This window comes from Mirounga angustirostris, unplaced genomic scaffold, assembly GCF_029215605.1.
Source record: "Mirounga angustirostris isolate CCGP_5_RB_7025 unplaced genomic scaffold, mMirAng1.0.hap1 SCAF_7, whole genome shotgun sequence".
NCBI lineage: Eukaryota > Metazoa > Chordata > Mammalia > Carnivora > Phocidae > Mirounga > Mirounga angustirostris.
Window position 1 is genome coordinate 31,076,065 of NW_026991715.1, and position 288,358 is coordinate 31,364,422.

Genomic DNA, 288,358 nt, shown 5'->3' on the forward strand with positions numbered 1-288,358 from the left:
TTTTCCCACTATTATTTTCTTCTCCTCCTCCTCTACCTCTTTCTTCTTCTTGAGATTAACCTATGTTGATATGTGAAATATACATTTTTCATTTTCCTTCTGTATTGTCTTCAAGTGCATAAATAGATCACTGTTACTAATCTTGTTTCCTACCAAAAGAACATCTAGATTTGATATAAGAACAGGTTTTTCTCTGTTAAACGTTTTATTTTGAGATGATTGTATGTTCGCATGCAGTTGTAAGAACCAATACGAGATCTCTACACTCTTCTCCGGATTTGTCCCAGTGGTAACATCTTGCCTAACCATAGTGGTATCACAGCCAGGAAACTGAATTGATAAAATCCATTTACCTTATTCAGATTTCACCAGCATTCATGCACTTGCATGCGTATGTGTATGTATATGTTTAGTTCTATGACATTTCATCACACAGTCAAGATACAGAAAATTTCCATCCCAGCAATCCCTTATGCGATTGTTTTATACCACAACCACCTTCTCCCTTTCTCCTTCTCTGACCCCTGGTGCTCTCTTCTCCGTCCCTGTAATTTTGTCATTTCAAACCTGCTCTATAAATGGGATCACACACTGTGTAGCCTTTTAAGATGGCTTTCCCCCCCCTCATCATAATTCCCTTGAGATCTATCCAAGTTATTGCATGCACCAATAGTTTGTTCTTTTTTTGCTGAGTAGTATTCCATGGAATAGTTGTGCCCAATTTATTCCCCTGTGAAGGACATTTGGGTTGTTTCCAGTTTGGGCATATTTCACAAAGCTGCTGTGAACATTTTTTTACAGGTTTTTGTATGGAGGAGTTTTTATTTCTCTGGGATAAATGCCCAAGAGTGAGATGGCTGGGTTGCATGGTAAGCACACGTTTAGTTGTATAGAAAACAGCCAAACTTTTTTCCATTTTCCATTTACATTTGTGAACATATTTTGTATGTCCTTTTGGTGTAGACGCTCAAGAGTACCTCCTATGTGTATACCCAGAAATAGACTTGCTGGGCTGTAGAGTCTACACATCTTCACCTTTATCACAAAATGCCAAGTCGTTTCCATAGTGCATACAACAGCGTGTTTTCAGTACATAAGAGCTCTGTTTACTCCCTGATAATGTTTGACATTCTCATTTCCTCCATTTGGGGGAAGTATAGAATGATGTCTCATGGGATTAATTCACACTTCCCTAAACATTTTTTGTATAATTAATTGCCACTTAGTTTTCTTTTTTAGTACTCTTTTGTATGTCTTGTCCAACTCTCTTGTCCATGTTTGTTTTGGGTTGCTCATCCTCTGCCTTATGATTCTACAGCCAGATTATTATAAATTTGTCAGATACAAACATTTCAAACATCTCATATTTGTAGTTTTTTTTGTGGCCTCTATGAAATCTTTTTAGGAATAAAAGTTATTAATATGAATATAGTAAATGTATCAATGCTTTCTTTTATGGTTAATGGTCTCAAGTCTATTCTCCTATAATCTAGAAGCTTTGCTGGCTTATCTTCTCTATTCAATCCACTTGGAATTTATTTTAAAACATGGTGTGAGGAGGGAAGCTAGCTATATTCACTCCAGATGGATACCCATTTTTCTCTGGCATACTTTATTGTATTCCATATTCTGTTCCCAATGATTTGCAGTGTCTGTTTTGTCCTATGTCAAGTGTCCATTTAAGTGTAGCTCTACTTCAGTGCTCTTTGTTCTGTTATCAGTCAACATGCTAATTATACAGTGCCTCCATTATTCTAACTGTGTAACGGATCTGGATGTCTGAATGAGTAAGTCCACACTCACCCCAGCCTGGTTTTTCTTTCTCAGGAGTGTTTGTCTATTTTTGGCTCTTCTATGTAAAAATTTTGACATGGCTTCTCAAATTTTTTTTATTATTTATTTTTATTTATTTATTTGAGAGAGAATGAGATAGAGCATGAGAGGGGGGAGGGTCTGAGGGAGAAGCAGACTCCCTGCCGAGCAGGGAGCCGGATGCGGGACTCGATCCCGGGACTCCAGGATCATGACCTGAGCCGAAGGCAGTCGCTTAACCAACTGAGCCACCCAGGCGCCTCATGGCTTCTCAAATTTTATAAAAGTTTCAAATGATTGGAATTGGATTAAAACTATGTAAAGAGAGATACATCGTTATAGACTTCCAGCCCATGAATATGGTATCATTCCCTTTATTAGATCTTGTAGAAATATTGTTCAGTAGAGTTTTCTAACAGAGTACTCCAAAAAAGGTTTTTACATCTTATAGTTGCTTTAGTATAGATGACCTAAATTTGGTTACTCTTGTAAATGATGTCTTTATTATATTTTCTAAGAATTTGCTAGTATATAAAAATGCAGTTAGGTTGCTAAACTTTCTACATTGCCCCCAGTACTTATCCTTTTTCTTAATTGATCCTTCTCTGTACTTAGCACTTTCTACTATGTAAATTTGTTACTTATTTTGTTTTTTGTATGTTTTCCTTCACCAGAATGTCAGTTACATGAGGGTAGGGATTTTGTCTCTTTCTTACTATAGGGTTAGTGTTGAGAGTAGTGTTATGCTTATATTAGGTGTTCAGTAAATATTATTTGAATGAATGGATGAATTCTTATTAATTCTAATAATCATTGTAGATATTTTGGGGGGCCATTCTATGCAGGTCAGTCATACTATATGCAAATAAGGACAGTTTAATTTCTTCTTTTCAGTCCTTGTCTTTTTTTGTTGTCCAGTTGCTCAGGTTACTTCCCTTCATGTAACAGCGGATAGAGTGATATTGGTGATAGTGGTATTCTTGCTACAGATTTTAAAAGTAAAACTTGTAAATTTCTCTTGTGTGTGTGTACACACATGTACATGTGGTGGTTTTTTTTTTTTTAAGATTTTATTTATTTGACACAGAGAGACAGTGAGAGAGGGAACACAACCAGGGGGAGTGAGAGAGGGAGAAGCAGGCTTCCCGCCGCGGAACAGGGAGCCCGATGCGGGGCTTGATCCCAGGACCCTGGGATCATGACCTGAGCCGAAGGCAGACGCTTAACAACTGAGCCACCCAGGTGCCCCGGTATAACTGTATTTTAAAAATTAATGGAACCATCTGTGGGTTTATTGAATTTCTGCTAATTTAAGCTAATGATTCTGGAAATGGAGAAGATGTAGGCGATGGTTGTTTTGTCATGGCTTCTCTCCTCCTGGATGGAGCTCACTGTGTGTACTGCCCTGGATTAGGATTTTAATTCTGTGTTGTAATACATCAAAGCAAAGCCTTAGGGCAAGGACTATTTGAATTACTCACCTTCCTTGAACACTGAGGTGTTTAATAAATGCTTGTTGATTGACTTAGTGATATGCAACAATTTCAAGTAGTACTTTGATAGTTGGTTTTAAAGATTTATTTATTTATTTTATAAAGAGAAAAGAGCACAGGAGAGCAGGGGGAGGGGGAGGAGCTGAGGGAGAGGGAGAGAAGCAGACTCCGTGCTGAACATAGAGCTCCATCTCACAACCTTGAGATCATGGCCTGAGCCAAGATCAAGAGTTGGGCGCTCAACCGAGCCACCAGGTGCCCCTGATGGTTTTGTTTGTTTGTTTGTTTGTTTATTTATTTATGTAATTTTATTTTTTTAAAGATTTTATTTATTTGACAGAGAGAGATAGCAAGAGAGGGAACACAAGCAGGGGGAGTGGAAGAGGGAGAAGCAGGCTTCCCGCCGAGCAGGGAGCCCGATGTGGGGCTCGATCCCAGGACCCTGGGATCATGACCTGAGCCGAAGGCAGACGCTTAACGACTGAGCCACCCAGGCGCCCCATGTACATGTGTTTTTTATGAGGGGAGATTTTCTTTCTAATTTTAAAAAAGTTTCTTTTTACTTCTCTTCTAATTTAAAAAATAGAAAGAAAAATAACAGGATGTCAAATTATTTGGTATATTTTATCTGTATCTACTGATAAGATCATATGAGTTTTTCCCATATCCAATTAATTAATATGGTGAGATGGATTAATGGTTTTTAATATTAAACTGACCTTGCATTCCTGGTGTAAGCCTGACATGGTCCTGCCTTGGTTTTTTGGGGCAAATCTGACCTTTAATACTTGGTGTCACACTTTTCCTCTTATGTTGGACTATTTGGTTTGCTAGCCCTTTTTAAAAAATGATTTTCATATCTATGGTCATGAGTAAGATTAGTCTGTAATTTTTTATGTCCTGTAATATCCTTCTCTGGTTTTGGTGTGAAGATTATGCTCACTTCATAAAAAGATTTGGAAAGAACTCTTTATTTTCTGTTCTTGAAAAAGTTTGTGTAACATTATAATCAATTTGTTCAGTGTTTCGTAGAATGCTTCTGTAAAATCATCTGAGCCCAGGCATGCTTGAATGAAAGTTGTTATTTTTTAAATTAATTATATAATAGTTTTAAATTTTTTCTTTAGTCAACTGCCATGGTTCTTTTTTTTTTTTTCCAAGAAGTCTTCCATTTATGTTCTGAAATTCAGTGGGATAAAGTTCACAATTATTCTTACTGCTTTTAAATACGTGCTACATCTGTGGTTATGTTCCATTTTCATTCCTAATATTATATATATTTTCTTCTTTCTTTGTTCTTGCTGGATAGTTTGTGAATATTATATCTTTTAAAAGAATCAATATTAATTGAACTTGATTCATTCTCCCCTTTCTTACTGTTTTTTTTCTCTATTAGTTATTCCTAAATTCCAAACATATAAATGTTTTTCTATTTACTTTTTTAGTTATTGATTTCTAACATTGAACTCAGAAAATGAGTTCTATGTGATATATATTGCTTGAAGTTTATTGAGCTCTCTTTTATATGGCCTGATATATTAATTTGTTTTCTCATGTAGCATTCTATACCTGTGTGTTAAATCAGCTGTTAATTATGGCATTCAGTTCTTTTATAGCCTTAGTCTGTTTTATTGATGTATAATTGGCATACAATATCCTATTACTTTCAGGTGTATATCATAGTGATTTGATATTTTTATACATTATGAAATGATCTCCATGATAAGTGTAGTTGCCATCTGTCACCATACAAAGTTACTAAAATATTATCGACTCTATTCCCTATGTTATACACTACATCTCCATGACTTTATTTTATAACTGGAAACTTGTACTATTAATCCCTTTTCCCTATTTCCCTCACTCCACAAGCCTTCCTTACTCTAGTAACCAACAGTTTGTCTCCTGCATCTATGATTCTATTTCTATTTCGTTTGTTCAGTTGTTTTGCTTTTTAGATTCCACCTATAAGTGAAATCATATGCTATGTGTCTTTCTCTGTCTGATTTATTTCACTTAGCATAATACCTTCTAGGTCCATCCATGATGTTGCAAATGACAAGATTTCATTCTTTTTGATGCCTGAGTAATATTCTATTTATATATGTACAACATCTTCTTTATCTATACATCTGTGGATGGACACTTAGGTTGCTTCCATATTGTGGCTATGTAAATAATGGTGCAATGAATATAGGAGTGCATATGTTTGAATTGTTTTCATTTTTTTTCAGATAAATATCAGAAGTAGGATTTTTAGATCTTATGGTAGTTATACTTTTTATTTTTTGAGGACTTTCCTTATTGTTTTATACAGTGACTATACCAATTTACATTCCCACCAACAGTGTATGTCCCTTTTCTGGACATCCTCATCAAGAATTGTGGGCTGTTTTTTTTTAAAATCTTCTTGATAATATTCAATTTTATAAGTATGAGGTGATATATCATTGTAGTTTTGATGTACATTTGCCTGATGATGACTGATGTTAAGCCTCTTTTCATATGCCTATTGTTTATTGGTATGTCTTCTTTGCAAAATGTGTATTGAAGTCTTTCATCCATTTTTTAAAATTTTAATTTATTTTTTTTAAGATTTATTTATTTGAGAGAGAGAGCATGAGCAGAGGAAGGGGCAGAAGGAGAAGGAGACAAGGAGACTCCCCACTGAGCACAAGTCCAACATGGGGCTTGATCCCAGGACCCTGAGATCATGACGTGAGCCAAAATCAAGAATCAAATGCTTAACCAGCTGAGCCACCCAGGTGCCCCTTGCCAATTTTTTTAAAAGAGATTTATTTATTTATTTGAGAGAAAGAGAGAGAGGACAGAGTGGGAGGGGCAGAAGAACAGGAAGAGAGAGAGAGAATTCTCAAGCAGACTCCCTGCTGAGTGTGGAGCCCAACTTGGGGCTCCACCCCAGGACCCTGAGATCATGATCTGATCCAAAACCAAGAGTCAGCTGCTTAACCGACTGAGCCACCCAGGTGCCCCTCTTTTGCCCATTTTTTAATCAGGTGTTATGTTTTTTTATATTGTGTATATGTTTTATATATTTTGGATATAAATCCCTTATCAGATGTATGATTTGAAACTATCTTTTCCGGTTTATTAGATTGCCTTGTCATTTTGTTTGCTTCCTTCACTGTGCTAAAGCTTTTTAGTTTGATGTAATCCCATTTGTTTGTTTTAGCTTTTGTTGCCCTTGCCTCAAGAGACTGGTCCAAAAAAATACTGCTGACGGTGATGTCAAAGAGTTTACTACCTAGGTTTTCCTTCTAGGATTTTTATGTTTTCTGGTCTTATATTCAAGTGTTTAATCCATTTTGAATTTATTTTTGTATAGGATGTAAGATAGTTACCCAGTTTCATTCCTTTGTCTGTAACTATCCAGATCTCCCAACACTATTTATTGGAGAAACTGTATTTTTCTCCACTGTGTATTCTTGTCTCCTTTATCATAAATTAATTGATCATGTATGCATAGGTTTACTTCTAGGTTCTCCATTTTATTCAATTGATCTACGTGTCTGTTTTCATGTCAGTACCATACTGTTTTGATTACTGCAACTTTGTAATATAGGTTGAAATCAAGGAGAATCATACTTCCAAATTTGCTCTTTTTTCTCAAGATTTCTTTGGCTCTTTGAGGTCAGTTGTGGTCTGATAGAAACTTTAGGATTCTTTATTCTAGTTCTGTGAACAATGACATTGGTATTTTGGTGGGGATTTCACTGAATCTGTCTATAGCTTTGTGTAGTGTGGACATTTTTGCCATATTCATCTAATCCATGAAATAATTTGAGAAGGATAGGTAGTAACTATTCCTTATTTTTTTAAAAGATTGTATTTATCTATTTGAGAGAAAAAAAGGAAAGAGAGAGAGAGTACAAGTGGAGGAAGGGGCAGAGGGAGAGGGAGAAGCAGACTCCCCGTTGAGCAGGGAGCCCAATGAGGGGCTCGATCCCAGGACCCTGAGATCGTGACCTAAGCTGAAGGCAGACGCTTAACCAACTGAGTCACCCAGGCACCCTGGTACTAACTATTCTTTAAATGGTTTTTGGAATTCACTTGTGAAGTAGTCTGGTCCTGGGCTTTGGTTTGGGGGATTTTTTAAATTACTGATTTAATTTCATTACTTGCAATCAATCTACTCAGATTTTCTAATTCTTTGTGATTCCCTGGAAGGTTGTATTTACAGGAATTTAACCATTTCTTTTCCATTTTCCAATTTGTTAGTATATAATTGTTGGCAGTAGTCTCTTTTGATTGTATTTCTGTAATGTCAGTTGTAAATTCTCCTCTTTTGTTTCTATTACTTATTTAGAATTCTCTTTTTTCTTGATGAGGCTGGCAAGAAGTTAATCAATTTTGTTGATGTTTTCAAAGAACCAACTTTTAGTCTCATTGATCTTTTATTTTTTTTTCTTTCTTTTTTAGTCTCTAGTTTATTACTTTCTGTTCTGATCAGTATTACTTCCTTCTTCCAACTTTGGGCTTTGTTTGATTTTTCTCTTGTTCTTTTAAGTGTAAAGTTAGTTTATTTGGTAATTTTATTTCTTTGTTTCTTGAGGTAGGCCTGTATCACTATGAATTTCCCTCTTAGAACTGCTTTTGCTGCATCTCATAGATATTGGAAAGTTGTGTTTCCATTTTCATTTGTTTCAAGGTATTTTTTAAAATTTCCTCTTTGATTTCTTCACTGACCCATTGTTTTTTGTTTAAAGATTTTTTTTTTTTATTTATTCATTTGAGAGAGAGACAGCACAAGCAGGGGGAGAGGCAGAGGGAGAGGGAGAAGCAGACTCCCTGCTGAGCTGGGAGCCTGACATGGGGTCGATCCCAGGACCTGGAGATCATGACCTGAGCCGAAGGCAGATGCTTAACCATCTGAGCCACTCAGGTGCTCTGCCCCCATTGGTTGTTTAGTAGTATATTTACTTTCCCCAGGTTTGTGGGTTTTTTTCCCCAGTTTTCTTCTTATAATTGATGTTTAGTTTCATACATTGTGGTCATAAAAGATGCTTGGTATGATTTTATTCTTCTTCAACTTATTGAGACTTGTGTTATGGCATAACATCAATTTTGGAGAATGTTCTGTGTGCACTTGAAGTATATTCTTCAGCTTTGGGATGAAATGTTCTGTATCTGTCTATTAAGTTCATCTGGTCTAATAAGTCATTTAAGAACGGTGTTTCCTTATTGATTTTCTACCTGCATGATCTACCCATTGATGTAAGTGGAGTGTTAAAGTCCCCCACTGTTGTTATTACTGTCATTTTCTCCCTTTATGTATGTTGTTGTTTCTTTTATTTGTTGAGGTACTTTTTCTTATGTTGGATGCATAAATACTTATGAAAGGTATATCCTCTTCTTGGATTGACTCCTTAATCACTATTTAATGCCCTTCCTTAAGTGTTGTTATAATCTTTGTTTTAAAGTCTATTTTTTTGATATAAGTATTGCTATTCCAGCTTTCATGTTGTTTCCTTTTGCATGGAATATCATTTTCCATCACTTTACTTTCCATCTGTGTTTGTCTTTACATCTAAAATGAATCTCTTATAGGCAACATATAGGTAAGTCTTGGGTTTTGTTTTTTTTTTTAACCCACTCAGCTACCTTTCATCTTTTGGGGAATTCAGTGCATTTATATTTAAATTAATTATTGGTAAGTATGTAATTACTGCCACTTTTTTCTTTTTAGAGAGGGAGAAAGAGGGGTGGGGCAGAAGGAGAGGGAGAAAGAGAATCTTAAGCAGGTTCCAAGCTTGGCATGGAGCCCAATGTTGGGCTTGATCTCACAACCTTGAGATCATGACCTGAGCCAAAATCAAGAGTCAAACACTTAACTGACTGAGCCGCTCAGGTGCCCCAATGCCATTTTTGTTCATTGTTTTCTGGTTGTTTTGGGGAATTCTTTGTTTCTGTCTTCTCTGAATGTTTTGATGGTTTTCTTTCATGTTACATTTGGGATCCTTTGTCTTTATTTTTTTATGTATTGTAACTGTTTGGACTTTGGTTAGCATGAGGTTCATATACATTGACCTATATATACGACTTTGTATTTTAAGCTGATAGCTGCTTAAATTTGAAGACATTCTAAAAGCACTATATTTTTACTCTCCTGCCTGACACACATCTTATGTTTAACCTTCATACTAGCTTTTTCAGTAGCTGATTAACTACCTTCATTATATATTTGCCTTTACCTGTGAGATTTTTCTCATATATTTTCTTATTTCTACATACAGTATTTTCTATTTAAAGAAGACCCTTTAATAAAGCTGGTATAGTAATGATGATAACTACTTCTCCTTCAATTCTGAATGATAATTTTGTTGGGTAGGGTATTTTTGCTTGTAAGTTTTTCCTTTTCAGCACTTAAAATATATCCTGCCACTCCCTCTGTCCTGCAAAATTTGTGCCTAAAAATCATTAATGTGGTTTTCCTTGTATGTGACTATTTGTTTTTCTCTTGCTACCTTTAAGATTCTCTCTTTGTCATTCTTTAAAAAAGATATTATTTGTCAGAGAGAGAGAGAGCACAAGGGGGGGAGCAACAGAGGGAGAGGGAGAAGCAGACTCCCTGCTGAGCAGGGAGCCCGATGTGGGGCTTGATCCCAGGACCCTGCGATCATGACCTGAGCCGAAGGCAGACGCTGAACTAACTGAGCCACCCAGGTGCCCTTAACTTTGTCATTTCTATTATATGTATTGGTGTGAATCACTTTGAGGTTATTTTGTTAGGGGTTCTCTATGCTTCCTGGACTTGGATGTGTGTTTCCTTTCCCAGGTTAGAGAAGTTTTCAGCCATTATTTTTTCAAATAAGCTTTCAGTCTCTCTCCTTTTTCTGAAACCCCTATAATGTGAATATTACTATACTTGTTGTCCCAAAGGTGCCTTAAACTGTCCTCATTTTTTAAAATTCATTTTTCTTTTTTGCTGTTCTGATAAGGTGATTTCTACTACTCTATCTTCAAGTTTGCTGACCCATTCTTCTGTGTCATCTCGTCTCTGTTGATTCCCCCTAGTGTTTTTCATTTCAGTTCTTGTATTCTTCAGTTCTCATTAGTTCTTTCTTATATTCTTTGTCGAAGTTCTCACTGAGTTCCATTCTTCTCCAGAGTTTGTTGATGATCTTTGTGACCATTACTTTGGCCTGTTTATTAGGTAAATTACTAATCTTCATTTCATTAGGGATTTTTCTCTGGGATTTTATCTTGTTCTTTTGTTAGGAACATATTTCTCTCTCTCCTCATGTTGCCTTTGTGTTTGTTTCTGTGAACTAAGCAGAACAGCTCTCTCCTCTGGTCTTGAGTGGCCTTGTATAGGAGCATTCCCTGTGTAGACCATGTGCCTGGTGGCTTTGGCAGGTTGCCTGGAGCTGGAGCAGTTGTGGGCTCGGGGTTCCCAGGGGTGCTGCACCAGGGCTACCCTGGTGGGACAGCTGGGATTGGAGTGGGTATAGGCTGTGGGGTCCTGGGGTGTGCTGCACCACCAGAATGGCTGGGGATGGAGTGGGTGTAGGCCATAGAGGTCCTGGGGTATCATACACCAGGGCCTCCTGGGGGAGGGGGCAGCTGAAGTTTCAGTGGGCATAGGTGAAGGGTAAGTCTCTGGGAGCTGCCTTGGCAAGATGGCTGGAGCTGGAGCAGGTATGGGCCAGGGGGGATTCTTGGGTGTGATATGCTGGAGCTTCCTTGGCAAAACTGCTTGGCTGGGTGCAGGCCAGAGGGTTCCCAGAGAATGGTTTGCCAGGGTCTCCTTGGTGAGATGGCTGGGTTGGGTGCAGGCAGGTGCCTGGGTGGGTGGGGTTCCTGGAACACACTGCACCTGGACTTTCTTAGTAGGACAGCTAGATCTGGTGTGGACTAGGAGCCTGGGGCCTGCTGGGATAGGCCTAGCAGGCCAGCTGGAATTCCTAGTGATTGCTCCTTCCTACATTATCAAGGTGGATGGCAAACTAAGAAATGATGCTCTCAGGCATCTTTGACTTAAGAGAGAGTTTGAGCAGTTCCTCACACATTTGGTGGACACCCTAGGACTGGTAAATGGATTTCCTTCTCATATAGTCTAGTTGCCTTTTAAATTGCTGGTTTTTCTCCGTGCCCCAGGGTGACAGAGCTCCAGGTGAGTCTGTCTGCAGGTCCCTCAGTAATATCCCTCCTTAACTGTAGGCTGCTGCACTGGGAGGTGTGGTTTCCATCCTTAGCATGTCTCCTTCTTTCCTGCCCTTCTTTTTTGGTCCCTCTGTTGCTGCATGAAACCTCAGTTTTTCTTCAAGAGGAATTGCTGTATATGTAGGTACAGAGTCAGTGTGTCCATGGGAGGTGGTGAGTTTAGGGTCTTCCTACACTGCCATCTTGGACCTTAGCCTTACTATTTTTTTTTTTAACCCCCATTTATCAGAGAGGTGTATTTTTTAAAATCTCTTATTATTATGGTGGATTTATCAATTTATTATATTTCAATTTTTTGCTCGTTAGGGTTTGAAGTATGATATTAGGTGTACATAAATTTAATATTTTAAATTAACCTCATAACTTTTTCTATTTTGTTCACTGCTGTATCTGTAGTGTCTAAAATAGGGGTTAGCACACAGACTGTAAAAAAATATTTGCATGAACAAATTGAATTTTTGATCAGTACATAGAATGATTCCATAAATCCCAGTGATTTCTTCTGTGTAAAGAGTATTTGGTCTGAAAATAACATCGCTATAACAAAATCTTGGTTTGTATTTGACAGAACTTTTTAATCATTTTTTCTTTCATTTTTTCTAAATGTTTCTGTTTAAATATATCTTATATACATCAGGCACCTGAATCTTAATTTTTAATGTCTGACAGGCTGTATTTTAACTAGAGAGTTTAGTTCATGTGTACCAACAGTGATTACTGATATATTTGGATTTTTCTGCTACCTTATTTTTTTTTTTTTATAAATTTCTTTGAATTATATTTTTTCTTCTTAGTCTCATTCTATACTTTCCCTTCAACTAATTGGTTGTTACATATTCTGGTTCTGTTCATATAGTGAATGTGCAGGAAATTTTAAATTTTTATTTTTTAAGTGTAAATTTAATATATTTGTTCTCCTCACATAAAACAAGGAACTTAAAATATTTTAAATCTGACCATTCCAATCCTGACCTGTATGCTTTTGCCTTCTAGAATATTAATTCTAAATTAACTTTTATAGTCCTGCAGATAAGAGGGTAATGTTTTTCTTTTGCACAATTAATATTGGTTTAAATTTACCCGTTACCATTTTCTGTGTTTACACATTCCTTTTTCCATCTTAGACCTTCCTTCTGGGTTAATTTTCTTTCTTGCTGAAGCACATATTTTAGAAGTTATTTCAGTGGAACTCTTTGAGTAACAAACTCTCCATTTTTGTTCATCCAACAATATCTGTATTTTGCACTTGTTCTTGAAAGATAGTTTTCCTGGGTTTCAATTCCAGGTTGACTATTGTTTTTCTTTGGATGCTTTATAGATACCATTCAATTTTCTTTTCTCTTAAACTCTCACTCTTTATAATGCAACTGTCAGTCTAATTCAGTGGTTTTCAAAGGATGGCTCCTAGATCAACAGCATCTACAACACTTTGGAGATTAGTAGAAATATATTTCTTCAACCTTATTCCAGACTTACTGAGTCCGAACTCTGCAGATGGATCTCAGGAATAGGTGTTCTGAAAAGTCCTGCATGTGATTCTGATGCATACTAAATTGTGAGATCTAATTATTGATATAATTGTTATTCTTTTGATGGGGAAAAGTAATTCATCTTATATTTATGGTTATTTTGAAGGTTTTTTTCTTTGTCTTTGGTGTTCTGTAGATTATGATGAGTCTAGGAATTAATTTATTTTTATTTATTTTGATTAAGATTTCCTGGGCTTCCTGAGTTTAAGGATTCGTGGTTCCATTAGTCTTGCAAAATTATAACCCATTATCTCTTTAAATACGGCTTATAAGCTTTTCCCTCTACTGTGTTCTTCTGGAACTTTAATTAGACTTCTATTGTATCTTCTACTTTATACTCCACGTTCTTAGCTATTTTCTCATATCTTACATATCTTTGTTAACCTTTATTGTATCTGGGGTCATTTCTTCAGGTATTTCCCAAAGAGCATATGTATTTGATTCTGATAGAGGCACATTAAGTGTGATTTACATCTTGGGTTTTTGGATCACATAGGTAACATGAATTCTGTCCTCAAACCCATATGAATTCATTTTGTGTTAGAAATTCTCATGGGAGTGTTTTCTCCTTCTACCCTCTTTCTCCCCACCACTCGCATTCATCCTCATCGTCCTCCTTTTCATTCTGCTTCATAGTGAGCCAAGGCCACCACTTGTATGTGTATCCTGCACCCCCAATTTCATGTGTGTGTGTGTGTGTGCATGTGTGTGTCTGTGTCTGTGTGTGTGTGTTTAACAAACTCATCCACTGAGGTCATTGCCTTTTGAGGGTCTGGGCTTTCCTGGAGTTTCTGAGCTTAACTTCATCTTAGTGAGGCCTATTCTTTGTCTTCTATCTCCTGTTAAAAGACTGTTGCAACACAGCTAGAGACCATCAAAAGATTGGCAAAATCTAGCTCTAGTATGAGCTTAACCTGTGAATTTTTGCTTTTATTATTTTTTTTCCTTTTCTGCCAATTCAGGAATTTATCAGTGATGGCTTGATGGCTGAGTTGTCAGGAAAGTAAATTCATTTTATTCAGTATTTTGGGAAATATTATACTAAGAGTATTTTCTCTGGGTGCCTTGTCAGCCCTCTCCAAACATTGAGATCACTTGAATTGCTTATTCTAACTGTTCCTACACTATCCATGTTCCTCCTTGAGTATCCTATACCGAGTGACCCTGCTGGTCTCAGCACTCAGTGGATAGTTTGGAGAATTCATTTGCTCATAGGCTTAGGAGGTGGGGTGAGAGGCAGGTTCAAATGCCTTGGGTGACCTGTAGGAGTTTTGTCCAAAAGAACCCAATCCTCACCCTGGCTTCCCCAGAGGATCCTGGCCTAAGATAACCTGGTAGCCAAATTGTAGGAGGTGGGCTTTTGGGGTCCATGCCCCCCATTGTCCCTTCTAGCTCAGCTCAGAAGGGGCAGGCCCAAATGTGTTACAGAACCACACACAAGATAGGCTGCAGGTCAGAAATGGTGGGGGTGGGGGCAACAATATATTGGGTCTAGAACTAATAATTATAGTACCTACAGAGGTGGCCCTAGTGTTTGGAAATTCTCTGCTTTGAATGTCACAGATTCCAGAGTTGGGGGCGGGTAGGGAAGAACCCAACTAATACAGTACAAAATATTTTTCAAATGCATTAGTTCACAATGATTTCCTGGAACCTTGGGACCTTAAGTAGAGGTTCCAGTCCATGATTGGCCCCATCTTATTACTCTGTTTCATAGTTCTTTCAAGGTGAGTTTGTATTGAGCATCTTTCCTATACTATGTGTTGGGCAAGCTGCATAAAAATAGACTTGGTTCTGGCTCTTAGGAGCTTACAGTGCATTTAGGTCATTCTCTGAGCATGCACCAGCCAAAAGGCTCAGGGCTGTGCTTCTGGGGGACAATGGAGAAATTACCCTTTCTGATGATTTAAAGGAACCATAAGAGATGGGTAGACTATCACCTGAAAGATGTTAGGAGTAGTCAAATGTAGAGATAGGAAGAAGTGAGAGTATTCCAGAAACAGAGAAAATGGCCGTAGGGTACAAGTACAGTAGGTTGAGGGCAAAAGGATGAATATGGAAAAGTAGGTCAGGGCTGATGGTGTTGGTACATTGAAGGGAAGTTGTGGAGGCTAAGTATTATTTATGTAGCAAATGGGAACCACAGGCTTTTGACCAAAAATGGTCCAGAATGTTTTCCTTTTAACAGAGGTGGTTGACTGAACCCATAGACAGGCCAGATATTTTATTTTGGGGTAGGAGGATTTCAGGTCATCCCTGGAATTCTCCTCAGAGTTGATTGGTACAGTTGGTTCACGTGAGGAGGGACTGTCTTGTGTTAGGAGTAGATGGCTGTCTCCTTTGGCCAGCCGGCTGTGACTTTATGTATTATCATTACATTAAATGTGATTCTGGAAAGTGGTTTCATTGCTGTTGGTTAACATTAGTCAGATCCTAAATCCTGGCTTGGTGCTCATCCAAAGTGCTGAGATCCTTTGTTGGGGAACTATTTGTTAAAGTATAAAACGACTTGGGAATTATTCTGCACAAAATGTCCAGTGGCAGAATAAATAACCATTCCCCTCATTAATCCCTGTGGGGAGTGTCTGTTTGAGCGCCTGGCTTTTCCATAATGAAAATATGTCAGCCCTGAATATATATTTGTGCTATTGAGACTGAACAGTGAAATGAAATGAATTCTCCACTCAGCCACAAGTGAAATATGGCCGTTGTGGTGAATGAGGCCCCGCGTGCTGTAAAGTTGAGATCTGGACTTGAAGAAACCACAGGGATGCTAAGATCAAGGGAGAGAGGGGAGGGAGGGCAGTGTGTGATTAAAGTGTGAAGCAATCCCAAGCAAAATTCATCTTCATCTACCCCATTTAAAAGAGAAAGCTATGCCACACAGTAGAGCTGGGTGTTTAAGGAACTGTGAGGCTTTGTTGTCCTCAAAGCCACGGATATCAGAAACCCCCGGGGTGAGGATTTGATGTGCAAAATGGTGGTGCACAGGAAGCTTCCAGTGAGGACAGACGCTTGAGGCCTGAGACCCACCGACCCAGCCCATTCGTTTCACAGGTGTGAAAGAAAGGAAGAGACTCACCTACGGAATCACAGGGAGCCAGTAAAATTCTTCATTTATAATGGCCTGCCCCCAGACTAGCCTGTTCCCTCCACACTGAGCCCAGGCTGCATCACCCTCTGTCTGTCCTCTGTTCTCACGTGGACACCATGACTTGGAAAACAAGGTCTGATTTCGTCATCAGACAGTGCTTTGTACCTGGTAGTTGTTAAAAGTTACCAATTGATGTATTGCCAGGCCTGCTTCCAAGGTCCAGAGTGTCCGTTTTGTGTGTGGGTGGGTGGTTATCTTTTATTTACCTATCTTCATTTCATTTTTGCAGTCAGAGCACACAGTCCAACAGCATAAAAGTTGTGAACTAGGGCTTTGGAGAGAGCCCATCCTGAGTGCAAATCCTCACCCTGCCATTTGCTAGCTGTGTCACTTTAGACAAGTTGCTTAACCTCTCTGTGAAATAGGAAGAGTCATCGTATCTCCCTACAGAACTGTTGTGAGGCTGTGAGGCTTGTCTGAGGTCATGTAGGTGTAGGCAAGCAGCTCCGTACCAGTCAGCCTGTGAAGAGCTGTAATGTGCAGAGGTTCACCTGCATCCATCTAAGACATACCATGTCTCCAGCTCGGTGTTAGAGCATCACGGCTCTTCCTCACTTGCCAGGATGTTTCTAGTCAGTGTTCTTCTCGGTGGGAAAAGAATGTGAACCGCTGAGGAGACTTAGGTTGATATCCTATTAAGTTGAGTTTTGAAAACAAGCACAGATGGCCAGGAGCTAAGGAAAAGCTGCCGAGAGCCCAGGATCCACAAGCCACAGAAACAGTATTGCTCAGATCTCTATTGTAAGAACTGACCAGAATTTCCATAAGAACTATCTTAGATTTTAATTAATTTCATTGTTTCTTCTGCCAGAATGTGATCAGTGCTACAGGTTTTAAAAATGAAGCTTAGTTTTATATGACTAGAGTTCAAATTTGTGAAAAACAGCAGGAAGAAAACACTCTTTTATAGAATCATGTGGTCCCTAAGTCTTTTTTAAAAATAGAGAAAGAAAAGGGTGAATAGAATAGTAAAACCAACAGGAATGTCAGGAAAAGAGGATAGTCTTCTGATTTTGGAAACCATGGGTTAACAGCTATTGAGAGTCTCCAGCCCCATGGTTGAGAAAATTGGCAAATCATTATTTAGCATCCAGTTTGCCATCTGAATCTCTAGTTCTCAAACCCGTGAGTGGTAGAACCCAGTGACATGATGGATTGGTGATCAGTGGTCCTATACAAGCCTACGTATTACAGGATTCCATTTATATGAAATGTTCAGAAGAGACACATAGATTTCTAGAGACAGAAAGCAGTTTGGTGATTGCATGGGCTCAGGATGGGAAAGGAGATGGGACTATGGCTGGGCATGCAGTTTCATGTTAATGCCCTGAAATTAGCTATCATGGGGTTGACAGCTCTATAAATTTAATGAAAGACACACTTAAAACAGATAAATTTTATGCTAAGTAAATTATACCTCAGTAAAGCTGTTAAAAAATCAAACTGTATGAATTGATGGAAAAATTCAACCTCTGTAAAGGTATTGATCAAATGTCATCCTTTCTATGAGATCTTTTCTGTTTTTCATTTTTTTTTTTTAATTTAAAACCTTTCTAGGCAGAATTAACTCATCAGTCTTTTTTGGTTCCCCTTACCATTTGCTTGTATTCAGTATTCATCTAACAGACAGTAAGTGGTAACTATGTGTTGGGCACTGAAGAATGAGAGGACAGGACATCTCCTGCTTTTTTTTTTTTTAGTAAAAAATATATATAACATAAAATTTAGTGCTGTGACCATTTTTAAGTGTACAGTTCAGTGGAATTAAGTATACTGACGTTGTTTGCAACCATCACCAACCTCCATCTCCAGAACTTCTCATCATCCAAAACTGAAACTCTACATCCATTAAGCATTCACTTCCCATCCCCTGCCCCAGTCCCTGGTAACCTCTAGTCTACGTTGTCAATGAATTTGACTATTCTAGGTACCTCATATAAGTGGAATCATATAATATCTGTCCTTTTGTGTTTGGTCTATTTCATGTAGCGTGACGTTTTCAAGCTCCATCCAAATTGTAGCATGTATCAGAGCTTTCACATTTTCTTTATCCATTCATCCATTGGTGGACATTAGGATTTTGTGAATAATGCTCCTATGAGTGTTGTTGTACAATAATCTGTTCAAATCTCTGGTTGCAATTTTTGGGGTGTATACCTAGGAGTGAAATTGCTAGAGTGTGTAGTAATGCTGTGGTTCATTGTTTTGGGGAACTACTATATCGTCTTCCACAGTGGCTGCAACATTTTACATCCCCACCTTCTAGTTTCTTCACCGTTTGGCCAACATGTATTGTTATTATTATTTATATTGGCCATCCTTAATGGTTTGAAGTGATATGTCATTGTGGTTTTGACTTGCATTTCCCTAATGATTGTGATGTTGAGCACGTTTGCACATGCTTATGGGTCATTTGTATCTGTTCTTTGGAAAAATGCCTGTCCAAGTCCTCTGCCCATTTTATAATTGGGTTTTTGTTATTTTGTTGTTAAACTGTAGGTGTTCTTCATATCTTTTGGATGTTAATCCCTTATCAGATATATGATTGAAAATATTTTTCCCATTCCATGGGTTGCCTTTTCACTCAGTTGATAATATCACTTGGTGCACAAAATGTTGTTTTGATGAAGTCCTTTTTATGTTTTTTCTCTTGTTGTCTGTGCCTTTTGGTGTCATATTCAAGAAATCGTTGCCAAATCCAGTGCCAGGAAACTTTCCTCGTCTGTTTTAAGAGTTTTATGGGTTTAGCTCTTCTATTTAGGCTTTTGATCTATTTTGAGATAATATTTGTACATGGTATATGGAAAAGACCCAACTTTATTTTTTTGCGAGTGGATATCCAATTTTCCCATCACCATTTGTTTAAAAGACTCTCTTTCCCCATTGAATAATATTGGCATCCTCAGAGAAAAATCACTTAAACATACATGCAAGGGTTTATTTCTGGGCTTTGTATTCTATTCCATTTCTCTATATATGTGTCACATTATTTTGATTCCCATGGCGTTGTAATATGTTTTTAAATGAGGAGGTGTAAATCCAGCTTGTTTCTTTTTCAAGATTGTTTTGCCTATTCAGTCTTCTGAGATTCCATGTATATTTTGGGATAGATTTATCTGTTTCTGAAAAAATAATACAACCCCACCATCTTTGGGATGTTCGTATGGATTGTTTTGAAACTCTAGGTCACTTTGGGTAATATTCACATATTAACTATATTAAGTCTTCCAATCCATGAACATTGAATGTTTTTCTTTTTTCTTATGTCTTCTTTAATGTCTTTTGGCAATGTTTTGTAGCTTTCAGTGGCAAGTCTTTGTTCCTTGGATAAGTTTACTCCTAAGTATTTTATTCTTTTTGATGCTATTGTAGATAAAATTGTTAATTTCCTTTTCAAATTGTTCATTGTTAGTGTATGAAAACACAGCTGATTTTTGTGGGTTGATTTTGTATTCTACAGTTTCCTTGAATTATTTTATTCTAAATGCTTCCTGTGGATATTCTAAGGTTTTCTGCATTTAAGATCATGTCATCAGCAAACAGAATTTTACTTCTTTCTTTCCTATTTAGTTGTCTTTAGTTAATTTTCCTTGCCTAATTGCTCTGGTTAGTACTTCCAATACTGTGTTGAATAGAAGTGGTGAAAGTGGACATCCTTGTCTTGTTCATGATCATAAACTAAAAGCTTTGTCTTTCATCATTGAATCTGATGTTAGCTGTGGGATTTTCATATGTGGACTTGATTATGTTGAGGTAGTTTCCCTCTATTCTTATAGACTGTGTTTATCTAAAAAAAAGTGTTAAATTTCATCGATATTTTTTCTGCATCATTTGAAATGATCATGTGATTGTTTTTCTTTCATTCTGTTAATTGTACATTATGTTGATTGATTTTTATATGGTGGAACATCTTGGATTTAAGGGATAAATGGTTTAGTCATGGCTTATAAATCTTTAATATGTTTCTGAATTTGGTTTGCTAATATTCTTTTGAGGATTTTTATATGAATAGCTGTAAGGCATATTGGTCTGTGGTTTTCTTGTAGTGTCTTTTTCTGGCTTTGGTATCAGGGTTATGCTTGCCTCATAGACTGAGTTAAGAAGTGTTCTCTCCTCTTCAGTGTTTTGGAAAGAATTTGAGAAGGACAGATGCTAACTTTTCCTTAAATATTTGGTGAAATTCACCAGTGCACCAGTGTGATTCAGAGCTTTTCTTTGTTGGAAGATTTTTGATTTCTGATTCAATACCCTTACTTGTTAGAGGTTTATTCAGATTTTCTTTTTCTTGATAATTCAGTCTTGGGAGGTTGTGTGTTTCTAGGAATTTGTCCATTTCATCTAAGTTATTCAATTGTTGGCATACAGTTGTTCACAACTCTCTTATAATACTTCTTATTTCTATAAAATCAGTAGTAATGTCCCCCACTTCCATTTCTAATTTTAGTAATTTGAGTCTTCTTTTTTCCCCTAGCCAATTTAAATTTTGTTAGTCAATTGTGTTAATCTTTTTGAAAAGCTTTTTTTGTTGTTGTTGATAGTCTGTATTTTTTATTCTTTATTTTATTTATATCTGTTCTAATCTTCTATTTCCTTCCAACTGCTAGCTTTGGGTTTACTTTGTTCTTCTAGTTAATGAAGGTGTAAAGTTAGGTTGTTGATTCAAGATCTTTTGGTAAATAATATCAGCATTTAGAGCTATAATTTGCACTCTTAGCCCTGCTATCATTGCACCCTGTAAATTTTGTTATGTTTTCATTTTTTCTAATTTCCTTTGTAAATTTTTTATTTGCTTCATTGATTGTTTAGGAGTGTGTTGTTTAATTTCACATATTTTTTAATTTTCTGTTTTTTTGTCACTGATTTCTATTTTCATTGTATGTGATCAGAAAAGATACTTTGTATGATTTGAATCTTTTAAAATTTATCCAATTTGAAGTCTTAAAACAATACACCTCGTTTTTCATCTTCATATGTGGTCTACTCTGGAGCATGTGTAAGGAAAATGTATATTTTCCTGCTGTTGCGTAAAGTATTCTGTACATGTCTTTTAGGTTTAGTTGGCTTATAGTGTTGTATAAGTCCTTTCTAACTGATACACTGTCTGGTTTTATCCATTATTCAAAGGAAGCTACTGAAATCTCCATTTATTATAGAGTTATTTATTTTTCCTTTCAAGTATGCCAGTATTTTTCATTTATTTTGGTGGTGTTATTTTTGGTATCTGTGGGTTTATAATCGGATGTTTTGGCGAATTAACCCTTTCATCACTCTCTAATCACATTGTCTCTTATATCTGTGTAGCCACCATTGTTCTCTTTTGTTATTGTTTTTATGGACTATCTTTTCCCATTTTTTCAATTTCAAACTATTTTTGTCTATATATCTCCAGTGAGTCATTTGTAGATATCATGTTTTGTCATTACTGTTGTTTTTTTATCCATTCTGCTAATAATCTATCCCTTTTGACTGAGGAGTTTAATCCATTGACTACTTAAAGTAATTACTGGCAGAGAAAAACTCTTGAAATTTTGTTTTCTGCATGTCAAATAGCTTTTTTATGCTTAATTTCCTCCATTACTGCCTTCTTTTGTATTTAGTTGATTTTATTTTTGTAAAAATTTTGTAAAATCTTGATTCTCATCTCAATTCCTTTTGTGAATATTCTACAAATATTTTCTAGTCAACATGGGGATTATATATAACATCCTAAATAAAAATCTATTTTAAATTGACAGCAACTTCGGTTGCATATAAAATCTTAGAGCTCCATCCTTCCCTTTTATGTTATTACTGTCACAAATTATATCTTTATATATTACATACCCATTATCATAGCTTTATAATGACTTCTTATGCATTTGTCTTTTAGATCTTTTAGAAAATAAAAAAGTGTTACAAACCAGAATTACAACAATACTTTTAAAAAATATTTGCCCATGTATTTACCTTTGCCAGAGAACCCTGTATCTTACTGTTTTAGGTTACTGTCTAGCATTCTTTTGTGTCAACCTGAGGGACTCCATTCAACACTTCTTGTAAGATGGGTCTAGTGGTAATGAACCCCTTCAGTTTTCATCTGAGAGTATCTTAATTTCTTCCTCATTTTTTTAAGGACATTTTTACCTGTTAAGGAATTCTTGGGTGACAAGGTTTTATTTTCTTTCTTTCACCACTTTAAATAGTTTTATGACACTGCTTTCTGGCCTCCAAAATTCCTGCTGGGAAATCTGCGGATAATCTCACTAACGATGGCTTATATGTGATGAGTCCCTATTTTCTTGTTCCTTCAAAGTACTCTCTTTGGCTTTGACTTTCGAAAATTTGATTATGATGTATCTTGATGTGTTTCTCTTTTTAAATTTATTATACTTCCGTTTCATTGAGCTTCTTGGATATGTAAATCCATGCTTTCCTCAAATTTGGACATTTTCAGCCATTATTTCTTCAAATAGTCTCTCTACAGTTTTCTCTCTTCTTCTTCTGAGATTACCATACTATGTATATTGGTCAACTTCACAGAGTTCCAGAAATCCCTTTGGCTCTGTTGGCTTTTCTTCATTTTTCTTCTTTCTGTTTGTCCGACTTGATATTTTCAAAAGTCTTATCTTCAAGTTTAAAGATTTTTTCCTGCCTGCTCAGATCTGCTGTTAAAACTCTTACAGTGATTTTTTTGTATTTAGTTACTGTATTTTTCAGCTCCATAGTTTCTATTTGGGTCTTTTTTACAATTTCTCCTTGTTCATTTGTCATTTTCCTGATTTTCATAGTCTTTTGTTCATGTTTTCTTTTAGGTATTCAAGCATATTTATTAAGTTGTTTTAAATCCTCTGGCCTGTAAGTCCATTGCCTTTGCTTCTCCAGGAACAATTTCTGCCATTTTGTTTTCTTCCTTTGAATGGGCCTTGATGGCTTATGTACTTTGTGCTTTAAAAAAAAAAAAAAAAAAGATTTTATTTATTTATTTGACAGAAAGAGAGATAAAGCAGGAACACAAGCAGGGGGAGTGGGAGAGGGAGAGGCAGCCTTCCCGCTGAGTGGGGAGCCTGATGTGGGGCTTGATCCCAGGACCCTGGGATCATGACCTGAGCCAAAGGCAGACGCTTAACAACTGAGGCACCCAGGCACCCATGCTTTTTTTTTTTTTAATTAGGGCATTTAAGAAAAACAATCATCTCCCTCAGTCTTTGAAGACTAGCTCTGTGCCAGTGCAGTCCTTGACTAATTAACTGGGCATGTCTGAGATTTGGGATCAGCCCAAGGTGAAAATGTAAGGTTTTCTCATGTATCTTGCCTCACTGTACATCTTTCCTGGGCCTGTGTGTGACTCCCCTCTCCCATGTACATAGCTGCTTTTGACTGTCTTAATTTCCCAAAGAGTCTTGTTTCAGCTTTTCTTCAGAGCCTTAGATGGCTTATTGTCTGCCTTTACCCATAATCTCCTGTCCTAGGCATCTGCTGGTCTGTAATCCCCCTGCATCTTTCATGAGCAATGCTTGCTGTTTCTCTCTGTCTGGAATTTGAGTTAGGTAACCCAGAGACCAGTCCTTTAGGCAGCCTCCAGATGGGTTAGAATATTGCAAAAAACTGTTTTTTCTTCTCTTTGTGCTTTATGGAATTGGGAATTGGGCTGCCACCTGCTCTAGATTAAGACCATGCTGCACTGGGAAGAGAGTGGTCTTGGGCAAGCAAAAACACCATGAAATATCTTACTATTTTGAATGTAGCTTTTTGTGGGTTGGATGTTCCACTTGGATGCTGCAGAATTTTTAATTTTTAGAGAGACTTATTTATCTTAGTTTTGGGTGTTTTAAAATGTTTCTGTGGGAGAATGAAGCCTTGGAGCTGCTGCTTCTGCCATTTTGCTTCATCTCTTGCTTTTTAAAATTATTATTATTAGTTTCAGGGGTAGAATTTAGTGATTCATCGTTTGCATATAACACCCAGTGCTCATTACATCAAGTGTGCTCCTTAATGCCCATCATCCAATGACCCTATCCCCCCCACCCACCACCCCTCCAGTAACCCTCAGTTTGTTCCTGATAGTTAAGTCTCTTCTGGTTTGCCTCCCTGTTTTTATCTTTTTAAATTTTTCCTTCCCTTCTCCTAGGACCATGTTTGTTTTGTTTCTTAAATTCCACATATGAGGGAAATCATGTGGTATTTATCTTTCTTTGACTTATTTCACTTAGCATAATGCCCTCTAGTTCCATCCATGTCTTTGCGAATGGCAAGATTTCATTCTTTTTTTATGGCTGAGTAATATTCCACTGCATATATGTATGTATACCACATCATCTTTGTCCATTCATCTGTCGATGGACATCTGGCCTCTACATATTCTGGCTATTGTGGACATTGCTGCTTTAAACATTGGGCTGCATGTACCCCTTAAAATCACCATTTTTGTATCCTTTGGATAAATACCTAGTAGTGCAATTGCTGGGTCGTAGGGTAGCTCTATTTTCAACTTTTTGAGGAACCTCCATACTGTTTTCCAGAGTGGCTGCACCAGACGTCATGCCCACCAACAGTGTAGGAGGGTTCCATCTCTTGATTTTAAAGAGTTCATACTTGATGAGAGAATTGGATATGACACAAGGCACTATGTTGGGGATACACAGAGTGCTAGAAGAAAAGAGGAATATCTGGTTCTGCTGGGAGCAACTGAGAAAGGTTCCCAGAGGAGTAATAATACAGCTGTCCCCTAGGCATTCCAGGTAAAGGAACTATCAAGAAAATAGACTGAAACTAGAGAAGGGTAGAAATGCTTGGAAAAATAATTAGAATTTGAGAAGTGAGGAATGCAAGGTACAAAGAAATAGAAAAGAGTTGATTACAAAGGAGCTTGTTTGCTAAGTCAAGTAGTTCATATTAGGTCTTAGAAGTGAGGGGAGACCTTAAAAAATAAGTAGGGCAGTGGCATGATAAACTACTTTAGAATAAACTTTAGAATAAAATTTAGAATTTCCCTTAGAATAAACTACTCTGGCAGCAGCAACATGCCAGATGGATTGGAGTTGGGTAAGGATAAAGCAGAATCACTAGTTAAAGTCCTGGTACAATTGAGAAAGATGATGGTGGTCAGAATCATGACAGCGGTGGTGACAGAAAGATGAAAAGATATTTAGAAAGATGAACAGACAGAATCTAGTGACATAATACAGGTTGGGAGAGAAGGTCAGAGATGTTGATGCTGTTCCTGAAGTCAAGGTATGTAGAGGGAGGAATTGTGAAGAGGAAGCTGATGAATTATTTTTAAATTATTAAACTTCTAAATCACGGAAGACATTATAGTATATTGGTTCTGTTATTTTTTTTAAAAAATTGTGAAACATGAAGATGGGGCTGAATAAAATCCCAATACTGCTCTTAGGAGTCACCCCCATTACCAGCTTAGTGTGTGTTCTTTCAGGCTTTGTACTGTACTCCTCCATACTTACAATATTGCCTTTTAGTTATTGAACATACTCTGTATTTTACATACCCCCAATTTTTTTCTCCACACAACTGATAGTGTAGAAGTTTTGCTAACTCAGTGCATATGAATTACATCATTCTTGTTGACTGTTGCATAGTATTCCAGAAGAGAGTCACCAAGTGTGCCCATTGATGGATGTTTAGTTTTGTCCCAGTTTGCCTGTCCTATCAGTGATGTTGCAATGGATACACATTTCCATGTTCTTTGTAAATTACGTGATTTTCCCCCCTCTAGTAGTTACTGAGAAGTGGAATTACTGGGTCCTACAGTATATATTCTTATTTTGATAGCTGTTGCCAAACTGCCCTCCATGTGGGTGTTCTGACTGTATGGTGTGCAAGTGTTCTTTATGCCACATTCTCATCAACACTTGACATGATTTTTTGGAGTGAAAAATGATAGATCCTTGTCTTAATTTGTGTTTGTCTGATCATCAGTGAGGTTAGGCTTGGTTTCCTTGCAATTTGTCTTCTGTGAATTGTTTATTTTTATCTTTTCCCCATTAGTCTGTTGGGCTTTCTCTTAGGGATTTAGGAGCTTAAAAAAATTTATATCCTAATCCTTCATCCGTTTTATGTCACCAATATCTTCTTTGGTGTCTTGTTTATCTTTTCAGTTTGTTTATGTTATTAATTTTGATGGAAAAAATTATCAACCCTTTCCTTTATGGCTCATGTCTGTTAGAACAGCCATGCTGACTCGTGCTGCCGTAGGCATATTCACGGTGGATTTCGTTTTGTCATTTTCATTGTTTAAGGTTTGAAATTGTTAGTGGGAAATTCAGGTAGAATTATGTAAATAGCAGGTGATGCCTCAGAATGGAGTGGGAGTCAAAATGTACACTCAGACTATAGATTGGGGGCTTCTCAGAGAAGAGGAGATGATTGAAACCAGTGGCATACATAATACTGTCCAGAGAAAGCAGGTAAAGTCAAAGAGAAGTGGGCCAGAGAAGTTATCAAGGAGGTAACTTTACAGAGCAGCAACCACGTTTTATTCACATTCATATTCCTAGAACTCAATGTGGTGCCTGTCCATAGTGACATTCATCAATCCAACACATACTCATCTATAAATCTATAAATCTGCTAATAAATCTATAAAGGCTTGCAGAGTGAATACATTTTAAAATCTTCCTCCTTCCTTGAATCAATTTGCCCAAGCACATCTTACAAATGAGTGAGCATTGTGAGAAGGTGCAGTGACCGTTTTGCTTACACTGTATTACCAAAGCTGGAACCCTGGCTTCAGGTTCGCCTTCGTTTGGTCCTGGACCTTTAAACAAACCCCCGTGGCATCTGTGAAGTCATAGCTGGAGGAAAAGTGTGATAGTTGAGATAGTTGACCTGCACAACGGTGCTGATTTGAGATGAATTTGGAGAGTATCCACAAATGCCAACTTTTCTTTAATGATCCTGTAACTACCCTGGAGGCTTCATATTGGTCATTGTTCTCCTGACATTAGTTATTTCGTGGACTTGTGAAGCACCTTTCCCTGAACTGTCAATCTACAAATTGTCTGTAAAATCTATTCCATGCGGTAAAGGAACAGAATTATTCATAAGGAAGTGACTGCCTCAGCTTCTGGTGAAATGACTCACTCAGGGTATAATTAAGTCATAGGCACACTGGCCTGAATGTGGCTGAAGCTGGAAAGGAAATCATTCCTTTTCCAATTTGGGGGCTTTCTGATGTTTGACAAGCCTCTGGAAAATTCAGAATCCCCTGTAAAGGAGAATTTCTTTCTTTCTTTCTTTTTTTTTTTTTTTTTTTTTTTTTTTAGGAGAATTGGAGAATAACTAATGGGAGGGAAAGAATAGGAAGAACTGGAAAAGCTTAAGGTTGTCAACAGGATGACAACACAGAGATCTAATAGGTAAAAACGAAGTAACAAAGTGGAAGCCTCAAAGAGTGAAAGCAGCTAACACAAGGGTTAGGTGATGTGGTTCTAGACTGCGTGGGCACAGGGTGTGTTGAGAGAGGGGCAAAGACAGGGTGGACCACCAGCTGGTCTACCTCCTTTGCCATGTACAGGAGCCTTGAAGGAGGGGTCCGTACTGGCAGTCCCCTCTGTCTGCCCATGCTGTTTGTTCTCCAGAGATTGAGTGTGGACATGGCTTGGTGAGATGACATGCAGGCTAAGAAAATACCAACACTCGGGTGTTGCAGACAAATCAAAATTTATTGAGACAGACAGAAATGCACCTACTCAGGACTACAGTTAAGCATTTACTATTAACCAAAGAGTCGTGTTCACATTCCAGAGAAGTCTACATGGAAAAGCATTCAGAATTTACTAGATTTTTCTACATCACTATTTCATCTACAATAGGGACAACAAAATGACACTCAGGATTTGGTGGGCTCTCATTACAATGCTACACATTGAACAGGGACAAACAGTAACTTTGAGAAAAAGGTATAAAAAGACCAAAACCACCCACTGTAGAAAGGGCTCTTAGATGTTACTGTACAATGTGGTCAAGGTGGGGGGGGAAAAAGTGTGGCATTCTGGGAAAAGTAGAGGGGCAGACCTGGACAGACACATAGTCATTCACTGCTGGGTGTGGGGAAATGGGCATAAAGAAGGGGAAACTGATAACAAAATCTCAGATTGAGTAGTAAGGTATTCCCATGCCTAGAATATCTGTGGAAACAAAAAGACATTATTATGGCAGACAACTAACCATGGTGAAAGAAAATTTGGGATTTAAGGTGGATGCTGAGGAAACAGTATTAAATAAAAGAACCATGTGTGGAATAAGAATAAGTGCTATTTACTAGAGAGTTTCCAGAAATGAGTGAGGATTCAGTTCAATACCTGTCTCAAAAATGGGGATGGATTATCATGGTACTATTTTTGTTTAATCAAGATTTTTATGTATACTTAGTTGCTAACAAAAGGACTCCTGCCCAAAAAGGGGAAATCACAAATTCTACTTCTAAAGATAAGGTAACTAGAAAATCAAATCTTTAGTACTTGTGAAAAGTAGTAAAGCCCTTTAAAAATCTAATGCTGTCATGCCAAAGTGAGGCATGAAAAGTGGTATTAATGTTGCTCCATTGATTTGGGGTCCCAGTCTTAGGAGGGCTTTTTATTTACTATTTTAATGATTCAAAACATCTTCCTGGAATATCTTTGAAAACGAGCATCTTGTTACCTTACTGGGAACTGACTGCTGAGCCCACTCTTCTCCACCATTAAGTTAATGCTAAGAATCTTTAAGTGTCATCTTAATTTGATACTTGTCATAAGATAATTAGGCAAATTAGAATCAGTGGTTCTCTGTTCCTGGAAGTTTTTCTGAGTGAAATCAATTTGTCGCTTTTAATTTGTTCTCTTGTGCATTTTTCCAAGCTCAGAGGAGACAGTAACGATGGTTTTCTTTGATGGTCTAAACTGAAAATTTTTAATATGTCTTGATTCTTTTATATACTCTATTATAATTTAGCTGCAGTTAAGCACCTGTTTTCTAAATTACCATCTCAGTGTTTTGTTCAAGTGAAGAAAAACAATTGAAAGAGAGGTGATGGAGTTGACATCCCAATACAGAGCTTGCCTCTGTTCTCTACCTAGGGTCCTGGTGGTACCCGTGTCTATCAGGCCAAAGAAGTTGACTGTATCACGTATGTTCATTTCCCATCTGAGACTAAGTCTAGGAATGATGCCACCGTGGCCAATGCTAGGGCTGCAAAATGCTGGTTTGAAGGCAGCTTGGTAAAATACAAATATATGGTCAATTTGAGAGGGTAGGTGTTGGTCAGCTGCCGCTATGACCATGGTTTGGCTGAGTATATTTTTTTGCCTGAGTTTATGTGGTTGTCTTATGGACGGGCTGGAGCTCAGGAGGAAAGGAAGATAAACCAACGTGGGCCACAGAGCCTTGCTGGGGGGCTGATGAGGGTCACAGGTAATTGGAAACCAGGTAGGACAGGAGCTTAAGGGTCTGAAGTACTGGACTAAATGGGGCCACTCACTTCGAAGACTACTCTTTGGTGCTTGTATCTGAGCCAGCTTGATAGGGACAGAAATCCTTAAAACAATAGAGAGGCTGACCCTACCAAATTCAGAGACAGACTGTAATCATGAGCTTACTTAGGGAAAAGAAACACTGGTGGAGGGCTTGCTTCAGGAGTAGCTCTTAGAAATCCAACCTAGCTTCTAGGCGCTATGATGAAGTTCTTTTTAGCCTCCCTTTGGGATTTTTTTAAATAAATGATGAGTGGTATAAAATCTGTACAGCTTGTGTACCCTCGCTATGATTTGTGGATAGAAATGGGGCAAAGCAAAACATGAGATTAAGAATCCTGAATTTTCTTCTGCAAAGGAACACTGTGGTATTGTCATCTCAGGGAGCAGAGGATGTGTATCCATGCCTTGGGAAAAGCCCTTGCGTCGGCAGGGAAAGTGAGAACCTGTGGCAGACAGGATTGCTGCAGCCCTGGGGGCGGGGGTGGGGGGGACGCTTTGAGCTGAAATGAAAAAGATGGCTTGTGAAGTTGCCCATGTGGGAGTCTCATGGCTTCTGCAAGGAAAGTGATTTAGGCGGACAGAGGCTTAGCCAAATCAAAGGGCTTCCCGTGACTCTCCTAATGCATAGGGAAAGGAACCTCCTCAGCCTGCAGGCTACAAGTGCTAACTCTTAGTGCAAAGAAAGGACTTCTGATACTGATTTCTTATTCCAGAAATTCTGATCCAGGTCTGGACAGCTGACAAATTTATAACTGTTTTTCAAATGAGTTTCTAGAAGATCCTGAAGCGCTTTTTCTGAGTGGTGTGTGTGTGGTCTTGTACACACAATCTACTCTGTACACACAGACATCTTTATGCATGTACAGAGGAGCATCCAGACACCCTTGTTAATAAAGGAAATCAATTCCCCGAAGGAACTCTTGACTGAATTAAGGCTGTTGTTTGTAGGAAGCCAGATAGTGATATGAAAAACTAATTTTTAATTATTAACACGAGGGGTGGTGGGGATAGGGCAGAAGAAAGTACAGTGTGGTGTGTTTTCCACGACATCTACAGGACACAAGAAAAGCACTTAGACACCGGAAGGCCGGGAACCATGCTGGAATGACCACTGGTGTGGGTAATCGAAAAGCATCTTGGACGTTTACAAGGTGGGGGCTCCCTGCACAGTCAGAATCCCACATACATCACATGCTCATTGCAAAAATCTCACGGGAGGGAAGGAGGCTTTAATTGAGACAGCCGCTTCCCTGTCTAAAAAAACAAAACACAACACCCTTCTTCCCACACAACTGTATGCAAGACCAGAATGCTCTGGGGACAAGGAGTGGTCTTCCAAACCTCGGGTCAGGTACAGAGAGCAACAATGGAGAAGAGGCCTTGGTGCTGTGGAGTCTTAGATACAAATGCAGGAGTAGGAAGTGACTTGCAATTCTGTGCAAACCTCGTGTCCTCTTCCTCGTGGGGACTACCATATGTAGCCCACCTCGTCCTCTTTGTCGTCGTCCTCATCCTCATCATCCTCTGTCACTGCCCGGGTGTGCACCCTCAGCTTCCCCAATGTGTCCTTTGGTCCCAGCTCCCGCTCATCCTCTAGGTCATCTAGCAGGACCACAGAGCCGCCACTGCCAAAATCCCCTGAAGTCTCCTGCTCCTCTTCTGAAAGAAGAAGGAAGAAAAGATGGGAGGTTAGTTGCTGCTTATACCTCTGGACCATCGGAGTGGTTCCTTTTCATGCGACTTAAGTGTAGGGAGAAAGCATGCAATTTACTCTCTGAATATTAGAGCATCTCTGCCTGGATGGGGTTCGTCAACGTGGCATAGGCTGAAAGCTTTGTGAACCCCGGAGGTCTGGAGATGCTTCTGCCTTCTTGGTGGAACCTTGGGAGGTTTATCGAAGTCATTCTTTGTCAAAAAATGTGATCCAATCCCCCGGTCACGGGGAGTTCCTGCCACTCATAAAGCTAGCTACGCCTAATCTCACGTGATTTCAGGGTGAATGCGTCTCCACTGTAAACTTGTTCACTGTAGACCACAGATACGTCTCGAGATTCTTCTGCCCAGATCTTTATACGGTCAACACCTGCCAGTCAACAGAGGTCACTGTGGGGCTGACGCAGAGGGCCCTACTCACCGCAGCTCACGGCGCCCTGTTTCCTGGAGCCGGCCAGCTCGTTGCCGTATTTATCCACACACCAGCACTGCCCAGTGCTGCCGTGGCATTGTGTGGCTTTGTAATAGCCCTCCTCGTTGCACCGAGGGATGAATGCTCCTGAGGGGGGAAACAGTCCAGTTTGAATCAGACGTGCACGGGTACTCAGGGTTAATGCCCCCCCCCCCTCCCCGAGAGGAGAGGGCTTAGCACATCAGATGGGATTTCCTGCAGAGCTAGCGGGGGGGGAAAGCAGTGGCTGGTGATTACTTAGTCGAGATCTACAGGGTCCTGGATTGGCTCAAGGTGAGACAGGATCCCTTCTTGGGTGAGTTCTTATTTTTCCCTTTAAAATATGAATGGGTACTACTCTTAGTAACAATTTCTTTACCGTTTCCCAGTTTTATGGAGCTAGGAGTGAGATGTAGCACCATGGAATGTGCAGTGCACAGCACAATTTGACTTACATATGCTGTCAAATGATTACTGAAGTGTAATTAACATCTGTCTTTCCTTTGCGATGAGAACTCTTAGGATTTACTACTAACAACTTTGATATGTTCCATACAGCAGTGTTGTCTATGGTCCTCATGCTGTACATTAAATTCCTGGTACGTACTTGTCTTACAACTCGAAGTTTGTACCTTTTGACCACCTTCCTCCAATTCTCCCTACCTATGGTAACCACCAGTTGGATGTCCTTTCCTCTGAGTTGTTGTTTTGGGTTCCAGATCATATGCTAGTTGTCTGACTGACTTCACTTAGCATCTTGTCTTCAAGGTCATTCCATGTTGTCACAATTGGCAGGCCTTCCTTCTCTTTTATGGTATACAGTAGTCTATTTTGTATACAAACACACACACTAATTTCTTTATAACATATAACAAGATATGTTTCTATATCTTGGCTATTTTAAATAACACTGCCATGATCATGTGGGTGCAGCTTTCTGAGAAGTGGAATTGCTGGATTATATGGTAGTTTTTTAAAAAAAAATTTATTTTATTATGTTATGTTAATCACCATACATTACATCAGTTTTTTTTTTTTAAACATTTTATTTATTTATTTGAGAGAGAGAATGAGAGACAGAGAGCATGAGAGGGAGAAGGGTCAGAGGGAGAAGCAGACTCCCTGCCGAGCAGAGAGCCTGATGCGGGACTCGATCCCGGGACTCCAGGATCATGACCTGAGCCGAAGGCAGTCACTTAACCAACTGAGCCACCCAGGCGCCCCACATCATTAGTTTTTGATGTAGTGTTCCATAAGTCATTGTTTGTGTATAACACCCAGTGCTCCATTCAGTATGTGCCCTTTTAATACCCATCACTAGGCTAACCCATCCCCCCACCCCCCTCCCCTCTAGAACCCTCATTTTCTTTCTCAGAGACCATAGTCTCTCATGGTTCATCTCCCCCACCGATTTCCCCCCTTCATTCCTCCCTTCCTACTATCTTCTTTTTTTTTTTAACATATGTATTATTTGTTTCAGAGGTACAGGTCTGTGATTCAACAGTCTTACACAATTCACAGTGCTCACCATAGCACATACCCTCCCCAATGTCTATCACCCAGACACCCCATCCCTCCCACCCCCCACCACTCCAGCAACCCTCAGTTTGTTTCCTGAGATTAAGAATTCCTCATATCCGTGAGATCATATGATACATGTCTTTCTCTGATTGACTTATTTCGCTTAGCATAATACCCTCTAGTTCCATCCACACCATTGCAAATGGCAAGATTTCAGTTTTTTTGATGGCTGCATAATATTCCATTGTATATATACACCATATCTTCTTTATCCATTCATCTGTCAATGGACATCTTGGCTCTTTCCATAGTTTGGCTATTGTGGACATTGCTGCTATAAACATCAGGGTGCATGTACCTCTTCGGATCCCTACATTTGTATCTTTGGGGTAAATACCCAGTGGTGCAATTGCTGGGTCGTAGGGTAGCTCTATTTTCAACTTTTTGAGGAACCTCCATTCTGTTTCCCAGAGTGGCTGCACCAGCTTGCATTCCCACCAACAGCGTAGGAGGGTTCGCCTTTCTCTGCATCTCCGCCAACATCTGTCATTTCCTGACTTGTTAATTTAAGCCATTCTGACTGGTGTGAGGTGGTATCTCATTGAGGTTTTGATTTGGATTTCCCTGATGCTGAGCGATGTTGAGCACGTTTTCATGTGTCTGTTGGCCATTTGGATGTCTTCTTTGGAGAAATGTCTGTTCATGTCTTCTGCCCATTTCTTGATTGGATCATTTGTTCTTTGGGTGTTAAGTTTCATAAGTTCTGTATAGATTTGGATACTAGCCCTTTATCTGATATGTCATTTGCAAATATCTTCCCCCATTCTGTCAGTTGTCTTTTGGTTTTCTTGACTGTTTCCTTTGCTGTGCAAAAGCTTTTTATCTTGATGAAGTCCCAATAGTTCATTTTTGCCCTTGCTTCCCTTGCCTTTGGCGATGTTTCTAGGAAGAAGTTGCTGCGCTGAGGTCAAAGAGGTTGCTGCCTGTGTCCTCCTTTAGGATTTTGATGGACTCCTGTCTCACATTGAGGTCTTTCATCCATTTTGAGTCTGTTTTTGTGTGTGGTGTAAGGAAATGGTCCAATTTCATTCTTCAGCATGTGGCTGTCCAATTTTCCCAACACCATTTGTTGAAGACACTGTCTTTTTTCCATTGGACATTCTTTCCTGCTTTGTCAAAGATGAGTTGACCATAGAGTTGAGGGTCCATTTCTGGGCTCTCTATTCTGTTCCATTGATCTATGTGTCTGTTTTTGTGCCAGTACCATACTGTCTTGATGATGACAGCTTTGTAATAGAGCTTGAAGTCAGGCATTGTGGTGCCCCCAGCTTTGCTTTTCTTTTTCAACATTCCTCTGGCTATGCGGGGTCTTTTCTGGTTCCATACCAATTTAAGGATTATTTGTTCCATTTCGTTTAAAAAAGTGGATGGTATTTTGATAGGCATTGCATTAAATGTGTAGATTGCTCTAGGTAGCATTGACATCTTCACAATATTTGTTCTTCCAATCCATGAGCATGGAACACTCTCCCATTTCTTTATGTCTTCCTCAATTTCTTTCATGAGTATTTTACAGTTTTCTGAGTACAGATTCTTTGCCTCTTTGGTTAGACTTATTCCTAGGTATATTATGGTTTTGGATGCAATTGTAAATGGGATCGACTCCTTAATTTCTCTTTCTTTTGTCTTGCTGTTGGTGTATAGGAATGCCACTGATTTCTGTGCACTGATTTTATATCCTGCCACTTGACTGAATTCCTGTATGAGTTCTAGCAGTTTTGGGGTGGAGTCTTTTGGGTTTTCCACATAAAGTATCATATCATCTGCAAAGAGTGAGAGTTTGACTTCTTCTTTGCCAATTTGGATGCCTTTGATTTCTTTTTGTTGTCTGGTTGCTGTGGCTAGGACTTCTAGTACTATATTGAATAGCATTGGTGATAGTGGACATCCCTGCCACGTTCCTGACCTTAGGGGGAAAGCTCTCAGTTTTTCCCCATTGAGAATGATATTCACTGTGGGCTTTCCATAGATGGCTTTTATGATATTAAGGTATGTACCCTCTATCCCTACACTGTAAAGAGTTTTAATCAAGAAAGGATGCTGTACTTTGTCAAATGCTTTTTCTGCATCTATTGAGAGGATCATATGGTTCTTGTTCTTTTTTTTATTAACGTATTGTATCACGCTGATTGATTTGTGGATGTTGAACCAACCTTGCAGCCCAGGGATAAATCCCACTTGGTCGTGGTGAATGATCCTTTAAATGTACTGTTGGATCCTACTGGCTAATATTTTGGTGAGAATTTTTGCATCCATGTTCATCAGGGATATTGGTCTGTAATTCTCCTTTTTGATGGGGGTCTTTGTCTGGTTTGGGGATCAAGGTAATGCTGGCCTCATAAAACGAGTTTGGAAGTTTTCCTTCCATTTCTATTTTTTTGGAACAGTTTCAGAAGAATAGGTATTAATTCTTCTTTAAATGTTTGGTACAATTTCCCTGGGGAAGCCATCTGGCCCTGGCCTCTTGTTTGTTAGGAGATTTTTGATTTCTGTTTCAGTTTCCTTAGTGGTTATGGCTCTGTTCAGGTTTTCTGTTTCTTCCTGGTTCAATTTTGGTAGTTTATACATCTCTAGGAATGCACCCATTTCTTCCAGATTCTGTAATTTGCTGGCATATAGTTGCTCATAATATGTTCTTGTAATTGTTTGTATTTCTTTGGTGTTGGTTGTGATCTCCTCTTTCATTCATGATTTTATTTATTTGGGTCATTTTTCTTTTTGGTAAGTCTGGCCAGGGGTTTATCAAACTTACTAATTCTTTCAAAGAACCAACTCCCAGTTTCGTTGATCTGTTCTGTTCTTTTGGTTTCTATTTCATTGATTTCTGCTCTGATCTTTGTTATTTCTCTTCTCCTGCTGGGTTTAAGCTTTATTTCTTTTTTCTTTTTCTTTTTCTTTTTTAATTTTATTATGTTATGTTAGTCACTATACATCATTAATTTTTTTTTAAAGATTTTATTTATTTATTTGAGACAGAGAGAATGAGAGAGACAGAGAGCACATGAGAGGGGGGAGGGTCAGAGGGAGAAGCAGGCTCCCTGCGGAGCAGGGAGCCCGATGCGGGACTCGATCCTGGGACTCCAGGATCATGACCTGAGCCGAAGGCAGTCGCTTAACCAACTGAGCCACCCAGGCGCCCAGTATACATCATTAATTTTTGATGTGGTGATCCATGATCCATTGTTTTCGTATAACACCCAGTGCTCCATGCAGTACGTGCACTCCTTAATACCCATCACTGGGCTAACCAATCCCCCTCCCTCCTCCCCTCTAAAACCCTGTTTGTCTCTCAGGGTCCATAGTCTCTCATGGTTCATCTCTCCCTCCAATTCCCTCCCACTTCATTTTTCCCTTTCTTCTCCTAATGTCCTCCATGCTATTCCTTATGTTCCACAAATAAGTGAAACCATATGATAATTGACTTTCTCTGCTTGACTAATTTCACTTAGCATAATCTCCTCCAGTCCCATCCATGTTGATGTAAAAGTCGGGTATTCATCCTTTCTAATGGCTGAGTAATATTCCATTGTATATGTGGACCACATCTTTATCCATTCACCTGTTGAAGGGCATCTTGGCTCTTTCCACAGTTTGGCTATTGCGGACATTGCTGCTATGAACGTTGGGGTGCATATGGCCCTTCTTTTCACTACATCTGTGTCTTTGGGGTAAACAGTAGTGCAATTGCTGGGTCATAGGGTAGCTCTATTTTTAACTTTTTGAGGAACCGCCACACTGTTTTCCAAAGTGGCTGTACCAACTTGCATTCCCACCAACAGTGTAATAGGGTTCCCCTTTCTCCACAACCTCTGCAACATTTGTGGTTTCTTTACCTGTCCATTTTTGCCATTCTAACTGGTGTAAGGTGGTATCTCAGTGTGGTTTTGATTTGAATTTCCCTGATGGCTAATGATGATGAACATTTTTTCATGTGTCTGTTAACCATTTGTATGTCTTCTTCAGAGAAGTGCCTTTTCATATCTTCTGCCCACTTTTTGACTTGATTATTTGTTTTTTCGGGTGTTGAGTTTGAGAAGTTCTTACAGATCTTGGATACCAGCCCTTTATCTGTGGCGTCATTTACAAATATCTTCTCCCATTCTGTGGGTTGCCTCTTTGTTTTGTTGACTTTTTCCTTTGCTGTGCAGAAGCTTTTTATCTTGATGAAGTCCCAAAAGTTCATTTTTCTTTTGTTTCACTAGCTTTTGGAGCTGTATCTTGAAAGAAGTTGCTGTGGCCGATGTCAAAGAGGTTACTGCCTATGTTCTCCTCTAGGATTTTGATGGATTCCTGTATCACATTGAGGTCTTTCATCCACTTTGAGTTTATCTTTGTGTATGGTGTTAGAGAATGGTCGAGTTTCATTCTTCTGCATGTGGCTGTCCAATTTTCCAAGCACCATTTATTGAAGAGACTGTCTTTTTTCCATTGCATGTTTTTTCCTGCTTTGTCAAAGATTATTTGACCATAGAGTTGAGGGTCCATATGTGGGCTCTCTCTTCTGTTCCATTGGTCTATATGTCTGTTTTTGTGACAGTACCATGCTGTCTTGGTGATCACAGCTCTGTAATATAGCTTGAAATCGGGCAACATGATGCCCCCAGCTTTGTTTTTCTTTTTCAACATTTCCTTGGCGATTCAGGGTCTTTTCTGATTCCATACAAATTTTAGGATTGTTTGTTCCAGCACTTTGAAAAATGTCATTGGAATTTTGATCGGGATGGCATTGAAAGTATAGATTGCTCTGGGTAGCATAGACATTTTAACAATGTTTATTCTTCCGATCCATGAGCATGGAATATTTTTCCATCTTTTTGTGTCTTCTTCAATTTCTTTCATGAGTGTTTTGTAGTTCCTAGAGTATAGATCCTTTACCTCTTTGGTTAGGTTTCTTCCGAGGTATCTTATGGTTTTTGGTGCTATTGTAAATGGAATCATTTCTCTAATTTCTCTTTCTACAGTTGCATTGTTAGTGTATAAGAAAGTAACTGATTTCTGTGCATTGATTTTGTATCCTGCAACATTACTGAATTGCTGTATGAGTTCTAGTAATTTGGGGGTGGAGCCTTTTGGGCTTTCCACATAAAGTATCATGTCATCTGCGAAAAGAGAGTTTGACTTCTTTGCTAATTTGAATACCTTTTATTTCTTTTTGTTGTCTGATTGCTGTTGCTAGGACTTCTCGTACTATGTTGAACAATAGAGCGAGAGTGGGCATCCTTGACATGTTCCTGATCTTAAGGGAAAGACTCTCAGCTTTTCCCCATTGAGGATGATATTTGCTGTGGGTTTTTCATAGATGGATTTTATGAACTTGAGGAGTGTTCCTTCTATCTCTATACTCTGAAGAGTTTTAATCAGGAGAGGATGTTGTATTTTGTCAAATGCTTTTTCTGCATCAACTGAGAGGACCATATGGTTCTTCTCCCTCCTCTTATTAATGTGTTCTATCACATTGATTGATTTGCGAATGTTGAACCACACTTGCATCCCGGAGATAAATCCCACTTGGTCGTGGTGGATGATCCTTTTAATGTATTGTTGGAACCTATTAGCTAGGATTTTGTTGAGGATTTTGGAATCCATATTCATCAGGGATATCGGTCTGAAATTCTCCTTTCTGATGGGGTCTTTGCCTGGTTTGGGGATTAAGATAATGCTGGCCTCACAGAATGAGTTTGGAAGTTTTCCTTCTGTTTCTATTTTTTGAAACAGCTTCAGTAGAATACGTATTATTTCTTCTTTGAATGTTTGGTAGAATTCCCCAGGGAATTCATCAGGCCCTGGACTCTTGTTTTTTGGGAGGTTTTTGATCACTGCTTCAATCTCATTACTGGTTATTGGCCTATTCAGGTTGTCAATTTCTTCCTGTTTCAGTTTTGGCAGCTTATAGGTTTCCAGGAAGGCCTCCATTTCATCCAGATTGCTCAGTTTATTGGCATAGAGTTGTTGATAATAATTTCTAATGATTGTTTCTATTTCCTTGGTGTTAGTCGTGATCTGCCCCCTTTCATTCATAATTTTATTAATTTGAGTCCTTTCTCTTTTCTTTTGGATAAGTCTGGCCAGTGGTTTATTGATCTTATTAATTCTTTCGAAGAACCAACTTCTGGTTTCGTTGATCTGATCTACTATGTTTCTGGATTCTAATTCATTGATTTCTGCTCTAATTTTAATTATTTCTCTTCTAATGCATGGCTTGGGCATCATTTGTTGCTTTTTCTCTAGTTCTTTAAGGTGTAGAGTTAGTTGGTGAATTCAGGATTTTTCTATTTTTTTGAGTGAGGCTTGGATGGCTATGTATTCCCCCTTAGGACCACCTTTGTAGTATCCCATACGTTTTGGACCGATGTGTTTTCGTTCTCATTGATTTCCATGAATTGTTTAAGTTCTTCTTTGATTTCTTGGTTGACCCAAACATTCTTGAGCAGAGTGGTCTTTAGCTTCCAAGTGTTTGAATTTCAGCCAAATTTTTTCTTGTGATTGAGTTCCAGTTTTAAAGCCTTGTGGTCTGAGAATATGCAGGGAATAATTTCAGTCTTTTGGTATCGGTTGGGACCTGATTTATGACCCAGTATGTGGTCTATTCTGGACAAAGTTCCATGCATGCTCAAGAAGAATGAATATTCTGGGGGCGCCTGGCTGGCTCAGTCATTAAGCGTCTGCCTTCGGCTCGGGTCGTGATCCTAGGGTCCTGGGATCGAGCTCTGCATCGGGCTCCCTGCTCGGTGGGAAGCCTGCTTCTCCCTCTCCCACTCCCCCTGCTTGTGTTTCCTCTCTTGCTGTGTCTCTCTCTGTCAAATAAATAAAATCAAAAAAAAAAAAAAAGAAAAGAAGAAGAATGAATATTCTGTTGTTTTAGGGTGGAATGCTCTGTAAATATCTATGAGGTCCATCTGGTCCAATGTATCATTCAAAGCTCTTGTTTCCTTGTTGATTTTCTGCTTAGATGATCTGTCCATTGCTGAGAGTGGAGTATTGAGGTCTCCTACAATTAATGTATTGTTATCGATATGACTCTTTATTTTGGTTAACAGTTGGCTTATGTAGATGGCTGCTCCCATGTTGGGGGCATAGATATTTACAATTGTTAGATCTTCTTGTTGGATAGACCCTTCATGAATGATATAGTGTCCTTCTGTGTCTCTAATTACAGACTTTAGTTTTAAATCTAATTTGTCTGATATAAGAATTGCAACCCCAGCTTTGAGGTCCGCTGGCATGGAAGATGAATCTCCATCCCTTCACTTTCAGTCTGAATGTATCTTTAGGTTCAAAATGAGTCTCTTGTAGGCAGCATATGGATGGGTCCTGTCTTTTTATCCAGTCTGCAACCCTGTGCCTTTTTATGGGAGCATTTAGGCCATTCACGTTGAGAGTGATTATTGAAAGACATGAATTAATTGTCATCATGTCTGTGAAGACATGTATAGATTGTCCCTTTAAATTTTTGTTGTATATCACTCTTGGGGTCTTTCTTCTTTTATAGAAACCCCCTTAATATTTCTTGCAGGGCCAGCTTAGTGGTCACATATTCTTTCAGTTTCTGCTGGTCATGGAAGCTCTGCATCTCTCCATCCATTCTAAATGACAGCCTTGCGGGGTAAAGTATTCTTGGCTGCATGTTCTTCTCATTTACTACTCTCAATATGTCTTGCCAGGCCTTTCTGGCTTGCCAGGTCTCTGTGGATAGGTCTGATGTTATTCTGATGTTCCTCCCTCTGTATGTAAGGAATCTCTTCCCCCTAACTGCCCTTAAGATGGTTTCCTTGGTTCTAAGATTTGCAAGTTTTACTATTACATGCCAGGGTGTTGGCCTGTTTTCCTTGATCTTGGGAGTGGGTCCGCTCTGCCTCTAGGATGCGAGTGTTTGTTTCATTCCCCAGATTAGGGAAGTTCTCAGCTACGATTTGCTCAAATACATCTTCTAGTCCTCTCTCTCTCTCCACCCCCCCGGGATTCCAATTATTCTGACATTGGAACACTTCATGGTGTCACTTATTTCTCTGATTCTATTTTCATGGATTCTGAGTTGTTTCTCCCTGGCCTCCTCTTTTCCCTTTTTATCTATTATATTCTCTTCCAGGTCGCTTATTCGTTCTTCTGCCTCACTTACCCTAGCCGTTAGATTATCTAGATTGGATTGGATCTCATTGATAGCATTTTTAAGTTCTGCCAATTCAGCTTTCATTTCTGCCCTTAGAGACTCTATGTTGCCATTAATTGATTTCTCCATTCTAGCTACCGTCTTCACAACTGCTACCCTGAATTCCATTTCTGGCATCTTGGTTATATCTGTATCCATTTGTAAATCTGTGGCAGAAGTCACAGTCTCTGAGTCTTTCCTATTTTGGGGGTTCCTCCTCCTAGTCATTCTGTTGATGGGTTTTTGAGGGAATGTATAGAGTCCAAATTATTGACTAGAACCCAAGCAAGATGCACCTGTTTTCTTGGGACCTTAGGGTTGCTGGCCTCTTGTTTTCCCAGCCTGTCTTCTGGGGGAGGGCCCTGCCACGCTGTTACTCAGGCAACCCTGTTTGGGCGGAGTTGCCGGGCCCCCGTGGCGGGGGATGGGCCCAGCGGGTATCAGTTTTGGGGGCTTTTGTTCTCTGGCGGCTTTCCCTGGAGGCTTTCTGCGTCTCTTCCACGAGTCAGAGTAGAAGAGACCGCTTCCAACCGTCTGCCTCAGAGCAGAGGGACCACAGTCTGTTCTTCAGTGAGCTCTCCAGGCCACACTGTCTCCGTTTCTGTCCGTGCTGCTATAAACTGCAGCGTCCTGGGTTGTGTGCCCCTGCGCGGCGCCCCAGTCCTGCCTCCAGGTCAGAGCACATCTCTGCCCTTTGTGCTTCTAAAACTGCCAGCCACTTCCAGTTCACACGCGCGAACCCGCCGCTTCGGGTTTCCGCCCTGGGGGCTGCCCTAAAGTCCTTTCCCCGCCGCTACTGGTCTGCGAGTCTGTGCCCCTTCCCCAGCATGCAAGACTGTCGCTCACCGGCGATGCAGGATCCCCACAGCCAGGCACCCTCCTGCTGCCGTTTATCCTCCCGATATCTGCCCGCGGAATCACAGCTCCCTGCTTTGTACCTTGAAACTAACTGCCTGCGATATTCTGTTCGTAGAGATCCCGATCTTCTTACATCTCAGGCTGGTTTCGTGGGTGCTCAGAGTGGTCTGGTAGATATCCAGCTCAATTCCAGGGACCAGTTAAAATAGGGTTCCTTACTCCTCTGCCATCTTTCCTTCTCGCCTGGGTTTAAGCTTTAATTGCTGTTCTTTCTCCAGATCCTTTAGGTGTAGGGTTAGGTTGTGTATTTGAAACCTTTCTTATTTCTTAAGAAAGCCTTGTCTTGCTATATACTTTCCTCTTAGGACTGCCTTTGCTGCATTCCAAAGATTTTGTACAGTTGTGTTTTCATTTTCATTTGTTTCCATGAATTTTTTAAATTCTTCTTTAATTTTCTGGTTGACCCATTCATTCTTTAGTAGGATGCTCTTTAGCCTCCATATATTTGAGTTCTTTCCAACTTTCCTCTTGTGATTGAGGTCTAGTTTCAAAGCATTGTGGTCTGAAAATATGCAGGGAATGATCCTGTCTTTTTGTACCGGTTGAGACCTGATTTGTGACCTAGGATGTGATCTATTCTGGAGAATGTTCCATGTGCACTAGAGAAGAATGTGTATTCTGTTGCTTTGGGATGGGATGTTCTGAATATATCTGTGAAGTCCATTTGGTCCAGTGTGTTTAAATTTAAAGTCTTTATTTCCTTGTTGATCTTCTGCTTAGATGATCTGTCCATTTCAGTGAGGGGGGTGTTAAAGTCCCCTACTATCATTGCATTGTTGTCGATGTGTTTCTTTGCTTTTGTTATTAATTGCCTTATATAACTGGCTGCTCCCGTGTTAGGGGCATAGATATTTACAATTGTTAAATCTTCTTGTTGGATAGATCCTTTAAGTATGATATAGTGTCCTTCCTCATCTCTTATTACAGTCTTTGGTTTAAAATCTAATTGTCTGATATAAGGAATGCCACCCCAGCTTTCTTTTGGTGTCCATTAGCATGGCAAATGGTTTTCCACCCCCTCACTTTCAATCTGGAGGTGTCTTTTGGTCTAAAATGAGTCTCTTGCAGGCAGCATATCGATGGGTCTTGTATTTTGTTTTTTTTTTTTATTTTTTTTATCCAATCTGATAGCCTGTGTCTTTTGATTGGGGCATTTAGCCCATTTACATTCAGGGTAACTATTGAAACATATGAATTTAGTGCCATTGTATTGCCTGCAAGGTGACTATTACTGTATATTGTCTGTGTTCCTTTCTGGTCTATGTTGCTTTTAGGCTCTCTCTTTGCTTAGAGGACCCCTTTCAAGATTTCTTGTAGGGTTGGTTTTGTGTTTGCAAATTCTTTTAGTTTTTGTTTGTCCTGGAAGTTTTTATCTCTCCTTCTATTTTCAATGACAGCCTAGCTGGACATAGTATTCTTGGCTGCATATTTTTCTCATTTAGTGCTCTGATTATATCATGCCAGTCCTTTCTGGCCTGCCAGGTCTCTGTGGATAGGTCTGTTCCCAATCTAATGCTTCTACCATTGTAGGTTACAGACCTCTTGTCCCGAGCTGCTTTCAGGATTTTCTTTTTGTCTCTGAGACTTGTAAGTTTTACTATTAGATGTTGGGGTGTTGACCTATTTTTATTGATTTTTGAGGGTGGTTCTCTGTGCCTCCTGGATTTTGATACCTGTTTCCTTCCCCAAATTAGGGAAGTTCTCTGCTATAATTTACTCCAATGTACCTTCTGCCCCTCTCTCTCTTTCTTCTTCTTCTGGGATCCCAGTTATTCTAATAGTATTTTGTCTTATGGTATCACTTAATTCTTGAATTCTGCCCTTGTGATCCAGTACTTGTTTATTTCTCTTTTTCTCAGCTTCTTTATTCTCCATCATTTGGTCTTCTATATCACTGATTCTCTCTTCTGCCTCATTTATCCTAGTGGTTAGAGCCCCCGTTTTTGATTGTACCTCATTAATAGCCCTTTTGATCTCGCCTTGGTTAGATTTTAGTTCTTTATTTCTCCAGAAAGGGATTCTCTAGTATCTTCCACGCTTTTTTTCAAGCCCAGCTAGTATCTTTATAATCGTCATTCTGAACTCTAGTTCTACCATCTTACTAATGTCCATATTGATTAGGTCCCTGGCAGTCAGTACTGCCACTTGTTCTTTTTTTTGAGGTTTTTCTGTCTTGTCATTTTGTCCAGAGGAGAATAGATGAATGATAGATCAAAATGCTAAAAGGGTAAGAATGACCCCAGAAAAATATACACTAAATAAATCAGAGGAGACCTGAAACCAGGGGGAAAAGAAAGGGAAAGGAAAAAAAAATATGATCATGCTGGTGAATAGATCAGAGCCACACACTAGATTTTGGGTGTATTTTGGTCTGTTAGAAGAAACTGCCTCCCCAAATTTTAACGAATGAAAAACTTATATATATACAAAAATAAGGGTAAATACGATGAAGGGATGGAATATGACTGTAAAGATGAAAATTATAAAAGATTTTATAAAAGGATTTGATAAGAAGTTGGTTGAAAAAAGAAAGAAGAAAAATGTGATCAGGCAGGAGACTAGAACAAAGCCATACACTGGAAATTTAGGGTATATTTTGGTCTGTTAGAAGAAACTGTTCCCCGAAATTTTAAAGAGAAAAAACTTATACAAAAAATGTTAACTACAATGAAGGGATAGAATATGACTCTAAAAATGAAAATTGAAAAAGATTTTTTTTAAAAGGGATTGATAAGATGTTGGTTGAAAAAGGGAAAAAGAATTCACAAAAAATAGAAAAAAATAAAGAAAATTTAAAAAGTTGAAAGACTAAAGAATTATGGGAAAAAAGCCATGAATTCTATGTGCAGTATTCCCCTAGTGCTGGAGTTCTGCCGTTCTCATTGATCAGTAAACTTGGTCTTGGCGGGCTGTTCTTGCTGATCTTCTGGGGGAGGGGCCTGTTGCCATGGTTCTCAGATGTCCTTTGCCGGAGGTGGAATTGCCCCGCCCTTGCCTGTCCGGGCTAAGTAATCTGCTCGGGTTTGCTCTCGGGAGCTTTTGTTCCCTGCAAGCTTTCCGTACAGCTTTGGAGGATGAGAGTGAAAATGGCGGCCTCCAAATCTCCACCCAGGAGGAGCCGAGAACTCGGGGCCCCATTCCTCAGTGAGCCCCCAGAGAAAAGCAGTCAGTCACTCCCGTCTCCGCGGTCTCCGGCCGCACTCCGTGCTCACCCGGTCTGTGACCGAGCATTTCTCTCTGGCGCACGGCCCTGTGTGGAGTCTCCAAACCCAGCAGATCCGTGTGGTGCACTCCTGCAATGCTCCTCCCGAGGGAGGAAGGGGAGTCTCCCCTGATCTGCCACTTATTGGGTCCCTGCTGGAGGAGCAGTGGCCCAGCTGTGCTGTGGATCACAGGTTATGGCAACCCCAAGCTGAGAGCCCACTCCTTGGCTCCATCTCTGCAGCTGGCTTCCCTGCTCTGATACCTGGGAGCTCTGCCACAGTCAGGCACCCCCGGTCTTCCTGTGACCCTGAGGGTCCTGAGACCACACTGTCCCGCGAGGGTTCCACCCCCCGCTTAGCCACTGGAGCGACGTCCCTCAGTGGAGCAGACTTCTATAAGTTCCGATTTTGTGCTCCTTGGCTTTATCACTTGCTAGAAGTGGCTGACGGAGGCCCCTCCCCCACTGTCTATCCTCCCGAATATCGCCTCGCATTCACTTCTCTGCACGTCCTACCTTCCAGAAAGTGGTTGCTTTTCTATTCAGAGAGTTGCTGCTATTCTTTGATCCCCTGTTGATTTCATAGGTGTTCAGAATGAATTCCTGGGACCAGATGAAATTTAGGTCTCCTACTCCTTCGCCATCTTGCTCCTCTGGATTATATGGTAGTTCTATTTTAAATTTTTTGTTGAACCTCCATACCTCTTTCCATAGTAGCTGTACCAGTTTGCATTCCCATCAACAGTGCACAAGGCTGGGCGCCTGGGTGGCTCAGTTGGTTGGGCGACTGCCTTCAGCTCAGGTCATGATCCTGGAGACCCGGGATCGAGTCCCGCATCAGGCTCCCTGCTCAGCGGGGAGTCTGCTTCTCCCTCTGACCCTTCCCCCACTCAAGTGCTCTCTCTCTCAAATAAATTAAAAAAAAAATCTTAAAAAAAAAAAAAAAACCAGTGCACAAGGCTTCCCTTTTCTCTGTGACCTCGCCAACATTTGTTGTCATTGTTGCTTTGATGATAGTCACTGTAGCAGGTATGGGGTGGTATCTCATTGTGGTTTTGATTTGCATTTCTGTAATGATTAATGATATAGAGCATCTTTTGCTGTACCTGTTGGCCATCTGTATGTTTTCTTTAGACAAATGTCCATTCTAGGGTGCTTGGGTGGCTCAGTTGGTTAAGTGTCTGACTCATGGTTTCTGCTCAGGTCATGATCTCATGGGTGGTGAGATCAAGTCTGCATCAGGCTTTGTGCTAAGTAGAGAGTCTGCTTGAAGGTTCTCTCCCTCTTCCTACTCCCTCTCTCTCTCAATAAATAAATAAATCTTTAAAAAAATAATGTCTATTCAGATATTCTACCCATCTTTAAATCAGTTTTTTTTTTTTTTTTTTTTTTTTTTGCTGTTGAATTGTGTGAGTTCTTTATACATTTTGGATATTAATCCCTTAGCACATACATGGTTTGCAAATATTTTTTTCTCATTCGGTAGGTTTTCTTTTGCTGTGCAACCAATCCAAAAAATCATTGCCGAGGCCCAGCTTTTTCCCTATGTTATCTTTTAGAGTTTTCTGGTTTCCATTCTTACATTTAAGTCTTTAATCCATTTCAAATTTATCTTATACCACTCATAAAAATTGAGATCTAGTTTCAATCTTTTATATATAAATATTCAATTTTCCCAACACCATTTATTTAAGGGACTGTCTTTTCTCCAGTGAGTATTCTTGGCTCCCTTACCAAATATTAGTTGACCTTATATACATGAATTTATTATGGGACTCTTGATTGTTTCCTTGATCTTTCTGTTTTTATGCCACCATGCCATTTTGATGACTGTACCTTGATAATATAGCTTGAAATCAGGAAGTGTGGAGTCTCCTACTTTGTTCTTCTTTCTCAGGATTGCTTTGGCTATTTGAGGTCTTTTGTGGTTCTGTATGAATTTTAGGATTGTTACTTCTACCTCTGCAAAAATTTCCATTGGACTTTTGATAGGTATAGCAATTAATTTGTAGATGGCTTTGGGTACTATGGATATTTTAACAGTATTAACTCTTCTGATCCATGAACATGGGATTCCTTTCAATTTATTTGTGTTGTTTTTGATTTATTTCATCAGTGTCATATAGTTTCCAGTGTATAGATCTTTCACTTCCTTGGTTAAAACATACCAGCTACAAACAAAATCTTACTTCTTCCTTTCCAACTTGGATGCCTTTTGTTTCTCTTCTTGCCTGATTGTACTGGCTAGGACTTCCAGTACTATGCTGAATAGGAGTATTAAGAGTGGGTACCTTTGTCTTAGTCTTGACCTTAGAGGAAAAGCTTTCAACCTTTCACCATTGCGTATGATGTTGGTTGTTGTATGTGGCATTTACTATGCTGAGGTTTGTTCCTTTTATACCTAATTTGTGTTGAGTTTTTAAAAATCATAAATGGATGCTGAATTTTGTCAAATGTATTTTCTGCATCTATTCAGATACCACATTCTATTATTTTGAATCATCCTTGCATCTCAGGGTTAAATCCCATTTGATCATGGTAAATGATCCTTTTAATGTACTCCTGAATTTGGTTTATACCTGGAAACATCTTAGAAAAGTAAATACGTGGGCCCCACCCCAGATCTGCTGAATCAGAAACTTTGAGAGAAGGGCCTAGCAAACTGTTTTAATAAACCCTCCAAGTGATTCTAATGCTGAAATTTGAAAACCACAAGTTTATAGCAGTGTCCTATAGCTGAAGTTACAATTCATAACAGTATTTGAGCTTTTCCTACTGCCAATTTCATGGATTTCTACATTAGTCTTGATTGTTTCACTTTGCATTATTCCTATAAAGCTTTTTAATTAAAACATTTACCGTTTTGTTTTTTTTTAATGCATTTGAAGGTAAGTTTCATTTGGTATACAAAACTTTTACTTCTAAATGTTTTGTACTTTCTATTTCATTTTTTATATTCTCCCCCCTCTGTGTATGGGGTTTAGGTAAATAATCTAATTGTGTTTTAGCAAGTGAATTTAATCTGTGATTGATAGGTTTTGGGGGATTGTTTATTGTGTTTGAAAAGACAATACATTCCATGCTTAGTACAGGAATACATATATATGAATGCTAATTAATCATGTTATTCATTTCTTCTACTTAAGCTAAGTTTCAAGAGGTATGTTATGTGTCCAATTACAGTTATAGGTATGACGATTCCCCCTTGTAATTCTCTTTTAAGTTACCGGCATACCATAATATGGTAAAAGAAAAAGGAACATTTCAGCAATATGATATTCCTCCTTTGTTTATAGAATTCAAGACAAAATATTTGCTTTTGTCATGTTTTTATGAAAAGGAGTCTTTAGTAGCTTTTAATTTCAACTTTTGGTGTAATGGTTTTACTTTTATGTCTAAAAGCAACAGTTGGTCTCATAATGAGTTTTGGTCCATTTATTGTGATTACAGATACACATGCTCTTCTTTTTCCCCCTTTCCTGATTTTTGTTGAAATGATCAAGTTTTTTAGGTCCATCTTTTTTTTGTATAGTTTTGACAACAATATATTCTTGTTATGTCTTTCTCTGGGGAAATTCCATAATAAGGTTTCAAGTTAATCTAGGAAACACTGTCCCCAAAAGTCTGAAATTTTAATCCTTGCTTGCTATAGAACATTTCTATAGGTCATATTTATTTAGATTTAGCAGCATGTCTTGTTTCTTTTCTATAGAGTAAATTCTTTGGTGATATTTTAGTAAGTCTGGGGCTAGTAAACTTAACGTATGGTTTGAGAATACCTCTGTATCTCAGTTTTGGTTTTTCTTAGAGTGTTTCACAACTGCGTGCTCATCTTCTATGGGAAAATACTCCTGTGACCAGAGTAGTAACACTGATGTGAAGACAAAGGTCTCTGAGTACTAGACTCCAGAAAGAAGTGTAGCATGGGAGGCCATGGTTTTGCTATTCTGAACTGGATTTAACCTCAGATCCTACTGATTATGGCAACGACTCCTCATCACCCTGCTCCCCCGGCTATTCTTTCAAATAGATAACCATAGAAAATCATTCCTAAATGGCAGGTAAATGTGCTTGTGCCGGAGTTGGACGCACGATCTCAGCCAGTGCACAGCGGGAGGACGGAAAAGGAAAAAAGAGGATTCCCATGATGAAAAGGCAGAGAGATTTGTGAACAGATTCTCAATCAAAGTCTGCAAAGGAGAACTACTACTAGAAAAGTGAGGAAATACTGATCCTTCTCCTTGAGCTGCAGTTGGAAAACAGTAGCACTTTCCAAACAACAACAAAAATACATACTGGACTTAGCCTCAGGTAGGTAAGAAGCAGGTGTTGCTCTAAATCTATAATGTAATAGAATTACCACTTTTCCTAAGTAGGCTGTAATTATAACTGATTGGAGGTTGTTGGCTTGCTTTATTTTTTAAACTCAAATGCCCCTGAATTGCCCCATGAAAAGAAGAATGTGCAAGAAGGTCAATGATATTTTTATAACTCAGCCAGAGTGATCTCCATATGTGGGGAGATGTGATAAAGATTCATGATAGGACAAAGACAGGCACTTCATTCAGGTGAGGTAGGGAAAATAGAAGATGAGACATTTTATCTCAGACTACATACCTTATAAATGTCTCATTCATTATTAAATAATGAAGCACCCAGAAGATAGCCAATGAAAATAAAATTTTAAAAATAGATTTATACTAATTCTATACCTGTGCACCTTAGGTACATCACCCAAATCCCAAATAACGCAGCATAGGAGGGAGCCAGCCAGTTTGCCTTCACACCAGAAAGATGCCTTTGTCTTTTTAGAACCTAGGTCCACACAGATCATTTCTGAGTTGAACAGGGGGCATTATCAGAAGTGAAACATCTGAGGCGAGCCAATGAATAGAATAACTTTCAAAAGTAGAAGAAAGAGCATCTAGGTATTCTGAGGTGACCCAAAAAGCAGTGGAGGAGAACCTGCCAGAGTTCACAGACTGCCTACTTTTGACAGTCTACAGAAAACTTGTCCATTTTCTTCCAGTAAATAGCTACACGTCTGAAACGGCAAGCTACTTAGGCAACGGACCTGCTTCTTACGGCTTAACAAGAATAATTCTGAATTAGGGTATTGCACCTCTCTTTTTAAAAAGCAAGTAAAGCAACACAGACTCCTTTTTTGGCCAACAAATGAGCTTTAGCACTCTCTGCAATGGCTCGGTCTGAATGCCCTGACGTCCCCTGAGCGCTGGAGGAAGAGAACACGCAGCTGCAAGGGAGCACTTCCAACAAGCCAGCATTTGTTACCTCTACCTCAGCCACAGACTGGCATGTCCAGGAGAAAAACACAGGTCTCATTCGGACAGAGAGAGAAATGTATATGCTTTCCTCTGTGGATTATTATGCACACTCAAGTCTTTGAACCCTATCTTATAAATACAGAAGAGGGTACAGCCCGGACAACTTGGTCTGTAAATTCCTGTATTATTCCCCAGCTCAAGTAAGGGAGGGGCTAGCGGTAGACATGGTGCTGGGTTCCCGCCCACTAGTCCCAGGCTAAGGGAGGAGGCAGCGATTCTAAAATTACGCCTGGCCAGCCGTCTGGGGATGAAGCGACACATTTCTTTCAGGAAACACTGAAACCATTGCTGTGGCTCGATATTACAAGAGACATGGATAGTTTAATTAGTTGTTTAAGTGAGTAACAAGAAATTGTACTTACCCAACAGGCTTTTCCCCTTGCTCAGCTTCTGAATCCTGTTCATTTCATTCTGGCAAGGGAGACCTAAAAAATCATTTATGAAAGTCAGTCTCCAGATGGTGCAGGACATAATCTCTAATGATTGGCTTCACTCTTGACGTGAAATGTACACAGTGACACATCTGGGACTGGAATTACTCCATATGCTGTTATTATGCAGCAAAACAAATTCAGGCTATTAGTGTTACTAAATAAAAAAAATCTTACACTGCGGGGTACTTAAATAGTATTTGGGGGCTACTTGCATTGTAATTTTTCTGCCCACCCTCAATGGAAGCAAATGTTAGGTGCCAACTAGGTGATCTGGTAATAGACGTTTTAATCAGCTGAGAACCAGGACCAAAGATTCCTAGTGGTTAAATGTTCTGAATGCCCATATGCGAGCAACTAACCAGAGGGAAGGTGACAAATACTTCATGTACCCCAGGTCTTGCTGCAGGAGACAAAGAGGATTAGAATAGCTACTTTAGACCTTCTGGCTCACCACCCCAGCAAAGTACAACACACGCCTCAAGGGACAACTATGAAGCTATCTGAGACACGTAGAGAAGCAGTGAATGGAGAAAAGGGAAACCTTAACTCTCAGCTCTGCCACCTCATAGCTGAATGCTTTGGGCAAGTCTCTCTCTCAGCCTCCAAGTCCCCGATTATAAAGCAAACACCTTTGTGCTGAAGGACTGATGGGAGTGTGGGAACCACACAGCTAAGTAGGGCAGATGGGAGTGTGGTTCTCCTGTCTCCCGAGAACTTACTCCATTCTGAGCTTAAAGCAAGATGGCCTCCCCCATCTTGAGTGTTACCATGAGTTGGCTGTGCACGTCCTGTGGCTGGGGGAGGCTCTACCATGTGCTCAAGGGCCTTACACTACTTCTGTCCAAGCAACTTTGGGGCCTGTCGTAAATACCCAAGTACCTCTTTACATCTGTTACCCTGTGCCTTGCACACTACCCTGTTTTGCTGCTTGTTCCTTGAGAAAAGCTAACAAATTTTGTTCAGTTCTGGGTTTAAGGTGCCTTCTGAGTATAGGAGAAAGATGCCAATTGAAGACAAGCAAGGAAAATGGAAATAAATTAATTCCATCTTTGATGATTAAAGGTAGCATTTACTAGGACGCACGTACCAGAAAATGTTCTAGAACTTTGTCATACTCTTTACAACAACCCCACAAAGTAGGTACCATTATTCCTCTTTTGCAAATGGAAAGGGTCATTTTTGTGTGAAACCATACACATTTGGAAGACTATTCCAAGACAGCACAAGTCACCTTCATTCACACGTTCCTCAAAATGTCCCACGGTAATTGTAAAAATTCTACTTCTCTTTCAGCAAGGAAACATAAATCATGCTGAGACCTACTAGAAAGTGCTGCAAGAAGAAGTCTAGAGCAAGACCAAATGCCAGGTTAAGAATTCTAACAGAAAAAAAAATGCTGGCTGCTGAGCAGAGACAAGAGTTGCTCCTCGACAGAATTAAACACTGAAATAAATGAAGTTTGTTTCTGAAGCAGAAGTCAGGTGTAACATCCATGTTACTGATACTCCTATGGGAAGACTAATCAAATGGAACCAGAGTTTTAATTCCACAGCTTAAAGATGCATGACATCTGTCCCCGGGAAAAGAATTAGCAGGGGTTCCCATTATTGCATAGCTAAACCGAGTGCTAGGAGAATCATATTTAAAGAGAGCAGTATAAGAAACTCTGGCTCTAAGACGCTTATACTTAGCATCTTTGTTTCTGTATTAAAAATAAAAGCAAACAGCAATATTTGCAAATATTCAAGTGTTCTTTCAAGGCATATAATTCCAGTGAGAATTTTTGAAAAAAAGTTCTAAAACCCAAACAGAAAACGAAAGAAAAATACCAAAACCAGTCAATAAATAATCCTGCCACATGGAAAATTAAAAATGTGCTCTCAAAATTTTGGGGGGCCTAAGAGGTGCTCAGAGCCTTAATTGTAGAATATCTACACATTTATCCTAGTAAAAATACCATGTATGGAATACCTATGGTCTAGAGCAAAACGAGGGCCTCGGAAAAAATTTTAGCCTTGACACATTAATCAACAGGAAATAATGAAGACATGTGGAGAGCAAACAGAATTCCCAGAACTGGTTCTGGGTCAGGGAGGGAGGTGGTGGGAACCCAACAAAAAATGAAGTAGCTTACTTGAGGGAAATGCAGAAAATGGGAAACAACTACAACAAATTGACTTTGATTGTACTTGGCTCAACTTCTCCTACCTAGATGGGTTCTGGCCTCCTTCAGCCGTTGCTCAGAGGACGGCCCACCCAGGGAATCCACCTAGTGCGGTGACCACCTGTGTCCTCTAGTAAGCCTCACCCTCAGGGTCCCGGCGTTCACACCTCTGAGGGAGGCATGAGCACTGAGGCTTTGCTTACTTAGGTTAAGCCGGAACCCTGGCTAGAGTCACAGGAGATTATATGGACTCAAGCCCAAAGCCATCTTAGTACTCAGTACTGGATCACTCCAAGTATTTCTTTTTTTTTTTTTTTTAAGATTTTATTTATTTATTTGACAGAGAGACAATGAGATAGAGACAGAGAGAGCATGAGATGGGGGAGCGTCAGAGGGAGAAGCAGACTCCCTGCTGAGCAGGGAGCCCGATGTGGGACTTGATCCCGGGACTCCAGGATCATGACCTGAGCCAAAGGCAGTCGCTTAACCAACTGAGCCACCCAGGCACCCAGAAAATAGGTATAGATTTAAACAAATAGCAGATGGTATGAATTGCAAAATGAAATACCTTTTTTTTTTTTAAAGATTTTATTTATTTATTTGAGAGAGAGAATGAGATAGAGAGAGCATGAGAGTGGGGAGGGTCAGGGGGAGAAGCAGACTCCCTGCCGAGCAGGGAGCCCAATGCGGGACTCGATCCAGGGACTCCAGGATCACGACCCGAGCCGAAGGCAGTCGCTCAACCGACTGAGCCACCCAGGGGCCCCACTCCAAGTATTTCTATTAAGATAAGAACATGGCTATTATTCAATGCTAATTTGGAAGTACCAGCTGATAGGATGAGGAAAGAGATGAGATATAAAAATAGAAAAAGAAAAAAATGATTACTTTGCAGAGGATACAAATGCATGGCTGAAAAAAATCAAAGGAAACCAGCCAGAATAATTATCACAAACAAAAGGAGGATTCAGTAAGGTGGCTGCAAACAAGATGAATCCCGAAACCACCACCAGCCAGGAAATATAACAGAGAGAAACTCTTAAACAAACAAAACTTAAAAAGGTAACTCCGTTGGTTAATAGATGCTGTTCTAGAATCAAAGGATTCAATATCACATAGCTATCAGTTCTCTCTAGATTAACAAGACGTGTAACAATAAGCATAAGAACATCCAGGAAAATTCTGAAAGATTAGTGGCAGGAGAGGAGGGCCCCACTAGATGTAGGAATAGACAGACACAGATGAAGAAGTTTCATATACAATAGAGGAAGCATTCAAATTAGAGGAGGAGGATGGGTTAGTCTGTAAATGACAGAAAGATGACTGAACAACCCTCTCCAGGGGTGGGATAAGAACATCCAGGAAAATTCTGAAAGATTAGTGGCAGGAGAGGAGGGCCCCACTAGATGTAGGAATAGACAGACACAGATGAAGAAGTTTCATATACAATAGAGGAAGCATTCAAATTAGAGGAGGAGGATGGGTTAGTCTGTAAATGACAGAAAGATGACTGAACAACCCTCTCCAGGGGTGGGGGGAGGGTCTGGGACGCCACCTGACTATACACCGAAAAAATCTGAAGGGATACAAGATTCCAGTAGACAACCAACCAACCAAAAGGTACTGATGAAAACACAAACACAAGAGAATTGCTTTAGTATTTCATGGTACAAAATACCTTTCCAAGCTTAATGTAAGCCCTATGGCTTCTGAAAAACCATAAAAGATGGAGAAACTTTACATTGCTAAATTGAAAAATTTCTTCCTAGCAAAAATGCACCAAGTCACAGTTGGGGAAAAAAAAAATATTTGCAACACATGTGACCAGAACAGTACTCATATCCTCCACTTCGGGAAAATTCCTAAAAACACACCAAAAATGACACCACAGAGAACTAGGTATTCTTGGTAAGAGTAAAAATTAGTACAACCATTTTGGAAGGCAAACTGGAAATAATACTTATATTAAAAATGCACATGCCCTACAACCAGTGATTCTGCTTTTAGGAATGTATCTTGTAGTCCTACCAACAGATACATGTACTTGACACCGGGTGCCCTTTTGCAATGCCTACATTTTCTGCTGTGTGTACAGTGACTCTGAGCGCATGGAGGAACAGACACACACATAATTTTTTGAAACTATAATATTTGTAGCCATCTTCCATTCCTGGGTTCTCCCGGCCATGCTCGGAGTAGATTATCCATGATCCCTGACTCCTGCTGAACCAGCTTTGGGATGTGGGACTGGAATTCAGACACAAGCCACTCTGTGCTAGTCCAACTAGCTGTGAATCGCCACACTTGGGTGCACAAGCCCAGGAAGCTAAGACAGAAGAAGGAAACTCAGACCATGTGGCCCCTCCCGGAGACTCAGAGCTCCTGCCTCTGGATTCCTGAGAGGCTGTAGGCAACTCTCTCGTCTGACTTGCCATGACATGAGATGCTCCTGTATTCTTTCCACATACTCCTCCTCCTCAAATGTTGTCTGTTTCTTAAGTGAGCTGGAGTTTATAACCAAAATATCCTTGCCTAGGAGATTCAGGATAAACCCATATTTACCCCAGAGAAGCTGACAAGAGGCTTTCTTCAAGGGGAACATGGAGAATTCATGTGACAAGGAGCATTACGGTATTTGTCCATTTGTACAGTATTTCTCACATAAAGGATCTCACAGTGACGTTGGCAATGATGTAGCAAAGGTTTCTACACCCATTTTACAGATGTAAAAGCTGAGGCACGTGATGATTAAGAGATTTTCCCCAAGGGGGGGTGAGGTAATGGGCCCTTTCAGTATGCTTTTGGATCTTCTAATATACAATGATAAAAATAAAATAAATGAGAAGAAAAGAGCCTTTGCATCTTCCATTCTATCAGTTGACTGCTTTATTCTCTAGCTGTGTTCTTTGGCTTGCTGACCTCCACCTGCCTCTCTAGTGTTTGATACGCAGGCCTTCGGTGCCCAGTGTGGCTGCCCTGAGTGTAGGACCCTCCACCTTCCCCTGCCTCACCTCCAGGCTTCTGGAAGCAGTAGCACCATTCGTTGTTGGAGAGCTTGCCATCCTTGAAGGAGTCACAGGAGTTGAAAAGAGGCTTGATACAGGGCTCATACTTATCCAGGTAGATGGCATTGATCTCTGAGTGGTCAAGCAGGAGGTCATAGTTCATGTCCAACTTGTTGAACATCCAGCCCAGGGAGTCCTTGCAGATGGGCAGGATGCTGGTGTCAAATCCTGCAGAGAAAAGGGTGCATCTCAGCGGCCACCAAGCCTGGTCTGGCTCCACCCAAGAGGAGGCCCAGGGCCCACACCACCCACTCCCCTCCTGAGGCATGGGGGGTTAAATAAAATAATTTAAAATGCTCTTAAACAGAAGTCAGCGTTTGAGAAAAGTATGTCCCAAAGGGACAAACTCCCCAACACTAATTTATCTGGGATGTAAATACAAGTTTTCATTTACCAGATTTGCTTAAAATAGGGTATGACCAAAAGGAAGAGTACAAACATGGTGAGTAAAAGGAAAAACTTGGGATTCTGCAAACTACACTTTTATATTTAGGGGAAAATATCTGAAACACCAAAACAAAAGAAACTATTGTAAAAAAAGATGGCAGTGAAATGAAACTATATAGCACAATCCAGAAGCACTGATTATGTCCCAAAGGACTGTTAAATCCAAGCCGTCTGAACGTTAATGGGAAAACAAGCCAGGTACCTGCCTCTGTTCCCCATTCTTCTTTTCTGCAGTCCCCTAAAGAGATACATGATATGGAATCCAAACTGACTCAGACAATAATTTCTTTCTTATTTCCCTGGGGGAGGAGGGGTAGTTTTCTTAAAGAATTATTTGTTTCCACAATGGAACTGTACGCACTAGAATAATAATACTTTGCTTAACACTCAGGATATTGAGTCTACTGTAGACAACCCCCAGAGAAGGCCTGCCCCAAATCTAAAATTGGTCTTTCTTGCAGAATCAAAAGCACTATGCAATTTCAAATTGTTCCATTAGCTAGATTTGTAGAAGTGGTTTTATTTTCCCAGGAAAATTACTGTAAAAGTTCATTTTTCTGTTATTTAAGGTAGTCCTCTAAGCACCTTATTTTTAATTATCTCACTGAATCCTTCTAAAGAGTCCTCTAAAATGCTGTATGCCTTCTACTTTACAGATGGGCGGGGGGTTGGGGGGGTAAAGCTCAAGGCTTAAGTGACTTGTTCAAGATCCTATAATTGTGGAGCTGGGCTTCTAAGGCAGGTGGTCCAGGCCTGAGTCTACATTCTCAATCCCTTTTCTCCCGGGGCTGCCTGTGCCTCACGTGATCCTCTTACCTTGAGGACATCCAGCTGGCTTAGGGACCATGCTTGAGGATGGGCAGTGCAAGGGGGGATACAGCAGCCACATCTGAGGCCCTGATGGGGTTGACTGCCCACTCCCTGCTCAGCGGGTTGCTGTGTGCATGACCAACCCCTGCTTGGAGAATGTGAGACAGAGCAAAAGGCACCCACCCTTTTAAAAGCCTTGGTTTTCTACAAAAGGGTCTTTACTGTCCAGAAACCAGTGAAGTAAGTATAGCACCTCCACCTCTGAGCTCTTCCAGAACCCTCTGCTTCCCCTTACTGTCAGTTCATGTTCATCAGATGCTAAGCAACTCGAGGGCAAAGAATGTGTTCAGTAGCCTCTGCCAGGGCAGGCAGGTAATAGGTGCTCAGTAAAAGCATGTGTTGAGAGAAGTTCTCTAGCTGCTGCAGAGTTTGGCCCTTCAAACATAAAAATCAGCTTTTAAATTTATTCCCATTGACACCTTATAACATGTCTTAGAAAACATCCCCCTTCTCAAGAGAGGGGACATAATGGGGCCTCTTCTTTGAAGGTCATGATTGAACCATCTCTATGATGGGGATGTCCTTAGGGGCTGCTGAGTAAAGCAAGATCATTTACGCTGACACTAAATGGCTCCACAGTTTTATATAGAATATTTTATGTAATAAGCATCAATTTTACAGGATATTAACATTTTACTACATGGCCAAGAGAAGCTTCCCGCTCACTGACCACCAAAGAAAAGTGCCGAGCTGGTTGGGCAGTAGTCTAAAGGTCAAGGCCCCACCTCCCCAACACCCATTTGGAAGGTTCTAGAGAAAAGGCACCTGCATCTGGTATGTAGAGGTGGAGCGGGGAAGAGAACAGCTCTTCTAGGTGGCCCCAAGCATGTGGGACTTGTAAGGTTCCATGGTTTCCTCTTCACAACTCCTGAACTGATAAAAACAACTCTCCCTCCTGTGGTCTTGTGGGCTAACCAAGTCTTGTTCCTTTGTATTCCCTTCACAGCAATTGCTTCGGGACATCAAACCTAAAAGCCTCTTTGGGGACCCAATCTGCTTCTGGCCAAGGGCAGGTCTTTTGCTAGCTCCCCAGCTGCCTGCAGAAGGAGTCTCATGGGACTGGAGGCTGCAAGGAGAAGCTCTCTGCATATCAATCTGCTCTTCTTGAAAGGTTGTTCAGAAAGCCCGAGAGCTGGGCTGCTCCTAGAGGGTCCCAGGGAAAAGTTCCTCTACACCATCTGTGAATTAATTGTCCACAAACTCCCAAGGAAGCCTCCAGCAGAACTAGAAGAAGAAACTATCTTCCTTCTTCTTTCCCACAGACTCAACCACCTAAAACCACTCTTTGGATACTTAGATCCTGAGAAGCAAACACTATCTTTCCCTTAAACTATAAGATCCAAACTAGTAAAAGAATAGTCCCCTAGATCAATAATCTCTACCAGTCTCTATAGCTACAAGTCTCAAAGAATAACCCAAAATTAAGGCGACTGTTCTTAACCACCCAAAGACCAGAGGGTGGTTAAGCTCTGGATCCTTACAGTTGCAAAACTCCCTATGTTTGAACAACTGTGTTATTGGGTAGGACATTCTGAGCCACGGGGCCACAGCGTGGAGAAGCCTACCCCTAATCGTCTTTGAGTTCAATGAGAGTCCATCAAGGTACAAAAATGCTCACCCATTCTGAGTTTTCTCTTTAGCTTATGAAGAGGCTCTGAATACGGGCTCTGCCAATGCACTGATGCGGGGGGGGGGGGGGGGATACATTATCGAAGATGTGTGGTACAGAGTTGCTTATGAAGCTGAACATTAGGAATGACTTCAACGCTCCAAAATAGAGGCCTAATTACATAAATTCGGTTACTTGAAGTCCTGTGTAACTAGTACAAAGTGCAATACTACTCAACAACATAGAAGGTCAAAGTATGTTGCTGAGTGATAAAAGCTCGTAAGACAGCCTGTGAAGTGTGTGTTGTATGTATATACAAAGACACATAGATTTTTTTTTTTTTCCTGTATGGCAAGGAAAAAAATGCAAGTATATGCCACAACATGCTTACAGTTCTTAAAATGGTGGATTTTTAAATAGTTTTTGTACTTTCCAAAGTCTCTATACTAAACATAGGATAGTTCTGTGGCCAGACTTTAAAAAATTAAGTTGTTATATGGATGAGGGGGAAATGCTTGGGAATCAAGAAAATATTTTAAGTTGGTGTGTGCATTTAACATAGTGTTTCTTTGATTACCCCAAAAGGCTACTGTGAAATCAAGAGTGTCTAGTCACTAAGGAAATATGGTACATAAAATGAAATCAATTAGTGAGGATAAAGTGGTCTTACTGCCTTGAGCTGCATCAGAGCTGGTGGGCTTGATGACCCTGCTGGCATCCTCGTGAAGGGCGCCAAACCAGTCTTTCAGCCGGGACGCGAGATTCCTCAACTCCTTATCTGTGCAGGCTGCAGAAAAGCAAAGGAAAGAAACAGTGAGTCCATGGACTTTCTTCTCTTGTTAGCTCTCTGCCCTCAATATGCAATGCTATCCACAAAGCCATGCTCAAAACAAACCTCCCTCTCCAACTATGATGCAATGCCTTATCCCCACTTGGAAAACAGCCCAAAGATGCTGCAATCGCAGGTAAGGAGCACGACGGAAAGCCTGGACTCCTGGGGTAAAGCAGCATTGCTCAGAACTGAATCTGGACTGCTTCTGAGCTGTTAAAACCAATGCTAACAGTCTCAGAGTCGTGCACCGGCCTCCAAAGACTAAAAGATCCCTCTTGCTAACCCGATAGAACTTGCTACTGCAGTTGGCCAGAGATGACATTTCCCACTAAACTCATGCCAAGAGATTAACACTCAGGAAGAGCAAATGTCCTTAGTGAGAGGCTGCCTGGAACACCAAGAGATCCCAGTAACAACAGACTATCAATTTTGTTTTAGCCCAATGTCGGGATTTGTGCGTGTAGCCTATTCTGCTGGCCTTTTGGCAGAGAGACTTGACTTTCCCCTATAGACAGATAGATGCCACCTTCATCCAAGAGTCCTTTCTATTTGCACGCAGCCTATCTCTAACTATGAGGCTCATCTTTTAGGGTACATGGTAGGAACTGGGGCCAAGGAATACTTCTGAGAACAAGAAGAAAACCTAAATGAGATGGATGGGTAGGGGGGTGCACACTCTGTGAAGGTCTCCTAGGGTGCTGATGAAAGGCTTGAGGGGGAAAATCCCCAGAGGAGGAACAATGGTGTGGAAAAAGGAGCTGATGTAGCCTTGCTTCCAAACATCACCCTAATTCTGGGTATAGAGAATCCTAATGAAGGGTCCAGACAGTGGCCCACTTCTAAGAGGCAGAAAAACTAGCCTTTAGCATCTGGAGGGTAAGAAATTAGAAACCCAAGGGGCCAAAATCCCAATAAGAATGGACAAAGACACAAACCCACAACAGTTGCCTTGCCCAAATTCTAAAGCTACAGGAGACAGGGAGCATAGAAGTCAAGCAAAACACCATTATAATACAGAGCCAAGTTCTAAATATCTAATGGAGCTGATGGGATGTAGATTAAGGCTGAACTCTACTGGTCTAGAGAGACTGTTAGCATCAGGCTCTTTACTGAAAGGCATGGGGGCAATGATGAATGAGTAGACAGTCTTGCCAAAACTCCAGTCTAGCCTTTAATCAATGCACACTCTCACTGAATTGAAGGCATAAGCCCCCATCTGCCTCCCAAAGAAGAGAATAGTATCATACAGATCTTCCCCCTCATTTTTACAATCCATGTCTGCTTTCAAGAAAAGCCCATCTTTCCTTAGCCTAGAGTTTGGGGCTTGACGGAGAATAGAGCCGAACTTAACAGACCTCGGGTGGAAAGGTCTTCCTGACTCTCCATTGTGGTGGGTGGACAGACCCAAGCTGGGTCTGTGGAGTCTTAGTGCTCTCCTAACCGCTGTCCTCATTCCAGCCAGGATCCAGATCTACACTGGGCCAGGCATGGAGTGTACGCATTATTTGCACTCACGTTATTAAGCACCTCAAGATACTTGGCCTTGCTTTCAACAACCAGGACGTGACTCTATCTTAAAACACCAGCCAGGAAATGGCACCAAGAACTGTCTTTAGAGGCAGCAGAGTGTAAGAGCTCTGGGCTCACAGTGCCTGGAATGAATCCCAGCTTTACTACTGCCTGGCTGGGTGACCCCAACAATTCCCAACTTCTCAGCGCCTCCATATCCTCAGCTCTAAACCCAGAATACCACTATGTGACCATGAGTTCGACCAAGTATGTAAAGGGCTTACAAAGCAAATGGTATGTAACAATTACTCGGCGTGTGCCAGCCACGATTTCATGGATGGTTTACAGGTAAGCTCAGAGCATTTATCACAGCATTCAGAAAAACAGTAAGACAAATGCACCTCAACAAGACTGGCTTTGTCCACATAAGACGCTGGGGAAAATGGATACCTGTACTCTCTAGCACAGTTACCATTAGCCAGATGTCCCTATTTACATTAATAATTTAAATAAATAAAAAAAAAGTTAAAATAGAGTTTTCCAGTCACACCCACCCCACTGAACAGTCACACGCGGCTGGGAACACCATGGCAGACAGCACAGATACAGAGTGTCTCCCAAGAGCTAGATAATATGGGATGACATCAGCTATCCCTTTGGGATTTCCAACTTTTTGGAGGTTCATCATGATATCCTGATATCTGTTATCTCTACTGCTTCCCTTTGGTGTTTTTCAGTTTTTTGTTTATTTTAGAGAGACGGGCAGAGATCTAGATCTCATGACCCTGAGATCATGACCTGAGCCGAAACCAAGAGGCAGACGCTCAACTGCTCAACGGACTGCACCACCCAAGTGCTCCGCCACCCTTTGGTGTATAAAGATGGGCTGAGGAAGAAGATCCCACGCCCGCTCAAGCCGGGAACCAGCATCTCGTGCTAAGCCATGCACACAGCCAGGAGGGAGCTGTGACTCATGGGTTTGCCTCAGGAGCAGGTCCACAGGGACACGGTGACTGACAAGCCCTGACTCGGAAGCTCGGGAAAGAGCCCTCACTCTCATGACTCTTCAGATGCCAAGCGGCTCATATCGGGAGAGGATGTGGTCTGTTTTCCTGATGGGAGTGGGATGTGGGCTCTAGAGTCAATCTCACATTTGAAAATGGAAAATTAATAGCATCTATTTCTTCTCAATTGCCATGCACACCATCTATTCTAAATGTTCTCCGAGCAGAGAAAATTGCCAAGTCAACTTGCAAGGGAAATGAATCCCCGTCTCACACTGCAGGATAAATTAGTCAGTCATGTTTAACTAAACCCTGACAGATGTGCAGGTAATCTGTATCTTTAGAAGGCTGCTGAATTTCCCACCGGCTTTCCAAAGCACACAGGCTCTGGATGGCTGATGGAATCAGGCACTGGAATCTCTAAAGAGCTAATGTGTCACTCAGGGAGAAGTGCACAAGCAAAATGCCACTGGCTTGGGTGGAAAGAGATCAGAAAGCCAGGACAAAGACAGGAGGCACTCAATTAGTGGGCCCTATTCACTTGCTGTGTCCTCCACTGAATGGTCCTTATGGGGACAAAGTCTGGCACAGTTGGCCTGGAGCTGGATACATCCCAGAGGAAAAAGAAAATAAAGATGACAGCCTGCAGAGCACTATTTGTTCAGATTGGGGATTCTAGCCACCAAAGACACGCTGACAATGGGTGGGAGGTGGGGGAGTGGGAGGATGACTGCTTTTAAAGGTGCCTATCGTAACCCCTGATAAAGGGATGAACTGAGGATTGATGTTTTCAGAAATGGGGGACTCATAGGGTACCTCCCACACACTCAGTTCCTTCCTGGGGAAAAATAACTTTTGGGAAAAAGAAAACCTTTATAAAACCAAATCCACCTGCCATTTTCACTCGGTGCCCTGAGGTGGACCGATCCTTGTGATTTCTCAAGAGGGGGATCTGAATCTGAGCTCTCCTCTCCTCCTGGTGACAGAGGCTGGTACTCAGGCCATGAGCATCAGCATCCTCAGAGGAAGAGATGGTGCTGTCCTGGGAGAGGACTCGGTTCACTCACACAGGCTGGGACCTGACCTCCTTGGCCACTGGGTTACTTTCCGGAGTGAATGAGGCCAGCCAGTCCTCTTTGTTTCCCACCTCTCCTTCTCTTCCCTCCTGCCTTCCACCTGGGCTTCAGCTCACTTCCTCCTGAGTGTTCCTGCCAGCATCCTATTCCTCTGTGATTCCATAACTTGCCTTCTTGTTTCCCACAGGTTACTCCCCATCTTTCTTACAGGACTTCAGCCTGCTCCGGCATGGCTGGAATGTGGGCAGCATCCCCTCCTCCTGCGGTCAGCAAATGGTGCTACCAGGCCCTCGTATCTGCATGGCACACACCTGGGAAGTGTCCGGATTCCTACAGAAAGTTCCCCGCTTCTTGCTATCTCCACTGCCTTCATTCCTGTCCTCATCCCCAGCATTATCTCCCACCAAGAAGGCTGGATCGCGATTCTAATTGGTCTCTGTCTTTTCCCCCACTTTCCCCTTCTCCTTTCTCCAAAGTGCTCTTTCTAAAGTGATCAAATCACTTTTGTGCTTAGCTATTTCAGAGACTCCTCATCCCCCTACCGGCAAATCCAAATCTGTCAGGCAGCCTGTGCATGGATCATGGTGCCCTGGGCCACCTCTGGTCTCCCTCCTCTCCTCCCTGGGCTCCGTGCCCCACTCTCCACCCTGAGCACCCTCCTCTCCTTATCTTGCTAATGCCAATTTCTCCATCAGATCTCTCATGAGGACTTCCCTAACCCTCATGGGAGGGGAGTTTCCCTCTTAAAGCCTTCCAGCGTCTTGCTCCTCGGATGGTATTCATCACACCTGTACCTTCTCCTTCACTGTCCCTCTTCCCTTCTAGATAGTAGCAGCAGAAAACAGAGTCTGGCTCAGCTCATGGGGCCTAGCATCTTAGGCAGCCAGTTCCTGGCATGAGGAATGCTCTCGACACATACTTACTAACTGCGCATATTATGACCCTCTTGTTGCCTTTTGCAAACTTCAATGTATCCGTCTGCAAAATGGTGTAATAAAGCTCAGCTCACAGCATTATTGCATGGAATAAGATAACATCGGTAAGATAGCTCACAGCTACTGGCGTATAGCAGGGACTTCACAAATTTATGTTCCTCTCCCCATATCCCAACTGTCTGCATAATGTGTTACCATTTTATCCTTACGCGCTTTTTTTTAAGCCTCAGGAGATGCTTTTGATATAGAAAACAATATCTCTCCTTTACTTATTTTGCGGGTGGGTCAGTACAAGTACACAAGATTCGACTGGCAATGTATGTCTGCCTTCTCCCAAAGAGCAAAGCTACATGATGGGAGGGTTTGGCCTGACTTCCCTGGGCCTGTATTCTCAGCGCTGACCAAGGGTGGATATCTCGTTTTTCAAAACAGAAGTATTAAAAGAACACAGGAATGCACGAACACACTGGTTGCAAGCTCCCAAAGTCGCACAGTTACCAGTGACAGCGACAGGCTTTGGATCCAGGCTGTTTTCTTGCTGGGCTGCCCCTGTGTGCCGGACTGGCTCCTTGCGTTGACTGGGCTTGTGGGGAGCCACAAGGCAATTAACTGAGGCAAACTAACTGAGGCAATTAATAGACTTGGTCCCTTTTCTGGGTTGGAAAAAATCAAAACATCAGGCCCTCGCATGTAAAGGGGGCTCTGCCAATGATGCAGGTGAGGCAGCCGGCTGAGTATCAGAGGGATGAATTCAGGCTCAGCCTTCCCTAGCTCTGGCGTGAGAACAGCGTCCTGCGGAAGGGGCGCATAGCCTGCTGCCTTCCTGTTAAGCTCCCAGAAGCATGGGTCACATGTGCAGCCGCTGGGGCTTCATTAGAGAAAAGTATAGCGCCACTGCACATTACTCCAAAATGTACAAAAAGACAGCTTTCTCCCCCAGGAAAGCACAGCACTCAGACAGAGAAGGGCCCAGGTAATGTGGTGCTCTCCCAGGGGACCTCTCCTGTCTGTTGGGAAAATATGAACAAAATGCAATAAGCAGGTGTAAATAAGGCACATACAGCCTCTGTGGAAGGTCGAGAGCCCAGGGAAGGAAACGGGATCGCTTTTTCCACCTGGGCGCCAACTCCCCGCTCTACCCAAGGCCTGGAGATTTAAGGGGCTTGGGCTAGACTGGATTTGAATGCAGACAGTGTTCAAACAAAGCAGGAGGACAGCATGCGTGACCCAACTCATGGGTGGGAGAAGGGGGCACTGGCGCCAATCCCAGAGGGCAGAGAAGCTGTCCCAGGGTTCCTGCAGCCCTGGTGAGGCCCCGAGGGAGGGAGAAGGGGTGCTCTCATCTAGTGCTATCTGCTTGTGGGGCAGTGAGCCTGCGGGAGAGAGAGGGCTGCTGCTCAAGTATCAGTGATGGGCTCTCCCTGCCCCTGGCCACCATGGTGCCATCTCCCCTGTCTCCTTCAGACAAGGCCAAAGGCCAGCGAAGAGCTGGTGAGGAAGTTTCAAACAGGTAATGGTTCTGGAAGCGGGAGGGGTGCCCAGGAAATCCAAGCTTCTTTGAAAAGTGCTCCCAAAGGTGGGAACTGGTCTTTCAAGCTGGTCTTAGCTTACTGAGGACTCTGGGGGATGAAGGACGGTCTATAAAGGCCCCTGGGAGGATTAGACAGAAAACCAAAGGCAAGGAGACAACCAGAAGGATAAAACATACTTGGATGATAGAAAGTGCAGGTAGGGACAGAAATTCTGTATTCACAGCTACAGTGTTAATATTTAATAGAGCGAGCAATAGCAAGTGAGCGTTCGTGTGTGTGTGTGTGTGTGCGCGCGGATGTTAAAATCCTAACTGAAGCTCCATTTGAACACCCAATTGGGGCTGTTTGAAAATGGCAAATCTGACACGCAAGCATAAACCTCTGCCAGGGCACCAATTACTGGTATACTCTTGTAACTCATGAAATCCTTCAGCTGAAGAGCCAAACAAGGAAACACGCCACCTGTCACAGGGACCCACTGCCTTCTGCCACCCAGGCCTCACAGAACGCTTAGTTCAGGGTTCCGGAAGAAGTGAATATGAAAACAGCTAGAATTTAATTTAAACTTTAGTGCCTCTGAAAGTAATTAAGGAGTTGGGCCAAACCAGAGTTCTCTCCGGAGTGGGGCTGGGAGGCCTTCTCAGAAAGGGAGACCTTTGAAAGTAATCTTCTTCAGCCCTCCTAGGTGCTGTTGTGCTTAATTATTTCATCAAAGCAACACTGGATCAGTGCACTCAGAGTGCAGGCAATTAGTATCTTCTGTAAAAAGTCCAGCTGAGCCTTCTTCAGGGCAGAGATGAGAGGATGAGCAGAGCCAGAATCGGAGCGACCACAAGGATGCCATGTCATCCTCAGGTAGATGACAGCCTCCTCCTCCCGAGTAGGCCTGGGGCCCTCATGCTGTTGCACGCTGAGGCATGCAGCAAGTGGTACAGTGTTGGGGATGTGTGTAGAAATGCTGAGAAGGGGTGCTGCCCTTTGTGGGAGCTGGAACGAGTGGGAGAATGAGCAAGGCTACAATCCCCCAGGAACATATGCTTTAGTAAACTGGAACTCAGAGGTGAGGGTTGATTCTGCTTAGCAGGGTTTCAAAAGCAGGCACCAGACCCTGTTTAAAGGGATCCTGGGGCAGCAGGAGAGCAAAACGAGACTCTGGAGAAAGCCAGAGCTGAGCCAGGTCTGCTCTGTCATCCTAGCTGCAACCGGCCAAGTGACTGTGCCAGTCTTCAGCTTCCTCATGGGCAGATGCAGCACGAGGAGGTCAGAGGACTATGGGAGGACTGCACCGGAGTGCACTCAGCACTCCAGAGTGCTTGGTGCTGATGCTGTCCGCGTTTGTGGACACGGGGCAGCACTGTGATCCACCAAAGGGCAAAGTATGGAAATCAGGATCACACAGATGGCATTTTCAAATCAGATGGCCGCATGAAGCTAGCCAGTAAGATAGGATTCTCCTCTGTTTTTTTCCAGAGGTTAGGTGACATCTCCAAGGTTCTACAGATGGCAAATGGCAAAACGGAGATTCAAATCCAGGTCTCTGAATCTGAAGGTCACTTGATTGGCTCTCATACCACAATCCCAGCTTCCTGCACCTCTCTTGCACCCAGTCCCCTGGCAGGCCCAGAGCCTCTTCCACCAGATAAAGATCATGCAGGTGAGTGCGGGAGCCCGGGCAGACCCACACTCCTTCCCTGGCACACAAACGGGTGGTCCTCTGGCTGAGAGCCCAGGCTTGCGGGTCTGACAGCCCTGGGTTTGAATCCCAGCTCCCAGTGCATGAGCTGTTGTTCTCCACCTAAGTCCCTGCTCTTCTCTAAGCCTCTTTTTTTCCATAGGTAAAACAGGGATACTAAGAGTATGAGCCTCCCCAGTTGTGGTGAGGATTTGCTGCGAAGATTAAGCCTTCAGAAACCAACAGGCAGCCACGCCCACCTTCCCTTCTGAGTAACTTGCAGAGCTGGGAGTGCTCACCCCTGGGAGGGACTGATAATAAACTCCCAGCCTAAGCAGATTTAGTGACTGGAAACAACCAAGGTTTCCTGAGGGGATTTCTAAAGCTTAGATGAGGTGAATCCCCATTTCTAATTGGTGATCATCTAACAGAGATTCAAGCCAGGTTACACCTGCTCAAATTAAATTGCGTTATTATATGTAAATCCAGTTTTTACTTTTCAGCGCCTAAAACATCAGTCTATATGCATGTTCTCTTGTCCTGGGAGAATGCACCATTTTATGCAAAAACAGGCCTGAGCAAAGGAATTAGGGCCCCATTATTCAGAAGCTTGCTAATAAAGTCCTTCCTAAAAAGCAATCTTTGCAAGAGCTTAAAATACTGACATTAAACTCGGAGGAAAATGAGTTAAACTAATTAATGGTAGAACCTACAAGCAAAGATGGATAAATTTCCCCATCAACCCCATTACAACTATTCTTAGTAACCTGATTTGAGGAGACTTTAATGTTTCCCTTGATTCGAATGATAATCCTCCATCTGGAAGAAGAAATACATTTAGAACTTACACAACATTTGTAAATGTGCATTAGCGGAGTAACACTTATTTTTCCCGCTGAATAATCTAGAGCAGGAAGGTTAGCTAGATGAAATAAGCTTTTAAAGCTTCGGATAAAATCCATAGCCTTTTCTATACTCCAGGGTTAAAAAAAAAAAAAGCGGATGTGCAAACCATTGGTTGGAAATGCCAATCCTGGCTTTAACCCTGCCTGTTTCCCAGGCACTGGGGAGCATTTCCTTACATGGGAATCTGGAAAAGATTAGCAGTGCTGTAGAAAACAGCCCCATAACCTGCAGTTTCACGGCAAGACCTCATGGCCCTGGATTAATAAAGACACAATTAGAGAAATGACAACTGCTCTTTTTAGCTAAAATCAGCAACGCAGGCGCTTGGGGACAAGCTGTGGGATACAGGCTCAACCCAAACTTCTTCGAGTAGCAGGAGAGGGCACAGCCCTGGGAAAGGGGTCTGGTTGGTGATGGTCAGTCCCTGTGGGGGCCATCCCACTGAAAAGAGGCAGAGAGACAGTCACTTTGCATTTTGTTTATCTATTAGCTCAAGTGGCCAATGACAGTCTGGGAAGGCTTCCAAGAGAAGGTGGGACTTGAGCTGAGGTCAAGTGCAGGGAGGACTCAGAAAAGGAGAAGACAGTTCAGAGAGGTCTTCGAAATAATGAGGAAGCCAATTTGAACGAAGTGACTGTTGGAGTTCTTAAAGCTGATTTATGCTTAAGATTAGCTCTGCTTGGATTCAACACACCAACTTTAGCATGATTAGATCTAATTCTAAATCATAAACATATATAAAAATCAAACATATATAAATGTGTGTGTATATAAATGCATATAAATGTAAAATGCTCTATCTGTTTAAAGATATTCCAATATATTAGAGATTATATAAATGCTTAACATGCATTTCAAGGACCATCTTCTAACCAGGTGGCACTCACAGCTCCAGGACTAATACATAAGCCTACATCTGCAAGAGGTTTTAGGGACAGAAAACATTTTTTTTTTTTTTTTTTGAGACAGAGAGCAAAAGCAGGAGCATGAACAGAGGGGAGGGGCAGAGGGAGGGGGAGAATCTGAAGCAGGCTCCATGTCCAATGTGGACCCTGACATGGGGCTTGATCTCACGATGCTGAGATCATGACCTGAGCTGAAATCAAGAGCCAGATGCTTAACCAGCTCAGCCACCCAGGCCTGCCCCAGAAAACATATTTTAGGGTGGTAATAAGATGCACCTCCACTCCTACTTGGCAATTTGTGTCCAGTTTAACACACTGAAATTCAACATCCAAGTCTGGGCGTTATTAAATGTAATTTAAGTTTCTATGTTTTTCAACACCCAGCATCAATACACACATGTATTTTTTACCCTTAAACATGAAATAGACTTATCTTGTTATTTAATGGGTTAGGAAGCCACAAAAGATTGGTGGAGGACATGAATGCCAAGCTTGGGACTGGAGATCTGATCCTGATGGTCTAGGATGTGTACGGAACCTGGGATTGCCTCTGTAGTTTGGGGGTGAGGAGGTTGCCAGTGCACCTTCCTTCACAATTAGGTGGGGCACCAGGAGTAGATTTGGGCCAAAATACAGAGAAACATGAGCTCTTCTTAAGTTTATTTCCTCTCACCACTGCTCCCTCTCTTAGACCAGAGTGGATGGTGACGTGGGTATATGGACGGATGGGATGGAAGGTGGCACCACACCCTTCTTATGACAAAGGTCCACCAGTGCCTCCAGGGCTGCCAGAGTCTCAGGTAAGAGGGTAGAGGTTGGAGCTGGGATTGAAAACTCCCATTTGGGACTGAGGCCAGAACAGAATGATCCTGAGGATGCCTGGAGCAGACATGGCATGGCATCTTCACTTTCATGGTGGACAAACTGACAGACAATCCAGATAGATAAAGCAGAATCTGAGGAAGAACTGCCTCCAGAAACCATAAACGGTGTCTTAAGCTATTCCAAATCTGGCCAGGTTCAGTGTTGGACTCCCTATTCTTCTCACCCTTCAGATCATGTAACTCACTCTAAATTTACCTCCACTCTGGAAGCCTGAGGGCATAAATGGGTATAGCAACCCAACCAGAAAAGAAGATGGTATCCCAGCCCCATGGGACCTCCTGTGCATTCTGAGAGAACTTTGTGCCTGGCACAAAGATGAAATAGTAGCTACATCGAAATTGCCTGTTTAGAGACCTAGTATCAAACAAGGCAGCATGACAAAGCTAGCAGGTTCCCTCTTCCCCTCCTAAATATCATATAATCAACAATATAGACAGAATAAAATCATAAATCCCATTTTGAGTAAAACTACAAGAGAGACATAGAGTCTCTAGCTTTCAACAATATACCAGAAGCCACCTAGACAGAAGTAAAATGTCCAGGGCCAATTTAAAAAAAATCAAAGATATGTTTCTGACAGGCGAAAGGCTCCTCCTGAAGTCACAGACCACTATTTCCTGTCGAGCAAGGACTAAGGTATCTAAAGGAAAGGATGGGGTCCAGATCAAGCAGAAGCTGCATGGGAAGAAAAAACCAATAAAAAAGGCAGAAAAAGAGTGAAGTGGCCCAGGGCAGCTGGTCTCAGTAAATGCCCACATAATTGTTCTTCCTGTAAGCAAGAGGCTCACTTCAAAGTTCAGCTTTGGTTACAGCAAAAGAACTGGAAAAAGGATGAGCAGAGCTGCTTCAGAGAAACAGAAAAGATAGAAAACACAGAGCAGCCATTTTATCAGGAAGCCCTTTCACAGGTAACTCCATGAAGCAGAAGCCTTGTATTGTGAAGTCTACAAAGACAGATGGTTCCTCCCTTCCATCTACTGGACTCCCTTTGAAATACACAGGCCGGTCAAGTCTAACTTATTCCAATAATATATATATTTTTAAAGATGCTGGCATGTTCATTTATATAATATATGAAGAAACTATAGAAAAGAGCAGTAAAACTTGCCACAGAACACTCAGCAGAAAAAATGGAAAGGGTGAAAATGTGGACCAAGTATAACACCTTAAATTTAAATTTAATTAAAATGAAACAATTGAGAGAGGAGGAACAAGATGGCGGAGGAGTAGGAGACCTAAATTTTCGTCTAGTCCCAGGAATTCAGCTAGATAGGTATCAAACCATTCTGAACACCTACACACTCAACAGGAGATTGAAGAAAAAAATAGCAACTCTGAACAGAAAAGAGACTACTTTCTGGAAGGTAGGACGTGTGGAGAAATGAATTTGAGGCGATATTTGAGATGGCGAGGGAGGGGGCCTCCATCAGCAACTACTGGCAAGTGATAGAGCAGCGGAGCACAAAATCGGAACTTTTAAAAGAGGACATCCCTCCAGTGGCTAAGCGGGGGGTGGAACCCTCATGGGACAATGTGGTCTCAGGACCCTCAGGGTCACAGGAAGACTGGGGGTGCCTGAGTGCGGCAGAGCTCCCAGGGATCAGAGCAGGGAAGCCGGCTGCAGAGACGGAGCGGAGGTGCAGGCTCTCAGCTCGGGGTTGCCATAAACCATGATCCGTGGCACAGTGGGGCCACTGCTCCTCCAGCAGGGACGCAACAAGCGGCAGATCCGGGAGACTCCCCTTCCTCCCCCAGGAGGAGCGGTGCGGGAGCGGACCGCAGGGATCTGCTGGGTTTGGAGACTCCACACCAAGTCGGGTGCCAGAGATAGAAACGCGTGGTCACAGGCCAGGTGAGCACGGAGTGCGGCGGGAGACCGGGGAGACGGGAGTGACTGACTGCTTTTCTCTGGCGGCTCACTGAGGAGTGGGGCCCTGAGTTCTCGGCACCTCCGGGGTGGAGATTGGGAGGCTGCCATTTTCACTCTCAGCCTCCAAAGCTGTACGCAAAGCTTACAGGGAACAAAAGCTCCCGAGAGCAAACCCGAGCAGATTACTTATCCCGGACCCGGCAAGGGCGGGGCAATTCTGCCCCGGCAAAGACATTTGGAAACCACAGCAACAGGCCCCTCCCCCAGAAGATCAGCAAGAACAGCCAGCCAAGACCAAGTTCACCGATCAATGAGAATGGCAGAACTCCAGCACTAGGGGAATATAGCACATAGAATTCATGGCTTTTTTCCCATGATTCTTTAGTCTTTCAAAGTTAATTTTTTTAATTTTCTTTATTTTTTTCTTTTTCTATTTTTTGTGAATTTTTCTTTTTCCCCTTTTCAACCAACATCTTATCAATCCCTTTTTTTAAAATTTCTTTTTTAATTTTCATTTTTAGAGTCATATTCTATCCCTTCATTGTAGTTAACCTTATTTTTTGTATAAATTTCTCTCTTTAAAACTTTGGGAAACAGTTTTTTCTAACAGACCAAAATATACCCTAAATTTCCTAGTGTATGGCTTTGTTCTAGTCTCCTGCCTGATCACATTCTCTCCCCGCCTTTTTAAAATTTTTCTTTTTTTCAATCAGCTTTTTATCAATTCCTTTTATGAAATCTTTTATAATTTTCATTTTTACAGTCATATTCCATCCCTTCATCGTATTTACCCTTATTTTTGTACATATATAAGTTTTTCATTCATTAAAATTTTGGGAGTCACTTTCTTCTAACAGACCAAAATACGCCCAAAATCTAGTGTGTGGCTCTGATCTATTCACTAGATCACTAGCCTGATCATATTCTTTTTTTTTTTTCCTTTCCCTTTCTTTTCCCCCTGGTTTCAGGTCTCCTCTGATTTATTCAGTGTATATTTTTCTGGGGTCATTGTTACCCTTTTAGCATTTTGTTCTCTCATTCATCTATTCTCCTCTGGACAAAATGATAAGATGGAAAAACTCACCTCAAAAAAAAAAAAAAAAAAAAAAAGAACAAGAGGCAGTCCCAACTGCCAGGGACCTAATCAATATGGACATTAGTACGATGTCAGAACTAGAGTTCAGAATGACGATTATAAAGATACTAGCTGGGCTTGAAAAAAGCATGGAAGATACTAGAGAATCCCTTTCTGGAGAAATAAAAGAACTAAAATCTAACCAAGTTGAAATCAAAAAGGCTATTAATAAGGTGCAATCAAAAATGGAGGCTCTAACTGCTAGGATAAATGAGACAGAAGAGAGATTTAGTGATATAGAAGACCAAATGATGGAGAATAAAGAAGCTGAGAAAAAGAGAGATAAACTTCTACTGGATCACAAGGGCAGAATTCAAGAATTAAGTGATACCATAAGATGAAACAATATTAGAATAACTGGGATCCCAGAAGAAGAGGAGAGAGAGGGAGGGGCAGAAGGTATATTGCAGTAAATTACAGTGGAGAACTTCCCTAATTTGGGGAAGGAAACAGGCATCAAAGCCCAGGAGGCACAGAGAACCCCCCTCAAAATCAATAAAAGTAGGTCAACACCACAACATCTAACAGTAAAACTTAGAAGTCTCAGAGACAAAGAGAAAATCCTAAAAGCAGCTCGAGACAAGAGGTCTGTAACCTACAATGCTAAAAATATTAGATTGGCAGCAGACCTATCTAACAGAGACCTGACCGGCCAGAAAGGACTGCCATCATATATTCAGAGCACTAAACGAGAAAAATATGCAGCCAAGAATACTATGTCCAGCTAGGCTGTAACTGAAAATAGAAGGAGAGATAAAGAGCTTCCAGGACAAACAAAAACTAAAAGAATTTGCAGACACCACACCAGCTCTACAGGACATATTGAACGGGGTCCTCTAAGCAAAGACAGAACCTAAAAGTAACATAGACCAGAAAGGAATAGAGAAAATATACAGTAACAGTCACCTTACAGGCAATACAATGGCACTAAATTCGTATCTTTCAGTAGTTACCCTGACTACACAGGGTATCAGATTGGATAAAAAAAACAAGACCCATTGATATGCTGCCTGCAAGAGACAAATTTTAGACCCAAAGACACCCCCAGATTGAAAGTGAGGGGGTGGGAAAATATTTACCATGCTAATGGACAGCAAAAGAAAGCTGGGGTGGCAATCAGACAAATTAGATTTTAAACCAAAGACTATAATAAGAGATGAGGAAGGACACTATTATCAGGTCTAATCCAACAAGAAGATCTAACAATTGTAAATATCTATGCCCCTAACATGGGAGCAGCCAGTTATATAAGCCAATTAATAACAAAATAAAAAAAAAACACATCAACAACAGTACAATAACAATAGGGGGCTTTAACACCCCCCTCACTGAAATAGATCATCTAAGCAAAAGATCAACAAGGAAATAAAGGCTTTAAATGACACACTGGACCAAATGGACTTCACAGATATATTCAGAACATTCCATCCCACAGCAACAGATGACATATTCTTCTCTAGTGCCAATGGAACAGTCTCCAGAATAGATCACATCCTAGGTCACAAATCCGGTCTCAACTGGTACCAAAAGACTGGGATCATTCCCTGCCTATTTTCAGACCACAATGCTTTGAAACTAGAACTCAATCACAAGAGGAAAGTTGGAAAGAACTCAAATACATGGAGGCTAAAGAGCATCCTACTAAAGAATGAATGGGTCAACCAGGATATTAAAGAAGAATTAAAAAAATACATGGAAACCAATGAAAATGAAAACACAACTGTTCAAAATCTTTGGGATGCAGCAAAGGCAGTCCTAAGAGGAAAGTATATAGCAATACAAGCCTTTCTCAAGAAACAGGAAAGGTCTCACATACACAACCTAATGCTACACCTAAAGGAGCTAGAGAAAGAACAGCAAATAAAGCCTAAACCCAGAAGGAGAAGAGAAATAATAAAGATCAGAGCAGAAATCAATGAAATAGAAACCAAAAGAACAGTAGAACAGATCAACAAAACTGGGAGCTGGTTCTTTGAAAGAATTAACAAGATTGATAAACCCCTGGCCAGACTTATCAAAAAGAAAAGAGAAAGGACCCAAATAAATAAAACATGAATGAAAGAGGAGAGATCAACCAACACCAAAGAAATACAATTATAAGAACATATTATGAGCAATGATACACCAGCAAATTAGACAATCTGGAAGAAATGGATGCATTCCTAGAGATGTATAAACTACCAAAACTGAACCAGGAAGAAATAGAAAACCTGAACAGACCCAAAACCAGTAAGGAAATTGAAGCAGTAATCAAAAATCTCCCAACAAACAAAAGCCCAGGGCCAGATGGCTTCCCAGGGGAATTGTACCAAACATTTAAAGAAGAATTAATACCTATTCTTCTGAAACTGTTCCAAAAAAAATAGAAATGGAAGGAGAACTTCCAAACTCGTTTTATGAGGCCAGTATTACCTTATCCCAGACAAAGACCCCAACAAAAAGGAGAATTACAGACCAATATTCTTGATGAACATGGATGCAAAAATTCTCACCAAAATACTAGCCACTAGGATCCAACAGTACGTTAAAAGGATTATTCACCACAACCAAGTGGGATTTATCCCTGGTCTGCAAGGTTGGCTCAACATCCACAAATCAATCAACGTGATACAATACATTAATAAAAGAAAGAACAAGAACCATATGATCCTCTCAATAGATGCAGAAAAAGCATTTGACAAAGTATAGCATCCTTTCTTGATCAAAACTCTTCACAGTGTAGGGATAGAGGGTACATACCTCAATATCATAAAAGCCATCTATGAAAAATCCACAGTGAATATCATTCTCAATGGGGAAAAACTGAGAGCTTTCCCCCTAAGGTCAGGAACATGGCAGGGATGTCCACTATCACCCCTGCTGTTCAACATAGTACTAGAAGTCTTAGCCTCAGCAATCAGACAACAAAAAGAAATAAAAGGCATCTGAATCGGTAAAGAAGAAGTCAAACTCTCACTCTTTGCAGATGATATGATACTTTATGTCGAAAACTCAAAAGACTCCACCCAAAACTGCTAGAACTCATACAGGAATTCAGTAAAGTGGCAGGATATAAAATCAGTGCACAGAAATCAGTGGCATTCCTATACACCAACAATGAGACAGAAGAAAGAGAAATTAAGGAGTCAATCCCATTTACAACTGCACCCAAAACCATAAGATACCTAGGAATAAATCTAACCAAAAAGGCAAAGAATCTGTACTCAGAAAACTATAAAATACTCATGAAAGGAATTGAGGAAGACACAAAGAAATGGAAAAACGTTCCATGCTCATGGATTGGAAGAACAAATATTGTGAAGATGTCAATGCTACCTAGAGCAATCTACACATTCAATGCAATCCCCATCAAAATACCATCCACTTTTTTCAAAGAAATGGAACAAATAATCCTAAAATTTGTATGGAACCAGAAAAGACCCCGCATAGCCAGAGGAATGTTGAAAAAGAAAAGCAAAGCCGGCGGCATCACAATTTCGGACTTCCAGCTCTATTACAAAGCTGTCATCATCAAGACAGTATGGTACTGGCACAAAAACAGACACATAGATCAATGGAACAGAATAGAGAGCCCAGAAATGGACCCTCAACTCAACGGTCAACTAATCTTTGACAAAGCAGGAAAGAATGTCCAATGGAACAAAGACAGTCTCTTCAACAAATGGTGTTGGGAAAATTGGACAGCCACATGCAGAAGAATGAAATTGGACCATTTCCTTACACCACACACAAAAATAGACTCAAAGTGGATGGAACACCTACATGTGAGACAGGAGTCCATCAAAATCCTAAAGGAGAACACAGGCAGCAACCTCTTTGACCTCAGCTGCAGCAACTTCTTCCTAGAAACATTGCCATAGGCAAGGGAAGCAAGGGCAAAAATGAACTATTGGGACTTCATCAAGATAAAAAGCTTTTGCACAGCAAAAGAAACAGTCAACAAAGCCAAAAGACAGCTGACAGAATGGGAGAAGGTATTTGCAAATGACATATCAGATAAAGGGCTAGTATCCAAAATCTATAAAGAACGTATCAAACATGGGACACCTGGGTGGTTCAGTCAATTGGGTGTCTGCCTTCAGCTTGAGTCATAATTCCAGGGTCCTGGGATCAAGTCCTGCAACAGGCTCCTTGCTCAGCGGGGAGCCTGCTTCTCTCTCTGTCTGTTACTCCCCCTGCTTGTGCGCTCTCTCTTTCTCTCTCTCCGATAAATAAATAAAATCTTAAGAAAAAAAAAAGAACTTCTCAAACTCAACACCCAAAGAACAAAGAATCCAATCAAGAAATGGGCAGAAGACATGAACAGACATTTCCCCAAAGAAGACATCCAAATGGCCAACAGACACATGAAAAAGTTCAACCACACTCAGCATCAGGGAAATACAAATCAAAACCTCAATGAGATACCACCTCAAACCAGTCAGAATGGCTAAAATTAACCAGTCAGGTAACGACAGATGTTGGCGAGGATGCTGAGAAAGGGGAACCCTCCTACACTGTTGGTGGGAATGTAAGCTGGTGTAGCGACTCTGGAAAACAGTATGGAGGTTCCTCAAAAAGTTGAAAATAGAGCTACCATACGACCCAGCAATTGCACTACTGGGTATTTACCCCAAAGATACAAATGTAGTGATCCGAAGGGGTATGTGCCCCCCCCCAATGTTTACAGTAGCAATGTCCACAATAGCCAAAGTATGGAAAGAGCCAAGATGTCCATCAACAGATGAATGGATGAGAAGATGTGGTAAATATATACAATGGAATATTATGCAGCCATCAAAAAAACCCCAAATCTTGCCATTTGCAATGACGTGGATGGAACTAGAGGGTATTATGCTAAGCAAAATAAGTCAGTCACAGAAAGACAAATCATATGCTCTCACTGATATGAGGAATGAGAAACAAGACAGAGGATCATAGGGGAAGGGAGGAAAAAATGAAACAAGATAAATCCAGAGAGGGAGACAAACCATAAAAGACTCTTAATCGGTGGGGGGTGGGTTGCATGGGGTTGCTTGGTGATGGACACTGGGGAGGGTATGTGCTATGGTGAGTGCTGTGAATTGTGTAAGACTGATGAATCACAGACCTGTACCTCTGAAACAAATAATACATTAAACATAAAAAGAAGAAGACAGTAGGAAAGGAAAAATTAAGGGGGGGAATAGGAGGCGGAGCCCAACCATGACAGACTATGGACACTGAGAAACAAACTGAGGGTTTTGGAGGGGAGGGGAGTGGGGGGATGTGTTAGCACAGTGATGGGTATTAAGGAGGGCACGTATTGCATGGAGCACTGGGTGTTATATGGAAACAATGAATCATGGAACACATCAAAAACTATTGATGTAACATATGGTGACTAACATAATAAAATAAAATTTAAAAAAAGTAAAAAATAAAGTGAACCAATCACCTTTATGAAGAAAAAAAATAAAACAATATACAAGAACTCACAGATGAAGAGACACTAGAAGAAATGGCATGTGAGCATTTAGATACCAGGAGGAAAAATGTAGGAACCAAAACCAACATCATAAAAATGAAGGCACAATGAAAAAAAGCACAAAGGAGCACAGACACTGGAAAACTCAGTAAGAGAGAAGGATGCCAGAAATTACAGCAGTGAACAATATGACAAGGAAAGATGGAAGAAATTATAAAGGATTAGAAAGTAAATGACAGAGAAGAGGCAAAGGAATTCCTACACATATATAATGGAAGCCTCTGAAGAAACAAGAGAAAACAATGGAACAGTGAATATATTTAAAATATTTAAATATATAATTTGGGGTGCCTGGGTGGCTCAGTCAGTTAAGCATTTGCCTTTGGCTCAGGTCACGATCTCAGGGTCTTGGATTCAATCCCCACACCAGGCTCCCTGCTCAGTGCAGAGTCTGCTTCTCACTTTCCCTCTGCCCCTCCCCCTCCCCCCCAGCTCATGTGCTCTCTCTCTCTCAAATAAAATCTTAAAAAAATATATATACCATTCCTGAAATAAAAGAAGAGATGAACCTACATATTAAAAAGGCACAGCACTAGCCAGGGAAAAATCAACCTGGAATGGCCATTACTAAGATCTGTTCTAATGAAGTTACTGGATTTTAAAAAAAATACTGACACAGCAGCAGAAAAGATATCCAAGAAACATATGAGAGAAAAAATATCAAGGCTGCTTTCAGATTTCCAAATAGCAATATTCAAAACCAGAATCTAATAGAGCAACATCTAGAAGAAAGTCAAGAAAATGTTGAACCAAAACTTCTATATCCACATGAACTACCTACTAAGAGTAAATACTACAGAAAATCAGGTTTAAGCATATAGTACCTTGGGGAGTATGGTTCCCATGAGCCCTCCAAAGGAGCTAGTGGAAGACTCACTGTAGTCAACTATGGAGAGGATGTGGGAAATGCATTTATTTATGAATGAACAAGGCTGGAGATTAGAGTGACAGGTAAGAATGCAGAGAGGAAAAGAAAAAAAGAGGGGAAGGAAGAAGATGCATCGTAGGGCAAACATGCTGATTGCCTCATATATAGTAGTTTAGGGATTAGATAAAAGCATCAAAAAATGACAAATCAAGTAACAAAAGAGTGAATATGTTCTATAGAACAAAAGGAAACCCTGAGAGGAAATTTATGTTAACTATTATCAAGTGACAGAAGCGAGGTGAAGTGAAAACAGGGGAAGGAAAGAGAAAGGGAGAATACTATTAATATTGCCATTTAAAGTGATAACATTCCTGATTGTCAGAGGAATTATACACATGCCCCCCCACACACAGAAAATAGAACACACAGTGGAAAAAAATAAGAAAGGAAGACAGAACCAGAAATAACTGAGCTGATAGAACCAAACATATTTTTTTACATCAATAAATCTAAATGGGTTAAATTTGCCTCTTAAAAGGATAAGATTTTATTTTCAGACTGGGTCACAGAGAAAAACCCAACTTCCATACAGATAACAAGAGACATGTAACAATGTCAAAGTGATTCAGAAAGGTTGCTAGATATGTTTTCTTTTACAAGATTGTATTTATTTATTTGAGAGAGCAAGTGAGCGAGCACACATGAGTAGGGGGAGAAGCAGAGGGAGAGGGACAAGCAGACTCTGTGCTGAGCATGGAGCCCAATGCAGGGCTTGATCTCACAACCCTGAGATCATGACCTGAACCAAAACCAAGAGCCAGACACTTAACTGACTGAGCCACCCAGGTGCCCCAGTTGCTAGATATATTTTGACTCCAAAATCCCACTTTAGGACTATGTAAGTATGCACATATGCACATTTGAAGTAACATATATACGGCTATCCATTACAGCATGATTTGAAATAGCAAAAAGCTGGAAATAACTGAGATGTATGGTTAAATCAATTACAATACATCTGCCTGATGGAAAACTCTTAACAATTATATGTATGATATGCAAGGATTTCCAAGATACTTTAAGTTAAAAAAGCAAAGTGTATCATATGCTACTATCTGTATTAAAAGGGGGAAAATAAGAAAGTGAACTTGCTACTTTAAGATACACCAAGAACCTCTTCAAGGATATACAAAAACTAATACGAATGGCCTCTGTTTGCTACCCTACAACCCAGCAATTGCACTACTGGGTATTTACCCCAAAGATACGATGTAGTGAACGTGCACCCCAATGTTTATAGCAGCAATGTCCACAATAGCCAAACTACGGAAACAGCTAAGATGTCCATCAACAGATGAATGGATAAAGAAGATGTGGTATATATATACAATGGAATATTATGCAGCCATGAAAAAAAAAACCCAAATCTTGCCATTTGCAATGACGTGGATGGAACTAGAGGGTATTATGCTGAGCGAAATAAGTCAACCAGAGAAAGAGAAGTATCACGTGATCTCACTGATATGAGGAACTCTTAATTTCAGGAAACAAACTGAGGATTGTTAGGCGGGATGGGGTGGCTGAGTGATAGACATTGGGGAGCATATGTGCTATGGTGAGCACTGTGAATTGTGTAAGACTGATGAATCACAGACCTGTACCTCTGAAACAAATAATACATTATATTTTAAAAAAGAAAACAAAGATAGTAGGAAGGGAAAAATGAAGAGAGGGGAAATCGGAGGGGGAGAGGAACCATGAGAAACTGTGGACTCTGAGAAACAAACTGAGGGTTCCAGAGGGGAGAGGGGTGGGGGGATGGGTTAGCCCGGTGATGGGTATTAAGGAGGGCACATATTGCATGGAGCCCTGGGTGTTATACGCAAACAATGAATCATGGAACACTACATCAAAAACTAATGATGTACTGTATGGTGTACTGTATGGTGACTAACATAACATAATTAAAAAAAAAAAAAAGAACGGCCTCTTGTTTTATAGAGAGTGGGAGCTGGACAGACAGTAGACAGAATGGGAGGGAGAATTCCTGTACTCCTTGTAATACTCTTCTGTTGTGATGTCAATATATACTTCCTTGAAAAATTAAAGTCTGTTCCTTGTCTGGTTCCCCCACAAAACCCTCTGTCTCCTCGGCACTGAGCTCAAGGCCCAAAACCACAGGTGTCCAGGTGAGGTTTGTTGACCGGAAGAACAAACGAACAAAGCAAGGAACAGATGTAGCACAGATGGGTGAGAACCCCAGTGCTATGACCTCATCGAGTCCTGCGAGCCGTATAACTCAGGACAGTGGGCGCCACCCCATCAGTTCCAATGCTACGTGCTAACATATTTTCTTTTTAACCCAAAGGGGAAAAATAATCCCTAAACTCTGGATTTTTTAAATCAATACAATCTATGTGCTGTTCTCCATCGTGTCCTGTGACCTTGGACAGGTCTAAATCCAATTCCAGCACTCCCTGAGTCCGACACTCTGGGGGATGCAGAGGTGATTAAGACACTGCCCCTGCCTGGTTCTCAGTCTCTTCTCTCCTTATTTGTAAAAGGAGGTTTTCCCTCTACTGAGTTGGTAGAATTTTAACAATAAAGACCCAAGCTGCTTTCTCTACCCAAACACTCTTTCCTGGAGAACCAAGGTTCAGTTCAAGTATGTGTTCATCTGCGGCATCTTCCCACCACCTTCCAGGAGGATCTGACTGCCCCCTTTTGGGGTGTACCCAGGGCCTCAAACTTCTGGTTCCGCTTTTCTGTACTATGCCACAACCTGTTTTGTCCCTTCTGGGCCCTAAGAGCCGACATGGCAAGGATTCTGCAACAGCCCCAAGTATAATTATCCCCAGTTCCTGGCACAGTGTCTGGTTACAAATAGGCATGGATATATGTTTGCTAAGGCACCAAGAAAATAATATGAATACTTGGAGCTCTGGGAAAACACTGCCCCCATCACCGTAAAAACACCCAGAATAAACATAATGAACAGGTCAACTAAAAAAATGCTGGTTGTGTGCCACTGAGGATGGATGCAGGGGCGAGTCCTAACTACCACCAAGACAAATAACTTCCAGGCAGAAGAAGACTGGACTGTGTGGAGGCAAGAGGCAGGGAGACACACACATGTGTGTGTTAATGGCGACTGTATATAGAGACACACGCTGTCTCTCTGAAGCCTCAGGATGCCTGGGAAGGGAATCCTATTCTCCGCTTCACATTCGAGAATACCAAGACCTACTCATGTGAGAGAGCTTGCCCATTCTCACCTCCACTCCCCCAACACACACACAAAGGCCAAGGCCGGCATCTGAACCCAGGACCAAATGACTCAAGCCATGCTCTTCCCTCCACCCACACTGACTTGCTTATGGGAAGGATGGCCTGATTCTTCCAGCAGAGATACCACGTGCAGTCCCTTGCTCCAAGCAAAGGAATTATAAGGAAGCCTGGCAGCTCTGAGTTCAAGGGTCCATAGGCTAAAATGAGGCCCATGGGCTTACAGATTGGCCCTAACCCAACTACTAACATGGCAGACCCCAGCCAGCCTGGCAGCAGCTAGGGGTCCCTGGCATCTCATTTTCCTGTTTCTTCGTATATTGTGACTGAGGGATGCTAGAATGATCCCACACACCTGGCTGGCTTCACCACTGCCTTCTCATCCCTGTCTGCATAGTTACCACTAAGTAATTTCGTTTATCTGTGTCTCCGTGAGCTTATTTGGAAACCATGGAACGCTGCTTACAGAAAATCAAGCTTCATTTTCTTTAAGCACCCAGCCCCTAGTCCAGGCAGGAGATGCTGATTTGGAGGTAACTGGCTTCCGCATATGCAAACATGATGCATTTAGCAAATTATGTAGACCTCACACTTCAGAGCACTGAAGAAAACAAAAGTACCTTTCCAAAGAAACTGTAGCGCAAGAGAGTCATTCTGAAAAGAATACAGAGTTATTGGTTTGTAAGAACAGTTGAACTCAGGTCCGAATGGGAAATAATGGTTTACAACGTGCAGCATGGGGTGGCCACAAGCCCAATGTGAGCAGATCTCATCTTAAGCGGTGTTAAGGCGTCTCTAAGGACTTCCAAGAGTTAGAGCCCACAGCGTGCCCTGAGATTGAATTCGTGGCGTGATGAGGCTGCACATTCCCAACTCAATTCCACTGTAACTCTTCTGCTTCACACAATTTCCCAGCATATGTTTTTCTTCTTGGGCCTAGAGAGAGAATTCTAGGTCAACCTCGAGCGCAAAGAGCATCGCAACCATTGAAGCTGCCTTCTGGGACACACCTTCCCCGTTCCGCTTCAGTCTCTTCCAAGATGTCACCAGCAAGACATGGCACCAGAGAGGTGATCACGCGTCTCCCTCCACTAAGGGTAACCTTACAAGCCACCGTGGACTTGAGGACTGCTGGACTGGATGGGAGAGAGTGTCCTGGGCTCGAGGGTTTCCAGTCTGCACACCGAAGGAGAGGTGGTTTGTCTGTCTGCAAGCACTGCCTCCATAACTGACCTGCGGTGCTCCCAAGGCCAGCTGTCGCCTGTATGGGAAGGTGGCCCCCGTGCAGCTCGGCTTGGGTCCCATTCATCCGCAATAACAGCAGAAGTAATCATCTGTCCCAAGAGCTTCCATGTCTTAAACCCCTGCTAGAGCTAACAACCGCTTTGCCTTCATTGTTTTCATTTAATTCTGGGGATTACTTGTCAGAGTCATTATTAATCTTTCTCTTACTGAGGTAGAAACCGAAGCACAGAGAGGCTCAGTGACTTTTTTTTCTAGCTCTCCCTGAGTGCTTATTCTATGACAGGTGCTGTGTATACAAGGAGGATCTCACCGAATCATTATACCCATGAGGTAGAGAGGCAGAGACTTCCATCAATAACCACTGTCCAGCCTGTGATCTGGACGAAGTTCTAGAGCTGGGAGTCACATTCAGGTCACAGCCACAGCCACGTCTGTCCTACTGCGTCCCACATCATCACTGTGCGAAAAGAGCTCCCCATTGCCAGAAAATGAAGCCGAGCCAGGGAAGGAGCAACTTGGGCATGTGGGAGTCATGCCGGTCTCTGGCACCCAGCGCTTTCTTCTCTCTCCCGAACTTCCTCCCAGCACACACGATTCCAAGCGGTAGACTTGTAAATCCTTACCACTCCTGGAGGCAGGCACCATTATTATTCCCATTTTATAGCTATGGAGAGGTTATGTCAACTAATTGAATTCAGCCAACTATGAAGTAGCAGGCTCAGGGTTTGCACCAAGACTGTCTGACTCCGGCCTGTACTCTTAGGCAGGGGGCCCTGTGACAGTTCATCCAATAATTAGAGACATGGTGTTGGTAGTCCAAGCGCTGGTTCTAATTAAGATGCTGTCTCATGAGGAGGAACACACACTGAAAAGGACGACCCTTCAGTCGATTTTTATGAGACGTAAGTCAAGTGAGCACAGATGGCTGCAAAAATCCAGTACCGTTGCAAACAACTGCAATGCTTCTAACACTAAGAAAAGCCATGAAACACACACACACGAACAAAAAACCCACAGCGACGCAAAGCAAACCTGGAAGCCAACGTCCAATAATAGGGGATTACATTATGGTTCACAAATAGGTCAGCCAACGGAGAAGCCATTACAAAGTCTGACAAAGAAGGACAGGACATAAAAATACTTACACTATATTAAATGAAAAGAGCAGAATACAGAAGTGTCTATGGTTTGATCTGACTTTTGTAACGTGACATGGGGAGTGCAGACATGTGGAGAGAGAAACAGAGGTAGAGATGAGGCAGAGAAGTGAAATTATGCAATAAACGGTAAACAGTAGGTCTAGTATGTGTGGGGTGATCTCTGTACCTGCTCTTCTTTTACCTGTGGCTGTTTCCTAATGGTCTGTAATAAACAAACATCCATTATGTTATGATTTTTAAAAACTTGTTTTTTTAGGCCTAAGAATGTGAACGGAGGTGAGGGTAAGACAAAAAGAGAGTCGGGGTGTCTGGGTGGCTCAGTCGGTTAAGCGTCTGGCTCAGGTCACGATCCTGGGGTCCTGGGACTGAGCCCCATGTCGGGCTTCCTGCTCAGTGGGGAGTCTTCTTCTCCCTCTCATTCTCCCTCTGTGCTCTCTCGATCTCTCTCTCTCTCAAATAAATAAAATCTTTAAAAAAGGGAGAGAGAGAGACAGTCCAGTGAGGCTCAGAAAAGGTTGCTGGAGACCAGAGCAGCATTTCCTGGAGTCCAGAGTGCATGGACATTTCCAGAAAATAGTTTCATGGTGAAATTCATTTGGCAAATATTCTTTCTTTGGTGACCTGAACTGCAGAACCTCACGTTAATGAGAGTTAATTTAAATTGGCATATGCTGGAGGATCCCGAATTTATATGACCACAGAACACTTTTGTGTGTGTGTGTGTGTGTGTGTGCAGGACATAACATCTTGCAGCTCTGAGGAGCCCACCTTGGGAAGTGTTTGCTTATAGCTCATTATTTATTTATCTCTACAATCTATGCAGGGTCCAAATGCCAACCCCTCTTTCCTAGGAAGTCGCTTTTCTAACACCTGTGACACTAATGAAGTTTTTCCTCTCAGCATCTCCTGTAAATATTTTCAGAATTGAAGTAAAAGCAGAATAAATATTCTTCCTCCTTTTACATGGGGGACACCTGGATCTGCGGACATCATCTCAGGCCAGAATCCTGGGTGATGCATGAAACAGCACATTTCTTCAGGGCTCCTGCTGCCAACGCAAGTGTTATCACTGAGTGATATACTTCTTTTGAGAACTTGTCTGGCACCCTATCAGCCAGCCTGGATACTTCTCGGAGGAGGTCAGCAGGTGGCTGAGACAGTGGTGGCCGAAACGCTGACACAGCGGGGAGTGGACCAGTACGGATGGCTCTGGTGATGTGGGTTCCTTGTTGAACCCAGTTTTACTGGGCTAGGTGGTCCGCAGTGATGGTGTAGCCTCAAGACATTCAGGTTTACACATATGTCCTTGCTGGTCCAAAGGTGGCGGTCTCAGGGCATCACGATTTGGGGGGTTATTGGATATAGGGCCCTGGACATCATTTACGAGCTACTTACCTAAGCCTGCAGTGTTCAGATTTTAAGTGTCCAAGACAGAGGGAGAGGACAGAGACTCCCTTAGGTCCCTGAGCTCCATCTGGAAAAGGGACTTGCTGTGTCACTATGCCTGAGCTTATCACCCATAATGGAATATGTACATAGCTAAAGCTCATTAATCCAATGTTCTACATCAAGGGATATAAAAATCCCGACAGGAACAGATTCCCAAGAGGGTCACAATACAGCCTCTGTGTTTAGTTTGATTTTCTTTTTTCATTCTGTGTAACGATGTGAAAACCCCCACCGACTCCAATAGAAACCACCCAGTTCTCCAACAGGCGTTATTCTGTATACAGCAACAGTCTTGCCAGGAAAGCCTGCCACAGCAAAGAGACACGAGCCAGATTCATTTGGAGGCGACTTCTCCAGGATGCCTGATTCTGATCCCAGGAAATTAGGCTGGGACGGATTTAAAAAGTCTCTTTGGGCACCGGTGAATTCTAAAAGACTCGTTTTTCCACTTTTACCAAGAAAAGGCTTAAGCGGCTGTGGAGAAGAGTTTGTACTGTGGTTATCACATTAGTCTTGGGAAAGAGAAATCAACCTGCCTTTTCAAGGGCCAAGCAAGGATCCAGACGCTAGTGCTGGCCACACTCACATTCCCATTCAGGGCACATTCTGACACGAGAGTCTCCTCTCCCACACAGAGGGCTGAAGGAGCCGGAAGCCCTACTGGGGAGAACAGTCAGGGCTCTAAGAGGTCCTGCTTCGGACACTGTAGCTCCCTTGCTGGGTCTCCACAGGGAAAGTCAACAGGCCCGAATCATGTATGCCCACATGTGACACTCATCAACTGCAGAGGGACAGGGCCTCATATTGCGCTGGGACAGATGTACTCTGGGCTGTGTCTGTGCACCCCCGGAGGCGTGAGGAGAAAGGGAGACACGCAATGGGACTGGTTTCTTAATGTCACCAGGTCCGGATCTGGTGGACGTGACACTGAGCCTGGCAACATGTGGCTTTGAAAGGAATCCAGTCAGATGTGAGGGGTGTGGAAAGAAGGAGGAGACAAGGCTTCTACATCCTGGATCCAAGACTTGGAGTCTGAAGGACATTCTTATTGAAATGGCTCAAGTTAGGCAGGCCAATGTTGCTGCTGTAAAAGGGAGAAAACTCGGGGAAGACAGGATTATGGTATCATGATGTAGACACCTCTCTGGAATAAGGCAGGCCACTTTGTGATGCAAAACCAGACCAATGACAGACCTTCCCACACATGAGTTTCACTCATCACCTGTTGTGCTCTCCTTGGGAGCTCTGAGAGGGCGCTCATGTGGAGACCCACCTCACATTCTGCCGTGAAGATTCAGTGATGGGCGTGCAGCACCTGAAGCATAAGTGTGGTAGCTGGTGGGTGAGGAACAGGTGGGGTTTTTCTAGAATACTCACTCTCTGCCTTGCTTACGTAGGACTCTTCATAAGCAAGGAGCTGAATCGTCAATGCAGGTGCAAGTTCAAGTTCAAATGGTATTTCCAAAACAAGCAGACTTGAAAATCTGTGGAAAACAGATTCATCCCGAAAAGCAGAACCCAGATTATAAGGACTTGGAGAGATCAGACAGGTCAGCTTGCCACCAGCTAGTGTCTATCAGCATAACAGGAAGGAGTTTCCTGGCTCTCCCATGGGTTTTTTGGTTGTTGTTGTTGTTGTTTATTTTTTAAGATTTTATTTATTTATTTGAGAGAGAGAGAGAATGAGAGAGAGAGTGAGTGCACAAGTGGGCAGGGGAGGGGGGTTAGGGGGCAGAGGGCGAAGCAGACTCCTGCTGAGCAGGGAGCCCAACATGGGTGGTAGAAGACCAGAGGACTGAGGAGAGGAGAAACGTCCCACCCCAGTGCTTTGTGTGATGAGTTGGCCTGTGACAGGCAGTCTCAGGGCTGCGTGGGACTCACATGACTCAAGGTGGGGCCCTCAGCTCCCCCAGAATGGGGAGTGAAGCAGAGTCACCACGGACCAGAGGAAGCAGCACATGTGGTTTTTGGTTTTCAGTCTGTCTTGCTACCAGAGAACAAGACATTAGCAGTCATACACAGCACTGGACTCCTATTTCTCTCATGGTGCAATACTTCAACATGGTAGGGGCTTAATACACCAACCAACTAAGAGAGACGGAGGCTGCCACTCTTGCTACTTTTCTGAGTCAGATTCCAAGGAAAACGTGGCAATGACCGAAAAAGTCACAAAATAAAGAGGATCAAGATTCCGTTATTATCCCCCAAACCTAGCTATGTGTGTGTATATAAGCAAGTAATATATAAAGAGTTTTGGCACTCTAAATAATTTTTTAAAAATACATGATAATATTGCAGGAATCTTTCAGTGGAACCAACAAGCAATATATAACCCTGTAGAATAACTTAGTGAATGTCTTACGGAACATCACAATGACACTATTCAACCAATGGCATCATTACATTTGCTATTTTAAAAGAAAAGAAAGAGCAAAAAGTTAAAGCCTCACCTGACAATATACATCAATGGAAATTTCACGTGGATTAAAGGCTTAAGGTAAAAACAATTAACAGTACCAATTATTCAAAGATGAATAAAGGAGGACTCTGCACATATCCAAGCAACAAAAGAAACAACAAACTATTAATAAAACAGAACAAAAATGAAAGGTTCATGTTCATTAAAAGACTTGTCACATAGCCCCGCACTGTAGAAGAGAGACCCGTGGACAGCCAGCCATGATCCCATCAAATTGCCAACAAAGCAAGTTGAGCCTGAAAGCTCTGTAAATTACAACTCCACTTCAAGGCCCCAAAAGCCCTGAAGGGAAGCCCTAGCTTCCCCTGCCCTGTGTCAGCTTCCGCCTGGAACAGGGGTTTGCAAAGTGAGGCCACTTTGGCACCTGCCCCCCCCCCCCCCCAGGGGACGTGTGCTACAGTCTGGAGACACTTTTGGCTGTCACAACAACAACAGTACTCCTGGCAGGAATGCTGAAAACAACCCCCAGGGGCCCGGAAGAGCCCCTGGAACAAAAAATGACCTGACCCCAAGCGTTCACAATGCCAAGGTGGAGGAACCCTGCCCCGAAAGCGAAAAGGCAGTCACCTGGCAGCTCTCCAATGAGAGATCATGCCTGACAGCAACGGCTGTTCCAGTGAAGAGAAGGAGAAACGGACACAGGTCCCAACTTTGAGATGACCAGTGGAAAGTGGAAAAACCAGTGGGCTCATCCCTACCATGAGCCACAGTTAAAGCTTCATCTTGTAGAGATGGAGCTGGCCGCTGCCTTCACGTTGCCCATCCCTCTGGCACACCTCACGGGGATCGTAGAAAGGTGGGAGGGCAGCCCACTAAATATACAGACAGAATGTATGCATCTGTACGCCCAGAGAGGGGCAACGGAGGAGACAAGTCAACCCCAGGCTCCCGCCAGTTAGAAACTCTAAAGGAATACTCTGCCCCCTCTCCTCCTTGTTTTGTTTTTCTGCAACTTCTTTTATTTATTTATTTATTTTAATTTTTTATTTATTTGCGAGAGAGAGAAGGAGAGACAGAGAGCATGAGAGGGAGGAGGGTCAGAGGGAGAAGCAGACTCCCTGCTGAGCAGGGAGCCTGATGTGGGACTCGATCCCGGGACTCCAGGATCATGACCTGAGCCGAAGGCAGTCGCTTAACCAACTGAGCCACCCAGGCGCCCCTTCTGCAACTTCTTTTAGAGGTATATTTACTTTTTTCCTCCTTGGTATCCAAATGTATATTCGAATATTTTTTGAATGTATGTTTTACCTTTATTTGCAATTATGCCTCTCTCCTTTTTCTTTTTTTTAAACAATTTTTTATTATGTTATGTTAGTCACCATACAGTACATCATTAGTTTTTGATGTAGTGTTCCACGATTCATTGTTTGTGTATAACACCCAGTGCTCCATGCAATACGTGCCCTCCTTAATACCCATCACTGGGCTCACCCATCCCCCCACCCCCAGAGTCCATAGTCTCTCATGGTTCATCTCCCCCTCCGATTTCCCCCCTTCATTTTTCCCTTCCTTCTCCTAATGTCCTCCATGCTATTCCTTATGTTCCACAAATAAGTGAAACCGTATGATAATTGACTTTCTCTGCTTGACTTACTGCACTTAGCATAATCTCCTCCAGTCCCATTTATGTTGATGTAAAAGTTGGGTATTCATCCTTTCTGATGGCTGAGTAATATTCCATTGTATATATGGACCACATCTTCTTTATCCATTCGTCTGTTGAAGGGCATCTTGGCTCTTTCCACAGTTTGGCCCTTTTTCTTCCAAAAGGTGTCCATGAATTATTTTTAAAATGAAACATTAAAAACAACCTAAGTCACTATAAACAATATTAAAAAAAAAAACCAAGTTGGAAAACACTGTGACAAAAGGCAGGCTCAATATTCTTAATATATAAAGAGTGCTTTCAAATCAACAGGGAAATCATGAGGAATGTAACTGAAAAACTGACAAAGGGTATGAACAAATGCTTCAGTGAAAGAACAAATACAAATGGTCAATAAACACACACAAAGCATTTGACTTCAATACCAATAAAAAAATGGAAATGGAAGTAACAAATACTAGGGTATACTTAAAAAATTGGCAAACATTAAAAATATAACTGCAACTCATGCTGCTGGGGTGGAAAGTGAGTGTAAATTATCCAATCTTCTTGAACATCATTTTGATTATGAGTAATTTAAAAAAATAAATAACTGGCTTCTAATTATAAATGCTGGGCTTTCTTCTGCAGAAAGTATAAAATACTGAAAAGCATAAAAATAAAAATCAGAATAGGCTAGCACTACAGCAACTGAGAAGCACATAATTTTAATTTTCCTCAGTCTTTTTTGAGGGTGTCCTTGTGGGTGGACCATCTTGTACATAGAATTTAGTTACATTGCTTTTTTTCACTTAGGACTGTGTGTGAGCATGATCTTGTGCCATCTCATTATCTTTAAAAACATAATTTATGATTATATAATATGTCAGATGGATGTATCTGTCTGATAAGCCCCTCCCCTTCTACCAGACACGTAGGGCTTTTGCTCTTTTGTTTCTGTGTGTCATCAACAAGGCTGTGCGAACATCGCTGTGACTCAGTATTTTCTGTGTGTTTGATAACTGCTTTTTGCTGAGGTTATTCTTAGAATAAGAGGAAAACAAATACATTGTAAGACAGACAAAAATCTGAGAAACTTTGCCACCCACAGACCCTCATGACAGCAATTTCCCAGGGATACACTTTAGACAGAAAGAAAGTGACTGGGGCGCCTGGGTGGCTCAGTTGGTTAAGCGTCTGCCTTCGGCTTAGGTCATGATCCCAGGGTCCTGGGATTGAGTCCCACGTCGGGCTCTCTGCTCAGCAGGGAGCCTGCTTCTCCCTCTCCCTCTGCCCCTCCACCTGCTTGTGTTCTCTTCTCTTTCAAATAAATGAATAAAAATCTTTAAGAAAAAAAAAAAGAAAGAAAGTGAGCCCCAGACTGAACTTATGAGGTGCAGAAGGGACGGTGGGCAGAGAGAGAGAGGCGACTATGTGGGTAACACTAAACAACGTTAACTGTGTAAGACAATGGAAACAGCTTGGAAGTTACAAGCATGTAGAACTCAAACACACACCAACAACAGCAGGTAGCTCAGAGCAAAAGTGTTCTAAGGTTCGTCCTTGTATTGTCTGGGAGGAGGGTAAAGGTACCAGACAAGTGTAGGCTCCGAAAAGTAAAGTACATATGCCAAAATTTCTGGATTCATTGCTAATAAAACAGAAAAAGAGTGACTAGTTTCAAAAGTGATAGACACACACAAAAAAACCTTAAATTAGGAAAAAAATAATCCAAAGAAAGAAAAAAAGGGAGAGAAGCAACATGGTAAGGCAAAACAAATAAAAAGTAGAATGTATGAATAAGAGAGTGGAATTACCATAAATATATGGGCTGAATGCTTTAAAGATTATGACCCAGAATGAAAAATAAAACCACGCTATTTGCTGTTAAGAGACGACAAAAACTAAAGGATTGGGGGGAAAAAAAAAGGTTGAAAGTAAAAGGATAAAAAAAAGTGTACTAGGTTCATACCAAGAGAGCTGAGGTGGTTGTATTATCAGAGGTATGGGAATTTTACCATCAGGATTCTTAATGATCAAAATTTAAAGAATAAGGACTACTGAAAACAAAGAGTCAAAACACAGTGACAAGAGGTTCATTCATGTCACCAGGAAAGCAGTCTTCCTAAACATGTATGCACTTAATAAGACAAAAGTCAATCAAAGAAGGGGCATATGCACCCCAATGTTCATAGCAGCAATGTCCACAATAGCCAAACTGTGGAAGGAGCCGAGATGTCCTTCAACAGATGAATGGATGAAGAATATGTGGTTCATATATACAATGGAATATTACTCAGCCATCAGAAAGGATGAATACCTACCATTTACATCGACATGGATGGAACTGGAGGGTATTATGCTACGTGAAATAAATCAATCAGAGAAAGACAATTATCATATGGTTTCACTCATATGTGGAATATAAGGAATAGAACAGAGGATCATAGGGACAAGGAAGGAAAACTGAATAGGAAGAAATCAGAAAGGGAGACAAACTATGAGAGACTCTGGACTCTGGGAAACAAACTGAGGGTTGCAGAAGAGGAGGTGGGTGGGGGGTTGGGGTACCTGGGTGATGGGCATTAAGGAGGGCACGGGATGTGATGAACACTGGGTGTTATATGCAGCTAATGAATCACTGAACATTACATCAAAAACTAATGATGTATTATGTGTTGGCTAATTGAATTTAAATTTAAAAAAAAGTCAATGCAGGCATAGTGGATACTTAAATACCAAAGAAGACAGTATAAGGCATTCAGAAACAACCTCAATAGAATATACTTATGACCTCGAGGCATGGAAGGACTTTTAAGTAAGACTGGAAAGTGCCGACAACACAGAAAGTTTGAAAAACTGGACAGTACTGAATGAACAACTTCTATGGATTAAAAGATAACCACAAAGAGAGTAAAAAGCAGCAGCCTACAAACTGGAAAGGGTATTTGGAGCACAGACCTGAAAAAAGTTAGTATCCAGAACAGAAGAATAATACTCCTAAAAATAAGTAAGAAAAAGACACCTCAATATAAAACTGACAAAAGACTTGAACAGGAACTTAACAAATGAGAAAGCCAGGATGACCAATAAATCTAAGAAAAGGCATTCCTAAATGCCAAAGAAGACCACAATAAGACACCATTTCATATGCATTGGGTTGGCAAAATTTTTTTAGAAGCATACAGAAAAGAAGTGCTGGCAGGCAGGAATGTGAAGTAACCAGAATGTCTGTATACTGAGGGTGGAAAAAGAAATAGAACAATCACTGTGAAACACGACATGGCATTTCTAATAAAGTTGAAAGCAAGCATTTGTTATATGTCAGCAATTTCATTCCTAGGCATATGCCCTGGGAAAACATTTGTACATGTATTCCTGGAGACATATATAAGAATGTTAATATCGGCATTGTTAATGATGGAAAAAATGCAGAAAATAAATGTGCAAACAGTGGAATATGTTATTGTTTACAATGCTGAATACTATATTACGGAGAATGTGATTGAAATCCAGCTATATGCAGGAGCATAGATAAATCTCAAGAATATAGCACTGAATGAACAGAGTATGGTGCCAACAACAAAGACATTCTAAAGCGAGCAAAACTAAAGAAAATATCATCATGGGATACAAATAGATGCCAAACTATAAAGAAAATTAATGTAGCAGTAAACACAGAAGTCAGGATAATGGTTATCTCAAAGTGGGGAGGAGAGGGGAGGACACAAGGGGACTTCAAAGTTAAGGCAATGATCTATTTCCTACTGTTGCTGATGGATACCCTGGTGTTCTTTGTATCGTTACAATACTCGGTACTATATTTGTATTGTTTATCCCTCTCATGTGTTTCATCGACAAAAATGACTGTTTCATGTTAAATACAAATAACTCTAAATATTAAAAAACAGTAAGTATGCTAGTGAAAAATGTGTATTCTGGTTGTATTTACCATCATTAGAATTGGTCTGAATTATTTATGCTTTGCTTGGGCTTGAAGTAGAAAATATTTTCAGTTGATTCGCACTGCTTGAGATGTATACTGATTTTTTCGGATACCCCAAATGTTTCACTGAGAAAAGAGCTGGGATCCATGATGAGTTTAAAGAGAAGTATCTATGCCGACAGAAATTGTTGCTCGATGAGAAAGTTTTAGTTTTAGAAGAAGAAGAGAATATATTTTAGAAAAAGCTACGTGGCAAACTGTATTTTCCAAACAGGTCTACAACATATGCCTCCTTTTTAATATGACCTGGACACAACTCACAAAGGAAAGTGGAGTCTCTCTTCCCTCTCCTTGAACTTAGAACTTTCTGTCAAACAAGAGAGTATGGAAGGAGCGATGCTTTGTGACTTCTCAATGTAGCTCATAAAATGTGATTGAGTTTCTCTCTTTCTGTACACTTGCTCTTGGAATCCAGCTGTTAAGCTTCAGGAAGCCTAAGAGAGACCATATGGGTGTTCCAGCCAACAGCCCCAGCTGAAGTACTAGCTGATATCCAGCATCAATGCCAACACATAAGAACGTGTTCAACATGATTCCAGCGCCAGTCACATCTGACTCCGGCCACAGGAGAGACTCCCAAGTGCTAACTAGCCAGCTGAGCCCAGTCAACCCCAGGAACCATGACAGATAATAACAATAAGTCATTTATTGTTATTGTATGTCATCCAAATTGGGGTGGTTTGTTACGAAGCAATGAGTAACTGGAACAAACTATGATGTTAAGCTCCCTCCAAGTGAAGGAAAGATGATCTAGAATATTAAATGGATGCCAGAAACCCGCAATGTAAAATGCAACTTTGCCACTAACTAGCTGTGTGCTTGATTAACTTCTGTGAGCCTCAATTTTCCCAGGTGAAAAACTAGGGACTCCTATCAACTTATACTTCCCAAAGTTTTTCAAACAAGGAATCCTGTATCACCAGAGCATACACTGTGAACAGGAATCAATAAAGGCCAGCTGATGACATGATTATGGTTAGGTCTGGCATTTGGCTGGCTCCCATTCTCTTCCAGACCTCCGCCGTCCTTATGAGCCATGGACAGAATTCTCCACTGCTTAACGGCTGGGAAGGCATCAACTGTGTCTGTGACTCTCACATGAGGGACCATTTGGTCCAACTTTGATCTTAGAGTTCTCTCTAATCTCCCACTCCTGAAAACTGGTCATGCTTCCTCAACAGCCAAGCCTAACAAGCAGGAGAGGGGGCACAGTGTAGTACTAAGGGCACAGACTCTGCAGCCTGGCAGCCTGAGTTCCAATCCTAGCTCTGGCTCTCATTAGCTTTGTGATCTTCTATGTTCTCTGTGCCTCCATTTTTTTCATCTGAAGAACAGAACTGATAATCTTAAGTACTGCATAACATTATTACGAGGATTCAATTAAGTGAGTTAACATGTATAGTGCTTAGAACCTTGACTGGCACCTAGCAAGTTCTTCCTAAGCACTGACAGCACTCAGTCACTAACTTGGAGGAAAGTGACTTATTTTGGTAACTTAAAGAGTAGAACTCCATAAAAACACAAGGGCTAGCTTCCCTCTCAACCAGCCACCACCAGAGAGCAGGGACTGGGCTCTGGCCAGGGGCCTATGTGCTCTGTGGTGCCATCTTGAAGAGAAACACCAGGAGCCATTGCTCGACAGCTACTAAGGACAGAGTTGAGGGCAAGAGGTGATTCACTAATAGTTGGCTGTACCTTAAAAGTCTGCAAGAGAAAACTCACGCCCTGAAATAATTGACACGAAAAGTGTGACTCACATACAGACAGTGTCTAGAAGAACAGTGCAGAAAATGAGAATCAGATTGGTCTACCGATGGCGGGAAGGCACCCTTTCATCTGTAGTGTGGTGCCCAGACGTGTTCAATACGTCTAATTGTATTGTAACACACAGGAAGAAAAATGCCGATCCTTTGTCATCCTAAGTGATGCTCCTACCCCATCCCTTACCCCGTTCTGCTGAGAAATGAAGGAGAGTAGGGCCAACCTGGCTCCTCTAAAGATGGCCCCCCCAAACACACGGAGTATCGTTAGCAAGCCATGCTTCCGTAGCACGATGCAAATAAAGGTAGTAAAACTCACATAACCATAGCAGGCTACATGGTGAAATTGGATCTAATTAGCAAATGTCAATATAGCACTCCTTGCTAACTTTAACACTTGAATCCTTGGCTATTTCAAGAAGTCTGCAGATGATTTCGTTAGACACGCAACCTAACAGCTTGTACTTCCTATTAAGTCACTTTATATTAATAAGGTAGCTTCTCTCTGAAATTCAAGTGTCACGCAGAAAGCCAACTCTGGCTTTTGAGCAGAATCCAGCAGCTCCGGTACCACTCCCGTGATAAGGTTAGCACAGAATGAGGAAGTGCGGCCGAGGGTGACAGGTGTAATTAAAATTATGTTCGGCTGCTGATCTGCCAGACAGATAAATTCCATAAGCACTAAACGGCATCAGTTTACTGAAAAAAGTTACAATTGACTGCTCATTTCTTGTTCAATACAACACTGATTTAAAGCTGGGATCCCGGAACTTCATTCATTAATGAAATCTCACGAGGTTTTTGGAATAAAAGGCACACCAATCTCTGACCCATAGAAATGTACAAGGTATTCATGCAGGTCATGGGAGAAAATGTCCTGCTTCCTGCCATCTACACCACCGTTACTCACAATTTGGACACTTTCATGATGAAAACTAATTTATCACGAGAGCACCATGCGATTCCCGGGAAGGGGGCCACCCAGCATGTGAGAACAGTAGAACCAGAAAGCTAGGGGGTGAGAAGAAAAAGATTCAAGAGTCACTAATGCCATGATCTATCAATCACCTCTCCTACGCAGGTGCAGTAAAGACTAGAGGCAGCACAGGTGAGACAGGCCTAGAAAGAAGACCTTACCAGCAAGCTGGATGGCAGTGGGAAAGAGCCTACACTCACAGCGTCTGCTGCATACCAGTGCTCCTGCCTCTACCACCTGCTTTTGACTCATTCATTCCACATTGACTCTGCAGATATTTCTTTTTTTTTTTTAAAGATTTTATTTATTTATTCATGAGAGAGAGAGAGAGAGGCAGAGGCAGAGGGAGAAGCAGGCTCCCCGCGGAGCAGGGAGCCCGATGCAGGACTCGATCCCAGGACCCTGGGATCATGACCTGATCTGCAGATATTTCTTGAGCATCTATTATATCCTAAGGACTTTGTTCTACTGACAGTATGGTAAATAAATAAATATAGTTCCTGTCCTCCAAGGCAACAAGGACAAACAGATCAAGAGGAAATGCCAAAACTGAATAAAAAGGACTGCAGAGGTGGCCATGAAACAACTATTATCCCATTTTGCAGATGAAGGGACTGAGGGTCAGAGGTCAGAGCTGACAGGTGGTGGAACCCAGGCTGCCATCCAAATCTGTCTCGAGCTTCCTTCTATCTGCAGGAGGAACAAACTACTGAAGGCAAGATGGGTAGATGATCCCCCCACCCCACTCAGACTGACCTAGCAAAGGACAAGTGGACTCAAGGAGTAACCTATAAAAATCCAATGAAGGAGGAGGCTTGATGAATGTTTAAGCCACTGCTAAGTAGAAGGAAGAAATGCAGAAAAACACCTCTGCAGGACGTGCATTTCCGCATGCCCAAGTCATGTAGCCTCCATGTGGGACAGAAGAGGGAGCAGGACTGGCTGTGAAAAACCACATAGTGGGAGGGCGCCTGGGTGGCTCAGTCTGTTGAATGTCCAACTCTTGATTTCGGCTCAGGTCATGATCTCAGGGTCATAAGATTGAGCCCCCTTTTCCCCTCCTCCCACCTCTCACACTCTCTTTAATCTCTCTCAAAAAATGAAAAACCACATAGGGGAGAACATCCATACTCATGGTGTCGGACAGGATCAGCATCCCAGTTCTACCACATGGAGATACAACAAGTCTACTAATGGTTAATTTTATGTGTCAATTTGAATAGGCCATGGCACCCAGGTATTTGGTCAAATATGATTCTAGACATTTCTGTGAAGTATTTTTTTTTAGATAAATTAACATTTAAATCAGTAAACTCTGAGTAAAGCAGATTGTGCTCCATAAGGTGGGTGAGCCTCATCCTATTAGTTGAAGACTTGACAAGAAAAAAAGACTGACCTCCGCCCGCCCCCCCCCCCCACCCAAAGAAAAGGAATTCTGCCAGCAAACTATCTTTGGATTCAAAATGCAGCATCAATTTCTCTTGGCTTTGGTTCGCTGGCCTATCTGACAGATTTTGGACATGTGCATAAGCTAATTCCTTAAAATCAATCAAGCAATCTCTCTCTATATATAATATATACATATACATACATACACATGCACACATACACACATCCTATTGGTTCTCTTTATCTGGAGACTTATCTAATACAACTACATTAAAGTATGGAACTAGGAAACCAGCTTATATGGACCTGAGAATCCTGCGACACCAAGATTGGGATGAATCCAAAGCTGGCTTCCAGCTGGTGGTGGGAGTAGCTGGGCCTACCACCTCCACAAAATTCATGGAGAGCAAAGGCAAACAACAGACTGAATGGCTTAGTCAACCTTTTTTTAGAATGAGTCATTTATCCATTCATTTGATAGATATTTATTGAATGCCTACTATGTCCCAAGCCCTGTGTTAGGTGCTAGAGAATCTGGTGGGGCTCTGCCTGGTACCTATTGAATGAATAAAATCTTCAATCTAAAAAAATTAAATTCACTTATTTTTAGGGTCATTACGTTTTCAGAAGAGTTCCAAGTCAGGTGGCTCAGTCTGGAAGTCAGATTACCTGCAGGACAAGGATCCCGTGCAGACTAGGTACCAGTGACAAGAATGCCTAATGAGAGACATGGGGTTCTGGGACCCTGCTTTGCAATCTGGAGATTTTCTCCTTAAGCTCTATCTTTTGAACTGGATTCTTTTATTAGTGGGAAGGTGTGTGTGCCACAGAGAGAGTGGCTTCAGAGACAAACAGGCCCCAATTTACACAAAAAATGTAGTCATCAAAAGCTCTCGGCCAGCTATATATAAAATCAATGCTTATAAAAATGTTTTAGTGTTAAAGGAACCCCAAGATGAATTCTCTTTGTAGAGCCAATGAGAACTCCCTGGAGTGGTGCTAAAAGAGCTTTCTGTGACCACAGAAATAGCACAATAGCCAAATAGTAGCCACTAGCCAAGCGTGCCTATGGATCACTGGTAACGTGGCTAGTGTGACCAAGGAATTTAACTTTGGGTTTTAGTTAATCTTAGTTCATTTTAATAGCCATATGTGGCTAGCAGCTATCATATTGGAGAGCCCAGCTCCAGACTAACTGAACAGTGTAGGTAGAAGGGCATTTTAACAGACTCGTCTGTCTGGCACGGGGACACTTCTTCCATCAACCCTATTACAGCCAGGTTGGTCCATTAGCAGTCTAGCTGGTTGGGGACTCCCCTCCTGTCCGAGCACCCGCTGCCCCTCTGTGTCCCTCATTTTCCTTTGCACATGAGCAGGCAAGGAGCTAAACCTCAAGGAGACGTGTGATTGACCAGCTGAAAAGCCCACTGGCCAAGGAACATAAGAGGATGATGGGATGGACCATGGGGTGGACAACAAGTGGAGTTGGTGTCTATGAAGCCCTATGGCTGGAATAAACTTATCACCTTCCAACTCCTGTCTCCTTCAAAATGTAGGAAGCTAACTTTCTCTCCGCCCCCCCCCCCGCCCCCGGCCAAAATGCTATGGCTGAGGGGGAAAGGATTTTCTGCCTCAGGGTACCTCTACCTCCTTTGCTCCTCTCTTTAAGTCAGGGTGAGTGTGACACATTGGAAGTTCCAGCTATCACAGCAGATTTGTCCCCATGTCAGAGTTGTGAATCTCCTCTGTAGGAGGCAAGCTACATTCCCAGGAACAGAGGTGAGGGGCTGTGTGAGTGCCAATTACAGCAGGAGGATGCACATTCTCCAGCCGTTGTGAAAGAGAGTAGAAAACATCTAACCATACTCTCACTGGGCAAAATGCTATGTCTCGGAGGAAACGTAATTCATACGACCATCACTTGCTGACTCTAAATGACAGAATACAGGACCTAGCAGAGAATGTTGGTAAATCCAGAAGGCAACATGGTGCTGGTGGCTTGCAGTGTGTTCACAAACATATTCAGTGGCACCTTTAAGCAGCAAGAGGTTCTGGAGGGTTCCTGCTGCTCCCGGGGATACTAAGAGATAATGTATATGCTGGAGAGGAGGTCATCCCTGGGGGCATGTTTCACATCCCATACTGCTGTGTAAGGTAGGAAGTGGGATGGTCAGATGGTCAAGGGATAGGAAGGGAAGTGAGGTATGTACTTGCCACTTACCCAACCACTCAAGGGCTTGAGGAAGTTTTATTTAGTTGTCTACCAACTGAATTTAACCTGTTTGGTGCTGAAATTAGCCTCCTAGAGGAAGCATTTTTTTAAAAAAAAGGTGCACATGCCCACCAACATAAAGTGAACTAAGAAGTTCCTGCTAGTTCATGAAATCATGTGCACCTTCTAGGAGTCAAATGCATCCTCTTAAAGATGGACTTGTGTTGTGAGGGAATTCCTTTAAAGAATTACTGCATTCATGTACAGTGAATAAATCACACTGTATTGCAAATTCTCCTTTATACTGAAGTTCTTGAGAACAGGAACTAATGCCTAATAAAAAACCCCAGCGCACTTAAAAGCTATATTGGGCACAGTGATGGATGAATGGATGAATAGAGGAAGTGATGTTCTGCCACCTTGGGGACAACAGCCTTTAGCTCCTGACCCACAGCCATCCAAGTATGGCATTATGATTCATTTAGCATTTATTCAGCAAACATTTATTGCTGGACAAGTGACCAGTTTATAGATCTGAGCCAAGATGACTCAACACAGCTTAATGAACCACTAATGACTATGCCTCAGCAATTCAACCCAAGATGCAAGTTGTTTAACATGGTCTTGAAATACAAAGGACATAAACAGCAGTTCACAAAAGAAGAACTATATATAGCCAAATAGAAAAGGTGCTCTACCTCACTAATCATCAAAATAATACAAACAAAACCAAACACTGACTTGGAGGTGGGGAGAGGTCTAGCGAATGGGTAACGTTAAAATAAGATTTCTCGGTGTCTTTTGAAACAATACTCAGTACTGGAAAGGATGTTGGCAAGTGGCTGGTATGACAGAGGATAAGTTGGCACAGCCTAATTCGGCAGGTAAGTTGGGAGTATGGGTGAAAAGACCTAAAATTATCTCTATCTTTTACTTATTAATTTCATTATAACCATTGATCCTAACAAAGATGTGTTTAAAAACTTATGTAGAAGGTTGTTCTTGAAGGAGGTATTTATAAGAGCAAGAAGAAAAAAAAAAACCCGAAGTAACAACTTAAACCAAGAGACTAGTTAAATATATCATGTACCAGAATGCTACGCAGCTGTCAAAAATCAATTTCTCAAAAAAATTTTCAGGGAAAGTTTGCAGTATATTACAAAGTCAAAAAAACAAAGTTTCAAAGCACTACCCAGAAAACCATATTGTTCACCACAGTCCACACATTCTGTATTTTACGTGTATTTTCCTTTCTCTATGTTAAGGAATCCCCATATATTATTCTATCATTCTATTTTGAAAATAGTGTCTCACAAACATAACTGGCAATAGCCCCCAGAGCTCCTGTGGGATCTTATACCGTAGCCTCGCTCTCTTCTTTACACCTGCACAGTCCCTAGTGGGACTAGAGGTGAAATGACGTGTCCGCTGCTTCCTCCTAACTCAATTCCAGAGTCAGTCCTCATGCTCAGTTCCCTCACTTCATGAGAATTCTCTGCATTACACTAAGGCTGGATTTGCCAAGTGGATTAACCAGTGTCCATTTCCAAAATTCGTCAGACCTCACAGTGAACTTCTTGGAGTTCATATTAACCCAACTGCCTTGGAAAGTGGCAAATACAATTATGCCATTTCTGTAGATGTAAATACTCCCCACTGGGAGAAGCTGGGCGCTACAATGTTTTTAATTCTAATTCTTCCCCAAGAATTTTTTTTTAATTTATAATATGTATAGTAATGAAGAGTTTTATTTTGTAAGTGTTTTCCCCCAGAATCATGAAAGCACAATCTTCCTGGTAAATTATACATGGCATAATTACAAGAAGATGGGCCATGCTTTGGGCCTTATTTCATGGTGACTCATTTTAAAGCATTCTCTTTAATAAACTCACAACACTCACAGCCTCCACTGCGGAGCTACAAGGAAGTTTCATTAACAAAATCCACATTCACATTAGTGAATGCTAATTTTAAAGGGTAGGTACTATCTGGGTACCATCACGTTCTCAAGGGCTAGCTTCATACCAGAAAAACTCTTTATCACCACAGGAAGGGATGCAGTAAGTGTCTCCCAGGAACTAATGGAACTGTGAAAATGAGAGTGTTAAGAACAATGAACAACTGTCCTGAATACGGGCCTAGCTTGTGGGGGAATCCTCAAAGAGAAGCTCAGAGTGTATCCATATGTATCATCACCTCCCCGGGGAGGAAATCGTTTTTCTAGCTTCCTCTATGTCTGTCCATGTCCTAAAACACACTAGAAATTTCTGGAGGGCCCAATCTGTGAGAAGACCTTGATAAATGTTTGCTGGGTAGCTGTGAACAGCAGTGAGAAAGACCCTCTCCTTCATCCCCCAGGGAGGCTTTGTCTGTTGACACAGGGAGAGAGTATTCCAAGGCTTGGGACCCACATAAGCCAGAGTCAAAATATGTCAGAATGAGGTGAGAGGAAAGTGAATTTATGAAGCTGATTATACCAAAAGGGACATACAGCTGTCCACCAAGTAGTGGTTTTTATTTTTTTTTAAGATTTTTTATTCATTTATTTGATAGAGACAGCGAGAGAGGGAACACAAGCAGGGGGAGCAGGAGAGGGAGAAGCAGACTCCCTGCTGAGCATGGAGCCCAATATGGGGCTCAATCCCAGGACCCCGGGATCACGACCCGAGCCGAAGGCAGACACTTACCGACTGAGCCACCCAGGCACCCCCAAGTAGTGGTTTTAAAAGATTCATCTGGAGGTGGGGTTCAGGGGGTGGAAAGGAGGAAAGAACAAGCAGGAGACCCTGGGAGCAGGCTCTGCAGGGTAGCAGGTGGAGGGGACAAGGACTCAGATAGTATCAGTGGAAGAAGGGGAAGACAGGTCAGAAATGGATAAGCCATGGACTAGTCCTGTAGGGAAAGCGATGGTCTGGGGGGAAAGCAAGGAAGGAGAAGTCAACATAGTTAGGTGGCGAAGCCCAGCATTCTGGAGAGGCTAAAGGAGAAGCATTTTCAAAAGGAAGGAGGTGGTAAACATCCCCAAATTCCACAGAGAAGTTGTGGAGGAAGAAGACTCAACATACTCCAGGACTTGGGGCTCAGGATTGCTGCAGTGGGCCTGAAGACCAAAGGTCATCGTTCACAAGGGTGAGCTGACAGGAAGGGATGCAGTAAGTGTCTTCCACACAAGGAACCAAGAAGCTTGAGGCTGACAAGACGTAAAGATGGGGGCTACGACCTCCCTGAGTACAAAGGATAGAGGAACAAGAAGAGAGGGAGGGAAAACAGGAAAGAAGAAGAGGGAGGGTCATCAGGATGAAGGAATTCTCCTTCTTCCTGACAAGGAGGGATGGATGGGCACCAAGGGCGGCGAGTCCAACAGCTGAGCCCTATGATGTCAGCACAGACATGGCAGGAGGAAGGGAAGCTGCCAAATGGAGGAGAGCAGGCAGAGAGGCAGGGCGCAGGTTGGGCTTGGCGGGAAAACAAAGGCCCTTCCTTGACTGCTCTTCCTACACACTCAATCCGCTCTTCCTTCATTCCTGGGGACTCACCTTGCAAGCTTAGAGCTCTCCAAACGCATTAAGGTGGCTCCCCAGGGGACCTTTTTCCATTGGCCTCCTTAATACCTACTAATCCTTCCAACCTCAGATCATATGCTACTTCCTAATGGAAGTCCTCAGTCCCTGGCCACACCCGACAAGGCCAGGTGCTACCACCTTTCTCTGTCACAGCACCTTGTACTTGTCCTCACTACTTCTCTCACACGCTTATGTCACTCCTAATCATGTGATGTGCTCTAGAGCTGTGTCATGACTGTCCTCACTCATGATGGACTGTAAGCTCCAAGAGGGCAGAGACCTTTTCTTTTTTACTATGATACCTGGGCTCCCAGTACAGTGCCTGGCCTCCCATGGCGACATGGCAGGCTCTGTCGGGGAGGACTGCCTCAGCGATCTGTGGTCCCTCAGGGCCTGGCGCACAGTAGGTCCTCCCTGAGTGTCTGCTTGCTAATGGGCTGCCTGGGAATCCTCCCCGGGGCCCCAGTTCCCAGTCTGCTAACAGGACAGCTAGATATCTTGAGCTCTCAGATCCTTGTGACTAGAGGGACCTGTGAGAATAGAGTTCTTTGCCGGCTGAGTGCCTACTCCTGAGTGCCAGGCCCCAGCATGGGGACAGGGAGATAGTGGAGAAGGAGACAGGTTCTGCTCTCAAGGAGGAAGACAGACAGAAAACAGGCTTTTCAATACAGCATCAAGAATATGGTGAGACTGTCTGGCACTGAGGGGAACCTCCACCACTTACAGAGTACTTATAGATCGACGGAAGCACTTCCCCAAGATGGCCTCCCATTACTCCTTGCAATCCCACTGAGTGAGCTATAGGGTTGTAAATCCTTATAGGCAGCTGACGGTAACAATGCCTGTGGCAGACGGCATGATAAGCATTTACTAGGTTCCAGGCCATACGTGAACATCACCTCAGGGTTTTGTCAGCCTCCCATGGGCTGCACATTATCATTATACCCCAGCTGAGAGATGTGAGGTTGGCTCAGGGAGGTGAAGAAGATTTGCTCAGGCACAAAGCTTGGATATAACAGAACTAAGAATGGAACCCGGGTTGGAAGGACCCCAGAGCTAACTAGGAGGCTGTAGTGAAGTCAACATGCAGCTAGGGGAACCCACAGTGATGACAGACCAATGGTCAAAAAAGGGCCCTGCAGGTCTGGCATCCAGGGCAAGCCTGGCATGGACAAAGGGCGTGCGTGGTGGGCAGCTGTGTTCTCCATCTGACAAGGCTTAAGGAAAATCAGCACAGAAGGGTATGGGCAGGCAGTCCGGAGGGTCCAGGTGCAGGGGGGCACAGGCTGGGGTAGGCAGGGGTGGGAAAGGGCAGACCCCGCTGCTGGGGACTCGCCACCGACTGAGTTCTTCCACAGACGGGCCTCCTTCCCTCCGAGTGAGACCATAAGGAGCCCACAGACCCTTGGCCTGGCATGCGGAAGACTGCACAAGTTAGCACCTCTATTTAAATCAGCCCAAAAGAGCACTATTCCTGCAGGAGTCTGTGCTGTGGCTCCTTTTTTGCTTTCCCCCTGTGCCAAGGAAGAGAGGGAGGAAGTGAGCAGCTGAGTAAGAGTGGCTGCCTCTGGACCAGAGCCGGCCGTCTGCCAGCCCACCCGCCAAAGCCCACCAGCCGGTGCGAAAAGCCTGAACCCGAGAAGCCCCTGGGAAGACTCGGGATCTTCTCACCACCCCGGAAGGTGCTTCCAAGCAGACTCCTGTTTAGAAGGCACAGTGGCAGCCACCGCCTTCTCCAGAGGTACGGGCGGATGGGGAGAAGGAGGGCAAACCTGGAACAGAGCGAATGTAAGTGGGTGGCAAGCCCCGACCAGGGAAGAAGCTCACCTGGGCTTCTGCTCTTGGGAGCCTCTGGCTACTGCCCTGCACGGCTGGCCTGACTTGTTTACCATGCCCTTCCAGCACCTGTCACTGGATGGGAGGAAAGCAGGGTCCTGAGGTCACCGTAGCCCATGCTCTCCCTCATCACATTCATGAATCTTAGCCAAGTCTTCCTGGGACCATAATTAAACCAAGCTGGGGCCTGATTGGGGTGGGGGGGGGCATGTGTCTGCTGACCACTTGTCAGCCATGGTGTCCACCCAGCTCTCCTTCTCTCCTGGCGAAGCCCAACAGGGGTGGTGAGGAATATGGGAACAGGAAGCCCAATCAGCAGGGTGTGAGCAGGCTTGCATTTTCTGTTTGCAAGCCCTCTATGTGTCACACTGGGGCTCCATGCTGAGTTAACCAGGGATCAAGACAGATGTGCAGCTTGGCCCAGGAGGTTCCCCGTAAGGAGGAGAGTGTGGAGCAGGGCAAAAAGGGGGCTACGGTGGGGAAGCATGGGGGTGAGGTGGGATGGGAGAAAAAACTGGGCTAATATAAGAAATCCCATGCCCCTAGCCACAGAAAGGCTGAGGAACAGAGGCTGAGGAGTTGTGCACCTGTTTTCTAGAAGGGAAGGGACCTAATACCCTCTGGGCACCAGCAAGAGCCTACATTATTACATTTTCTAGAAACTCTTATTCAGTAAGTAACCCTGAGCAGGGGCTAATCAGCGAGTCCCAGGCTTTTCTATTCTGCCATGCCCCGACGGATGTGTTTGGCCTCCATCCGTAGTTCTGGAGAAACAGTAAGGAGTCTTCAAAGGAAAGAAATCTGAAGACTCTCCCCTCCCATCTGGAAAGCCCTCCTGGACTCCCCCATCTCCCCCCTTCCCCTTGCCCCCAGGCTCCGTCTCTGTGTTCCCTCAGCACCGTCTGTCTGTCACCTATCATTGTGTGACACATCACACACTGTCATGACCTATTCGTCCATCTCCTGCCCCACAGAGAGTTCTCTGAAAACAGGGGTGGTGCCTGGCACTCAGCAGCTCCCGGAAACTATTACGGATTGACCGCTGCCCTTCCTCGCTACCCTCCAGCATGCCAATTCAAGCCACCAGCTCCAAGAACCCAGGCCCCTCCTGAGAAGAGGCGGGAATGGGGTGGGGGTGAGGCCCTTCAGCCGCACAGCAGCTTTTCCTGCTCCAGGCAGTTCGCCTGCACAGAGTGCTGCCCTGGGCTGAGCCCCAGGGAATCTGCTTCATAAACACTTACTTAGCAAGACATTTACAATACTATTGGTTTCTCTCCTCAAAAGGAGAGGTGAGACAGTGATGGACACCACGAGCAGTTAGCAACAATGAGCCCCGCCACCCCCAACCAGAGAATTTATTTCCCTTTCAGATTACCAGGCTGGCAGCCCTGGGAGAGGCGAACACGCTAATGGAGGCAGCCGCTAGAACCAGCAGGTGCTCTGGCTCCAAGAACAGCAATTAAAGGCTTAAGCTCCCTTTTCTACGAGACAATGAAAAAATAAAGCTGATTTCAGACAGTGTACCTGCTTGCAAGGCATCCTTCTCTCCTATTTAGGAGGAAAGACAGGAGACCACATCTCTCCTCTAAGAGCCGGGAGCCTCTGGTCAACATCAAGCCATCGTGGACAACATTTTCAAACGGCTACTAGACACTGGACATGGGAATGCATGCAGATGGGTAGCAGGGACATGAAGATGCATAAAAAGAGAGCCCTTGTCGTCTTGTGGTCAACGTGCGTAGGGGTGTACCACGTGCCCAGCACGCTGGCTGGCTGAGTGCTGCCCTGGATTATCAGCTCCTCAACAGCAAACCAGTCCTGCTAATTCTTTGCTGTTGGGGTCTGTGGTGTGGGGACTGACTGTGTGTGCCCACCCCACCCCCATTCACATGCTGAAATCCTAACCCCCAGTGGGATGGTATTAAGAAAAGGGACTTGTGGAATGTCATTAGGTTGAGATGAGGTCATGAAGGTGGAGCTTCCATAATGGAATTAGTGTCCTTATGAGAAGAGGAAGAGACCAGAGTCCAATCTTTCTGCACCGAGATGTAAGAATACAGCAAAAAGGCACAGTCTGCAGGCCAGCAAGAAGGCCCGCACCGGCAACAGAACCCGCGGGCCCCTTGATCTTGGACTTCCCAGCCTCCAGAACTGTGAGAAGTACATGCCTACTGCTTAAGCCCCCCAGTCTGTAATACTCTGTTACAGTAGCTGCAGCTAAGGCAGGGTCCTAGCACTTAGCACAATGCCTGCGTCCTAACAGGTACTCGATCAACACTCTCTGAATTAATTTCTGTACTTGATAGGGAAATGATAGCTACTGTAACAGATAATCCCTAGCATCTAAGTGGTTTAGTATACAAAAGTAGATGACCATTCACTGTCCCCCTCCAACTAAGACAAGGGGCTTGCAAGATCATCATGCACATATCTCAACCTCATCTGCAGATTTCTTGAGGTGGGGTTTGCTCCTTAAACTCTGAGGTCCCAACCTAAAAAAAACAAAAATTCTCCTGATGTATAAATATGCATTGGAAATAATAAAACATACAAATGAAGTTTCAGAAACCCCAGTCCCCTATACCTGATAGGGGAAGGCCACGGCACAGTTGATCAGGCAGAGGTGACCCAGAGGGGCTAGCCTCCCTCACATTGGGGGAGTAGTGCAAGGAGCTCCATTTACATATATTTTTTAAAGATTTATTTATTTGAGAGAGAGAGCAAGAGAGAGTGTGAACATGAGCGGGGGAGGGGCAGAGGGAGAGGCAGACCCCCACTGAGCAGGGAGCCCAATGCGGGGCTCCCAGGACCCTGGGATCATGACCTGAGTTGAAGGCAGACGCTTAACCAATTGAGCCACCCGTGTGCCCCACCATTTACATATTTTAATGATCACATGAACGGCTTTGTGGCGGAGGCCAATTCAGGTTTGTCAGAGAACAGAAAAATGCCTTTGGGAAATGAGGCATTAGGGCCAGCAGACATTTCTGCCTACCTGCAAGCTGGCTGAGAGCTGTACTCTTGCCTGGGGGTGGAGCCATCCCTCCTGGGGGTATAATTATTACAGCAAACACTGGGGGTAAGCCCTCAGGACTGGGCTGAAGGAAGAACAGCCACTGAATTAATTCTCTCCACTTCTGAAAAGGAGAAGGCAAGACACTGAAGCAGCTACTTGAGATCCACGCTTCAGGTCACCTAACTCCACGACTCGTGGAAGATGTCACTGGATGTCCAACTACTCTGTCTCAGGGGAAATCTGCACCTCTGAGACCCCATGGAAACTCTGGGGATACAGAATGCAGGCATCCAGCAGGGAAGAACCAGGTAGAGGACATGCAGAAGCAGGCCCAGGAAAAGGAAGATCATAGTAGACATAATCTGCCCCTTGCCTTCTCCCCCTGCAGAAATCTGCTGGGTGCCAAGGTTTCAAGCGACTGGGGGGTTTGAGAGTGAAGAAAGGAGGGCTGGAAAAGGGGAGATTCAAGAAGTAGAGAAGGAAGAAGGCAGGAGGAGAGAGGAAAGGGACCATCTCCTTTATGCCAAAACAGAAGAACAGTGAGATTTGCCGAAGCTCTGATTTGCTTCTCTCTCTCCTCTCTGGCTCTCCTCCACCTTTCAGGGAAATGGTATCTTTGTGACACAGATTGACAGCGATGTGAACCAAGAGAAGACCTTGTGGGTCAGGGCTGTTTGTAAACAGATGAATACCATTATTTTGGCTTTCTCAGCAATCAATAACCACATATGGCATTGCTTATTTTTATAATGATTATTGAGGTTTAATAAGTTTATGAGTTTTCACCCCTAGAAGGTATGAGTTTTATGAGAGCAGAAACTGTGTGTACAATGTATATTCCTGCAGGCATCCGGAAGCGAGGAGGGTTTTGTGATTTTGATTTAATGCAATGCTCTTATGATAGAGAATGGGAAGGATATTTTTCAATAAACTTTCCTACTGCCAATAATGACAAAGATGAGGAGGAGGAGGAGGACAGTGGTGGGAACAATGGCATGTATTATGAGGTTATTATGGGGCACCCGGCTGGTTTAGTTTGGTAGAGCATGCGACTCTTGATCTTGGGGTCATGAGTTCAAGCCCCACATTGGGGGCAGGGTTTACTTACAACAATTTTTTTTAGTTTGAGGTCATTATACACCAGGTCCTATTCCAAGTGCCTTCAGTGATTATTCCATTTAAACCCCAGAACAATCCATGAGGGGGTGTCATTATTAGGATCCCATTCCTCCAATGAAGACATGAATTCAAAGTGCTTCAAGTGTTTGTTAAAAGTCAACCAACGAGTAGGTTTCGGAATCGAACACAGATCTGTCTGAAGATGGAAACAGGACCTTCCAGCCCTCTGCTTTTCTGACTGCCAAGCCAGGGCTTCTGTAAGAGGGACTCTGCGCTCCCACCAGGAGCCCTGGCAGGACTGGGGTACATCTGAGGTACATACAAAGAGATTATGAATCTTGCGCCCTGAGGACCTCAGTGCCCATCCATGCTGATGATGACCGGTGGGGTGCTTGAATTTTGCTTACGACTCCAGGATGTCATTCCACCTCGCACACTGCCTTTGCAGAAGACCCGAGTTGGAAGATGCAAATTCAGATTACAGACCCTCGTCTCCCATCCTTCTGGCTCCCCTCCAAACCCAGAGCGTGCCTGCACAAGGTGCCCTCAGCCCCACCAACAGGCCCCACGCCTTCAGCAGGCAGGGCTTTGTTAACCATGGCCCAGAGGGAGGCACGGTCCTGGCATTGGGGCCCTGGGGATGATTTAGGCTATGTACCCTCTACTGCTGGTGACTTCTCCTGAGCCGCCACATTGGGCAGGCCCTGTAGGAGAAGAAGAGCAGCCCACTCAAAGGGAATCTGGGCGCCTGCCTCCCATACACCCAGGGCAATGCTGCACATCCGCAGGGACACAGGTGGCAGGTGCATCACCTAAGCAACAGCTTCCCTCCCATGCCAGCCTTCCTCCGGTTAGGGGAGGACCAAAGGCCTCCATGTGTAACCCACTCATGGCTTAGATGCCTTGAAAAGGAATAAACCCAGCTGCTAGCTTGGGTCTGCCAGGGCTGGCTTTTCAGAGAGCTTCCCTGAAGGTTAAACTGGAGCTGTCATTCACAGCTAGATTTTTTTTACCTGGGTTTCTGTCGTTCCTCCTGCACTGGACTCCCTGCTCTGTCTCTGTCCAGCAGTGGCCCAGGGTCCGCTGGGCAGTGGTGCCAGCAGAGAATGGGCTCTGAGCCTGGAGCAAAAGGGCCGTCAGTACCTGGCTTCCTGCTGAAGTGGGCCCGCCCAGGTATCCAAAGAGGTGGGAAGGACAGTGTTAACAGCAGGCTAGCACTTCACAAGGGCTTGGACAACTGTTCTAATGCATCCTGATGAGCTCCATCTGCTGCCAATCCACACTGGGCATATGTCTCCTCGCCCCAGCACTGCATTTTGGCTGGAAAATGCATCACTGAGCATGTATATGCCTTGCAGAGAGGAGACAAATACTAGAGACAGCCTCCAAGCATATCTGGGCGCAAGGCAAGGCAGGTGGGAAAGAACATTCTGCAAATGTAGACCCACAGAATGCCTAAGGGATGGATGCCCTTCCTGAGATAGTCACCAAGTCCCAAATCAGTACCAGAGCATAAATGTGACCCGTAGAAGTCTTCACACTGGCTGGAGCCTTAGCCAAACCAGTTTCATGACCTGCCTTTCTGGTTTCTCTGTGCGGTGGTCAGTACTCTCATTCTCACTTAGTTCTGAGCTCCAGTTTAGCTCAGATCTCGACTTTTTGGTTAAGAACCATCAGTATCACAAACCGCTTCCTATCTCTTCACATGAATGATCTCCACCAAGAATGAGTTTTCTTCTGGGAACTGCAAGTAAGAAATTCTGAGACATAAGAGCCCCCAGAGGTGGCCACGCCAGACCATCTGCTGGCCTCCCACTCTGGCCAAGGCGGGGGGAGGGTTCCCCCACACTGGCCTGATTCCAGGAAATCAGCAAGTGACAAACAAGGGCCCACTACATGCTTGGCCAGCACTGCATGACCCAGGCAAAGCACGTATTCCGTGCATAAAGGCTGGGGACCAAACCTATTTCTTTTAAAAAAATATTCTATATTACAAAAATTTTAGAGAGCATTATAATACTGAAGAAGAAAAACAAAGTAGGAGAGTTCCAACCACCACATTTCAAGATTTACTCTAAGGCTACAATAATTAAGATAGTGTGATGGTGGTGAGAAAGTCAACAAACACATCAGTGAACAGAAGAGAAGAGATGCGGACCCATACAAACGTAGTCAGCTGACTTTGCAAAAGGATCAAAGGTAGCGGATTCGGTTCAATGGAGAAAGGATAGTCTTTTCAGTAAATGGTGCTGGAACAATGAGATGTCCAAATGCCAAAGAATGAATCTATTCAGGGACCTTATACCTTAACACATAATTAAAGTGGATGATATGCCAAAAAGTAAATTGAAAAACCATAAAACTTCTAGAAGAGAGGAGAAAATCTATGTGACCTTGGGTTTGGTAATAAATTTTTAGAAATAATGCCAAAAGCATGACCCATGAAAACAAAGATGAGTTGGACTTTGTTGACATTAAAAACTCCTGCTCTGTGAACAACACTGTCACGAGAACCAAAACATCAGCCTGGGAGAAAATATTTGCAAACACATATCTGACAAAGAACATGTATCCAAAAAGAAATACTCTTAAAACTCAACAACAGGAAAACAAACAGCCCAATTAAAAAAATACACAAAAGATCTTAAGAGATACCTCACTGAGTAAGATGTAAAATAACCATATGAAAAGATTCTCAACCTCAGCTGTCTTTAGGGAAATGCAAATTAAAACAATGGCACACCACCACAAACCTATTAGAATGTCTAAAAGTTAAAAAAAAAAAAAAACCACAACATTAGGAGAAAGAAGGGAAAAATGGACAGGGGGAATTGGAGGGAGAGATGAACCATGAGACTATGGACCTGAGAAACAAACAGGGTTTTAGAGGGGAGGATTGGTTAGCCTGGTGATGGGTATTAAGGAGGGCACCTACTGCATGGAGCACTGGGTGTTATACGAAAACAATGGATCGTGGATCACTACATCAAAAACTAATGATGTATTGTATGGTGACTAACATAACATAATAAAATTAAAAAAAAAACAAAAACAAAAACTGACAATACCAATTGCTGGCAAGGATGCAAAGCAACACTCTCATTACTGCTAGCAGGAATAACAGATAGTATCCCCACCTAGGAAAACAGTTTGGCAATTTCTTTTAAATCTAAACATCTTGGCGTGCCTGGGTGGCTCAGTCCATTGAGCGTCCGACTCTTGATTTCGACTCCAGGCATGATCTCAGAGTCTTGAGATGGACTCCAGGCATGATCTCAGAGTCTTGAGATCGAGCCCTGTGCAGGGCTCCATGGTCAGTGGGGAGTCTGTTTGTCCTTCTCCCTCTGCTCCTCCCCCCATCCCCTGCTCTCTCTCACTCTCTCTCTAAAATAAATAAAATAAAAAAATATATATCTTACCATGTGACCCAATGATAGAACTCCTAGGTATTTACCCAATTAATTTGAAATATTATTTATGGCAACACTCAAAAAAGCTATACTGGAATATTTGTATCAGCTCTATTCATCATTGCAAAAACTGGAAGCAGTGAAGATGTCCTTCTTAGGTGAATGGATAAAGAAATGGCGAAATTTCCATATAATGGAATACTATTCAGTGATAAAAAGGAATGATTATCAAGCCACTAAAATATGTTTGAATCTTACATGAATACTGCTAAGTAAAAAATGCTCATAAAAAGGGCTACATAAGGTACAGTTCCATTTATAGGACATTCTACAAAAGGCAAAACCATAGAGATAGTGAACAGATCAGTGGTTCCCAGGGATGTGAGGTGGAGAAGTGGGGACAGTTGAAAAGTGAAGCACAAGGAATTTTTTTCAGAGTGGTGAACCTATTCTTTATGATATTGTAAGGGTGGATATATGACACTATAAATTTGTCATGACCCACAGAACACGGCAGCACAGAGAATCTTAATGTATGCAAATGTTTGAACATCATTTACAAGTCAGGAGATCCTAGGATGAAATGCAGAATGTGAGAAATCAATCTATCTGGATGACAGAGGTGCTGACCTGAGTAGCTTTGGAAATGAGTGGAGACTATACGACTAAAGGCAAAAGAACTATACATAAACACAGTGCTCTAAATGATAAAGTCATTTCCTGTAGAGGTAGGAGTTAACAATTCTGATACCGCTCTACAAGCATAATGGAATGGAAGAATTAAGTAAAGGGATGGCAGATGCTGGGAACCAAGTTTCTCACTGTTGGAGTGGAAATTTAAAGACAAGCAAGGGAGGAGGCTAGAAAGATCCATGTGCTAATGGATTAGAATTGAAGACAAGAGTATAAACTCATATATAGCTTAATATAGATAAGGATGGATTCGTAATAGAATTTATAGGTGTATGTGTGAGTTTATTAGTATACACACATCTATGTCCTTGCTCTGTCATCTGAAAGGGCAGAGAAACATCATTAGAGTAGTAACAAGCGCACCTAGGACCCAAATACCCAAATCTTGGCTTCTCGTACCATTCTATGGTAAAAGGAACCAGGGCAACTTGGAGAAGTGGCTGGGATTCTATAGCGGGGATAAAGAATATACAAGATGAGCCTGAGGTACCAGGTAGGGCCGGAAAATAAAGAAGTGCTCAAAAATAGGTAAATAAACTACAATGAGAGTATATCAAAGGGACATGGGAGCCAACAGAAAGAACTTCCAACGTCCAAAGCTGAAACAATCTGCACAACAAAATCTTAGGGTTGGACTAATTCAATAGTTAGTACTGGATTATTACCTCAAGTACAAAATAAATACTTATGAGTCCATAAATAAATGGTTGAATGAATTAATCAGGAAGAAGAAACAAATCTCTGGTGTAGAAGAATTCCCAATGATTTATGTAAACACGCCATCCTCAAGGGGATGGAGAATTAACTCCCCACTCTGTAAATGTGGGCTGTGCAAGTGCCTTCCACCCAAAGAGGACAGTATGAGAAGGGAAGAAAAGAGTAGCAGTGGAGAAACCTGACAAACAGCACCTCAGCCAGGTGATCAAGGTTCACGTGAAGAGCATTAAGTCATGTTGATAACACGTACCCTTGATATGATGGGATGGTAGCACTCTACCTCTATAGTCTTCCTCTCCAAAACCCGTCACCCCAGTCTAATCGTGAGAAAAACATCAAACAAACCCCAAGTGAGGGACATTCTAGACAACTGGTCAGTACACCACAAAACGGTCAAGGTCATCAAAAACAAGGAAAGTCTAAGAAAATGTCATAACCAGGAGGAACCTCAGGATATGTACGTAGTATCATGGCTGAAAGTGTGGAACAGAAAAAGGAAATTAGGAAAAACTAAGGAAATCTGAATATGGACTTTAACTGATGATAATGTATCAACATTGGACCATTAATTGTGACAAATGTACCATACCAAAAAAAAAGATGTCAGTAAGGAGCAAATGGGTGCAGGGTGCATGGGAACTCTACTATCTCTGCAATATTTCTGTAAATCTAAAACTTTTCTAAAATAAAAAGTTTATGTAACAAAACAAGAATATTAAAATAATGACTTCAGAAAATAGAATTTTGTTGGATACCAAATGCTGAAAATAACAGGTACATAGTGATCTTTCCTATCTTGGCTATTATGAATAATGCCACAATAAACATAGGAATGCATATATCTTTTTAAATTAGTGTCTTAACTTCTTTGGGTAAATACCCAGGGGTGGAATTAGTGGATAATATGGTAGTTCTATTTTTAATTTTTTGAGGACCCTCCATATTGTCTTCCATAGTGGCTACACCAGTTTGCATTTCCACCAAAGTACCCAAGGGTTCTACAACCTAAGTGTCCACTGATAAATGAGTAAGGAAGATGTGGTATACATACATAAATACACAAGCATGGACATGCACACATGCATGCACGCACACACACACACACACACACACACTGGAATATTACAGAGCCAAAAAAGGGGTGAAATCTTGCCATTTAGGACAACATGGATGGCCTTAGAGGGTATTATGCTAAGTGAAATCCGTGAGGCGGAGAAAGATAAATACATATGATTTCACTCATACGTGGAATCTAAAATGGTCAAATGAATAAATAAACAAAAAGCAGAATGAGACCTACAAATAAAGGGAACAAACCTATGGGGAGTGTAGGGTGGGAGTGTGGAAGGCAAAATGGGCGAATGGGAGTGGGAGATATAGGCTACTAGTTACGGAATGAGTAAGTCATGGGTATAAGGCACAGCAAAAGGAATATTCTCAGTGATATTTTAATAGCATTGTATAGTGACAAACAGCCACACTGGTGGTGAGCTGAGCATCATGTATAAACTTGGGGAATCACTATGTTGTACACCTGAAAAAAATGTAATATTGTGTGTCAACTCTACTCAAAATGTTTTTTTTTTTTTAAGGTGCATAATGATCAAAACCTGAAGAATGACCAAAAATTAATGCACCCAAGGAAGTGAGGAGAGGCCCTTCCACAAGTGATGTATGAGGACTTCCCCAAACCAATCCCAGAGGGACAAACAGGGCAAAGGCCTTCACAAGCCCTGATACACATTTGTGCCTCAGAAAAATATGAAGTCACCATACTACGGGTTTCTTGGTAAAGCAATATTATTTACTCCGTTCTGGAAGTTCCAGCCAAAGGAGTAAGAAACAAATAAAGAAGTTTAACATACACATACTGAATAGAATGAAGTACTTTATTAAAATCCTAAGCTCAGGAGTTAGATTTAAATTCTGCCTCTGCCATTTGCTATATGCATGACCTTGAGCGATTTCAATGAACAAAGGTCCATTCTCTTACTTTTAAAATAGAGAGAATAGCCAACACAGGAGAGGAGATCTTCTTCTATAGAAGAGATCCAAAATGATAAAATGAGAAACTATGAGAATCGAGACTTCCTATTTGAAAGAAATAATCATTTTAACAAAAATAGAAAACAGATTTCATTCACAAAAAGCAGTCACAAACATCAACTTTCCAGCTACAGATGTAATGAGAAATATAGGAGCCTCTATTAAAGGAAAACTGCAGACCTTTCCCAAGGAAATTTGGATCAAGAGATGTGCCATGTTTCCAGATGGAACAACTTAACTGTAAAGTTATCAGTTCATCTCAAATTACTTTGAAATGCAATCTAAATCTCATCTCCAAGTTTTCAAAATGATTTCTAATATTATCTGGGAGAATAGGCAAGAAGAGCCATAACATTTTTTGAAAAAAAGAGTAATTTGTTACATGAAAAGATGAATGACAGAGTAAAAATCATTACAAAAACTAGCTATTTAGAAAAGAAAACAAACAAACAAAAAAGAACCCATAGTTCAATTGCTCAGCATACACCTCTGAATAAGCTTTAGATGGATTAAAACAGTATTTTTTCAACTCCCGGTCACAATCCATGAGTGGGTTACGAACACAGCTTTCTAAGATATGAAGTGTAATGGCAGAGAAGAGGAAACAGTGCCCATTATGCAGAGTAAGAGTGAGCACTGCCCGTTGAAAGCTTCAACCACACTGGCTCACGGTACCAACTATTTCTTCCTGTCCCAATGCCACTGGCCTAATGCATCAAACATGAAAAATTCAAGCCATGAAAGAACAAAATGAAAACATAGGTGAACTTTCTATCTGGCCTCCGAGTTGGGGAGAGATTTCTAAACATACATCAAAGACAGAAACTCCAAAAGAAAAAGCATGATAGACCTGACTGGGTGAAAACATCAAAACCTGAGTCTATCACAAAACACCATTAAAGGTAAATGACAAATCGCGGAAAAATGTGAAATATATAGGATGTATTCATATCCTTAATATGTAAAACAATCATCTTGCAAATTACTAAGAAAAAGACTCACACCCTAAAAAGGAAAGCATAGGGTACAGCAGGCAATCCGTAAAGAAGAATTACAAATGGCCTCTATTTTTTTCATATATATAAAAAAATAAGAGTTAAATCTGCACTGTCGTCGAAGAAGTAAAAAAAATACCAAACTCTGACAGAGTCAGGTAATTGCCTCCCAAGATCCATTCTTCTGCTTTTCTTTGGTAACAAGAACTTTGATTTTTAGAGGGCTTGTTGCTTTTGAGCTGAGAAGTCTACATTCCTCAGCATCTAGGTAGGGTCACATGACTAGACTCAGCTCAAATGCAGACTGAGTCGGCCACAGAGATGGAAGCAGGATTACATCCGGATTCGTAGAGGTCTGCTAGAAGTAAAGTAGTGTGTTCTTTGTTCTTCCCTTTTTCCTGTTGACTGGATTACAGACAAAATGGCTGGAGCTCTAGCAGACATGCTGGCCCACGAGGTTACATGCTAACGTAGCCATGGCAACAAGATAAAAGGGTCCTTGATGATTTAGATGCCCCACACCAGCCCTGGACATCCTACTACTTGATTTACTTTGTAGGAAAATGAAATAAACCCTCTCTTGCTTAAACCACTGTTATTTGACCACTGGAGTGTTGGTTATGTACTGCTAAATTCTAACTAAAGAAAGTACCTTTTTTCTTTATCCATGCAATGAAAAAATTACTTTAAAATTCATAGTCTCTAAAGTTGGTAAGTACCCTCTGAATAGGTATTCTCATACACTGCTTATGGTGTATGTTTTCTGGGAGAAATGTTGCTAGTATCCAACCAAAGAGTTACAAACTGCATATCCTTGTACCCAGAAATTCTACTGCCTGGAATGTATCCTATGAAAAAAATTAAGATACATGAAAAATTAATACACAATAATGTTCACAAAAGCAGTGTTTGTAATAATGAAAAATCAGAGAGATGCTAAATGTTAATAAGAGAGGACTAGTTATAAAAAATACAGTACATTTATAGAATCAGATACCACATGGTCATTAAAAATCAGGTTTTAAAAGAATAATTGATGATATGGGGATACTATTAAGTATTAAGCTAATAATGAATATTTTAAAGTGGTATGTGATTATACTCCATTTGGGAGACTATGGGTAATTTTATTCTTTGTATTTTTCAGAATTTCTCAAACACAAACATGTGCAACTCCTCTAAATTTTTTAATGTTACTAAAAAATCTGCATGTGTCTACTGCCTTTGAGCACACAGCTATCTGCTCCGTTTGGGGGGTTCCTTCTGCTCACCTCCACGGACAGTGTGTTCTGGTCCAACATGCCTCACTAGTCTGCACCTTAGAATATGCTTTCTGCTCCCCTATGAGTAGTCTTTGCAAGGGATAAGGAACACCTGACATGTGACCATAGTTCACTTACAGGTCAGAGGTTCCCACTCCAAACCAATCCAATCCCTTGCACCCAGTCCTGGGATCTACATGCTTTTGAGACACTCACAGTATGTCGTTGTACTCTGAGTGATGCTCCTGAGGCCATTTCAGGTCTCCCCGTCCCCAGATACCAAGATGGCATTGTCCTCGACTCCCTGGGAGCTCCTGGCCTCACATCAATATTGCCCGTCTTAAAGCAAATGATCTTTAAAAGGAATGTGTTCTATGTTGATTAGAAACTGTGTTTAGCTGCAAGTAACAGAAAGCTTGATTAACAGTGGCGTAAGTTCATGGAGCTTTACTCTCTGACATAAGAAGTTGGCAGATAGTAGTGCTGATGTCGGTTCAGCAGGGACCCACATTCTTCCCGTGTTTCTGCTCAGTCATCCTCAATAGGTAGACTTTAATTCACAAGCTTTTCGCCTTGCGGTCACAAAATGGTTGCTCGAGCTTCACACACACCTCTGCAGGGAGGAGGGGCAGCACTAGTTGTGCATGAAAGCCAAAGCTCTCTCAGAAACCTCCAGAAGACTTTGTCTGTGTTGCACTGGGTAGCACTGAGTCAAAGGGCCACACCCTTAGCTGAAGAGAGACTGGAAAATTAGGACATAGCTGGACACACGTGTCCTCAAACAAAACCAGAACTGAATCGGTACGGGAATGACAGCTGAAGTATCTGCTACATGTTGGCAAGACTGATTCTAGAACCCCAAGGTCTTTGGGAAGGCAGTGTGTTATCGAACTGCACAAAGAACAGATCAAGTTATTCACATACATGGGGGGTATGTGTGTGTGTGAATGCGTGTGTGTGCATTACCTAATGGAAGATGGAAAACTGATATCCACGGAGCACCTATTAGAACCAGCTGCTTTTGTAATTATCTCCAAGAATTCATTTGACTCTCCTAATAACCTCCCCAAATAGCCCTTATTCTCTGCTTTTGCAGATAAGGAAATGGAGATTCAGAGAAATTAAGTAGCTTGCCCAAATGCACACAGCTATTAAGTCCTGGGTCCGTGCTTCAAACCCACAACTGCCTGACTCCACAGCCCACACTTTCTGTAGCACACAACAGTTATGCAACTTGCCTTTCAGCAAATTTTATCATATGTACCTGATTGGCAAATAATGCAGCAGAGTAGTTTGCATCCAAACTTGGAGATACATAGTTCAAGACTCATGGGAGATCTGATGGAGAGCAACCTTCTATGGAAAACGGAAGACAGTAGGTATGCTAGTGACCCTGACTGTGACCACTCCCTTACCTGCTGCCCATGGACAAAGAGGCAACAAACCAGGACTCCAAAGGGCCAAGTATTCAGCTAGAGTTATCACAGAAAAAGACTAGGGAAAACAACCCAGAGATTTTAGATGCCAACCTCAATCAGAAGTGTCAGAGTAAACCAAGAAGGAGGTCTGTCTCTACCACACGTAGAATGAACAGGAACTCATAACAGACAGGCAGTAGAAAGGGACCCGGTGTAACCTGGATATTTATTTATTTAAATACTGCTCTAACTAAAAGTGTAATAGATAGGTTATAGACTTATATTTACACTTAGTTGTGTTCATTCATTGAACAGACCCTGTGCTGGGGATATAATGATAAAAAATTAGTCGGGCGCCTGGGTGGCTCAGTTGGTTAAGCGACTGCCTTCAGCTCAGGTCATGATCCTGGAGTCCCGGGATCGAGTCCCGCATCGGGCTCCCTGCTTGGCAGGGAGTCTGCTTCTCCCTCTGACCCTCCTCCCTCTCATGCTCTCTGTCTCTCATTCTCTCGGTCTCAAATAAATAAATAAAATCTTTAAAAAAAAAATTAGTCATAATCCCCACTTTCAAGGAGGTCACAATTTAGTGCATACACACATCAGTAATATCAAAGATTCCAAAATGTAACAGTATGCCCATAGTTTTAAGTTAATTTCCTTGTCTTCACTGTGTGAGATGAAGTCTAGCTCTTCTGACCCCCGAGACTATGGTAGCAGTAGGTCAAAAGTCTAACAAAATACTCAGAAGGGAATAAAAAGCCTTTGGAGTACCAGACTTACAAACCCAAATCCATAAAGAGAAAGAAACATCCTAGCTCTAGACAACTATCACCTTGGGACGTAAGTGAACTCCACATGAAGACACATAAACAACATGTTATTGATGTATCTGATGTTAAGGGTTCTTATCATCCCACTTAGGAGAGAGACAGCAAAGGACCTGGGCACAGAATAGGCATTTAATAAATGGTGGATGGGTCATTGGTGGATGGATGGACAGCTGAGTGGACACACAGGTGGCTGGACAGATGGATGGAAAGACAGATGAACAGATGGATGGATGACGGATGAAAACATGTGATCACTACCTCCAAACTCAATCACTGCCCTCAATTTTAGAAAACAAAACAAAACAGAGTAGCTATCGGAGTGGAACCTTAAGCTTTAGATTTTATTTTTTAAAAAATCTTTAGAGATTTATTTATTTATTTGAGAGAGACAGAGAACAAGCATGAGCAGGGGGAGGGGCAGAGGGAGAGGAAGACAAGCAGACTCCCGCTGAGCAGGGAGCCTGACCTGGGGCTCGATCCCAGGACCCTGAGATCATGACCTGAGCCAAAAGCAAGAGTCAGACCCTTAACTGCTTGAGCCACCCAGGCACACCTAAATTTTAATTTTAAATAGGCCTGAGAGGACTCCAGAAGCAAGGTATGTGAAGTCACAGATCAGTGTTATTTCAGTTCACTACTTCTTTCCCAAACAGGCACTTCCTAGGAGATACAGAGATAATCAGTGTTTAATCCTGCTACTTCACAACATAGAGATCTGTATGATTCTTGTACTAGAAGCTCTCAATCCAAATGAGAACAAACTTTTGCTAGCTCCAGATAATACCTCCTTTGCCTAGAAATGTTCTCTGTGTGCTCATGAGAGCCTGAGTCAACTCTGAACAGAACGTTCTATTCCAAAGGACACTACGCTTCTGTCGTCAAGGCAAAAATACTTGCTTCCAGAGACACCTTGCACCCTTTGCCTAAGCCAGGGAGGCAGGACACAGGGAGAGAGAAGACCGCCCTGGGGCTGGTGTGGATGATGCCATCTGTCCCCATTCCAGAGGAGCCAGAAACACACACAGCAGTTAGGTTCCAGCCTGAGGCCAAGCCCCAGAATGACTGACCTAAGAAGGCCACCAACCGGCAGCTGGCGCTCACTGAGCCAGCCTCCTCAGGCTAGGGACCTAATTCACCTATGATACCCAACCTTTTCAAGTATGGGAAAGTGCTTTGAAAACTGCAATAGTCTATACACTGCATCAATTCATTCATTCCACAATGACTGAAGGCGGCCTAATCTATGCCTTGCACCAGCCGATGCTCTGTGCTGGGCGCAGTGCACCCCGCAGTGAACCATCTGTAGGGAAAGCTGGGGCAGAAGTGGAGAGGACACACTGCCAGGTGCAGAATCACAGACCCCACAGCAGCCACCCTTTAAGACCTGGGGGCGCAGGGGCAGGGGAGGAAGGTTTGGGAGAAGGGCAGATGCCAGGTCCTGGAGCCTGGGGACAGCCAACGGTAGGTATCCCCACCCTGAAGGAACTCGGGTCACAGGCTGGGATCCCAACACCAATCAGGCCAATAGAGCAGGGGGACCTAATGCTGTCCCCCCAAAACTGTCCTAGCACTCTGAACAATCCCTGGGGATTAGCTTGCCTTAGGACAGAGTCTCTTAAATCCTAAAATGTAAAGAGATGTGGGGACAGGAATCCAGATCTCTTCAGCCTCAGTCATGCCTCTCAGGGGAACAGTTCCATAGGATTAACAGCCTCATAAAAAGAAGGGCTTTTTTTTTTTTTTTTTAACTTGGCTTAAAGTAATTTTTTGCAAGTCATTTTTGGGGAATATTTCTTGTCCCTGTGCATTGGTACATGATCAGAATTCTGATCAAATCCCCTGTCTGCACTAATTCTCTGGTCTTAGACACCCAACTTCTAAATCTGGTTTCACAACATCAGTATCCCCTGCCTAGGTGATTTCTGACATGGGGCTATGCTCACATCCCTTGCTGGGGTGGGACCCTTAAGACTCACTCAATTGCTAGCCTTGCCCCACCTCCACATGTGACCTGCTGGAAAAAGCCCTTTAAGAGACTCAAGCATAGGGGCACCTGGGTGGCTCAGTCATTGAGCGTCTGCCTTCGGCTCAGGTCATGGTCCCAGGGTCCTGGGATCGAGCCCCGCATTGGGCTCCCTGCTCAGCGGGGAGCCTGTTTCTCCCTCTCCCGCTCCCCCTGCTTGTGTTCCCTTTCTAGCTGTCTTTGTGTGTCAAATAAATAAATAAAATCTTTAAAAAAAAAAAAAAGAGAGAGACTCAAGCATAGACAGAGCATAGCCAGGCCACGGAGACCAAAATAAACTGGGGGCCTCGAGGCTGGGGTAGGAGGCAACAGGCCCATGTAACTGCCTTCCTGGGATACCAGGCAGATAGGGAAGAGGAGGGCTGTGCTGGTTTTTTATGCTGATCCGTCTACACAACAGAAGTTAGTCAGCATGAAAGATGTGCCCCCAGCACCACCTGCTACTGCATCCCTGGGAAATCTGAAAGCCAGAATTCTCTTTTCTACGACCCCCTGGTCATCCTCATCACCTCTTCCGCCCCAGGATCACGGCGCCTGCGCTTCCCAGAACTTCACCTCCGTGGTTCTGAAGTTCTCTCTCCCTGGAGCACATGGAGTTCTTGAAATAATGAGATCCCCCAGTAGAACCCCTGTGTGTAAGTAGGTCTGCCTTCTCTCTGGCAGCAAAGCTCCTTCTTGTCAAGGAGGGGTCCTTGGGTCTACTGTTCTGGGGTTCAGAAAGGAACACACGCTTTTACCTGCCATGACACCATCATGATTTCCATCTGTCTCTTCCCTCCGTCTCTTCAGACTGAAGAGATCTGCCTGGCTGTTCTGCTTTTGTTTTGTTTTGGCTGCACTCCCAACCAATGTGAATGTCTAGTACCATATATGCAGCCGACTGCTGATTCTGTGCTTTATCTGCCGTCCTTACATATCCCTCGAGTTAAATCATCAAGGCGACATTCCTACTTCCTTCATGTCTAATCACCACTTGTAGTTTTTAAACAGAGAATCAGCATCATCACCAGTGAGGTAATAATGATAATGACGTAACAGCTGTAGGTTCTGAACTCTATGTTTACAGTTGAAACTGAGCTCACCCCTTCTCACCACACCTGTGGTGCCCCACCTTCCCCGGCTGCCCGCGGGGTGGCAGCCCCTTGCTTTCTTCTGATTATAATCTCAATTTATTTTTTATTGTAATGCTGTCTTTTCTTTTTGATAGATAGCAGGGCAATGGAAGAAAAGTCGACTTCAGGACAGATTACAAATGAATTTTTATCTTTAAAGAGCTGGGTCAGAAATGTGGGGCTATCCAGAAGAGCCCAGGATGGGGGTGGTGAGCGACGAGCCCATGCCAGTCCTGTGATGAACTGCAGAGAGCCAAGCGTGCTTCCAGAGAGGAAGAGAAGAAAATGAGTGGGGACGTAAACTCTCTCACCTGGCACAAAGCCTGTCAGCGCTGGGCTCGCAGGGAAGGTGGGCAGGCTCCGAGAGCAGAAAGCATGCACCGCCCGGTGAGGGGTACTTGAGAACGTGTGGCTGTATGTCTGCAGGTTTTTCTCTTTCCACAGGAAAATGGATGTTTGATTTAGGTTAGGAACACAGTCTGATGTGAGTGTAGGAGAATGAGTTCCAGAAAAGCCTTCAAATCCCTGCTCTGTCATTTATTAGCCATGCGGCCTTGGGCGCGGTACCGCATGCTCTGGATCGCAAATGTTCCCACCAGCAAAAGAGAGGCCATTCTTTGGTCAGAGGAAAGAAATGTACACATCACGTGCTTAGCTGGTACACATGGTAAGCACCTTGTACAGATGATCTCTTATTGCCATTTTAAACACTGTAGACTATGGTACATCTATATAAAGGACAACTCTTAGAATGAGGTAGCATGTTCAACACTTGGCAAATACTCGTTGAGAATCCAGACAAAACGGCCTCACGTAACTTCCATTCTAGGTGGGCAAGACGAGACAGTGCAGAAAAGAGGTCAATGTGATAAAGTAGAAGGGGATGCATGGGACAGAGGAAAACAAGGAGGGAAGGGGGACAGCAACTGCTGGGGGGGCTCCCGAGAAGGTGACCTTTGTGTAGAGATTTGAAGAGGGGGCTGATGGAGCACGCTGTGTAGGTGTCTGGGAACACGGGGCAGGCAGAGAGGGCTGGTAGTGTAAACCCTGAAGCAGGAGCTCGGAAGGCTCCCCTGGGGGCACCCATGGAAGCCCATTTGCCCCGGGGGCCGAGCAAGCAAAGGGTGCAGCAGCGGGAGATGGGTACCCACACACAGCAGTACATCTGATCACACTGGGCCTTGCGGGTCACTGAACAGATGTCCGCTCTTCGTCTTAACCAAGATGGGAAGCCACTGGAGTATCTTGAACAGGGGATGACACCATTTGACCTACATTGTACAGAACTGGTTTAATGACTACGTTCAAAAGAGAATGGAGGGGCCCAGAGTCCAATTAGGAAGCTATTAGAATAAAAAAGGACGATGTCTTGGACCACTAGGGGAGTGGCAGGGGAGGTGGTAAGAAGCGGATATATTTGGAAATCTCTTTGAAAGCAGTCAACGTGATTATGGTGTGTGAGACAAAGAGGATTTCCTTTTCACTTCAGCAAATCAAAATACAGAGGTGGCATTTATTAAGATAGTAAATACTGCAGGAGAAAGGAGCAGTTTGGGAGCAAAGATCAGGGGTTTGATTTTGGACATGAAGTCTGATATGACCACGGGCATCAAATGGAAATGCTGAGTGGTCATTACATGGTTAAGTCTGGAGCTCAAGAGAGCGGTGTGGGCAGGTTGGCTAGAGGGAAGGATGAAGGGGGATAGACACACCCCCTCAAATACACATCTGTGTACTTAGATGAAAACATATATATGACATATAAAAGTGGCAGGGTACAAAATATTACGTAGAATGTAATCCTGATTTAGGATGAGTAAAGTTTAACAAGTCCATGAGTATATGTATATTGAAAATAATGGGAAACACACACAACAAAAAGCTAACAGAACTGAAATCTGAGACACTTTTGCCAATCATTTAGATTTCAAAGAATATGTATTAATTTATAAATTTAAAGAAAAATCAGGGCAAGAGAGGAGTGCCCTTTAGGCAAACTTCCAAAGCCACTAATTTCTAGCACAGACCCTTCTCTGGACTCCAGTTACTACTGTGGCCACCCTCTGCCTCAGTTTACCCTTCTCTCCCTTTGTATCTTTAGCTCTCTCCCATTCGTTGCTGCCCTATAGGCTTCCGAATGACCAGGAGAACCTCTACTTTGGCAGAGCTGAACTCACAGAAGCGGAAGAACCTGAGTTTAAAACCAAAGTCAGCAGTTACTCCAAGAACCCTGACTAGTAAGTTTCTCTTCTTTGCGGTTGCCAATTTAAGTTTTTTTTTCCCCCCCTTAGGTCATGACATTTAGAATAGCAAGGCCCTAAAAATTAAACGTTCCTTTACATGTTTAATTTCTGGCCGTCGTGAAGCACAGAAGTGAAGGAAGCTGGATGGATATGGGAAGGTGAAGACAAACCACTTTTAAATTGCAAGTTTGCAAGCCCAAGGCCTTCTCCCTATTACACAACAAGCATTAAAGAAAAATGTTCTTTCCTGGATACAAAGATAAACCTCCATTTTGCTAGAAGCTTCTGCAGCAGGATTCTTGTAGGCTTTTTCCACTGGACATTACAGCTAGGAAGAAGTCTTTAGACTGTCTCTTTGGCACCAGCCCCTTCTCCGTTAGACACTTTCCCCCAACTCCACTTGTGATAACTAATGGAATTAGACAACCGTCTGTCAACCCAGGACTTTTGCCCCCCAGAATCTAGCCCTCGGGTTGTAATCACCATCTGAGAAGAGAAAATCATTGCAGACTATTTTTCCCATTTCAAATAGCTCAGAGGCCGGGAAGCTGTTATTCCCTCTTCAGCACGGCCCTGCTACATAGACCTGTCATCCCCTTTCCTCCCTGGCCTGAGCCAATCTCCACCCACACACCCCCCCCCCCCGCCACCCCTACCTCCCAGCCCCTGCCAGGCTGGGAACAGATGACAGCATCACAGCCTTCTCCAGCATTCCAGGTCGCCTGCTGACCCATAGCCCCCTTCTCCAAAAGCTAATCTGTGCCAACAGAAGCAAAGAAGGAGCTGTGCTCAGAGAGAGTGATGTTCTCTCTACTTCTTCCTCAAAAGACAGAGGAGGAGGGAAGCGGAGAGATTCTGCAGAATGCCTTCAAAATACTGCTGCTTGTGGAGACCACCATGACATTCTCTGCTTGACGGCTGACACTCCAAGATTTGGACAAGTGAGGTCCCCCCACCCCCCAGCTGTACAAAGGCACTAGCCTGGGACTCCGGAGGCATGGGCTATGAGAGCTCCATCCCCACCCACTGTCTGACCTCAGGGAAGGTTCTCTCTCTCATTGAGCCGTCGGGCTCCTCTGCTGGCAAATGGGACCAGCACAAAGATCCCCGGTGGTCCAACTCTTTTCCTACAGAGGCAATGTAACGTGGTAAAGCATAAAAACAGAATCATTCTGGGCGGGGTCTGAGGCCCCATCCCTTGGTCCTCACGGGAAACCGGAGGCATCTTCAGGAACACGAGGGTTCCCTCAACATGGTATGGAAAAAGAGAAGTGACATCTTTTCCTGATGTTATATCCTACAGCTGCAAAATTCTCACCTCAGCAACGAGGGAGCCTCAAACCCCTCCTTTGGACGGAATAAGGCTGCCAAGCCCAGGTCAGGGGTGGAGAGGGTTGTTTGAGAGAAGGGAGGACAGGCAGGAGGGGGCCAGGCTCAGGCTAGAAAGAGGGGAAATGTTGGCTGGTTTAAAAATGTATTCTGATGACTCTAATGGGAAGAAAACTCTATTTTCCTCTTAGATTTTCAACCACTGTGAAGAAATCAAGGAACAAGTGCCTCATATCCTTCATTGAGGATTGAAGAAAAAGCAGCAGAAGTAACCCCCCCAAGCTAAAGCATTCATGTCAGATACAAGAACTGACTTCCTAACTGGGCTGGCTATTGGGGACTGGAAAATACTAAGAGAAATTTGAGGCCAATCTTTTCTGGAAAACTCTTAAAAAAGCACAGAAATCCAGGCTTAAGATGAGATTTCAGTCATATATATATATATATATATATATATATATATGAAACAATCACTTTTCTGTACTCTAGGGGCCGGCCTGACAGAGATGAGAGATTTAAAAGGTCATGACATCACTGAGAGGTGTGAGAGGAAATATTCCTAGGTATTCAAGGATGACCCCACCCTCTACGATGTCTTCAGGGACCACATCAAAGGAGAGATGCCAATAAAAAAAAAATCAAGAGAACAAATAATCAACCACTTGGCTTTGACTTCCTAGAAATGCTCTTAAAACTTAAAGCTGAGACAAGAGAGTTCTGATTTGCAAGAACTAGAGATGTTGTAATTCAAAGACCAAAGGCTAGAAGAAGTAGAACGCTCTGAGATTTTTAAGACAAGGTGCTAGACCCTGCCCTCACATACCTTCGACACTCACATCCAGCACTGATCCAAGTTGAGGCTACAAGAAGTACCATTTTGGGAAGGAGAAGAACAGGTGGAGGTAGGTGAGCCCCTAAGAAAGCTTCTGCTCACCACTGTTCTCCCTGTTCTCCAACCCAACTCTGGGTCCCAGACAGGGATAAGGCGCTTGTGAAACCACAGACAGGTGAACAGCCCCAGTGATAAAGAAGACCTGTGCTCTCCTACCAAGTGGAAATTCAATTCGGGGCAAGCTTTATGGAAATACCCTCTGCATAAAATAGAAATGGCTGCCAAGTAGATCCAAGGACAGAGTGCTGGAGAGAGCAACCTCACCAGTCTTTCTTGATACTAAAAGATTATCGAAGTATATCCCAAGTTTTCTGTGGCCCTGATCTCCCCCTTGCACCCTCTCCTTCCCCTTCGCCATCCCCCCTCCCCACGCTTGTGAGAGCCTCATGGAAAGAACTGTCAAATCAAAGGAAAAGGTCAGCCTTCCCTCCACTGTGTCCAGGTAAAATGTTACTAAGTTCAATGTTGCATTTCATATAATGACCCCGGGGACTTATCACTGCCTTCACTGCCCATAGTATATTCTTATCCCCCAGGGTGAACATTGATCAAATCTGTATTAAATAGTTAAGCATTACACCCTGATAGGGGAGTATAGTCTCCTCCATGAGGATGTTGTTGCATATGTAGTAAGTTAACTACAGCCACCCGGTCTTATCAGCACGTAGTTTCTGCTTCCCCCTCACGCCTGTATAAAAACTCCGCAGTAAGTCACAGCCCAGAAAGTGGGTCTTAAACCAAGGAGGACAGTCTCAGAGCCTCAGGCAAAGAACTGTACCCAGTCTGATCGATACCTCAAGTAACAGACTCATCATTGCAAGCTTCCAAGGTGGTATTTCTTAGACAAGTGCCAGATGATGTGAGACACAGTGTGGAGTTCCAGAGCTCCTTCCCATGCAGAGGCAGAGGACTTCATAAAAGCAAACCACTGACCCACGAGCCAGTGGAACAAAAAATAATTACAAACGACTAAAAGAACTGATGAAGGAAATATAATTTGGATTACTTGTTTTGGAATACTGCTGATATTACTTTTTTATTGTTGTCATTTCTGATGGGTATATGAGCCCCTTTGCATTCCTCCTGATTTATCTCTTACTATTAACCTAGTAGTTGACGCTTTTTCAAATATTTTCAAATGAAACACTTTTAAATGGCATTCTTATTCTCACTGACCTTTCAGGATTCTCGAACAATACTCTTTTCTAAGTCTCTTTGTTGTTTAATGGCAATGCAGTAACTTGCGAAGGTTCAGTAAGAATCTGTTCTAGTTTTTACCAGAACATAATTAAACAAATGCATGGTACAGGCAAGGCCATACCTGGAGTGTCATATTTGAGAGTGAATTTCATTTAATCAGGTGTGACAAGTCTACCATTAGGAAATAAGCATTGGGGTGCCTGGCAGGCTCAGTCAGGAGAGCATACTACTCTTTATCGCCGAGTCAGGGGTTCAAGCGCCATGTTGGGCATAGAGTTTATTTAAAAAGAAGAAGAAGAAGAAAGAAGAAGAAGAAGAAGAAAGAAGAAGAAAGAAGAAGAAAGAAGAAAGAAGAAGAAAGAAGAAGAAAGAAGAAGAAGAAGAAGAAGAAGAAGAAGAAGAAGAAGAAGAAAGAAAGAAAGAAAGAAAGAAAGAAAGAAAGAAAGAAAGAAAGAAAGAAAGAAAGAAAGAGAAAGAAAGAAAGAAAGAAGGAGGAGGAGGAGGAGGAAGGGAGGAAGGAAGGAAGGAAGGAAAGGAAAGAAAGGAAAGGAAAGGAAAGGAAAGGAAAGGAAAGGAAAGGAAAGGAAAAAGGAAAGGAAAAAGGAAAAAGGAAAGGAAAGGAAAGGAAAGGAAAGGAAAGGAAAGGAAAAGGAAAGAAGGAAGGAAGAAAGAAAGAAACAGGCACTGTACTTCATGTGGAGACTTCCCATGAAACCAGTCTGTTACCTTACCAAGGCAAATCAGGAAGCCTGAGCAGATCTGGGGCCCCTGAGGAGAGGTGAATTCACCCCCTTGTAGAGATACCACAGGCAAAATGGTGGAGGTGACTTTCTTGGCTTGGCTTCCTCACCTCCGAATAGAAAAGTAAATAAAACCAGTACATAATATACCCAGAATAACAGAGACTATTGAAACTTCCTCAGATTATTAAGAAATCCCCAGACAAAAGTGAATTTTCTGGGTTTTGTAGTTTCTTCACACCACAGGGCTTTAGGTTTTCAGACCATACTCCAAGGGAGCGCATGTACATGAATGAACATTTCTTACTGCAATTATATAAATGAATCAGACCCAAACACAGGGAGATCAGCTTTTTGCTAATCAAGAGGAATTTATGGGGATTAGCTGTGACCCTAGCACTGGTTTACAAGGTCCTTCCACATTCTCAGCCAGACCTTCCGAAGAGCATCTTAACACAATATTCCTGTGATCGCCGCCATGAACAAGGCACATTCAAGCATCTTCACCTATGTGCCCTGGAAAAAGCAATACGACCTACGAAGAGGGGAATGCATGAACACACACACCCTAATCACCCTCTCCCATTACCAACAGAAGACATTTAGAAGAGACATGCGTGCACGCACGCACACACATTCATTCACGCACAGAAACGTGCAACATTTTCCATGGAACAGCAGCTACCATGGAGAAAGCCCAGCCCCACAGAAGGCAGATGCAAACTTCCATCCTGGCTCTCATTAAGGAAGGCTCAAAAGCGGGCCAAGGCCAGAGGAACAGCCTTACTTTCTCCATCACTGAAACATCCGAATAAGGCCAACCTTCCCTGCCCCTCTCAGCCATGGGAGAGAAACAGCTGGCCCTGGAGAGTTTTTCTCCTTCTGTGTGTTCCCTGGCTCCATGCTGCAATCCAAGCAGAATATATTAATGAAGAAATGCCTTTTGGAGGGTGGAAGACTCTCCACTCTTGTGCCCTCTCTGCAGTCTGTTTTGAAACGCGGCCTTGAGAAGTTCAAAGGACTTAGAGATTCAAGTTCAAGGAAGACCAAGACACACCCCAAGGCGGGCCGTGGTCTGAGACGCGAACAAACCTGCCCTTCTCATGTCACAGCCGACATGACCACTGCAAGAACCTAGTGCATATCCTGGTCTCATAGAATTATTTTCCAAGACTCTTAGCTCTTCTTTTTCTTTTTAATGGTAGCTGAAGGCAGTTCAGTTTCAAGTCCCTACACAAGCTGGAGTACTTGCCAAGTCCCTCCGTTTCCCCCTGTGTGGGCTCAAACAGCTTTGTTAACTGCCAGCTTCCTAGCACTGGGAGCAGAGCTTGGCCATGTCAGCCTCCCTCTAGGGGGTCTCCTGCAATCCCCACTCACCATTCTTTTCTGTCTTGTGTTTTGGTGGCTCAGGCTCTGGAAGACATGGACAGGGCCCGTCACAGAGGATGGTGAGGCTTTTTCCAGTGGAACAAGCATGGAACTCCAACTTGCACTGCAAAAGAGAGACAGAAGAGGCTTTAAGAATGCAGCTGAGCAAAAGGACACAGTCAAGAAAACCAAAAGACAACCGACAGAATGGGAGAAGATATTTGCAAATGACATATCAGATAAAGGGCTAGTATCCAAAATCTATAAAGAACTCATCAAACTCAACACCCAAAGAACAAAGAATCCAATCAAGAAATGGGCAGAAGACATGAACAGACATTTCTCCAAAGAAGACATCCAAATGGCCAACAGACACATGAAGAAGTGCTCAACATCGCTCAGCATCAGAGAAATCCAAATCAAAACCTCAATGAGATACCACCTCACACCACTCAGACGGCTAAAATTAACAAGTCAGGAAACGACAGATGTTGGCGAGGATGCAGAGAAAGGGGAACCATCCTACACTGTTGGTGGGAATGCAAGCTGGTGCAGCCACTCTGGAAAACAGTATGGAGGTTCCTCAAAAAGTTGAAAATAGAGCTACCCTATGACCCAGCAATTGCACCACTGGGTATTTACCCCAAAGATACAAATGTAGAGATCCGAAGGGGTACATGCACCCCAATGTTTATAGCAGCAATGCCCACAATAGCCAAACTGTGGAAAGAGCCAAGATGTCCATCAACAGATGAATGGATAAAGAAGATGTGGTATATATATACAATGGAATATTATGCAGCCATCAAAAAATGAAATCTTGCTGTTCGCAACAACGTGGATGGAACTAGAGAATATAATGCTAAGGGAAATAAGTCAATCAGAGAAAGGCATGTATCATATGATCTCACTGATATGAGGGATTCTTAATGTCAGGAAACAAACTGAGGGTTGCTGGAGTGGTAGGGTGGGAGGGATGGGGTGGCTGGGTGATGAACGTTGGGGAGGGTATGGGCTACAGTGAGCGCTGTGAATTGTGTAAGACTGATGAATCACAGACCTGTACCTCTGAAACAAATAATACATTATATGTTAAAAAAAATAATAATAAAAGAAGATAGTAGGAAGGGAAAAATGAGGGGGGGAAATCAGAGGGGGAGACGAACCATGAGAGACTATGGACTCTGAGAAACAAACTGAGGGTTCTGGAGGGGAGGGGGGTGGGGGGATGGGTTAGCCTGTGACGGGTATTAAAGCAGGCACGTATTGAATGGAGCACTGGGTGTTATACACAAACAATGAATCATGGAACACTACATCAAAATAATAAATAAATAGGGGGGACTAAAAAAAGAATGCAGCTGAGCAGACCCCCATATGGCTTCCCCAGGAAGTGGCCAGTGCCACTCCAACCAGATAGGCTCATGGGAGCAAAGAGAGAGAAGGAAGGAGTGCATTTCAGGTCAAGGTCCAAATGGCAGAATGCTGAATAAGAAATGGCCTTTTATGTCTTTCCAAATGCATGGGGTAACATCTAGGATCACTGCAGAGCACTGTGGTGCTTACTTTAGTCAATGATAAATGCAACTGTAACTGTGAACAGAAGTATTTTTTTTAAAGATTTTATTTATTTATTCATGAGAGACAGAGACAGAGAGAGAGAGAGAGAGAGGCAGAGGGAGAAGCAGGCTCCCCGCGGAGCAGGGAGCCTGATGCACAGGACCCAATCCCAGGATCCCGGGATCACGACCTGAGCTGAAGGCAGACGCCCAACCATCTGAGCCACCCAGGCACCCTGTTAACAGAAGTATTCATCTGAAACAACATCTCGGAGTTCCAGGGGTCCACAAAGGCCCACTCCACAGCAGAAGGGCACCTCCCCCTGTTTCCTTACTCTTTACATAGGGTGCTTCTGCCCCAATGCAGTGACCCTAGGCCCTCTCAGCTGCTCACACGCTCTCCCTGGGCATGGAGGCAGAGTAACCACCTAGTTAGCTCGCCGGATGGTGTATATGAGGCCCAGCCTCGACCCATCTGGAACAAGCAAGGAGTGACTGCTTTTGCTTCAACTATCCCAAACCTGAGTGCTACACAGTCGTTTCCCCAGAGGATGCCTGTGGGTGTCTCTAGCCTGGGACTGGGTGCAAGCACCCATTTAATTCTCAGATTCAATGGTGAAGTCCAAAAGCCGGCATCTCTTCTTGTCAATCCTTTATCAGCCACACTAGTAGTGTTTTGGCCACTTTCTGCCACTTTTATCGTCAAGTCTCAATGGATTCAGAACACAGGCTGGAAAGGATGTTATTTATAGGTGCAAAAGAGTACAACAATTAACAGTATTTTTAGGATCCTGACATCTAAGGGATAAGAAACAGACTCCGACAAGTTAAATAACCCATAAAATATCACGATGATCATTCAGGGTGGATTCTAAACCATGTCTGAGCGCAGGGCTAGGCACTTGCTGGTCCCACATCACTGGTCCTGCCACGTGCACAGGCTTGAGAGAGCAGACATCCCATACGGTACCCCAGGTTGCTATTGGCCTGGATCTCAGTTGTCTGACACTTCATTCCTTTTCCAATTACACAATTCTCAGGATCCAGGCCTGCATGCAATCAGCCTTTTGCTAAGGCCCACGGGCCCAGAACCATGTTTGTATCTGGTGGAGGTTCCAAGGAAGAGGAGACAGGCAAAATTTACCAAGCACCCACTTTGTGTGCGGTTCTTATCGGGGGCCATGGGGAATCTTTTAAAAGAAAAAATAGAAATACAGTCCTTGCCCTTGGAAAACACAAATGCATACTTCTGAAAAGCCCACTAGCATTTGCAAAGCAACACGCCTGAGGACAGATGAATACCGGCTCATGGAGAAGGCCGAGCTATTCAGTCCCCGTCCCGATTACAAACCGAGGGCAAGAGTGCCTCAAACCTGGCTGTAAACATCCTGGAGTCACTCTGGGTGACTCCAACTGTCACCCACACGGTAGCCAGCCTCACGGAGAAAGCGCAAGACAAGCCTATGGGGTGATGACTTCCCTTCGAGGCAACTGCCTTTTGTACGTACTTGTTAGGCGTCTAGTATGTGCCCAGTGTGGCTGGAGGGGTGGTGGGGACTGGAGGCAAGGCAGCCACAGCCCAGGCCTCCAACCTCAACAGACTTCATGAGGAGGCACAAAAGAGCACATCCCTCTAAAGCCATGTGGCCAGGACTGTGAAGTGGGCAGGAGTCGTGTGTATGGAGGGATGTGGCACAAAAAGCCCCACAGGAATGGGATGGGCCTGCTGCCAGCCAGGTGGACAGAACGCACGCCAAGAGGAAGCCTGGAAGGGGGCAGGGGGTTGTCTGTGTAAGAAGCTTCTTCTCAAATCCTGTATGCATGTGCCCAGGGCTAGAGAGAAGACCACGGTGGCCAGTCCTGCCTCCTCCCTCCGCCCCACTGCTCTGGAAACAATCCTGCTTCAGTTCTCAAACTATTTTCTCAACAGAATCCCCAAAGCTAACTTAGGGGCAACAATATATTTGTATATGAAAATTTATTTTGTAAAGTCAAAACTTAATACAGTATTACTTACTCTAAAGCCTTATCCTACTGTTACCAGAATTGCCTGTTCATATCTATGACAGACTGTAATACTCTTCCCAGACATTCTCTGGCCTCCCTGAAAGAGGAATCTCTGCTCCGCTCACCGCCCCGGGAGGGGGGTGGGGGGGAGTGGGCCCCCCTCCCCATGGACATCAGTCCTGGCCACGTGACTTGCTCTCTCTGGGGACTGTGAGTAGGCGTGACAGGCCAGGGTTGAGCAGGTGTTTTAAGAACCACGGCTTACTTTTATCACCTCTCTTGCTGTTCCCCCTACTATAAATACGACATAAACCACAAAAGGGCTGATCCTCTGGCCTGGGGCCCGGAGGGGAGGGCGGAGGGCAAGGACCAGAGCTGCAGCTAACCCAGAGTGAATACACAACATGCACAGGAGGTAATGGTTGCTGGCTGCCATGAGCCACTTATGTTTGGGAATCCTCTGCGAGCACAGCGTAACGTATCCAAAGGTAGCAGCACTGACTTCCGACTACACCATGAGGTCCTTATCACCTGGAAAAAGTCTAAGTCACTGTCTGATCCCGGGCACATAGTAGGTGTTCAGCAAACAGTTGCTCAAAGATACAGGCAGAAGGTGGTGGTGCTCCCTGGGCTCCTCCAGGCCTCTGTTGTGGTCCCCAGAAGCGACCACCCACCCTCACAAGGAATGCAGGTACTGGAGCTCGGGAATGTTCCCAGTGAAGCATCCTTGACCCACACCTGCTGCCTGAGTCCTCTCTGCGAGCTCCACGTCCAGCACTTGGCCTTCCAGTCTCCCTGCTCACCCTCGTGCATCGCTGGAGTCGGAATCTTGTCCATCTGCTTCCTAGATGCCCAGAACACTCGTTCCCCTGGGGGGCCTGGCATTGCCTGAGCGTCCCTGCGGACTGTAATTCTAGTAACTCCACTTCCCTGGCCAGCCCCAGAACCCCCTCTTGTGGACAGCTGCTGTCGCAATCTGTGGAGGCAGCCAGGCCTTCTCCCGGACCCTGGGGAGGTGCCACCAGAGAAAACAAGATTTGTCTGCACCAGTGGAAACCCATGTTTCAAGGCCACAGGTCCGCCTTTTTATCTTCCAAGACAGTATGTGGCATTTAAATGAAGCTCAAAGGACTAGAATTCCATTTTTTTAAAAAGCTCAACACACACTATTTAGAGATACCTATCTATGTGTAAATATATATGGGGGGTTGGGTGACAAATACCAAGACAGGGGCGACCTCTGGGACAGAGGCAGGAGGATGGCATCAGACAGGAGCCCAGAAAAACACCGTGAAAACTGAGAGTGGTTTATTTCCCAAAGCTTAGTGGTAGATTCTGAGGTTTTGTTTGTTGGGCTTGGCAACTTACAGAAATAAGACATCTACATTTATGTATCAAATATTTCATGATAAAATATAGAACAAAGTTGACATGCGTCTATCAAAGTGACGACTGAGCTCTACCCATGCCTCCCAGGGATTGTTGCTAAGAGGAGTAAATGAGAGCACATGTGGGCACTTGCAGGCAAGGGGAGAGGGCACCCCTGGCTCTGAGCCTGAGTTCTGGACTGTTGCTGGGGGGTGGGGGCTCCTCAGGGCACCCACGCATGTCCCCTTCCCACAGCACTTCACTAAGTCCCACCCTCTCTCCCCCAGACTCTTGCTAGGGAAGGACAGTTACAGAGGCCGAAAGGTGGTCACTGCACCAGCCTTCCTCACAGGGGCCAGGTAACTTCCAAAGTACAGCACTTCTAGCTAGACTGGGCCGCACTGCCCGAGGCCTTCACGCCGGGCAATGGCCTCCAACGCCTTCTCCCAACCTGCAGGCCACAGATGTTCAGGAAAGCCCTGGCCATTCACCTGCAATTCCAAGGGGAGAAAACGCACAGAGCCGGCTGGGCTCTGCAGAAGTGTGCCCTGCGCTGTGCACATACCCATGCTGCAAACACTCAGCAGGTATGCTGGCCCTTCGGCATAGGGCTACCAAGAGAACAGGGCCAAGAGAAAAAGAGGCAGCTCACGGTACTTTTCCCGGGCGGCGATGCCACGAACAGGCTCCTGGCCCAGCAGACACTGGGCTCCCACCTATCAGGACAGGGGCAGCCTCCCCTGGCAAAGAGGCGGCAGGACCGGAGCGTGAGAGTGCAAATCCCCTACAGAGACGTGAGGAGGGAGACCCAAGCGGCTCCCGACACCACAGCGACGGCACTGGTTCCTTTTCAACATGACAAAGCCTCCAGAATCGCTGCATCTTCTCTCCCACCGTGCTCAGAGCTGCAGGTGCCCGCAGGCTAAATCACCTACGGTGATCTGTTGGCAGTAGGGACGTGCTCGGGTGGCAATTACCGGCTCCCTCCACACCTGCCCCAGAGATGCTAGGGACGCAGGCCGTCCGCCTGCACCTGCCAGGCTCTGGTGACCTGTCTCAGAACAGTGTCTGCAGAGCTCCAACTTAAACAGGGTAGACTGGGAGCCTACGCCTTAGAGTCTGTGGCTTGGAGGGGGAAAAGCAAACAAAACAAAACAAAATAATTAAAAACAACTACAAAATGGCATTCTTGGGAACTGATAAAGGAACACCCATAAAATTTTTTTTTTTAGAAAAAATTGTGGGGAGAGAAGAGGAGGAAAGAGGTATAAATGAATTTTTTGGATTTAGAGTCGAGAGCCGGTCAGTTACTCCAAGCTCCCAAAGAGCCAAGGCTGCAGGCAGGCCCAGGAGCTCCTCCACCCAAAGGGGAAAGTGACACACTGAACAAATGTAAAGACCGGTGGTCACTGCGGCCTGTTGGGGAGAGCCCTGCCAACCCTGACCTGTATCAGAAGTGGGTCTAAGCAGAGAGGAGTCACCACCGCCCTGGCCCCCACTTACCCTCCAGAAGAGACAACTTTGCACCTTGTGTTAGTATTGAATTATAGCCCTCCCAAAAGATATTTGGAAGTCCTAACCCCCAGTATCTTTACTTTATAGAGGGTCTTCACGGAGACAATCAACTTAAAATGAGCTCAATAGCGTGGGTCCTAATCCACTATGACTGCCATGCTTATAAGAAGGGGAAAGTTGGACACAGAGACAAACCCGTGTAGAGGGAAGATGGAGAAGTAAAGTGACATAGGGAGAAGACAGCCACCTACAAAGAATGCCTGAGGCTATGGGAAGCTAAGGACAAGGCAGGAGACAGATTCTTTCTCCCGGCCTCAGAAGGAACCAACCTCGCCCACACCTTGGCTTCCAGCTTCTACCTCCAGGGCTGTGAGACAGTCAATTCCTATTGTTTGAGGCACCCAGGTTGTGGTTAGTGCAGCCCTGGCAAACTAATACACCTTCTGCCCAGATGTTTAAAAAGAGACAGTCTCGGGGTGCCTGGGTGGCTCAGTCATTAAGCGTCTGCCTTCGGCTCAGGTCATGATCCCAGGGTCCTGGGATCGAGTCCCATGTCTGGCTCCCTGCTCGGCGGGAAGCCTGCTTCTCCCTCTCCCACTCCCCCTGCTTGTGTTCCTGCTCTCGCTCTCTCTCTGTCAAATAAATAAATAAAATCTTAAAAAAAAAAAAGAGAGACAGTCTCTAAGGGATGGAAATGCCTCGTCTTAGGTTTATAGAACACAGACTGTTGTGCCAAGATGACTCAGTCCTCCGTGAAAGCAAGTAAAAAACCTGGAACAGCAACTTTAGGATGTTGGGCAGGTGGACATATAGAACTTGGCCAAATACTATCAACTGTGACTCATGTGCAGAAATATGAAAAATTCAAGACTTTATAATGATTTTATGATCAAGTAGTGAAATAAATGATAAGCCCTAAGTATTTAAAGGAGGAAAGTGGGAAAACAACTTTTAAACAACTTTTAAACTTTGTACTGGAATCCATATTCATAGAAACACAAAGAGAAACACGGATATAACCTCCTGAAGCTTCTATAGCCCTTGACCTGCTGGGAGAGAAATGTCTTCCCCAGTCCTCACAGAAATGCAAAAGATGGAGGGAGCCAAAGACTGTGCAAATGGGCAGAAATATTCAAAATGTTGACCTACTTAAGAATAACTGTGCTAGCAAAGTTCCCAACCAATCTTTCCTTCCATTTTGCATAACATACCAACACGTCGGAATGAGTGAATGTTACTGCAAATGGCCAGTAAATCTTTCTCTTCTGTGATTTGTAAAGCAAAACTAATAACCTCTCTCTGGTTCACTGCTCACATAGGTCTCCACTGAGGACGTTTCTCCACCACCCCACACTCTTCGCTTTGCCTTGCATGCTTTGGGTATTATTTTTAACATTTTATTTAAATTGCTTTCTCCACTCTATTTCATCAACCAATCATCTATTTTTAAACCAGACTGTTGACAGTTCACAGTTGACAATTTTGTTCACAGTTGATGAATTCTGATTTGTTTTTATTCCCCCAAAATCATGTTGAAGAAGCGGGGGGTGGGTAATCTCATGGCTCTGCTGGCTTTAATGAGCGGGCAGGAACTGAGCAGCTGCTGGCTACCCATGCTATTCCTGACAGACGGAAGAACATCTGTCTGTTTGTCTGGGGCTTGACTGTCCCTGTGGTCATGTGAAAGGAGGAGTGAAGAAAAACAAAAGAAGGGTCTTTGGGCTCATTCAGAGCTTTACCAAACATGCATTCATGTGTGTGTTCCTTCTTGCATCCAACAAATATTTACTGAGCATCTACTATGGGCCAGGCCCTGTAACAGCTCCAAGCCAACAAGGAAAAAACACTGTTGCCATGAAGTTTATATGGCAGGTGCTGATGAGGACCATAAAACAGCACAAAGGAGAGTAAGAGAGAATAACGGGGAGGGGAGGGTATATTACATGGGATGATGAGGCAATCCGGCAAGATGACATCTGAAAAAAGAATTAAATAAACCATGCAGCCCTCTGGGGTAAGGGGATTCCAGGCAAAGGCTCCAAGGTGAAAGATGCTGACTGTACCTGACAGTCATCCAGGAAGGCCGTCTGCCTACAGAGGAGGGAGTAGGGGGGAGAGTGGAAGGGACCATTGCAGCTGAATGCACGGAGGCCTGTGTGTGACTCAGGGCTCCCCTACCCGCCCCCCCCACACACATGCACACACTGCTCTGAGTTAAGGATTCCAAAGAAGGCAGAACCTTACACCTTAAAACCAAGTTGCTAAAAATGTGAGAAAGGAAAAGCTCGTCTTTACAGAAGAATGCCAGCTAAATAAATTGAGAAGGAATGCTAGAAATAGAAAATCATTTGGCAACTCCCCATGTAATAATTGAGTCAGGAAAGGATCATTTGATGTTTATTAGAAATCGTGGGTAAAAGGAATTGGGGAATAGGACAATCACACGGTCTCCAAGTGCCACCCACAGAACACACACCTCATTATTAAATGAGGAAAATGTACATTTTCAATAAAAATACATGGCAGGCACAACTTAACGCAGGGACCGAGGGGCCAATGTAGCACCAGCAAGGCCGTGAGACAGTAAATTCCTATTTTCCTAAATTCCCAGAGTGGGACCGGCTAATGTACCTCCTGCACAAGGAAGTACTCCACCGTAGTGCCTCCGAGAGATCGGGGCCGAAAATGCCTCACCCTCCATCTATTCGTTGGAGAACAAGTCCAAAATTGAAGACATTTTATAAGATAAATGCCTGAACTTTCAAAAAATAAACAACCAAAAAACCCTGGGGTGAGTGTGTGTCACTCTTCTAGATTAGAAGAAATTAAAAAGCTAGAACAAATGCAGTGGGTGAGGCTTGACTAGATCTTGAAAAACCACAATTATACAAAAGTTGCAAAAGACAGTCTGGGAAAAAGTGCTGTGGTTTTAACGAGGGCTGCACATTACGTGACATTACTGGGTTATTGTTCTCCTAGGTGTAATACCTATGAAAGTGGTCATCCAGGAGGATGCCTGTCACCTTAGGGGTGAGGTGTCTTAGCATCCGTAATTTATTTCTCAATGGCTCAAGGGGGAAAGCATGTAGGTTAGAGAGACGGTGTGAATTTCATAAAATGTTCGCAACTGCCAAATCTCGGTGAGGGGTATGTAAGTACTCGTCGCTTTGTTTTTTAAATTCTTCCATACATTTAATAACTATTAAACCAATTTCTCCACATCCTCACAAATACTTGTTATTTCTTGTCTTTTTGATTCTAGCCATTCCGACAGGTATGTGGTGATAGCTCACTGTGGTTTTGATTTGCATTTCCATCATGATGAGTGATGTTGAGCATCTTTACATGTGTCTCTTGGCCATCTGGAGGTCTTCTTTGGAGAAATGTCTATTCAGGTCCTCTGCCCATTTTCCAATTGGATTGGTTTTTGGTGTTGAGTTGTACTGAGTTCTTTATATATTTTGGATATTAACCCCTAACTGGATATACCATTTGCACATATCTTCTCCCATTCATAGACCTCTGTGTTGTTTTGTTGATGGTTTCCCTTGCTGTGCGAAAGCTTTCTATTTTAGTGTAGTCCCAATAGTTTAATTTTGCTTTCATTTTCCTTGCCTGAGGAGACATATCCAAATGTTGGTGGGAATGCAAATTGGTACAGCCACTGTAAAAAACAGTGTGGAGGTTCCTCAAAAAATTAAAGATAGAATTACCATGCAATGCAGTATATTCACTATTGGGTAGTTACCCAAAGAAAGGGAAAACACTAATTTGAAAAGGTACATGCGTTCCCATGTTTTTTGCAGTGTTATTTACAATAGCCAAAATAAGGAAGCAACCCAAGTGTCCATTGAAAGATGAATGGATAAAGAAGATAAATAATACACACACACATACACACACACAACGGAATATTACTCAGCCACAAAAACAATGAGATCTTGCCATTTGTAAGATAGGTGGACCAAGAGGGTCTAACGCTAAGTGAAATAAGTCAGCAGAGAAAGGGAAATACCATATAATTTCACTCGTATATAGAATTTAAGAAACAAAATGAACAAATGATGAAAAAAAGAGACAAAAAGAAAAAACCTCTAAATACAGAGAACAAACTGGAGGTTACCAGGGGAAGGTCACTAGAGGATGAGTGAAATAGGTGAAGGGGATGAAGTACACTTATCGTGATGAGCCCTGAGTAATGTATGGAATTACTGAATCCCATTATACACTTGAAACTAATATAACACTGTACGTTAATTATACTTCAATTAAAAAATTATTGAACCAAAAGCTGGAGAAAAATAAATGTAACTTGCTTTGCCCAGTGGTGCTGAGAAAATGTTTCCGGAAACCATGCCAACCATGGCTATGTGCTCCCCTGAACTGTTCGTCATAGACTGCATGGGCATGGTGCCTACCACAATGACTTGTCCTCCTGCGCTTCCCCACTGGGGGGTGAGCTCTTGGAGGGCAGTGAGGATCCTGTAGACCAAGGTCTGCAGGAAGAACAGGCCTTCGGCAAGAATTTGTTCAACCTATGATTGAGATTTTTCTGGAGCACAAATTTTCTTAGGAGACAGAAGCAAGCAAGGCCACAATGCGAAGGGTCAACGCAGGCGCAGCAAATGGCAGCATTTTAGATCTTGCCAAGCACTCTTCGGTGGTGCATACAAGACACAGGCTGGATAAAGACACACATCTTGTCTGAGGTCATTCTCTTAAGTGACTAACACCCCTACCTTCTCCTGACCTTCTTCAGCTTGTCAACCATTTAGCAAGCCCCTCTTCAGCAAACGAGGAGGCAAATTTCAGTCCAGTTCAAGTACACGTTGTCACACGTTTGTGTTTAGAGGCAAAGCTGCATCAATTTCCTCTTCACTTGTGCAACAAGACCAGTGGAACGTCTTGCTCGTGAAATGCCAAAGGAAAGGGCAAGGCTCCACGTGAGGGGGCCTAAGGAAAAGATGTCAGCTCCCCAGGGGCAGGAGTTCAAGGGACATGCTGCAATTTGGGACCAAGCCCTGCAGCCTTTGATTTGTGGCACCCTCCGTGCCATGCATCCAGCAGTGACCCCACCTTGGTGATCAGAGCTGCCCCGTGGGGTGCCTGCCCCGCCCCACAGGGTCCCCAGGCTCATCGCCGCTACTCCCCTGTCCCTGGTCTGTGTTTTTTTATTTTTTTTTTTTAAGATTTTTATTTATTTATTTGACAGAGAGAGCGAGAGAGCACAAGCAGGGGGAACAGTAGAGGGAGAGGGAGAAGTAGGCTCCCGGCTGAGCAGGGAGCCCAATGTGGGGCTCGATCCCAGGACCCTGGGATCATGACCTGAGCCGAAGGCAGACGCTTAACCATCTGAGCCACCCAGGCGCCCCCCTGGTCTGTGTTTTATGCGCCCCAACCTCACCCGCCTGGGGCTTCCATGCCTCACCTCCACTGCTTCTCCCTTCTGGGACTTTACCTGCTGTCTGCTCTGCCTGGGATCCTCCGAAGGCTGGACCATGTTGTGAAATTTCCCATTTATGCGGGGCTTCCTCTCTATCTAGGATTTGGGGGAGACGGCACAGACACAGAAGGACATGCTTCCTATCAGTCTGTTGGGGAGCCCACAGAGCCAGAACTGCCAGGGCTGCACCACGAGAGGTGGGACCCCACGTAGCCTGGCCATGCATGGCCCAGAAGCAGCAGACAGCCCCACATCCAAAGCAGCCCTGGTCCCAGGGACAGTTAAAGGTCCCTCCCTGTGACCCCTCGTATAATTCAGGCCTTTGCTCAGGTGTCACCTTCTCGATGAAGCCTTCTCTCAGCACCCTTGTACGATCATAACCAGCACTCCTGACCCTCTCACACCGTTCTCCTGTGTGTACATACACACCCCCACACACACATACACATCATGTTCTAACACACGGTATGGATTTCTTGTTTTATTTACTCTTTCCTGTCACTCTCCCTTGCTAGAATTTAAGTTCCACGAGGACAGGGATCTTTGTTCTGTTCACTGCTATACCCCAAGTGCCCAGCACAGTCCCTGGCTTGTAGCAGTTGCTCAGTAGAAACACGTCGGGAGGGCGCCTGGGTGGCTCAGTCGTTAAGCGGCTGCCTTCGGCTCAGGTCGTGATCCCAGAGTCCTGGGATTGAGTCCCACATCGGGCTCCCTGCTCAGCAGGAAGCCTGCTTCTCCCTCTCCCACTCCCCCTGCTTGTGTTCCTGCTCTCGCTGTCTCTGTCTCTGTCAAATAAATAAATTAATTAAATCTTAAAAAAAAAAGAAAAGAAACACGTCGGGGTAAAGGAATGAGTGAACAAAAGCCACAGCCTATGTGCACAGGTGAGTGACTAAGAATTCTGAAGAGTGACAGGACCCCAGGAAGGAGGCAAAACACACAAAATGAGTTCAAGTTTCCTACCAGCCCTACAGGAAAAGGACTCCAAGTAGAATGAGACTGATTTCCTTAGAATTTGAAGAGGCAGGCAGACACCTGGATGTGAGAACAGATTCAGACCTCCCTCTCTTCCTGGCCTGGCTCCTGTTTTCCCTCCAGACAGGCCTCAGGGCGGGGGGGGGCCTCTGTGCCCCGGGGCCATGCTCGCTCACTGCGTTACTGCGCTGCGCATACTCATCTACCCACACAGCCGCCTCTGAAGAAAACATGCATCTTTTTTCTTTAAAGATTTTATTTATTTATTTGAAAGAGAGAGCAAGAGAGAGCACAAGCAGGGGGAGCAGCAGAGGGAGAAGCAGGCTCCGTGCCAAGAAGGGAGCCTGACACAGGGCTCTATCCCAGGACCCCAGCATCACGACCCGAGCTGAAGGCAGATGCTTAACTGACTGAGCCACCCAGGCGCCCTGAAAACATGCATCTTTGTCTAGACCCTAGCACACAGCAAGTGTTTCATATGTTGACTTACTTATGGGATATACTTTATATAACACTATGTGAGAGCAGACGTGGGTGGGTTCATTTTGCAGATAGAGAAAGTGAAACCTTGAGAAAGCAAAGGACTGTCTCAAGGTCACAAGGCCAGTAAATGGCAGACTTCCTTTTTAATCCAGATCATTCAGCTTCTCCCTAGTCCATTGCTGTGTGCAGTGCCTCACGGACTTCTGGACACTGAGGGGTCTGGCAAAGTCTTTCCGGGCATCCCAGGATGGCTGAATGTATAGGGAGAGGATATTGAGGGGGAGGGAAAGACTCCAGGTCTGGGGAAGTGGAGACCGGGAGGGAAGGAGTCCTCTGCTGCAAGCTGCCGTGATGCTGAGCTATAGGAAGGGAAGGAAGGCAGCTGACCGCTCTCCCCTAGCTTAGGCCAAAGGAAACCCTTGCTCGTCAACTGCACTGCTGTTAGTGATGTTACCCAAAGTCATTTTAAATGGTTGCAATTGGTTAAGATCACTTGCAGAACTCAAGCAGATTAGTCCACAGAACTGAGTAACATTAGGTGGGCGCCTTCCCTTTGTGTTCGGGAAGCTGATGGCACCCAGGCTCACCTGCCCTGGAGGCACGAGGGCCTGCAGCGATTCCGGGCTCACAGAGTAACCATCAGATATTATACTGGGGCTCTCCTGGGCACAGTGCTGTCAGGAGCTGGCATTCCAGAGTGGCCCAGCCAGAGAAGGCTCCAAGATCAGGCCTCTGAACCTGACTCCCACCACAGGGAAAGGTTCCTGAGAGCATTCTCAAGAGCAAGAACTGGACAACTAACTGGATGCTGTTCATGCCCGCACACCCTAGGGCCAGACGTAAGCCCCACAGCTCCCAGTGGGTGGAGAGGGCTTGCTGAAATTCATCATCTTGCCAGCAACTCTAGGAGGTTAGGGAGTGCCATCCCGTTCTACAGAGGAGGGCGGGAAAGAATGAAAGGAGAAGAGAGGAAGAAAAGCAAGCAGCGGAGGAAGCATGGCAGAAGGGGAGGAGGGTGGTCCTGCAAGCAGAGGAAAAAGCAGCAACCCTCCAGAAGAGACTCCAGGCAGTGCAGGAGGTGGGTTGGGAGCAGGGGCTCGTTCACAGTCTCTCGCCCAGCCTGGCTGTGTGGGCTCAGGCAGCTCTAGGAGAAAGGAAGAGAATGTTCCTAGCTGACATCTGCTTAAAATAAAAACGTCTCTGCTGCTATAAATGCCCTTGGGATGTCTGTCTCTTCGGCTGTCCCAGCTTCCTCGGAGGTGCCCCGCCCACTCGAAGTCACCTCTCCGACCACCTGTCCCCCCACCACCACCGGGACAGACTCCCTCACAGAGAGCATTCACAGGAGGTGGCACCCTGTGAGGGCGGCACCTAATTTCCATCAGGACTCTCACCTCTCCAGCTTTGATGATGGAGGGGGAGAGGCTTTCTGCCCAGGCTCTGCCTGCCTCTGTCACTGCAGGCCTGAAAGGGGATGCGGCATTCAGCGCCTCCACTGCCTTCTAGGGAGGAGAGTCTAAGCCATTCACAGAACCTGCCCAAGCCTTCCTTTCCTTAGTACTAGCTAAAGCCACCCCCCCTCCCCTGCAGCTGTCAGGACAGAATGGGTAACTGGGGGATCCCCGCTGTCGGGCAGCACCCTGGCACATGGTGGACAATAAATCTCGGCTCACGCCTCCAGTCCTGCGAACCCCGGCTTCATGCTCCCATTCCTCCAGTAGCTGTTGCACACCTGAAGGATCCCTGTGAAAGGCCAACGCATGTGATTCTCTGCCCCAGTTCACACCCACTCCTCGTCCCCTGTCATCCTCAGATGAGCGTGAAGCTGTGAGCCCAGAAGAGGACCCTGATGGTCTACAGCCCATGTATCCCTCTAACTTTGTCCCTTTGCCTCTCTTCCCAACATATGCTCGCTCTGCTCCGGCACACTGCCCCCTAAATGGCCCCTTCATGCTCCCACCTTGACATCATCTGCCTCGATGCCTTGCTTTGTCTGCAGCACCCCCGGGGATCCTGTGGCAGGTTTCCCCGAGGGCACCCACCGCCCATGCCCACCTCCACCGCATGCTGCCCTGCATTGCAGTGACTGCTTTCTTGTCTGTCTCTCTTACGGATTCCACAAAGACGATGCTGTAGTTCACTTGTTTAGGCTTAGTACCTAGAAAAAGATCTGAAGAAGAACAGGTAGTAAAAAAAACACTGATGGACTAATAGACGCTTGGGCAGATGACCAGACGTCTCACTACCTGCCAAGCAATCACACACAGCCTGGGAGCCATGTGCTGCAGTCGAGTTGTCCAAATGAAGTTGGTGATCTCTCACCATGAACTCAAGGTTTTGATGCTCCTCAGCCCCGTGGATGGCACCTAGGTTCTCACAGTCCACCAGATGCAAAACCTGCCCAGTCCCTCCTCCCCAATCTGATCCTCCCTGCTTATTGGGGAGTCAGGCCAAAGATCCCCAAGTGCAGACATTTTCCTTACATGCCCGGATTAAATTCAAGTTCTTGTTTCTGAGGCTCATCCCCTCTGGTCCTGATCTTGCCTCTCCAACAACCCTGCCCTAGTCCTTCCACAGCGGCTCCCAGCTCCCCTCCCCAGGCCTTGCTCCACTCTGATGCTCCTCTCACACGGCAGCCTCTCTCTCCTCCTACCCGAAGCCTCCCCACCTGGGCAATGTTCCTCCAGGATGCCCCTGGCCCCAGGCACATTTCCAACCCATGCCACTGCCCCTCCACAGGCCCACAGCCACTCCTCACGGCCCCTAGCCTTTCCTTCCCATTTATGACCGAGCTGCTGGGCTGCCTGGCTTCTGTGTAGCACACGTGCATAACCCTCAGAGTCAAGCTACGAACATGAAGTCCATCTATAGCCTCCATGGTGCTGGTAGAAATGGCTTCAAAGTCTCCATAATATACCTAAGGTCCACTGCAACTAGTCATGGAAAAGGTATTGTGCTAAAGGCTTTTCCTACACCTTCTCCCTTTACTTTCACCCCAGCCTCTATACAACAAGAACTCTGCTAACAGCCAACTTACCAAAGAAGAAACTGGGGCTCAGAAACATTTGCCCAGTGAAAGCCAATTCTAAGCTGCAGAGGTCGAATTCAAACCCAACCATCTGACCCTAAGGCTTGTGCTCTGAAGGGGTTGATTACATGGTCCCTTGTCAAGATGTTGAGCAAGCTCAGAGCTGTACTAACAGTGGTCCTGCCGGTCAGCCCAGGGTGCCTGCAGGAACGCCTCTCCTGCAAGGAAAGCCCAGTCTCACATGTGTGGGCAATTCTCCCCGGACTATATGTTGAGGTAGCGTGCACTGAGTTACAGCGTTCTGCATGTGGAAAGGCAGAGAGGAGGTGTCTCTCCCAAGTGTCTCTGTGGGGCTCTTGTCACGGCCTCACAGCAATGTGGACCTCACAAGAGCAGGGAGCCTGGTCTTCGCATTCATTGCTGCATCTCAGGCACCTCAAACAGTGCCCAGAACACAGCAGGTGCCCCTATGTGCTCAAGGAAAGAATCAAGGAATGAGATAGGAAATAAGCACCCGAAGCTCTACCAGAACTACCACCGAATTAGAAATGAGTTTCTTGGAGAAATGAAGGAAGATATCCACAGATGTTCTTTTTTCTTTTTTCTTTTTTAGAGAGGTTCCACATCCACCAACACGGGGCTTGAACTCACAACCCTGAGATCAAAACCTGAGTTGAGATCAAGAGTTGGATGCTTAACTGACTGAGCCACCCAGGCGCCCCCACCACAGACATTCTAAGTGGCTATACAGGATAGAGCACTTCACAGCCACCCAGAGGTGTGGGAGGGATAACCGTGTCACTCATGAAAAGGAAGCTCAGAGCGAACAGAATTCCGGATCAGATCCATAACCTCCATAAAGCAACACAACCAAGACCTCTTCTGTGTCTTCAAACAAATCTTCTCCTGGTTCTGAACTCCTTAGAACACAGGCTCGTAAGTACTTCATCTGTGGAGCGGAGACAATGGCGAAGCACCTCTCCGTTCTGATCCTCCTTCGGAGGCTTTGCCGCCTCCTGTCCCAAAGTACCCCCGTGGATCTGCCTTCTGAGGGGCGGTCCCGGGCCACCTTCCTGATGCTGTCTGCTGTCTCTGTCATCGCTACCACAGAGCCCAGGCAGGCTCTCATGACTCACGGTTTCTCAGGTGAGGACCTCTCTTCGAGCCTCTGCATGAAAACCCTCTCTCCTCACCAATAAGGAAGAAGAAATGCAGAAGGAAAGGGCAGCAGATTTCTGGAGTGATAAAGAGCCCATGTCGCACCCCAGCAGCCCCGGACATTCTGCAGAATGAGAAAACAGATGCCAGCTAAGCAAATCCACCAATTGTTTCCAAAGCTAACACTCCCCAAGGTCAGAAAAAGCCATTAACGTCCCACCACGGCCTGACGGGAGATAAACATCACCAGCCAGGCAACCTCGCTTTGTGTCTGCTCTAGGCAATTTCTTCCTCTCTCCGCCTTTACTTGCTCTAGAATAAACCCCAGATGCCTTTCTGAAGAAAGCCTGCATATGCTCCTAAGAGTCAAAAAAATGAACCCATGGGTAGAGGGGACCAAAAATGCCAAAGCAGACTTTTGACCGAATGCGACAAGATGAAGGTGATATTTTTTCAAGGAAACAGTAACTTAAACTTTGAATTACTGCCTGATTTTACTGCTTAGAGATGAAAGACGCTGTAGTGCTGAACAAAAAAGTGATATAACTCAAAGCGGCTTTTCTTTGCTTGGAACCACCTCTGTGAAAAATACAGTTAAGTAATAAAACGCCCTTGCAAGAGTTCGTTCTCTGATGACAGAGTTGAGTTGTGGAACTGGTGAGGACCGGACAGTCCTTTGTCCTCTTGGGATTACACAGTTTTCCCCCCAAAACAGATCTCATCTCATTTCTCCTAGAATCTGATGAAAGATGAGCCAGCCAGACCAGCTGGGATGTACAAGAAGATCTAGATCTGAATCCAGGAGGTCAGCCATGGGGACGGAGGGGGCAGAGACAAGTCCAGCACTTAGAAAAAGTTGAGTCTTGTGATGACATGCCACAACCGCAACCAGGTGGGTGAGGATGGTTAGATAAGCAACTGACAAGGGTCCACACAGGAGGGTCAGGAAGAGAGACCCAGCTATGACAAGGCAGGTATTCGGGGACAAAAATGCCCCTCGAAGTCCCGTGAAGACTTCAAGGGTGGGTTAGATGACAATGCATGACACTCATCCAGGTACCAAGGAAATGAGACACAAGAGAAGAAGCTGGTGCAGCTTCTGAGGGTCGATCAGCCTTAGGTTTCCACCCTGACCGGGGTCCTTGGGCAGGGAACGGAGCCAGGAAAGCCGCAGAGTGTGGGCTGGGCCTCAGTCTACAGAGGTCTGAGCAAAGCAATATCGCTTCCAAGATCCAGGAGCCCACGAGGCACATAGTCCTCAGCTGCAGGCTTCACACAAGCCTTTCCTTCCTGTGATTTCAAAGTCAGCAAGTTCAAACTAGTCTCCTCCCACCCCTACCAAGTTTCTACTCCCATATTTTGATGTCAATCCAGAACCTGTGTTAATCAGGCCAAAATTCATTAAGGAAGGCCAACTGTGATCTCCAGGAAGCTAGCTGCTCTCCATCGAGCATACTTTGTGTTTCATACAGTTGAGTGATTTTTCAAACACTCTAACACCAAGCTCTGGGGGGGACCCCCACGAATGAAATGGAACAGCTCCTGTCTCGCAGCGCCTGTTGCAATGTGTGCATCCCTCCCATTTGGGGGGATCCTGCGCTGCGAAGTAATAACGAGCACTCACGTCGTGTCACCCCCATCATGTCACTGCCACAGATAATTAAGCTCCTCAATTATCTCCTTCCCTCTGCTGCTTGGGGAGGATGCCACTTGTGAAGTTCACAGGAAAGCCAGGATATCAGCCACTTAAACCCACTGTAAGTGTACCGGTGACCTCCCAGGAGAGCAGAGGGGTTAGAGAAAAGGCTCTAGAATGAGCTACCCTGAGTTCAAATCCTCCCTGGCTCTAGACTTCCGAGCTATGGGAAAGTGAGCTAACCCTCCTGTTCCTGACTTACCTGATTTCTAAAAGGGAGGAAATCATACCACCATTCTCAGTGGCCTGCTATAATCCATTTGTTCAACTGACACTTTTGTTGAGCACCTACTCTGTGCCAGGCAATACTCTAGTTGCTAGGGACACAGCAGTGAACAAAATGGGAAAGGCTGTGGTCCTCGAATGGGTTACATTCTAGAAAAGGAAGCCAGATACTAGGAAAAAAATCAACACGAAATGAAATGACGTGAATAAAGTGGTCCGCACGAGGCCAGACACAGAGCATGGGCTCAGTGAGAGATGGAAAGCATGGGATACGTTTAGGATATGCCTGCCCATGGAAGGAATGGACGTTCTTCCAGCCTTCATCTTGGGGAACCTTGTCGGCTTCTTTCCCTCCAGCGTGACCGAAGTAAACAATGACATCGTAAGAATTCTACAAGAGTCAAGAGTGAGGAGTTTGGAGAAAGACAAAGCCAGACTCAAATATCAACTCTTGCTTGCTCACTCGTTGACCTGAAGCAGTCACTTAACTCTGTGGTGTTCGGTTTCCTAGTACATAAAACGGGGTCAATTATGGCACCTGCCTGCCTGAGCCGTGAGGATCAGCCAGGATTATGGTGAGGGCTCCGCCGGGTGCCTGACACAGGGGAGTGTTCGTTCCCCTCTGCCAAACCCACTCTCACCCCCACGCGGACTCAGGAGGCTACAGCTGCTGTGGTGCCTCCATTCTACTCCGGAGACTATGCCCGGAGTGCCTGGGTCATTTTACTTGTCATCCATGAAGATGCCATAAACCCCATCCCACGAGGTGGCTTCACCCCTTCTGCTTGATCATGGTAGCACTGAGCAGCAGGACGCGCCCCAGAGGCTGCACAGCGGTCCAGGGACTGCCCACAACTTCCTGTCAACTTGGCCACAGTGAGGTGACAGACGTCTTCTCCCTTCCAGACTGTCCTGGTGGGCACAGGCTCACCTTCCCCCCCTGAGTCTTCCTCTCAGTACACGGGATGTTGCTGGGACACAGAAAACACCAGAGGGATGAAAGTGAGTTGAAGCAACCAGTCCAGGGGGACACAGAGAAGCCACTATTAGAGAGGACCTTGTCACCTTGATCCCCCAACAAAAAGGGCCCTGTAAGAAATATTAGTGAAAAATGAAGGTTCTGCTAAAGACACTGTAAGACCACAGAGGAGGTTCTATCAAAAAGAAAACCTTGGATTTTTCAATGTCTTCCAAAATTTCTCTTCAGCTGCCCAGTGACCCAGTCCCTCCCTCAGGGACCACCCCCACTTCCCGGACTCTGGATGTTCTCCCTTTGGATCCACAAGCTCATCCTTGCAGTGAAGTTAAGGGCCGTTTCAGGGATCCACCATCCGCAGAAGGCAAGGGATTTATACATAGCACGTGATGTTCCACAGTCACACAAATATTTGGCATTTATTGCAGTTTTTACCAGAACAAAGCAATGAAACATTTTTTAAAATTATAAAATGTCCATGTTTCTAGAAGACAACCAAATATGCAATCCTAACAGAAGGGACTCTCAGCATCCAGTGTGACAAACCATAAAAGGACGTCACAGATCTGAGGGTTCCCTAAGCAGCACCAGTGAGGTCATCCAGAACTGCCCCTACCTGACCCCACCGCATGCAAACACACACACACACACGCACACACATGCACACACACACGCAGCAGGTAACCAAGGACAGCAATGTGTGACATGGACCGAATGGGGGAGCTATCAGAAAGGACCCGTAAGTGACTAGAAAGGAAAAACCAAGATTTAAATTTAGGGCCATGACAAACCATAGCTCCGAGGCACTTGAGAGGGAAGAGCAGGAAAGTGACATTTCCCCGAACAGCTCAGCTCCAGGGAAATGATCCCACTCGCCATCTGTACCGGGTGTAAAGCTGCTGGCCGGCCTCCCCGCTGGCTTTCTGACACCAGAAGGAGCGAGGGGGCCAATCACAGAGAGGGCTGGGAGGAGATGGTTTACAGAAAGAGACCTGTGCCCTGGCCACCGCTAAGAACATTTTCACTCTGTGCACCAGGGAGGAAGAACCTTGCTTTCCAAAGGGAATGACGAACCCGACAGCCAAGTGCACGCCCACATGAAAGAAAATGGCCACGTCCACTCCTGGTTCCATTTCTACTGGTGTGGATGAGAATGACAGAAATGACGGGGCCAATATAGAGTTTTGTTCTAATTAGCTTTGATCCTCACTTGCTAAGCCTGCTTGATGCTTCAGGTCTTGGCCAGTCGGATGGGTGGAAAATGGCATCAGACCACTATTTCACCAGCACAAAACCCCTCCCCTGTCCTGCTCCCACAAAGCGGTGCCGTTCAGGGCTGGGGGCCATGGGCTTCCCAGGCTGACGGACCTCAGCTTGATCCCAGTGTCACCACATACTAATTGAGTCTGGTTCACCCATCTGGAGACTGAAAATAACAACAACACTCCCTTCAAGCATGGTTATATTTAAGGCAAGTGAAATGAAAAATGCTCTTGGAGTGTTGAGCTCCAGGACTCCCCATCTGGTCCTCCTTCCTTTTCCTACTAAGGGCCCCGCACCTTCCCATCCCACTCCCTGGATTAACCTGCTGCCTGACAGCTGAGGACACCTGAGCTCCACAAAGGATGTAAAGAACTGTTTCCTGAACTCTGGCTCCTTCCTTCTGCTCCTCTCCGTCATCTCTCCCCATGACTCACACTTGGCCCCAGCCAGAAGCTTTCTCGGTCGGGGGCACCATGAGCCACCCCAAAGGTTACAAGATGTCAGGGCTCAACATCCCCAACCAGCCGCCACCTAGGTACAGAAACTGAGCAAGGACAACCACGTTGCCTCTCTCATCATTGGCTTCATGTGATGGATGAAGAAATCGAGACTCAGAAATCATATGATTTGTCCAAGGTTACCGGGATAACACAGAAGAAAGCTGAAACTTGACTAATGTCTTCTAAGTCCTGATCAAATGCTCCTATTATGTAACAAGCTGTTATATCCCCAGTGGCTGGGGAAGTCCTTGTAGGTATTTGTGGAAATGAATTAAATCAATACAATAAGGCTACATCAGGCAAAGCTTCCCAAGGAGAAGGATGACAGGAACAGTGCACAGCCTGGTTTTCTTCCCCTCCCAACAGAGTAAATGCAGCAGGACCAGAAGATGAAAGAGTCACTGAGTGGCCTCACTTCTTCCCTAGAGGTGACGGCCACATCTGCAGGCTGCAGGAGCTCTTTTATCTTTATTGTTACATTATTATTACCATCATCAACATTGTTGTTCACATCCTCAGGTTCACCTAAAAGAGCTATCTCCTCAAGATCTCTCACCCTCAAAACTCCTACACCCTTGGGCCTCTGAACAGCAGGGAGGGCTCGAGCTTTCAATTCTCTGTGAAGCAGTGACTAGCAGCATCTGTCCCAGGGATGGCATGGCACGGCTGGCAGGGCAGGGGACCCGGGGAGCACTGGGACATGACACACAGGCAGGGCTGGAGTCAGAAGCACAGCATCAGCTGGATTTTTCAGGGGCCCGGAGATGGTTTCCCAGCCTCAGGGGAGGGAGAACAGTAAAGACCTCAGAAAGAGGTCAGGAAGCAGGCAGGAAAAAGAGGGAGTGATTGACATGAAAAGCAAAATAAGCATGTGAACCAGGGAAAAAGCATGGGGAGCTCCATTTAACGGGAACTTTCCACCCAGGATTTCTATACACGGGGCTGCTGAACTATGTGTTTTCTCTCAGCTCCCAGAGCCTACAAGCATCTGTCACCCTCTGATGAAAAGCTCTTGAGTGGAAGTCAGGAGGCTCAGGTTCTGGTCTCTGCTTAGACAATAAGCTGACTTCTCCTGGTCTCAGTCTTCACGTCTGGAAACACTGGTGGACGTCAGGGAGTGGGGACCAGGAGAGGCTAGACTACTGAGGTTCCAGGCTTCCCTCCAACTCAAATACACTGTGCCTTCATTTGCCAAAAGAATATTCTACCTCAAAACGGATGTGGTCTCCTGTCCAGGGGGGGCCTACATCTTCTCTTCCCACAAAGCCACCCATGGGTGTGACCGCAGTCTCACAGCGACGTCATGAACATGAAGTCACATGCTCACCTCCTGTGTACTCATTAGGTAAATTTAACTTTCTATTGCCACTGGTTTTAATCTATGTGAGTTGGCTGTACTCTTCTCATTTGCTCAGCAATCTCTCATAGAGTTGAAAGATGAGCAGTCTCTCTCTTCCAAATGGGCTTGTTTCTACTTTGGGGGACAAATCTCCTGATTGGCTTGCTCCAAAGCATTTAGGAAGAAAGATAAAAAAAGTGATATCAGGATGTCAAATCTATTGACCTTGTAGAGCAAGTTTGCTAATCCTCCTGCCGCTCATCTTACCCAGAGTCACCCCCACCCTGCAGATGTCCTTAGCTTTTCATGTCAGTCACCTTTGTTCTGGCAGAAACTGTACATCAAGAGATTCACAATGGAGTAGCAAAGATCTCAAAGAGTTTTCAAGTAGATTAACAAATGGATCCACTAGCATATGATACCAGATTGGCCACAACGACATGGTGGACCATGGCCAGTGACCCTCAGCACTGTGGGAACTGGAAGATAGCAAACCCATGTGGTGACACATCTTCCCAGTGGCCAAGCAACTTGGTGCAAGGTTCTGAAGATATGGAAAGAACAAGGCATGGGGGAGACCAGGAGCAAAGACCGAGATTAGGAAAGAGGCCTAGAATTCAAACTAGAGCTCATTTTTGTCATGAGGAACAGCAAGAAGCTACTGTATCTGTTCAAGCAGAGGAGAAGGACAGGCTATATATCTGGAAAGGAGGCCAGGAAAAACACCGTGACCTTTGCCAGCAGGATGCACTGGAGAACTATGCAGTACAGAAATGAGGAGCTAGCACAAAAATACAAAAACAGAGAGAGGATGAGAGGCCCACTCCTGACAGAGCCAGCCCATCACCACCCCTTCAGGTTTCCCACCTCCCTGCTTGTACCTGCTCATGAGCATCAAATCCTTGATACTCCCTCTGAATCTCCCTCTGGAAGAACACAAAACCAAAAATCTTCAAAGTCACTACCTCAACAGCTTCTTCTAATATTCTGTTAGCTCTGCTGGGGAAGGCAAGTAGAAATGCCTTTAGGCTTCCAGAGTCAAAACTGTAGTGATAGCCTGTACCACATATTGAGTGCATTAACCCTAGTGGTCAACATGTTAATTCCCAGGATGTGGCCACCCTCCTCCTTCTCCCACACCTGCCACAATGGGACATTGAGGGCCTTGGTGCCAATGACCTGTGGGCAATGGGACACCAGCAAGGTCTCCTTCACACCCAGGACCTGGAGAGCTAGGCCACTGCCTATCAGGGCCTCCTGAGTGACCTTGTCAGCACACCTGTTTGTGACTGCAGTCAAAAGGAACCTCAGGGGCTGACTTCTGGAAACCATGCAAAGCAGACAAGGCTTTCATCAAGTGACCTTCTCCACTGAACTTGGATGTCCACTCAACTCCAAAGTCCCATCAGATGCATCATCTCATAATGAGACAAAAATATCCAAGCCTAATTTTTAGGGAAAAAATAGGTCCAGAAACGGAGAATAAGCTCTTAAAACTCATTTTTGAAGACATATTGGCAAGTCCTGGGCTAGAGAGCTTTGTAACCATAAAAGATGGCTCTATGGTTTGAGCTGGAATAAGGAAAAGAAGGACACCTTCTGAAATACACCCAGGAGGTGATGGAGGAATGTGACAGAGGCCACCAGCAGGCTGGAGCACTCTACCGCCAAAATAATCGGCTGGGATATAAGCACTGGATCTAACACTTGGGTGCTAGCTGTTTTTCGCTCACTGACTTGGTTGGGAATCCGTGGAGAAATGGAGTCAACTTGGAAATGGCCCATCATTTAGAACAACAGAAATGGAAGTGATACTCTCTCTAACAAAATGTGCAAATCCCACGTGAGACAAGCTGCTGAAGTTTTAAGATTCTATTTCAATGAAAAACGGTTGAACTTGCCTCAAGAACAAAACAATTTTTTCTTGCAAAACAGCAATTTGAAGTTCATCCTTTTGTCAACAAAATTGCTGTGTAATTTCCAAACTTCTCACAGAGAAGCAATTAGCCAACAAACACATCCGTGAGTCACAACACAATGGGAGAGGGAGAAGAATCCCAGCTCTGTTCTCCACCTCAGAGCACCTCTGTTGTCCCGGTCTGTAAGAAAGAATCTTAACCGTTGGTCTCTGTCTCTGGCCATACCCAGGCCTTCCTCCCTATGTGCATGGCAGGCTTCTTGCATACAGATACAGACTGCTTGGGGACATTTGAACTTCCACTTCAGTGGAGCCAGTCTAAGTAAGTGGCAGCTAAAAGTGCCAACTCCTAGAGGGCAGGCACCATGTCCACCCTGTCTCCACATCCCCCCAAGGCAAAGCCAAGCATGAGGATCAGAACACAGCATGCATTTTTGCTGTCTAAAGTTAATGAAAGTGCAGAATCAGTCAAGTTCAGATGCTAGGCAGAGTTTCATCTTGAAAGCATGAAATACCTCTCAAAGTGCTCCATAGTGCCCAAGTTGGAAGAGAAAAAAGAGTCATGGCTCAAATAGAATAGGCAGATTCTGTAAAAGGAAAATCCCTTTGTTCCCCTGGGCTTTCAAGCAAGGGGCTTTGATAAGAAGCAACTTGATTCTCCAGAGACTCCCAGGCACCTGTCATCATGAAGCAGTTTCTCTTTCTTGCAGTGCTCTCTGGCTCAGTTTCAGATCCCAGTCTACCTCCTCCTTCAACTCCTTACATGCTTATGCAGCCATGGAACCGAGCCAAGTCACGGGGAAAAGGCAACACAGGAACAATGGAAATTGGGCCACACGTTCCCTTCCCACTTTCCGTGTTCAGTGGCCAAGAGGCAAAAGGTAGCAGAGACACAAAGGGACAGGGATGGTGGAGTTGGCCAGATGGGGTACACGGATGAATCTAACAAACCTGACAGTTTGCTTTAGGAGTGTGAGGACTCCACCTTCAAACTCAGTAGACTGTAAGTCATTTCCTCTATCTTTTCAAGGACTGTCTCTTCTCTACTCCACTCCTTCCTTCCACCACCATTTACTGAATGCCTACTAGCTGCAGGCACTGGAGAAGGTGTTAGGAATATGAAGTAACGAGTCTAGAGAAACAGCACCAAGGCAGCACAAGATGACACTCCCAAGGGTTATATTAAACGGAAATAATAAAACCCTCGCTGTAGGTGAGGCTAAGAAACAATTCCTTCATAAAAAGCATCAATACCGGGGCGCCTGGGTGGCTCAGTTGGTTGGGCGACTGCCTTCGGCTCAGGTCATGATCCTGGAGTCCCCGGATCGAGTCCCGCATCGGGCTCCCTGCTCGGCGGGGGGTCTGCTTCCCCCTCTGCCCTCTTCCCTCTCGTGCTCTCTGTCTCTCATTCTCTCTCTCTCAAATAAATAAATAAAATCTTAAAAAAAAAAAAAAAAAAAAAAAAAAAAAAAGCATCAATACCAAGAAGTACATGCCCCAGGCTGTCCTTGGAAAGGGCCTGTTCACATCTCCACTGAGACTTGGGCCCACTGGCAGCCTCTACATTTAAGTCTTGATTTCCAGGTAAGAACAAATAAAAATATCAGTTCTTTGGACAGCCACGTTTACATTAATTTCTGGGTCCCACTGACTCCCAGGCTCTCTGAGCCTTCCTCTGTATCTGCAGTCCAAGTTTGCTCACTGCTGGAGGGTCACAGATCAACCCTCCCCTCCAAATGTAGATCACCACCAGGGAGGGGCCCTGAATTGTTCATCTCTGTCATTCCCGGGGCTGGACACAAAGGCTGGCATGAAGATAACGGGAATAGTAAATGGTGAACTGAAGTCTTTTCTCCAGAACTGAGAGTTCCAAAAACGGGAGTTCATTTGTCCTTAGAGATTTTTTACATTAGATTACATTTGCTCACAAAGCCATTCCACCCAGTATGACAAAAAAAGAGTCCCCAAAGTACTCAATCACATCAGTCCTTAGAGAACAATAAACTTACATTTCCATTATTCTACTGTCAAGTCCATCAGGAGGTCACATGGAGACCTTAACAATGTGCCCCGCTCACCTCTCTGGCCTCATATCTCCTGCTTCCCAGCCCACCTACATTCAACAGGCAAGTGTCTATTGAGTGAGTTCTCTGGGCGAGGCATTGTGTAAGCTGCTGGGGATGAAGCAGTGAGCCAGAAATAAATGTAGTTCCTAATCTAAGTTACTCACAGTTTACTGGGGGAGAGAGTTATTAATGAAGTAACCTTACAAATACAAAATTAGGCTTTAACTGTGGTGAATGCCAAGAATGAAAGGTAGCTGGTCTTGTTGAGATGTTTAACAAGGGGCCTGACCATCTAGAGGGCATCGGGGAAGGCATTCATGAGGGAGTAACCTAAAGCTAGGATTTGGAGGATGAGTAGGAGCTTACTATGGTTGTATGAAGGGAGGGAGAGCCCCTGAAGGGCTCACTCCAACCTCTGCCAACATCCTTCACACTTCTCATATGCAGCTCAGCTATCACCTCCTCAGGAGACCCTCCCTAATTTCCCGGGTGAGGTATGATGCCCTCCTGTGTGCCCACATGGTACTCTGCACACAACCATCTTTATGAAGCCCCTTAACAACACAGGACTTTCCATCTCCCCTTCTGAGATGGGAAGTCTATGAGGGAAGGGACTTCATTTAATGTATTTTTACATCTGCAGTGCCCAGAGGGGAACAAGTACCCAGTTCAGTCCTGATGAACAGAAAGAGAGAAAAATGAACAGACGGATGGATGCAGTGCTGATCACTCCCAACCAGCTCTCCTGTCTCTTTCAAACATGCATCTCTGTATGTGTCAGTGTCTGGGCAGTCAATAGGATCTCTGTGTTTAGTATCATGATTCTGTGTTCTACCTATCTCCCCAGGCTCCCAGAGGTCAATCCAGAGAAACTGTCATCCGCATCAGTGGGCAGAAGGGCAGAATCATCTCCCAGCCCCAAAAGATTCTGGACTGGAAGAAGCCCAGGGCTACACTCTGAAGCTACTCCAGTACATTTTGAGAACTCTATACTTCACTCTATCATCAAATCTTTCAATCACAAATATTTACTGAGCCCCTCCCATATGTTACACACTATTCTAGAAACCAAGCAGGAAACAAGACAGACATGGCCCCTGCCTTCATGGAGCATACAGTCTGGAGGAACAAGTGAAATAAGATGATTGCAGACACAGGTAACCGGTCTGAAGAAAGCAGAGCAATGGACTAGAAAGTAAGTGATGGTCAAGCTGGCTCTGTTGTGTGGTGGTCAGGGAGGGCTTCTCAGAGGAGGGGACCTTCCAGCTAAGACCTGAATGATGAGAGAATGGCAGCCTTGTGAAGTTCTGGGGGAAGAGTATTCAGGTAGAGGGAATGGCATGCACAAAATCCCTGATGTGGTACAAGTTCGGCATGCCAGGGGGGAAAATGCACATCAAGGTGTCCAGACAGAGAGACGGACAGAGAGACATGGTAAAATGTGGTTCAAAAGAAGCCAGATCATGGCAGACCTACCTGGGGAGCAGGGTAAGGATTTTAGACATCATTCTACAGGTGATGGGAAGTGCACAGGTGTCCAAACGTTTGCTCAGCTGCTTTGTAAGGAACCAACCAATGCCAAGGAACAGTGCCGGAAACAGAGAGACCAGTGAGGAGGCTGAGCAGTGGCCCAGGGACAAGACTACAGTGGCAACAGTGTCATGGGAGTGTCAGTGATGAGCTGTATATAGTCAAATCACGCTACAGTTTGGAGATGAAGAGTACAAGGCTTGCTAATGGATTGGCTGAAGAGGATGCGAGAAAACGATAAGTCCAAGAGGACTTTGAGGTTTGGGCTCTGAGGCCCCGGGTACAGAATGGAGTCATAGCAGCTTGGGGGAGACCATAGGCAATGAAGAGAATCATCTGTTCGGGCCACAATGAATGGGAGGTACCAATCACACATCAGAGGGAACGGTCCTAGCAGGCCATTCAAATGGCATTCTGTCAATGCACCAGGCCATTAAACCAGCAAATCTGAATACTTCATGGACTTTAAGGATTGAAAAAGTCTAGAACTGTTTGGGTTCTGCTCCGTCTAGGTTCAGATCCAACTCTGTCACTTAGGATTGTAGGATCTTAGGTAAGGAACAACCTGTTTGTGATGCTCAGTTCTTCTTCTGTGAAAATGAGACCAAAACTGATTCACCCCAGGGTGGCGAGGACCTGACTGGATGAGGAGCGGCAAGCACTCAGGGCAGCAGCAGGTGCAGGGCCAGCACTGGGCTCGGGCTGGTTGGCCCTGTCCTGACAGCCAAGCCTGCCCACTGCTGAGGAGCTGCGGATCCCCACTCTTATCATTAGCTATTATTCTCCCTAGGTGGATGAAAACTTCATGAAGGAAGAGCCCGAGAAATTCCAACGCGATATAGTAATACTGTTTTGAGTGACTGAAATAGCAGGTCAAGAAAAATGACAGCTACAGGGATAAAAATGTGGATCTACAAAACATGCAATCAAGAAAACCTGTGAGCTGTGAAAACCAAGTAACCCCAGGAACCCTTATTCCCTCCCGCACAGCACCAGCTCCCAGCGCTACCCAAGAACGTGGCAGGGTGAGGGGTGAGTGGGAGGGAGGGGGCGCACTCTCATCGAGAAGGTGGGGTCCCCTCAGAGACCGGACTGGGGAGGCTATCAGCACCGGGGTATGTGACAGACGCACTTGTTTATGTGATACAATAATGGGGTGGTGTGGGCAGGGCCACCTTGAGGTGCCCCACGGCCCACCTCATCCTCAGCCTCGAGCTCTCTGCAGCAGCCCCGAATTTGCTCAGTCACATATAGCATGTGTGCTATATGTGCTCATTTTCTGCAGGGGGGGGCTCCACACTTCCCACGTGTCCGTAATAAAACAGCATTCCACCGCCCAAGACAAAACAAAAACATGTTTCCATGACGACCACTTCTGAGCAGGGTACTTGGGAGAGAAAGCCACACAGAGGCAGTGCCAGCGGGGTCCGCTGTCATCCTCGGAGACCGAGCTCTCCACCACATGCCACCAGCACCCACACGGTCAGGTGTGCGAGCTGGGCCTGGGTCACCCAATCACAGGTTGGGAAGAAAGGGTCTGCCAAGGGGGAGGAGTGAGTGCAGATGCCCCTGTGAAGGCACAGTTCAACTCCTCGGGAAAGGGGGCCACTCAAGACACTGGCAGCACGTTGTGTTTAAGAAATCCATGAGCCGGCCCTGGCCATTACTGATATTTAATTGCCAACACAGGATTAGCGGATCCTCAGACTAAAGCCATAGTATTTCTTCGAAGTTAAGAAAAAGAAACTTCTGTAATTAAGACCTGATTTTCTTTTTTTTTTTTTAGAATTTTTTTTTTTAAATTTATTTATTTGAGACAGAGAGATACAGAGAGAGAGAGAGAGTAGGAGCAGTGGGGAGAGGCAGAGGGAGAGGGAGAAGCAGACTCCCCGCTGAGCAAGGACCCTGATGTGGGGCTCGATCCCAGGACCTGGAGATCATGACCTGAGCCGAAGGCAGACGCTTAACGACTGAGCCACCCAGGCGCCCCAAGACCTGATTTTCTTGTCACTAATTGAATCCCGCCCCTCCCAGATTACTCCGAGTCAGTCAGTTCTCTCTGACTTCAGCGGTGTTGGCATTAGGACCGTCTGGACTTCGCAAGTCATCACAATGACTCTGTGGTGAAGGCTGGCCTCTCCACTAGGACATTGCGAACAGCTGAGACACCCTCTCTCTTCATGATCCCAAGAAGGGGTTGAGTACTAGCGTCCATCTGAGAGGGCTGGTGTGAGAACGAAGTATGATCTCGTCCGGTCAGGTGTGTAGCCTGGCCAGGGGCACACAGTTGACACTTGGTGTGGAATGGGCACCGCTATTGGTTTGGATCACGGATAAGTGGTCAGCAGTGCCAACGGGGGGCCTGGAGTTTAATGCCCAGGTCAGGGGACATCAAGGAGGCCCCCAGAGAGGGATTCTGGAGTGGGCCACGTGTCCCTGGCCACGTGACCGGAGAGGCTGCTTTTGCTTAATTCCTTAGAACGGGAACTTTCCAGGAAGGAGCAGACCGAGGCCCAGTTCGCTGCTCCCCTCGCCTATCTGGCAGACGGGGCTAGGGTCCCATTTCTGTCTGCTCCCTCCAGCCCAGGAATGGTCAGGCCATGGCCAAAGCTGCTGTCGCTCAATCCTCCAACAGGATCCTGCCTTGGAGATACACAAACCTTGGTTTACCCATTCCAGCAGAGCTACTCCCAAACCCCAGGAAGTGCAGCCAGCTCAGTCGGCCTGTGTCGGCAACCCGCACATGTCCTGAGTGTATCAGAGGGGCTCACCGAATGAACCAACGGTGGAGAGAGGATGAGGTGATACCAGGGTGAGTGGAGCGCAGCTGTGAGTGTGCAGAGAACATTCCCACCAGCAAGGCTGCGGGGGTCTTTGCCCACTTGCTACCACCTCCTCACCATCCCGCCAGCTCAGTAAGATGTTCGCAACTCAGGCCCGCCCCAGTATCACCAACAGGAGCTCAGCCACACCTGAATGTGCCGTGGCCTGGTGTTCACCGAGCGTCAATGGGAAGAGTCAAAATGGACCTGAGGGCCATTTCACGCCAACAGGCCGAGCACCTACCATGCTGGGCGCTGCCAGGAGATCAACAGTGAGTGAGAAAATCCTTTCGCTGGCCAGTGCCTGCCACAGAGGATGCCCTCCCCTAAAGAAGGCTGCTACTGTTCTCACCATCACTGCCTCCATCAGAACGTGGAGCCATCCCTCCTGCTCAAGATGTCAGGAACACAGCATCAAGTGTGATGTAAAAGCTGGACGATGGGGCCAGATGGAGGACAGGTTTTCTAGAACAGGTCCTCAGACCTCCTTTGGGAAGGGGCAGATAATATTTATAGATGGCTTTTCTCTGTGCCAGATACCATTCTAAGAGATTTACTGAGTAATCACTATTTAACCTTTGCAAAAAATCTTTGAGGTAGGTGCAATTATTTCCATTTTGTACCCAGGTAAACTGGGGCACCAAGAGGCTCCAGAACTTGTTCAAGGTCGCGGCTCACAAGCTAACCTGGGATTTGAGCCTATGCTGTCTACCCCACCGGACAAGCTCTTGTCACTCTTGTCATGTGTGAATCCTCCCTCCATCCTCCGACACAGAGCCTCACCCCGCCCATGCCTCTACCACACCCCTCCCCTGGCTGACCCAGGAAACCCTCACTGTTTACCATCTACCTTCCCCCAAATCAGGAAACCACCTGGGGACAGGACCCACGACTGGCAGGGTTCTGGCGCACAGTGATGTGTCCGATGAGTGGAGGAGCCCCCCTGGAAGAGGCTCTCAAGGCTGTCCCCAGAAAACTCTGTGTCCTCTCCACCTCTGCACTTGGGAGTCTGAGACAGGAATCAGTGAACGGAGCTGAACACTTGCAGAGTCCGAAGACCGAAGCAGCCCCTCCCCTAAGCACGCAGCCCTCAGAAGCGCCATCTCCCTTGTTCCCCTGTCACCTCTGGGACTGGTGGTGGTGGTGTATCACTCACAGCAGCCATGTCACACCTGTCACTTTTCCCCTCACCTGCACTGACCACTGGTTCTTACCTCTTAGGCGTTTGTGTACTTGGTGTAGTTTCTTCTTGCCACGCAGTGAACCCAAACCATCCCTCTGGCCCAAGCAGACTTTCCCTGAAAGGCCACTAGGTCTGCAGGTGCCACGGGCCACCCCAGGAGACTGCCTTCTGCCATCCCTGCCGCTCCCGGAGTCGCTCTTCTGCGTACCGCTCAGCTTCGCAAAGAGGGGCAGAAGGGTAATGCAGCAAATGAACACCGGCTCTGTACCCCCCAGGGATGTGACCATCAGGGCACACTTCAAGTACAGAGAATTCCCTGGGAAAGAATCCAAAGTGACTGAGCGTTCAGGGTAACGTGCATCTTTTTACCTTTCAATGCTTCACCGGTAAAATCTCTGGACAGCACCAACTCTGTTTTCTGCCATTATTACTTAGCCTAGATGAGGCGACAAAGCGGGGGAGGGTACCAGCACCCATCAAGACAAACATGCAGACCCACTTTGGCAAAGTGGACGAACGTGCTACACTCCAGACATACTCCACAGGTCTGGCCATCTTTTTTTTTTTTTTTTTTAAAGATTTTATTTATTTGAGAGAGAGAATGAGAGAGAGCGAGCATGAGAGGGGGGAGGGTCAGAGGGAGAAGCAGGCTCCCCGCTGAGCAGGGAGCCTGATGCGGGACTTGATCCAGGGACTCCAGGATCATGACCTGAGCCGAAGGCAGTTGCTTAATGACTGAGCCACCCAGGCGCCCAGTCTGGCCATCTTTTTAAAAAACTTTCCCAACAGCTGTATTGAGGCCCACCCAGTTGGCATATAATAAACTGCACATATTTAAGGTGCCCAATCTGATGAGCTTTGATAAATATATTTATATTCATACACATGCACGAAACCCTCACTGGAATCAGGATCATTAACATATCCATCATCCCCAGAAGGTTCTTCCTGCCCCTCTGTAATCCTGCCCTCCCACCCTTTCCCCCTGCAACACAAAATCACGGATCTGCTTTCTTTAAAGATTTTATTTTTTTCATTTATTCATGAGGGACAGAGAGAGACAGAGGCAGAGGGAGAAGCAGACTCCCTGCAGAGCAGGGAGCCCGATGTGGGACTTGATCCCAGGACCCTGGGATCATCACCTGAGCCGAAGGCAGACGCTTAACCGACTGAGCCACCCAGGCGTCCCACGGATCTGCTTTCTGTCATTATAGATTAGCTTGCATTATCTGAAGTTTTATATTAATGTCATCAAATAGCATGTACTATTTTTTGGACTGCCTTTCACTCAGCATAATTATTTTATTATTTATTCATGTTGATCCATGTATCAGGAGCTTATTCCTTTTTATTTCTGCGTAGTATTCAATTGTATCAATACACTACATTTGATCATCTAGTCACTTGATGGATTATTTGCAGTTTCCAGCTCTTACAAATAAAGGTGGTGTAAGCATGTGGGAACAACTACAACTACTTTTGGGCCCATACACTTCCACTCTCTTGGGTGGAGACCTACCATTAAAACAGCTAGATCATATCTATGGCACGTTAAGAAAGTTCATACATGTTTTCCCGAGTACCTACACCATTGTACATTCCCACCAGGAATATAGGAGGGGACCAGTTCTTCCATTTCCTTGCCAGCATGTGAACTGATCGGTTTTTTTAATTTCAGACATTCTAGTGTTGTGGTATCTCACTGTGGCATCTCACTGTGGCTGTAATTTCCATTTCCTCGATGACAATAATGCTGAATATCTTTTATGTGCTTATTTACCATCGGCATATCTTCGCTGATGAAAAGCCTACTCAGATCTTTTCCCCATTTTTATTAGGTGGTTTGTCTACTTATTATTGAATTTAGTTCTTTATATATGCTGGACGCAAGTCCTATACCACTGCGGTTCAAGTGTTTTGTACTAGGCTGTGGTTGCATTTTTCATTCTCTTAGTGTCTTCTGAAGGCAGAAATGAAAAATATTTATCCTTTTTATTTTTTATGTAACACTCTTCTGGTGTTGGATGTAAGAAATATTTGCCTAATCCAAGGCCACAAAGATTGTTCCATTTTTTCCTAGAAAAAACTAGAAGTTTTATAGTTTTAAGGTTCGTATTTAAGTCTATGAGGTATATATTTTTATAGTTTTGCAGATTTATCCCTTCAGTTTTTCCTAATACTGTCCTGAGCTCACAGCTTCCATCCTTTGGCTAATACTCACTTTATGTGTTCAACCCTGAAGATAAGATTAACAGGAGATAGTTTCTCCCTTCAAAGAGTGCATTTTTTTTTTTAACTTAGGAAAAATTTTCAATATAGGCCAAAGTAGAGAAATTAGTGCAATGGATCTCTATAACCACAGCTCAACAATTTTCTAGATTTTGCCACACTGGCTTGATCTTGTCTTGTCTTCTTTTCTTCCTCCTTCCCCCCCTTCCTCGCTTAATTATCATATGGCAAACCCTCTATGTTCCTCATAGTGTATCTCTCTTAAAACTGTGGGTTTTTCTTACTCAACTCCAATGCTACTATCCTACCTCATTTCCCCTTCCTAATCAATTTTCCTGAGAGTCCCCCAAACATCTTTCCCTTTTACTATTTTGCTGGCTTATTTATCTTTGGGTTCAACCAGTGTTGACAAAACATTTGGCATCTATGTGTCCTACTCCTCCTTTTCTCAGGCACTAACTGGATCCATTTTCTGGCTCTCCGAACACCTCATGTTCTGAATTCATCTGTCTGCCTCTGCGAGGCCTCCTTTAACACATCCCTTCACTTAGCTCATCCTGTGCACGGAAGGTAACACTGTAGGCTTGACTAGGCTGAAGTTCAACTTCTTTTGGCAAAAGTATTCCACACACCTATGAGGCCCACATCCTACCTCAGGACAAGACAAACAATGCCAGTTGCCCATTTCAGTGATTCTGTGATACATCTAAAGAAGGTTCAGGAGTTAATAGCCTGAAGTTCATTCTCAACCTGATGTTTAATGGTATCATCCACACTTGATCATTGCCCACATCAGCTGTGAATGTGAAACTGAAAAATGGTGATTTTCTGGTTCTGTAATTACTTCTGCATTTATTAGCTATACGTCTTCTGTAAAGAATTTTCCCCTATTGAGCAGAGCTTTCGGGTTACCCTGAAATATGATTTGTACAGAATAGTATCTGTCTAAGGGCTTGTTTTTAATTGCAAAATGTAGAATAAGGAGCCAAAGCCTTGGTTTCTTTCCCATGGAGAAGGAGTTTTCATGTGTTTCCTTCATTAAAATGTACTTTTAATAATTCCGTTTCTCCCTTCAGAGTTGGCATTTTCTGGTAGCATAGAATTCATTGCTTAAGATTTAAGCTGTCCTATTTTTATTTAAACATTTTGAACATTTGTATTGATTTTACATGAAAATCCACCTCTCAAGTTCCTGGGGATCTAATTCTACACTTTATTGTCTGTGTTACCTCTTGTTCATGGTGGCTTACTTCACTCTAGGTTTTAAAGAATTATGAGTCCTGTCTGGCAGGGTTTTGAGGGAATCCTGTGAAGCTGGAACTGATGGCTCAGCCCTCCAGAGAGCATTTACATCTGCAGGAACCTCAGTGCATTCCTGCACAAGACTGCTTTAAGCCAATTAACCAGCTTCAGGCTTTCTAACCCATAGCAAGAATATAAATGGCAACCACACACTCAGGTCAGCATCCGTCCAGTGTGCCACAGGAGAGCTTAACTAGCCACTCTCTGACTGATGTATATTTGTATCTTAGATCCGTCATGAAATATTTGGTGTACCAGCCTTGCCCTATAAGAATGAATGCAGGTTCTTTCTTTCTTTTTTTTTTTTAAAGATTTTATTTATTTATTTGAGACAGAGAGAATGAGATAGAGAGAGCATGAGAGGGGGGAGGGTCAGAGGGAGAAGCAGACTCCCTGCCGAGCAGGGAGCCCGATGTGGGACTCGATCCCGGGACTCCAGGATCATGACCTGAGCCGAAGGCAGTCACTTAACCAACTGAGCCACCCAGGCGCCCAGCAGGTTCTTTCTTTAAAAGTTTTACAGGTGATCTTTTCTTTCCAAACCAGAATCCAGGCTGAAATTGGCAACTGTTCTTGCTATCTGACTTTACCAACAGATAGATTTTTTTTTTTCTTTTTAAATCAAGCCCACCCTTTAATTCAGGGTAAACGCACTGAAGCTTTTGGATTTATGTGTGGGGTCTCATCTCCAATTTCCCACCTTGTAAGAACTTACAGCAGGTGTGCAGGTAAGCTGTTGCCCCTAAAAACTCTTGATGCGGTCAGCTGCCACCCACCTCCCCATGCCCCAGGGCCCCCAGGGCAGTGGCCAAGATCCAGGCTGGTTTTCCTCCTGCCCACCTCCCAACCAGGGATTTCCCTCACATGTTACAAACTCAGCTGTTTAAAAGGATATGCTAGGCATTCATTTATCAAAGCTCATCAAACTGTATAGTTAAAGTGGGAACATTTTATTGAATGTAAATTATACTTCGGGATTAAAAAAATAAAAGTAATTTTTAAAAACCAAAAAATAAAAAAATAAAATAAATAAAAAAATAAAAGGATATGCTATCAAGGGGCTCTGTCAGAATTTTCAGGCTTTCTCGCTCATCAAGAGGCTAGACATACACTTATCTATCAACAACTCCAAGGTGGTGTAACAAATGTGCCAGCAGGAGTATATACCCGGTGCTGTTGGAACTCAGAAGAAAGAAATGGCCCAACTTAGCAAAAAGGGCTCACAGAGGCTTCACTGAGATGTTTAGGCTGAGCCTCACAGCTGAACTCTCAGAAATATGGTTATTCCCTTTCCAGTGGGGGTGGATGTGGATAAGAGAGGCTCAATCCATTCTATCTTCTCATGTACATTAAGAGACAAAAAGAAAACAAACAAAAACACAACACAACAAAACAAAAACCAAGCAACCAAACCAACAAATAAAAACAAAGGATGCATCCTCTCTACTCCACCTCTATCTTGCTTTGTTTTGTGCCAGGGAAATGGGTTGGATGTTGGTGGGCTCGCAAGAGGGGCTAGGCGGCTGGTCTAGAGAGCTTCTGGCAGGAAATGGGGAACATAACATGAGAGAGGTAGGAGACCTTGCTCAGTACCAGCTTTGGGGCATCCCATCCACGCTGATGCACAGTAACATCTTTTGATCTACTAGGAGAGGAGAAAGCAAATAAACCCTTATCATGTGCTCCACCTGACCAATCTGGTCAGGGTCCCCAGGTTCCTGTAGCCCCTGGTCTCTCATCTGAACATGACAATGGCAGAGCCAGCCTTTGGGGACATGTGGGTTTCAAAGCAGTCCTCAGTACCTCTGGATAAGAACTTAAAGTTGCTCTTTTGGACACTGGGTCTTCCCTGATGCCGAAGTCTGGTGTTCTGAGCACATTACTGGACAGAAGCCAACATCTCAAGAAAGCCACTCTTGACCAGAGGATGAGAGGCGTTTCTGTTCCATGCAATCATATGTGAACACGCGAAACTTGTCCATTTGTTTCAGAAAGGGGAGAAACCCAACAACTTGCTTTGGTGAGAGCAAGAGCATCATTAAAGCCATTTCCCTCAACATGCAGTTATGGCATCGCTTCATGGTAAACTCTAACCTACCTCATTCCCGCACATAACATACCGGTACTAGCCCAAGACTTAGACAATGAGATCAGTTTCTAGAAACGTTATCCGTATCTGGGGCTCCACTGTTCTCTTGGAACATGTGAAGAAGCCTGACGGACAGCACGCCAACAGGGAGTATTTTGTTTGTTTCTTTTAAAGAAAAAGAAAAGCAATATGATTGTGAACTTAATTAAAGTTGTTTTGTAATGATTTAATTAGATTTATAGCACTGTGCAAAATCACTCTGGCCAGAGACCTTTCTGTCTTCTAAAGGAAGGGTTGGCAGAGATCTCATGAGCTTTGCAATTTTTACCTAATCCTTCATTTCATCTCCCTATGGGGTGAGGATGAATATAACTGTGTTCAGGTAATTGCTTTATCAAATGGTTTAATTGTACATTCAAGAGAACTGACAACAAGTAGGTTATTCTTCCTAATGTGTTTTTAACAAAAGCACTAACTAATTACATGGCATCCTATTCAGGGCATTTGAGAAGAAGAAATGAATACCTATTCTTCCAATCTTGGTTAAATGCATGTTTGCATATAGAACACAGAAATAAGTAGTAAAATAATGAGCTGAATTGCTTCCTTCTGCTGTAACTTCATAACTAATCTGCATGTTGAAGTAGTCTGTGTAAATTCCGTGGATGCATTTTCACCATGGATGGTGTTTGAACATCTGTGCTTCCTGAAAATGTCACAATAACCATTTTGCCTGAAAGTTTATCCTCAGGAGCCAAAAAGCCTGTGTTATCTTGGCATGTTCCAAGAAGAAATAAATGCTTAATATAACTGAGGACAGATGTGCCACATGATCAGAAGGAAGTATTACAACATTCGGCCAAATGGTTGAAAAGAATTTTGAATTAAGATAATGCTGAATCTACACTATTTTGCATGAACTTTCTCTTTAACTGGATAACTAACATGTCTGGTATGGACTTGGCTTATATGCCCGTCTACGTCTCTCATTCATAGAAACACAGAATGCCTTAATATATTCTTACAGGCTCAAGCTAGTGTCATTTAGCTGAAGTGAGGTTAGTATATTTGACATTTTAGGAGGTGATTATGTAGTACACTGCTTTTTAAATTTCCCTCCATCTAGGAAATAATCTTGCCCTCCCTCTCCTCTGGAAAAAATACTACCCTTGATCCTAGTAAACGGTAGGGAGGAAGAAGGTCATGTGGCCTGGTATTTGATTAAAGGATGGACATAGGACTCAGAAAGAGCCAGGTGGAATCCTTCCCTGGGGTTGAAGCAGAGACACTGGTAAACATCTTTCGAGTTTCTAGGCTGAGAGGAAACGAATCTGGGGCTGTCAAAATCCCTATATTCTGCCAAGGGAAGAAAGCCTCTTTGCAGAATGAAGCCAAGCAGAGATAGACAAAGAGAGCGAGAAGAAAATGCAGTGTTGTCAACACTGAATTTCCTCTTCTTTCTCTGAGGTCTGCCTACCCCAGTATACTTTCTAGCTTTATATGGCAGTGAATCTTCATTTATGGATTAGGCAGAGTGTGAGTTATGTTTCTGTCACTCGAAATCAAAAGCATCCTGATGATACAGCTGCTATTTTACATTACTTTTCAGATGGCTTTCCACTCATCAAAGTAAACACTGATTCAAGAGTTAGACCAGTTTTCAAGAATCTGCCCTGCTGCTTATGAGCTCTGCTGCCCTTGGAAAGGTTTCACTGCTTCAATGATCGCATCTTTAATTTGGGACTAATAAAAGTATGACCTCATAGGTTTGTTGTGGGAATTGGATGGAGTAATAGAGGAAATACAATACTATGGCTCTTAGTACAAGGCCATGGTACTTAATGTATGTTTAGTAATTAACTGCTATTGTTTTGTTGTTGTTCTTGTCATGATCAGGATTATTTAAAACATTATTAGGATAGAGACTGATAGGTAACCCCAATATCCACTCTATCCTTCCTTTAATTATTTAACTCTCAAATTTTAGCTAGGCACATAGCTGCTCGGAATAAAAACTACATTTCCCAGACTTCTTTGCACCCTCATGGAGCCTTGTGATTAAGTTGTGTCCAAAAGGATGTGAGCAGAAGTGACACCAGTGACTTCTGAATTGTGCCCCCTTTCTTTCTTCCTTTCTGGATGGGGCACAGCAACCACCTTGGACCCAGATAAAGAAGCTTAATAATTCCATTTGCTGAGAAAGAACAAGCTGAAAGGATCCTGGTCAGTGACCAACCCTGAGCTGCCTACCTGTGGAGGCAGGGCTATTCAAAAATATCCCCCCAAATACTGACACTCTTAACTCTGTTGCAAAGCAGACTTGCTGTACGTAAGAAGGTCCCGTGCCTGTCATGGTCATGGTCACAGGGCCACAAGAGCCTGAGGGAGATCAGGAAGAGACACAGCTCACCACTATCTTGCAGAGTCTTACAATCCACACTCTGGATCACTCTAACTCTCAGAACAGCCTGTGCATGAGAAATGCCGGCCAACAGAGACTCCATTTGCCAAGAACTTCAAACATGACCTTTACTTGGTAGCAATTGTTGGAAACTATTAAGATGACTCTGAAAATAATATAATCTGCAGCGACAATATGTTGAAAGAAATGCCAACCCTGTAAAGCAAGCTCGCTCTCTCCCCCTCCCTCGTGTGTGCACACTCAGAACAGAAGAGAAACATTTTCCTCCACAGCAGTTCTTAACTCTGCATCTCTCTCCTGCGTCTAAACATAAATGAGCCATTTGCTAATTGTTTAACAGTGATTAAGGAAGGAAACGTTCTGGGGAGGGGAGTAACAGCAGAAGGAGGTCTGCCTGCTGTTTTCCAATTACCAACAGCCAGGCTGATAGGGGAAAACAGAGCTGGCTCTCAGGGTCTCCCAGCTCCATTCAAGGAGGCCTCTCCTTGAGGTCAGGCTAAGTACTGGTGGCTTTTCACTGGGCAATGAGCAGTCCTAGCCCTGACATCTGAGCTTTGGTCAAATGGGTCCAGACTCAGAGGGGACTCAATGAAGTCCTGCTGAAAGAGGCCTTTCCACCACAAACAGGAATGTGGAGCATCCAGGCCCTTCTCCCTTTCAAGCTGCCAGGGACCCCAGAACCACTGGGGTTTCCAAAACAGCTCTCCGCATAGCCGTGGCTATGCAGCCCCTCTGCACACAGGAGAACCTGCACTGCCAGAACCCCAATAAGCTTCCATCCTTCTATGTGGATGACAGGAGAGGAAGCACAGGGGCTCACAGATGAGAGGTTCCCAGCTGGCCCAGGCTGACGACATGAAGGTGCTGGCAGGAGGATTTGCAAGTCCCACCAGGACTAGGATAGCGAAGAAGGCCTTCAGAGCTGAAATGACTTTCTGTGTTTGAAATTCACACCGTCACCAAGACCAGCTCTGACTCCCTGAATGTCTCTACGGACTGTTTTCTGCCCATTTCTGCAACAACGACACACATCCAGGCCTCACACCACCAGCAGGCCCCTCACAGCCACCCCACTCCCAGTCCTGCCCCTAACCATTCCCACTCTTCAGCCAGCATAAGCGAATCTGAAACCAGAAACCCTCAACAGGATCCCCAGGGCCATTAGGGCAAACTCCTGCCCCCTCACATGGCCTTCGAGGCCGTGAAGAAATGGCCCCTGATTACTTTCTAGCCTTATTTCTGTAGCTAAGCCCTTGTCCCTGGTCCACATGTGATCAGCCATACTGACACTGTCACTCGCTCCCTCAAGGGTCATGCTGTCCTTCATCTCTCTCTGCCATCCCCATTCCCATCGGATGGCTGAGCTGCCCTCCATGTCACTCTTGCTCTGGCTGACTCCTTCCAGCCTTAAGATCTCAATGGAACCGTCACTTCTGCTATGAAGACCATTCACACCTCCAAACTAGTGGAGGTGGCCCCACTCTATGGCCTGCAGCACCCAGAATGTCCCTCAGCTGAACATCTCTTCTAATAGAAGGAGACTGCTTTTCAATTTGCCTACCTTTAAGTTCCATGAAAACTTTGCTGCTTTATCCTTTGTCACAACACAGCAATGAAGACAATGCAAGACACACAGTAAGAAAGAAAATAAATATTGACTGAGTTTCCAGACTACTTCAGTTTTCCTGGCTGGGAGAACGTGATATCAAGGGTCATGAAATGACTAGGGTGATACTAACTCTTTGGACCCCACGTCAGGGGCAAGGTCTATATCATATGCTCACACAAGCTGCAAGGCTGGCCTTCAATGTGTCTATCCCCCCTGGTGGTTTTTTGTTCCTTCTCTTTTAAGGGTACAGAGTCTGAATAAACATTTATTGCCACAAAACATCTTATATCCCTTCATCTAGACTTTGTGCATTCTTGCTCACTTTATCTTTGATCCCGGGGGCATCATAAATCTCTTGAGTGGTGTCCCCGATGCTGGGACACTGGAAGCTCGGTCACAGACAGGGGCTGCTCCTAAGTTCTACGACTGTCTGACTGTTCTGGGTGTAGAAGCAGAAGGAAAGCTTATGTGACGTCACCTGAAGACAAACACCCAGCAGCCACAACAGAGCTGATGTGCGGGCTCTGTGTTTCTCCTGCTCCTGACAGTGTGCCCCATAGCCTTCAGATCCACCCAGGAAAGAGCAAACACTTCCCGTGGAGTATTGGCATCTTTTACTATGGGGTGTGGGTTTCCCTGATGATAAGGGGGACCAAAGCTGCAATATATTTTGCCAACATTAATTTCTGTGAATTTGACCTGTGATATCAAATCCCTCCCATTAAACATGTTTCAGGGTCTCATCTGTCCTTTGTTTCCTGACCCCAATGACCCCCCAAAAAAAGGCCATAACTCCAGGGGATGGAGTTCATTAATAGCACATTCACTCTTATTAAATGACCATCTGCCCAAGGGTCTCCAACGGCTCTGTCTGTAAGACTAAAATGTCCTCTTAAATCTCCACAAAAAGGTAGCCATGTATTGGGGGCAATAATTCAAACACTTATAGTAGTAAACCAGACCAGACTGAAATATCACCTTTGGAAGGAAGCCTTACTGAATGCCCCTAGGGTTTAGAACCGTCCTTGGGCTCAGAGGTCTTAAAGCAGCCAACACACGGCTATTGACAGACTACTATTCGATTCATTTTTTCGGGACAAAGAAAATGCCAACTCTCTAGAAGTTCGAATAAGGTAGAAAACTATTGGTCCCAGGGCACCCGGGTGGCTCAGTCGTTAAGCATCTGCCTTCGGCTCAGGTCATGACCCCAGGGTCCGGGGATCAAGCTCCACATCGGGCTCCCTGCTCAGCGGGGAGTCTGCTTCTCCCTCTCCCACTCCCCCTGCTTGTGTTCCCTCTCTCGCTGTGTCTCTCTCTGTCAAACAAATAAATAAAATCTTAAAAAAAAAAAAGAGGGCACCTGGGTGGCTCAGTTGGTTAAGCGACTGCCTTCAGCTCAGGTCATGATCCTGGAGTCCTGGGATCGAGTCCCGCATTGGGCTCCCTGCACAGCAGGGAGTCTGCTTCTCCCTCTGACCCTCCCCACTCTCATGCTCTGTCTCTCTCATTCTCTCTCTCTCAAATAAATAAATAAAATCTTAAAAAAAAAAAAAAGAAAGAAAACTATTGGTCTAATGCTAAAGACTTACCCACACCATTTTCTACTGCAATGCTATCCCTCCCTGACTCCTTCCCTTTGTTTTAACTTCAAATAGAAGCAGCTGATTACAGAAGGGAGGAGCAGGATGGCAGAGGAGTAGGAGACCTAAATTTCATCTGGTCTCAGGAATTCAGCTGGATAGGGATCAAACCATTCTGAACACGTACAAACTCAACAGGAGATCGAAGAAAAGAATAGCAACAACTCTCCGAACAGAAAAGCAACCACTTTCTGGAAGGTAGGACGTGCGGAGAAGTGAACCCGAGGCAATATTCGGGAGGATAGATGGCAGGGGAGGGGGCCTCCATCGGCCACTTCTGACAAGTGATAGAGCAGCGGAGCACAAAATCGGAACTTGTAGAAGTCGGCTCCGCTGAGGGATGTCACTCCGGTGGCTAAGCGGGGGTGGAACCCTCATGGGACAGTGTGGTCTCAGGACCCTCGGGGTCACAGAAAGACCGGGGGTGCCTGACTATGGCAGAGCTCCCAGGGATCGGAGCGGGGAAGCCGGCTGCAGAGACGGAGCCGAGGAGCAGGCTCTCAGCTTGGGGTGGCCATAAACCGTGATCCGCGGCACAGTCGGGCCACTGCTCCTCCAGCAGGGACCCAACAAGTGGCGGATCTGGTGAGACTCCCCTTCCTCCCCCGGGAGGAGCGGCACAGGAGCGCACCACAGGGATCTGCTGGGTTTGGAGACTCCACACAGGGTCGGGTGCCAGAGATAGAAACGCTCGGTCACAGGCCGGGTGAACACGGAGTGCGGCCGGAGACCAGGGAGACAGGAGTGACTGACTGCTTTTCTCTGGGGGTGCACTGAGGAGCAGGGTCCTGAGTTCTCGGCTCCTCTGGGGGGGAGATTGGGAGGCCACCATTTTCACTCTCGGCCTCCGAAGCTGTAGGGAAAGCTTGCAGGGAACAAAAGCTCCGGAGAGCAAACCTGAGCAAATTACTTAGCCCGGACCGGGCAAGGGCGGGGCAATTCCGCCTCCGGCAAAGACATTTGGGAACCACGGCAACAGGCCCCTCCCCCAGAAGATCAGCGAGAACAGCCAGCCAAGACCAAGTTTACCAATCAATGAGAATGGCAGAACTCTAGCACTAGGGGAGTACTGCACATAGAATCCTTGGCTTTTTTACCATGATTCTTTAGTCTTTCAAAGTTAATTTTTTTAATTTTTTTTTTAATTTCCCTTTTTCCCTTTTTCAACCAACATCTTATCAATCCCTTTTTTAAAAATCTTTTTTATTTTTCATTTTTAGAGTCATATTCTATCCCTTCATAGTAGTTAACCTTATTTTTGGTACATATATGTTGTTCTCTCTTTAAAATTTTGAGATACAGTTTCTTCTAACAGACCAAAATATACCCTAAATCTCTAGTGTATGGCTTTGTTCTAGTCTCCTGCCTGATCACATTCTCTCCCTTTTTTTTTAAATTCCTCTTTCTTTTTTCAACCAAATTCTTATCAATTCCTTTTATAAAATATTTTATAATTTTCATCTTTACAGTCATGTTCCATCCCTTCATCGTATTTACCCTTATTTTTGTACGTATATAAATTTTTCATTCTTTAAAATTTCGGGAGGCACTTTCTTCTAACAGACCAAAATACACCCAAAATCTAGTGTGTGGCACTGATCTATGCACCAGCCTGATCATATTCTTTTTTTTTTCTTTTTTTCTTTCTTTCCCTTTCTTTTCCCCTGGTTTCAGGTCTCTTCTGATTTGTTTAGTGTATATTTTTCTGGGGTCGTTGTTAGCCTGTTAGCATTTGTTCTCTCATTAATCTATTCTCCTCTGGACAAAATGACAAGATGGAAAAAATGACCTCAAAACAAAGAACAAGAGGCAATACCGACTGCCAGGGACCTAATCAATACAGACATTAGTAAGATGTCAGAACTAGAGTTCAGAATGACGATTTTAAAGATACTAGCTGGGCTTGAAAAAAGCATGGAAGATATTAGAGAAACCCTTTTTGGAGAAATAAAAGAACTAAAATCTAACCAAGTTGATATCAAAAAGGTTATTAATGAGGTGCAATCAAAAATGGAGGCTCTAACCGCTAGGATAAATGAAGCAGAAGAGAGAATTAGTGATATAGAAGACCAAATCATGGAAAATAAAGAAGCTGAGAAAAAGAGATAAACAACTACTGGATCATGAGGGCAGAATTCGAGAGATAAGCGATACCATAAGACAAAACAATACTAGAATAATTGGGATCATAGAAGAAGAAAGAGAGGGGGACAGAAGGTATATTGGAACAAATTATAGCAGAGAACTTCCCTAATTTGGGGAAGGAAACAGGCATCAAAAATCAGGAGGCACACAGAATGCCCCTCAAAATCAATAAAAACAGATCAAGATCCCGACATCTAATAGTAAAACTTACAAGTCTCAGAGACAATGAGAAAATCCTGAAAGCAGCTCGGGAGAAGAGATATGTAACCTACAATGGTAGAAACATTAGATTGGCAACAGACCTATCCACAGAGACCTGGCAGGCCAGAAAGAACTAGCAGGATATATTCAGAGCACTAAATGAGAAAAATATGCGGCTAGGAATACTATATCCAGCTAGGCTGTCATTGAAAATAGAAGGAGAGATAAAAAGCTTCCAGGACAAACAAAAACTAAAGGAATTTGCAAACATGAAACCAGACCTACAAGAAATATTGAAAGGGGTCCTCTAAGCAAAGAGAGAGCCTAAATGTAACATAGAACAGAAAGGAACACAGACAATATACAGGAATGGTCGTCTTACAGGTAATACAATGGCACTAAATTCCTATCTTTCAATAGTTACCCTGAATGTAAATGGGCTAAATGCCCCAATCAAAAGACACAGGCTATCAGATTGGATAAAAAAAAACAAGACCCACTGATATACTGTCTGCAAGAGACTCATTTTAGACCCAAAGACACCCCCAGATTGAAAATGAGGGGGTGGAAAACCATTTACCATGCTAATGGACACCAAAAGAAAGCTGGGGTGGCAATCCTTATATCAGACAAATTAGATTTTAAACCAAAGATTATAATAGGAGATGAGAAAGGACACTGTATCACACTTAAAGGGTGTATCCAACAAGAAGATCTAACAATTGTAAATATCTATGCCCCTAACATGGGAGCAGCCAATTATATAAGCCAGTTAATGACAAAAGCAAAGAAAGACATTGACAACAGTACAATAACAGTAGGGGACTTTAACACCCCCCTCACTGAAATGGACAGATCATCTAAGTAAAAGATCAACAAGGAAATAAAGGCTTTAAATGACACACTGGACCAAATGGACTTCACAGATATATTCAGAACATCCCATCCCACAGCAACAGACTACACATTCTTCTCTAGTGCCCATGGAACATTCTCCAGAATCGATCACATCCTAGGTCACAGATCAGGTCTCAACCGGTACCAAAAGACTGGGATCATTCCCTGCATATTTTCGGACCACAATGCTTTCAAACTAGAACTCAATCACAAGAGGAAACTCAGAAAGAACTCAAATACATGGAGGCTAAAGAGCATCCTATTAAAGAACAAATGGGTCAACCAGGAAATTAAAGAAGAATTCAAAAAATTCATGGAAACCAATGAAAATGAAAACACAACTGTTCAAAATCTTTGGGATGCAGCAAAGGCAGTCCTAAGAGGAAAGCATATAGCAATATAAGCCTTTCTCAAGAAACAAGAAAGGTCTCAAATACACAACCTAACCCTACACCTAAAGGAGCTGGAGAAAGAACAGCAAATAAAGCCTAAACCCAGCAGGAGAAGAGAAATAATAAAGATCAGAGCAGAAATCAATGAAACAGAAACCAAAAGAACAGTAGAACAGATCAACGAAACTGGGAGCTGGTTCTTTGAAAGAATTAACAAGATTGATAAACCCCTGGCCAGACTTATCAAAAGGAAAAGAGAAAGGACCCAAATAAATAAAATCACGAATGAAAGAGGAGAGATCACAACCAACACCAAAGAAATACAAACAATTATAAGAACATATTATGAGCAACTATATGCCAGCAAATTAGATAATCTGGAAGAAATGAATGCATTCCTAGAGATGTATCAACTACCAAAACTGAACCAGGAAGAAATAGAAAACCTGAACAGACCTATAACCATTAAGGAAATTGAAGCAGTCATCAAAAATCTCCAAACAAACAAAAGCCCAGGGCCAGATGGCCTCCCAGGGGAATTCTACCAACCATTTAAAGAAGAATTAATACCTATTCTTCTGAAACTGTTCCAAAAAATAGAAATGGAAGGAAAACTTCCAAACTCGTTTTATGAGGCCACCATTACCTTGACCCCAAAACAGAGAAAGACCCCATCAAAAAGGAGAATTACAGACCAATATCCTTGATGAACATGGATGCAAAAATTCTCACCAAAATACTAGCCAATAGGATCCAACAGTACATTAAAAGGATTATTCATCATGACCAAGTGGGATTTATCCCTGGGCTACAAGGTTGGTTCAACATCCATAAATCAATCTATGTGATACATTAATAAAAGAAAGAACAAGAACTATATGATCCTCTCAATAGATGCAGAAAAAGCATTTGACAAAGTACAGCATCCTTTCTTGATCAAAACTCTTCAGAGTATAGGGATAGAGGGTATATACGTCAATATCATAAAAGCCATCTATGAAAAACCCACAGTGAATATCATTCTCAATGGGGAAAAACTGTGAGCTTTCCCCCTAAGGTCAAGAACACATACGTTAGGGATGTCCGCTATCACCACTGCTATTCCACATAGTATTAGAAGTCCTAGCCACAGCAATCAGACAACAAAAAGAAATAAAAGGCATCCTAATCGGCAAAGAAGAAGTCAAACTCTCACTCTTTGCAGATGATATGATACTTTATGTGGAAAACCCAAAAGACTCCACTCCAAAACTGCTAGAACTCATACAGGAATTCAGCAAAGTGGCAGGATATAAAATCAGTGCACAGAAATCAGTGGCATTCCTATACACCCACAACAAGACAGAAGAAAGAGAAATTAAGGAGTCGATCCCATTTACAATTGCATCTGAAACCATAAGATACCTAGGAATAAGTCTAACCAAAGAGGCAAAGGATCTGTACTCAGAAAACTATAAAATACTCATGAAAGGAATTGTGGAAGACACAAAGAAATGGAAAAATGTTCCATACTCATGGATTGGAAGAACAAATATTGTGAAGATGTCTACACATTCAATGCGATCCCTATCAAAATGCCATTAACTTTTTTCAAAGAAATGGAACAAATAATCCTAAAATTTGTATGGAACCAGAAAAGACCCCGCATAGCCAGAGGAATGTTGAAAAAGAAAAGCAAAGCTGGTGGCATCACAATCCTGGACTTCAAGTTCTATTACAAAGCTGTAATCATCAAGACAGTATAGTACTGGCACAAAAACAGACACATAGATCAGTGGAACAGAATAGAGGGCCCAGAAATGGACCCTCAACTCTATGGTCAACTAATCTTTGACAGAGCAGGAAATCATGTCCATTGGAAAAAAGTCTCTTCAACAAATGGTGTTGGGAAAATTGGATAGCCACGTGCAGAAGAATGAAACTGGACCATTTCCTTACACCACACACAAAAATAGACTCCAAATGGTTGAAAGACCTCAATGTGAGACAGGAGTCCATCAAAATCCTAAAGGAGAACACAGGCCGCAACCTCTTCGACCTCAGCCACAGCAACTTCTTCCTAGAAACATCGCCAAAGGCAAGGCAAGCAAGGGCAAAAATGAACTATTGGGACTTCATCAAGATAAAAACCTTTTGCACAGCAAAAGAAACAGTCAACAAAACCAAAAGACAACCGACAGAATAGGCAAAGATATTTGCAAATGACATATCAGATAAAGGGCTAGTATCCAAAATCTATAAAGAACTTATCAAACTCAACACCCAAAGAACAAATGATCCAATCAAGAAATGGGCAGAAGACATGAACAGACATTTCTCCAAAGAAGACATCCAAATGGCCAACAGACACATGAAAAAGTGCTCAACATCACTCAGCATCAGGGAAATCCAGATGAAAATCTCAATGAGATACCACCTCACACCAGTCAGAAAGGCTAAAATTAACAAGTCAGGAAACGACAGATGTTGGTGGGGATGTGGAGAAAGGGGAACCCTCCTACACTGGTGGTGGGAATGCAAGCTGGTGCAGCCACTCTGGAAAACAGTATGGAGGTTCCTCAAAAAGTTGAAAATAGAGCTATCATATGATGCAGCAATTGCAGTACTGGGTATTTACCCCAAAGATACAAATGTAGGGATCCGAAGGTACGTGCAACCCGATGTTTATAGCAGCAATGTCCACAATAGCCAAACTGTGGAAACAGGCAAGATGTCCATCGACAGATGAATGGATAAAGAAGATGTGGTAATATATATACCCTGGAATATTATGCAGCCATCAAAAGGAATGAAATCTTGCCATTTGCAACAATGTGGATGCAACTGGAGGGTATTATGCTGAACGAAATAAGTCAATCAGAGAAAGACATGTATCATATGACCTCAATGATATGAGGAATTCTTAATCTCAGGAAACAAACTGAGGGTTGCTGGAGTGGTGGGGGGTGGAAGGGATAGGGTGGCTGGGTGATAGACATTGGGGAGGGTATGTGCTATGGTGAGCACTGTGAATTGTGTAAGACTGTTGAATCACAGACCTGTACCTCTGAAACAAATAATACATTATATGTTAAAAAAAAAAAAAAAAGAAGATAGTAGGAAGGGAAAAATGAAGGGGGGGAAATCAGAGGGGGAGACAACCATGAGAGACTATGGACTCTGACAAACTGAGGGTGCTATAGGGGGAGGAGGGTGGGGGGGTGGGTTAGCCTGGTGATGTGTATTAAAGAGGGCACGTTCTGCATGGAGCACTGGGTGTTATACGCAAACAATGAATCATGGAACACTACATCAAAAACTAACGATGTAATGTATGGTGATTAACATAACATAATAAAAAAAAAAAAGCAGCAGCTGGTTACAGACACGGAGGCAGGAAACCTTGGGTTTCAAACTCCGCTGCTGCCCATGGCTCTGTGGGCCTCAGTATACCCAATATGGAGAACGGGGAGAAGGATAGTACAGCTCCTAATAAGAATGCTTTAGATCTCTTCCTTTGCTTCTAGAAAAGACAGCTGAGTAGGTTTGGGAAACTGAGGACTCTGTTTCAGCTGGTGCTGGAATTCAAGGACACTAGCACAACAGGCGGGCCGAGGCCAATAAAGGCTTTGAGGGCACAGCAGTATCTGGAAGTCACACTTCTTTTGAAGAATCAGGAGTCCTAATCCTGATCCTGCCTCTCCTACAAGCTATTTATCAGTACCAGTGAGCAGGCAACGTTCTCTAACAAAAAGCCAACTTTCCTGCACAGACTGCAGGGGGCCATGACCAGCAAGCATTTCCAGAGACATTCCCTGGACAACTGACAGCACTTCACGCCACGGCTGACAGATTACTACTGCTCCTTGTAGCTCGGGAGTCACAGGGAGCTGGCATTTGAAACTCCTTTAGCGAACGAGAGACAGACGTGAGCGGGCAGGTTTTTGCTGGTTTTGATGTGCAACATGCCACTTGCCCCAACAGCCCTGATCACCCACTGACATTTCATGGCCTGTCTCCAGTCTCAGGCTTGAGGATCAGACAGTTTACTCCAGAGCCGGACGAAATAATTTGAACAGCACAAGCTGGATCTTCACAAAGACAGAAGCATTGCAAGGAGAACTCTGACTCTCTGCCAGAGCCCCGGGCTGGGTGTTTAGCTAAGCAACTTGGCCAGGGGTGGGGACAGCTTATTTTTCTCAATTACTAAGCTCTCTGCAACCCATTCACTCCCAATCGCAGATGGTTACACAGACCAGCTTCTCGCCATTCTGTCTCAGCCAGAGTCCTTGGGGGCTCCCCTCTCGTCCATGATACTCACTGAGCACCCACTACGCACTGCATCCCGTGCCTGGTGAAGGTGGGGACAGGCACTGTTTCTGTCTCTGGGGCCTCACATTCTTAAGGCAGACACAGAGAAGGTGGCAGTTACAGTAACAAGTGTCCCCCAAGCCAGGCACTGCTGGATGATGTGCTCGCCTTCCAGCTTTGGCTACAGGTCTCTTCTTAGACTGTTCTCTCACCTTCCCTCTCCCCCCAGCCCCCAATGTGACAGCCACACAGGCATCCTCTTCCTTCTTCACACACAGCATCTTGCCTTAGAGCCTTGGCCCAGGCTATTTTCTCTGTGTAGAACATTCTACCCTCCACTTTTATTAAAGGACACCTCCTGAGAAAGGACTTCCTCACCATCCCCTATAAAGCATCCTCTCCCCTCCCCCCACCCGCTGTCTCTCTCTCTCTCTCTCAGCCCCACTATAACACTTGCCAAAATTTGAAATTGCGTATTTATCTGTTTGGTTACTTATTTATTTCTGTCTACCCTACCAGATTGCAACCACCAGTGAGCTGGAATGGTGTCTGTCCCAGTTCCCACTGTCATGTTCTGCACAGAGCCTAGAACAACTAGAAATGTTCACAAACTGCATGCTGAACCAGTGAAGGAAGGAGTTTTTCTATAAGGAGTGATGATGGAGTAGGAAGGCAGCTGACTCTGGAAGGCTCCATTAGTAAGGAGAAAGGGTCTGGGGTTTAGTTTTAGCAGGAAGAAGAAAGATCGCCAAGCATTTTAAGAGGGGGAGACACACAAACAGACCTTTATTACAGAATCCTCCCCACCTCTTCCGTCATGCAGAAACGACCTTTGGGGGCAGGGGAAGGGCAGATGGGAGGTAAGGAGATCTATTAGGAGAGGTCTATAAAAACCAAAGTCCTCACTACTTAGTGTGGTCCAGTGACCAGCAGCATGGACACCACCTGAGAACTTGTTAGAAATGCAGAAACTCAGGCCCCACGCAAGACCTGCTATGTTGCAACGGGCATTTTAGCAGAATCTCCAGGTGACTGTTCACATCCCTAGAAGCTGGGCTTTAGGTGGGCTTTAGGTGGCCTCATCTGCCTTTGTGGAATGGGGGCTAGAACAAATTCATGAGTGCCCCCAAAATCCACAGTTCCAGACGTATTCAGGGTACCAGCAGCAAGCCCTCCTACTACAAACCATCTCAAACGGATTCCATCAGGGGCCAGGGACAGGAGGGGAAGGGGCAAGGGTGGGTATGCTAAGCTGAGCTGGACTATTTAATCAGGATTTACTGACTGTGACCCTGGGCAGAGAAGCTCTAATTCCCAGGGCAGGTCTGAGGCTGGGGACATAAGGATTCCTGACTCTGGCTACGAAGATGTGTGAACTTTTTTTTATTTCCACTCTAAGTTTCCCCAGCACCTGGCACAGAGTTTGGCACATAAGAAGGGCTCAGATGATATGTGTTGAAAGAATAAACAAACAGCCAAAGAGTGATTATGATGTTGAGGTCCAAAAAGCAGATTACACGGGCCTGAGTACAAGCTAGACATACCTTCTGGCTTCCTGTTTTGTTAAACATATCCCCTTTAGTTAGAAAAATGTGAAAATCTGAGAGGATACAACTCTGCTTTCAGTGAACAAAAATATATCATCTGCGCAACAGAGAATCAGCAGGAAAGCATGGCACAGCCTCAAAATAACCCAAAAAAGCCTCAGGGCACAGCAGGCAGGGAGGGCCCCCCACTAGCCCTGTGGGAGCCCCATGGTGTAAAGGTTAGGATGGTGAGGGGCTCACAGGAAGAGACACTGTCACCTGTGTGTGCAGAGCAGGGAGGACCAAGACGGGACCCAGCCCAAGAACCACCTGGTAGCAGTGCTGCTGAAAGCAACCGTCTTCAGCCCCAGAATCTAAGTGCAAGGGAGCCTCAGAGAGACAACAGGAGGAAAGAAAAAAAGCACTGCAGCTCGAGCTGTGGGAGATGCAAGGCCATGTCCTACAGCAAACTCCAGAGACACCCACAGGCTCAGCTATAGGACTCACATCTGCGGAACCGCTTGCTACCTCACCTTCTCCAGGAAGCCTGCCTGGACTGACTTTAGGATCACACGCCACCCTCAGAAACCATCCTTTCCCCACAGTCCTTGATCACTCCAGTTCCATGGGAGGTAACATTTGTATCCTGTCTCTTCGGCTAGAGAGTCTCTTCATGCGGCAGCCTCTTGAGGGTGAGGCCCAGAGCCCATCGAGAGTCACGGGCCCTCGTGCTAGCACAGAGACTCATGAGAACACGCAGACATGGGATATTCTCGATGACAAAAAAAAAAAAAAAAAAAAAAATGGAGATGACTGACCTTGGAAGTATAGGTGTGGCCATCGGAGCCGCAGACCATGGCTGACTGGGCCGCAGGGCAAGGCTTGCACTTCACCAGATTCGAGGGTCCGACCCAGTGTTTGTGGGCCATGCTCCCCTTCTTTTGCCTAAGGATGGAAAGAGAGGGGATAAGTTCACTGAAGCTCCGGTCCCCACGGGTCTCACCTGCAAGCTGCCTGGACGAAAGCCCAATCAATCAACAACAGGGCTGGTCACACAGCCAGGCTCATCCTGGAGGCCTTTGCGAGTTTGTTCCCGTTTGTTCCAACGCTAACCGGGACAAGAGAGTCTGCTCCAAAAGCCCCGGTTCTTCCACCCACCAGATGCGACCAGGAGAAATAACAGAAAACATGACTTGGTGACATGGAAAGACATTCACAGCACATTAAAAGAAACAACGAGGGAGCGGCCGCACCAGCTCCCCGAGCCCCCAGTCCAGGGTGCGGCATGTCCGGGGCACCCGGGCACAGCACCCCGGAGTTTGCACTCCTCCGGGGTTGATGGGCAGCCTTCCCACCGGGCTGACACACACACAACTCAGATAGCAGCTGAGACAGAAACGCATCTCCCAACACAACCAAATGACTTTATCACAGCTGTGGAAAACGATCTCTGGATACATTTTGAAGCAATTTCAGTCCAGCTTCCAATTTGCCATTCTATAGAGGCTCTGATGGGATGTCACTTTAAACTGCTAAAATAATCAGAATTCTACTCTCCCATTCCGGCTCCAGTTTCCCCCATCCCAACCTGTGTCATAATGACAAATGATGCTATTAGGATGGCCTATGTCCACGGAAGGCACCCCACCCCTGAATCAGAAGCCACTGAAATAAAGGCCTGCAGTGACTGCGCCCTTCCTCTCGTCGCCCAGCTGCTCCCCCCACAAAGCAGGGGGAGGGACTCTCACGGCCATGGGGCGAGCTCCAGCAGGAGGATGGGCCGTCTGGATCCACCAGGTGATCATGGGGCCCTGCCAGCGTTTTTCCCTTGCAGTGCTGCCTGGTGGTTAACCTCTGGGCTCTGGAGTCAGAAGACATCAAGTACAAATCTCAGCTCCGCCACTTACTCACTACGTGATCTTGGCAGGATATGTAACCCTGGAACTGTAAGTAAGTCTCAGTTTCCTCATCTGTAAAATGGGCGGGAAGCAGAATCTACTTCAAGCCAGTGGCATGAGGATTAAATGAGCTGATGCATGTATTCGGTCTAATGCCTAGACACCAGAAAGCCATAAAAATGTCAGCTGTCGCTATAATTCTTATTTGCCCCAATAATATAATGGGGTATAGAGGATGAAATTACCACTGCCAGAGAAATGTGACTTCATTCCAAGGCCCAAGACTTGGAATGGCATTTAACTCTCCGGAAGAACTCATGGGGCCACAGAAGGAAAGCTTTTCTACTAGTTATGGAATAAATCTCCAGCTCCATATGAATTTGGATTTGGAGTCTGAGGCGACCCACACTCTTCCAGGAAAATGATCTAGGAAGAGTACCCCCCAACCTGGTTTTTATCCTACCTTCAACCTTCCCTAGCCATATAGGGGAGGCAGTCCAAGGAGGAAGGTCTGTTTGGGAAACTACCTTTCAGATTGACCACGTACCCACAGCACAACCTTTAGGGCCATGAGGGGATGCCAGGCTGGCAGGGCCAGAGGGCTGGGCCTGTCTGACCAATGAAGTGAAAAAGAAGGTCCCACAGGGACACCATGAGATCACCTAGTCCAGCTTGCTCATCTTACGAATGGTGAGAAGTGAAGCCCAAGTTGGGTAAGAGCCTTGCCCACAGTCAGGAAGACAATCAGTGGCTAGGACTAGGATTACGATGACACTGACGCAGCTGCACAGTGACCAAGGATGAATCTCTCTTCTTCAGCCCCTGTCAGCCCCACCTAGATTACTAACTTAAAACTTCTTTGGGGGCACCTATGTGTTTGTCAGGGGTGGTCCTCTCTCTACTGCCTCCCTACTTCTGTAACAGCTGCCCACCTTGTCCTGGCCTCTCTGTCTGAAATAAAAACATCTCCATTCCTAAATCACATGGACATGAGGTCTCCTAGGATCCTTTGTCAAACATACCTGACTCCTTCAAGGTCTGCTCCAGACTAGAGAAGAAGGGAGGATGGGTGATGGGACTCCATGCAGCAGCCAAGCGGGCTGTCAGCATGGGGTGAATCTGAGAGTCGACGATCCCTTCGGCAGAATGCCGCACATTTATCATCATTCATGCGGCAGACTGTCTGACATTGATAATGAATCCACAAATACAGGGAGCAGTTCTGGCATCTGGCAACCCCTCTCCTGGGTCAGTCCCCAGGGTTCATGGCCAATGCTGAAGCAATTCTTGTTATGAGTTCCCAGAAAGAGGCTATAAAGCCCAAAGAGTGGGCAGCTTTGCTACAGCAGATATAACCACGTACAATGACGCCCCAGAGGAAAGAAGGGGCTGAACCAAAGGGAGAGTAGGGAGAAGTGAACACCGAGCCAATGGCTTTGAGGAAGAAATGGAATCACCTATCAAAAACCAGTTAATGACAGGCCATCCCTACCCCTGGACATTGAACTTCACTATTAAATTAAGTTCATCATGAGGACACAAAGAGATGAGGCTGGCTGATGCTTGCTAGCAGGCCGGGGGCATCATGGAGGCTCCCTCGATCTCCGGGGGGGGTGAGTGGGTGGGTCTCTATGTGCTGACCACTGCAGCACTCACTCAGAAGTTCATCACAAAATCACAGACTGTCAGAACAAGAAAATACCTTAAAATGAATTTAGTCCAACAATTCTACTTTATAATAAATGAGGAAGGAGACACAGATGGGATGTGACTTGGCCAGTGTCACACAGAAATACAGCAAAGCTACCTCACATGCATTTGTCAAAATGAAGTTATTCTGGAAACGGCGACACTGTTCTGGGACCATTTTAATTCCTATTTTGGCATCTGTATTTTCATCATCAGGGGGCAATTTTATAAATAAGACTCCTCTGAAACATTGTCCCTGGCTCTGCACCTGCAAAGGAGCAAGCTGAGCATACCCAGCGTCGGGCGGTCATGGAGGCACCATGTCTGACCTCTCTCTCGTAGGATGCCTTGGGGACTAGAGGTAAAAAGGCCAACCCAATCTCAATGTTCACAGGCCTACCTGTCACATTGGAGCAAACTCAGATGTTCCTTACCTCACTAGGACTCTGGTGGACATGGCACCCAAACCTATGGTCTCCGTCCGGGGACAAATTATATAAAGTTATGTTGCAAGTTTATGTGATCCCATGGAGGCAGAACTTCCCTGGCTACTGTGTGTATTTCAATCCCCACAATTCACCCAAACCCTAAAACTTAACCCATCCAGTCAAGGCAAGGGACTAAGTGCTCGGACTATAAGGTATTTCACTTCTTAAGTCCAAGAATGAAATCCTATGAAGGAGTCTTGATGGAAATGCTATACCCAATGCCACAGACATTCATCACCTGGCGTGACACAAGCAATTTAATCTGGGAAGCAGGTCCTGCCAGCCTTTCAATTGGCCATGAAGCCCTAATTCCACCCTGAGCTGGCTGGTGCTAGGGGCAGCCACACTTCCTACCCTACTGACAACACCATAAAGAAAATCCCAACCCACAAGCAGCCCAGAAAGGACAGCACACAGATACCTGGCAGGTCATGGGCACTTCTTTTTCTCTTGTGCTTAACTGCTTATTCTCAATCTTTTTTTTTTTTTTTTTTAAGTTTACCAAAATTCCCAGCATTTATGTTTCTGAAGCAGAAAGATGATTCTTAAGTACAAATCTGATGACATGACTCCCATACTTAAAACCTCCCTCTTCCCACCCCACTCCCGGGGCACAGGCTGAACTCCTAGTTTTGGTATTACAATGACTGAGCCCTACCTTTGCAGGGTCAGTGCCTGCTTCCCACCCCCTGACACACACAGACACACAGACACACAGACACACACCCACCACCACCACCATCACCACCACCACCAAGTGTTTTTACTCCAGCCACCCTCTGCTGCTTCCCAGAGCCCAACAACAATCTCTGTGCACCTCTACCACCATGTGGATTTTTTCCTCCATCTGATGCATCTTCATTCCCATCCACATTGCTCCCCTCCATCTGCTCTGCCTCCTAAGGCGAAATTCTACAAGCCCCGGTTCAATACCCGCCTCCCGCAGTAAGTCTCCTGGGGCCCCTCCACAGGCAGTCCAGCCACATGCCCATACCGCCGTGGTCCTGGGATCACTTCTGGTCAGGCTCCCGCCTAGTCTCCCAGTGAGAACCTTGCTTTGACTTGACCAAATGCAAGTGGCTACGATTATTCCAATAGGGTATAGGACGTGGGGTAGACTCAGGCTAAAAGCCTTGGAGCCCATCCTGGACACCTCCCCTTCGTGCCCTCACCACTTTTCCGCATCACTCAGTCCTCCTGCTCCAACTCCAGCCAGCCCTATGAGCCTCCTCCATGTTCCTTGTATGAGCCATGCAAATGCAAGTCTACATGACTGCACAAAGACTTTCTGCCTTCATGGTAAATGGGTGTCCCTCGTTCCAGCTTCAGTCAACTGCCTTTCAAGACGTCGCTCCTGAACCTGTGAGCCCGACCTCAAGGAGACTAATCATGACATTATTTGTGCCAACATTACATCTGGTTCAGACTCAGCTGTGACATCCACTGCAGCATAAAGCAGTTCTTTTTGAGTCTATCTTCCTCAAGGGTAGACTGGCTGTCACCATTTTTGTGCTCCCGGGGCTTGGAAACACAGTCAATCCTCAACACATGAGTTTGTTCAGTGAAAAAGGTGAATTTATTAATCTGGACCTTTAGAACTTCCTCCTTTTATTTCTGGAAATTACCAGCACTAACTACCAGACTAACTAGAAGACAGACCTAGTGTGTGGTTTTAAGCAACAAGAATTCAAACTTGAAAAAACAATGATTAGCAAAAATTTTCTACAGCCAACTGAGAAGTGGGTGGAGGGAACTCTGCTCTGCACGTCAGGGCTGAAGGCTCCTCCTGTTCCAGAGGTCAGACTGCTTCCCAAGCTGGGTAAGGACCTCTGACGCAATGGCGCCAAATTCCCAGCAGATACCAACTTTGAGGATTTAGGAACGAGAAATCAGAATTCTCAGGAATCCTCAAGAATTGCTAAAAGAGTAAGTTTTTCTACATTCTTCACAATATTTACATGTTTTTTAAACCAACAGGAAATATTAAGTTTAGTATTAATTATAAAGAAATAATAGCCTGAAGTGAAAATTCAAACAATGGAAATTATCAGCACTCATTATTGGGTAGTACTCAAATGATGGGACCCTTCCAGCAAGGGAACAGCACAGCACAGAATCTCATGTCGATAGTCTCAATTTCAAGACTTACACTGTTCCAAAATGATTCTTTGGAACACCACTCAGAGGATTTCTCTTCAGTATAGTATGTAAATAAATGTATTAGCATTCATATTATATACAAGAGCAACTCACACTCTTACAAGAGGGCAGCAGCTACAAGCGAGACCGACCAGACTGTGACCACTCTTTCCAACACGTTCCCGTCCTAAGTTCCTGGAAATGCCAACCTTAACCTTCAAGTCCACACACCAGCAATGTCTTGCTCTTGTTTCCCACTGGACCCTGCCACTCCTCACTCAGATGTCCCCACCCTCACCAATCAAGGCAAGGCCCCTCTCCTGCCAATTCCCCACAGTTGACTCAACGAGGTCTTTGATGACATCAGTTCACTTGGCCATGACCAGAGGAGGACCATAGCCAAGACCTAAGGCAAAACAGTGGCAGGACAGACACTTTCGGAATAATTTTCTCAGTGACAGATGGGCAGGTATACGTTTCTTGACATCGATCCTGCATGATGAAATTCAACAATCTGGGTCCAAAAAAAATTTAAGGGTATACTGGGGGCGGGGGCTGCTAAGAGCCTATGCAGCATTGTTGACTTAAATTTTCTTTTGGTTATTGAAAAAAGGCCCTTCATTGTATAGCACCCTGGTATTCTAACAGGCGCATAACTTTAGATAAAATTGCTTTACTCTGTGTGAACAGCTGGTCAAAGAGTAAAGCAAGTCCAGATAGTAAGTGACAGTAGCTAGCAGGACTTGAGTAGTTTTGTGGGACAACCACCTGCCAGTCTAAGGGCCCTGAACACATCTCCCTGACTCCTCCTACCCCATGACCCTCTGACAGTGGATACTGTCATTAACCCATTATACAGAAGGGAGAAACTGAGGCTTATGGAACAGCCAGTCACAGTCCCAGGACCTTCTCTTCTGTCCTGTGTCTGTTCTCCCATCAGCTCTCTAAAGCAGACCTGTCAGCTCAGAGCCATGGAGAACCCACCCAAGAAGGGCCCGTTTCCAGCGATCCCAGTGTTTGTCGGCTGGTAGCCAGCATCACAAGCATTGTATTCTCTTGTTAATACCAAACTGCCCATTCAAAAACAACACTGAATTTGTTTGCAAAATCTGAACTAATTGCTTCTAAAACAAGGATGGAAGATACTCAGAGAGCTAACAGTGCTGGCTATTCTGAACCAGAGACAAAATAATGAATGTTAATTGAAATGAAAAACATGTTAACCACTAGAATAATCTGTCATGTAAAATGATGCTATAATTCCTCCGTTGTTAGGGTTATTCAAGTCATTACACGAAGTCATAAAATTACACAGGAAGAGCATAATGGCCTGTGTCATTTGCAAAAGCTGCTTTGATGACAGAGACAGGCTCTCACGTCAGACACTCTCCATCCTGGTATCCATGGACTCATAAGTCTCCATCCTCTTCCAAAGGAAGATGATGACAGATGCAAGATCCTGTCCCAAGAGAGTCCAGTTTTCCTAATGAACAGATGTCCATTAGAGAACAGAGGAAGAGCTCTCAGTGTGCATGCAGTCACTAGGGTGTGCCTAGGGGTACCCTAAGTGCTACTGGGCACCCACGTGGTATAAAGACATGCTGCTTACAAATGCTTGAAATTTAAAAGGGCAAATACATAATAATAGCAGCTATATATTTAGTGAGGACTTACTATTCTCCTGATACTATTATTATTACTACCAACAGTAATTAACATGTTTTAAGCTCTCAAGTTCCAGGCATTGTCTTAAGCCCTTTACTCAGTGATGTGTCTCATTTACTCCTCCCAAGGCTTCTCCCCACTGGAGTTGACCCAGGTAAGGTCGGTGAAGCTCATGATATACTCCATGTCACGGCTCAAACACCTCAAGCCCCGGAATACGGAGAGAGCCATCGGTTCACAGGCATGCTTCCAAACCATCATCAACAAGGTTTCTAAAGTACCTTCAAATCCATAGAAAAACTATGTGTTTTTACAGTTTTAGAGCAGAATCAGGGCCACCAAAAAATTATGTGCCTGGTATGTCAGCAATTCCAAAAGCAGGATCATCTTCCAGGTATAGGTCAAGGTCAACCTGAGTCTCCATGACCTTCCTATCACCTGAGCTGTGTCATGGCCGAGGCAGCTGGGGATGCATCTACTCTTCATAGATGAGAAGAGTCAAGAGCCAGATGACAGTTTCCAAAAATACTGTATGCAACTGTGTAAATGAACTCAAGGTGGGGAAGAAGACGAGGAAGGCCTGAGGGTCTGAGAAAGGGAACCTCTGCTTGGTGACTCGACACGGCTATTGCCTGACTGACAATCATGTGCTGCTCATCTAAGTTGTTCCAAATCTAAAAAAAAATGCATTTTCAGAATTTTTAAAGAATGCAGGTTGCCAAATCCACACCTGACTGTGTCTCCCATGTCTCCAGTTGTGTTTACAGAAGCTAGGGTAGTTTAGGGGGGCCTGAGTGGCTCAGTCGGTTAAGCATCTGCCTTCAGCTTAGGTCATGTTCCCGGGGTCCTGGGTTCGAGCCCCGCATCGGGCTCTCTGCTCAGCAGGGAGTCTACTTCTCCCTCTCCCACTCCCCCTGCTTCTGCTCTGTCTGTCTCTCTCTCTGCTGGGAAAAAGGGGACTTAATTCACCTAAATAAAGGTGACCGAGCCTCAAAGGTTTCAGGGGAGACTAAGGGGTCAGATCACTGTATCTGAACTAAATTTCCAAATTATGTTGAGCGTTTGTTCAAGGAAAGCTATCAAAACTGAAGGTATAAACATCCTAAACGCAGCTAGGATTCTAAACACAATCTTTACTTTTTCACTAAACACTTAGTAAATAAATACCTGCTATGTGCCAGAAATTGGGCAAAGAATCCAAAGCCGATGCTAGCCCTGTAACTGACAGACTGCTCTAACACACATCACGTGTCACCACTATTACTAAAGGGTAATGATCATATTTAATTACTCTGAACGTCTGCATTGATGTGAGGTAGGTGTTGCCTTAACTCCTTTATTCTTACATCTTGAGACGCTGAAGATTCTCACAGACTGCTACCTTGTCCAAGAACATCTCTACGGAGCAAGCAATGTGCCGTCCATTTCGGAAACACCGTCCCCCCGCCCCCCCAGCCATTCTCCATTTACGAGTGTCAGAAGCCATGTGTGTGGTCAAAAGTGCACAGAGGGCAGGAAGAAAAGGAACTTGCCAGATGACACAGACATTTCTAGACCTTACTTGCAATCAACGTTCCCTTATACTTGAAACCGAGTATCTATGTCCAGGGATCCTTGTCAAACCTACTTTTAGCCAAGAACATGCTCTCGGTGTTTCCTGACCAGATCAGGAAGATTAGCAGGCTGATATGTAAATTCCACTAACTGCGGGTTGGAAACTCTGGTCTGCAGTCACCTCCTATTAAGAGAGTGACAGAGCTCGGCCAGGGGCAGCAAGGGGCTCTGGAAGGCAGAGACAGTGGGGTTTGAAATCAGAGTTCAGCTTGGTACACGAATGTGGCCGTGGAGACCTATAAGCATCAACAGTCCGCATGCATGGATGGACACACATACACACACACACACACACAACCCAACTAAGATTTTGCTTTGTGAAGGAAAACGCCAAGCCTGCAGTGTAATGGCAAGCTATTAGGGAAATATAAGTGAACGGTTGAACTTTCTTTATTCCCGTAGGATAGTGGATAGTGAAGTACTCAGTCTTAAAAAATCTATTTCTTCCTAAAAGGGGGAAGCAAAGAAATTGTGACTATTACCCACTGACCTTCGGCATCCCTGTTTGATGTCTCATTTTACCGCTCTTCTTTGTGCACTGGCCCAAAAAAGAGAGGTCCCCTTCCAGCCCTGAGATCTTAGTGGAAATTGTTAGCAATGGACACGCTAATTGGGAAAAATCAAATGATAAGCAAGCAAGCCCAAGGCCGAGAATTTCATCTGGCTTCCCTCCTTGAGCATTCATAATCTTGACCCTTTGCAGGAAGAATTGAGGGTGCTGTTTGTAAGCTCAGGTGTGCAGACAAGGGTGCAATTCCAGACAAGGTGCAGACAAGACAATTCCACCATCAGCTCTGCTGCTATCATCTTAGAAAACATGGGCTGGCATTCCTGGGGGGACAGTTCATGACTGTGGGCATGTGTCTGAGAGAAAGGATTCTCATATTTGTTTTCTAGTCACCAGCAACAAAGCACCCTGTCCTGAGACGGCCATGTATGATCCACCTTGGGAAGAACAAGCTAGTGAAATGAAGCAGAAGTGGGGAGACAGTATGACATCAGGGACGCTGCGGTTTGCAGGACAGGCCAGAGACAGGAAGCTGACAGGCACGTGGTATTGGAGGAGCTGAACACCATCATGCACACACCATCCACAGCCGGCCATGCCCCCAAAGCACTGCGGGAGGCAGAAAGAGCCCCATCAGCACCGTAACTTTGCCCCTGATCTGGAAGCTTTCTTCACCTTGTCACAGTAAAGAAGCTGGAGCCCTGACAAGGCTCTGTGGCCTTCACTGGTGGGGAATTTTCTGGAAATGTGGCCAGGAACTAAGGCTAACTCCACGGTCCTGGGTCTTCTCGAACTCTTATCTTCCGCTGCCACGATCCTCCCACCCTTCTGCAAGCATCCACTCACACACCACCTCACCCTGAGGCTATCTCTGACGTCCCACCCCCTGTGTTCCGAGTCCCCTGGATGTGCCCTGCAGCTCTTCATCACCAGTCACTCTAGCTATACTCAGTCAGGTTCCCAGCCGATCCCATGTACAGACGCGATGCTCCAGAATGTGCTGGCACAGGGAATGATAAATCCACAGGTCCCAATGTATTCAATAGCAGAACCTGGACCAATGTACAGAAGCTACCAACAGAAAATCCATTCAAGTCACTGTAAGGAAGACACCTCACACCGTGAGTGAGAGCTGTACAGAGACAGAGTGTCTGTCTAGAGAAGGCTGGGGAAGGAGGCTCCCAATACCATAAGAGTTCAGGCAGGGGTCACCTAGAGGAAAGGGATTCTCCAGAAGGCACACCATGATTGGCCCATAAGCATTCTTCTATGACTGGACAGTGAGGAGGTTGTTTCCATTTCTATGATTCTGTAGTCAAGTGCACTGAACACTCTTGTATACAAATCTTAATGTGCATCTCTATATCCATGAGACAGATTTTCCAAAGTGGAATCATGGGGTAAATGAGGCCAAAATGCCCACCAGAAATGGTAAACCAATTTATACTCCCATCAACAGCACCCTGCCAGGACCATTACCCCAACCCTCCACTCTGCCCTTATCTACCAAGTATCACTCTGATGCCAAGTTGCTTGGACATGCCACCAAAGGTCCACAAGTAATCAACAGAGTCATTAAGAGCAACAATCCAACTTTGCCCCATAACACCAGATGAAATAATAGCACAGGGAGAACTGGTAAAGTTGGAGAGTGGGTAGATTAGCAGGAAATCAAATGTCACCCCACTGTGTTCCAATCGGTTGGCAGGTGCACTGTGGGCTCACATTGGAGGCCCAAGGACCTCCCAGTGGTAGGGAGCTCATCGCCCAGCCCTTGTGCATCAGGCCTCTCCCCAGCTCAGAGAAGGACCCAAGAGAACAGTGCCTGCTGCCTCACTGGGCTATCTCCTGGCTGAGCAGGCAACATGGGCTGCAAGCAGTCCTTCTTGTTCTGGAAGGCAGGAAGGGCCAGTCCCATAGATCAAGAGAGAGAGGAGTCAGACTTCACAGAGAAGAGATTCTGGAGCTTGCAAGACTCCTGGATGAAGAGGACGAATTGAGGCTGGTCTCAGGGGAGCTGCGGGGGAGACATGCCAATCTCAGGGGCCCGGCTCATGGAGGCCGCCAGAGTAGATGCCCAGCACATGTCCCTTCCTTCCTGCAGGCAGATTCAAAGGCCCTCCTGCAGCACTCTGAAGAACAGACCTCCAGCTCTGAGAGATTTGAGGGGTCAATGAGACAGATGACACTTTATCCCCTCCGAGACCAAGCCTGTACCTCCAGAGGGCTGCGGACCTTTAGCTGTGTCCAGCCACTGAGCAGAGAGTGAAGGCGAGCAAAGAGGCAGGGTGCCCCAGGAACAGGCCACCAGGTGAGGACAGAGTGCGGAGTCTGGAGTACATTGCCCCTTCCCAATAATAACAAGACCACTTTCACACCAGACTGACACACCGCTTCCGGCTTCCCTGTGGGGTTTCACAGGAACCATCTGAGCATTTTTCTGGATGGTCAAGAGTATGGTAGTTCCTACAAAGGGAAATGGGATATACCCCGCCCTCATATGAACAGCCCTGACGTGACTTGGAGCATTGCTCTGTGACTCGCTGACCTCTCAGAGCTCCTAATTAAAGACACCAGCCTGGCCCTGGATCTCCAGCTTCTTTCTAGAATTAAGTGACTCATTCATCCCTTCAATATGTCCTGAACATGTGCCAAGACCTGAGCTTATGCCCCAGAGGGAGTGTGGGCAGTGCAAGTAAGGGGGACTAACCTAACAAGGAGCAAGGGCGTGCTCTGCCAGGAGGGAACTTACCAATCATGACAACTGATACCATCCAGAACGTTAACAAGAGCAGGGCCCTTGCATGTGTGATCTCGTGTAGGCCTGAGCAACTCTGCAAGGTCTGCAAGGATTATTCCTCCAACTAGATGTTCACCGAGGAACTGGAGACTCAGACAGAAGACTGACTTTAATTGAGCACCTACTATGTGCCAGCACTATGTCTACTGCTTCTTTACCACAAGGCCATGGGCTAGTGTGAAAGTCGGCATTTAGAAAGGAAATGGAGATTTATGTAGGAAAGCGTCTCGAGGGCAGAGTGGCCCTTACAGAGCAGATGGGCTTCGGGGCAGCCTTGCCCTGGCCCCCCCGCCCCCAGCTCTGCTGTGCACCAGCTGTGCGGCACTGAGCAAGTCCCAATGTGTGTGGGCCACACTGTGCTCACATGCTCTTACACCACTAGCAATGCTAGTAAATACCACTAGTGAATGCTGCCCCTTCTCTGCCTTCCACCCTTGTCCCAACCCCACTGCAACTGGAAATGGTTGCCTGCTTCTTGGAACCTTAACTTTATTCCATTGCATTTTTTAAAATTTTCTGGCTTTGATTATATACAATCTTTGTCTCTAATCTCCTCCCAGGCCACAAGCTTCAATGAGATCTGCAGGATCTTCACGTGAATGCACACAGACACCCAGGGCCTCTGGCTCCTTTCACAAAGCACATGGTGTGGCTTAAAAAAAAAAAAAGAACGCAGGGGCACCTGGGTGGCTCAGTCGGTTAAGCGTCTGCCTTCGGCTTGCGTCATGAACCCGGAGTCCTGGGATCGAGCCCCGCATCGGGCTCCCTGCTCGGCGGGAAGCCTGCTTCTCCCTCTCCCACACCCCCTGCTTGGGTTCCCTCCCTCGCTGTGCCTCTCTCTGTCAAATAAATAAATAAAATCTTAAAAAAAAATAATGCAAGAAAACCCAGGCCATCGTAAGGCACAGAATTCTGTCACTCTCCTATGTAAAGCCACACAAGATGTCCCTTATCAAGTGGCCTGAGAGCCAAACGTGTCCCATGGCCTTCAAGGCTCTGAAGGCTCTGGCCCGGCCGTCCCTTCCATTCACAGGCAGCCACGAACCCCTCCATCACCACCTTCCTGCGGCACAGGCCTCCCTCCTCTTCTTTCCTTTAGACCCCGAATCCCGTCCCCTTCCCTGACTCAGGACCTTTGCAAAGGCTGTTCCCTCCTCTGAGAACACTTCTCCCTGCTCTTGGCCCAGCTGGCACCTCTCACCTTTCACCTCCCCAACGTGCCCCCCCCCACTAACCCCCGTTCAACCAACTAAAGGATTCTGTTAGGACACCCTGCTCTTATCCTGCCTAGTGCTTATGACAGTTTATTAGATACTTAATTTCTTTTTTATCTCTTTTTTCCTGTAGACTTCGCTCTTCGCAAGGCGAGATCATGCCCCTTCATCACATTCCAAACACGCAGCAGGGTCTGGCAAATGGAAGGCTCCATAAATATTTGTTAAATCGAGAAATTATCACAGACTCCAACTTAGTGGATTCTGAATTAAGGACCTTTAACCCAGCATCCCTGGTGTATGTGAGCTGTTTTCTGAGGGCTAGTCCTGCCAAAACTGTAACAGGAGAGACTCGAGTCCTAAAGCCCTTTATCAGTCTTGCTGTATTCACGGATGGCCTCCCCTAGCATCTCCCAAGAGGAAGACTCGAATTCCAGGCTGGGCCAGAGCCCTGCCATCTTGCCCTGCACTTGGGAATTACTCATCGCCACGGGATGTTGGAGCCGGGGCTTCCTCTCTCCCACCAGGTAATGAAAAGCGCTGCCCCAAGTTTAGTGGAAAGGCAGCACACTAGCATGTCCAGCTGGGCAAGATCACGGACAGCCAGGCAGGCTGGAAGGAGGGCCTTTCCCAACCCAGTAATAGAGCCGCATCCGTTTCAGCGTGCCCATTAAAAACATCATTTAAGAGAGTGCCTTGGAAAGGTACCAAAGTCCCCAAACTAATTAACTTTCACCTCTCCTGTCCCTCTGTGCATGGAGGGCCTCACCCTCTGCCCACCATCTCCATGAGGAACATTAAAGACAGGACATTAGCCTGAGAACATTCTATTTAAAACAAAAGTACTTCCAAAGATAGCCCTGGATGCCCATCTAAATCATCCTGAGTCCATTTTCTGGCCCCAGAAGCTGCATGGCCAATGCCCCCAGATGGGCCCTACTAAGGTGTCCAATACCCATAAAGAATGTCTTTCATGGTTCATGGGTTGAATTAATCTGATATAAAATGTCTAAACTGAAAACCTGCGAGTTGGGATCTTGATGCGTTTCAGCAGAAAAGCAAGCAGGCCACAGCAAATTTATTAATAACAAAGGAAAAGGAAAGAGATTTCAGAAAATTAAAGCAGAATCTAATCTAAGTGGGAAAATTCAATCTGACCCCTTTTGTAAAAGAAGATGATGTGTTTTGTGAGGGGGGACCACATAGGCTTTGCCGCCCCCCTGCTGCCCCCGCCCCGGGATACCTGGATCCTCCTCTCTCTGGATGCTATAAAGGGCCCCCAGAATGTATGGGCAAAGGAACATCGTCAGCGAGTCACAGAGGGGCTGGAGTTGTCTGTTCCCTAGTGTTTAGGGATGAGTGTGCTAATGTAATGCTTCACACCTGTGTGCTTCCCAGCATGCCCTGAGCCCTGGCGGAAATCACACCTAGTGATTGCCTCTTCAAAACCTGCACACCCACCTCAACCTCCTCTTTCTAATCCATTTAAATCTGATGCATGAAATCTGCCTCTCTGTCTGTTTCTTAATGGGCAAGGACAGCAATCAACAGAACCACCACCGTCATCCCGGGGAGGACCACGCAGCAGCCGCACGCAGGCTTTGCAACAGGCGGAGGAGTCCGGAGGGTGGGGCGAACGTCAGTGCCTGGCCCAGCTCCACACACTCTTGGCTTTCTGGCTTCCCAGCAACTTTGTATCTGGGCACACGCACATTCTGGGAATTCAATGATAAAACCTTTCCAATCTCCTACAGAGAGAACATGGCTCAAAAAAAAAAAAAAAAGAAAGAAAAAAGAGAAAAAGACAACAATCCAATGCATTGGGGTCAATGGGAAATACAAACTGCCCTCTCTGGAAAGGGCATCTCGAGCAGTGCAACCTGGGAGGGAGAGATGAGCATGTGGTCATGGGTGGCGAGGGCCAGAGAGGGGCTCTGGCAGAGCAGAGGCTCTGGTCCCTAAGAATCACACTCAGAAGCTGTCCAGCCAGGCAAGATGCCATCAGACTCACTGGGAGAGCTCACTCAGTAACTGCCCTCATCTGCCCTCCATCTTCGGGTATAACCTGTGGGGGCACTGGCAGTAAAGTTTTTAAAAAAGGGTGAGGGGGAAACAAAGCAGGCCAAATTTGGGTCTGGTAAATTTTACCAACAGTCATGATTTTAACGTGTTTATAAAACTCGCCTAGTGAATCTGCCTTACAAAGTAAGATTTGCCTTTCCCTCCGTCCCCTTTGTTCCAAGGGACTAAAAATTCTACACAATTATTCACATCTCCATTACGAATTGCTTTTTACTCTCTGCTGCTCTTGTCGTCAAGCTCGTGTAATCAATATTCTCAATTTCAGAGAGGAAAATAAAGGAACAGAGAAGGCAACTGGCTGGCTTGAGTTACGAAATCTTGCTCACTGAAGTCCCCAGGAGCAGCTAGGTCCTTCCAGGCAGAGGCATACAATACTTCCATTGGAAAAAGAAAAAAAGAAAAAAAAAAGGCTGTGGTTTAAATAAATATCTCTTATGTTTAAGTGACATGTGGTTTCAATGACAACTTCTGGAAAAACCACCAAGGGGAAAAATGAACCCAGAATGACCGCTTTGGGCACAGAAAAGGAGGAAATGGGTGTCAGTCACGCCCTCACCAATGGCTCTGTTAGTGGCAAGAGTTAGGACAGAAGGGCACCAGCTTGTGCTTATTACCTCTAGGGCCAGGAGCCGGTCAGCAGATTAACTGGGTGACTGGTGGGCTTCAGCACGGATGGAAAAGGCAAACTAGCCAGTGAGAGCTCACACCCATGACTTGTACAGCAGAGGTGGCCGTGTGCCATTCCTCCATTCTGGTTCAAATCTGCCCCTTACGGGCCCTTTGCCAGGAAAGGAGTTACTGACAGGACCTCAATAATCCCATCTGTAAAATGGGGATCATAATGCAGACCTATCCGAATACTGTGAGAAGTCAGCAAGATCTGTTCGGCCAAGTATGTCTAACATGGTAGGTGGTCAAGAAGTGGCATCTCCTGAACCAACCACTCTCCCTTTGTTCGCCTCAGTGACCATGAGTAAAGAGATCACAGTGATGGTTTTCCTGTTTAATAAGGTGGCTGATTTAGAAGTGGGCTCAAATCCAAATCTCAGCTCCATAATTTCCATCAATGGCCTAGAAACAGCACCAAGCCCTCACCAGCACTCTGCCTGGGCCCAGAGCAGGGAAAAGGAAGATCCCTTGAGGTTAAAAGAGAACACAAGGCAATGCAAGGGCCCCTTGGAGAAGAAGTGTGAGCTCTATAAAGATGAAAACGTAATAAGGAACACAAGCATGATCACACTTTGGTCATTGGCAAGGCCTTGAGTTGTGAAGTACCAGAATGCCATGCAGACGCCGAGGAATCACCCACTTTCCACATGGCCGTGTGTCTTCCAAACCGAGACAGATATATGTATGTATAATCAAGCCGTTCAAACCCCCTGTAGCAGAAGGCAGTGCTTTGTTGTAAAACAAAACTGAGATGAAATAACCATCATCCTTTCAAATATCCTCTGAGAGTTTGGTATCTGAGGCACATTCTGTCATGTACTTCTCTCTGACCTCAAACACTTTGATTCTTTTTTTCCAAGTTCACATAAAAGACAGAAAGCTCTCAGATTGGTCTACAGCACCATGAGCCTGGACTCAATCTGAATTCTTCGCCGGTGCAGAGAATTCGTTGTTATTCCAGGTAATTAGGAAGCAGAGATAAAGGGCCATTACATTAGAGAGGCCTAGCCCACTGGGAAGACTGGCTGTCGGCTCCTTATTTAAAAACAGATTAGTTCCCACTGCTCTCAGAAGGCTTCCAAGGGTACGCTCAGATATTCTAAGTCCCATCCTGACACCCTTTTCCTCCCGTTCACAATACACTTGCAGAATTCGAGAATGCGGCTTGTCTGCAAGGCTTAAAACAAATGCTTCAATTTTCCATTCTCCAAATGAAAATCAATGGCAACAGAGAGGTAAAATCAATGTTCATCGCTCTGTAGGGAGAATCCCATCCCCAGCTCCCGGCCACCCAAAGCAATAAATCAGAACCAGCCATGTTGACTGGCAGCGAAACCCTAAGAGCAGAGCTGTCTGTGGGTTGTATGACTTTCTGTCCATCCCTGTTTCCTGAGAGGGCATTCTCTTTAAGAAAGCGTAAGATGGTAATTCCAAAATCTAAGTCGGGAGAATAACACATTGTTGCATTAAAAAACTCTTCTTCCCCCAATGAGTTCTTTTGCCAGTGGGATTTTTGGCATCTAATACCAGAGTATAACTATTTCCCTAAAGATCCATCCTGCATTATCTAGCTTTAAAGAATGCTCCGACACCCCACTGACCTGTTCTCCCAGACAACCAATGATCTGCATTCTATTAGCACAGATTAGCTTGCATTCTTTAGGATTTCAGGTAAATAGAAATTATAGAGTCTATACTCTGTTCTGGACTATGTCCTTTCACTCAGCAGTTATAATGAAATTTATCCATGCTACTGCATGCATCGATAGCCTATCTCTTCTTATTGCTGAGTAGTAATCCACTGCATGGATGTACCACAATTTGTTTATCCATTCACCTGTTGATGGACCTCTGGTGTTGCTTCCAGCTCTTGGCTATTACAAGTAAAGCGGCTGCGAATATTCATGAGTGAGTCTTTGTAGGACATACGCTTTCATTGCATAATCCAGATACAAACCTTTTGTTAGACCTGTGTTTTGTAAATATTATCTCTCAGTATGGCTTATCTTTTTATTACTATGTGTTCTGAAGATCAAGTTTTTAATTTTGATGAAATCCAATTTTATTATTATTATTATTTCTTGCTTTTATAGTTCACGCTTTTTTTGTGCCCTATTTAAGAAATCTCTGTCAGACCCAAGGTTACTACTCCTGCTTTCTTTCCAAAGTTTTAGATTCTTAACTCATATTTAGGTCCATTTCAAGTTAATCTTCTGTATACTATGTTATGGCAGTCTACAAAATTTGTATCTACAAAGAGTTGTAGTATCATGAAAATACTCATTTATAAAAATTAACTGAAGAGAGCCCAATACAAATCTTTATATATAGGATAGGCACCACTTGACAATCAAGTTTTAGCAGAAACAAACCAATGGATAAAACCCATGACTAGAAAAAAGAATGGAAGGAATGTTTAATTGCTGTTTTTAGCTTGTGTGACCATTGCCTATTTCCTGTTTCTTTTCACTTTTCTGTATTTTCCATGTTTGCTGTAATAAGCACCAAAGATTGTTATACCAAAAATCAATTAAGATATTTTTAAAAAATCATCCCAGAGGCTTTCCGGCTCCAGGCAGCCTTCACAGGGCTCTTTAATGCATAAATGGCCCCTTTGAAGAACCTAAAAGGTGAACACACTACCAAGAATTCACCCTCTCCCCAGCCCGTTCAGTGTGGCTCGACAGTAGGAAGAGATGAAACAAAGAATTTCCAAGAAGAACTCTCCAAAGAGAATGTGAGATTTGCTGAAGCCTCTAGACGAAACCAAATGCAAACCCAAATCCAAATACCACCCTAATATAGGCGATTTCCAGCCGAGGGAGGCCGGTTGGCCCACTTGGGACCCCACCAAAATGCTGGCCTGTCCGCCCAGACACTCCGCGGTCACAGACGTGAATGTCAAACAGCTTCTCCACTCACTCCCTCTCCATGGGCAAGGAAAGCGAATGCAATACTCTCGCTGATGTGCTCACTGTCCTCTGTCTCAATACACTTGACAAGACAGCCTAAGTCTGCAGCCTCGTGATCAGCCTCCGGCCGGCCCAGCCACCGCTCCATGTGCGTATACTGCTGACGATCTGGCAGGCGGGATTTGCCTCTTGAGCTGCTGCACAGGCCAGACGGGCTGAGGCGATTGCCTACAGATGTTTCATGGAGAGGAAGATTACTTCCCTGATTGATGAATAAATAGAGTTGTCAACACCATCTCCATGGTCGGAGGGGACCCCTGAAGTAGAATGTGGCAGGACAGATGTTTCATCTGGAAAGATGTCCAAGACCCTAGTTAGAGGTGTGTGCTCGGCTGATAAGGCGGGCCGAGTAATTCAGCCTCCGAGAGGGAGCTGGGAGGGCGGGCCTGCAGTCGGAGCCAACACCACTGGTGAGCATCCCTGGGGCAGACCACCTCCCAAATCCTGCTAAGGGAGTGGGCATGCTGTCTCAATCACAGCCTCTTCTTTGGGCTGTTTTTCCAATGAACAAAAGGTCCCTATCATGAGAAATGCAGTCATCTTCTTAGTCCTTACCTGCTATGAATCACAAAGAGGGCAGCAGACACGACACTGTAATCCTCATGCTAAACCTCACAGCTTCCTCCAGAAGGAAGGAAAAGCAGGCACAGTCCCGCTGGGAAGGAGGCAGGGCACATGGAGGGGGCTACCTTCTTCTCAGGAGCATGCTACTGTGGGTTTTCCCGGCTGACCTTCCAGAATGAATGAGACAGTAACAATAACGATGATCATAATTGTTTTAGCAACTGGAAGGCGAGCCATCATGATGTGATGCTACACTATATTCCTGACACTGGTGCATCTCACTGAACCCTCACACACAAGAACATGCGTGCACAGAATCCCCGTGCAAGGACTAGCAACACTTATTGCCTGGAAACCCCCTCTTGAAGAGTCACTAGAGGATGTATCCCAATGAAGGGGAAAGAGGAATGGGTAAGTGTTTTCATGAAATCCATTTTGCAGATGAAAATGCACAAATTCAGAAAGGTAAAGTAACTCGCCAGGGTCACAGAGCAAGGAAGCAGCCAGCTTGGGAACAGAGCCCAAATTGGGCTCATTCCCAAATCCCTGCTCTTAGTCACTGTAATTTTGTGGCCATCAGGAGAGGAGGGGGATGAGGATTACACCTTGAACACAAGCAAACAAGTGGTGACGCTTCCCACACGGAAACATGACGTGCCCAGACACACACCACTTACACCTGGACATGCCTGCTTCCGGCCTCCCCCTTGCACAGCTTGGAGCGTAATGCTAACAATCTCTTGTGCAGCACTTTCAGATGGGCTATATTCCAGGAGGAAACAGGCAACAGACCATCCATGTCCCACACCCATACACACGCAGACACAAACAGACAGCTAAAACCTAGAGCACTACCCCAGAAAGGGTATTTGGGTATTTGTGGCAAAAGAGGCCCCATCTTACCACCCACAGAGAAGGAAGAAAACATGTGCAGCAGAAGAATCTAGGCTAGTTTTCTCAGAGTTTGCACACCTTAAAAACAACTTTTTTTATATCCCACTCTACAGCGAACTAGATTGTCCTCGAGGGTAGAGTGGGAAGCTTCAGTGTCACACTAGCCTGGCACATGGTAGGTACTCAATACCTTTTTGTTAAATGATAGCGAATGAATGGACAAAGACAGGATGAAGGGAAAGGCCAACATACGGTAGTAATGGGAAACATAAGCTTTGGGGCTGGACAGTCCTGGGCTTGAATCACAGCTGCCACTTTCTGGGTATCTATTGCTACTGCCTCTGTCTCACTTCGTCATTTTCAGAGTGGAGACAAAAATAAATACCAACTTGACCAAAATGGCTGGAAGAACTCAAGGATGTGGTGCTGAGCACCATGCCTGACACATGCTGGGGTTCAGGGATGAGATCTACCTTTACTTCCAGGGAGAACACTCCAGTCTGCAGGAAAGAGCAAAACACAATATACCTTGCATCTCAGTCTTACAGAGACAAAGGATCACTGTTCTTAGGCTGGGTCAGGAGCTGCAGGGACCAGCCTTGCAGAGGCAGAGAGGGTGAGGGCTCTGCTCCAGGTGGTTTCTCCGCTGGACCATGATGGAGCTTCCCAGGCAGGTTCAGAGGAAACCACTTAGGGAATTGAAGGAAATCAGAACATGTCCCAAGAGGAGCAGCCAAAGGGACCAGCACTGCTTAGATTTCAAGAAGTGCAGGAAGGGACAGGACATCCTACATGGTCCCAGGGTCAAAATGGAGCTGACGAGCAAAAGCCACAGGAGGTACATTTCAGTGGGAACCAAGTCCCAGAAAGGCTGTTCTTCGCCTGAGGTCATGGCACAGAGCAGGTGCATGGCAGAGCACACGGCCAAAGCCAAAACCTGGGATGGGATGATTCCGATGCCCAGTGCTACACTTCTCCACTGTTCAGCAGTAGAGGAAGAAGGGAGACTAGGCACTGAAATCACCTCCCACCCCCACCAACCCAACCCCACTGGTAAAGAAAGCCTCGTGTGGGTGTGTGGGTGTGTATGCACACGTGTGCGTGCATGTGCTGGTTCTTGCTTCAAGTATTTTTGTAGAACTGAAGGCACAAGTAGCACAAGGTTCTTTCTGTCATCTCCAAAAGCCTAAGCCCACTGGATGGACAAAGCTGGGAGAAGGTAAGATGCAAAGGCTTGAACAGATAAAGATGTGGTATATACATACAATGGAATATTATGCAGCCATCAAAAGGAATGAAATCTTGCCATTTGCAACGACGTGGATGGAACTGGAGGGTCTTATGCTGAGCGAAATAAGTCAATCAGAGAAAGACAAGTATCATATGATCTCACTGATATGAGGAATTCTTAATCTCAGGAAACAAACTGAGGGTTGCTGGAGTGGTGGGAGTAGGAGGGATGGGGTGGCTGGGTGATGGACACTGGGGAGGGTATGAGTTATGGTGAGCCTTGTGAATTGTGTAAGACTGTTCAATCACAGACCTGTACCTCTGAAACAAATAATATATTATATGTTAAAAAAAAAAAAAAAAAAGAAGATAGCAGGAAGGGAAGAATGAAGGGGGGGAATCGGAGGGGGAGACAAACCATGAGAGACTATGGACTCTGAGAAACAAACTGAGGGTTCTAGAGGGGAGGGGGGTGGGGGGGTGGGTTAGCCTGGTGATGGGTATTAAAGAGGGTACATACTGCATGGAGCACTGCGTGTTATACACAAACAATGAACCATGGAACATTACATCAAAAACTAATGATGTAATGTATGGTGATTAACATAACATAATAAAATAAAATTTAAAAAAAGAGGCAAAGGCTTTAAGAATCCTAAAGGAGAATGGGGAGACCCACCTCCCCCTGGGCTGGGGAAGAAGGGAGATCAGGTGCTGCTGCCTGAGAAAATAGTAAGACACATTCTCAGGAGGAATGGTGGTGTGGTGGTCCTGAGGAGGGAAGACCCCAAACCAGGGCACCCAGCCTGACAAAGATGCCCACAGCCTATATGGGCATGAAAGCAGACAGCCCACAGACCTCAAGGAACCTCAAAGGATTATCACAGTGAGCAGGTCAGTGGCAACCAGGAGATGAAAGGCTCAGACCCTGTTTCCTTGGCTATATGCTTCCTGGATCTCTGGGGTCATTTTGGAAGGAGGAATGGCCCCCACAATGACCAAGAAGGGATTTTCTGTTCAGCTGCTCAGATCTGGGCTCAGAGACATATAAAGCTGATTTAAAGCAAATACAGATATTGAAATTCTTTGCAAATCTGTGTTTGAGAATTGAGATTCATACCCAGCAGGACTGTAGGTACCAAACACCATATAAAAGGGCGACAGAGGGGTGCCTGGGTGGCTCAGATGGTTAAGCATCTGCCTTCGGCTCAGGTCACGATCCCAGAGTCCTGGGATCGAGTCCCTCATTGGGCTCCCTGCTCAGTGGAGAGCCTGCTTCTCCCTCTCCCTCCAACTTGTGCTCTCTCTCTCAAATAAATAAATAAAATCTTTTTAAAAAATGGCAACAGAAACACCTGCTCTCCTCCCCCTCCCCCATCCCCCAGTCAGAGACTGGGTACCCCCAGATCTGTCAGCTGGAGAGCACCTCCCGGGCTCCTGTCTTACCTGGGGAGCAGGTGCTTGCGGCTGACACACAGAGCAGTCTGGTAGTCCTGGGTCACACATACTTTGTGAGGGCTGCATTTCACCTTCAGGCAGGGGTCTTTGGATGGGTCCAGGGCTGAGGCAATAAGAACGAGAAGAGGGGGGTTAGGACCTCCAGGGAAATTTAATTTCTCTTTCTACTCAAACAAGTGGGAAATAAGCAGACCATGTGTTTGCACTCCGTGCTGTTTTCTTAGGCTGATGGGGATCACAATGAATCCCCAAACCAGGGGGAATTCTATGTCTGGGCACATGTTCTTCTTTAACATCAGGATAGTGATTCCTTTGTGCTTTAGGGAGTTTCAGCATCTCCATCTCGGGTAGGAATTACTTTTAAAATCCTTTAGAATCTTGGGGCGCCTGGGTGGCTCAGTTGTTAAGCGCCTGCCTTCAGCTCAGGTCATGATCCCAGGCTCCTGGGATCAAGCCCCACATCGGGCTCCCTGCTCAGCGGGAAGCCTGCTTCTCCCTCTCCCACTCCCCCTGCTTGTGTTCCCTCCCTCACTGTGTCTCTGTCAAACAAATAAATAAAATCTTTAAAAAATAATAAAATAAAATAAAAATAAAAATCCTTTAGAATCTTACATGCTTCAAGGACCAAGAGCTACTTTTCCCTCTTTGGTTATTTGGCTACAACTGCTTTTTATGACTTCATCCATGCCTACTTTTACTTATTTCGTACAACGTAGAGAAGTCCTCGAGGATAGAGTTTTTTGGCTCCAGTTCAATCAACACGGACTGTGTGCATCAATAAGCTTATTTTAAATTTTGTGACTAACGTGAGGATGCACGAGACCATTCTATGCCACACAAAGTTCTGATATAATAAGGAGGGGGACAAGCTGACACATAAATATTTATTGTGCAAGGTGGGAGGAGATAAGGGTCCTGACGGGCATACAAAATGATAACAGAGCTCAAGAGAAAAATAGATATCAATTTCTGGGGCATGGATTAATGAAGCATTAATATGTGAACTGGATCGGGGCGCCTGGGTGGCTCAGTCGGTTAAGCATCTGCCTTCAGCTCAGGTCATGATCCCAGGGTCCTGGGACTGAGCCCCACATCGGGCTCCCTGCTCCTTGGGAGCCTGCTTCTCTCTCTCCCTCTCCCCGCTGCTTGTGTTCCCTCTCTCGCTGTGTCTCTCTCTGTGTCAGATAAATAAATAAAATCTTAAAATAGAAAATATGTGAGCTGGATCTTGAAGGAGGGGCAGAGCACGGGGGTAATCGAGGCATGAAGACCAGCCACGCCAGCGCAGGGAGGCACATCTGGGCCATTGAAAGACACTCCATAGGACGAGTGAGTGTGGCCTGCGGGTGGGAATGACGGGGGGCAGGGAGGGGATGTCTATTCAACCCAGGCAGCGGAGAGAGGGTCTCCCACAACAGCAGTTGCCAAATTGCAAAGCTTTTCAGAGCCAGCCGAGCAGCAGGCCCTGGGCTCATGAGCACTCCTCAGCTGCTTGTAGCAGAACAGAGGCCGCAGGGAATCTTCCGCAAAACAAAAGCAATTGTACCATCTCCCAGCTCCAGGCCTAAAGCCTATTTAGGCCGTAAATCTTTCATAACTTCTCTCCCCAGCCAGAGGAGGTGGTGTTTCCCCATGTCCTCCCCACACACGTATGCGGTTACACAAACAGGAGTCCCGAGCACGGACAGTAAACCTGCCGTGAGAAATGCCATCGTCCCCTCCAGGCTGGGTCCCTTGGCCACCACGATACCCCTGTGCTTAGAGAAGTCCTGATTCCTCTCAGCCTGAGCAGGCCCCAAGTCTCAAGACCACCTTCTTCCGACGACTGCAGGGAAAGTCTCAGGGGATCTGAACCCACAACAGCCAGAGGCCTTTCTGCTTCGTGAATAGCTCGGGGAGGCCCCCTCCGCTGCAGCAGCCTCAGCCACTGTCCACACAGGCAGGGTGCATTTTTTTGGCTAGTCAAGTCAGCAACAAGACCCGGGTCCTGGTCCCCGGGGAGTCATGCAGCAGAGCCTACTCCCCGAGGGACTGCCCAGCTGCCTGAAGCTTAGCAGAAGAAAATGAGCTACAGGACGAAAAAAGAGACTGATTCAAGCCCCAGGGACAGGGCGTTCAGTTTGAACTCTTCAGCTGAGGGCTGCATCTGGGAGGCAAATGGTGGTGGGGGGGGGGTGCGGGGCGTGCTGTGTCTGCTCACAGAGTCCCCCAAGGCTGGGCCTTCCAGAAATTCACAGCAGGGTCTGCCCGGTCCTAGGTGGAATGATCCTGGTCCTGGGGATGTCCACCTGAGAAGCCAGGAGGCTGGTGTGGCCTCAGGCCACTGGCCTTCTCCTTGGGCAGTATCTCCCACCCCCAACCCCAGAGTGGCTGCCCAGCCAACTCTGACTTGCTTTCCAAGACGCATGCAAAATTAATCCAACCTGCAGAATGACCACCGGATGACCACTAATGATGACCATGCCAACTGTTCGCGGGGACAAGGGACAAGGGAGCGAGTCAGACATTATGGAGCTCTAGAGACTCGAGGACCAGACCACAGGCAGCCCTCGCCAAGGTACCAGCTTCAGCATTTCCCTGACAGGTGCTCAGCATTGCAGAACCCCAGAGATTTTCACTGGACCATGTGGCAGAGTGGAAACCAACAGGGTGATGGAGAGCAAAATCTGGAATACTGCATGACCAGCTTTAGGGCCAAACTCGGGGTTCTCTTTCTCTCTGCAGGCAGCTCCACAAACATCCACGTCCATCCTGTGGCCCGGATGTCCTGCGTGGACAGTGCCATCTCAGAGCAACTGAGCGAGCCGTGCGGAGTACGGAAGAGCGGGCTCCAGGCCCAGCGATTCCGAGTTTGAATGCCGGCTCTGCGATATACTCATGCCTCAGTTGCCTCTTCTACACAGTGGGGGGGATAATGCCACCTGCTACTGCTTGGGTTGTCAGGTGACTACACGAGTTAATATCTGTGAGTACTTAAAACAGACTTGGTATAGGTTACGCACCTCGCAGGTATCTGCTCATTTTTTGAGCATTTTGTCCCCAGAACGAATAAGAAGCCTTCATAATAACATGGATAGCTTGACACTTACCCACTGCTTCAGACAGGGAGGCAATGGACCAAGCCCTCTAACTGGATTACCATATTTAATTCTCAAAACCACCCAAAGGGGGCTTCTGTTAATGTACCCATTTTACAAATGAAGGTCTTAAAGAATCACCGATGAGAGGTGCAGAGGGAATGTGACACCTGATCAGTTGACTCCTCACCTTCAATGGCTAGCAGCGTGAGAATTACCTAGGGTCTCCTTTGAGGAGTTGACTATGGGGCCGCACCTCACACCAGGTAGAGAGCCCAAGTGCACCAGGTTCTTGGGAGGTCCTCGGGGCAGAAAGAGACACAAGGGGTCTAAGTAAGGGGCAGCCAGGGAATCTGGTGTGCCCAGGCTGGACCCATGGGCCGCACACAGCCCCAGGGCTTCCTGAGAAGGTGAGGTGTCCGGCCCTGGGCAACCGCGCCCTCTGCTCGCTGCCTCTCTGAATGCAGCAACCGTCCAGCTAACTCCACAGACTACTGTTCTGGTCAGTGTTCCTTCTGCAGCCCTGCCACGTGGCATGCTACCATTAGGCTAACTACTATAAATCACCATCCCTCTAATTCTCGAAGCCGGCATTTCTTCAAAACAAACAAACAAAAAAATCCAACCAAAAATACTAATAAATGAAAATCAGTCTCTTAACTCTATACACATACTTAACAATTTGCATACAGAAATAAAGTCTGCTAAAAATTCATTACCAGGGTCTGAATACTTCAAACATGGATGCGAATTATTTTGAGTAAATGAACTTCGCAGAACAACACAACAGTAATAAATCAAGCTGTCAGTGTTCATTGAATCACTACGGTGCATTCTGAGTCTGAAAAACAGCAACGCTGAGATTGAGAGGGGGTTAGGACGGTGGCGGGAGTGTGTCATTTCCCTTTAAATGTGGCCTCCCAGATGTGCTTTTCCGAGCAACCCCCAGGCCCATGGTGACAGTGGACAGGGCTGTGTGGCTCCACTTTCTACAGGGAATGGTAACAGATCAGAATAATAAGTGGCATTTGAGAGGCCCTTTAATAAGACGCAGGGAAATTGCTCAGGGAAAGAGGTAGGGAGAGCGAGCTGAGTGTGAGTGATAACCGGGAGCAGGCCTAGAAGCTTCCTTGTCAAGGGGCTAATGATTCCAGGAGATTGTGCTCCAAGTTTCTCTCTCTCTCACCACAGGCTTGGCGACAGGATGCAGCACTGCCCGAGGGATGGCAGAGCCCCGGATCCCTGCACCTGCCCCGCTCCCCTCATGATGCCCGAGGACTTCTGTGGACCACAGGAGGCCAGCGTCCCTGTCACAGAGCGCTCCCCCACGGGCGCTTCATTTCACCTCTCCTGCCCGTTCCCCAGCACCAATCAAGGGTCAACGGGCACAGACCACATGTCCAATGTCCAATTAACTCGCTTAATAACATTTATAAAAAACTTTTTTCCAAGAAGGAAAGAGGAATTAATTTGCAGAGAGATGTGGTAAGCTGGAAAACACTGAACTCGAAAGCAAATTCATTATAGGCTTCGTGTCACTTTTTAAAAAATTCATTTTAGTTTTTAAGCTCACTGCTTGGTCTCAATTAAGGTCGTGATATTTTAATTATCTTAATTGTTTCTAAACTTGTTTTCCAGTTCAAGTTACTTTTTAATGAGCTACATTGATTTTAAAATCCAGAGCCAAGCCTTTTCACTGTCCATGGGCACATCCCGAGAGCTCACGGGCAAAGGGCCGTAACCCCTGGGAGAGCGGAGCAGGAGACCACCGCAGAGCTGCTGGGACAAGGGCATGTTTCATTTTGTGGGTTGGCCACAGAGTCCCCAAGAGTCACCTGGGGCACTGACACACACTTGGATTTATTTCATTAACACCTGCAGAGCTTCTGTTCTGTGCGGGCTGGCGGCTGGCACCTCCAGAGGGAACAGGACCGCATTCCTGCCCCCCAGGGGCTCACAGCTCTGAGGGAGGACTGCAACAGGAGGTGAAGTTCAGTGTGTTAGGCCTGGCCTCTCAGGGGAGAGTGAGACCTCCGTGACAGACAGACATCTATGGAAAATGGGTTCAAGCCAGGTGATAGGATGAAGAACATTCCAGGTAGGAAGTGCCTTTCTTCCCCAGAGAAACCGAGGCAACTCTGGGGAACTGAAGTGTCTCACTGGGCTCCTGACAGGTTGGAGCAGGGGTGGTATGTGATACAATGGGAGAGGGTGGCATCACCAGGAAGGGCCTGGAAAGCACAGGGAGGACTCCAGAGGACCAGGGCCCTCCAAGTCCCCAGTGAGACGCACAGGGCAGAGCCTGGTCACCTCTGGCACATCCTCTCACGCTGATGTCAGTGGAGAGGGGGTACACCTGTTTCAGCCAAAGTAGCACTTTGGTAAGAAGAGACAAGCTGCATACTCTCGCCCTCCAAATAAGAAGGGGGAGGTCTCTGTGGCCAGCTCTGAGAGCCCCCTTTCCTCTTGTAAGGAACCTCCGGGAATACGAAGCCACACAGGATTCTGGGAGGCAGCAAGCCTACCCGCTGAGTCGAACAAGCCAAGACATCGTCTAAAACAGCCACATGAACTTGTGATCCAAGCCAGTAACTCCAGGAAACTTCCACAGACAAGAGGTCACTCAATTTACAAAAAGTTGACAAATTAATGAATGTTTGTTGTCTCCTTGTTGCTTTTAAGACTGCTCTCTGCCTGAATCATGCTCAACCACGGTTCATCTGAAGAGCAGACGCTCCCGGTGATTCATTAGGAGTGACTTAATGGATGGATGACAAAGAAATTACTCCAAACTGCTAAAACCTCATCAAGCTAAGATCCCAAACATTTATTACAGCTTGTCTGTCCCCATGGTAACCTGTGCATGCATCTTGCTTCCCTCTCCTCTCCAGAGGGGCTTGTTCACTAGCTGACGACAGAGCCTCACAGAATACAAAAAAGATTCCGCCCACAGAATTTTGCTGGAACCGGAGAAGAATGGTCGTTGGGAAGACCTCTGTCACCATTTTCAGTTTTCCATGCAAGGCACTGGCCATGTTCATCAGAGGCTGAACAAAGGGGCCCACGGGCTATGAGGCTAAATCAGGTAGGCAGTGGTAGAGACGGCTGACCGTGTGCGCCCAAGGATGGGGGAATGGCAGCGGGCGGGGACACGGACAGATTAGGCCAAAGGGGCAGAAGATAAAAAGATGCATCTGACCAAAGGTACCCGTCCTGAAAAGAGATTTTCCTTCCCCTTCAAACCAAGAACCTGAGAACTCTCTTCTTTCTGTGTTAAAACTAAAAGCATCCTCTCTCTTACACTGTGTGTGTGCGTGTGTGTGTGTGTGCATGTGTGTGTGTGTGTGTGTATGTATGGTGGGTGGAAGGGATTAGGGTGGTACAAGCTGGTAACAGCCTTTTTTGGAGGGCAATTAATCTGCCAAGTCTCTAAATGCTAACAATTGTTAAATAGAGGTGGATGGGTATATAGGAATTTATTATATAACTCCCTCAACTTTTTGGTATATATGAAAATTTTAGTATTAAAAGGAAAGGAGAGAAAAAAGAAATATCCTATGATCCAGCAACTCAACACGTTAGGCAAACATGTACATCTTAATGGTCTACGGCAAGGGAAAATCATCAACAACTTGAATGTGCATCTACTTTACCCTACTTGGGCTACCTTAACAAAATACCCCAGCCTGGGTGACTTGGACAGCAGGCTTTTATTTCTCACAGTTCTGGAGGCAGGGGAATCTGAGATCAAGTTGCCACCACAGTCAGTTTCTTGTGTGAGCTCTCTTCCTCGCTTGTGGACTTGCGGATGGACGAGCACCTTCCCACTATGTCCTTGTAAGACTTTTTCCCCATGCACACAGAGAGCAAGCCAGGGAGCTCTGGGATGTCTCTTCTTGCAAAGATACCTATCCTGTAGGATCAGGGCCCTACCCTGATGATCTTATTTAACCTTCATTATGTCTTTAGAGGTCCCACCTCCAATTACAGCCACAGTGAGAGTTAAGACTTCAACATACAAAACATTCAGTCCATATCACCATCTGTAGGGAAACAGTTACCTCAATTACAAGACATCGCTTCACGAGATCTTGTCCAGCTATTATAAAAGAGGAAGGAGATCGGTAGGTACTAACACAGGTAGATGTTTATAACAAATTACGTGAAAAAGCAAGTTAAAATATTTGAAATGGCAAAGTAACTTCCCAACACCACACAGCTAATAAATGTGCAAGCCAGTACTCAAAACCAGGTCTGTCTGCTTCTAAAGGAGATCTCTTCCCCTTTGCTATCCTGCTGGCCTCAAGAAGAAGTCCCTCTGCCCACAAAGTCCTAGCCTCCACCCACTCACATAGCAGGACCCTCCATTTCTGCACTGGCCTCTCCCTCCTGGGGCTATCCCTGCAATAACCCATGAATGAATTCAGACTCCCTATGCCCCCAGGCCAACACCATGGCTGCTGCCTGTCACTGATGGGTTTACAAACATTACCTGCAAAAAGCAGTCTCCTGCTTCTTGGAGAACTGTGCCTGTAGCGAGGCAACAATTAAGTCATGACCATCGCTGGGAGCAATAGCAAGTGTCCAGCCCTATGAGAATTTGGAATTTGCCTCCGAGGTGTAAAAGTTAAGGAAATCCCATGCCTGGCTAGAAAGGGCTTTGCCTTTCAGCTCATGTGCAAAACAAGACATTATGAGCGACCACTGATTAGTCCAACATGGCTGATTTACAAATCCTGATCACTAGAAAAGAATGCATTAAGAGAAGTCTACTAGAGCAGCAGTGGAAATATGTTCCAGAAAATCAGAAGCCACAAAATTCTATGAACCTGGCCAGCCAATCCCCCCTTCTCAAAGCTATCATCCTATACCTTCCTCTGTTCCTCAGTTGCTCTGGGATGGTAAAGACAAGGACCCTCACTCTATGTTTCTGCCAAAACACTGATTTCCCTATGAAAGTGAAACAGAGGAAAGGAGGATAAAGGGGAGCAGGTGGGAGAACTAAGCAGAAAGAAAGGGAAGGGGGGAGCATTTTATTACATAATGCATCATTCAATTAGGGTGCTGACAATGTTGACAGTGACATCTACCAACTTATAGAATAATGTACTATTATTCTAATTAAACCAATGAAGACACAGATGCAGAGATCAGTTCAGTATTACTTTACCAGCAAGGGAACTGACACAGAAATGGTAAGTAACTTGTCTTTGGTCACACAGCTGGTTAAGTCTGGACTTGAAACTAGAGGAGTCTCACACCAAAGCTGATGCTCAGAGCCACTAGGCCACTCATGAAAACAGCTTATAATGGGGATAACAATGACAACTATAGTACCAAGCAGCAGCATATTGAACCCCTCTGTCCCCCCCTCCAAGAATCATGTCACCTTTAGGATCCCCCCAAAAGAACTTCTTACTATGAAGAAAACATCCTATCAGAAGGCAAAGCCAGACTGTTGGACATTTGAGTAAGCTTATATTACTTTTAAAATGAATATGAAAGTCAAAGTTTCTTTTTAAGGTGCTGCTCATGCCCAGGGAACTTAATATTCTCTCTGAAAAACAACATGGACCAGGTGAGCCTTGTGGTTCCTTCTGTGGGGTATTCTGTGAAGCCTATCTATGGCCCACATCACTGATGAGGAGATGCACGACATCTGGAGGCAAGATGGGATGGGATGAGCAGCACAAGTAGTAAGACTTGAGCATGACCTCAGTTCTAGTGGAGGGTCAAGACACCAACCATAGAGAAGTCTTAACCTTCCCATCCATCAGAATGGCCAGAATTCATTAACATGTTGTAATGGTAAAAGTCCTTGGGTACTACTTCATGGTAATTGGCAGAAGTTATTCAGAAGACATTTATGAACAAAGGAGACAGAATTACTGAAAATACCTAAGACCAGTTCTATAATCTGGGAAAACAAAAAGACATAAAAAGCACAATAAAAATCAAGTATTTCCAAGAAAAGGGTAGCACTTACAAGAGTCTTGTAGCTCATTTAAGTCTATGTTTGGTACCTATATTTCATTGTAATACAATTAAAATTCTATAAAACATGCAGCTTTTCACAAAGAATGAACTCCTTTGTGCTGGTGAACATGACTCTGTCACGATTCAGCAGTCCTAATAGTTGACCATGTAAGAATGGGGAAATACAGAAGTTCCACAAATTTCCAAAAAAAAATAATTAGTATTTCTAGAAGAAGAGCACCCACAGATTTGGATCAAAGAGGTGAGGGGTGTAAGAGGAGAGGCACAACTACGTCACTCCCTGCCTATGTGATCCAAATGGGTTACTCACTCTTTAGGATTCAAGTGCAGACGAAGAGATCTACTTCACTTGAGTATTGTGAGGATCTGATGACATAATGCATGAATGTTGCCCAGCACAGGGCCTGACACATAGTGCATGTCTGGTTATCATCCTCACGAAGAGCAAAGAACCCTAAACATTTTAGAGACTCAAGATACCGGGACAGTCAAAAAATGGGCAGAAGACCTGAAGAGACATTTCTCCAGAGAAGACATCCAGATGGCCAACAGACACACGAAAAGATGCTCAACATCACTCATCATCCAGGAAATGCAAATCAAAACCACAGTGAGATATCACCTCACACCTATCAGACAGCTAAAATAAAAAACACAAGAAACAGGTGTTGGCGAGGATGTGGAGAAAAAGGAACCTTCTTGCACTGTTGGTGGGAATGCAAGCTGGTGTAGCCATTCTGGAAAACAGTATAGAGCTTCCTCAAAAAATTAAAAATAGAACTACCCTGTCATCCAGTAATCACACTACTAGATATTTACCACCAAAATACACACACACAAAAATCCACTAATTCAAAGGGATACATGCAGCCCTATATTTTTTGCAGCATAACTTACAATAGCCAAACTATGGAAGCAGCCCAAGTGTCCACTGATAAATGAATGGATAAAGAAGATGTGGTATACACATACAATGAAATATTATTCAGCCATAAGAAATAATGAAGTGTTGCCATTTGCAACAACATGGATGAAGCTAGAGAGGAGACAGTGGAGGTCAGAGAAAGACAAATACCATATGATCTCATTCATATGTGGATTTTAAGAAACAAAACAAAGGAACAAAGAAAAAACAAGAGAAACTAAGAAATAGATTCTTAACTACAGAGAGCAAACTGATGCTTGCCAGAGGGGAAGTGGGAGGTGGGATGGGTAAAATGGGTGATGGGGATTAAAGACTACACTTATGATGAAAAATAAAGTTAAATTTAATTTAATTTTAAAAAGATCCTAAAGCTACAGTGCTGTTCAGCCCTTCCAATTTAAATAGGAGACTCACGTGTACAAGAAGAAACTTAAACATTTCTCTTTGAACATCAAGCTCAGGGTCTCCTTTATCCAGAAAACTTTTGCTGAGTATCCAGATCTACACCACTGCTGAATCCACTATATGACAACTAAGGAGTTCATGTATCTCTAGCAGAGCTGTGTTCTGCCTTGTCTCATCTCAGAGATTATAAGGTCTGGGAATGAAGAATGAAAACCTTTTTTTTTTGCCTAAATTACATGCACTAAGAACAAACAACAAAGCCTTGTCAACAAACCTACATGGTCACAGTCTTTGTTCTGTTTGTTTGTTTTGAGGGAACGTATTTTGGGCTTTGAAAAGTCTCTATGGAAAGTCATGGAATTTGAGTCTTAAGGTATTCTAAGGCCTACATTCAGGCACCACTGATAAAATGCTAGAAAAAGCAACCATTAAGGATAAAGAATCTGGAAAACACTGCTGATCCAAGCAGACCAGGGCACGAGTCCAGGGAACTTGGTAACGTGAGGTGTGCTGGGTACAAACGGGCAGCAGGGTTTTAGCAAGGAAGGCTTTGTGCCCAAAGTTCGTGCTTTCCAATCCTTAGCCAGAGGCTGTCCCTCTGACTGCTTCTGCCCTGTCTTATAAAGCTTGGCAAGGACAGGTGTTAACTGAAATCAGAACAATAAAGTCTGCAGGGAACTACTGCCCCAAATTAGACACGGGGATGTTCAAATGACCTCTAAGAGCCTGAGATGGGGCGGTCACTTCCATAATGTGGCATCCTGAGAAGCAGAACCTCAATCAAGAGCTCTAGTGAGGTAGCATGATGCTCATTCACTGGGCACCTCCCTCACAAGTCCAAAAATCAGTGCAAGAAGGCAAAATAGTCCCACACCCTATGTGTCTACCACAGCCAGGCCTCCTTTTCCTGTTTTCCAAAATCTAACCTAGTTCTTGCTTCTCAGACTATAGTGGGCCAACGAGAATGCAAATCTATAGGGATATCCCTGCAGCATCTATTTTACTAGGGGGTAAGTAATTTAAAACTTTTTTTTTTTAATATTAAGGCAACCACTGGTCTACTATAGAATACAAAATTCATATAAATTTGTATAAAGAGACTCCAAAAATGTATGTGTTCACAGTAGGTTCTGTCCCCTGAATCTCATGATAGATGTTCGTTCTAGCTTGCCCTTAGAGGCTCTTCGGTAGCAAAGTTTCAGAAGTGTGGAAAGTGTTTACCAAGTTTAAAAGGTCTTAAGAATGAAGTGGAGAGCTCTCCAGGGTACTGATATCTAGGATGGAAAATCAATAGCAGTAAAAGTACACACAAAGAACTTTCATAAGCAAATTATTCATTCTTGCAGGACCCGTTGAAGCTAGTTAATCAAAACTGCATCCCACGCCCCCGGGAACAGACTCTCCATGCCATCTGCTCCCAGGGATCTCAGTCCCACTGGTGAAAGGCCCCAGGATTTTTCAGAGAATTGACCCTGCACAATCCAAAGCTTTTCTGAGAGCCGTCAATGTGCCAAGCACTGGGTGAGGTTTACAAATGAGTTACAAAGCATTTGTGGCTCCCTAGGTATGAATATCAAAATGAAAGCTTTTATTACTTTCATCCCTCCCACTGTTAATTTTTTAGAAACACTTGGCTCCAGCTTTATAAATGGGTAATCGGAGACTACGCATTTCCAAGTCCTTTCTTTCTCCAATTAGGGCAGATTCATTTCTGCTTCCTTGGGATGGTTCCCAGGGCTATTAAATTCCATTCCTTAACTGATAACATCCAAGAAGTCATGACAAAGTTAGTGCTGATTGGAACAGGGATTTCTTTGGGAACCTTCTAAGCTATTAGAAAGCACTTCAAACTGAGGGAAGAATGGCTATATCTCCCAATGCAGGATTCAGTAAATCTTGTGTATTCTTGTTCCTTTGTTTTTGTGTCCCACCCTATTCAATCATTGCTAAAATACTTTTTCATGTGCATCCAAATCAGCTAAGCAATTCACAGTTCCAACCTTGCCCACAACCAGCTCTCGTCTGCCTTTAACTTCACCAGTGTGCCCCTCAATAGCCAATTGCCTCCCTTACATTACTCTAAGATAAAGCCTATACTGCTAATATAAAATATAAATCAGGTCTTAACTGCACATGAAAGACAGATGCAACAATAAGTAATGAGAAGGCACTTACGAGGTTTCCTAAGACAAACATGGAATAAACACAAGGAGTAAAATCTTTCAGTATTAAAGAATGAAAATGAGTACCCAGCAGGTAAAACAGAGCAGGGAGATAATCATCTTTGGATACTATAATGGCTGCAACGTTTCTTTCACTAACGGAGTGAGAATGATGTCCTTGTTTTCGTGAAATTTATGGATTCTAAATTTTATATATATATTTTTAAAAAGACTTTTATCTCCCATTCAGTAGGGTGCCTGAATGGGAAATGAAGCTGTTAAAGGCAACCTACTGAATGGGAGAAGATACTTGCAAATGATACATCCAAAAAGGGGTTGATATCTAAAATATATGAAGAACTCATACAACTCAATAACCAAAAAACTCCAAACAACTCAATTAAAAAAATAGGCAGAGGACCTGAAAAGACATTTCTCCTGAAGATGACATACAGATGGCCAAAAGGTACATGAAAAGAGGCTCAGGGAAATGCAAATCAAAACCTCAATGAGACATAACCTTACACTTGTCATAATGGCTATTATCAAAGCAAACAAACAAGTGTTGGCAAGGATGTGGAGAAAAGGAAACTCTCATGTATTGTTCGTGGGGATATAAACTGGTGCACCCACTGTGGAAAACAGTATGGAGGTTCCTCAAAAAATTAAAAATAGAACTATTATATGAATCAGCAATTCCACTTCTGGGTAATTATCCAAACAAAAAAGTAATTTTAAAAGACATATGCAACCCTATGTTCATTGCAGCATTATCTCCAAGAGCCAAAATATGGAAACAATTTAAGTGCTCATCTATGGATGAATAAAGATGGTGTGTGTACACACACACACACACACACACACACTGGAATATTATTCAGCCAAAGAAAGGAATTAAATCTTGCATTTGTATCAACATGGATGGGCCGAGACAGTACACGCTAAGTGAATTAAGTCAGAGAAAGACAACTACCACATCATTTTACTTATACGTGAAATCTAAAAAGCAAAACAAATGAATAAACAAAAAAAACAGAAAGAGGCTCATAAATACAGAGGACAAACTGGAGTATGCCAGAAGGGAGAAGGGTGAGGGGACAGGACAAATAGGTGAAGGGGATTAAGAGTACAAACCTTCATTTATAAACTAAGTAAATCATGAGGATGAAAAGTACAGCACAGGGAATATAGTCAATAATACTATAATGACTTTGTGTAGTGACAAATGGTAACTAGATCTATGAGGTATTTCATAATGTATAAAAATATTGAATATTATATACCTGAAACTAACATAATACTGTATGTCAATTATAACTCAATAAAAAAAGAGCTTCATGACTCTGTCTTCCATAGTCTGGCCTCAAACTTCCCTTCCAGAATTTGGCTCATATTCTCAGCTTGTATGCTCCTCATCCTCCAAGATTTACCCCACCTTCAGTTACACTGGGAAACTGACAAACTCTCCAAGTCTTCATTTGCTTTCATGCATCTAGAGCCTAGACTGCAGTGTCCAATCAATGAACCATTCCATTCTTTTATTTTTTTAAGATTTTATTTATTTAAGAGAGAGAGAGAGAGCAAGCACAAGTAGGGGGAGGGGCAGAGGAAGAGAGAGAAGGAGACTCCCGACTGAGCAGGGAGCCCAACTCTGGGCTCAACCACAGTCGAGATCATGACCTGAGTCAAAGGTACACACTTAACTGAGCCACCCAGGCACCCATGAACCACTCCATTCTTAAAACTGCCTTATGAGACCAATATTATCTCCACTTGAGAGATTAGAAAAAAATTTAGAACTAGCCAAATATCATGTAACTAGTACGTGACAAAGATGAGTTGTGATTCTAAGTCTTGTAATCCAGTTGTTGTAAGCTTCAGGAGACCACAGAAGAGTGTCTGTCCTCACTACTGCATGGCCCTCACCTAAGCGGCATCTGGAATATCATAGGGCTCAATAAGAGGTGTTGAATGAGTGCATGCACAAACAGCCCTCAGCCCATGGACCTACTCACTACTCTCTCTTGCTCTATGAGGCTAGGCATCAAGTCTGGCTCATCATTTCTGAACCTCAAGTTCCCTGGCATGTGTCTGCTATAAAGGACATGCTCAGTTAATGCTGAATAAACTGTCTATGCAAAGAGTATCTCTGGATGAATCTTATAAGCTGGAATTTCTAGGTCCCAAAGGTTCAAAACTAGAAGAGTCCCTGAAGCATTTGCCTCCAGACCAACAAGTTCATTTTTAACAAAGGGAAGACTTTAACCCATCAACTGAGCAAACATTTATGAAACTAGTTTTATGTGCCAAGCTCGGCATTCAGAGATGGGTAAGAGACAGTTCTTGCTCTTAAAGGAACTGACATTCTGTTAGAGGGATAACAATAAGGGAAGGGAAGGGAGAGAAAGGGAGAGGGGTAGGAGAAGGGAAAGGGAAGGAAGGGCAAGAGGAAATGAAGACAGAAGGGATGTGAGGAGGAAATGATGGATAGTAATAAAAGCTAAGCAGGTAATTTTAAAAGAGTGATGTAGTAGAGAGCTCCTTAGTAGCCACACTGGATTAAGTAATCAGGCAAGACCTCTCAGAGGAGGTGACGTTAAACCATGATCTGACAAGAAGGAGCTAGACTTTAGAAGATCAGGTGAGGAACACTGCAGAAGAAGGACTGCAAAGGCCCCAAGGTAGGAAGAGATCCTGCAGTACTGGATAAAGAGACAGGTCTTGAGAGGTCACATGGCTTTTTCAAGGACACACAGCTAGGACAGGACCAGTACTTGACTTTAGAAAGACCAAGTCTCAGCTGTGTATTCCTAGAGCAGTGAGTTCTGAGATATCTGAGACATGTTGAGATCTAACGGAGGTACAAAGGCAACCTCCCACTGGCCTCACTCCAGACTTGGACTCACCTTCATGACCACAGCCTTGCCACAACAGGCCCAGGGTTCTGCTTCAACACAGGGGTCTTGACAAGTCATTACTCAGGTTCCAAAGCTAAAGATGAACAGGCCAGAGAGAACCGAGGTCTCGGGCTTTCTGGACACCATCTTCGCTCATATAAGCAAAGGACCAATGTACGTGACGTGAATTATATTGTAAGGTTAAAGGAACATGAACTTTGTGCTCCAGACAGATCCAGTTTCACATCTGAGCTCAGCTGCTTGGGTGCTGCGTGACTTTGGGCAAGTTATGCAGCCTCTCTGAGCCACAAAAGGGAGTGGTTACATATCCCTCATATGATGGTTGGAATACTGGGTGAGGCACTATGTCAAAGGCTGAACACTGACCTTGGCAAGTCCTCAATCAATGTTAGTTTCAACTCTTTCGCACATGATTCCCCTTAAACATTCCTTAAAGATCCCCCAGTCCAAACTGAACCTCTTTTCTTCTCCAGATTTCTCTACCACGTCATCTCTATGCCAAAATGCAGTCTTGAAACAACCTTGCCCCTAATATCTATTTCCCTGGAGACTCCAGTGAGCCCCCCTCTATGGCCAGCTTGGCCCTGCCCTCTGCTGTAGGCCCTCCAGGGAGTCAGCTTGCACACACACCCTCGCTGGCCCAGGATGCTCCACCCCACGCCCACCCACTTTGGTGAGGTTGAGCTGCAAACTGATATACCTAGCACCCTGTAAATGTACGCAACAGGTTGAAAAGAGAAGAAAACAATGAAATAAAGGAGGGTCCCCCTTCTGCCGATACTCCTTCCCGATGCAAATGTGTAACTGAGACTGTTGGCCCCAGATCACCCCACTGGCTGGGACTGGAGCAGCCATCAGGCCCTTTGTGAGCCTGAAATAGTTAATGAAGGGATGTGTTTCTGTGTAACCCAAACAGTATCCATTTCATGCCCAATCATTTTTTAAACGGGCAACAAATCTCCCTGGTGTGTTCCTTCCTCTGATAAACAGAAACTCTGTCTGGTCTCTTTGTGTGCCTGTCCAATCACCAAGGGCAAGAGGCCCTTGATGCCAACTCAAAGCCACAAGCCACCGGCACAAAGGCTGACCCGTGGGGCATCTCCCCCCACTCCCTCCTGCAAACTTCCTTCACTGGATGCCATGCCCAAACCCAGGATTGTGAACACACACTGATGAAGCAGCCCACTGATTTTTAACTCATTTCTAATTGCAAGTTGCCAACATTTCAGACGAAGTTCACTACTGTTTCGGGCAATGGCCTGAACAGAGAGTGTGACAAAGCTTCAGAGAGAGGGTAGAAATTCCCAGGACTACAAAGTAGGGGATGTCAGGAGAGCACTCACGGGGTAGCAGAAGTGCGTCTGCATCCTGAGACGTGGGAAGGGGCCGTGGCAGAACAACGGCCAAGTGTGGGTGCAAAAATCAGTGACAGGTTGGATGTGGTCTGAGGAGCTCAGAGGGCATCTGTTCTTGTGCACTTTGAGGGTCATGAATTCTATCTCAGCCCATCCCGTCCCCACCAAGAGTTGGCACAGTCATCCCCTAGGGGACAATTCCTTAAGAGGACACATCTCCTTAGCAACCAATCCCCTCCCCTGTGGATTTCAAAATGGAATCAATAGGTCATGGAGATGAGAAGAGATAAGTCACAGAGATCAAAGTCCAGCAAAGGGAATATAATCAGTAATAATGCAATGACACTGTATGGTGACAAAGGGTGACCACCCTTGCCTGGTGAGCACTGAGTAATGTAAAGAACTGTCAGATCGCTCTGTTGTACACCTGAAACTAATATAACATTGCCTGTCAATTACACTTCAATAATAACAATAAAAGGAATCAATAGGAGAACAGGGTGGACGCTACAGTAGCTGAACATCCAATAATTCATCTATTCATTGAACGCAGACCCTCACTGTGTCCTGCTTGGTGGCAGGCATCATTCTGGGTGCTAAATCAAATAGGCCAGTCCGTATGCTGTGGCAGTGACCGGCCCTTGAGAGCCATCAGGTACCTGCCCCATCTGATCTCATGGAATCCAGAAGCGACCCTATGAGGCAGGTGTTTCCATCGTGCTCGTTTTATGGTCAAGATAACCCGATCACCCTATAGGTCTGCTCTGACCAGCCCATACAGGGCTTTTACAGTTGTAACTCACTAGGAGTAAAAAATTAGAAAGTATCATTTAAAAACCCAATATGCATTTCTGGATTATTTTTAATGGGAAGATGTGGCCACACTTGGGCTTGCATTCCCACATGGTTGCCTGCTTTACCCCAGCATCTCCTGTGTCCCCCTGTGCACTGTGTTTTACCTTCTCCTCTCCCCATCTCCTTCTCTCCTACGTTCACTGCCTGCCGGGCCTGAAGGCACTGGTATTTGTACCACCCACAGAGCTCCTAAGAACTTATCTTTTCTTCACAAAATAAACAACTGCACCATTCACATTCTATATTTCTTTCACTTAGCAAAGACTCCCAAGACAATTGGGATAGAACGTTCCAGAAGGGTTAGTTTTCTTGAGTTTCAAAGGAGTTCCCAGTCCACAGTATTTCAGTGTTTGGCAAACAACATGATAACTTTTTTTTTTTTTTTTTTAGCTTTAACAGCCTGTCTAATTATTCTTCCTTTGAATTTTCACATCTGCATAATTAATTTAGCAATTCTCTGCCCTGGAGAATTCCCCCCTCTTAACAGGCTTTACTCTTTACTTTTTTTTTCTTAGAGTCTTGACTGTACTGAACATCAGTCTTAGTGTGGTCAGATTTCAGAGGTGACTCTACGGTGGGGGCAGGTGGAGGGACAAGGGGACTTCTTCCCCCCTAGTATTTTCCCCCAAGCTGGGCTCTCCCCTTCCTGTATGCCAAAGTGGCAGGGGAGGATGTCTCCTACGTGGCTTCCTGATTTGCAGAGCTTTCTGCTAATCACTTGGTCTGCAACCAACATCTTCTCTACATCCCAGCCCACAGACATCCCATTCCCTGGGCACTCATGTCAGAAATGATAGGAATGAACAAATTCCTTTGGATGAAGGGTTGTTAACCAGGGGTCTGTGGGCAAGCTTCGGAGGGTCTAAAGCCTGCATCCAAATTTTTATGTGCGTTTTTGTGATGTCAAAAGACCCAAGTGAATGTTTACCTTGAATCCTTCAGTCCCCCTTCCTAGCAGCACCCTGTTTCCCTACACAGAATCTCTCTCCCCATTGTGCACAGGCTAGGTGGGACAGTGGTTCAGAACGCCCACTTCCCACTAAAAAGACATGGGAGACAGGTGCCCAGTGATCCTTCCTCTTCCTGCCCTTGTGCATTCAATCCCACTGACCTTCCTGAGACTGCACGATGAAGGTGACAACCCAGGGCGGAGAGGGCAGGGGGCATTATTAGCCTGTACCTCCTGCCGCCTAGCTGCCTGGTACTCCCTTCATCCCAGTTCCAAGCCAAGTCTTCTACTCCAGCTCTCAAAATTTTGATGAGCCCAGCATATCCTTCCCATGGTATGTGCGTCAGGCTCTGTTGCCCAAGAACTCTTAAGTCAATTCATGGCATCTAGAAAATATCACCAGGGTCTGTGGTTGGAAACCACACTTTTAAGGCAGTGAACAGTCCTGAATTAAGCCAGTTAACACACCGAGCCATCACTGCTCTGAAGGCTCAGAGAGACTGGAGTCAGTAGACCATCCTCAACATCACAGCCCATAGAAAGCTGTTCCCTGGACATGAACAATACCGTGCACAGCCCTGGAATGGGGGTACTGAGATTTACACAGAACCCTGCTGTGAAGGTCAGCGAGGAGCGGATGTCCACTGTGCCACAGGGCAGGAGTCTTGAGGGCCTTGTGACAAGGGAGGGCCGATGAAGAAAGGACATACGAAGACCCCCAAGTAAACCTCGTCCTTCTCAGGAGGGCCATGGGATAACCTGGCCCAGGGATATCAGTGACCAGCACACCCAGGGTCTCAGTCAGAGGAGGCAAACCACCACCTCATCATGGCATCTCCAGGCTTGATGGGGGAAAGATGGCTGTACTGTCTCCCAGATTAACAGGCCAGTTCCAGGCACATGAGAAGGCTGGTGTGCCTCTTAGTCCTAGGATGAAATTCTCCCCCTAGAATCAGATCTGACTGGAATCAGGTTTCCCCCTGAACCCAATCAACTATGGCCTGAGGTAAAGGTTCTGGTCTCAGAAAGCAAATATAGCCACCAGGAGCCTACCCATGGGACTTTCTTCTTTTTTTGATGGAAATAAATATTCCTAGAGAATGGGTAGTTCTGAGTCAGGAAGATACCTCCAAGAATATCAACCTCAGGAATTACATGAGACCAAAAAAAAAAAAAAAGTCTTCAAAAATGGGATCACCTCGGGTGCCTGGATGGCTCAGTTGGTTAAGCGACTGCCTTCGGCTCAGGTCATGATCCTGGAGTCCCGGGATCGAGTCCCGCATCGGGCTCCCTGCTCGGCAGGGAGTCTGCTTCTCCCTCTCCCACTCCCCGTTTGTGTTCCCTCTCTCGCTGTGTCTTTCTCTGTCAAATAAATAAATAAAATCTTAAAAAAAAAAAAAATAGGATCACCTCTGTTTTGAAGAGCCCAAGCCACTGGAATAAATACCGTAGAGCTGACACTTGATGTTAATTAAGTCTATGCTTTCTCACCAATTTCCAAATGCAGCGAATGAGGATCCTAAGCAACCTCCAGATGCTTCAGACAAAGGGCATCACAGTATCCCGTGTTCCTCCAGAGCCTTGAAACTCTCTCCCCAAGTAAGGCTGACCTCTTTTCCTGTCAAGCTCACACTTACATTTCTTCGGGCTCCAATGGCAATTACTGCTTATGCTGTAAAAGCATCATGGCTTTCATCTACAAATTTAGTTATGATTTATATTTCTACCGATTTTTCCTTGTGTCACCTACCAAACTGTGAGCTGTGTCTTATAAATATTTTTTACTTCTCTCGGAGCATCCAACATCCTACTTCTGTTGACAAAACATTACCAACAATTTTATAACAAACACATTGTTTATAACGTCCTGGCACCACTGAAAATGTTTTTTTTCTCCTCCAAACTGCTTTTGTATTCAAAAATCTCTAGGATGTACCTACATCTAAGATGTCATCAAGTATTCAGAGCCACCACTACCCATTTTCCATGATGTAAGAATAAGATCCAATAGCTGTCACAGTCTGAGTAAGATCTAAGAGTTGTAATTCCTTAGTTGCATCTTTGGTGGTATATGATACATGGAATGATCTTAGCATGAATCCAGGGCCCCAGCACAATATTCGGGCTCGCTTTGTATTTTCACTTTCAAGCTGGTAAGGTAGTGGTTTTCTTTTTCTTTACCCCATCCCTAGCGAAAAAGCAGCCTCTGATCAATATACTATTCCCATTTGCTTTAGTCTCCCGAGAAAACCTTCTGTCTGCTTACAGTGTCATCTGAAGTAATGCTACAGAACAATTTGTGTTTAGATCAGGGATTATCTGCACGTACACATACACACACCATACACCTTTTCAGGAGACACATGGCAATGTCTGGAGAAAATGTGCTTATTACAACTGGTGAGCAGGGGTGAGGGGCAACAATACTACTGGCATTTAGTAGGTAGAGAGGTCAGACGTGGTGCTAAACATTTTATGATCCACAGGACTGCCCCTCACAACAATCAATTATCTTGCCCCAAATGTCAATAGTTCCAAGGTGCAGATACCCTAGCTTAGGTATACAAGGTGCGTTGGCAAGAGCTACTGTTTAAAACAGCCTTTGGTGGGGCACCTGGGTGGCTCAGTCGTTAAGCGTCTGCCTTCAGCTCAGGTCATGGTCCCAGGGTCCTGGGATCGAGCCCCGCATCGGGCTCCCTGCTCGGCGGGAAGCCTGCTTCTCCCTCTCCTACCCCACCTGCTTGTGTTCCCGCTCTCACTGTGTCTCTCTCTGTCAAATAAATAAATAAAATCTTTTAAAAATATAAATAAATGAATAAATAAAACAGGCTTTGGGGCTGGGTTCATTTGTACATGAGGAATGAAACATAAGTGAGCCTATATGGAACTGGGGGCCTAAGAAAAAGGGAGCAGGAACAGGGGTTTTGTCCCTAGAGAACCTCCAGAGAGCATGTCTATCCCATGTCCGCAATGGAAGGTCCTCCAGAAACCATATAAACCAACATTCTCACGATACTGAAGAGGAAATGAAGTCCAGAGAGGAGAGCCCAACTTGTCCAAGGTTCCCGGGCAAGCTAGCAGCAGAGCTGAAATGAGAAGCCCGATCTCATGCCCCCAGCCCAGAGTTCCATTGGCTCCATCACACTGATCCCCAGGAAAGGAGAAAAGGGGAGACATCTCCAAAACCACCATCAGCCTTTAAACTCATTAAAAGAGATGGGAAGTGAGAAGAGGCCTTTCTAGGGGCACCTGGGTGACTCAGTCAGTTAAGTGTCTGCCTTCCACTCAGGTCATGATCCTGGGATGGAGCCCAGCGTTGTGCTCCCTGCTCAGTGGGGAGCCTGATTCTCCCTCTCCCCTGCCCCTGCTCTCTTTGGCTCTTTCTCACTCTCTCTCAAACAAATAAAATCTTTAAAAAAAAGAGAGAGAGAAACTTTTCTGATCCAGGATGGAATCAAATGCACATTCTAGAGACTAGAAGGCAAGGGATTTATTCAGCATTGAGGACCGACTATACGCCAGGCATTGGTTCAGGTCCTGGAAATGTAACAGTGAACGGGAGAGACAAAGTGCCTGTTGTCACGTGACTTCACCTCTGGTAATACGTTGCAGGAGTGGCAGGCACAGCCACTAGGGAAAGGGAGAAAAGCTAGACACAAATGTAAGCCTAGTACCCTAATATCCCCTCCAGGGCTTGAAGAGCTATAAAAAGGCAAACTTCCTAAGTACCTTTAAAAAGGATGATGCAACATTTTGCTTCAGGCTCTAAACCTTTCATAGGTCACTAGGCATTGCATTGCCTCCTCATTGCCTAGTAATGCATTCCTAGGTAGAGCAGTAGTGGTGCTAATTGTCACAGCCAATATTTTCTGACACCCGGCTGTGCGCAGGATACTGCACCATGCACTTACACACACCATCTCATTAAATCCTCTGAACAACGCTGGAATGTAGGTATCATTACCCCGATTTATAGATGCAGAAGCTAGGGTTCAATGATGCAGAGTAACCAGTCCAAGGTCACAGAGCTAGAGGAACTCACACACAGGTCTGCCTGCCACCAAGACCTCAGCTCTTACCGACTAGGCAGGAGGGTAGCGAGACTTCCTGAGCTTTCAGAGCTAAGACCTGCCAGTCAGCAGGGCCAACGTTTGACTCTCAACTTCCTGTCCTCTTCCACAACCCCAATGGCATGCCTGCAGTCTACCCATAAGGTCGCGTAGCCAACACACAACTACCTTCATTAATATATATTGTATTTCTTTCTGTGGCATCTCAGAAAATTTAAACTGTCAGCAGACCATCTATTTCGAACTTATGTAGCTCACACAGACCATAAAAAGCCACTCTGGCATGAGGACCACCTTGTTTGAAATGTAAATGTTCGTACGCTGTTAAACTCTGAAAAGCAGGGAGGTTATACGAAGTCTTCATCTGCCCTTTTGAACACCATCAGGCAAAACAGATTGCTTGCTGCCCCATAAATTTTCACCACTAGATTAAATTTTGTTAATGGGACTAAGAACATCCAAAATAACCCATTCTTCTATGTGAATATTGGATCCAAGTCATTAGGTTTCTACCAGATTAAGTTTGGGGTTTTTTTAATCCTGTCAAGAATCTCACCCAATGGCTATCCGCCCAGCCACATAACCACTGTGGCCGGAAGGTCCGTATACAGGGCAGCAGAGTCAGGGCAACACGGGACTTAAGACCACAAACTGACCAAGCCTTCTGGGGCTGCAAACACTTCATAGATAAATGCATGAGAACCTCATTCAGCCAACATTTAGAGAACACCCACGATATATCCAAAAACGTAGGTGCTGCCACACGGGTTGTCTTACTTAAACCTCACCAGCAGTCTGCAAATTAAGAGTTACTTCTCCCATCTCACTAAGCACAAAAAAGTAAGGCTCAGAGAGGTTCAGCCACTGCCCTGGGACATGCAGCTAGGACACCGTCGGGCCAAGATTCAAATCTTTTGTTCCAAATCCAAGTTCTTGTTCTTTTTCTCCTTTCGCTGGTGTCCCCATTATACCAATCACTTAAGAGATACAACCATAAATACAATACAACCCTGGTCTTGAGGAGCTTACGATTTTACAAAGAAAGAGATGCACCCATACAACTCCAGAAGTTCCCATTTCCAGAATACTTACCACGTGCCAGGCACTGGACTAGACTCTCTGCAAACATTAGCCAACAGCAACCAAGTAAAGGAGGTGCTGCTGTGGACTGAATTGTGTTCCCCTCCACATTCACATGCTGAAGCCCTAACGGGCAGTAGGAGATCGGGCCTTGGGGAGGTAGAGTTACAGGAGGCTATGAAGGTGGGGGCCTCACAATGAAATCAGCACCCTTTTAAGAAGGAACACCAGAGAAGGTGCTCACTTGCTCACTCTCTGTGCACACAGAGGCAAGACCACATGAGCACAGAGTGAGAAGGGGGCATCTGCAAGGCAGGAAGAGAACCAACCGTTCTGGCCTCCAGAACTGTGACAAAATCAGATTCTGTTGTCCAAGCCCCCCAGTGCACGGTAGTTTATTAGCCAAGTGGACTACTTGTGCTACCACCATTAGCATTTTGAAGCTATGACAACTAAAATTCAGAGAGTCTGTGAAGGTGCCCTAAGTGCACAGAGGAGTCAGCTCGGATTCAGGCTCTCCTGCTCTCCCAAAGCCCTTACCCCTCCCCACAGACTCTGCCGTCACCACGTGCACAGAGAACCGGGCACACGTGCTCCGCTTTTTCCCTGGATTGGCCCGCCTCTGAATTCATTCTTGTCTCTGGGCAGCCCCACAATGGGGCTCACATTCAACCCCACAAGCCTGGCAAGTCACATGACCATTTATTGAGCATTCTGGCTTATCTTTCTCCTTGACCATGAGCTCCTCCAGGGCAGAGAATGAATCTTCCTTGTCTCTGTGCTCCCCTTGACTTCCTCTGGGCCTGCTCCAGGGCAGCCGCTCCATAAATGCTTGCTGAACTGAACTGGGAAGAAACATTCTTGCAACCATGACTCGACAGGGTGGGCAACACTCCAGCGCTATGTCACGTGAAGGGGCAGAATCTAGCTCCTGGCAGGTGCTCTGTAAATGCGTGAATAAAGGACACTCTACTCAGCGGCTTTAAGCCACGGACAGAGATCTGTGTTCACATCAAGACAGCTTCAACTTACTCTTGGCTCAAAACGGCCATCAGAAAAACTTAGAAATGACACAAAGTTAGGAAATGAGGGCAAGAGAGGGAAATCCCAGGCTGCCACACAGAAGGCACTCAAGAGCGCTCCCTGACCTGCCGAACTTGTCGGCTGACGATTCCTATGAAGAGAAACTCATGCTAGAGTGTGAGGTGCCGTTCATGTGTGAGAGGACAACATGACAAGGGCCGTACCTCTCTAGCAGACATATGTTATCTGTGTGCCTCCAATTATAATGGTTACGGCGACCTAAAATTCCATCAGGAGGGGCAGAGCAGGTGCTCCGATGCCCTGCGTGCGTCTCACTGCAGACAATCTGTCTCCCTGGCAAGCAAGTGGCCTGAGCATCTGGCCTTCGAATGGCAAGTTCTCCTACTTCACTTCTTTACAAACAAACAAACAAAAAAAACAAAAAAAAACAGCTTTCACGAGGAACTCAGTGGTGATGGCACTTGAATCCTTCCCACCACAGAATGCAGCCCTGGCCTTCAACATGAACCCACGACGTTCCTAAATTTTTCAGATGGATAAGAAAAACAAAATAACATTCCACCAGTTTCTAAAAAGACGGTCAGACTGGCCCTCCAATGTAGCCCAGAGGAAGTGCCCGATCCTGCAGGGTGATTTATGCAAATACACCGGTCCTTTGCTGTGCCCTCCCATTCATTGTGATGCCTCATGATGTCAGGATAATGAGGATTTGGAAAACAAGACTCCATTAAGAGCTAGGGCGTGAGACGGTGAGGGGAATGGCAACAGTCCTGCCAAGCAATCTGAGTTGCCATGTAGAAAAACCAATTATCTAGAGGCCCCTCTCCCCTGCAGGAGGACGAGCCCTCTATGCATCAATATTTCATGCACTGTCATCTGTGCATTATTTAATAAAGCAATTGAGGGATGAGTTTATTTTATTTTTCAACCTCTCCACCAGAGACCCAGGCCTCCAGTACACAACGCTGGAACTCAGCAGGCAATCGGAGAGATGTGTTTGCCGGTTTTTTGAGGCCATGGGGCTGTTTCTAGTCTTGACTACACACTCCTCGTGTCTAATACACAACTCCCTACTCCAGGGACACCCAGTCACCGTCTGTCCCTGCTCACGGAGGTGAACTCACTTCAGAATCCAGTAAACAGTGATGCCATCAGTCACCAGATCACCAGACATTTAAGTCGTTTAATTGAGCACCACAGTGGGGAATACAAAGCTTATGAATCAGGATCCCTGTCCTCGTGGAAGCTCAAGGGTTTCCTTAGAGACAATAGGAAATATACAGACAGGTAAACGATGGGGCCCACAGACCAGCCAAGTACATGACTAACACTGGTGGCCCACATGTCAAAGGCATGGTGCACGTCTGCATCCTTCTTCCCATGCACCAGACTCCCCTCTGTGTATAGTGTTCGTGGGAATGAAGTTTCCACTGATGCCTGCCTTTCACCCTGTGGGGGCACAGACCAGATACATAGTCTTCCTGAGTCCTGGCATCGAGGGGCATCAGGCATGTGGTCCAAGCCCAGCCCCAGACCTCCTTCGGAGTCTTTAAGGAGTGACTCAGGGAAAATTCAAAAACCCGGCTCACCACAGCACAAGTGATGGCACTCGGACTTGACCATTTTGAGTGTCTGGCCTTCAGCAGGGCCCTCTGTTTCTATAACAAGCCCCCCACTCCCAGAAGTTCTTTGAGCTCCTGCCATCCTTCTAATAAAGCACCTGCTTCTTAAGCTTGCTTAAACCACCAAGGAAGTTGGCTTCTGCTTTTTGCAACCCAAGAAGCTTCCTGTTCAAAAACTGTTCGTTGAGAGAGGGAGGGAGAGAGAAAGCAGGAGAAGAAGGGGGAGGGGGGAGGGGGAAGGGAGGAGAGGGAGAGAGAAGCTATGATCCAGTTGCTACTCAGTCTCATCACCAGGGCTAGATTAGCCAACCAGCAGACTGAGCTTGTGCTAGGACTAATAAAAGTATTTGTATAAGATTGTGATATTTCAAAAACAAAAACTAAATACCATCAAGCTGTAGACTAGAATCATGGGAAACAGAATTGTATTAGTCTTTCCTGCATGTATTTTTTTTTTTAAAGATTTTATTTATTTGACAGAGACACAGAGAGAGAGGGAACACAAGCAGGGGGAGTGGGAGAGGGAGAAGCAGGCTTCCCGCCGAGCAGGGAGCCTGATGCGGGGCTTGATCCCAGGACCCTGCTTAACGGCAGACGCTTAATGACTGAGCCACCCAGGCACCCCTTTCCTGCATGTATTTTGGAGTTACGCGTTGTTTTTATTTTGAATTGCCTATGGGGGTCAGAGCTTAGGAATCTGAAAACTTCTAGCCTGGCTCTGCTCAGCGAACACTTAGCTCTACACTTATCCCATCTCCTTAACCAGGGTACTGACTCCTATAGGGTAAAGCTGGGACATTTCTGGTCATAAGTATCTAGCTACCTTGTATCTAGCACCATTTATATGTTAGGTAGTTACTATATTCTGTGTATACCTGGTACCATTTAATCCCCACGACCATGCCACAAAGTATATATTATTATTATGAGCATTTCATAGTAAAATACACAGAGGCCAGAGAAGACAGGTAACTGGCTCTAATTTACCTATCTTGGTAAAAGGCGGAGCTAAGATCAGAACCTACTCTAAGGGGATTCAAGAGCTTCTGGATCTAACCTAGCCATCAAGTTATGCCACTTAATGATTACTCTCGGGCGCACATTCTGGTATCTTTCACAGCAAAATCCAACAACCAAGTCCTGGGGGCTAAAAGAAACTTGAGCTTACCTAGGCCAGCCTCTGGTTTCTGCCTAAGCCTTCCCTCTGGAAAAGGGGACACCTTCTCCTCCTCTGATGTGAGCACTCTGTGGCAGCTCATGCCAGCAGGTAACAATCCCACATTTAGCAGAAACCCTTCCTCTTCAAATTTAAACATACTTCTCTCCTCTCCACGGGGAAGAGACAAGCTGACCTAACTCAGTGGCATAATTGGCTTTCATATGCTTCAAGACAATTACGAGGTCTCCCTGCAGGCTTCTTTTCCTGAGGCTACAATTCCTAATTATTTTTCATACATGCCCTCATTTCCAGCTCCACAATCAAATCTGTTGCTCTCCTTTGAACCGCATCCTAGCTGGCCTCTGCAGTTAGTGGTCCTGACACGTGGGCATCAGGCCCTGCTCCCTGGTCTCATCCATCCTCTTCAGCCTGACTCAGGTATCTCCATCACAGGGGCAGAGGTAAAAAGATCCATTCCAGAAGGCGGCTGATGGCCCCCACTCTAAAAGGAAACTTTAACCTTGATCAGAGATTTCGTTCCCAAACTGGTTCATTGGCAGGTCCAAGCACCCAGAAGTTGGCAGAAGAAAGGGAAGAAAGACCATCCTGACTTGGCATCGGGAAAGTCCTGGCCCATCACTGGCCCTGGCTATCCTCTGAGGAATGACAGAGAAGGCCAGAAAAGAGGGGTCTAGCACATGTCCACAGAAAGGAGTAAAGGGAAAGGGATATGACATGCCCCAAGAGAAGGCATCACCTAAGGAATGGTGCACTACCAGGGGCAAAGCGGCCACCACCTTACCATACTGGACGGGTATGTGTACACACGCACATACACACCCACGCAGATCTAATTCCTATTCCCTCTACAATGCCTACAACTCATTTAGTCCTTCCCTCTAAGACCTTATAAGATTATTTTTAAAAAAGGCACCAGGTGTCATGAGGGAAAAATGACAAATTACTATGGGAATCAACGTGACAAAGAGAGAGAAATCACCGCCTGCACTAGGCATGAAGGGAGCTTACAGAAATGGGGGCAGGGGACGTGGGGACAATGGCAGCAGGCACTGAAGAGTGGGTGCTAGTACGAGACACAGGGAAACTGTGGGTAGGGAAACCACATGACCAGGGGTGACAATAAAAGCCCCAGTGATTTGGCTGGGTTGGGGAAAACTGAGGCCTTTGAGCAAATCCTGATAGGACCAGAGCTGTACATGATTTACTAGTAAATTGAAAATAACATCTTTACAAGTACAAACATTCAAGCTCTCTAATTCCCACGGAAGGTGGTCGGTGGCAGAGTACAGCTGTGCCGGGAAAAGCAGAGGAAGAAATCGCTAAGCGTTATGGTTTGGTCTATTCACCCCTGGGAATGGCTGGACTGTTCCATCAAGTGTTACTGTCAGTCAGTATAGCACAGTGGTTAAAAGCTAGAGCTCCAGGTTCTAATCTCAGGCTTACCATTTACTAGCTGTGTCATCTTGGATGAGTTACTTAACTTTTCCTGACCTCAATTTCTTGGTTTTTGAAAAGGAAAAAAACAACTATAGCTATGTCATAGGGTTGTCAAATAATAAAGCAGGCAATTCTTATAAAGTGCTTTGCAGAGTAGCTGGCATATAGAATGTGTTCCCTAACACTCCTAAACCATCCCTTCCAGCCATCCCATTATCCTCCCCCATGACCATCCCCTGAGATGAGCATGATTTAGATCTGTGTATATGGACATACTTAAATACACACTAAGCAATGACTCTTTTGGAGAAAATGCATAATTTGTTCAGAGTTTACAATTAAATTAAAATGCATCTAGAACAAAAGTAAAGGCAGGATGGGGGGCCTGGGTGCCTCAGTCGGTTGAGCATCCAACTCTTGATCTCAGCTTGGGTCTTGATCTCAGGGTCAAGAGTTCAAGCCCTGCATTGGGCTCCATGCTGGGCATGGAGCCTACCTAAAAAGAAAAAGAAAAAAAGAAAAAAAAAAAGTAAAGGCAGGAGGCTGACACTGTCCAGGTCTATCTTCTGCGTCCATTGATGCTAACTTTAATGCTACAGAAAGAGGCTTCTAGACCAGGCTATCAACCCCAGGGGAATGCCAACGGCACTAAATTTTTACCCAATCTTCCTAATGACTGAATTAATCTGAGGCAACAACCATTAAAATCACCAGTCTGTCTTGCTTTATAAGCTCCTAAAATGAGAAGCACCAAGCAAATCCCAAAACAATGTTCTACTTGTCTTCAAGGGAGGAAGATCCCGTCCCTTAATCACATAAATGGCCAACATGCCTTCGATTCTCTTCGGCGTTTGCCATCAAGGTCATCTTGAACAGGCTCAAGGGGAGGGCTCTCCCAAGGCCCTAAACTACCTCCTAGAAGAAAGAACCCGCTCTCTCCTTGGCAGTGGGCACAGCAACGAGCTGGGTGCTGACCTGACTTCGCACATGCCCTAGAAGCTGGGAAGATCCTTCAATGTCACCGTGGACATTCAGATGTGGGTAAAATGAACTTCAAATGTTGTCATTGAAAGGCTCAGAATCCCGATCCTTCCCAGGGATGACAAAAATCTCCCTCACCACAATGCACTGTGTGTGTGTTTGTGTGTACGCACACACATACACACATATATGCATGTGCACATATAAATACTTTTTTCATCAGTAATTAAACTTGACTCTAAGAACCCATCACCTGTTAAGTCCTCAGAAAGATGACTACTCCATCAGAAAAGGCAGTAACCCAAAATGACATTCTCATCAATACAAATCAGCCATAGGATCAGGGCAGGCTAAAGGCTGGTACGGACAGCTGATGCAATGTGAACAAAATCCTAAGGACCCTGCGTCCCCTTCTCATGACATTCTCCTAACGGGCATTCCGGGTGGTGGAGGCAGTGGTGGGCAGGGGCGGACAGAGGTGTGGTGATCAGGTGTACCAATATAACGGCATAACCCCAATTCCCTTTGCTTTCCTTTTCTGCAAGTTCAGATCGTGTTCTCTGCCAGAAATCATTCGGTGGCACCCAAAGCCTGGAAGTACAACTTTCGGAAAAAAGTAAAACCCCAGAGACAAGAGGATTTAATCAATTAACATTAACATAAGGCTGGATAAAGTATGCTCGGAGAAAGGAGATGAATGAATGGCCTCACAGAGCAGCATCTGTCCCCTGACAACTGAATATGGGGTGCGCATTTTTCTTGGTATCTGCAGAAATTCCTCCCAAAGAAAATCCACCATATGCAGTTAAAGACAACATTTGCTTTCTTTGAAACCAGGGCAACTTCAGCCAGTAGGCAAATCAGGTGTCCTGCAGCACAGATGTGCCATGGACCATCCACATTATCAAAGGCATCTTCAAAGGCGTCCCAGGGCGGGATAAATAATGCACAGAAGGGAGTCCAGAGGCCACTTCACTAGGAAACAGCCCCTGGCAGCAGCTGGGTTAAGGAGCTCAGGGCACGGAGCGTGGGGAGAAAATAAAGCTAAGAGAGAACCAGGGAGGAATGCACAAGGGGAAGAGGCAGGAGTCCAGAGGGAGTGACAAAGAAGAGAGGGGAGAAACAGATAAGGAAAAAGCAGACAAAGGTACTCTGGAAAAGAGGCTTAAGGAGGCCAGGGAGGGGAGAAATGTAGGGGTTCAGGAAGGAGGGGAATGAAAATGGAGAGTTTGTAAGATAACGAAGTTTAAAACTCCCTTTCACATTAACACACATAAAAAAAAAAAAAACCTTCCAGAAAAATGCTGTTGGACTCAAAGATAAGAGGAAGGGGAGCCCCAAGCATTCACTTTGAAGAGTCTTTTTAAGAACTGTCTTTGGTGTCCGCCAGTCTAGAGAAATGAGGAGTGGGAGGGAATGGAGTTCTCTGACTTCACGTGTGAAGGAGGAACGGGGTGGGGGTGGGGGAGAGAGTCAATCCAAAGCCTTCAAAACGGGGGATGAAACAAGAAAGCCAGGTGAGCCCCCCGGCCTTCTCTTCAACCTGGAGTCAGCAGTGAGGGAAGGGATAGCCTGGCAGCCAGGGAAATGGTAGGACCCCAAAGACCATAGGTGGAGAAAGCAATGCACCTGCTCAGTGGCTCCCTTCTGGAAATCACCTCCGCACCCAGGCAGGTAAGCAGAGAGGGAGGCAGCTTTGGAGAGGCGAATCTCTGAGCCCACCTCATCCCCAGCCCCTGAAACAGCCCATCTCACTGCCCAAGAAGCCTCTGACTATCCACCTGCTTCACACAGAACTGCCCAGAAATCAGCTCATCGGTGTTTGATTATTTACCACTGATTCCCCTCCTGGAACCAGAGTTTCATAGAAGAGGAACTTGTCTGTTTATGTCTCAATTCCCCATGCTTAGCACACTAGTGAGCACAGCACTTAGTGGAACGAGAGAAAGAAGCTCTCAACTCTTCCCATGAGTCACAGGAGTACCGCATGGGCACCGCCTTCTCGGGGGGCGACGAGAGGATCCTTCATGGCTGCGATGTCCTGATGCACCAGGCACCTGACCGCAGGTCATCCCTACAGAACATCCTCAAGGAAGGTATCACTGCGCACATGTGACATTTAAGGAGACTGAGGCTCAGGGAGGTCAAGGGACTTGACCGCGTAACTGAATAGCAGAGCAGGCATCCAATTCAGAAGCCCACGGTCCTTTCTCTACAAAGATTAGAGAATGACAGAGTCTGGTACTGTACCAGCCCAACCAGCTCGCTTTCCCCTGAGAGAGCACAATTGGGGCCACCCCACTACAGTCCTCTGCCCTCGGGATGACAAGGGAGCAGAAATAAGTAGCATAATGTGTTCGGACCCAGACCACCACTGACCCACTTCTGGGCTGGCCTGACCCTGACCCACGTCTCTGCCTCTGGATTCCCAGCCCCAGTGGATGCAGGGATCGATTCTGGGAGGACAGCAAGTGTCACAGGAGGAGCTCGTAGAAGGGGTAGCATTTTAGAGCTACCTGGTTAGAGAAGGGAAAGAAGGCACCCTGAGTTTCTTGAGTAACCCGGGCTCCTTCGGGGCAGGTGGCACCCCACGTCCCCATCTGCAGGCCTCACCTCTGCTGAGTCCCCCACTGGGTGACTGCCGATGTGACAGCACTTGTCCAGCAGGGAGCTCACACTTAATGTTCCAAAGCAACACTCTTCATTCTAGAAAACCTGTTGTTCCCCCTGTCTTTTCCATCTCAGGGAAGGATACACCACCCCATAGGCCCTGAAGCTGAAGCCACACTGATCACTCTCTCCCCGTCACCACCTACCACCCATCGGTCTCACTGGCCCTCTTCACATGGTCACTTCTCTCCAACCTCCCCACCTCCCCAGCATCCCCTAGCAGCCTCCCAGCTGGACACCCGCTCCTTCCCCTGTGCCCTCCCATCTCCCTGCTGCGGGCAGCAAGAGTCCCCGATTAGAAATGTGAATCCTGGGGTGCCTAGGTGGCTCAGTCGTTAAGCCACTGCCTTCAGCTCAGGTCATGGTCCCAGGGTCCTGGGATCGAGCCCTGTGTCGGGCTCCCTGCTCTGCGGGAAGCCTGCTTCTCCCTCTCCCGCTCCCCCTGCTTGTATTCCTGCTCTCGCTGTGTCTCTCTCTGTCAAATAAATAAAATCTTTAAAGAAAAAGAAAGAAACGAGAACCCCAGCACCACTCTCTCCAGTGACTTGGAAAGCCTCTCCCATGGCCTACAAAATCCTGCACAATATGGACCCTGCCCTCATCTCTGGCCCCCCTCACCTTCTGGTGCAGCCACAACAAGCCTGCCTTCCTCCTGACCCTTTGCAACAAAGCTGGTTCTAGCTGGAGAGCCTTCACTCCTCCTGAGATCTCTGCATGGCCTCTAGTCACTCACATTCTGCCTGCCTCCATCCGGTCATCCCGGCTTTTCCGGGTAACATTTAGCACAGTTTCATGTTTTCCTGCAGCTCTTCCCCAAGAGCGGTGATCTTTTATGTTGTGTAAACCACTGTATCCCCTGGGCCGAGGAAAGTGCCTGGAACACAGCAAGAGCTCAGCCTAACCTCAAGAAAGAGCTCAACGCCCCTCTGCATCCCCAGGGACTGGCACAGCGGCTAGCCCAAAAAAGAAAGTGCCCCAGAAGCTCAGCATACGGTGGGTCGTGACCAGCGACTCCCACTCCAAGCTGGCCTGTGGAGCACTTCTAAGGTCATTCAGGCTATTTAAACTCAGGTATTTTTTTCCTCCAACATGGAAAATAGATTTTGATGCCATAAACGGGTCTTTGCAGAAAAGGCAAAGTCCATCCCCAGTCTGCTCAGAACCACACCCACACGGGTTAAAAAAAGGGTGGGGGGACCAGTTTTCTAGCCATACCCAGCGAAAAAACGAGCTCTCTGTTCCCTTTTCTTCCCCATTTGATCTAAAAATAAAGGCCCGGCTCTGAGTTCCTGTGAGAGCATCTGATCTAAGATCTGATTCTGTCTCAGAAAAGGCACAGCCATTTGCTTCCCCTTAATAGGGCATAATGCCACCAATTAGTTAACTCCCACCTTTACGTTGTCACACAGGGTAGATTACAGGCTCCCAGGGCTGGCAGACCTACAGGGGTCATCCTGTTCCCTCTGTACCTTGCTGGGAGATACTGGAGGCCTGGGGACCATTCCTATCTTTAGAAAAAGGATACCTTCTCTGGACACCTATTTTTCTAACCACTTCTAGAGCCAGAAATCCCCCTGACGGCAGTCTAAGCACTGCAGGGCACTAACACATTGTCTGCCCTGCTCTCTTCTTTCCACAGCAGACACAGAGTGGGGTTCCCTCCCCAGGCTGGGGAGCAAGAGGGCAAGACAGCAGATCTGCCCCAAGCCCCAGCTCAGCCTCTTGCCAGCTGTGAGATTTAGGGCAGGCCCCTGACTTTGTTGAGAAGGAGGGATGTATAGGACAGCTCTGTCCACTTCACTGGCCTTCTATGAGGACAGAACCTACTCGAAGCCATCTCCCCACCTTGGGCCATGCACACCTTGAGGCCTAAAGCCCTGCTTCCCTCCTACAAGGCCCCTCATCAACATGGACTGTGTCTTCACTAGATGCCAGGCACCAGAGCTTGACAAAAGCTCAAAACAATCCTCCTCAGAATAATGCCACTAAGTAAAAATCTGTCATGATTTTAAGGGAAGAAATTGAGCAACAGGAAGGTTACATCACTTGCCCAAGATCACACAGCAACCGAGTGGCTGAGCTGAGATCCACCAGAGCCCGCAGAGGGGAGAGCTCCAGCTTTACCCCCCACCACCCTTCCCCACAGCGGGCCCAGAACACCCACCACCTGGCATCCGTGAGCACTGACCGAGTTACATATCACCTACTTTGTAAAGCAGGCAAGCACGACTTGACTATAAGCTGCTGCTATTAATTTATATTACCTTTTGTAATGATAATGTTTGTAAGCCTGCCCTGAGCCAGTTTTAAATAAGGAGGTGAGGTGGGAAAGAAGAAGGGAGACCTGACTCTCTGAAACACCAGGTGTCTTACCTAAATTATCACATCTTATTCCTCAAAGACTCTGGGCTAGGCATTATGATCATTTTACAGGAAAGAAAATCAAACTCAAAGAAACCTCTGGCTTCCTAAGCCTGAAGTCAGTGGGTTTTCTTTCCCAAAGACCCTGCTGCAAGACTCTCAGGGATTAGTCACTGCTCCGAGGAGTGGCCTGATTCCCGGGCACCATTCCCTTGGCCACTCAACGGACACCTCCCGCTGTGGCCAAGACACCCCCTACCCTGTTACCCTTGGGCTGAAAGAAACCCAGGAGAGCCAGGGGCTCCAGAATATTCAGGTCGGTGCTGTGAGAGCTCATTTCCCCACTCCAGCTTTCCTCCTTCCCACACACTGACGACCACAGACTCAGAACAGAAAGCCCCTGAGTTCAGACATTGCAAGAATGGAAAAACACCAAAAGGCATGAATGAGCCACTCACTATCCTTGCCCTCAAAATAAAGAAACTGAAATACTATGTGATCAAGTAGATGGCTTGGAAAATATCCAGAATCCAAGCCTATATGCATGTGAGATCTTGGGCTGGGCCCCAGGGGAAGAGATAGGGAAGAAAGGTCATCACCAGATCCAAAGCTCAAGGATCTTCCACCTTAGAGAGCCCACAACTCAATCCAAGTCCAAAAACATTGAATGGAAGACAGGGCCACAACCTAGCAGAAAATGGAAAGGCTCTGTGGAACAAAGAGTATTTCGTTGGGCAAAGAAGAACACATACAGCTTCCAGCAGGTGGAAATGAGGTATTCTGGATAGAAGCAGCAGCGAGAGCAAACACAGGAAGGAGAAGAAACTGAAGACGTGATACAGAAAGTTCTAGTCTGGATGCATGTGAGAACACAAGTTCCGGTTCGGACGTTACTCTATAGTCAGTGAGAGCCACTGTCGGTTTCTGAGGAGGGGAGGGACACACAGGGATCCGCTTTAGGATCCTTCATTCCATCAGCCATGGGGACTGAGGTGGACTAGAAGTACCAGTGAACCAGGGACTGTGGTTCTGCTCACAAAATGGTGCTCTCTCAAATTCCAGCCTTAGAAATGAAAGTTCCAGGCTGGATTCATAGAATTCATAGAATGAGAGATACGGTCAAAAGGCAACACTGGGAGGGACCCTGCTGCTGGCTTCCCAATCCTAGAAGTGTCCAGCTTGCCATCAGCTTTGTGCCTCTCTTTTGCTGCATTTGAATAAAACATAAACCGAGCTGGAACCGTGGTCCCTGTGGAGGCTGCAAACTTCAGAGCATTAGCTGACAAGCAGAGGCTTGCTGCTGTGCAAACTCCCAGGGCAAATGCAAAGTGTGAACTAATCTTGCCACAATCATCCACGCTCTGGGCTGAGGATAATGGATGATCATCTAAATCGGGCTGGGCAGATGACTGCCTGGGAAATCCGATTAGGATTTGCTTGATGATCACTTCTCATCCGCCGGGACCCTGCAGACATGGCAGACCAGACCTGGTCAGGAAGCTGACATGCTCCCCATGTTCCAATCCCCACAGCACTCGTCCACCGACCTTCCACTGTTGGCTAAAAGGGACATGAGGACAATCATGTGCCAAGAATTTTTTAGCGGTGGGTTCATGGGAAGAGACCCACAGAGCTGAAGAGTTCAGAGCCTTCCTCTGTATAAAGATCATATGGAAAGCACAAGCTCAACTGTGCCACTTGTGGGCTTAACATCTGATAGTTACCATCAACTCTGAAACTAAGGTTAAAATGCTCGGGAAGGCACACCTCTCCTGCCTTCACCCTCCATGGCTCCCTACCACCTAAAACCTCATGTCTCGGTAATAAATGAACTGCCAATACCTTCCCTCATATACCACACACCCCTCCACACCTTTGCTGGTACAGTTTTCTCCACCCAAGTGCCCCTCTTCCTCTGGCTAAATCTTAGTTGTTGTTCCAGACACCACTCAGACATCTCCTTCTATGGGAAGCTTTTCTTGAACAGTGTCTCGGCCCTCAGTTATGTGACAAATATTTGGCAGTGTTTACTATATGCACAGGACAGTGCTATTATGATCCCTATTTTGCAAGGAGGGATTCCAGAGAGGTTAAGATGCTGGAGGGCACAGAGACACAGCCCAGATCCACCCCACACTCCAGCCCAGGTTTCAGAGCCCTTGTCTGAATGGCCTTCCTGTTCACACAGAAGCTCTGTGTCAACATTTCTCTGGATCTGTCTTTCCCGCCGGACTGTCAAGTCCCTGAGGGCAGAGATGGCCCAAACCCTTCCCTTGGGCCCTCGGAGGGATACTGGCCTACTGCAAGGGCTGTCGAGAGTTCCAGATGAAGGTCTCTAGAGCCGAAGGCCGGTGCAGCCCATGTCTACGATGTTCATGAAGATGTAGTGAAGAAATGAGAATATCTTAGAGGAGAGCAACTCCCACAACTGGGCAACAACTTCTCGTGTATTTGGGAGATACAAGGCCCCGTGTGTATGTTCTTGGTATGAATGGCATGAGAGCCCCAATGCGTGCCCCCCCAGTCTCTACCAGGAACGAACAGGTAGCCCTCTATGTGAACACAGGACATTTCATTATGTGTCAATACATCCTTTCAAACATCCCTTAATCCCGAGGGGGCGGAGCAAGATGACGGAGGAGTAGGAGACCTGGATTTCGTCTCCTCTCAGGAATTCAGCTGGATAGGGATCAAACCATTCTGAACACCTACAAACCCAACAGGAGATCGAAGAAAGGAATAGCAACAACTCTCTGAACAGAAAAGCGACCACTTTCTGGAAGGTAGGATGTGCGGAGAAGTGAATCCGAGGCGATATTCGGGAGGATAGATGGCGGGGGAGGGGCCTCCGTTGGCCGCTTCTGGCAACTGATAGAACCACGGAGCACAAAATCGGAACTTTTAAAAGTCTGCTCCACTGAGGGACGTCGCTCCGGTGGCTAAGCGGGGGGTGGAACCCTCTGGGACAGTGGGGTCTCGGGACCCTCGGGGTCACAGAAAGACCGGGGCTGCCTGAGGGCGGCAGAGCTCCCAGGTATCGGAGCAGGGAAGCCGGCTGCAGAGGCGGAGCCCAGGCGCGGGCTCTCAGCTCGGGGTGGCCATAAACCGTGATCCTGCTCCTCCAGCAGGGACCCAACAAGCGGCAGATCCGGGGAGACTCCCCATCCTCCCCCGGGAGGAGCCGCGTGGGAGCGCACTGCGGGGATCTGCGGGGTTTGGAGACTCCAGACCGGGTCGGGTGCCAGAGATAGAAACGCGCGGTCACAGGCCGGGTGAGCACGGAGTGCGGCCGGAGACCGGGGAGACGGGAGTGACTGACGGCTTTTCTCTGGGGCGAACTGAGGAGCGGGGCCCCGAGTTCTCGGCTCCTCCGGGACGGAGATTGGGAGGCCGCCATTTTCACTCTCCGCCTCCAAAGCTGGACGGAAAGCTCGCAGGGAACAAAAGCCCCGGAGAGCAAACCCGAGCAGATCACTTAGCCGGGAGGAGGCAAGGGCGGGGCAATTCCGCCTCCGGCAGAGACATTTGGAAACCACGGCAACAGGCCCCTCCCCAGAAGATCAGCGAGAACAGCCAGCCAAGACCAAGTTTACCGATCAATGAGAACGGCAGAACTCCAGTGCTAGGGGACTACTGCACATAGAATTCATGGCTTTTTTACCATGATTCTTTAGTCTTTCAAAGTTAATTTTTTTAACTGTCTTTCTTTCTTTTTTTTTCTTTTTGAATTTTTCTTTTTCCCTTTTTCAACCAACATCTTATCAATCCCTTTTTTAAAAAAAAACATTTTTATTTTTCATTTTTAGAGTCATATTCTATCCCTTCATAGTAGTTACCCATAGTTTTGGCTTATATATATAAGTTGTTCTCTCTTTAAAATTTTGAGATAGTTTCTTCTAACAGATTAAAATATACCCTAAATCTCTAGTATATGGTGTTTTCTATTCCCCTGCCTGATCACATCCTCTCCCTTTTCTTTTCTTTTTCTAAATCCTCTTCTTTCTTTTTTCAAACAACTTCTTATCAATTCCTTTTATAAAATTTTTTATAATTTCCATCTTTACAGTCATATTCCATCCCTTCATCATATCAACCCTTATTTTTGTACATATGTAAGTTTTTCTTTCTTTAAAATTTTGGGAGGCACTTTCTTCTAAAAGACCAAAATACACCCCAAATCTAATGTGTGGCACTGATCTATATACCAGCCTGATCATATTTGATCACATTCTGGTTTTTTGTTGTTGTTGTTGTTTTGTTTGGTTTGGTTTTTGTTTTTATCTTTATCTTTTTCTTTTTTTTCTTTTTCTTTTTTCTCTCTTTCCCTTTCTTTTCCCACTGCTTCAGGTCTTTTCTGATTTGTTTACAGTATATTTTCTGGGGACGTTGTTACTCTGCTAGCATTTTGTTCTCTCATTAATCTATTCTCCTCTGCACAAAATTACAAGACGGAAAAAATCACCTCAACAAAAAGAACAAGAGGTAGTACCGACTGCCAGGGACCTACTCAATACGGACATTAGTACGATGTCAGATCTAGAGTTCAGAATCATCACTTTAAAGATACTAGCTGGGCTTGAAAAAATATGGAAGTTATTAGAGAAACCCTTTCTGGAGAAGTAAAAGAACTAAAATCCAACCAAGTAGAAATCAAAAAGGCTATTAATGAGGTGCAATCAAAAATGGGGGTGCTATCAAAAGGAATGAGATCTTGCCATTTGCAACGACGTGGATGGAACTGGAGGGTATTATGTTGAGTGAAATAAGTCAAACAGAGAAAGACATGTATCATGTGATCTCACTGATATGAGGAATTCTTAATCGCAGGAAACAAACTGAGGGTTGCTGGAGTAGGGAGTGGGGTGGGAGGGATGGGGTGACTGGGTGATAGACACTGGGGAGGGTATGTGCTCTGGTAAGCGCTGTGAATTGTGCAAGACTGTTGAATCTCAGATCTATACCTCTGAAACAAATAATGCAATATATGTTAAGAAAAAAAGAAGAAGAAGAAGGTAGCGGGAGGGGAAGAATGAAGCGGGGTAAATCGGAGGGGTGAACGAACCATGAGAGACGATGGACTCTGAAAAACAAACTGAGGGTTCTAGAGGGGTGGGGGGTGGGAGGATGGGTTAGCCTGGTGGTGGGTATTGAGGAGGGCACATTCTGCATGGAGCACTGGGTGTTATGCACAAACAATGAATCATGGAACACTTCATCTAGAACTAATGATGTAATGTATGGGGATTAACATAAGAATAAAAAAAAATGGAGGCGCTAACTGCTAGGATAAATGAGGCAGAAGAGAGAATCAGTAATATAGAAGATGAAATGATGGAAAATAAAGAAGCTGAGAAAAAGAGAGATCAACAACTACTGGATCACAAGGGCAGAATTCAAGAGATAAGCGATACCATAAGACGAAACAACATTAGAATAATTGGGATCCCAGAAGAAGAAGAAAGAGAGAGAGGGGCAGAAGGTATAATGGAGCAAATTATAGCAGAGAACTTCCCTAATTTGGAGAAGGAAAGAGGCATGAAAATCCAGAAAGCACAGAGAACCCCTCTCAAAATCAATAAAAATAGGTCAACACCCCGACATCTAATAGTAAAACTTACGAGTCTCAGAGACAAAGAGAAAATCCTGAAAGCAGCTCGGGAGAAGAGATATGTAACCTACAAGGGTAGAAGCATTAGATTGGCAACAGACCTATCCACAGAGACCTGGCAGGCCAGAAAGGACTGGCAGGATATATTCAGAGCACTAAATGAGAAAAATATGCAGCCAAGAATACTCTATCCAGCTAGGCTGTCATTGAAAATAGAAGGAGAGATAAAAAGCTTCCAGGACAAACAAAAACTAAAGGAATTTGCAAACACAAAACCAGCCCTACAAGAAATATTGAAAGGGGTCCTCTAAGCATAGAGAGAGCCTAAAAGCAACATAGACCAGAAAGGAACACAGACAATATACGGTAACAGTCACCTTACAGGCAATACAATGGCACTAAATTCCTATCTTTCAATAGTTACCCTGAATGTAAATGGGCTAAATGCCCCAATCAAAAGACATAGGCTATCAGACTGGATTAAAAAACAAGACCCATCGATATGCTGTCTGCAAGAGACTCATTTTAGACCCAAAGACACCCCCAGGTTGAAAGTGAGGGGGTGGAAAACCATTTACCATGCTAATGGACACCAAAAGAAAGCTGGGGTGGCAATCCTTATATCAGACAAATTAGATTTTAAATCAAAGACTGTAATAAGAGATGAGGAAGGACATTATATCCTACTTAAAGGATCTATCCAACAAGAAGATCTAACAATTGTAAATATCTATGCCCCTAACATGGGAGCAGCCAATTATATAAGGCAATTAATAACAAAAGCAAAGAAACACATCGACAACAATACAATAATAGTGGGGGACTTTAACACCCCCCTCACTGAAATGGACAGATCGTCTAAGCAAAAGATCAACAAGGAAATAAAGACTTTAAATGACACACTGGACCAAATGGACTTCACAGACATATTCAGACCATTCCACCCCAAAGCAACGGAATACACATTCTTCTCTAGTGCCCATGGAACATTCTCCAGAATCGATCACATCCTAGGTCACAAATCAGGTCTCAACCGGTACCAAAAGATTGGGATCATTCCCTGCCTATTTTCGGACCACAATGCTTTGAAACTAGAACTCAATCACAAGAGGAAAGTCGGAAAGAACTCAAATACATGAAGGCTAAAGAGCATCCTACTGAAGAATGAATGGGTCAACCAGGAAATTAAAGAAGAATTAAAAAAATACATGGAAACCAATGAAAATGAAAACACAACTATTCAAAATCTTTGGGATGCAGCAAAGGCAGTCCTGAGAGGAAAGTATATAGCAATACAAGCCTTTCTCAAGAAACAAGAAAGGTCTCAAGTACACAACCTAACCCTACACCTAAAGGAGCTGGAGAAAGAACAGCAAATAAAGCCTAAACCCAGCAGGAGAAGAGAAATCATAAAGATCAGAGCAGAAATCAATGAAATAGAAACTAAAAGAACAGTAGAACAGATCAACAAAACTAGGAGCTGGTTCTTTGAAAGAATTAACAAGATTGATAAACCCCCGGCCAGACTTATCAAAAAGAGAAGAGAAATGACCCAAATCAACAAAATCATGAATGAAAGAGGAGAGATCACAATCAACACCAAAGAAATACAAACAATTATAAGAACATATTATGAGCAACTCTATGCCAACAAATTAGATAACCTGGAAGAAATGGATGCATTCCTAGAGATGTATCAACTACCAAAACTGAACCAGGAAGAAATAGAAACCTGAACAGACCTATAACCACTAAGGAAATTGAAGCAGTCATCAAAAATCTCCCAAAAAACAAAAGCTCAGGGCCAGATGGCTTCCCAGGGGAATTCTACCAAATATTTCAAGAAGAATTAATACCTATTCTTCTGAAACTGTTCCAAAAAATAGAAATGGAAGGAAAACTTCCAAACTCATTTTATGAGGCCAGCATTACCTTAATCCCAAAACCAGACAAAGACCCTATCAAAAAGGAGAATTACAGACCAATATCCTTGATGAACATGGATGCAAAAATTCTCACCAAAATACTAGCCAATAGGATCCAACAGTACATTAAAAGGATTCTTCACCACGACCAAGTGGGATTTATCCCTGGGCTGCAAGGTTGGTTCAACATCCGCAAATCAATCAATGTGATACAATACATTAACAAAAGAAAGAACAAGAATCATATGATCCTCTCAATAGATGCAGAAAAAGCATTTGACAAAGTACAGCATCCTTTCTTGATCAAAACTCTTCAGAGTATAGGGATTGAGGGTACATACCTCAATATCATAAAAGCCATCTATGAAAAACCTACAGTGAATATCATTCTCAATGGGGAAAAACTGAGAGCTTTCCCCCTAAGGTCAGGAACGCGGCAGGGATGTCCACTATCACCACTGCTATTCAACATAGTATTGGAAGTCCTAGCCACAGCAATCAGACAACAAAAAGAAATCAAAGGCATCCAAATTGGCAAAGAAGAAGTCAAACTCTCACTCTTTGCAGATGATATGATACTTTATGTGGAAAACCCAAAAGACTCCACCCCAAAACTGCTAGAACTCATACAGGAATTCAGTCAAGTGGCAGGATATAAAATCAATGCACAGAAGTCAGTGGCATTCCTATACACCAACAACAAGACAGAAGAAAGAGAAATTAAGGAGTCGATCCCATTTACAGTTGCACCCAAAACCATAAGATACCTAGGAATAAATCTAACCAAAGAGACAAAGGATCTGTACTCAGAAAACTATAAAATACTCATGAAAGAAATTGAGGAAGACACAAAGAAATGGAAAAACGTTCCATGCTCATGGATTGGAAGAACAAATATTGTGAAGATGTCAATGCTACCTAGAGCAAGCAATCTACACATTTAATGCAATCCCCATCAAAATACCATCCACTTTTTTCAAAGAAATGGAACAAATAATCCTAAAATTTGTATGGAACCAGAAAAGACCCCACATAGCCAGAGGAATGTTGAAAAAGAAAAGCAAAGCCGGCGGCATCACAATTCCGGACTTCCAGCTCTATTACAAAGCTGTCATCATCAAGACAGCATAGTACTGGCACAAAAACAGACACATAGATCAATGGAACAGAATAGAGAGCCCAGAAATGGACCCTCAACTCTACGGTCAACTCATCTTTGACAAAGCAGGAAAGAATGTCCAATGGAACAAAGACAGTCTCTTCAACAAATGGTGTTGGGAAAATTGGATAGCCACATGCAGAAGAATGAAACTGGACCATTTCCTTACACCACACACAAAAATAGACTCCAAATGGTTGAAAGACCTCAATGTGAGACAGGAGTCCATCAAAATCCTAAAGGAGAACACAGGCAGCAACCTCTTTGACCTCAGCCGAAGCAACTTCTTCCTAGAAACATCGCCAAAGGCAAGGGAAGCAAGGGCAAAAATGAACTATTGGGACTTCATCAAGATAAAAAGCTTTTGCAAAGCAAAGGAAACAGTCAACAAAACCAAAAGACAACCATCAGAATGGGAGAAGATATTTGCAAATGACATATCAGATAAAGGGCTAGTATCCAAAATCTATAAAGAACTCATCAAACTCAACACCCAAAAAACAAATGATCCAATCAAGAAATGGGCAGAAGACATGAACAGACATTTTTCCAAAGAAGACATCCAAATGGCCAACAGACACATGAAAAAGTGCTCAACATCACTCGGCATCAGGGAAATCCAAATCAAAACCTCAATGAGATACCACCTCACACCAGTCAGAATGGCTAAAATTAACAAGTCAGGAAACAACAGATGTTGGCGGGGATGCGGAGAAAGGGGAACCCTCCTACACTGTTGGTGGGAATGCAAGCTGGTGCAGCCACTCTGGAAAACTGTATGGAGGTTCCTCAAAAAGTTGAAAATAGAGGTACCATATGATCCAGCAATTGCATTACTGGGTATTTACCCCAAAGATACAGAAGTAGGGATCCGAAGGGGTACGTGCACCCCGATGTTTATAGCGGCAATGTCCACAATAGCCAAACTGTGGAAAGAGCCAAGATGTCCATCGACAGATGAATGGATAAAGAAGATGTGGTATATTTATACAATGGAATATTATGCAGCCATCAAAAGGAATGAGATCTTGTCATTTGCAATGACGTGGATGGAACTGGAGGGTATTATGTTGAGTGAAATAAGTCAAACAGAGAAAGACATGTATCATATGATCTCACTGATATGAGGAATTCTTAATTGCAGGAAACAACTGAGGGTTGCTGGAGTGGGGGGTGGGGTGGGAGGGATGGGGTGACTGGGTGATAGACATTGGGGAGGGTATGTGCTCTGGTAAGTGCTTTGAATTGTGCAAGACTGTTGAATCTCAGATCTGTACCTCTGAAACAAATAATGCAATATATGTTAAGAAAAAAAAAAGAAGAAGAAGGTAGTGGGAGGGGAAGAATGAAGCGTGGGAAATCGGAGGGGTGGACGAACCATGAGAGACGATGGACTCTGAAAAACAAACTGAGGGTTCTAGAGGGGCGGGGGGTGGGAGGATGGGTTAGCCTGGTGGTGGGTATTGAGGAGGGCACATTCTGCATGGAGCACTGGGTGTTATGCACAAACAATGAATCATGGAACACTTCATCTAAAACTAATGATGTAATGTATGGGGTTAACATAAGAATAAAAAAAGGAAAAAAAGAAAAAAACAAAAACAAAAACAAATATCCCTTAATCCCAACAATCTATATGGAGGACTCGCTATAGGGCAGAGACTGTGGATAAACATGAGAAAGACCCAGTACCCGCCCTCAGTGAGCATCTGGCAGAGGGGGTGAGAAAGCGTCAAAGTCTACACAGGGTGAGACAACAACCTATATGGGTTACCAAAGGAGGAAGAGCCAATTCTACAAAGATCGAAGTCAGGGAAAGGGCCCTGGTTTGGCCTGCAAACCATTATTTGCAGTTTAAGTATCTGGGTCCATGTTCTCAAACCCGACAGCACAACAAACTATGGAGTCTTCAACCTCACTTCCTGAAACCAGAATCTGGGTAGCAAGGCCCAAGATGCTGTGCTTTTAAGCTGACTCTTCTGCATTCTGTTTGGCACTGGTCTAGGGACAAGATGTGGGAGTTACTGCTCTAGGACTGGAAGAGAACCCACAGAACACCGAGGAGGATGAGGGAAGGCTGGAAGAGCCCTGGACTAAGCCAAAAGACTCGCACTTAAGTCCAGTCTCTAGCTCTTGCTGGTTGTGTAGACAAGGGCAAGTCATTTAGCTTCTCACACCCTTTCCTCCCCAACAGGCTGTGAGGCACAAAGGTTGAGGGTCAGAATGCCCAGATGAAAATTCCAGCTCCACTATTAAGCTGGGTGACTCTGAGCAAATTGCCCATCCCCTCTCTGTGCATTAGCTTTCCTTACTTCTAACATCGAGCCATGAGTATCATCTACCTTGGAAGAGATAGTCCATCCAGCACACTTAGCACAGTGGCTGACACCTGACACTCACTGGATGCTTATCTACAATTACGGTCATCATCATGACCATGGGATGGCAGTGTGGCCTTAGGATGGAGTCCAGTGACCACCAACGGAAGGGTTCCCCAGGATTGGAACCAACCTTATTCAATGTTTAAAGCACAGCTTTGCTTTCTTTAATGACTATGTAAAGTACATACTCTCCAGCGAGCACTTGGGGTTTTGCTTTCTCCCAAGGGTATATAGCTGTGTTTAGGAGACTAGCAAAATAAGCTCATGAGTAGACTAATTCAGAGATCCAGAGTCAAAGAAAGCTGCGGAAGCAGGCACAAGCCTGGTGCAGGAAGGTTCAAGCCAATTTCCTCAAGTGGCCCTAGCACCCAGCCACAGAAAGCCCTCCCCTCCCCTCCCCATACAAGTGACTTCAGCCCCTTCCCCACCCAAGGATGTCCCATCAGCTCCTGGTATCTGCCGCCCAACATGGCTCATACCCCCGTCAGTTTGGTCAGGAAGGTCAAGAACTCTGTGCCCAAGCTTCTGACTGCAGCTCTGCAAGGTTTCAAACAAAATCCACAGTCCCATCCACAAGCTGAAGAAATCAAACAAGAGGCCACAGCCCAGGGCACGGAGTATTAGGGCAGAGCCACATCAAAACCCAGCTCCCAGCTCGGGAGAGGAGTACAGAGAGCAAACAACACTGGGACAATGGACTCCTCTCCTGAGAATCTCCAAGTAGGTGTGTTGATGCGGCCTCTGGCTCCAGCCTCCTCCCCCGCCCCCTCTCCTCCCTCCTCGCCTTCACCCTCCCTGCCTCTGAGTTCTGAGAGGATCCCAAGATCTGTGCCGCTCAGAGGCCTTGCCCCGCTGCTTCCTCTTACAGCCCGGTCCCCAGAGAGTGCCCCACGCCTGGCTCTGTCTCATCCCCCAGGCCTCTTCTGAAATGTGTCCAGCCCACTCCTGACCACCCTTCCCTTCGCTTCTCCGTCCCTGGAACCTGCGCATCCCCTTCACAGAACCAAAGCCTGCAGTGAGGATCCCGTCTGTTCTTTTGTCTGCCGTGCTGGCCACCGGATGCCCGGTGCCGGCAGAGCGGGTGGCACATGGGGAAGGGCAGAAAGGACAAAGGGAAGGGGCAGGGGTGACATCAAGGCAGACAGGTTCTGCTGGCAGAGGCAGAGTAGACAGAGAGAGGCCGGAACAGAACAGAACAGAGACTTCTACCCTGGGTGGCCAGGGATATTTTTATCTCTTGTTCTCTGAGCCTTGGAGGACACAAAGGCACTACACGGCTTCCGCGGCTTCCATGTCAGTGGACTTGCTCCAGGGCCGAGGCCACCTTGCCCTGACGTCGGCCCCCGGCTGGCCCCATGCATGGCTGCCCCCCCACTGGGAAGGAGCCTGCGTGGGGCCTGAGCCGTGGCAGGACCCCGGGATCACTCAAGCAATTAGCTCCAGCACTGGAGGAGTCTTCACAATTATTTTAATTTGTTGACTTTCTCTTGTTAAGTCAGGGACCCGAAGCAGACAGATTAGCCACATCTGTATGCCTTCCACACCTGACAGTTCTGTAGCAGTCGGGTTTCTGATCCGGGGCTCTCCAAGGCTCCTAAGCCGTAATAAAGAAAGAAATGAAACCTTCTGAGAGCAAAGCGGTAACCACAGTGGGGACTGGGGTGTAGTGAGGTGACGGACCGTGGCGCCAGGGTGCCCCAGGGAGGCCCTGCCAAGGAGGGGACAGCCAACAGATGTGAGCCGGGCCTGCATCTCAGGAGGCGCCCGCAGGGCCGCAGAGGAAGAGGGGGGTAGGGAAGACACAGCTGGCCCTCCGCTCGTTAAGGCCTTTCAGGGCACAGCCCGTGACTGAAAACAAAACGAGCGGGGCCTTTGCTACAAGACAGGCTACATGTAACAAGCACAGCACTCCACCCGGACAAGTCAAGAGAAACAGAGTCTTCCAAAGGCGCACAAATCGGGACAGCAGATTCCCTCTGAGATCAGACTGACCTGTACCCACAACAAAGGGGATGACTGCGGATCCCCAAAGCCCCGTGCTTGCAGGCACAAGGCCCCAAATCCAGATGTAAATGCAGGGCAGCGGAGCGCCAGGTCACCCCACCGTTAGCAGAACGACCCTCAGCCCCGTGCCCCCTTCTGCTACTTCCCCCTTGCCCACCTTTCACAACCCACCTTCATGAAGGTGTCTGGGCAGCAACAGTATTGGTGACAGTCCCGAGGTCTGGCGAGTCAGGCCAAATGCTTTCGTCAGGCCCCTCCCACTCGAACAGCTGCATGATGGCCATCACTGCTCTTGTTACAACTCTCTGTTTTGGATGGCACCTATTTTCACCGGCACCATCCTGGAAGGACTCAGTTCCACTCCAGGAAAACATCCCCAAAGCCCTGCACCAAACTTCGCGCTGGTGACAATGGGAAAGGGACAGAACCCAAGGTGGGGGGGAGGGGGACACACCAGTTACTGCAACTTCGAGGAGGCTCACGGTTCGTGTCAGGCTTAAACAAGGGCACGTCTGACACCTGTGGGGCCCACAAGATCCCCAGTCGGGATCCAAGTGTCCCCGCACTGCTGTCCATCTCTCAGAGTCCTTAGTGTCAGCTGGGGGAGGGACAAGGCTGCCTCCGATGTGGTTGCGGCGTCCTCTGTCATTTCGCTCCACAGAAAGTGTTCTGACCAAGAGGCCCATGACCTCCAGCCCACTCCAAAGGCCACATCCCAGTCCCTGTCTTGGCTCTCAGCTTCCCCAGCCCTGCCTGACCACGTCCTTCCTCCATCCCCATGTGTCTCTGCCTGCCCCAGTTGACTTCTGGCCTCTCTGTCACCTCCTTGACCTGTGGATACTCCTCCTCCTCTTTATCCCTTCACTGCCACTGGTCCTTGGGGTTCCAACTCTCTCTCAGTCTGCTCTCCCAGAAAGGGCACAGCCACCCTCCACCCTGCTCCTTGGCTTCTAATACCTCCTTTACAGGGAGGGCTCCCAAACACTTCTGTGGGCCCACCTGTCCAGGAGCCTGTTGTTCCTCATCCCAAGGACGATCCACAGCAATATGACAGCCCCTGGGGCCCTACGCTTATCTCACCCTTCCTCTTCCCAAGCCACCTCTTCCTTCTGGGCTCCTGTTTAGGAATCCTAACCAGGAACATAGTCATCTATAATCCCTTCCCTTTGCCAGCCTCACATCCTTCACTCCACCCTCCAGTTTTTCCCCCAGTCCCTCCCCACCAGCCCATCACAATTTCCCATCTGATCTACAGATCTCCTTATTGAGATCTCCCTGCAATCCACCTTCCCACCCAGCATCTTTACCTGCCTAGAGCCCATGCATGCACCAAGCACCTACAGTGGACTGAGCAGCACGGACAAAAAGCGACTCTCACTCTGGGCATGTTCCCAGGGGCTCTGAATTCTAAACAAGACATAAGCCAACTGTTAAAATTCAGTATGTTAAAAACAAGGATCTATATGGAGTTCTGTGGGTGCCTGAAAGAGATGGATAAAGCCATTCAACTCACTTATCAACCTCAGGGCCTCCCCAGTGGATGCCCTCCACACAACTACAGTGGTGATGTCATGATACACAGGGGGGTGTGATCCATTAGGAGGAATCCCAAGTAATTAGAAAGCATAAATTAGTGAAAGGAGTAATGGCCCAAGAACATTTGTTTTCAGATCATTACCTTTCTATACATTAGACACAAGGCCATGGGGTAATAAGAGCCCTCTCACTTCCTTGCAGACTGAAGGGTAGGAGTTACTATCCCACAAGGTGAGCAGCAGTCCAAGCGAGTCCACAGAACATCCTGGGTCATGGAGTCACCACAAAACAGAAGATGGAAGCTGTTGGGCTTTCAGACACTCTCATTGTAGCAGCAAAGGCTCTTATAACATGGCCCCAGCTTACTGCATCTCATACCTGTCTCCAACCTGTGCCTTGCTCCAGCCACACCTGACCACCACTTTCTGACTATACTCCCAAGACTTTGGGATCTTTCTCATGCTGTCATCCCAGGCCTGAAATGCTTTTTCCACACTATCTACCATCCTTCAGGCCACATGTTACAGCCCAGGAAAGCTTGACCAACCTCTTCCCTCCTCAGAACTTTCATGCTGTGATGTGTCTGTGGTCTTCTTCCTCCACTCCTCCACGAGATCCAGGACAGGGCTGGGCAGGGCTGCTGTGTGATCCTGCCCTCTCTACCAGAGCTTATTTCAACCCCTGGCAATGCATACAGCTCCATATAGATTCCCTGAGCAAATCAAGAACTCATTGTAGGGTCTACCTCCTACAGAGCCTTAAAAAACAAGCCTTCCCTGGACAAGAGAAGGAGCTTTGAAAGAGCTTCCTATCTATGTTCTGCCCTTTTAATCTAAGGACACAATGTTCTAGGCTGGGGTTTTTTCCTCCTCTCTCTTGGTTCTTCTGTCTTATCTTCCCACATCGAGTCTGCAGGGGGCCAGGACCTAAGAGACAGAGAAGAAAAACTCCAACTCTTCCTGCCTATGTGAACTCGAGCTGGTTACTGAAGCTCTCTGACTTTCTCTGAGTGTTTCTGTTTCTTTAAATGAGAAACACAAAACATCCCACATGTGGGTTTTATGAAAAATAATTTAACATGTGTTCAACAGAGCACATAATAAGTCCTCAGTTAATGTTATATTCTCTTTCCTCCACCCCGCCTTGTGGCAAGTCTCACTAAGCAAAGCACAGCATCTCATACCTGCCAAAGGAAGCCTGCTCTGTGTTGGGAACCTGCTACTGGACTCCACAGCATAGCATGCATTCGGGGGCTAAGCTGCGGTTAAGTTCAAAGTACTTGGGTTTCGAACAGAGAAACCTTTGTTTAAAATAAGCTAGGTTTCATCTAGTGGTTCAAAACCTTTGCATCAATCACAATTTTCTCCTTTGAGGCCTGGAGAACCTGACCTGTAGTATGACTATGTCACTCATACCCTTCCAGTAACCACACAGTATCAATGGACTCTTAGGCAGAATTGCTTTGAGCTGCTTCTTTCTTATGGAAAATGAGTTTGCTAAGACCCAGCCACTCCACTGACTGGGTCTCACTGCCTTTAGACAAGGTCAATGGAGATACTGAAGGGCGGATAAATTTGGGGGGAGCGGTCCCTAAAGTCCATGGGTCTTAAAGGTGAGGTGCTTATCTCTAGAATGTCCCCAGTATCTGCACTGTAACAAACTCACCATCTGCCCTTATGGAAGAGATACGGGAAAGGGGTGATCAAAAAGAGAGTAATATGCAAAACCAGCTCAGAGAGACTCTTTCCCAGGACTGAGAGGGAATGAGTCCTGTAGCAGAGGCCAGCATATATGACACACTGGCAATGGTGCATAAACCCATCTCTACAGACATGAAGCCCACAGCAACGGAGCCCAAGGTTAGTTGTTAGTGACCCACCAAGTGCAGCCACTCTGGTTGGAATAAAAACAAGCCTATGATTAGTTTAAGTTAAAACGATTTCTCCCACTCCCAGACGAGGCTGCCTCCCTCCTGGTGTCTGCCTATGTTGGGCTGGGCAGTCACCAGCCGGGAAACAGCCAAATAAGGCCATATGGCCCGGGACAACCTCCTCTTTGGGCGCTGAAGGGCTGTAAGCAAGGGAGAAACACAATCTGAGCTACACTTTAAAAAGATGACTCACTATCCATCAACACAAGGCTGGACAAAGGAATCATGCCCACAAAAGACTACCAGCCACTAAAGTGAATGAGCTGGAACTGCATGAATCAACATGGATAAACCTTCAAGATACTTCAGATTTAAAAAAAAAAAAAAAATCTGTATGAGGTTTAGAACATGTAAAACCTAGGACATGTATTTACTTACAGATACACACAGAGTGAAAACACACACACAGGAATGAAAACCTCAGGACTGTAGTACCTCTGGGGAGGAAAGAAGGGAATGAGATCCAGGAAGGACACACTGGGGTCCTCACTGACAAATCTATGTTGCTTAATTTCTTTAAGTCAATGATCCGTAGCCGAGAAGGCTGTGTTAAAACTGGTGGGCAGCTACAGAGGTGAAGAAGGCAGCGTCACTGCGGTGGCTGCGAGGCAAGTGGATGGGAGGGGGCCCAAGGGGAGGCGGGTGGACCCATTGGGAGGTGACCGCGATAGCTCAGATGAGAGACGGGAGGTGAGAGGGTGGCACTGGAGATAATGAGATGTGGACAGAGTCCTCATGTGTCTTGGAGGTGACCCAGCAGGCCTGAGGTGTTGACAGATGTTCGGGGCAGGTGGGAGTAAATGGATGGAGAGGAGGCACTTTGAGGGCCTATTTCCTGGTCACAGTAACTGGAGGGCGGAAGCACCGAAGTAGGCTGAAGGCAGTGGAGGAGAGCCAAATGGTCAACCCAGGGACATCCAGAAGCAACCGTCCTCAGCACCATACTCTAGCAAATGAAGTGGGACACAGACATCTCCCCAGACCCACCATGGGCTGTCACCACAGACTATCATGAGGATTCTCTTTATGGGTCATGCCTGGTCCCTGCCCTCGATAAAATAACTCAATTAAGAAAGGGATGGAAAGGACAGAGCTGAAGGCCTGGAGTGGGAACGCAGCCCGCACTTAATTCTGCCTGCAAACCTTTGGGTACGAGGAGCAGAGAAAAACAGACGGCTGAGATGGTGCCTATGAATGATGGCTCGATATGGCTTTGGGGGCCCAGACGACTGTGAAATGTGAACAGCACCTGGCGGCCCCTGAGAACTTACATCAGCGGTAATAATGGCGGGCTGTAGGTACAGAGTGCTGCTGATTTATTTCCCCTTCAAGGATACATTGGGAAAGGGAGATTTAAGAGCGTGGAAATGAGGATGGGTGAGACAGAACAGTGCCACCGTGTGGCTAACCAGTCAGGCTCCCCCAGCCCCAGGACGGCCCTGGGCCTGGGCTCCTTCCTCTCCCAGAGGCAGCGCGGAGGCTTCTTCTCCCACACACGAGCCGAGACACACACAACAGGCAAGTGTGCAACTGCTCATCTCATTCACAGGCCGCCTGGGGTCTAGGTTTTCAGGGTATCTGGTAATAGCAATGTGCCTGTTCCAGAAAGAACACTCCCAGAAGGCAGGGATAGTCTGGGCTCCCCATGCCACATGGTATCACTGACAGACGGGCACAGAGATGGATGCCACGGAACTTCTTTTCCTTGGAGGTTTCGAATCGATAACCCCTTTTCATCAACAAAGGGAGAGAAGCCGCAGGGAGGCTGGTCATCCACATTCACTAACGAGGTATTAAGTATCGACTGTGATGGGCACCATGCCTGGCTCTCGATGTGCCCACCGTATAGAGGACAGACAGACAAGTGGACAGGCACAAGAACTGTGTGAGAAGCTCTGCAGCACAGGGCAGGGTGGGGGGGGAGACAGGTGATGTTTAGGGGAGACCACTTCACAGGTGGCAATTCTTCCCAGGGCAAGCTGAGACCCAAAGGGTGAGAGGGCATTAGCCAGGCGAGGGAGTGGAAGAGTGCGTCAGGCAGGGGGAATAGGATGTGCAAAGGCACAGGAGTAAGAGACCACGTGGGCTGCCACTGGATCCACAGCAATCCAGTTCTGCTGAAGAGTGGCAGGTGGAGTGTTTAGGGATGAGGGTGGAGGGGTCAGCAAGGGCACCTGTCTCTCTTTCTCAGAACTCAGTCCTGTGCTGCCCTGCCCTGGGAGACGGAGAGATGTGGACAGACCCACTCTCTAGGAGCTCACAGAATAGAGCGAAGTTCTCCTCCTTCACCCCCCACAGCCTCCACTTCCCTGAGAGCCCTGCTCCCACCACCAGACCCCTGCTGGATTTCCCGCCAGGAGGGCAGCTCTGACCCCTCCACTGAGAGCCCCTGCTAACAATGATCCTCCCAGGTCTGGAGGAAGATCCTACCTCCTCCGTTCACAGATGACTCCCCATTTCTGGTCAGAGCCTTCTCATGAAGCATACCAACAGAGCAAATGGCAGCACAAGGGACCCCAGTCTGTGGGGTCGACAAGGGTCGACAAGCTTCATCACAAGGAAAACAAAATGCTAAGGGCAGCCACTCTCTCCCTGATGCAATTCAGTCTCCCTCCATGGTCAACATGAGAGTCAGAGAGACAGAAGGGCCTGGCAGCAGTCCGTGATTAAATCCACCATGCAGCAGAGGGCTCATCCATCACTGCTTTTTTTCTCTTTGCACTCCAACAATGTAAAATGACCCTCTTAAAATCCCAAGTAAATAAGGTGATTCGGCCTCTCCTTTCGATTCCCCTCCACTGTGAGCATACCCACCACCCGTGCAAGGGTTCTGACACCCCTCCCTCAAGTTGTAACTACCAATCTTTCCAACTTTAATGATTCTCTGCCCATGTAAGTGCTTTGGATTCTAGGGAAGGCTCCATCACACAGGTACTACCCTGCTGGCTTGCCTGGATAGAGGTGATCAGTGATTGACCTGAATCTCACAGACATTTAAAGACGTCAAGATACAGTGCTCTGGTTTTACCTAATGTGAACTTTTTTGTTAAAGACCTCTTAACAAAGCAAATGGGTGGCCATGACCGTAGCTGGGATCCAGCCCTAACATCACTATCCCCCCTACCAGGCAGGAGGCAGAAGATAGGGGAGCTGGGACAGTGGGTGAAGGATAGGGCAGAGGAGGATGGTTGCCCCTGGTGGCCACAGGCTACAGCAGGTCAGCCTTGAGCTTGGACTGCTCCCAGTGAGCATGGCATGACATGTGGGTGACCCACAGTTCCAGATGTGTGAACTTTAGGTCAGTCCTCACCTGGACTGTTCACTGCCCCCTAGAATTGGAAACGAGAAGAGAGTTATGACTACATGCTCATCACATGGAACCACCAAGCTGGGCATCCCTCCAGAGATAGCTGGTATAGACTCCTTCCTCCATGCCAGGAAAGCAGATGTTAGCACTCTAGGTGGCAGTAAAGATGCAGAATCATGGGGACCCCTGTGAGATACTGTGATTTATAGTAGGAAATGCAGATTTGGTCTTCAACCCTATTCCTGACACAGAACTCCTAAAACCCCCGAAATTTCTTAAGTGATGAGAGTGATAAAGGTGGCTTTTGTTATGTTAATGAGGTGCCTTTGGGAAAGCACTTAAGGATGGGGCTGGTCACCCTGAGAACCAACCATGTGATTAGACAGTTGGAACTTGCAGTCCCACACCCAGACCTCCAGGGAAGGGAGAGGTGCTAAAGAATGAGTTCAATCACCAATGGCCAATGATTTAACCAATCATGCCTATGTAATGGAGCCTCCATAAAAGTCCTAAAGGACTGGATTTGGAGAACTTCCAGGTTAGTGAACACATGGGGGAAGAGTGGTACGCTGGGAGAGGACATGGAAGCTTCGTGCTTTCCCCACACCTTGCCCCCCATGCACCTCCTTGATATTGCTGTTCCAGAGTTACACTGTTTTATAATAGACCAGTAATCTCAACAGTACAATGTTTCTGAGTTCTGTCAGTCACTACAGCAAAGTCATCAAACCCAATGGTAGGGGTTGTTGGAACCTCCTATCTAGAGACAACCAATTAGTATCCAAAGTGGTGGGGGAAGAAGACGAAGGTAATGGATGCTTCACCCTGGGGAGGTGGGAAAAGTGACTAAGGGAACAGGTTACTCTTCTAGGCCACCCAAGTGCCCCTGAGTCCATCAAATGAACATTTACCATGTGCTCTGAACAATGCTAAGTGCCCTGGAGGATCCTAAGAAATAGGAGACTTGGAAACTCTACTTTGATACTCAGTATCTCATCAATCATCACCTCAGTCCTTCCTGCTCCCTCCCCCATACTGAGTCCATCTACCTGCTAGCATCCCCAGTACCACTACCTCCCAGTCCCACCCAAGACTCATCCACAACAACAGTCTCTCCACTGCAGACCCCAAACCCCAGCCCTCCCTATGCAGCCCATCCATCACACAATAGCCAGTGGGAGCTTTTCAAAATACAAATCTGTCATCGGAGCTTGCACACCCACCTGAGAGCCTTTCAGTGGCCCCCGCTGTTGCTAAGGTGACGATAATATTCTTTCAAGTGCTCTGCTCAGCCCTGCATTCTGGCCTTCTTTCAATCCCTCTTAATTACCCCACTACTTTCCAGAAGAGGGCATTTCAACATGTTGTTCCTTCTGGCAGCAATGCTCTCCTTCTCTGCTTCACCTATTCAGCTCCTTCCAATCTCATCTGGAATGTAACTTCTGCAGGAAAGCCTTCCCAAATCATCTCTGTGTCAAGTCTTCCTTTTATAACCATCCGGAACACTGTGTGCCTACTGGGCACTTATCACTGTCTATAAGCTGTTTATTTATGTAATCATTTGACTAATAGGTCTCCTCCCTAAACCTATTAGCTCTAGGACAACAAGAGCTGGGCTGGTTTCTGTCGTCACTGTGTGGTCAATACTCAACAGGGCGTCCAGCACACACCATGAGCTTAGTGTATATTTGTTGAGTCAAAGAATCTTGATCTCCAGGGGCTTGCAACGGATAGTCTACTTCATGATGATTCACATCTAGGTTCAAGAAAACGGACATCCAGAAATGGAAATTAAAATAGCCACCCAAAGTAGCTGGAGGAACCCCTGGGTGATGAGAAGGATTCCAGCTGCCCTGTGACTTAAAGAGAAGCTTTAGGGCAGGATACCTATTAGAAGATACCCATCACCGGGGCGCCTGGGTGGCTCAGATGGTTAAGCGTCTGCCTTCGGCTCAGGTCATGATCCCAGGGTCCTGGGATCGAGTCCCGCATCAGGCTCCCTGCTCCTTGGGAGCCTGCTTCTCCCTCTGCCTCTCTCTCTCTCTGTCTCTCATGAATAAATAAATAAAATCTTTAAAAAAAAAAAAAAAGAAGATACCCATCACCTTCATCTTGACAACATAGTTGGGATCCTGGGCCCTGTGGACCACCATGGGAAGCTCATTGAGTTTATAAAGCCTCGAGAATGCACTGAGGCATAACTCTCTCCCCACCGCACAACCCAACCCTACTGGGTACCCTGCCCGTGCAGGAGCTCTCGGAGCGCTGGGCATCCAAACTGAGCGACTATCCTGAGCAAGCTGCTGATGCCTGCTTGATGTTGCTCCACTAAGGAAGAGATGTCACTCAGAAAACTCAGAAAGATCATGATACTCCATGAAAAGAGGTATGAGAGAACCCGCTTAGAATGAAAGCACAGTTCCTTCTGATCTCAGCTCTACTAGGCACTAGCGAGGTGACCACCACCAAGTCACTGTGCCATGGGTCCGTTTTCTCACGTATAAAGTCAGGATAAGAATCCTAATCTCTATCTTCTGAGGTGGTTGCGAAGATAAATGAAATAATATGTATACCATGCCCTGGCACAGAAGCTGCCAATTCTACTTTCCATTATAAGAGAAAAATCCCGATTCTACTTCTCTACAAAAATAGATAAGCTTAAAAATCAAATTCAGGAACACACTGTATTCCTTTAAAAAAAAAATTAAGATTCTTCTTTCCTGATTATCACAGTAATACATTTTCACTGAGAGGCAACAGTAGGTAGGAGATAAGGACCCACTGAACGGATTCAAATTCAGCACCACTTCCCACCAGCTGCTCAGCCCAGGATGAGCTACCTTACCCCGCAGCCTCCGGTGTCTGCATCCATAAAGTGAAGATGCGAACATTTCCCAGTTTATAGCCTCGCTGCGGAAATTAAGTGAGATAATTTATATGAGGTTCTTGTTCGATACAACACCTGACACCTTGTGAGGATTCAGTAAACATTTTTTCAGTTGTTACCCTCCTCACTGTCACTCCTGATGACACTTTTTAAAGCCAGGAACGTACAAAAGTAGGAAATGAAATTTATGATGCCGCCACCCATAAGCAAACATTTCAGTATGTATTTTTCTAATAACCAATCAATACGTTTACAAAATCGAGGTCATACACTGTGAACTTGGTTGTACGCTGGTATTTTCACTTTTTATGCCATCATTATTAAGAACATGAAGTCAAGTTTCCACAATATTCCATCATATGGCAGTATTAAAATTAACTCACTGTAGTAATTTTTTACCAGATGTTGGTCTTATAAATAATGCCACAATAAACGTATTTCTGCATGGGCTTTTGTCCTCATTTCTAATTATTTCTTTAGGACAGACTTCTAAACAATTGCTGTTTAACAGAGCACATGGATTTTCTTTTTTTTTAATTCTTAACATAATGCCAAGTGCTTTCCTCAATTTATATGGTACGTACCACAGTACTTAACATGCTGAGGGGCTGGATAAAGAGCTGTCATAGGGAGAAAATAGAGTAAGAAAATATAGGCTTACTGAATAGAAGAAAGATTTTATCTTTTATTTTACATTTCCTTGAATGCCAATAGAATTGAACCTTTTTTCATGATAATTATTTTTATGTTATTATTTTTCATGTCAATTATTCTTTTATGCAATTCTGTACTCATGTCTTTAGTAAAATTTCGGTATTTTTATTAATTTACAAATGCTTTTTATATATTAAAGCTATCACCTCCTTGACTTACTTGTGACAGTATTTTTCTTAATTTACGTTGTGTTGCATTTTTGACACAAATTATATTTTAATTTTAACGTAGTCAAACCTTCTGGCTTTAGTTACAAGACCTACTATTCTTAGGGCTGGATGAAAATTCAACCATGACCTCTTCTAACTCTTCTGTGTTCTCATTTTTTATACATAACTCTTCCTAAATAAATGCATTTCATTGGTTGGCAGAAGGTAACTACCTATCTTAAAGTATTTTGCAAAATTTCCCAGCACCGTGTGAACAGAATAATTCTTTTGGTGCTGCTACTATAACCATAGGCCAAAGACCTACCACTGACTACCAGGATTTATTTTTGACTTATGGATTCTAGTCCACTGTTATGTCCACTGAATTTTACATCAGCTCTTTTTTTTTTTTAATTTTTTAATTCTTATGTTAATCCCCATACATTACATCATTAGTTTTAGATGTAGTGTTCCATGATTCATTGTTTGTGCATAACACCCAGTGCTCCATGCAGAACGTGCCCTCCTCAATACCCACCACCAGGCTAACCCATCCTCCCACCCCCCTCCCCTCTAGAACCCTCAGTTTGTTTTTCAGAGTCCATCGTCTCTCATGGTTCGTCTACCCCTCCGATTTTCCCCCCTTCATTCTTCCCCTCCTGCTACCTTCTTCTTTTTTTTTTTCTTAACATATATTGCATTATTTGTTTCAGAGGTACAGATCTGAGATTCAACAGTCTTGCACAATTCACAGAATACATCAGCTCTTAAGGGGGAAAACTCACCTTCCTCAGAGCCTGAGTCAATGGAGCCTGTCATATTGTGACCCCAAGAACATTGATACCGCTGCCTTCTCTCAGATGACAGCCCCCTGTGACAGAACCAGCCTGGGCATTAACACCAAGACCCCAGTGCAGGAGAACATGGTGTCAGTGTGCCATAGGTCTTTGGTGTCATTAATACCGTTCAGGCCCAAACCCTCACCTCATGTATTCTCTTTCAAGCCATGGTTTATGTTTGTTCTCTGTGTATATTCTCTGAAGTCCAGACTGGTCAGGAAAGAGCCTGCAGGGATGCCTGACTCACCACACAGCTCATTTTTTGAGCAAGAAGTTGAAGTGTCAAGGATAGTTCCCAGCTATCTATGGCTATTGTCTAAACCTCATTGGCTCTCAGTCCTTCCTTTACTTACTCCATTAGCCTCAAGTAATCCTGCTGGTATCTCCCTCTTCCTTCACACTTTCATAACCTGGGTGCAGGACAACACACTGTCCTGGCTCTCCACCTTGTTTCTAGAAATTCCCTCTTAGCCTTTTAGTACTTCCTGCTCATGTTCCCAGCTTTTGCATGTTGGAGATCTGAGGCATTAGTCCTAGTTATGAGACCTCTTTGCCCTTCTGCTTATACGCCCTCCCACAGTGATCTCATCCAGTCTCAGGATTTTAAACACCAAGTACAGGCTGATGACATTTCCAGTCTGGATCCCTCCCAGATATTCAGACCAATGTATCCAAAAATCAACAGCGAGACTTCTAACATGTCCCAAAGTGAAATGACCTTCCCCGGCAAACCAGCTCCTCCCATGGCCTTCCCCTATCAGAGTCCGTCAGCACATCCACCAAAATAGAGCCAGAATTCGAAAGCATCCTTCTGCCCTTGCTACCACCATCCTGGAATGAGCCGTCACCAACAGTCTCCCAGACGGTCTCCCTGGCTCTGCCCTGTGACCCTCTTCAGCGTTAAGTCAAAGTCCTTACTACATCACCTCTCTATTCTTATTTCCTGATATTCTGCCCCCGTTCACATTCCTCCAGCTGCCCCTGCGATTCCCCAGACAAGATGGGCACACCCCTCCTCTGGGGCTTCGTACCTGCTGCCCACCCCCTTCCTCCCCAGTGGTCCTTGCACACAATTCCACTTCCGTCAGCATTTTCCTCATCATTACCTTCTCCAGGAGGCCTTCCCTGGTCCTAACGGAATGTCAGTTCTCCCAAAATAAAATAGCAACTCTCCACTTCGCACTCCCTTTTCCTGCCTTATTTGTTTCTCTTTGGCACTTACACTGAACAGACTCTACATTTTACTTAATAAGCTTGACTCTTGACTGCCCCCCCTCACCAGAAACTAAGCTCCATGAAGACAGGCATTTCTGTCTGTTTACTGCTATACTCATAGGACCCCAACAGTGTTTGGCACATAGTAGGCTCTTAGCTACTCAATGCACAAATGGATGAATATATGGATGGATCAACAAATCCCTCTTTGACCAACAAGGAAGCAGAGTAGTCAGAAAGCCTCCCCGGCTCAGAATTTCAACCCAGAACTGAATGTGTCAGGGGGTCTCTGTTTACAACACTGGGAATAGGAAATGAGGGGTTAAGATGGTAACACTATGGATTGAAACTGGATCTATTTATCAAGCTCTGTTCTGCTTTACAATGCAGCAGGGCCCCTGTCCCCTGGCATCTTTAGAATGTAGTTTTTCTGGAAAAAAAATAAAGGGAGAACAATGTGAACCTCAAGGCAACTGTCTTCTTGAGTTGGCCCAGAAAGGGAAAAAGGCATCAGCAAGACAATGCCCAACACCGAGTGACAGAGCGAGTGACGGACCTGACTGACAGGAAGAAGAGGTATTAATTCATCAGAACAAGAGAGACCAGGACGGCTAGACCAGCAGAGAAACAAGGTGCTCTTGTAGGGGCCCCACAGACGAAACGGTGATTACAAAACAAAACAGTCCTAATAAGATTACAGCCAATAATGAATCTGCTACAAAACTCTGGAACGATGTTAGGATTTTAATAAGCATCCCCCAAAGAGCACTCAGTCAATTTCACAAATGCCCATTCTCATCACTTAATTCTAAGGGGGGGCGGAAGGCGGCACCACCTAGCTGTTTCTAAATTAATAATGTGCTTCATTTCTGTTATGCCTCAGAAACAAAGCCACTGTAACATTTCAAGCTGTTTTGGGAGAACTTTAATATTCTCCCTGCTGATATAAACAGAACCTTATTAACTAAGTCCCAGAGATGCCACTTTTGGGATATAATCCAGGCCCTGGTGCCAAGAGCAATGTTAACATTTGAAAATACCTCATGTGCACACTTCATTTGGACAAGTAAGGCAATATAAGCTTCTCCCTAGAAAAATGGAAAGGGAGAAAAAAGGTAACTCTGTACCCCCTTGAGAAAGGCTGCTTAATCCCAATTTGGATAAAGACCATGATGGTAAATGGTACACACTGTCTCTCTCTCTCTCTCTCTCTCTCTCTCTCTCTCTCCCCCCTCTCTCTCCTTTTTCTCATTTTTCCTACCATCGACTCTCCCTCAGCTCTAAAGAAGCTGTGTTATAAATAAAGCCCGGTCCATTCCATAGATGGGAAAACAAAGAGAGAAAACCCATGTGACTCACATATAGATGGAAACTGCATCCCAGGAGGGGTGCCTGGGTGGCTCAGGTGGTTAAGCATCTGACTCCTGATTTCAGCTCAGGTCATGATCTCAGGGTCGTGAGATGGAGCCCCAGGTCAGGCTCCATGCTGGGCATGGAGTCAGCCTGAGATTCTCTCTCCCTCTCCCACTGCCCCTCCCCCTACTCTCTCTCTCTCTCTCTCTCTCTCTCTCTGCATCACAGGAGGCCACACACCTCTCGACACAACTGAGGTCCCTGACATGGCTCCCGGGGGCCGGCTCCCCACCCACAGCTTCTCCAACACCTCCTGAACACCCCATCGCCCCAGGGCGCTCAAGGCTTCCCTGCACAATACGCTGCCAGTCATGTGAGCAGAACGTGGCTGTGTGTCACCAGATGCAAGCATTTCCAAATAATCCTGATCCCGTTCTTATGACTCAGCCTCTAATGACAGCCCAGACTCGTGAGGCAGCAGCAAATCTGCAGGACTTCCCATCACAACCCAGGAAAAGCAAGTCACAGAACAGTGAAGAGGACAAAGTGAAATGAAGAAAGAAGCAGGGAGGGAAGGTACGGTTGTCTATTCGTGCATCGTCTGGACAAAGTACCTATCATGTGAATATACTGCTAACAGACACTTCTGTCTCACTGCTGTTCTCGTACTGGGAATCAGAGAGAAAACCAGAAGGCATCAGGCAGTGTGACAAACCAGAGAAGCCAGACTCCAGCTCAGGATTAGCTGGGATTCGGCTCCACTTGAGACCTGATTTTATGCCTCCTGATACAGATGCAGACAAGAGTATACACACACAAATGTACATGACACATCAATTTCTTGGTGTTCCCAGCATATAGAAATGCCTCCAGGAGAAGCAGTAACAACTGTGTTGAACAACACTCAGAGGCTTGATTTGAGTTCAAAAATAATTTCCTCCATTTGTAAATAAGTTAGACGTTCACAGGCTGAGACATCGCCTTCATGTGAGGAGCTCAGATTCAGCAAAGAAAAATAACAAAGCATTCTTTTCCTTGAATTAAAAATCAGGTCACAGTAAACTCAAAAATAACTTTGTAAAGGCTAAGGATGGGAACAGAAGAGTTATTCTATAAATAATCACTAACATCCATATTCATTGTGAGGCTTTGAAACTCACTGGACAAGGAGTTTCAGAAAAGCAAAGGCTGATCTTGTTTAAAGAACATCATCCATATTCACGTCCTGAATGCGCCCTAATCAACAAATCAAAAGTTCTCGACTAATTAAATGCTGATTGCTTGTTGCACAAGGGTGAAAGTCAACCATCTTAGCCAAGGTTTGAGTTATTCTAAGAAATGATGATAGTTAAGCTTTTCGAGCCATTTTATGCCTAATGAGTACATTACCCCTAATGAAACTTCATTTAGGCTAATGATTACCTTGGTTTAACAAATAACTAACTGATAACATTCTGGGTTTTTTTCCCTGAATTTTGTAACTAACACCGTGGACACGGCTGATAAACTCTGAACACTTTTCTGGTCTTGACCACTGATAGTCCAGGAATGATCCGGTGACCCCGAGTCGTTGCTTGGCCCCATGATGGAGGGCACGTGGTGGCTAATCTAGTGCCATAAATGACAGACTCACCATCGCTCCCCTGCCTCAGACGAGAACATTTCCCTAAATCAAGGTGGCGAGGCAAACTGCAGGAGACTTACTTTTGAAGTAAAAAAAAAGAGCAATAAAAGGATCCCAGGCCTGAGCATCTTCTCGTTTCCTCCCTAGGGAAGTCCCGGGAGCTGTTTCGAATTGCTGATGTTCAGCGTATGATTTCCTTATCATTACTGCTATTTACCCTTTTTTCCTTAGGATGGCATTACCATGTTTACCTGAAGGGTAATGCATGCTTTAGCTAAATGAGAAAATCATTCTCTCTTCTCTAATCCTTAAGACTTTTGCATTCGATGCTGCTTAAATGAATTTAAAGTATCTCACCAAGTCGTCAGCAAAAATGATTTACTCTACCTGGCTCACACCTTTTTGATTTACAGGGTGCTTTTTAACGTTGCCTGTGTAAACAAGAAACTACTCACATCAGGAGTGATGTCATTCTTGCCCAACTGTCTCTCCTTCAAAAATTAATCAGGCTAACTGGAGGGACATTATGGAAAATCCCCCTTAAGTAATGTGGATTAAAGATGTGCCTCCCCCTTCCCAAGAGAGGGGGGATGTCGAATTCTTCCAGAACATCAAACTCAGGCAACATGGGAAATAAGTCTGCCTACTGGGTAAGAGCCTAGGCTCTGAATGCTGACAGATCTGGATTTCAATCCTGGACTATGCATTTGCTTTGGTGGCCTTGGATGGTTAATGAACCAACCCAAGCCTTGGTCTGTTCCTCTGTAAAATGGAAATAATTACCCTTTTCTCTTGACTCCTGGTAAGGCACTAATTAATATGCCTACCAAGTCTGTAGCACTGGCTTGATAAATGTCAGATGCTAATATTATTTTTAATTTTATCTGTAAAATCATTAGTAATGTCCAGCCAGTAGCATGACAGTTTTGAAAAGAGCAGGAAAAAAAAAAACAGAAAAAAAAAAAGAGCAGAGATTTTGTAAACTTGATCGAACAAGACCTTCAGACCTTCATGCATCCCTCACTGTGACTGGGAGAAATCCCCAGCCTGCCTTTTCTCCCAGAGAAGCAAGGCAGCAGACTGACAAAAGGGAAACGTACTGATTGGCTTCCAAGAGTCATCAATAAATGGCACCATCCCCCAAGTCACAGTCAAGGTAGAAATCTAGGAGCCATCCTTGATGTCACCTCTTTTCTCTCATCTCTCAGCCCATCAGGCTGTACCATAGATTCTACCTTTAAAACATATCCCCAATTCTGCACCCCCCCCGCCCCGCCCACCGCCTGCACACCCAGGGCTCCGTCCCAGGGCCATCATCTGTCTACTCACCAGCAATACGGCAATGAACCCTGTAGCTAGCCTCCCACTCCTTACCTTCTGTCACTACCCAGTCTCCCCAAATCCAGTCTCCATCCTACAGCCAGAGTCTGTTTAACACCCTCTCAGGGCTCCCTACTGCCTTGGGAGTAAAGCCCAAATCCCAAACAGGCCTCTGCTGACCCATGCAAGCTCATCTGCCACCACGGTCCCTCACTGCATTCTCAGAGCACCGCCTCCACTCCTCAAACACGCTCAGCCGGTTCCCAGCCCTGGGCCCCAGGCACAGGTTGCTTCCTCTGCAAGACAGGTGTCTCCCTTGCCCTCTGCTTGGCTGCCTCCCTCCTGGCCAACAAGATACAGATGAAACATTCCCTCCTAAGAAGAGAGAATCCAAGACTCGGACGAAGATGATCTATTCCTCTCACAGTACCCCACTTGTTTTTGTTTGTTTTTATTTTACAACAGTTTTCTCCATTTTAATGCCACTTTGGCTTTTTGACCTGGGTCTCTCCACTCTGCTGCAGGCTTCCCAAGAATGACTGGGGTGTCCTCTTTCCTTCACCACCAGGCTGCCTGCACTTAGCACCATACTCCACACAAGCACTAACTTGGCCCAACCTGAATTCTTCAAGGGTTGTGATGGGGCACAGGGAGGTCTGGGCTTTATTCTGCATAGTTGCAAGGCAAAGAGCAAACGCGCATGAGGGGATGCTGTGGGGGAGCCTACACATCCCAGGGACAGGAAGACACCCTGGTCTCAGAGAGTTGCCTGCCTTGTGAGTAGTGAGGTCCCCTGCCCTGAACACATTCAAAAGCAGGGACTAGTCAACAGGGCACAGGAAACAAGAGACTGGGCTGCAAGCTGGCAGGGGCTTTCACGTCTAGGACTCTGTGACACGAAGGAGCTCAGCCTTTGGCAATGATGAGCCCCCCGGGGCAGGGCAGGGGAGGGAGAGCAGGAACGGGGTGGCAACTGGACCTGCCCACGGCTTCCTGACCTCAGTTTTAGGGAAGATGCTCCTCTGGTCACAGCCACTGCTGAAGGCCAAACATCACTCCTCACGGGCTCGCCAGACACGGAGTGAGTACCATCTCTGTGCCTGGCCGGCCCAGCTTGTCTCTGGAAAGAGACACAGCGACGTTAGAGGAAACAGATCGCCCGTGCATGAGCTCTGCAGTGCGGTTCTCACTCATCTGGGCCTCCCCAGTGCCCCCAGGACACGGGCATTGTCAGAGGCACCACCGGACGGAAGAGAACACCAACATGCCCAGAGAGGTTAACGGACAGCGCCCAAGGTCAACTATTCTACAAGCGAAGCCGGGATGAGGACCAGGCAGGCAGAAAACACACACCCAACCTCACCACTATCTGCAGCACGGCAACGGGAGAGAAAATTCAGCATGTACCATCCTTTTCAGTTTCTCTAGAGGAAACCACTGGTGGTGTTCAAAACCCCGCTGAACATCCTTGTTAAGGCTGCCAGATGGCGATGGATTCCAAGGAGCCAATTAAGAACCCCTAAGTCAGAGCATTGTTAGGGTGAGTTTCAAGGAAGGGGTTCCTGAGAAGGCAAACACAAAGCCCCGGAATGCCCTGAGAAATCCGGTCCAGCCCCTGAAGCTTCTCGCATGGGGGCTCCTACCATCCCCCCACCCAGAAGGCCCACGGTGAGCTCCACCATGTGTCCCCACAAGGCCTTCCAAACTGCACAGGCCTACCAAACACAGCAAGATGCTTGCAAGAGTCCCTGCTACCTGGTAAAGCCAAACTGCAAGACATTATTCTAGGGACGCACACAAGTCCTTGGTGAAACCCAAGCAGCACTCAGCTGAATTCCGGGTCCTATTGTTTCCCAGCTGGGATGCATGAGGCAAGTGACTTGCCCTTCTGGGTCTCTGCTTATCTGTCTAACCCAACGGCTTCCTGAGCTGTGATGATATGGAAGTTAATAGACGCGATCAGGAAATGCTAATATAATCCAACAAGTTAAAATTGCTTTTACTGTGTTACAACCAGTATAATTAATATAAACAGGAGAAACTTCATATAAATATCATCATAGCTGCCATTTATTAAGCATTAACTATATGTCAGCCAACATCTTCTGTAATATACTTGGGTTGTTGTATTTAATTCTCAAATGCCCCCATCAAGGTAGGGCAATAAAGCCCGTTTCACAAGTGAGGAAACTGAGAACAAGGAATTAAAGAACTTTGCTAAGGGACACAACACCTAGTAAGTATCAGAGCCCAGATAGGAACCCAGCAAGGGGACTGCAGAGGCCATAGTCCGAGCTGCACCTTACCAGCCTGTCAGGAACGGGAGAATATGGCACGTTGTCCCTCGACGTTATGTATTTTCACACATATAGTCCATTGTCCTAAGTGACACTGATCTCCTCAGATTCAGTCTCCTCTCGTCCAGGTTCTCTAGTATCCAGCTTGAGAACACTGAGGGGCCTGTTGGTGAGCCCGTTCCACGCCTGTCCTTCTGCCCAGGCCGCTGCCGTCCCACACTCCCCAGGAATGGCCCCTGCAGGCCGGGGGCAGGCCCACAAGCAGAGAGCCCTTCCAACGGGGGCTATTCTAAATTGGAACCCCAACACCAGCTCCAGCATTCTCTTGATTTACAAGTATAAGGGATGGTGCATAAATGATTTACAGGTGCATATCGATTTCCTTCATGGTCTTTTCAATCAAAATTGTTTTTAACTGTCAGGGAAGAGGTCTAGGCTTTGGCTGTGGCACTCCATTGCAGACCGGCCCTGGGTTTGCCCTGGCTGCTTGTGCATAGCCCAGCCGGTCACCTGGGCTCCTACTGGCCCAGTGTGAGATGGTCAGGGGAGGCCTCACCCGCGGGCCAGGGGACCAACAGCCCGCAGCAGGGGCAGGGAAGGGGAGGCAGCGGCTAACCCGGCTGTGACTCCGGGCGGAGGAAAGGGGGCACAAGGGCAGTGCTGGGCCCTGTGCTAGATGCTTCCTGGGGCTGTCGGGGGATCCAATGAGATGACACACCTGAAGGGCTCAGCCCCGGGCCTGCCCAGCATAAGCTCCAGAAATGTTGACTGTGGTTGCTGTGATTTACTCCTGCAATTATCATTTTTAGCTGTTACCATACTTGATGAATCTGAAGTCCTGCATGGTTCAAAATCAGAGCACAGCTCATTCATTTAACTTTAAAAGAGGAATTTCATCCTCAAATGTCTCCAAATGGCATTCGAAAAGATCTAAGTATACAGTCCCCACAACTTTGATCAAAACCCCTTCCTCAATCGGAGGGGGAGATGAACCATGAGAGACGATGGACTCTGAAAAACAAACTGAGAGTTCTAGAGGGGAGGGGGGCGGGGGGATGGGCTAGCCTGGTGATGGGTATTAAAGAGGGCACGTTCTGCATGGAGCCCTGGGTGTTATACGCAAACAATGAATCATGGAACACTACATCAAAAACTAATGATGTAATGTATGGTGATTAACATAACATAATAAAAAAAAGAAATGAAAAATAATGAGAAAATGTGGTGTCAAAAAACAAAAACAACATCAACAACAACAAAAAAAACCCTTCCTCTCCCCCACTGATTCTTCTTCCCAAAGAAGAGCTGACCTCATTAAGTGCACGCCCCCAAAATCCCTCATTCACTCTCCATCTAAATGTCTCTATTTCTTTGCCCCTAATTATTTGACTGGCTTAGCCTCTCTTCCCACCAGGAAAACATTTCCCCTCTATTTACAAAGAAGAGAACGGGGAGAAAAAATGGGGTCAGCAATTACAGCATTCTCTTTGGTAGCGAGGAGAGCACGGAGCTCTCTGGACATGGCCCTATTAATAATTGTGTCCTATTCTAGTATCATTAATATGGACAACCATGTCATTTGGGGATACTGTCCCCATTTGCATGAGATGCAGAGATGAAGCTCAAGAGGGGTGGAGACAACTTCCAGGCCACACACCCAAAGGTGGAAGACACTCCATTCGGCTTCCCCAATAGAACTATGCCATCCAGAATGCCTCTTCTCTATGTGAAATAGAACCACACAGAATTCCACTGGTGGAGGTGGTTCTGCCCAAGTGTGAGGTCCAGCCTCCCTCCCCAAGTTCCCTGACCCTCCCACCTCCACTCCCTCATTCACAAACCAGGGGTGATAATATTGATTTCATAAGGTTGTCATGAAAATCCAAAGAGCATAGTATTTCCTCCCTTCAACCTGATGAGCCAGTTTAAAAAAAAAAAAAATCTCTATGTTGTCTCCCAAATGTGGAATCAACAACTTTTTCTCCCGTTCACTATCAAATCCCACACCACGGTAAGAATTACTCAAAAAGAGTGCTTACTATTTCCTATTTCCAAAATATATTTTCCATTAGGTAATTCAAAGCTATTAAGGCCACCAAAGCCCTGAACAACCAGCCAGCACCGCACGACCCGCACACTCTAAATGAATTGCTTCTACAAGTAAGTAGATATGGAGGTACTTTGATTTTGCCCCGATATGACTCAAACTGATAGAAATGCTGTAAATATCCTCCCCAAAGTTGGAAGCAGACAACATTACCATCAGCAGCAAATGTGAAACCATTTTCATAATCATCTGTGGAGCCCAGAACCACAAGAGTGGCTTGCGTGACAGATGAGAAAGCACCGGGCTTGATTGAATCCGACGAACCACATATTGCTGGACTGTACTTTGCTTCCATGATGGGCCCCCTGAGAGTTCGACCCAGTGTCAGTCATGAGATACAAAACAAGAAGCCCACCTTCCAGCCTGAGAAAGTCCAGGAAAGTTATATTAGAAGGTGAAAAATTGATTTGTGTAGTCAATGAGCATGCAGTCACTGGGATCAAGTTTTAAAAGACGCATATGAAAAACTTTGTACACAAATATGAAACCGCAAGAAATGCAGGGAAATATGAACTCTTCCAAACACTAAATGCCATAAATCCATATTTTATGTTCTTGGGCATTAAGACTCAAGCACTTTTAGGGATTTCAATGTTCCACTGTAGCCTTTTCAAACTTGTGTATTTGCCAACCCAATGAGATTTGATATTGATTTTTTGTTACAAAGCCAGGAACTGAAAGAGCTTGGAACCAAATCTACGATCCAGGGTAGCCAGTTTTTCTCCATGCATTTCCAATTCCATAGAATTTTCGGGCGACGCTTCCACCTTGTTACACATAGGACAATTAAGCAGAGTGATGGGAGATGCCAGGTGTATAATATCAATTACGTGAGTTTCAATTTCATTCCATGTTGTGTACAATTCCCTTCTTTCGCGTGCACGCACATACACACACGCATACACACACACACACAGGCAATAGCAATTAAGCCAAGTTTTCTATTACTTCATCTCAAAGAAACACTGAAAATGGGATGATCTAAAGACACGGTCCCCGGCTTTCCCGTTACTTTCAAGGCTGAGGACACGATTTTACCAGGGGACTCTGGCAGCATTATCCCATCTTAATTTTTGGAGAATTAACACTGAGTTATTTGCACTTATTTCTGAAACAATTTCAAATGATCAGTTTTAAGAGTCGTGTCATTCTCTTCTTTGGAGGCTCCCAGCAGCTCTGTTTAGGATCTCAGGGAGGTGCAGGAGAGGAAAGCGGATCTAAGACTCAGTTATGATATAGGCTGGCACCCAGTCTGGGAGGAGGGGGCCTCTGGGGAGGTAAGGCCAGCCTTTAGCCGGTTAAGTCCTCACCGAGAGTCCCAGAGCTTTGCTCTTCCACATGAGTCAACCACTGGGTAAGATGCGCAGGAGCAGCGGGGGGAGGAGGCGGGGGAGATGTGCCCAGGGCTCCATGTTACAGCTCTCACCTCCTCGTTGCCTTATTTGTACTCCCCCAGTCCCATTTCAGGCCATTTAAAGAGATATCCAGACCCAGAATGGCCGATAAGCCTGGCCTGCGTGGTGTGACTGGAGAGTGGGCTCATTCTACCTTCTATTTACCTTCTATTTCCCTGAGTACTCGGTTTCCAAGCCCACTCGCTAGGATTCTCGCCAGTGAGCCAAAGCGATGTGGAAGTGCAGTTCCCTTCACACCAGAGAGTCTCAGCAGCAGGGACATGAGCTCAGCCCCGTCCCGGGCACACTGGAAGCCCAGAGGCAAAGCAGACCAAGCATGACAGCTCTGGAAGGGACCTTCTGAGCCCCAGCTCTGCACTATTTCTTCAAAGATAAGGAAAGCGAGGCCCAGAGACGTAAGGGACTATCACCCCTACACGTGAGGTCCCATTACCCCGGGTCACATTTCAGCATATTCGTTAAGAGCGAGGTCTTCCTAGTTAAATACATCTCTGATTTCCACCTCAGCTACCGTGAGCTGTGTGACCTTGGTCAAGTCTCTCAGCACCTGAGACCAAGTCCCCCAGGTGTGAGTGTGGGGATGAGAGTGAGGATGCGCTCACCTCAGTAGGGGTGTTACTAAGAATCAGGGAGAGTTCACAGGAAGTGTTTGGCATGGTGCCTGGCATGGAGTAAGGATGCAGTAAACTGTAGCAAACACAATGATGATGATGCATTTCCTAGCATCTCATCAAACAACAATCTTTCAGGGTTCATTTTCTTCAATGCAACAACGATATACTGAACATACACTCGGGGCCAGGCACTGTGCGGATTCAGTGAGGAGGACGCAGGACTTTGTCATCAACCTTGGCCTGAACGGCTTGCCTGGTGCCTAATTAACAATCTCATCGTGCTCAGGTAAAGGCACCATGTGGTCACCTGTTTGATCCACGACTGACACAGAAGCCCTGAGCCAGGGGCAAGGAGTCTTAGCCCTTTAGGACTACATTGCTACCATCTCCTAAACTCGTATTACGTATGTTGCCAGATTTGCTTCCCCAGCAGCTGAGCTTCGCTGCAGTGGACGAGGTCAGAGGCCTGGCATCTTGCACATGGGTAACAGCTCCGGGTGGTGGTCGGCCCACTGTCTGCTGAAGGAGGAAAGTGCAGGGGAGGAGGGAGACCTCCACAGCCCCGGCTCTGCCTTTGACCTTCCAGACTCTAGCTGCTGCCATCTGGGAGGTGAGTGCTGAGCCAGGTCAGGGGCAGGTCAGGCAATGAATCCTGGCTTCAAGGCCCAGCCATGGCCTGTGCACCTCCCTGAGGGTCCTTGCAGGATCAGGCAGGAGCCAGTTAACGCAACAGTCAGAGAGCATAAAAGGTGCTAGTCTGAGGCACACAGTCGCGGGGTTCGTTTTGGATGAGGGAAGAGTCGAAGTCCAAAATCGTCAAGCATCGCTATCAGAGTGATAACTAATCTCCATGAGCACCTGCTATTCAGACTGTGTGTTTTCATGATGACTGTCCCATTTTACTCAGGAGGACACTGAGGCTTAGCCAGAATGGGTAACTAACCTGTGGATGCACAACAAGCTGCAGACACAGGCTTTGCACTCAGGCGGCCCCCGAGATTCTCCATACAACAGTGACACCCATACTACCAGTGGCTCATGTTCAGAGTCTATGAGCTGCGCTCTGCACGGAGCCATTACATTCTCTCATTTCATCTCCGCCAAACCTCTATCACATAGGTCCTAGCTCTCACTTTGCAGAAGAGGAAATGGATGAGCAAGGCATGCCACACAAGTGGGTGACGGGCTAGCGTCTGCTTCTGAGTTCCCAGGTGCCGTGCTCAGGAGAGGACTAGACTAGGGAAGGAGGAAACCTGGTTCGAGTCCTACCTTCACCTCTCATTGACCACACACCCTCAGCTACGTCAGTGACCTTGGCGGGTCCCCGGTTCCCCGTCTGTGAAATGGGTCAACAGTGCCTGTTCCAGGGAGTGTGAGCAAGGCTCCATTTCGAGGGTGCAACACACACCTGCTAGGGAGTGGTTTTTACTGTAATGATGGTGACCGCTCTGAAATCTGAGGTTGTTTCTCGATGCAGCAAGGGCAGACCAAACCTTGTCCTGGTGCCATCATTTTAACTCATCCTCATCTCAAAGCAGTAATAATGTCAACAGAATATTCTGGGGTGGCGGGGGAACCACATATGTAATATACATCCACTCATTCACATCAGCATTTATTTTATACCAGCACTAGATGACTCAGACCAAGAAAACTGCTACCAAAGCTCTTTGTCACCATATGCACGTATTCCCCAATACTTAGCAAATCACGTAGCCCAGAGTCTACCATATATAATAGGAACACACGTATTTTGAAATGATAGTAAATAGTTAACAAATTACTAGTACTCACTGCTATAAACCAGGCACTCTGTTACCCTCATCTCTTCCAACTATGAAGGAAAGATCAGTTTTATTTCTATTTTACAAATGAAAAAAATGCAAGGTCAGAGAGGCAACGTTGGCCAAGATCACAGAGCTGGTAAGTGGTGGAGCCAGGATTCCAATCCAGGTCTGTGTGAAAGTCACTCAAGGCCCCTCCACATCACCACCACCCAAGCACAGTCAGAACAGCTCCAACACCAGAAACTTCTGTCATTTCTAGAGGGCTGAGTGTCCCCTCATAGAGCCATCGGTTTCATCCTTCATTCAGAAAGAGATCATGTTTATCTATCACACCATGATTCCCAGAGTCCTGCACACTTTCTGCACATTGGGCACTCAACAACAAAAAGTTCAATGACTGACTGAGTAAGCATTTACTGATGGCTGTGGTCTACATCCTCACACCAATTAGGACAAACAGTAATAAAAAGGCATAAAAAAGGTCAACAAAAACAATGCCTCACACGGCAATTGCCAGTTTCAGGATCCCAAAGGTGAGGTCTAACGTGCGTGGAAGGAGAGATTAGTGGGGCCTGAGGACATCAGGAGACTGAACTTGAGCTGAATTTTTAAGGTAGTCAGGATCTGATTAAGAGATGATGGGAAGCAAAATTTATAGCACATTAAATCATGATCGTTCTGCTGTAGAAATATTGCATTCCTAGGCAAATACATATTTTAATTAGCAAGTCCTACTCCTCATTTAAAAAAGGAAACTCAACGTATCCATTCCAAGGGAAAAATAAATATTTACTCTTCAATTAGATGCAGACCAAAGGAATACCATGTACTAAACCATCAACAATCAATGACTCTTGCAAATGAAAGACAAACCCTTGCCCACAGAAAGTAATGGATAAATATGGGCTGGGAGGGATCGGTGGCAAGGTCTTCAATTTCAATGGGACAAAACATCTTTGACCATTTACTATGTGCCAAGAACCAAGCTTTTCATAGGCTTTCTCATCTAAGACCCATGAGGAACCTATTTTTACCTCCACAGAGAACAAGTAAATCTCTTCCAACTTAACGTCAAGAATCTGCTTTCCCCTGGATAAAGACACCAACTGTCTTCTCTAAGCAACCTCATCCCCTGAGAGAACTCAGCCTCCAGCAAGGTCTGGTCTCCTGGCCAGCAGGAGGGACACTATGCTCTGGAGACCCCCTGAGATCCAACTTCCCCCAATCACCTGGAGAGGACTCACATCAACCAAGCACTCAGGGACAAGAGAGAAAGCCAGAGCCCCACCAGAGCCAGTGTGCAGTGGAAACTAGAGCATTCCATTGTGGAATGCAGATTATAGTGGGTGGTCATTTCATCTATTTTCATACCAAGATAAACACTAACAGATTAAGAAAAAGAATTCAAAATGCGTATGAATTTTTAAAGACGAAACCTAAGACTTCAAAGGGATGTAAGGTTTGTGGAAGACTGCTTCAGGCCACACCCCCACACCTCCCAGCCATATGGCTCATGTTTCTCCACCATGGGGCGGTATGGTAGGAAGTTCTCTAAGGCTCCAGTTAGTAAAACTTTGCAGATACAGAAGCCACAGAGAATCTCTGCGGAGACTGCACATCTCCGATCTGGCGCATGAGGGTTCATTTGTAAGTGAAACCCCAAACACTAGGCTAGTTACAAGTTGTTGGAAACATAAAACTACCTATTCTAGTGATAAAGAAATTGAGATTTATAGAGCTCAGCGTCTGGCCCAAGGTCAAAAAGTGGCAGAGCAGAGGCCCAATCCAGGGCATAGCGGGGGATGGGGCACTGAGATGGTAGATCCTCAACGACAAGGACTCAGACAGGCGATGCATCTGGCGAGTGAAGACCACCTTGGACAAAGACTGGTCACCATTTGTGACTTTCATTCACCATAGCCTAAGAGGCAGGGGATCTGAAATCTCATACCCCATATTCAAATCCTGACCCTATCAATGACTAGCCAGGCTTGTAGACAACTTATCCTCTCTGGCCTCGGTGTTCTCAGCTCTCAGATGCAGACCCTAATTGACACGATCTCACAAGGACCCCAAGATAATCAGATGTTTATAGTTGGCCCAACATTCACCATTTATGGCTCACTCGGACATTCAGACATGGATTCAATACTTGCTCCAGGAAGGCACTTCGCTAGTGATAGGGATTAAAGAATTGCACAATACAGCATTATTTCCTTTAAGGAATACTTCAGTAAAAAAAACAAGTAAGGAACAAGAGAGCAAGGAGTCCAGGAGACCAAAGCCCAGCCCAATTCTGCTTGGAGGGGTCAAGGCTCAAGGATGAGGAGGTTGTGAAGCCATCTCTGGGGAAGCCTTCAGAATGGTGACATGTGGACTGTCTTTCCAGATAAAAGGAAGCCAGAAGGAAAGGAGGGGGGTGGGGAAAGGTGCTCCAGGGGGAGAAGGGGTACAGGCAAAGGCCTGGGGAGTACAGCTCAGGAGGGGCTGTACTAGGGCCTGTTGCAGCGTTAGATTAAGGAGGCCGTGGGGGCCCAGAGGCATGCTGTGGTCAGAGGCATGTTTTGAGAAGAGGCATCAGGAGTCTGGAGGCTTGAGGTCAGGGAAAGGGAGTCCAGAGGGAGGGAGGTGAGATTCTGAGGGCCTCATTCTGCAGGAATGAAGCTGAGACGAGGCTGGGAAGGGAGAAATGACAGGAAGCCTGTGGGAAGCCAGAGGGAATCAAGATAAACCGACAAAGAAAATAAAACTCAGTTGACTGAAGCATTTCTTTCCGGGACCAGAGGCTCTTCTCAAACATAATGAATAAATAAATATGCTTCCAATGACTACAAAGCAGCACTTGGCTTCCCTTCAAATCACTCCCCAGAGCCAATCACTGTGAGAGCCCCGAGTGAGCACCCATCCCACTGAGCGGCATCTCCCCTCCTGGCAGGGGCCCCTGAGCTGGGCAGCTATCAGCCCATGGGAGAGAGACAGAGGTCAAGGACATGCTAGAATTCCAGGACAGAATCCACCTTGCCCTCATCTCATCCAGTAACCTTTGACAACACCCTCCGCCACCCAGGTCTAAGGTTTACAGATATTCCCATCTATAAAAACTTGGCTTCTAGGGACGCCTGGGTGGCTCAGTCGGTTAAGCGTCTGCCTTCGGCTCAGGTCATAATCCCAGGGTCCTGGGATCGAGTCCCGCATCAGGCTCCCTGCTCTGCGGGGAGCCTGCTTCTCCTGCTGCCTCTGTCTCTCTCTCTGTCTCTCATGAATAAATTAAAAAAAAAATAAAATCTTTAAAAAAAAAGAAAAAAAAAAAACTTGGCTTCTAGCTCACAAGTGACTGTAAAAATGGGATTTCCTGCCAGGATTGGGCCATAACCTACCTCTGCACTGCTCCGAAGTCCTCGTTCACAACCGTGATGTGGGCAAATCCTCTGTGGTGCAGAAACAAGGGCTGTCTGGTGGTCGGCCACTGGTACTGGAGAAAGTACTGGCCGTAATTCTTATATCAGTACTAACAGCTCAACCACATTTTTATTGATCACCTGCTACGCAGAGTCCTTAAAACACCTGACCCAATCCTTATAACCTTCCTCTGAGGTAGGGACTATAGCATTTCCCTTTTGCTGATGAGGAAAGTACAGCTAAGAGAGGTTAAGTAAATTATCTAATGTGTCAGAGCTCATCCATGGGGGAGCTGGGAAAGACATCAGGTGGAAGGGTCCAACCCCACTCCTACCGTCTGTGCTGTCCCATCATACAGGTACTATCCTATGGCTTCCATGCCACTATACACAGGGGGAACATCACAAATAGAAGGGGCTCTGGCAGTACCTTTCTGAGGGATGCCACCACTCTCTCTTT

General features: G+C 44.9%; 1 protein-coding gene across 1 annotated transcript; it reads right to left on the reverse strand.

The window, feature by feature from the left end:
* Positions 1–31,091: 31,091 nt before the first annotated feature.
* On the reverse strand, positions 31,092–211,583 carry SPOCK1 (SPARC (osteonectin), cwcv and kazal like domains proteoglycan 1). Its single transcript, XM_064595652.1, has 10 exons — positions 211,496–211,583; positions 211,230–211,344; positions 188,176–188,302; positions 133,571–133,685; positions 60,239–60,355; positions 56,589–56,810; positions 51,342–51,404; positions 31,758–31,895; positions 31,608–31,706; positions 31,092–31,282 (listed from the first exon to the last, which is right to left on the reverse strand). The coding sequence occupies exons 1-10, from the start codon at positions 211,581–211,583 to the stop codon at positions 31,092–31,094; spliced, it is 1,275 nt and encodes a 424-aa protein (XP_064451722.1).
* Positions 211,584–288,358: the final 76,775 nt, after the last annotated feature.

Coding starts and splice junctions, on each gene's coding strand:
- SPOCK1 (XM_064595652.1), bottom strand. CDS start 211,583: ATGGAGATGCTGAAACTCCCTAAAGCACAAAGGAATCACTATCCTGAT. Junction 51,405..56,588: donor CTGCTTCCAGAAGCCTGGAG/GTGAGGCAGGGG, acceptor ATGATTTTTTAG/GTCTCCCTTGCCAGAATGAA. Junction 31,707..31,757: donor ACAGGGCGCCGTGAGCTGCG/GTGAGTAGGGCC, acceptor GTTGACTGGCAG/GTGTTGACCGTATAAAGATC.